Genomic DNA, 224219 nt, shown 5'->3' with positions numbered 1-224219 from the left:
GCATTTTGTGCCTGACGCAACATGACCCAATATCAACCCTCAAATAATTAACCAAAACATATTAGTAACTTATTATCAGCCAATATGTTGGTGATAGCATGGATTAAGTCAGCTCGTATGAGCAACTAAAACTCAGAATGAAACTTTTGGTATGATTGACTCCACTTTCAGATTTTTAAAAACGTGTAAAACATGACTAAGAACAAACCTGACCATAAACAGAATTATTGTGCTCATTGTTTAGTCAGTGAGCATTGCTCGCACATGTAGTTCAGATTTAGTTTGTTAAGCTCTGTGTTACATGTACACCTGTATGACCAGTATGTAAGTTCATTTATTGTTGATTAGTCCTGAGTTTCTTGAGTTATACATTAGATTGTGCTTCTAACCATACTCACCATGCTGTCCAGGAGACATAGGGGGAGTCACTTTTAAATTCTCGCTAACCAGTGATGTGATGGGTTAGACCAAGTATGGGGGAATTTATTTTACTTTGTTTGTTTTTTTGTTACTTTTACTATCTTTATGATTTGTACTTATTTTGGTTTGTAATAAAGATGATCTTGTGGATGATGTGTTATGTTGTAAACAGTGTTGACTGATAAGAGTAGCATTGTTATATGCCAGTTGGTATAAGAGAATGGACAACTCTACAAGAAATGTTGTTCTGCCTAGTAGATTGGAGGGCCTTTTTAAGGGGACAGATGTGGGTTTAGGCCACGGCAGAAACAGGAGGACAACAGTGTAGTTCTGAGCTGTTCATCATGCCTTAGTTTGAGTTATTTTGAGTCTAACCTGTTAATTTAAGCTTGATTGGCTTTTATTAATTCCTTTTTGAGACACTTTAGTTACATTGGACAGAATTCATCTCTTTTTTATCAATTAATTCATGTCCTTCCACCATCCAAACCACTCTTGTCTGACTGACTCACACGCATGTAAATGCACTGACATTGTGAAACTAAACTGTAGGTGCTCAACAGTTTAAAAGTTCACTGGTTTACTAGAAATAGGAATAAAATAAGACATCTATAGCACGACTAACTATTCTAATAGCCCTGTTTTTAAAAATAAACCTGCAGAATAAATAGTAAAGTTGTAATCAGTGGCTTTGAACCTCCAGTTAGAGGTTATCTGAGTCCACTGAGTCTCCATCACCACTCTTATCTACTTGACAGAGAAGGAGAGAGGTCAACCCTTCACTCTTCTTTCTTTCTGCTCATCATCGTCCCCTCCCTTCCTTCCTCTCTTTACTTAATCAATCAACCCTGATTTGAGTATCATTATCACTGGCACCTACTCTTACACAAGACTGATTGCATGAGATAAGGCACGTTGAAGCAGCACGTAACTTAAGGCCTTGAGGAAATGAGCAGATCCTCAAAACAGAGTGATTCATTTTAGGAAATGAGTTTCTCCAACAATGGATTTATGGGATTTTGAACTTAAGGTATATTTTACTTCATTTTGTCTCCATGTGTAAATGGAGAATTACATGTTTTCAGCAGTAGTCTATATTGTTGAATGATTACATACAGAGACCATCTTGCTGAAATTGTTGTGTTACTCCCCCGTGGCACCACATTGTGACTGTATATCATTCTACAGATATGCAGATAAGATACTTGAGACAGATTTCATTACACATCAGTGTTTCAGCTGAAAAGAAAACACATTGTTTGGATACCGAACAATGTGTCCAGACGATGTGATCAGACAGTTAGATGTCTTGCAGGAGATTTTCAAAGCTTCCTTACTTTCATATTTGACTTGAAGCCTGTCATAGCTGTCAGATTTCAGTCAAGATTATTTAGTTATGGTGTCCTCTCATGGATGAATGCACAGTGAAAGTGGTGAAAGAAAGGTCAAGTGCACGTGGAGGAAAAACAAGAAACTTTTCACCTGTGTTGTGCTTTACCCTGAAGAAAATGCAGTTGTGGGTAGGGATGTTTCAAAGTTTCATACTACGATTACTATGGCCAAACATATCACAGTAAATAGTATTGTGACAATAATCATAATTCTTTTCTGAAACATTAGTGAAATTCACACCATGATTGGCTTGGATTTAATTGAATTGAACAAACGCTGCAAATTAATGCAGAACAAAAACACCCTAAACAAAAGCAGGTTGGTCATTAGGTCAGTTAGGCTAGCTTTAGCATAGCAAGTCATGGCCACAGTAGCTAGACCTAGACAGGCAAGGACCCTGCTTCTCTGATCTAGCTCATAAACTCAGGTGTGTATTTGTTTGACTGGTAAAAAAGTGTTCCCTTGTGGTTTTTCAAAATAAAACTGCTAGCAAAGACCAGAGAGCTTTGTTGTGTTCATGGTGCCCTCTGACAACAGCGTAGTGATGGTGTCTAAAGAGAAGAAAAGTTTTGAAATAGAAGTTTGAATGTTAGTCAGTTGGAGCCAGGAATTTTTTTGGAGCTAGTATCTAGCAACTGTAAGTGGCATTGCACTTAAACGTATTTCCACATTACATTACATTCTTCCTCTGCTCCTGTGGTTGAGAGATTTGGTCTCTCCCGACTGGCCAGGATGGATGTTTGGTATCAGAAATGCTTGTAGGTGGATATTTTGGGTCAAAGGATAGTCCCTGACTTGCCCTCCCCCCAACTCCATTCTTCTTCCCTTCCTCAAGGATTCAGGAATACCCCTCTATGCAAAGTGGATCTCTTCCTGTTTGCCTATGTCAGTCTCAGATATGGGTCACAGAACTATTGTCTACTGACGCCTCTGTTTCCCTAACAAACCAGGGAGAGAACAACACTGACACTTTGAATGAGTGTGTTTGTGTTTACATTGAAATATGGACTTTTTATACTCATGGAGTGGGCGAGTTCATGCATTTGTGTGTTTGACATAGACTTGGGCTGGGTTGGAAGTGTCCATGCATGAATTAAACCTCCTTGTTTCCCTGTTTTCCCTCATTATCCGGAGTCAACAGTGATCTGTCCCCCAGCGAAGGAAGCACCTGTCTCTGTTGCAGTGGACAAAGAAGGATGACCACCTGTTGTGTTTCACTGTGCAGGGTTACTACAAGGTTAACTCATTAATAAATCACCATGGCTTCACTCACTGAGTGCTTTTTGTCAGGGGTGTTAATCTCTTATTGTTTTGTATCTGGTAAATAATAAAGCAGACAGGAAGCAATTGGTCATGGTTATCAACCGATGTGGTTTAACATAACATTAAATGCAAATTTCCTAAACCAGTTTTAACATTGTTTTAACATCACTTTGATCCTCTTTTGTAGTATTAATGATTTTTCTTGTGAGCCATTCAAATACCTGAAGGAGAAACTTTGATAAGTTGCCAACTTTTTCTGATATTAATCAGACTTTTACAGAAACATCTTAATACCTTGACTTCTGGTTGCTGTCTTCACTGCGAAAATTCAAGTTCTTGCTTGGGTCCATTCTGAGGTTAGCAACAAATCATGGCAGCAAGGAATACTTTGACTTTATTTTGTGCCTGCTATGCAATGTACAGGCACACTATTGTTATCATCCACTGTGTAATTGTTGCGTCCCTCTCCTCCTCTTTATTTGGTCTTTAAAACTTGAATTCTATTTTAAGGAAACAACTAAAGACAAAAAAAATAGTTCAACGTATTTGATTTACTGATAGTATTTACTTATTATTGTCACTCTGCCAATCTCTTGTTTGTTTCTCTTTTAGATGTCTCTTACCTTTTTTAGTGATGACACTGCCAGTGAGTTGGTCCACAAGACAAGACTAAAATATCTCAATGACTTTTGCATAGATTGCTATAAAAGTTTGTAAATGTATGTGATTTTGGGCAACGTAAGTACTGTAAATTTGACTTGATAGTTTAAATATGTGCTCTTGATCTGTCTATGACACTGTTAGGCAGACCAGCAGAGCATTCCCAGACATTTTGGTTGATGAACATTTTATCAACTGACAGGAAAATTCTGATTATTATTAAATGAAAAAAACAGGCTGTATGATTTAAAAGACGAACTGAAATCTAAGCAGCATTAAAACAATAAAATCTCAGCAATATTATTAGTTTGTTGCAATGTGAACAACTGTTAATTTTATATCGTACCTTACTTCAGCTAAAAACCTATTGTAACTCACAGTCCTTCAGCTTAATAACAGCACTCCAAGGGGCTCTTAGAGCTACAAAACAATACACAAGCAATAATAAGGATGCTTTTAAATACAGAGATCACAAGGGACAGCTTCCTGCCTGTTTCTCTCATTCGGCTGTCATTAGCCGGGGCCAGGATAACAGTCTCTGCTCTGTCCTGTCCTGTGTGTGATGTGGTGGAGGGTCAGTCCAACCTGTCCCCCTCAGATGTCCTTAGACAACAGGATGTTATTGAGGATCTAGCCAGGGAAATTACAGCATGCACAGAAGACGGATGTGATTGGTGCACAAATTATAGGAAATACTAAATGTGTTGTTATCGTGCGTGTACAGTATGTTTGCTCACTAAGGTCGGTTTATGTTGGAGGATGTGCAATGTTCAATAATGCCAGAGTAAAGGCAAAATACAGTGACTAATATCGTGATGACATTGAACACCCACTAATTTTGTTTTGAGTTGTGCTAACAAGTTGAATGTTGCTCACTGACGTCCTTTCTGATTTAACTTGACAGCGATGCCACATCTAATAAGGCTCTGTCAGTGATCCATTCAGACATACAGTCCTGAAGTCTTTCAACAGAACAAACATAATAAGAGTTGCAATAAGATGGAGTCAATCATTCTGAAGAGAAAAGAAGTTTGTCTTTGTTTGTACTGATCATGTTGAAAAGGGAAAGAGAGCACTCAGGTTACCCAGAGCCAACTTGGTGAAAGAGCAGAGGATAAAAGGACAGTTTTACAAAAACACAAATTTCATGTGTGGAGCGTCTTTAAAACAACCATTAAAGCACTGGCATAAGTAATTCCAGTAAAAGGAAAGCTGATGTCATTGTCTGAAAATAGATCTTTATCTTTCAGTCAAAGCGATTTGTATCTGGCGCTGTGTTTTCTTCCTCGTCAAACTTGTTAGTACACTCTTTCCACAACTCTCCGACCTGAAGTCTAGTTTGACACATTTCCAGACAGAGACACTCTCATCATCACAGACATCTGCGGAGAGTTTCTTGTCTTAATTAGTCATGCAACAGCAAGCTGCAGATAGGAGAACAAAGCTGCAATCTAATGACACTTAAACTTCAGTTGAAGAAGTGGTTTGTGATTACTGAGGTAAAGTACCTTAACCGGAGAAACAGGGCTGAAATAACACTTGTTTCCCCTTGTCATTACACAAACACACACCATCAATGTGCATCTATCATCTCCACACATCTCCTCTCTTCCATCCTTTTCTCTGTTTTGTCTTTGAACCTTACCTGCTTTGTTTTCTGGGTTTGTAAAAAATAAAAGGAGGTGGAGGGAGCAGGGGAGAAAATGAGTGTATCGCTTGCGTGCAGACCGATATTACCCTTTTAAAAGCAAAACAAATATGTGTGTGTGCGTGCCCTGTAATTTTGCTGTTGACATGTGCACTTACAGTGGGGTTCTGGGACCCTGGTAATGACTAGGGCAGGTAACACTGGAGACAGGTGGAGGACAGTGCTGTCTGACTGGTCCTGAGAGAGAGTGTATGTATGTGTGTGTCTGTGTGTGTGTGTGTAAAAGTGTCAAACACAGACTGAGATGTTGCAGACAGACACGGTGGCACCTGGTGATGTCATTGATGTTGTCACAGTGTAGCAGTAAAGTTCAGGACACCATTCCTGAGCAGACAACTCAAACGATTCAATCACACTGTACTGTACTCCTTTTGTTCTCTTGCTCAATGAGGAAACTGTAAAGTTGCACAGCACTCTCATCAACAAACACTATCCATGAATGAAACAAATATATCTTAAAGGAATAGTACAACATTTTGAGAAAAACACTTCTCTACAGCATTTTTAGCGTAGGATAAAGACTGGAAGTAGCCAGAAACAGCTAGCCTGTCCAACTACCAACATCTGTTATAACAGTTATATCTTGCTCATTTAAAATCACAAGAAAAAAATATATATATAATGTGAATTAGAGGTGCAAGGTGGACTTAACTACTTTCAGTCAGAGCCACGAGCTGTTTCCACCTGCTTCTAGTCGTATGTCTCATCTAGCTGCTATCTAGTCTTATCAACTCTAATGCACATTATTATACCTTGATGTCTAACTCATACGAAAACTAAAAACAGTAAAAGAGTAAAACATCTTTTTAGGCATGATATAACCGCTAATTTGTGAGCTTTAAATTTATTAGTAGACTAATTTGTGGAACTTTAGACAGAGCCAGGCTAGCTGTCCAGTCTGTTTGTTAAGCTAAGTTCTCCTGACTGTAACTTCATATGGCAAGAGTGGCATCAATCTTCACATTGAAAGAAACCAGATATGCATGTTTCCTTGAATTTCAAAATATTCCTTTAATCATTTTAAGCACTAATAGAGTGACCTTCCCGACTATGTGAGGCTGGTTGTTTGTGTTCTTTTACCATCATAATTGAGGCACTGATATGCTATAGTGCTGTGTTGAACAGGTTTCACTTGACTTCTTTGTCAGATGAAGATTTATTAAAAGAAAAAAGTATATATTTTTGTCCACTTGGCTGTTAATAATTCAACAATCAAGGTGAGATCCACTGTATAAGGGATTGGTGACACACGAGACGAAGAAGCACACAGTAAGGAATGTACATGCATGAATACACATACACACACACACATATTGCATCAGCTCCTGTATAGTGGTCACATTTGGCCTTCCTGTGTGTCTTTATTGGGAATATTAGAGAGGAAGTTGTGTGTGAATGTGTATGTCTGTGTGTGTGTGTGCGTGTGTATGTGTGTGTGTGTGCAAGTGAGAGACTTGGGGGAAACTCTACTCCATGCCAGAGTGTGACAGCATGGATCAAGTTCACCTCTGTTTGTTCAGCGGCCATCCAGAAATATGGCAGGAATCTGAGAACAGCAAACTACCCAAGGCTGACTGAGCTGAACGAGCTAGCTGAGACAGATATAAACAGAGACTGAAAAACACAGATACACAGACTCACAGAAAGATTGTTAAATTCAGTGTATTATGTCACTTTGCAATGTCATCACATTGGAAAGGACAATTTCTTCAGCTGCATGAAATGCAATTTGTTTTGTAGGACACAAGAGAAAGGCTGTTTGTGTGTAAGAGTTTTTTGTGCATCCTTCCCGGATGACGGGTCTCTCTGTTGGTCATTATTGCAGCCTGCCTTAGTAATCAGGAGGAAGACAAAACAATGTGAGGAGCCTTTTTATACAGTCAGGTATGGCTCCTGGGGGTCTGATACTTCCTCTGCTGCAGAGCCACATACCTCCTCCAGTCAGTCAACCCACGTCTTTGACAGGAAACCCTTATTTTTTCGACTCAAGGCATCAAGTTTAAGCTGATTGTTATGCAGGGTTAGGGTTAGAAAAGTGTAGCTGATTTAAAAAAAAAAGGCAAATACTGCATGTATTTTTAGGAGTAATGATATGTTTGGTGGACGGATTGCAGTATGTGTTTACTGAAGGTCAATTAAGAGGACAATCTAATTTCTATATCACACTGCTTAGTATTAACACTCTGATGATAAACAGGGCTGATAGGGAACTTAAGGCAAGTGTGGGAAAAGAAAACACTTTTCTTGCATCCAAATACCCAGAAAGGAGTCTTTTTTTACAGTATGATGAAATAACTGGTCAACCACAGTGTGCTGAATTCACTGGACAATATCATTAGCAACCATAAGTTTACAGTCAGTGAAAGATTTCTGTGTGTGCTTGTATTATATTTTATGCATGCGTGTTTATTGGTAGTGTGCTGCACATAACAAACACGGTCCATGTTGTGCAGTACGGACTACTTATTTTAGGATAATGTAGTCTTTGCTTTCTCTTATCCAAGATATATAATCGTGCCAAAGACTATTTGCATTTGTATTATATGTGTTTCATGGTAACTGGTCTCAGTTTTTGAACACTGATAAGAAGCAACTCTGAAAAGTGTATTACATGGCATTGCTCATGTAACAATAATGAAAATAAGCAAACATGACTAATTACGCATAGTGGTGAATGTAGTGTGAAATTAGTTTTTGATCGAAAGCACAGCTGATTGGTTTCTCTTTTCTAGATCCTTTAACTTGCAACAGTGGACCACAGAAGGGTTAACCTTGTGGCAGCTGCTGGTCCAGTTGATCTAGATCTACATTTGTGTGAAAGAGAGAGACAGAAATGACACATGACAAATGTTCCAGACTGCACATGTCTCAATCACAGTCCTTAGCCCGACACCAGTCAGCTCATGAGTTGACTGTTAAGTGGATTTCTTCTCTACTGCTTTCAGAGTCTGCATTCGTCAACTCAGAAGTCACATCACACTAGTGTTAAACTTGCCATCAGCTTTACCAATCATAATTAACAATCAAAGATGTCTGATTTTGATCTATCAAATGAAAAATCTGAAGTGATAATGTTGAACTCTAGAAATTTAAGTAAAACTTCAAAAAAATAACTTCTAAGCATTGATTTAGATTTGTTGGATTTTGAAATACTAATCAGGAAATACAGTCTGTGTAGGTGAACACTAAACTTGAACATAAAAAAAGGTGTTCAATTTGTAAGTCTGGAAGCTCACATACATCCTTGCTTTGCCATCAATATTGGACTTTTTTTTTTATCATTCACAGGTTGCTGACACCTCTGCTCTAGGTCCGGTGAGTTCAGTGATAGTGTTTTCTCCTCAGCTCTGTGGGTGGTTTTGTCAGGATTTGAAAAGACATCTGCTGTGAAGTAGTAGCATTCCTCTTAGCCCTGAAACCATTATAATAAACCATGGCCTGTCAACAGGAGATCATCCACCAGTGGAGGAGAGATGGTTGGTGGACTGGGTGGGTGGTGGCAGTGTTGTAGTGCTGACATTTATTCACATTCACACCTGAAATGGAAAAGAAGAGAAAAGAGAAAAGAAAAACAAGTATCTCATATTGCTCCTGTCACGTCTATAAAGAATATGTGACTTCTCAAACTGTCAAGATGGGGAGAAATGGATGTGCGTATGAGTAATTTCTCAACCACAAGCAGAGAGCAGAGTGCTGGGTAATGCATGGTTAAAGAAATCAGTTTAAGTAATATGAAATGGATGGAGAAGCTGACAAGGCTGACAGGACAATAACAGAATGGCAGGGAAAAAGTGAGTGTGGGGGTGGGGGAGGGGGGGGGGTCTGTGATAACAAGGTAGTTGTGATAGAAAGCATTTTTCCTTGAGTAAGCCATAAAACCTTAAGAAAGGCAGAGGTGGTGGCTGTGTCAAACATTTCAGCTGTAATGGGTTATAAAATGGGCTCAGTCTCAACAATCCCTAGCAAAGATCTTTGTCCTCATTCCTGGGGGGAGGTGGCAGGGAACAAGTGGTCGCCATCAGTCCCACTACGAGAAATGACCCCAGGCAGGTACAGACTCAAGCATGGAAATTACAGGGCTAAAGCTACCTAGACAATTTACAGCAGCCCCAAAGGCACCTTTAGCCTACGTACATGCAATTCTCTGTATTCTGGGTATAATCGACAAATTGCCTGTGAGGTAAAATGCAAATTTTTAGTTCCTTAAAAGCAAAAGGAAATAAAATATTTGATCAGTCACATAGTACGGTTAAGCCACGTCTAGCCATACAGTGAGCTCTGGTTTTATCCAGGTTTTGAAATTTCTGCCTTCACCCCAGCACAATGGAGGTGTATGGAATTTTGTTTATGGCATTTGCAGAATTTAAAAAATATGTTGAAAGAAAGTGCCCCCATAATTCACAGAACATACTGTAGATTTTCTGAAGGACTATTTCTTCAGTAAAAAGTAGTTCCACTGAAACCTGCTGATGGTGGGAGTCTGTTGATGACAAGAAACAATATTGTTTTGTACTTAGTTTGTAATGTGTTAAGAAATTCCCTTTAACTTAATGGGTATTGGATGAGGGCAGATGTCAAAACCAAAACTAGATGTCAGTGAGAAAATCTGTTTCTTGGTTGGCTGTAACTTTTGAAAGACAACATGTTCACTTACTAAAGATGAATTTATAAGCAATACTGTAATTTACACTTGTGTCTGGGCAGTCATTGTCACGTCTCTATAGGCTGGTTCATCGTCCTGTCATTCTAAGAATGTCATGTCAAATATCAAGTAGTCCAACCAAGTTACTGCACACGTGTATGCCCACGCACAAAAAAATCCACCCACACACAGCCCAAGTTCTGAGTGCAATCTCGGCTAAGAGGCTGCTATACAACTCATAGAAAATGTCCATGTTGTCATTAAGTGAATTAGTCACGCAGTACATATGAGTTATAGATGTAGTGAAGAGAAGGTTCAGATAGAGAGCCATTAGAGAGGAAGAGGAGGAGGAGGAGAGGAGAGCTGAATAGAAGGTGATGAATGAAATGACTGAAGGCAAAGAGAAAGAGCGAAACAGTGACAGAGAAGTGGATTTTAAATTACATGGTGGCTCATGTCAGCAGCCATAATTAGTAGCTTGGTCAGGTGTGGTGAGCGGGACAGGATGCATGAAAAGAGGGACAAAACACCACAGAAACGAAGTACAGTCTTCTGTGAGGAACAGAAACAACTTGACACACACTTGTACAATATGAACTTTCCCAAAAATGGAGAAAGTGAATGAGAACAGTTAGACACAGATGAATGAAAGTAAGCCTGCAAGGTTGTTGTTCACTGTATGTCGCGTGTCAAGCACGTGGATGAGTCAGAAAATTCAGACAATTCTTAAGCAGGCTGGCGGCCTGCCAAGTCAAGCGTTGCCTTTGGAGGAAAGAAGGAAAATCAGGCTGGAGTTAAAAGCCAGCCTACAGATAAACTTACAGCATGACATAAGTATTCACATTTTCTGACAGCTGGACACAAGTCTCCTGAAAGCACAGGATAAAAACCTCCTGCTTGCACCAGAACACACATTCTCAACACTATTACATTCATTCATTTGTATTTGAAGTGATTCATGTTGCAGCTGCTTGCACTTCCTTACTGAGTTTTTGAACATGGAATTCATGTTTTCAGTACAAGTCAATATAAACAGAAACACAATAGGGCTTATTCTCTTGTGAGAATGCTTTCAGATGAATTGATTTAGATTAGAGTTAAGCAAAACACCTCTGGAAGAAATAGAATAAGAGGCCAGAAGGGGAGAATCAAAAGAAAAAAACAGGAAATACTCATCATCTATATTTTGCAATATATCATATGTACTCTCTGAGTGCCCTAATGTTTCATTTGTGTTTAAGCAAAAATATAGACCACACTAAAACAGTGCTAGTGTCAATTTTACCCAAAAGTGTAATCTATTCTGTTTATAAGTGACTAAAAGAATTCTTGATTATTTCCTTTTTGTGGTTGATTTAATGTTCCATGACTGTGTCAGTAAAGTAGGCTATTACTCACACAAAGTCAATGTCAAGAATTTTGCTCAATTTCAGACAATCTTATCTTCCTACCCCCTGAGGCTGTAGTAGGAGACATCTGTATCAGTTAGTTAAACAGGCAACTAACACATGGAGTGGCAGCTGTTGCAATGATGAAGATATTAAATTTCTTCATATTCAAGAAGTGTCACTTTACCAGCCATGTTTCAGTTATTTTGACCATCTAATTAAGACGAGCAAGAAGCAAGAGCAAGAAGTGTCTGACATTTATTCATTTTTGCTTCAAATTTGCCAGATTAGATTTATTACTGAAGTTCACAGCTAATTGCTAAACTTAGTTATTATGTTGGTGACTTTCTTGATGTCTATGTGATAATGTAAACATATATTATGTGCTACATTTAACCTTAAAGACATGAACATTGAATTGAGTTAACTGGTATCTTGAAAGGGAAAATAACAAACTTGTGTTTGAATTTCTTAATTTTACTTTACACTCTTCAAGCACCAAAATGACCTCATCTCCTCCCTGTTGTTGTACTTGACTTCCGAACACAATACAGGTATGCCTTCTTCTCACCCAAAGATGGAAGGGGAGACTGTCAGCAAATGAAGATGTATTTGTCTGATCCGGACATAGCTGTGTGACAGCCAGAGCACCCCCCTGGAGAAAGCCTCACGCCTAGGGGCAAGAGAGTCACACACACACACACACACACACACACACAAACACACACACACACAAGGAGGAGTCATGGGGCAAAGGGGGAGGAGGGTGAGAGAGCATGAGAGGAAAAGGGAGTGTTATCTCTCTCTCTCTCTCTTTCTCTCGCTCTCTCAAAAACACACCTTCCCTCCTCTCATGTAAGAAGCAAGAGAAAGAGTCACACAAGTGAGCAGTCAGTCACACACAGGTACACAGGATACTGAGGTTGGCTGAGAGACCGTGAGAGAAAGAGAGAGAGAGCACAAGAGAGAGGACAAGAGACGGAGAACAGCCACTGGTTGCTCATAGACACTCAAGCATTCAAAGAGGGCACGGACAGCCTGCCTTATGTGTGGCTCCTCTCAAGGCTTCACAGTAAGTGACCAACATCCTTCTCAAATCATACTTATTGGTATTAAAACAGGATTAAATTTGTGTTAATTATTCTAGATTATTTACCAACTACAAAGGAGGAGGATTTCTTTTTCATTTATTGACTCAATCACTAATTTCTTTTGTGCATTGCAACACTGTCCCGTGAAATGTAATGTCAAGCAAAGGTACAGAGTGCTTTCTTGAGTCGGCATGTTACATGTTGTCCTGCTCATGACAGCTGTGCTTCTTTGACTAATGTCTCGATTTTCAGAATTTATTTTCTGCTGTGTCACTAGGTTCAATAGTTTCAGGGTGAGCTGTCACACTTGTGACAGTCATTCCGAGTCAGCTGTGGTGACACACTTCAGAGAAAAATAGCATGAAATCTCATCTCGTTGCACTTTTATTTGCATCTCTTTGTTTCTTCACGAGAACAAGCTGACATAGGTTTAGTGTCATATTTTTATTATTGCAGCATAAGTGTTGCTATTGCATATATAAACTGCATATCCAATTCTGTGTAACTTTTGAAGAATTTCTGATGATTTAAAACAGATTTCTAAAGGGCATCAAAAGACAAATTAAAGTTTTCCATTTAGGTTATCCAACTAAAGATTTTTTATACAAAATTGTGCACAATTTGGGGATTTTATGCCTTACTCTCCCCAGTTTACAATTATGTTTTGTCTTCCTTCAGTAGGCAACACAAGCTACTGAACTCTCCAACCACAGACTTATCTGCCATTATCTAACAGGCAAACTGATTAGCCTAAAAATGAAGTTCTCAGAGGGCATATCTAAGCATTGTCTTTTAATCACAACTTCTTGTATCTTCTCTCTTACTCTTTGCTATTTGACTGTTTTATCCCATCAGACAGGACATTCTGGGGGTGGTATTTTGGGCTGATTTGAACAACAATCCTCCTGAAAAAAGGAGGGGGGGGGGGGGGACAGTAAGAAACAGACAGACAGAAAGAAAGAGAAAGGGGGTTTAGACTTGGCTGTATCCCAAGTCTCAGTCCAGCTCAGAGGAAGTCTGGTCGATTCACTGGAAGTGCTGGTTTCCTTGTGAAAGTGGTCCTGCTCTGAGGCTGACGTGCACAGGAACCTCCCTTATAGCCCAGGGGTTGTGGTTTGGATAGTCACAGGATGTATGGGACAGTGGGGGCAATGGGGCAGCTAGCACGAGGGCTCCACTTTGAAGTTTGTTTGTCCGGTAGTAGCAGATGATGGGAAAGTTAGATTCTCTGCCGTTTACCAGCCTACCTTGTCGCTGCCTCTTTTGTGTCACACCTCACACGGTGGAATCTAATTTTAGCCCCATTCAAAACTTGACTTCCCTTGATACAGCTGTTGTTTGTGGTGTCTCTGTGTTTTTCCCTGTTGAATAGAGCAATGAGAGGAAAAGTTGAAAGGAAAATAGGGAAAAGGCATCTTTGGCTGACAATTAGATGTGAGTTTGAATCTTCCAACATATACAATGAGATTTCCCAACTTTGTATCTTTCCATCTCTCCTGTAGGCCTCCTCCTCTCAGTGCAGCACAGCCATGTTAACCTCAGAAGGGTCACCACAAAGCACAGGGGTCATAATAGCAGCGATGGCAGACACACAGGATGTAGACATGACATCATGGAGGGAGACGGACTATGAGGAGAAGTGCACTTACATCGTGAAGGACCAACCTCTGGAGGAAGAGTCCGAAAACCGCAGCAGGACACGGGCCGAGAGATCCTTACCCAGAAACCTGGCTCTGAAACGCCACCTGAACTCAGCAGAGGTACACATCAAAGCACACTTCCTTGTCATGTCTATATTTGTTCATCAAAGGAAGACTTGCTGCTAGCCTCTTTTAAAGAACAAGGAAAATGTTGCAGAAAGATAATAAAATCCCAACCTCTATCTATTTATCAATAAGCGGTATCTAAGTTGTTTATGTTTTGTATGTCACCTCCTTGCGTCACTCCAACATCCTTCCATCCACTCATCCATCTTCAGACGGGAAGTACTTGACATGTTGTTGTCTAATTCCAGCCTTTCCTCTGTGCTATGTATGTGTTGAAGCAAAGACAGAGACAATAGCCAAGCCCCCTCACATACAGCCTGAGGTCTCTATGATTAGTAGCTACCTCAGATTCCTAAACCATTTTAATTATAAACTCAATTATACCATAAAGTAGAGAAGCCACTGGAATCCACCTTATGGATCATCCAGATTAAGTGTGTGGCAGTTAAAATGTAATTTGCATGTGAATGTAGGGGTGGTTTATGTTTAACTAAATGGAGGAGAGTTTTTAGATCACAGATAAAATGGCAGAAAGTCTTCAAATGCATCATAAAAGAACAACCTGGTGGACTATTGATGAAAAGGAAACATTAGGTTTCCTTTTTAAACACTCCATACAAGATTAGGGTTGACTCTCAAAGAAGGTAGTCAGATGAGATCAGAGGAAGCAGCCGTGCCGTCTGCAGCAAAATACCTGTGCTACCACATTGACCTTCTAATAAAGTCTGTCTGGAGTCTGGTTGACACCAAAGAGCAGGATAAGTTACAGTAATCTGTGACGCAAGGGCATCTTTAATGGAGCCCTCAGACAAAGCCACGTAAAACTAGCTGGATAAACTGGAGATAAACTGTATGGCTAAGCATGTAGCTGTTAATCCTGCTACAGACACTATATGCCAGCATTGCACGAGATGAAAAAGAGAATACATTACCATTGCTTTAGGGGATTTGAACATTTAGCTCAAGGTGCAGTTGACTAGTTGGTGTGTAACAGTGACACCTTATCCTCTCTTCCTCACCCTGGAGGCTTGAGACAGGGGGGTGAGTTTCACACCTGGAGGTAACAGAACAAGAGTAGTGGTGAAATTTTAATATGGTAGAGAAACTAAAGATAAGCTGGGTGATTGGCTTATGAAATATTCAGCATGTGAATTGAGGAGAACATTCAGTCACAGCTTCACAAAATTCTCATTTTCTCTAGGGCACATTTCTTGTGCCAGCCGCTACATAATAAGTACTAATTGCTTGATTGCTTATTTCCTTTTTCTGGAAACAGTCATTCTCAGGGAGGGGACAATTTTTTCAACAAATTGACCTGATCCTTTTGGTTAGTCACCAAGAAACAAGCAGGGGGGTTGGTGAGTCAGATAAGGAGGACTGTATTCCCAAGAATCTCATCCCTCTAATTATGTTTTTCAGCTCAGTGCATCCGGCTGCTTGCCCAGGCCTCCAATTTGTAAGCCACCCCACTGTTTGATGATACCATGTCCTCCTTTTTGAACAGGTGCTTGGGGTGACCAGTAAGGAGTTGATTCCAAAGGGGACACGTTTTGGGCCTCTGGTGGGAGAAAGCTACACCAATGAAACACTGTTAAAAGATGCCAACAGAAAGTACTTTTGGAGGGTAAGTAAGATCCATGTGAATGTATGGATATGTGTGTTTGAGCGCCAAGTTTAAATGTATGTGTGTTTCAACACTCTTCACATCCTGTATCTCCATCTGTGGCTATTGCATGGCACGAGTTAGCAGTTGTGGTCAATGTCTGACATCCTGTGAAAGTATGACATTTTCTGTCAGTGCTTTGGTATGTTTAAATGACACTGCATTTGATGGGTTTAAATGTGCATGCACTGACTATATGGGTTTGCCAGTTGTGTATCGGGCTGTCTGAGGTCACACACACACAGCTGTTTGGTTTCAGTGACGCAGCGGTTCTCCTCTCTCGCCGCTTCTCTCGGCAGTGGTATCACTGCCAGTAAATACACCATACATATGGCTGCGCGTCTCCAGACTCACAAACTCTCACACTGACTAAGCAGGGAAGTGGGTTTGAGCCTGAGAACTGCTATGTTACAAATCAGCAGCATTCGACCATCTTTCATTACACACACACGCGGCTGTGTAATTCAGTCAGCAACCTTGAAATCATGTAACCCCAACCAGAACTTGCAACAGCCATAACACAGACAATCTGTTAACATTAGAGCCATGACTCACGCGACAGCACGATTCAAAGAGCAGACAGCATAAAGAAGAGTTTTATAGACCGAAAGGGAGGGAGAAATAACACTCTGACTTAACTGAATTTAAATTGTGTTTGAAAAGGTCAGCAGTCATTCAGAGGCATAGTTATGATTCCACCACAAAGGCATTAGGTGAGAGGAGAAGTGGGCGAGATAGTATAACCAGTACTACAATCCAGTCATAAAGTGAAATTCTTCTTTGGTGTAGCTTTCGAAACTCAAGATGAAACTCAAGATGACTTGCTCCCTATCTCAGCTGAAAGCACATACAGTATTTACCATAAAAGCATCAGGAAATCTGTGCTGTCATACTTTCAGGTTCAGAGTATGTCATGATGCCGATTTGTCATCATCTTTTGAATTCCTTCTCTTGTCTTGATATCTTTCTGATTCTCTCGCACTGCAGGTCTTCTTGGAGGGGCACTTACACCATATCCTGGATGGTTTGAATGAGGAGAGGAGCAATTGGATGCGTTATGTCAACCCAGCCCGTGGTGTGGAGGAGCAGAACCTGGTTGCATGCCAGAGCGGTTTGAACATCTATTTCTACACCATCAAGCCTCTTCAGCCTGGCCAGGAGCTTCTGGTGTGGTACTGCCCTGAATTTGCCAAGCGCTGTAACTACCCCCCACCGGGCCAACTGAATATTGACTGTATTGGTAAGTAGCAATATTCATTTAGAAAGGACTGAGTATCACTGAACGCTTAACAGGAACCGTTCCTCTGCCCACGCTTTGAGACATATCTGGTGTGTATTGTCATCGTGGAGTAAGGCTCCCAGTCAAAGCGCTTGACAACTGACACACTCTTTCTGTGGGTGTTTAAGAAGTTACTCAGTCACGCCCATGGCCCTTTGTTAAAGCAGGACACAAAGGACAAAAGTAGGGTCCTGAAAGCAGAGAGGACCCATCTCCAGGTGTAGCCATAGCCCTTGGGTAAGATGAGACCAATTTCAGGACTTTAGGCGATGTTTCAGTTTCCCTTTTTTAACTCCACATAGAAACACAGCTGGCAGTTCATTCACACACAAAGAATTTGGCTTTCATTCACAAACACAAAAGCAGAGGGTCTGCATACACACACCAAAATACTAATTTACAAGCACACTCATACACACAGAGGAGTGTTGGGCTGCCTGAGGTGCTGACAGCATTCTGGCATGAATCCCCTTATTTATTTGGCTCTTGAGGAGGAAGAGAGGTAGGAAGCGCTCCAGTGACTACTTGAACTTCCTGACAAGGTGACCCGCTGACAGATTGATATCTCACTGAGTGTCGGCTGTTTGTTTGCTGAGAGCTAGCCTCTCAAGAGAGGGGGGAGGGTAACACAGGAGAGGACACAGTAGATAAGGGTTACTGTGTGAATGTGTGTGTTAATTGTGCACAAAAGTAGGTGAAATGTGCAAAGACACACTTCTGTATTTTGTCTTCCGCTGTTTGTCAGCTTGTGTTCTTTTTTAATAAGTCAGCAAAGCAGAATGTCTCCTTATGACTTCCTGGGAATTAAATGGACAAATATGGGCAAATATGTTCAGCTATTATTGTTAAATTACAGTAAGTGTTCTGACGAGTATAATTTTCCATTCCATCGAGCATCTTCCAAGATTATCTGTGTCTGGTTGAGGCTGAAAGAACCAAGTTAAAAAATAGTCTTTGCTTCCTGTCCTGCTTTTGGTGTAAAATACTCAACAAATGACTTACTGTACCCACTAACTCCTGCCCTCCATCTCTATCTCTATCCTGATCAGATGTCTATTGTTTCACTTCTGGTGTCCACTTTCATGGAGTGCCCAGGCATGTCTGTGAGACAGTCTTGAAATACACGGGTGGACACACCTAGTACACATGCACATACCACATGCACATATCTTATCATCATCAAAGCATACAGGTTGGACTATTGTGGGTACTTGAAAGTAAATATGCGTCGAATCACGTCAAAGACATGGGTGTATGTGTCACTGAGTTGAATCATGCTGTATGTCTAAAAATTATTTCTGATGTCATTTCTCTGTTGTTTATTTGTTCCACAGAGCAGAGTCAAGCTCGGGAGAAGACAACAGGGAAACGAGGACACAGTGTCTCTGAAATTCTCCAAGATGAGCCCTCGAAATCCTTGACTACATGCCCCAGACGTCCAGGCAGCCCTTTGTCTCAGAACAACCTATCAGTTTTTCCTCTCTGTCCCCGCGTTGTCTACCCAGTCAAGCCCCACACAGAAGCTGCCCATGGCCACAGATATGCTCCTCTGCCATCTCTGCCATCCTGTGGCCCTCCAGCTACCAAAAGGCCAGCTTTAAGTAGTCCTGCCTCCTCTAGTTCGCGCTTCAGCTTTCAGCACAGTCAAAGCCCTGTTATAGCCAAACCTTATCAAGAGCCCTCTGTGCCTGATTGTGTTTATCCTGCTCTGAGGCACAATCCCTATCTCATGCCTCACTACTCACTTGGCCTTAACAGCATTCTACCTCATCCATTCCCATTCTATGCTGATCGACTGAAACCTCGCTTGACACTCTCATCCCATTTTCTGCCATTTGATGGCTATGCACACCTCGTCCACCCTCTGGCCAATGGACATAAAGACTTTTCACTTGCACTATCAGATACAAAACAAGACCTCATTGTTTCACCAACCAGTGAGCACAAAGACAACAAGAACCTCATGACCAAAAGGACAAACTACCTCAGGAGCCCCTCAGAAGACCTCAGAGATTTCAAACACTCTCCTCCCAGCAATGTCCACGCAGACTTCCCTATACCTTCTACATCCAGTGCCTCATCCATGGTGACCTCACTCTGCGGAGCACTGCCCTCTCTTGCACCTGGAGGATGCTCACCACCGCTGGGCACAGCTGCCTCTTCAGACCATCTCCCTTCAAAACCCACCCCTGCCACACAGAGCAATAATGTGGATGCAATAGACCTCAGGAAGACCAAACACGGAGGGCATATCATTGGCTACAAGACCTTGTCTTACCCCCTCACCAGGCAGAATGGAAAGATCCGGTATGAGTGCAACGTCTGCGGAAAAGTCTTTGGGCAGCTGTCCAACCTCAAGGTTAGTTCTTTTTAATATATTTGTTAAGCATAATGGGAAACACACCAGCTAAACACAATGGCTTGCATAACACTGAGCGTGGCTGAACAAAATTAGACTTGACCAGCCACCAGGGTTTCTTGAGTTTGACAGAGTAATGTAATGCTGTCCTCAGGTCCATCTGCGGGTGCACAGTGGAGAGCGTCCCTTCAGGTGTCAAACCTGCAACAAGAACTTCACTCAACTGGCCCACCTGCAGAAACACTACCTGGTTCACACAGGAGAAAAGCCTCATGAATGCAAGGTTTGGCTACATCCTTTCTAGCTTTCTTGAACGTTGAATGAGAAAATTGACACCATGTTTCCATGGTAAATATGTAGCTGGAGCTATCACCTTAGCATAAAGAATGGAAACAAGGGGAAACAGCTAGCCTGGCTCTCTCCAAAGGTCACGAAATCCACCAACCAGCATCTTTAAGATAACTAACTAACAGGTTTTTACTCATAGAACAAAATAGATATAACTAGTGCTTTGATGTCCATATACCACCCTCAAAATTGGTATTTGACACTGCAGTATCAAGACTGGAAGCAGTAATTGATCAAATTCATAAACACTATTTTACTTGGTTTTGTTTTGACCCAGGTGTGCCATAAGCGATTCAGCAGCACTAGTAACTTGAAGACCCACCAGCGGCTACACTCGGGTGAGAGGCCTTACCAGTGCAAGCTCTGCCCAGCCCGGTTTACTCAGTTCGTCCACCTGAAGCTCCACAAACGCCTCCACACTGGGGAGCAACCTCACCGGTGTCCTCGCTGCCCCTGTGCCTATCTCCACTACTGCAGCCTCCAGGTGCATCTCCAAGGCTTCTGCCCTCTCTCCCCCTCAGTGTCCCACAGACACTCACCAGAGGAGCTACACAGAGTCAACTCTGAGATCGAGAGGTTTGACATGAGCGAGGCGGCAGAGCAACTTGAGGCCATGGCTGTGGAGGCTGAGATGGACAAGGGGAATGTTATTGATCTAATAAAGAAGATGGAGACTCACACCAGAGGGGACACCGAGCTAAGCATCTACAAATCAGTAAAGGAGTGTTTTGCTGTTCAGCTACATCATAGCCCTCTACCTCTGCATCATACCAGCATCAAACTGGAGTCAGGTTGCATGTCAGAGTCCTAAGACAGCCTTGCTAATCCAGCCATATAATCCTTACAGGTCAACTCAGCAGCTGTCTGTTACTGTCCTATTTGAAGTAAAGCCTTATCTCAATCATGGATTGCCTAGTCTATACTCTACAGAGACTGTAGTGTGTGAAGAATCAAGACTCTACCAGCATGGCCTGGGACAAATGACTTGATTGATTTATTGTATACATTTTTGTTAATTTATTACATTTCTATTATTAATCTAAAATTAATACAACCAGAGATTTGTGAAATGTTCTGCTACTTGCTTTGTATATCTGAAATGTCTTTATGGAACAACAACTAAACATGATTACACATTGAAACTGTTTGCCTTTATTTGCGGTTGCACAGTGCAAGAATGAGTGTTTCACTTTGTTTGTATCTATGACTGTCTCCTAATTAAAGCAACAATTACTGTACAGGCATGACTATGTAGTGTAACTGAGCTACACACACTTAAATGATAACACAGAGGAAACCATAGTTGTTTGTGTGCAGCTTGTACTACACATATTGTGTGAAGGTGTAATGGGCTGATGTGGGGCGTTGGTGACGTAGAGAAACATCCTGTTATGAGTCTTGGGATACTCACCACCAGTAATTGTCAACTGTCAACCCTGCAAAATTACAAAACAAACCAAAAACACTGATGATAAAATGATCTTAACTATCAATAAGATCATGCTGTTAATTTCGAGTTTCAGTATTAATCAGGTGACAGACAATTTGCCTCCAACATGTCTGTACAGTTTTCTCAGAGACATTAAAACAAGGATATTACTATTTCCAAGTAGGATGTGTTTTAACTAAAAAAAACACACACTAATTCTAAAATATATTAAAAATATGCTGCACAGATTTAATAGATAAAACATCACAACAATAGTGTGAGTAAAGGATTTGCACACTGCGTGACTTCTATCCCTGAAGTTTCTGTGCATTGTGATCCTCATATTACCAACTTAAAAGGGTGTCAGGTGGCTTTAGTGTTCAAAGTGGCCATCTAGCCTAATGATGAGACAACTTACAAGCATCTTCAGAACACTGATCAGGTGCCATGGTGCTTACCAGCTGCTCTGGTGTTGTATGACACCTGCTTTTTCATCTCCCTGGAAGAAAATAATTGGCAGTGAATGTCCCAACAGGTATCAAAAGAGAAAATTATTTCTCTATTAACACAGAATAATTCTTGAAAAAAGACACAGAAACGTAACTTGCTGTGACGTCTCTTTGTAGGAGGACATTTAAAGAATGATGCTTACTCACTATATGATAACAGGGCATTCGTTATTTGGATGAATGATCAGAAAGTGGAGAATAGGTCAGGTTTCCTAAGTGGAGGGAAGGTGAGCTCCTGTAAGATAGTCGCTGATGCCCCTTTAAAAACAACGCGGTGACGTCAGATATTTTTGACAGGGGGCAGGCAGCGGGAGAAGAAAGGAGCGGATGTATCCAGGGTGAAGGATGCCCAGGATAATGTCAGCGGTTTGTTACTTCTCCCACCTATCCGTATCATGATAAACGCTTTTGGGGCGGTCGCCCGCAGGATGCCGTCGGCGGCCCGGCGGAGCGGATGCTGGATAGCGTGGTGCCAGGCGGCGCTGCTCGGCGTGTCGGCGCTGGTTATCGTGGCCGAACGGACCGCTCGTAAGTGGGTCCAGAATTCCCAGCTCTAGGGGGCTGCTATGGTCCAGTAGTGCCAGAGGTTAAACCATATCTCTTGATTTAAAAAAACAACAAAAACAAACAGAACAAAAAACAGGGCAGGCGGATGTTTGATTTCTGTTGGGTGTCTCGTTGCTTATAATGGATAAAAAACGCTGTCGCTCAGTCATGATGCTTTCGTGCTGGAGCTCTTCCAGTAGCAGCCGTGGTTCAAACGATGATGTCAAGCTGTTACTACCGAAATAACAAACCGTGTTAGCCTTTTAGCTAAATGTATAGCAATGTAACATTTGATATTGCTTGGCCCAGCTTGGTTGACCAAACCAGGGTCCCCAGAAACTCCAGGGGTCATTCAGCATGGTCACAAAACCGAAACATTATTAACTATATCAATTAACCTCCACAGAAAAAGGCTGTCCTTGATACCTAGCTAGCATTTACATTTATCTGGCACCCGACCCCAATAACAACATATATAATGCAAATGTTGAATATTATCGTGTTATTATTATGATTATTACTATTAATGCACATCTGGAGTCTGTAATGACAACAGCATGCAGCACTCTGAGGCTGGATGGTTCCCTGACTAAGCAGATCAATGGGGCAAGGACAGGACACAAGAGAGATAAGGTGAATGACAATGTGTGACTTTGTCTTCAGCAAGTGTATCTTTCCTGATAAAAATACCTACTGCTGCTGCTAGGAGCCAGTTGGCCACAGACAAATTAGCTGTTAAAATGATCAATAGAATGAGAGGCACTGTCTGGTCCTTGACAAGTCTTTGTCATCGGAAGAAAGATGTCTTATGTAACTGAAGACAAATAATTGCACGGTGTGTACAGTACAAGGCAGGAGTCGGATGCTGGTCTGTGCTTGGTGCAGATTGTATCATCACATTAGGACAGCTTTCCCATAAATTAAAGGAGGATTCACTTCAGCGAGGTGCATGTTGCTCTTTAATTTCTCAAGGACTCTGCAGCCTTCAGTAGGTCCTCGCACACAAAGCTATGTTATGAGAAATCGATAGCACTCTCTTCTATGAATCCTTTAAAACAAAGTCTTTTCACTGGACATAAAGATGCAATGTACTTATATAAGCTTTCACTTGCATGTTTGTCTGTGTTTGTGTGCATGTGTCAGTGTTCTACTGTATAGGATTTCACCTTTGGAATGAGGAGACGCAGTGGGCTGGCCTCACTCTCGGCCTCTTTCTCCCGGGCACAGCAGTTCAGCTGTTAAGTGTGAAATGGTACTATGATGATGGTGATGACAGGCGATGCTACCTCTCTGTCATACACATACTGCACTTGGGCATCTTCAAAAGGTGAGACCTTTTTCATTCTAGATTTTATCTACAAAACATACCATTACTAGACTATGTCATTACAATCAAAGATGCAAACCACTTACCAAAGTAGTTTTGTGCCCTGCACTACAAACATGTTTGGTGACATACTTCAAAGTTTGTAGTAGAAATTCTGTTCACATTCTTCCTCCATTAAAAAACCATATGAGTGTGCACTGTGTATCATTTCTATGGTGTCTGTCTATGTCTCCCTCTTCTGGCAGGTTGTGGGACTGCATGAGGTCTGTTCTGCGCATGCAGGGCTCAGTCGCTGAGCTTGGCGCTGCTGTCATGCAGCAGGCGGATGTAGCTGCCCTTTGGCTCCTAGAGGCTCTCGTACTCACGCTGCCCCAAAGCCTGCTGCAAGCATATGTCGTGGTGTCCACTGATGTGGGCATCATGTCCCCAGGTAAAATGAGCTTACCATGAATGACTGGCTCTGCAGAGGAGATAATGTTATTTTTTTAATGCTTTGATGCTTTGCATCTTTTCTACCTTTAGTGGCCTATTGCGGTGGTCTGTGTGTGCTGTCCATTTCCTGGGCCCTGGTGCTATACAGTCGAGCCTGCTGTCTGATCCGGCCAGGCCACCTGGCTATGCCTCCGGCTGCCCTGGTGTGCCAGCTGGTGTGGAGGGCAGGCATGCTGGCAGCCAGGGTGACCTGCCTCATGTACTTTGCCAGGGTCTTTAACTGGTGGGTCTGTGGAGTAGTAGGTGAGCAGCTTGTTCATGGATGCTTTTGTGTAGTTTACACGCACATCAAAATTTAATATGTTCACATTCAACCTGATAAGTGATGTAATTATCCTCAGAGTGATACAGTATGTTCTCCTAATCTAGTTTTCCAGCAGGCCGCATGCATCAGCTTGATACACTGTATACAGATCCTCTGTTGCGCTTGCACCTTCTAGTCTATTTTTACGTTGACCTCCAGGTTTTCATTGGCTCACGGCCTCCTTCTGGCTGGTATCACAGCAACCAGACATCTGCACTGGCCCCTGGTGTTGGCGCGCCTTTAATGCCATCATGGGGCTTGTCCACGTCTTCCTCTTCCTTAACATCAAAGACGGACCTTCGCGCTACCGCATGGCCAGTTTTTATGCAGTAAGAACTCAACTTGTTTCTGCTGTGTTTGATCCTGCTGCCTGTTTTCAATATGTTGTTTAGTATTCCATGTATAGCTTTGTCTCGTTGACCTACACACAGGGCAGCAGTCACACACACACACACACACACACACACACACACACACACACACACACACACACACACACACACACACACACACACACATACACACACATGCACACATACACGCGCACACATACACACACAGATAGTTTGCATTGTCATCCTCACCTCTGCGTCCTTAGCTTACAGTGACGTAAATCTGTCTGCAGATGACTGATGATGTGACCTTCTCTCCTCCTTCAGTTCATGTTTGTAGAGAACGCCACACTGCTGCTGGCCGCCTCCGACTTCCTCAGCGAAGCATCATGGGACAACATGACCCTCCCCACCACTGTGCTGTGCAGCTTCCTTCTCGGTGAGTCACTCTCTCTTTCTGCACTCTCTTTGTTTTGGAACAGAGTTGTGTCAGATGTTTTATGCTTATTTCTTATTATTAAACCAGTGTCAACTAGGCAAAAAGTTTCTGTTGTTAGTGAGTAATGCATTCCCAAAAGTGATTCAAGTGTGTTAAAACACACTCTAGGCAGGACAACACAGCTATTTGTATTACTGCAATACAAACAGATGTTACCCTTTTAATACTACTTGTCAAATAAGCAATAGGACACCGCCGGAACATAGATTGTAGCTCCTAACACGGATCTTCTTTTTTAGTAATTTTTAGTAAATAAACTGTAATCTTTAATGTCTTTAAAACTGCACTTGGCAAGTAAATACAGGTGAGCAGTAAGTATTTTATCAAATCATTTTTACAAATCAATCGTGTCCTAATTTCTCTATAACGTAGGACACTAATGGAGTAATGTTAAGATGTTAAGAAGGTTAATGCTGGTAAATTACTACATAGGTATTTTAATAGCTGATTCATCATTTTGAGGTTGTTTTTTTAAGAAATAACACCAAAATTCTCTATTTGCAGGTTCTAAAATGTGAATATTTTTAGTTTTCTTCAGTCATCTTTTAGGAAATTGAATATATTTGGGTTTTAGTCAGTTGGTCTGTTGGTCAGGACAAAACAAGATATTTGAGAATGTCACATTGGGCTTTGGGAAACATTTTCTGACATTATATATATATATATATATATATATATATATATATATATATATAGAACAAATGACTAATCAATTTATCAAGACAATAATCGTCACATTAAGTGATAAAGAAAATAATAAATAGTTGCAACCTGATATGGATTTACAACAAGGACAATTAGTTAGAACTAAAAGTTTACTGGACACTACATGACAAACATTCACAACGAGAAATCTAAAAATAACTCAAATAAGAATCAGTTGATCATTGTCAGTGAATTATTTTTTTTTAAATTGCTTGTGACAAGTGTATTAAAATGAATTATTTCCTCTCCATGTGTTTCCCAGGCGTTACCTCTATGATTCTCTACTACCGATTCCTCCACCCCAAGTCAACAGAGATCTGCCAGGGCTCAAACCACAACCACATGGGCAGCACGTGTATAGAACGGGGGGAGTCCACCTTCTCTTTTGGAGACAAAAGCCTGCCACCTCAATCCATACAAAACCATGGGAGCTTCTCCCTCTCAGGTGTGGCTGGTTCCCTGCTGGAGCACCCAGGCACCTGCAGGGGTAGGCCTAACAGCTCCTGCCCTTGCTACCATCACCACTGGCTTCTTATCCGTATGGCCCTGAAAACAGGTGACCTGGGGAAGATCAACAGAGCATATGGGGCCGGCGGAGCGGCATCCATACTTGATATGGAGGAGTACAACCAAGAGTTTAAGAGTAACGAGGGCATCACTATCACAGGAGGAGGCAGCTGTGAGGGCGTCTCCACCTCTGAGTCTCAGGGGAAAAGCCTGGCACCACTTTCAGACTGCAAAGAAGAGTTTCAGAGTGTGAGCGAACCCTCATCGAATGAACAACCTGAGGAAGAGGACGACAGTCTGGAGATGGAGAGCCCATTGGAGTCGCCCGAGTCGGATTTCAAGCGCAGCTCACCAGAGGGCAAGTCTGTATTTGGAGACAGTCCAGAGCCGTACTTCTGCCCCACAGAATCAAGTTCAACACTGTATTTCAGTGCTGATCCTCAGTCTCCCAGCAGTGCCAGTAACCCCCGTTTGGACCGGGACATTGGGGGTCTGGAACAGGGTGTGCGCCTTAGTTCTATCCCTAGTGATCCATCCCTTCACAGAGATGTCCGTGGGCTAATGGGTCGGGTCGGGCCACGTTTTACTTCCACACCTAAGCTGGACTCTGGAGGGCAGGACTCTCCCTCCAATGTCCCTCACCTCACAGGTCCCAGGAGGCAGCTCATAATGTCCCGAAGAGATGAAGACGATAATTTCTAGCTTTCTCTTGACAGAATTATAGGGAAGGAGTGACAGTAACTTATCCAAAATGAAAGGAGTACACCAGCTTTTAAAGTGTTTTAAGATGAAAAGGCTGGCAGGAATTTCACTTCTATATGTTTGTATAATTAGAACACTGTGCAGCATAGTATATATGCAAACAATTCTGGGATAACACTAAGCTAACCTGTATTTTTCTCTAACCATTAACTGTTTTCTAAGAGAAACAAGTCGCCCAAATGCTGAACACACAAGGGTGAAACCTTTGACAGTGACATCAAGAATTGAATTAACAACTTAATTGGTGGGGTATGGAGCTCAGACACACCTTCTACTCTCATGGTCAGCAAACATTTTGGCAGCAGTTACCTTAATCCTCAAGAATATTGCTGTGCAAAAATGCTGAATCTGCCAGATTGTAATTATATATTAAGTAAGCAGTCATGAGTTATATCAATAAATATCATTAGATATGTGCAGCTGCTTCATGAGCTCAGAAAACTTGTGGTCTTTATATTATGAAATGAAGCTGCTGTTATTCGTGTTAATAAATGCCAGCCGTCATGAAAATAGAGAAATTATTCCTATAAGTTAAGAGGGCAGGAGTGTCTAAATCTCTACCATTTCAATGTGAGCCAGAGCTTCTTCGGCTTCTTAAAAGCACAAATATCCTTTGTACCGTATGTATATTGCTGTGATTTTTTTTTTTTTTGTTATTCCCATTTAAAAAGACAGTCCCCTCAGAAAACAGCATACTGTATTTGTCATGTCAACTGGCATTGCTTTGAGCAGGGCTAGTGTGTCAACCTGGCAAAACTGTGTTCGATGTTTTAACTTTGTTTACATGTTGACCATGTAATTTCTGAAATGTTTTTTGACTTGACATTATGTTCATTTAAAAAAAAAAAAAAAACGTCTCAGGCACTGACTCTAAAAAGCTTTCAAATGTCAATAATGTGAAACGAACATGAAAAGATGCTTCTGAGCTACTTGTAGTGACTTTTTTATGTACTCCTGATGATGCTATTTGTAGGGGAAAGATGTGTTTTTGCTCATTGCTGTTGCTGTAAAAGGGGTGAAACCCACAACACAAAACAGTGACATGATGCTGGGTTTTCTCTCACAACTAAGTGACTGCCCTATATGGCATTTGAAACTGTGAAGTGCAAGGCCACTGGTGGCTTTAAATAAGCAATAAATAGCCTACATATTTGGGTGAATGAATTAAAGGTGTTGTAGTTATTTTAAATGGATCAATGTTTCTGTGTTATGATGCATGCCATTATTTGGTTAGATTTTTTAAAGTTGACTTTTCTGCATGTTATGGACATTTAAAATGTGCATGTGTTTATAATCGGTCAGGTTGGAATGGTCTTTGTCATGTCAGGCTGCTCTTTATTGTGTAAATGGCCTCGCGGAAAGGTATTTATGGCACTCGCCCTTTAAGACGACGCGCATGCGCACATCAGTGAGAGCGTTAACTCCTGAACTTCGTAGTCAGAAAAATTCAGATTTATAAAATAGCAGGGAAAACAGCACTGAGTTGACATGGCATTTCGCCGAAGAAACAAGAGTTACCCTTTCTTCAGCCAGGAGTTCTTAATACAAAACCACGCCGACATCGTCTTCAGTTTGGTGATTTTCATTTTGATTGGATTGATGTTTGAGGTGAGATGAACTCTGGATTCTTTTCCTCCCTCGTCTCACTCAGCTGTTTTTAAGATGGCAAGTTTAGAGATGGCAAGTTTTTTGAGATGGAAAGTTTAGAAAATTGAGATGTTACTCGGTCGAAAAAAAAGTTTGCTTCGCAGACATTTTGCAACTTAAACTGCACCTGAAGTTGTTATTCGCAGCGGATATGGTGGCTGCTTGCTGCAGTTTTGCAAGTTTTGTGAACAATGAATGATAACTGCAAGCAGTCAAAGTTAAGAGCCTGTGACAAGAAGTGAGCTAGCTGAAAACAGCAGAGTAAAAACTAGTTTTCCAAACTTTATCGCGTGTTCAGTGTGTGTTTAAGTGTTCAGCTTCTTGCTCTTAAATTTTTTATTTCAAAGGATGTTTGTGAAAACGGGATACAACAAAGACCATTGTGCTAGTATAGACAGTATGCAGTTACTCAAAAACAATAGTATGCAACTTATTTCTCCTGATGATCTCATGTTTTACCCTCTAAAAATGTCTTGTTCCAGTTTCCAGCAGAGACAGTCCGCTGCAACATTTTGATTTCAAGGTTTGGATCAGCTACTACAGAGAGCCAACATGATAGAGGAAGTAGCTCGTATTTGGGCTTCAAATTAAAAGCGTCGTCGTGGCATTAGCATTCGATATCAATGCACACCAGGCATTAGAGGTTTTATTTTGAAAACCAAAAACGGAAGCGGTATGAGTTTGTGTCGCCTTCTTGACGTTGGTTGTTAACTGCCACGTCTCAATCTTTGAGCCGCTGCCGCCGCTGGCCGCCGTGAGTTCAGCCGCTGTATAGACTGCCCTGGCTGACCTGAAGGGATTTTTTATCACTGACATACTGTGACTGAATTCATTAGGTGGCACGTTAGTTTATAATCTCTCCTAGGCGCTTACTAACACTCATTCCCAGGCCGTAACATGGGCATTTCGCTAAATTTGCCGGTGTTACATCGTATTTGGTAACCCATTAGATGTTGTGACCTAAAGTGTTAGAAGTATTTTGCTTTGGTTAACTAAACATATCAATACCACAATGTAAAATAATAATAATAATAAATATTTAAAATGTATTATTGTGATATTTATATTTGCACAGAAATAAAGGATCTGAGTACTTCCAGCACTGCAGGTCACAGAGTCTGATGGGTCACCAAATACGTTGTAACACCTGAATCCTGGCTGCGCTCACACAGCTGGACGTGTGAAACAATATGCAGGGGATTTCCTTCAGTTTTCTCATTTCGGAAAATGAGAGCAAGCAGCATATTTGCTACAGTTGGGTGAAGTCGAGATTTTCGCATTGTCAAGTCACCTGTGTCCTCGGCACTCAAGGAGTGACTGGTGACTTACATCTCTGGGATTCTCAAACTGGGGCCCCTTGAGGGGTTTCAATTAGTGATTGCTTAATCGGTTTTTTTTCCAAATCATATCAGCCTAAATGGGATTTCTTGAGATAGGCCTAATTTAGACCTTTCTATATTCTTTTTAGTCCTGATTATTTAGTCATTTAATTGATTAGTCAATCATTTTTATGATGCCAGCTTTTTTTAAATGTGAGGATTTTCTGCTTTTCTGTTATTGTAGCCTATATTTATTATCTTTTGAGTTCGGGATTTCTAATCAGACAGATGTCACCCTGGACTGTGTGATAGTTTTTTATTTTATTTTAGGTTTTCGGATATTAAAAGGAAATATTTTTTTTCTTTTTAATAGTCAACAAATTAGCCTATTCAATCATGAAAATAATTGTTAGTTGCAGTCTTTTCTTGTGAGATTAAGCCTGTAAAAATGCTCAAATTAAACAATATGAGAAGTGAACATCACCATTTAATTATAAAAAAATAAATCCAATTCATAGACATATGCAGGCTGTGACATTGGCAGCAGGTAGACGTTACTTTATTTCGAGAGGTAACAAGCAAATGGTTCTTTTTTAAATACAGTTCTTTATGGTGACGCTGGATCTAAAATTATTCATGAACCTCTGTCAAAGTCTAAGGTCAATACAAGCCGTGTCATGCCAGACAGACTTTTCAGCAGCACACCTTTAGGAATTCAGCTCCCAGTGGCAAATTGCAATGCCTGGGGCCCTAAGGGAAGGGCTGACAATGTTATAAACAATATATCCTGAAATGCTTGGATTCTTCCTTTCTTGCCATCTCCTCTGTGCATTCACAAGCACACACACACACACAAGCACACACACACACACACACACACACACACACACACACCTTTTTGTTACTCTGATGACTGGCCTCTTTAGGTAGCATCCAGACAGGTTCACTAAAATGTTTCTAATTACGATCTCATCTCATTTTTCAGGCAACCGCTAAGACCGCCATACTATTCATTCAGCCACAGTACAATGTCACCACACTATCACCAGGTATGCAGCACACATGAGAACTGATTCTGTGGTAATGAAAGTGCCCTCTGCATGCTGTAAACATTTTATTTAGCTGATTGTAATCCACAGTGTATGTTATTGCATCATTTTGTCACTATCATGAATGTGTTTCTCCACACACACACACACCTCTGATTGCAAACATGCTGTGTGTGTGTTTTTCACTCCTCCTTTGTGTGCTTAGAGGGAGAGGTGACGTTGTACCATTACGGATGGAAAGACTCCGCTACCATCCTCTTCTATTTCTTCATCGCCATCATCCTCCATGCAGTAGTGCAGGAGTATCTTCTGGATGTAAGCACCCATTCACTTTGACACAATTCCTAGGAAGAAGCATGTAATGTGGTACCAATTATGCAAGAACTTTCTAATTTGAACAAACATTCATTATTAATTAATTATCTGAAATGTTATTTTCTGTATCTCTTGGATTGTGTACTACACCCATGTGTCACCTGACCTGCTGTGCATTGACTAAAAGGTTCTCTATACTTTTAACAGTTTTATGCAGATTTTCCCTCACCCACATTTTCCTAACTTTGAAGCTTTATTTAGCCTCCTTCCCTACAAGCTAGCATGGCTTGGTTGGTAACATTGGATGCTTTAGGTCATCTAGTTTCATATGATACTGCTCAAGCTTTACATCTTGATATCATCTGAAAGACAGTAATGGTACCAAAGTGCATGCTACTTTTCCGGAAAGGTTTTTGGAAATGATGATGATGATTATTCTGACAAACTAAAGTGTTGCCTCATCTGAGCTCAAACTTAATCCTCAAGCTAATACCCAGCATTGGAGTGAAGAATCTGAAAGATACAGATAGTACTGAAGATATGAAGATGCATACTGGATACCGAAACCATGATATGAGTGGTTTCCGTTGATGACGTTGGCATCCAAATGTGTTAAATGAGGCTTTTAAACAAAGTAGTTTCAAAAACACATCTCATTAAAGACATTAGAGGTTTGCAAATCAGACTGTAGACTAGAAGTGAAAACAGCATTTGTTCGAAAGTATCAGCCTTCACGTCATTGTTTAGAAATAGGCCAGTGAGGAGAACTGAGGTTTTATTTTAACACCATCACCACGCTTTCCGAAGAGTCAAAAAGAATACTTCCTCAGATGAAGCTTTTCAGCAGCAGCCAGAAATAGTATCAACTGTCTTTTTTTTCTTTTTTCTTTTCTTGTCCTTGCTATTTATGTTAGTGTGACACTTCTTTGTGCATGACAATGACAAGAGTCAACATGTCACCATGACTGAGTCAACTGCATTCATCTGTATCATCTGTTGTGTTGTTCATGTTGCAGAAAGTGAACCGGCGTCTTCATCTCTCCAAGAGCAAGAACACCAAATTTAATGAGTCCGGCCAACTGTGTGTGTTTCACTTGGTGTCTAGTGTGTGGGGCCTTTACATCCTCATAACAGTGAGTGAAATTGTACTGTGATTCAGTGAAAGGAGAGGTAGTTTATTTCCTTCTGAGACACACACAAATAACAGTATTGAAGCCTTTCCAAGTACTCTTCTATTTTCTTCATACAGGAAGGATATCTCCTGCATCCCAGCAGCCTTTGGGAGAACTATCCCCATGTACACCTCAGGTATGACTGATGTGTATTTAACACTGTCAGTGATATATGTACATATAAAATCAATACGAGTTGTATTGGCTAAAAGTATATTGCATGACTTATAGATAGTGATGATTTTTTCTGAGTAGAAATGCATTTGATAAACAACATGTATATCTGCATGTATATTTTTATTATCTGCAGATAAAAATCTGCATTAAAAAAACAAATGACTGTATTAAAATGTACTGTGGTGGGCATATGCATAAGAAAAAAATCCCATCCAGTGGAAGGTATCCATGTGGCAGCTGTGTATCCTCATCATGCTTTCTGTCTCTGTACTTCTGCTCCAGGTTTCAGGTGAAGTTTTTCTACCTCACTCAGCTGGCCTACTGGCTCCATGCCTTGCCAGAGCTTTACTTCCAGAAAGTACGCAAGGTCAGTGAGGAGGCCGTACTGGATTGTTACTAGAGCTCTACACATGTTTTTGTGTGTGTGTGTGTGTGTGTGTGTGTGTGTGCGTGTGTGTGTATTCTTGAATATGTTTTGAGCATTGGACAGAGAATGACAACAAAATGTTCTAGGATTCTAATTTTAAAAAAGCACTACCTTTTGTGGATAACAGCTGTTTGTTTTTCAGGAGGAGATTTCTCGCCAGCTCCAGTACATCTGCCTGTATCTGCTGCACATCTCTGCAGCCTATTTGTTAAAGTAAGCATCCAGTAGGAGCATCTCTTTGAAAACCTGCAAATTCAAAGGAAGAAAGAAAGAAAACAAACAGAAATAGAACACTGAAGTTGAAGTTTGAACCTGAATTCTTACATGTAGTTAAGGACAATCTATAAATATTGAGTATAGTCTTCATGGTAATTTATATGGATGTCACAGGATTATTATTTGTTTTATCAACTAATCTGTCATCTTCTTGTTCCTGTTCAGTTTGAGTCGTGTGGGTCTGGTGCTCCTCTTCCTTCAGTATGTGTCAGAGCTGGGCTTCCACATCGCCAGACTCTTCTACTTTACTGATGAGAGCCACCAGAAAATGTAACTAACATCACTAGATTTAATGTTTCTTTTATTGAATTGATCAAGCTTGAATCAGAGACTTGTTCTCTCATGCTTCTTTTTCAGTTGATGTTTTCTTTCTTGTTAACCGTATCTTCATTGTGTGTCGTCCCTCAGGTTTGACCTGTGGGCGATCAGCTTTGTGTTTACACGGATGTCTACTCTGACCCTGATGTTCCTCGCCGTTGGGTTTGGTTTGGCTCGTTCTGAAAACCAGGGCCTGGACTTGGATATGGGCAACTTCAACACTGTACTGATAAGGTGAGGCCTTCCCTACTCATACAGTATTGAGGTGAGAAAATGAGCAACATGTGTGAGTAATGATTCATTTTGTGACACTGTTATTACTTTTTACAACTACTATAACAACTTTATAGCCAGATCACACGTAGTGCCTATAAAACAGTCACCTTTGTATTGTTTTACAATAATAAAAAGTCACCCTTTTATTGTCTGACCTTTCATGGTTTTATAACATCACAGTTAATGTAGCCAGGATTTCCTTGACACTAATTGAAATAAAATAACATTTCAATTTTAAAGTAATAGTAGTTGTGGCTAGTCTCCTACAAATCAATCAAATGCTTTTTATCTGCAGCTACAATGACCATGAGCTGAAGATATATCTGTATATATTGTGACAGGCCAATATTCTTTTATTTGAACTCTCCTCCCTCATTTTGACTTATTTACTCCATTCTTGATTTCCACCATTATTTGTGACAGTGTGTAACAGCAGCACTCTCACCCAAATAACTGTTTTTTAACACAGGTTGGACCCCAGTGAATACATTTGTAATAAAATGAGGAACTAGATTTCATAAAATATGCATATATATATTTATACAGTGATTTCATTTTGTGAGAGAATTTCAGTTCCACATAAAAAAAACCCAACAAAAACCAGAAGTGACTGTGGGAACGAAACCAGAAGCTGTCAAGTTGAACAATAAGAAATGAATGGATCTCAATGCTACTAGACACTGATGAGGTTTAAATATTTATTCTTAAGCATATGATGGATTACAAAGGCATAATTTTGATCCTGCTAAGTGTCCAAAGCATCAGAAATGAACAAGGATTAAAAGAAGAAATGACCATAGGGCGCAAATTCAGTTATAACTGAAAAAAGAAGCGGGCAGATGTGCTGCTGCAGTATGTAACACAGTGTTATGTCACCTCAAAATGCTGTAACGATTGCTATGACATATTGGGCATTACCAACATTTGTAGTGATGGTCTACTGGTTAAGATACTTACCCACAATAGAAACTAAAGCACACATATCAGCTTGCTAGGGTTTGTACAGCTGTGTTCATGACATGCAGTCGCCCCACCGCTGCAGAGTGGAGCAGCTGATCACTTGTTTATTCAGAGTTTAAGTTTATTCATATTAATTATGCTGCTTGTCCAAAATCTGGCACTGTTCTTCTTTTGTTCCAAAGCAATGTACCCGTCAAGTGTGGGGTTGATTAGACGGTTCAAGACATACATGAAGGACATACACACAGACAGACTTACTTTAGTAGATAGATAGTTGTCAAACTACAAACTGAAAACCACAGCATCCATGCTGGGTTTCAGACTAAGGTCCTCTGTTAAACCGTCAAGGCTTTGCAAGTTACAGGCTGCCTGCCCTGTGTTTTGTAATCTGCTAGCAGGATCTGGAAAGTGACTTCAGTGCAGTGGAGGACAGAGCAGCACTGCTGTCTTGTAGAGTCTTTGGTGACCTGAAGAAGTCCTCCCTCAGGGCTGATGCATATGCTGAGAGATAAAAATATTAAGATCACTTTCAGTGATATAAAATGTACTACATGGACTGACCCAAATAATACATTTCATTCAATGACTGGATTAAATTATGATGGCTGGCCTCTACAGCTTCAGGTCCTTCATTCCTACATCCAAAGCCTCCCTGGACTTTCACAACAGAAACAATATGTTGAAAAGAAAATATTAGACATTAAAAATCAGCTTAAACTAAACTAAAAACATGAGGAAACAGTTTTACCAACATGTCAGGCATTAAAGAAATGGTATGTTCCTTTTGGACACTGAACACAATTTAAAAAAAGATGTGGGATATCAGAGGAACTGAGAGTGTTTCTATAATGTTCAGACAATCATCAGACTGTGTTGAGCAATCAGCTGGCACAATTTGGAAGTTAAAAACATTAGAAACAAAGACTGCTGCTGAAGGCAGAGCTGATGAAGCTTACATGAAAGCTAGCTGTTGCTTTTCCTGTTAGGAAAGTGAGCTTAATTTCCTGACATGCTGGAATTTGTGCAGCTTGCAAAAAATGTATCCACAATGATGACAAATGATAAAATACAGAACAAAACAAAAAGTAAAAATACAAATTCTCTTAATGACAACTACTATGACCCATTAGTACTTAATACTGTACAGTGTATAGCAGCTGGAATGGGACTGGGTTGCTCATAATGCATCTTAATTTCTGCCTTAATGAACTAATAAAATCATACATTAACTTTTCACAGGATCATTTTCATGATACATAAACTTTAAATCCAATAAATAAATAATCAACCTGCAAGTTTTTCTTTAAATTAATTCAATCTGGCACATCATCAGGTCCATTTTCCAAAACACAGTCACTAATCCTCCTGTCTCTGGCCCTTTCAGGATGACTGTTCTACTGCTGGTATGTTTGACTCAATCTTGGCTACTGTGGAAGTTTATTCGCTTCCAGCTGAGGCGCTGGAGGGAGTTCAGACACGAACAGGCTGTTCGCAAGAAGGCCGCTGCAAAACAACCCCTACGGCCACTGAAGAGAGACTCACGTGAGTAAAAACAGCCACTTAAACATAATTATATCATAATCATAATACACTGATGTCATCTATTAGATAGTTACAGAAAAATGTGGCAACAACTGTGTGAGTAATTTTTTTCAAAGCCAGATTCATAGTAATCATTTTTTGGTGCCATTTCTTTCTCATCACTCTTAGCTTTCTTAATGTCTGATATGTCCTGTGTTAGTCGAGGGCCTGACCTCTCACCTCTGTTTCTCCTCACTAGTTGGGCACCATGAAAACGGAGTTCTTAAAGCTGAGAATGGAGCCTCTCCTCGGACCAAAAAGCTCAAATCCCCATAAGATATCATACTCACTGGCCTGAACAGCAGCCTTAGCCCAGACTAAGGTTTCTCATCAGCACAACGGTGAAGCTGGCGTCTACTGGCCACCAAGCTTCTGGTTGCGTATGTCCTGAGATGTTACAGAGACTCAGTCGCTACAGACTAAGGCTTGAATGCTGGAAAATGAAATCCAAGGAAATCCCTCGAGCCCAACAGACATTTACTCTTTTCATCATATCAGTATTTTTTTATACATTTACACAGCCTGCTATCACACCCCCAAGGAGCACCATTGTATACAGAGTGATTCAAATGTAAAGTGAACAGAGTATGCGGCACACATGTTGCTGTGTGTCAACATTGAATGTGTCGATGCATATCCTCATACATAAGTACTGTATTGGTTGTAGTGTTGTCTGATGTCGCAGCTGTTTTCAGCTCTTTGCCATTGAGCCGGCTTTGCTTGTTTTCTTGTCTGGTCCATTGGAGCAGAGAAATGTTACTGATGATATGGTATGATATGAGCTTACTGTATGCTGGCCGTTACACTATCCCTTCACCATGTCAGGGAAGAGATTTTTGGCCAACTAATAGAGAAGTCACCTGGGCTCCTCCCAATGATTTATGTACATGCATTTGTCACTGATCACTTAGCAGATATGCACAAGTATGTATGTTGGATATTACCGCATGCCATTCCATGTTTTTTTTCTTGTTTTTTTTTTTGTTAATTACTTTATTAAATAATGCAATTTTCTGAAAAATGGTGTGGCCTCATCTATTATGACAGAGGCTGTAGAAGTACTAAGTCTTTTTCTACTTGCTAACCAAAAAACAAAACAAAAATCAATTATTGGAAGAGTCTTTAAAATGTATATTTTTCAAAAACATGATAAAGGAATAGTTTGACATTTTGCAAAATTGTTGTGTTACTTTTATAGTATTTTTTAAAATTAAGATATTCTTGAAGTGTGACATTGCTGTGTTGTATTTGTTTATTAGACATTACTGCACACATTATAAGTAAGAGTGTGAATAATTAAAGCACACTGTCTACCCTTACTTTTTGCTTAAGTGCTACATATCATGCATTAACGGATGTCAAATTCTCTTCACAAATAACAAGCAAATGCATTAGTGAAGAGGTCCCTTGTATCAACTAGAGGAAACACAAAGTAATTAAATTGGATCAAGTAGGTGGTGTGAATGATGACTTTGAATGTGTATCCAATTCTCTCATATACATACATACACTAAGCCACATGACTTCTTGTTGCTTACAGCTGAATGGGCATCTCTATTTTAACAACCCCCCTCCCTTTTCAAGTATATACTGTAGGAGAACCTTAACCTCACATGCCTCATGATTTGTTACACAGAACTATCTGAGAAGTCACCCATGGAAACTGTTTGGAAAAGCACTTTCAATAAATACTTTGCAGGTGAACAAATAACATTACTGTAGATCAATATGAGCAATATGAATCACTGAATAAAACACACACCTGACATGACCTGCTGCAGCCACAGTTAGATAAGATGGTTTTTATCTAGTATAGAAAGTGGTCAATTTAGTGCTGAGTGTATACCCTATGTCTTTATTACATATTGCAGTAGTCCTAAAATAACAAAGTAATCAAGTTACATTGCTTTAATGTTTTTGTACTTGGATTACTAACTACATTTTTTGACAAGTAACTATAGGTAAATGTATCAGAATACCATTTTAAAGTAACCCTCCCAACCCTGCCTATGTGATTCCAGTCATTTGATGAATGTCAATCAGATATTCAGGTTCCTTATAGCTTTGTTTTGGTCTCCACCACCTCCAGGAGGATATCTGCCTCTACACTACAGTACAGTGTGTCTACCATTTGGTGTATATGTTACACCCTTGAAGGGGAAATATCAATAAAGACACTGGGACACAAGGCTTCCTCTCTGGCAGCTTCATTGAGAGTGTAATTGTTTAAAAGGCATACAAAGTTACACAATACTTTAAACATGAATATAGCCATGTACAGAAATATCTAGTGTTACATTTCATTTTTCCACTCTAATGTTCCTCCTTTAACAACATTTAGCAGGTAAGTAATGTAAAGCTTAGCATTTCTATTTTCAACAGGTAAACTCAAATATAACAGGTAAGTTCAATCGTTCATTAAATTAATACAAATGAAATGAAATTATTACAATTAAATGCATTTTGAATTTAAAATGTATGTAAATTATTTCCCATTGTATTTGTCACATTTCTTATTTTACTGTTTCTTGTGCTATTGCTTTGAAATGAACTCACAAATGCAGTAATAATTATACCTAGAAAAAATGTAGCAAACATATACATACTAACAACATCTTGCTTTAAGTGTCCCTCACTGTTATACAATATATCAATATATCAAAACCACCCTGTATGCTTTCTATGCATGCTTATTAAGGTGCTGCGCCATGCTGCCCACCGAGAGGACCGAGTTAAGCTAGCAGTCACCGAAGGGTTTTAAACATTAAAATAGTTTGCTCAAAAACATTCAAAATGCAGCTTACATGTAAATAAAACACACACGAAACCATTTATAAAGCATTTTCTGAAGTTCAAGAACAGAAATACTCATAACTTACCTGAAAAGTGGAAATATGAAATAAAGACGCTCGGACACAAGGCTTCCTGTCCGACAGCTTCAGCCTCCCCTTCCGACCTCTGCAGGCAAAACTAATCAATCACGATCATCTTTTGAAGGGCTCATCAGGTAGATCACACATCAACTCATCTTTTTAGCCATTTTAACCTCTTTCACATAGCTTAAACATTTTGAGTCTGCCATGTCTCAGTCTATGAGTTGTTGCTGGCCACCATGTGCTCAACCACTGTACTGACCTGAACTGAGATCCAAGTACCACCTAGGGTCCCTTGCAGGGTCTCAATACAATTTGATTCCTTCATCATTTTGTGGCAAATCATATCAGCCTTGATTCTTGAATAATTTAGACACAATTTTTTCTGGTTCTAGCTTTTTAAATGTGAGGATTTACTGCTTGTCTCTGTTACATTTAACTGTGAATTGATTGCCTTTTGAGTTTGGGACGTTCAATCAGACAAAACAAGCTATTTGAAAATGTCACTTTGGGCTCTGGGAAACAGTGAAACCTTTTGAAAATAAAGAATGCCACAACATTATCACTTATGAATTTGGTTTTCACAGCATAACAAAAAAAAAGGAGAGAAAAAAAAGAGAGAACATGTGTCATGAGCATGTGTAGAATGTCATTAACATCATATCATTTTAATCCAATTGTTGTTGCAACTTTCCAACAACATTCATTATTAATTCATTATCGGCAACTGTGTGCTACACCCGACCCATGTATGACCTGACATACTGTGCACTGACTAAGTTGGAAGCCCTGCAATGTAGAATGTCATTAATGTCATATCACTTTAATCAAATTGTTGTTTCAGGACATGTAACACACCTCTGACAGGTTTGGACAATATTCCAGCAAGACTTTTAAAGAATATAGCTGAAACTGTAACACCCTATGTCACACACATCATCAACCTATCTCTGGTACAAGATACAACTTCCACTATTCAAGGAAATACAATTAGCTCAGAGTAACTAGAGACCAGTTTAAATTTTGTGTATTTTATCGAATAAATATTTACACTTAGTTATATTTCCAATCATGCATGTCATTTGTTTAGCCAATATAAAATCTTAATCGGTAGCATCGCTTGTACATACTATAGAGAGTCTGTTTAGTATTGTGTTTTGTTATAGTTACAGAACATTACAATAGGTTTACTGCTTAAATCACATCATCAAGTATTGTTGCCATACTCACCATGCTTCCTCAAGTGTCATAGGGGGTGACAACCAAACACTTCCTGCTTTTTACGCAATTGATGACATCAAACTCATCTTACCTTAACTTCATCCTTACCCTGGTACCCAGCTTTGGAGAAGAACCAAAAAGATACTGATGACACTGAAGTTATGAAGATGCATACTGTGTACTGAAACCAGACATGCATAGTTTCTCCTGATGGTGTTTGCAACCAGATGCACTTCTGGGGCTTTTAAACAAAGTAGTTTCGAAACATATCACATTAGAGACATTAGAGGTTTGCAAATCAGACTGAAAACAGGCTGTGGAGACTAGATGAAAGAGCAGCATTTGATTCAAAAGTATCAGCCTTCATGTCATTGTTTAGAAATAGGCCAGTGAGGAGAACTGAGGTTTTATTTTAACACCATCACCACGCTTTCCAAAGAGTATTGAAAGGAATACTTCCTCAGATGAAGCTTTTCAGCAGCAGCCAGAAATAGTATCAACCTTCTTTTCTTGTCCTTGCTATTTATGTTAGTGTGACACTTCTTTGTGCATGACAATGACAAGAGTCAACATGCCACCATGACTGAGTCAACTGCATTCATCTGTATCATCTGTTGTGTTGTTCATGTTGCAGAAAGTGAACCGGCGTCTTGTCTTCCTGAGTCCTGTAACAGTACGTGTTTCACTTGCTGGAATTGGTGAATTTTTTGGCATTGTTGGTTGAAAATGATCAATCATTAATTAAACAAGTTGTTGCGTATGACTTTTTTTCTTGATTGTCAAAATACCAGAAATCATAGTAAACTGAAATGTTAGATAGCGGTCTAGCTATGACCATAGTTGCCCGTAGCAACCATTACTGTCAAACCCTAAATATGTAAGAAATATTTTACAAGCCCTCAGCAAATGCACACACCACAGTGGTGTGGTGAAATTAATTCAACCTGGCACAACATCAGATCCATTTTCCAAAACAAAGTCACTAATCCTCGTGCCTCAGGCTCCATGATGGTTTTTACTGCTGGTATGTTTGACTCAGTCTTGCCTACTTTGGAAGTTTATTCGGTTCCAGCTGAGGTGCTGGAGGGAGTTCAGACACGAACAGGCTGAAAGAAGGCCGCTGCAAAACAACCCCTACGGCCACTGTAGCGAGACTCGCGTGAGTAAAAACACCTAGTTAGACATGTTTCATAATACACTGATGTCATCTCTTACAGAAAAGTGTTGCAAGAACTGTTTGAGTATATTCTTTTTTCAAAACCAGATAATAATCATATTTTTTCTTGTGCCATTCCTCTCATCATCACTATCTGCTTTCTTGATTTGTCCATGTTTTTTTCTTCTTTTTTGTTAATTGCTTTATCAAGTAATGCAATTTTCTGAAATAAGATGTGTTCTATTTTGCACAAAAAACGTTAAAGGAATAGTTTGACATTTTGTGAGAAACTTTATGTTTATTTGCCATCTTGCCAATAGTTCAATGAGAAGGTTGATGCTGTTCACCCATCTGATAGTGGTGTCTATCTTCTCATCTAACTCTTGGAAAGAATGTGGAGAGTAATTCCTAAAATGTCAAACTATTTCTTCAACGTTGAAAGTCAGTAAAATACTTCACAGCAAACCCCAACAAACAGAACACCCAATTTGCAGCAGGTTCAGTATTTATTTATTATGGTAAATACACATTCTGCAGGCTTTGAATCACATTCATGGTCAGATTTGTTGTAGTGGGGTTGACGCCGAGGGGCAAAGAAAATCCAGCCTTTTCTTAACATCATGAAGATGGCTCTGCGATATTATACTCACCTGATAAATAAGGAAAGAAAATAACTATACTTTATTCCTAAATATTTCTAAAATTAAATGGCATGTGCAAAAAAAAAAAAAGAAAAAAAGTTACACGTGATGCAATAAATGTATGTATGAATAGATAAATGAATGAACTATTCTGCAATTCTACAGAAACATGTTATGCTTATTGGCTGATTGGATGTTACCGTTTTGCTCAGCAGGCTGGTCACTTGTGGTCTCAACACCGAACTTCTGGCGAAGAGAAACCAGTGTCTCAGAAGGAATCTGGCTTGAGATGGACTCCAGGTATGTCAGCACATAGTGGTCGGCATTGGTCAACACAAATCGGTGGCCGAAAACTAAACAAAGACAGAGAGGAGAAAGATAGCATCAGCTGAACTTTAAGGTTTTATTATCTATTGATCCCCTGCTGGAAAATGTAATTTAACTGAAGAGGTAAATACTTATAACTGCTAATACTTATAACTGTCAACTGCTTCATTTATCTAGAGAGACTAGATAAATGTACTGTACTGTAGCATCATGAGCTACATTATGGCTTTGGTGCCAGGAAGGGTATCAGTTTCTGAGTAAATATTCCACACACAATAACATCAGTATAGGCCTTTAAAACAAATGAAACCCTCACCCTCAATAGTAGCTCCAATAGCAAAGTCTCCAGGTGAGTAGAACTGAGGATGATCCACAGTAGAGCCTGGCTTATGGATGCTTGTCTTTTCCAGGAACTTGCCACCAAGGACACCAGAGTTGCGGGTGGGTTTTTCAAATATACTCATCATGTCATTGGAAAGGAAGTAGGACAGAATAAAACGTCGGCCCTCATCTGCAGGAATGATGGAGTCCTGTTATGTAGGTAACATGGGACAAGATGCAAATTAGTGACCTGCTGGAGCAGCATCCAACCAACAAAGGACCACTGGTACTGGTACGCATACAGAAGGTTAGGTCAAACCAGCACCACACACACATTTCTAAGCATCTCACCAGCCTGGCACTGTAGCGCAACACTTTGTGGTCATTCTCCAACATCTTTAGCACATCCTTTTTGGGAGGCTTGGGAACTAGAGACAAACAATTCTGGAGAGAGTCTTCAAGTGAACCAAAGCCATTGTAAGGAGGAACCTCCTGTAAATATGGTCAACATAGACAGGAGAAAGTAATGGATGAGAAAAAAGAATGATCTACAGCAACACAGAGCCACTAAGGCAATACAAGTGATAGTGTACACTGTACACTTCAGTTTCTGACCTTTTTCCTATCTTTAAGCGTGTCCACCTTCTTTGGTACCTCTATGGGTTTAATTGTCACGTCTGGGTGTTTTTTCTGGTAATATTCTTTAGTGAAGCCATCACAGTCACACAGCAAGAAGCGACGTCCCAACAGCTTCATTGTTTGACCGACCTGGAAGTCTTTGGGGGAATAGAATTCATCCACTTCCTCTTTTGAGACCTCCAGCACACAGGTGGGGAAGGTGTCTTGAAAGAAATAAGAAATGTAGTGATATGTCATCTTTTTATGTCCATGGTTTATTATATAATTGTGTTGTATGATCACTGTGAAGAGCATAAATAGTACAACCAATGCTCAATTACAGTAGCCTGGGTATACTCATGCTCTCATTCCAGCGAGATTCTACTTCGCTCAGAAAGTTAGCATGGCCACCAAGACAAAATTTTCGGCGGAGATAGGGAACCACAGAACAGGGAGGCGGGCTCAAGGCGATGACGACCGTAGAGCGACTCTGTTTACATCCAGCATGATGGCCACGGAGGTGCAGTAACCGTTCGACGCAGCAATAGATTGTGTGATAAATAAATTGGAAGGCAAGTTCACTTTGAAAATAGAACAAAAACTTGGGCTACACAAATTTTCCTTCATAAAAAGGATGTGTTCACGCTGCTGCCTACAGGTTCTGAATACATCATCACCTATCGTTGATATGATTGGCTGTAAGTTTGTCCAGTAGCCTACAGAAGTATTTGATCGACATTCATTGATCCCGCCTTAAATACGAGAAAATGAACGGCTCCTTGCCAGACCCTACCTCAAACTCACATGAGATTGAGAGCAGTCAGAGCAGTTAGGCGCAAAAAGTCACCTAACAAACAGTCATAATGAGAAACATTTAAAACGGACACAGTGTTGCATCTCACCAGACTTGATTTTCTTGGGAAGCCTCTGTCTGCGCATCAGGACGGGGAAGGGATCTCGGCCGCTATTTGATTCGTGGACCTCTCTGATCTCCACTGTGTCGTCCACCAGGTAATACTGGATGGTAACAGGTCTGGTCTCCCCATAAAGAGAGTCAGAGTCGTCCCACAGAGCAAAGAATCGCAGCACCTAATTGAGAAAATGTTTAATGCAATCTGAAACCAGATGCCAGCACTTGATCAACAATCAGACTTTTTATTGGCATTAAATAATGACTTATTCTAAAACAGTTCAGTAGTTCAGAACAAAACTTATTTTGTAAAGGGAATTTCCTTTACCTTGCGGTCCATGGTAAGAAACTGATGCATGCGGTCATATTCACAGGGTGTTGTGAAGGAAGGCTGAAAGTTTCTGCGATGTTTGCTGTAAGGATCCACTGGTATTTGCTCAGGTTCATTCAGAACTATGCCCTCACTTTGCATAAATTCCTGAATACAGTGAATAATGGACAGACAAAGAAAGACAGGGTATATTTACATCAACATGTAGTTGCATCTCCATATTTAGTGTCAGACACAAAGAGACAAACTAAAGATACACTAAAACACAGAAAGAGATTGCATACTAGTGAATTTTGTACCTTTGTATAAACATCACACTGTGTGATGTGGTACTTGACACCGTACACCTTCAGGTCCATACCAAGGTTGAGGTCTTTCCATTGGTAATAGTCGCCATGTTCATTCTTGGGCAGACGCTGGCGTTTGAGCCGCTTTCCCTGTGGTATCCCAGAATTCTCCACTGCGGGCTCAATGATGCACATGCTGTCATCTTCAAGGTAGTAGTAAATGATCACAGGGCGCACACGGTACTCCTCCTCTGGGGAGAACAGAATATCTTCCTCAAAGTATGCATTAAAGCGCAGCACCTATAAACCAAGGGGTGGAGAACAACAGACAAATAAGGAATGAACTGGATAGTGACAAAAACCTTCAAATACTACTCTCTTATAATTTAATATGTCATTGTACCTTCTTGTCAAGGGCCACATGAGCTGGGATGAAGTCTTCATATAGGCTGTGGTCAAAGGAGCCATAAGTAACGTCTGGTGTCTCAAAGGACAACTCACTGATCTCCTGCTGGATCAGCTCCTCAGATAAGAGAGGATCCTGTCCAATTCCCACAGTAGGACGACGTGGCAGAGCATAACCATTCCTGTAGTCCAGTGTCTGGGATCGATGGAAGGCAGATTTCTGCAGAGAGAAATCATAGAAGAGAAATAAATCAGCTTTAGTTAATAATAATATAAATATTGTGTAGGGTGAAATATGATGTAGTAGCTAGGTGTGAAGAGAATAATAGTAGCCCAACACTAAAAAAAATTGTGAACACCTCAATAGATAATTTTATTCCTCAAATAGGTTTAATTGAAAATGAATTTGTTCCTCTGCTGTAACAGCAGTCAGTTTCACCTAAACTTGTCAGTATCTTCGATTAGCCCTGTAGTAGAGACCTAGTTACTCGACATAAAAACTGTAGGAATGCAGGCATTACACATGATTTAAAAAAAACATGCAATGCCAGTCAAAGCCTGGTTACGTAACTTACGTACACTTCATTCTCCCGTTAACACTCTTACCGTTACATCCCGGAAAGTGTATCCTGGTAAAAACGGTAACCCGTGGCTGTTGCAGTTCCAAGACATTTTTGGATAATTATCTTTGGTCAACTTGTGGAGTGAAGTGTTGTTAGCGTGTAAGGCTACACAACACAGCTCCCCTGGGCTAAGTTTGTGGTATCCATGGAAACGGCACGACGGCAACTAGAGTTAAAAAAGTAAACATTTAATTTTGAAAAGTATTGCTAGACATTTTTATTAGAAAAACCAAAGAATTAAGAAAATGTATTTAAAAAAAATGTTGTTTTAAATAGTATGACAAAAATAGTCTACACATCCTACGTATTATTTTGTTTTTAACCAATAAATCTCCATAGAGAATAGTCTACACGTGCAGTTCAAGCACATACATCTAAATTGATTTGCTATTGTCACAAATATACCTTTATCAAAGTTAGTTGACTTTTATTCATCTCAATTTATAGAAACTGAGGGAGCCTAACATACCACAAGGGGGCGAGAGACGCTCATAAGACTCCGTTTGAGTTTATGATGACCTTACTGTCCTGCATGTTTACAGCATACGACGTAAAATTATCATATTAGAGCACTTCCTTTTCCTTGTGTCCATACCAAAGTGCAAGCTTTGTGCAAACCTGACTTTGACCTTCAACATTTAACAAACAAGGATCTGACTGGGGTCACTATCATTGAAATATTTACTTACTTCTTTTCAAATGCATTATTAGTTACCTGGGGGGAAAAGAAAAATGAATGTTTTTATCCAGAATCTGTGTCTTGTCATACCAATGGACCCTTATACACTGGTATTTATAAAAAATGTAAAACAGAAACAGAAAACAATTAGATGAAGCCATTAGGAATGAATTTGATTTACTAAGTATGAAAAATTGGAATGATAGAACAAACCACCTGTGAGATGTGACAAAAAGTATACCTCTGCAGTCTGCAGGTACCCCAGCCAGTAGGATTAAGGTTAATACAAGCAAGATTAACAAGATTTAAGAACTCAGAAGACAGGTTATTTTTGAACACAGTTTATTCCAAGCACAGGAGTCATATTTTGGTCTCACTTTACCAGCTATTGGCACATTTTTAATCCCATTCAAATTTGAACAAAAGAACTGTCCTTATAAAAACTATATAGAGAGGCAGTCTTAATGTGGATGACCCTAATATGTCCTGTGTACTCTCAATTAAACTCTCAGTCAGGAAAATACCAAGCTTTTTGTTTTAATGAAAACTATAATAATTTCTATGCTTGAATCCAGGGCAACGCAAACAGAACTGGATTTAAAATAGCTTATATTATTAAACTGGCAACATGATTTTAAGAGACGCAGTTTGCATGTCCACTGTGAACCTTTTCTTGCAGTGCTGGTTCCTTCTCCAGATGGCCATGATGAGCAGTGATTACCACAAACATCTGTTTAGCACTGTCATCTTTAAAAAAAAAAAAAAAAAAAGAAGAAGAAAGAAAAGAAAAGAAGGGCACGGGTGACACAAGACCTGAAACTCCCACAGTTTTCTGTGAGGGAAACTTTACTAGCAGATAGGATCACAAGAATCCTTTTTAGCTGATTAACTGGTACATAACTAGCAGGATCTGGTTAAATACATTTACAACTGATGAGAAAGGAAGTGCAATGTTTGATAGAGACATTCAGATTTTAGACTTTAGCATAGAAACAGTCATGAAAAAGGTGATTACACACATAATTAGATAAATTTCAAATTCCCAATCAATAGATCATTGGACCAGTTACTGACTTAATACACCAGCTGCACTTTTGACAACAGTGACTTAGTAGCTTGAAAAGGCACTGCACTGTGAATTAAACATACTGTATCAAAAATAAGGTTAAATCGCTAAACCTCTTTGAGGCTCTTTATATGATATTTCTAATTCTTTTCTTTAAATGCTGACATACGTAGCTGTTTAAATGGGCTGATCCCCTTCTTAGGAAGCAAATACATCAACCAAACACGGAAACACTAGGATTGCATCCCTGAGGCGCCAGACAACCTTCGCCAAGTATAAAAATATCTCATAATAAACCATACTTGAGAACAAAAAAATACACAACATCAATAAACTATTAAATATTATAAAATAGATTTCATAAGAGTTGAGATGAATTTCCAAAAAAATATCTTTTGGTTTTATAAAGTTCAAAAGGCAGCATGGTTATCCACTGTGGAAAGATTGTCTTAACATTGTCCCACTGTCCAGCACGCTTCTTTCTGCTTTCTGCTGCCCCTCTTTTAAAGTCTCCACTTGAATACTGGAGGGTACTGAGCATAAAGCTCCAAGTGTCACAGCTGCATCGCACTCTGTATAAAACAGACCCATGTGAGGCCTTGGTCCTTCAGTCACCATGTAGTCTCTACAGGCCTATATGTGTCTAAGGCAGCTAACCCATAAATCCCCACTTCAAAAAGGCCTGCTGAGGTCACTGGCAAGGCAGTGTAGCTTTTCACCCCTCGTTTCCGGCAGTAAGAGCCAGCTAAGAGGTGAGCTTACCATGCAGAGGAGAGCTTATTCTCTTACTGAATGGGGTATGAGACCCAGAGGAATATGCAAACTAGCAGAGAGGGAAGGCTTTCTTCTGCAATACCTTCCACTGTTCTCACCAGCGTCCAAATCAGAGTGGTCCACAGTTGCTGTTGCATAAAGCTTCACTAGGGAGTAGTCTCTTGCTTCTTCCACACCAAGTGCGTCCTAAATTTTGTTCAAGTTAAGTAAGCACTCAATCAATAGCCCTCAGTAATACCGATTGAGGCTCCGTGTCCCGGGGATGTCAGGTTGCCCGTTCATCCAGATCTCTCGGATGATTCTCTCCCTCTCCTCCAGCCTCTGCGCTCTTTCCAGCTCTTCTGCTGACGTGAACACGTTCATGTTAAGTGTGCGTTCAAAACGACGGTGCCGCCGTGCTGACAGGTCCGAGGTGGTGTCCCAGTCCGAGTCCGAGTCACTGGAATCGGAGGACGAGTCAGTGGGGCGCGCTCGTTTCTTGGCAGGAGGCCGCTGCCGGGGCTGGCAGTCAGTGCGACAGGAGATCTGGACCACCAGGGCGAATAGTGTGAGGAAGAGGCCCAAACACACTCCACAGACAAAGAAGAGCGCTGCCCTCTCTGGGTGGTCTGTTATGGGGGAGAAAGATGGAGAACAATTTAGTTGATTTCTTCCGGAAAACATGTCAAACATTTATTTGAAGCTTTATAACTAATGTTGGGTCTCCTAAAGCCTTCAGCCCAAAAATCATTTTCCTCTGACTTGTTCACCCTTCTCTGTTATAAAATAATTCACTTTAATGAACGTTAGCGGCAGACCTACAGCTCATATGACTCACTTCCCTGGCTCGGAACTTTGGCTTGGTCATAATGTCTCACAAAATCTGCCAACCCTGCTAACTGTACAGTACTTTTCCTTCCCCTCGTCTTCAGAAATGCATTTCTACAAGTATAGTGGATAGATTCTGGTAAACCTCCTCCTTGACTAATCTATTAGTTGATTGGTCTCTAAAATCTCAGAAAATGTCAATCACTGTTTCCCAAAACCCAAAATGCAACCTCAAATGTCTTGTTTTGTCATGACCAAGAGTTTCAAGCCCAAATATATTCAGTTTACTACCACCGAGGGCTTAAAATATCCACACTTTATGAAGCTGGAACCTGTGGCGTTCTTTCTGACAAAATTACTCACGATAATTAGTTGATTACCAATGTAGTTGCTGATTAACTTTCTGTCGATCAACTAATTGTTGTAATTATAAACATAATTAATTGACTAATTGTTGTAGGACTACCTTCAATCTTAAATTCTCCCCTGTCACAATCCTTCTATTCATGCCTCACAGTATCATAAAGCCATACAATCACACCATTGTTCACACCATTAGGTACTGAGAGCTCCACAAGAAACAGTTAAGAAACTATAATTGTTTTAAAAAATATGCTTTTTTTACAGACTCAGTTTAGGTTTTTCTTTAAAAGGCTTTTCATTGTTTTGAATTGTTGTAATATTTCTCAATTCAACACATGCAAAGTCATAATATTTTATGTCAGCTTAAGTCCAAAGCTGGCTAAGCTGAGCAGGCACCGTAGCTAATATACAGTGCATGGCATATATGTTTATTTGACTGTATGAGCTATGCATTTCGTTTTGTATAAACTGCTCATTTGAAACACCATGTGGGAGGTAAAAAACAAGAAATAGTCAAACTTCCAGCATATGTTTTAGCAGCTGGCTGGTGCAGGTGACTCACAGTGTGTGTATAGTCATTATCTCTGCTTAACATCTGCATTCCTGCAGCCCACATTTACCTATTTCCCTGTCCCACGAAAAAGGGAAATGGGATTGTACTCAAAGGATAGCGTACCACACACATACATACACACACAGAAACTATGCACTTCAATCTCATACTGGCCTCGATGTTATCTAGAGCTGATACTGCTTCCAATGAGGTCAGAGCTCAGGTTAACGTCTTACCTGCTACCTGAGTCATGTGATGTGATGCCATGCAAGATTATGAATGTTGCTCTACCTGATATGTAGGTGTAGGCTGCCAGCGCGTTGCTGATGAGGGCCATGTTGGAGCTAGAGGTGGTGTTGATGATTGGATTCGTGGCTGGGGGAGGGAGAGGACGTTCTCCTCCTCCTCTTTCGGTTTCTGCAGACTTCTCCTCGTTGGGGTTTGTCTCCCTGATCCGCTTCCTATCTGCAAAAGAAGATACAGCAGGAAAATAGGATTTAATCAGACTATACCCTTAGAGGAAAGTGGGTACTCCATTCAGCATTTGAATTCTTTATTTAGATGCAGATGTTTTTGAAATGTTTCACTGGTGGATGGGATTAGAAGGCACTCTGAGATCAAACGTTTTACGATCACATATACAGTCAGATTATGACGGCACTAGGTGGGTCATTTACTGTAAAAGTGAGTGTATTGTTTCTGCGGAATTGTGACTACAGCATTCAGCATGCAGAGTCATCCGCAGCCTGTCAAGTGGTTTTTGATTTTCAGAGATACGCTGCTGTAAAAAGATGCATCACGCATTAAGACACACATGCTCACAGAGACTTGTGTGATTCAGAAGGCCATACTACATCTGCTTCTGTCAAATTCATTCTGACTCAGGTCATTAAGAAGGGAGCCACATGGGGAAAGTTTGTACTTTGGCAGCATTTCAAAAAATCCCCCAACTCCCCCAAAATCTCAGAAAAGGATCTATTTATAGATAGGAGCAACTGTTTCTTCCTCTGGATTTTCATCACAGCAAGACTACTTTCAGTGTTTACATGCTGGCTTGGATTGTGTATGCAGGACTTCAGGAGTTGAGATGAAAGAAGAGTGGAGCACAGAATGATTTCATTACTCTGACTCACAAAGAATGCTCATTTTCTGAACAAAATCCCATTTAGTTAACCTGGAGCAGTTGTTTCGGTGGGATGGTGTAACTAAAAATAACAAACAACCTGTAAGCTAAGAGACAAAATAAACAAGAGCATTCTGTTTAGTGACCTGAGATTTAAGGCTCTACATGTGCACGTGTGTGTGTGATGGATTTTTTTTGTCATTGCATATAGGTATGCTTTGGTGAACTGTCACACACACCAATGACCTCTAATTTCAGAGTCTTTAAGGTGTGTCAGGCTCTCTTTATCTGATAAATGCAGTTTAGACTGGAATTACTCACTGAGGAGGTAAATGTTTCCACCTGGACCCACTGCTGTGGTGCAGCTAACATCCAACCAAAAAGACCACAATCCCACTTTCTAACGCACAAAAAAATAGCCTGTCAAGTCATCAATAGAAAAACTATTGGGAAACCATAATATAAAATATTTACTCACTTTTGTTAGTTTTAACTCATAAGTCAATGGCATTTTAACAATATCACCGAATCTGTGTTGGCACTCTTTCTTCTAGACAGAGGTGTGTTTGGAATAGACATAAGAGGAAGTTGGTGATTATATCAGAGTATGACCGCCATCGTGGCTGAAAACCCCCAAACAAAACTGGACTTTAGGAAAAGAAAATTCCAAGAAAAACACATCACAGCGGTGGCCAAATAATCTTGGGGAAGCAAAAACACCCAAAGATGGAGACAGTATAAAGTCAGAATCCTGTGGTTTACCTATTTAACCTCTGTGGATCCATTTCTACAAAATGATCTTGTGCTGGCAAGCAGGAGTCAGATCCACATTTTAAATTCTAGACAAGATCCCAAAAGATTTCTATGTACTTGATGCCCAGATATGAGAGTGGTATCAATCTTCTCATCTGGCAAAAAGTAGAAAGATCATATCTGTATCTTCATGACTTCTCTGTCCAGTCAAAAATGACCAATTATGTGATCATGGCATATATTTACAGTAAAACATGCTCCCCTCTCATATTCCTCCTTCTTCATACTTATCACCCCCTATCACTGCTTCAGAGATGGAAACAGGTTTTTCCAGATGAGCTGCAAGGGGAGTGTTTGAAGCCAGCACAAGTGAAGCCAATCATGCGTTAGGAACTGTCAGCACTACAGCACACATCCCCACGTCTTCTCCCTCTCTTCACTCCTCATTCACTCACTCTATCCTCCTAATCAGTACAGTGCCGGTAGCTGAGCAGAGTAATTAGTGTGCTGGACACAGGCCACCATCCCTCATGAATACAGCTTTGTTTAAGTTTCCTTCCTCGCTGGCATCACTTCTTTTTCATTCTTTCATTTCATTGTTCTCACTCTGTATTCTCCTTCATTCCCTGTCTCTCTCTGGGAGTTTGACATCATAACTGACTGATTTAGACTGTGTGGTTACATATAAGACCAACCATTGGTTTTTGGAAAGCAGTATATTTTGAGACCGATGATCATAAATGCTCCAAACCAATGGTTCAGCTTGAATACATATGGAAACAGTTGAACCCGTGTGACTTTAAATATACATACATTTATGCCCTGGCTTGAGACCTGAATTACTGTTTCTCTTGATGCCTGGGAGGCCTTGAGACTGCTTAGTGTTAACTGCTCTCCATGGGAGGTGTGTGTCTGTGTGTGTCTGTGTGTGTGTGTGTGTGTGCGTGCGTGTGTACATGCAGGTATATGTGTGCCATTTTGCTCACCTGGAACAGTGTCAGGGCTTTTGATGGAGGTCCCCTCAGGAGGGCTGTCTCCCACTATGTTGGGGTCATGGGCGCTGGATGGCGGGGCATACACCGGTGGTCTTGGGTTCTGGTCCTGGAGCAACTTCTTTGGGACTTCAAAGAGAAGGATATAGGTGGAGCACAGGAGGAGAAATCAAAGAGAAGACAGACAAAGGGAAATTAGATGATGTACCGATATATTCAGGGTTTCCCACAGCACTTTACAGCTAAGACGGCCGCCTAAGCAACACACACCTGCCGCCTTAACAAACGTCTTAAAAATAAATAAATAAATAAATAAAATAAATAAATCCAACCAACGTACATTCATGAAGTTTATAAATTTTTTGACAAGAAGGTGCAAATTTTGCTTTATGTTCATTATTGAGTGATTGTGGTGTATTAGGGTGAATTATATTGAAAGGTGTTCCTAATATTTTGTCCACTCCATTAACATACATGAGAAGGTACACCACCACCACTTAGTACAACCTCATTAATAAACAAAGTAGAATTATCACTTTTCTGACAATGTCAACAAAAACTGAAAATATATAAACTCCAAAAAAAGCAGAATTTATAGCAGAGCTGTTGTATTGGATTGAATTATATTGTATTGCAAGTGTTCCCAATGAAGTTGCAGGTGACTGTAGTTAAGAGAATAAAACTACTAAATAACTAATTACTATATAATATAGTTCAGAGAATACCTTAAATTGAAGGAAAGTGAAATGTTTTATTGTCAAGGATAGTTGCATTTACTACTTACACATGGCAACATTTTTGATAAACTGACTAATCACTGCAGCTGTATTCTGGAGAATGGACACATTAAGGTGATGACCAACATTTCCCAAAAATTTCAAGATTCTCCTTGATTATTTTTTTTTAAGTAACTGATTCTCAGTGGGAGTTCTTCTTCCTCAAGTGTATAAGGCTTTAAAAAGAGTCTAAAAACTATGCTGATGGAGTCGTATTTATCTCAAACATTTCATTTTGGCAAACACGTAGGTGGAAACACTTGAACTCAGAGCATGTTGTGATGGGAGAATAAGGAGCTATGAATAAGACAGGGATAGAAAACATGGCTGTGATTCACACACTCCTCATGACCCTGCAATCTTATTCCCGAAAGTTATCCCCCCCACATCCCCCTCCTCCCCCTCATCCTCACTCCTCCACATCCCACAACCTCACAGTGTCCTGTGAGTCAGGGAGTCTGCGCTCTTTCCCCCAGACGCAAACCCGCAATGCAGTGGGCTATACATTCTTGCCCGCTCTCATGTGGTTTTCGGAGGCCGGGCCATGCTCCGGTCACAGTGTTTGTCTGCTCTGTCGGTTCAGTGGTGATTTACAACTCAACAGATGACTCTCTGTCCAGGTGTTTGTCTGTCAGCCATTCTTGCATTTTCAACGCTCCGGACAAACAAATAAGTAAACAGACAATGACGAATAATCTGCTGCCTGGTTTTGCTGACATCAGTAGCACTAATAGTGTAATTGTGACATGGGTTTTAGGGGGTAAAAATGGATCGTTTGTTTAAAAGGCTGATGAATAGACATGCTGATCAAATTTCCAGAGATGTATTTTGGCAGTGTTCCAAGAGGAAATCAAAGTGCAGGAAAGAGCAGAACAGACCCCCCAGCCCCCCCTTCCACTGGATACTAAACTAAAGAGAATCTTACTGCTTTGTACCTCCACCTAAGCTCAATTACACCTTACAGGGAGTCTATTTTTGTATTTCTGTGATATTTGCATACAAAAGCAAACATAGAAACCATATATCATAGCTCACAGCATCTAGAGTTTGTTCTGTGATTTGCAGCAAAATAAACAAATTAAGAATCAGTGACAGTAGGATGATTTGCATTGAAGTGTGCATTTATACTCAACTGAAAGAGTTAAAATGATGGTCAATCTTTAAAAAGACTGAGCAAAATCCTGGTGCAGTAAAGTTCTACATCAGTAGTGACACGTTAGGTGTTGTCCTTTTGTACTTTCCTGTTTTTTTACGAACACAAGCGTATCTAAACAGGAACACTTGACTTTCCTGTTGGGATTATGATAGAACTGGTCCCAAAGTAAAATGTGCTTCATTTAATTGTGACATTTCCAACTTGGATTGTATAAAAGATATTTAGGCTAACACTTTACATAACTATTACAACTATCTATATAGTGCAACTATACAAGACAACTAATGTACTTGCTTGACTGGTTGTGTAGTTCCTTCAATAACTGACTTCATGACATTTTACATTTTTCTGTCATTGTTGTACGGTTGCCAGTGAGAACAGTGATTGATTAACTTCCGTGAGTAACCGCCTTGCAAAAGCAGACCCTACACTCACTCATTATGAGATTCATAGCATTGAAGGTTTTGATGCTATCTTGCTGCGAAAAGCTGAGAGCCAATCAACAAAGTTCATTTACTGAAACTCACAGACTTCAAAGGGCTTCACTGACTCACGTTCCAGCCTTTGCTTTTCTATTCGCCATGAGCAAAAGGGCAGGAGGTTGATGCTAGACTAACAGATGTAGTAAATGAACTGGTCTGTGTTTCGATCTGCTAAATATGGGTATGACTTATTGCATCAAGAGACTTCATATGGTGTCAGGTAAGTTGGAGAAATGTATACTCTCACATTTAAATACCTTTCTGTAATTGCCTCATCTCATGTGGCAAACCGCACCAATCTGTCATCTAAATAGGTTAAAAAAACAAGAATTTTAAACCCGTTTTTTGGGTTTTGAAGAAATGGTATCGGCATGGCAGCTCCGCCTGTCCTTCCTCATCAGCCTGACACACTAATCATGGGTCTTAAAACTCCCCCCACTGCCACGCTGCCACCATATCCACGCCACGCCCTGATTACAGCCTTCTGATTGGCCCTAATTGGCTGCACATGTGGCCCAGGGTCACAGTTGAGAGACGCCATGATGTGACGCACACACACTTTTCTTTCTCACACACACACATACATATAGTTATAAGACACAAAATTGAAACGCAGCCATGCATACATCAGATCAAATGCACACATCGAGCACATATGGATGCATTACTGTATTTGCACAGACACATGTTCCTAAACTTGATGCAGAGTGTTTCTACACATTTATTTCAACATCAGAACATCCGTCCATCCAATCAGGTACTTCCTATGTTTTTCTACAGGCTTATTTTTTTGGCAAACAGTGTACAGTGTAGTAAACTGACTGCCGCTTATCTAAAAATAATTGTCAAAAAGCTAAAATCTCTCGAAGCAAACGGCCGCAAACCACACTTACAGAGCCAAGCAGTAAAAAGTGAACCAGTGAAAGAGAGAAAGAGGAGTGCAAGGGAGAGAAACCGAGCGCATAAATCACACTCTACAGCCTGCATTATAATGACATGGTCACATAAATGCAGCGCAAATGAGTCCTCGCAATTCTTAATATAACTTCACTACACAGGACCCATGCCAGTGCTGTACCTCTCGCTCAGTGGCGGGAGCCCTGGATCGCCACAGGGAACGAAGGTACGAGGCGGGAAAGAGTGCCCATAACAATGGGCTGTGTTTACACTGGCAGAGCCCGGCTTTGTTTTCACCGCGCTCTGCACAGAGTGTGTGTGTGTATATATGTGTGTGTGTGTGTGCATGTCTGTATGTGTCTACGTTTGTGGCCCATGTGCTGACCAATGCAGAACACAGTTGGGACAAAGCCCTGTAAGCCAGAGGGGATATAATGAAATATTAAACCACGCTAAATCTCAGATGAGATCAGACCTGGGCCAATAATTTGAACATACTTCAGCCCTTTATGAGTATACATGGGGAGTGTGGGGGCCTGTTGGGGACTAAATATTTTTGGGTATTGTTTTAGGGCATTATTTAATGCTTGATCTACTTTAGCTCTCTGAAATTATGGCTCTAAAAAGACATCTTGATCTATACAATGACCTAGCTATGATGCATACTCTTAACTGTCTCAATGTGGTGACCCTCATCTAAATAATGCTGTATATTGGGTGAAGCAAAAGTCAAGAACCATTAGTTTGATGCAGGTCTGGGTAAAATAAATGCATGATCATGAAACACCAGAAAAAAGGCAGGGAATGGATCTGTCTTTGTATGACAAAGTGTAAAAAAAGAGTCAGTTTTGACAAAAGATGAATTTGCAGCTGCATAAATATGTGGAATATCAGATGTCTGCCATATGAAAAATAGCACAAATCTTAAGTAAGTTATGCAGTAGATAACTCAGGCTTTGGATGACAAATACATAACATTTTGGGTAATAATTCTTCCTAAAAGGGATTTTTAAAAAAGTGCATTAAAACAATGTGCCGTTGGTATAAGTGCATGTGCATGATGTGTGTGTAAAAGCGTCTGGTTTCAATCAGCACTCAGCTAGTGCCTACTTAATCTACAGCATTAAAGCATTGTTTAAGGCCCAACATTTACTTGACACACAGACATACTCATACACACATGTGCTCGCACACATATACACACACACATACACACACACAAAGGCCATACCCAGAAAACTCAGATCAGTGTTTATGGACACACCTGGACTCACAAAATAAGTTTTATTCTGCACTCCTGCTTCCCACATAGACACCACACGGACAGGCATGCAGACATCTGCACACTCACAGGCCCATCCACCCGCCCACTCACTTACACATGCTCACACGCACACACACACACACACACACACACACACACACACGCACACACAACCATTTCTCACTTAGTTAATGGCATTTTTGCAGAACAACATGCAAGGTGAATAGGGCAGGAGCTGAAGTTGTTGAGATTGCATTCCTCCTCTCCCTTATGTCTCCCTTTTCTTTCCAACCCCCCCATCGTAACACTCTTAACAGCATCCAGCTGACAGCAGCTGATCGGGCTGGAGTGTGTTGTGTGCATGTGTGTGTTTGTGTATGAAGGTTTGTGCACTTTTTTAGATTCTTAACACCTAGGTATTAACATATGTGTGCTTGAATGGCTTCGAGCATGTGTGTCAGAGGCATGATTAACACATTCATTCTTGTCTTGTGTACACAACGTAGATCAGGTTTAGGTCTGGTACTGTGAACTCTGTCAAGGGACTAGTGGTCTGAGCTGTGGGTCTTTCCTGGTTCTGCTCCATGTTTATGTTAATGTGGGCAAACTTTACTACTTTATTAAGTTGTGTATGTGTGTATGTCTACTAGAGAGAGTTGCAACATACTTCACTATACACTGGGACCATGGACATAAGGGAGCCTTAAAGGACCATACCAGTGGTTTTGAAAATTTTAGTCCATTAACTATAAATAGCATCTCATTTACATACCGATCAACCATTTCCCATAGCAGTTTCCCATCTTCAAAACCGCCATTGGTTTGTAGCCATTTGTGCATTTCAGTCAACAGAAACAACATTTGGTATATCTTCAATGAAATGTTGGAACTAGCAGTCACAGAAAGTATCAAGATGATGATGTCATAAAAAGTGAACATTCATAGACATTTTTGGGGACATTTAAGGGAATTTTTTAAAGGGGATTTTCAAAGCCAAATAGTTTTTAAAACTCTAGGCAAGGATTTGAACCAGGAGCATTAACACTATGTGACATGCATTAATAAGAAGCAGGACCTGCTCTAAAAAGCTTGAGATAAAGTTATGACAGCCAAGGGAAAGCTTTGTCTTTTGGCTCTGACACTTGGTTAATCAAATCAACAGTTTCAAGTTATAAATGGATTGTGCTGGCTGCAAAAGCCCTTAGTTGACAGTAGCTAATATCAACAAGGTCTGTGTGTAGGAGAAGCCTGTGCTCATGTGGTATCATTTAATATAATACAGGTATACTCCTGTGTGTACTTAAACCAAGAAATAGCTGGATGGTGACACAATCTAAAAACATCCAGAGTTGGGGTAGTGAGGGTTGGGACTGCATTCCGGGATGGAGAGAGTGGAACAGTTCAACCCCCCCATCCTGTCTCCCTGAGCCCCCTGCCCTACATTCAGCTGCAAAACATAGAATTTTCCCCCCATTTACTTTAATGGATAACACACATCCCCTCTGCTGTTAAGACAAATGTATGCACACACACACACACACACACACACACACACACACACACACACAGATGCCACAGCACGGGCTCCAAACGCAATCACTCTCACTTCACCACAACCATCACTTATACTCAGCTGCTCTGGCTATTTAAACACTCCTCATATACCACACATGTGCACACACACGGTTGGTGTCATTAACAACAACTAAGAAACAGAAATAGATGCTCTGTTGACAGTGTGGGGTCATAACAATCAGCAAGAAAATCCCTCAGTTGTAGAGCCCCCACGCCTCCCAGACCCCACACAAACACACATGCTAGAATTATCTTAATGTCTTCAGTACTGATAGTGCACAACATACTACATCACTCCCATACTGAAATATAAGTGTTGACTGAGCATGATAATCACACTACAAATACACACTACCTCCTCTCCCACATCCCACAGTTTTTGATCATCAGTGAGTCCAACTGAAACCTCTACTGGGACTTTTGTTGGCCGGCAAGAGTTTTGTAAGGCCATCTTATACAAACTGGTCTCATATGGTTTACTCACAACTTCCCTGATGTAAAATATAAAAATATATATTTTTTAACTTTAAATTGTAACACAAAAATATATAAAATTGGATTAAACACAAAAAACACAACGTCTATGAAAAAACTGATTCTAAAAATACAATGTTAACCACAAACTGTAGTTTAACCATTGTTTTTTAACTTTTTACTTGGTGCCAAAATCAGCTTTTCTTCACTCTCTTACTCTCTGACCTTTTGTACTATAAACTACAGTAAACAGCATCTTCTCACAGGCCTTGATTCAAATTTGAGTAAAACAGTTCTATCTGTTGAAAGAAATCTTTTAATATCAATTTTTAAAAGCCTGCCCATAGTTAAACGTGACCTCTGACCCTGCTAGGCTGAAGCTAATTTACTGAACGCTGACCGCAGATAGCTCCAGTGTTTTTATTTCCACGTCTTTATCGACTGTGGGAGAAGGGTCCACTGCCGAAGTCAGCAGAGTCACATCATTATCTGATGTTCCACTTGGTCAACAAGGATGTGACCAATGCTGAATCATCAAACCATGCTGCCCGCCCAAACTCACGCCTTCATATCCCAGTTACAAGGTAATGGGATGCTGAGTTTTGATTGAGTCAGAGAGCTGCTGAGGTCATCAGATGACAGTATCTTGTAAAAAACAGCAGAGACAAAGATGGTCATTTGTTGTTGCTGACATGAAACAGAAAGAAGAGATGGTGGCAGGACTTGTCCAGACACGACCATGACAGAAATAAAGACGACAACATTCAACAAGCATGTTCCAACACATGTCATGGCTGATCCAATAACAATGGCACTATCTTTAGCATGAGGCAACAACTGTTCATGCACGGCAATTAATAACATCAACACATGCTAACGTAAATGTTGAGTGGGACCTGAGGAATGAACAGAGGTTTGGTGAAAGATTAACTACGATTAGCTAAAAGTAGCCCAGTCATTGCTTCCTTGCTAAACAAATCCATCTCTACCAAGCTTCTTTTCTTTTTTTGTGCAGCCTACAGTCATCTTTTAAAAACATTTGAATGTAAAACAGTTGTAGAATCCTTAAGTGACCATAAGGGCAAGGATCATCCCTGTCCTGATTTCATCATAGGTTTCCTGGCAAAAACAGACAAACATTGTGTTTTAAGGTCAGTCAAACAAAGAGTATTTCAAAATGAGTGGCTTTAAAACAAGAAAGTTTTGGGCAAATCTAGAAACCACAATGAGAGAAAAAAGAGAAGAAGAAAAAAGAAGTCTGTGAGAATTGTCAACTTCTGATAAGCTACACAAAGCCTATGGTTGCATTCACACCAAATCTGGCAATATGGGAAAAAACATTCAGTCTTCCCATTTATTTAAATGGTGTGTTCAGGCTGCTGTAGTGTGGTGCACGGGGGAAAAAAAGCAGCACTCGTGCGGGAAGTAGTTGAACTGGAATCAACTTTTGCCAAATTGCAACCCAACATCATGCTGCGGTAGCCAATCACATAAACTGATCAGGCTGAAGATGCCCATGGGAAGAAGAGCCTTGTTCAGCATGTAGGAGAGCTGTACAACCATGGACATATAAAGACAACTGGATACATCATCAGAGGTGGGGCCCCATTCATTCCTATAAAAGTTGCTCAATAGCGCATGAAGTCAATGCCAAATGCAACTTCCTGAAAACAAACATTAGAGACTTCGGCCGCCCGAGACGGCTAACTTTAGTCTTCTGGCTAACTTGAGTCTTCTGGCTAACTTGAGTCTTCTGGCTAACTTGAGTCTTCTGGCTAACTTGAGTCTTCTGGCTAACTTGAATGGGGATAAAACGACTTTAAGAATGTGATTGGACTGAATGGACCAAATTCTGATAGTGAAAAAGAGTCATTTCACAGGGATTCTGCCAATTTACAGATGTCTTATTCACAATATAAGGCTACAGGAAAAAGTACTTTCGGGCCCAACAGCATCACGTGATGTTGTAATTACATGGTTCAGCCACTATGTTAAATTGACTTCAAAGTCAAGTGCTGTTCCTGTATCCAGTTCTCTTTATACATCCATGTGTACAATTCTGCCATGAGGGAGGATACAGATGTTACTAGAACGATAGTGGGACATTTTTCTGAGTCTGATAACGCTAAAAGTAAATTGGCTTACTGACTCATTTAAAAAAAAACATAATTGAATAAGAGGGAGAAAATGAGAGAGAACAGCATGGATAGAACAAACCAGTGTATAAAGGGAGGGAGAGGTAGTAGCAAGAACAAAGCAGTGACTCAGAGAAATAAAACCTTATTTTCTGATTGTTTCACAGCGGTTACACTCTAAAGCACAAACAAACACGCCCAAACCTCTGCACAACCCTGCGGGAAGATGCCGCATTGCTGACTTTGGTGTGAATGCAGTCTAAGCAAGGACACAGCTGACTTGAAAACATAACCCAAAAAAGAGCTATTCTATTTTTAACTGCTAGAATGACATTTAATTCAACAATTTTAAAATGGAGTTAAACCAAAAGCCTCAAAAATGTCCACAGTGAAAAAAAAGTAGACATAGCGATAGAGTGAGTTAACATTAAAGCTTCGCTCCATCCTCCATGAGGTTCATCGAGGGCAGCGCTAACTTGCTGAATGGGTCCCTTTGATAAAGCAAACTTCATTAAAGGAGCTAATTGAAAGGAGTAGGGACAAAGACAGTACAGCTGTGACATTATAACATCCTCCCACGATGTATTCGGCATGTCACTGTAGTTTTCTCTTTTGCACGTGAGAAAGTCCCGATTGCCCTTCATACAACTGTTGTTGCTTATAAGGAACCGTTCTTTCTCCCCTTTACAATCAGTGTAGCCCTGTGGCAGGAGTGGAGTGAATTCATTGAGTTCAACATACTTTACATTTGCAGTTTTAAAAGTGAACTACCTGAACAATAAACACTATTGTGATTTGAGGCAGGAAGCGTGACCTAAGGATAGTTAAAATGCTGCAAGAGTATGATCTCAGAGTCACATGCAGCATTTAAGACCCTCTCCATAACAGATCGGCCTTGTGGTAAACACCAGAAATGACTAGATTCAATGATACGCCATTGTCTTCAATGATAGAATATATACCCATGAAAGAATAACACAGCAGACTTTGTTTCAGCATCTGCTCTATGTTTTGACACAGGCTTACACACTCCCTCCATTGCTCCTTCTTTGTCATTTTGATAAAACACTACCACCTGCCTCATATAACACTTGTCTATCATACACGCTCCTGTGCCCTGTCATTGTCAGGTAATTATACGAGCCTTAAGTGAGAGTGAATCCGACTAAGTAATACCTTACCCATTCCAGACCTCATGAAAACTTAAGCATCCACGTATTCAGACACAGCACGGCCTTCAGTATGTGGGAGTTAGGGTGCTCACGTGTGTATAAAAGAGGAGGCATGTTTTTCTCCCATATGCTGACAGAGTGCTCAGTCATATTAGCGGTCAGGACTGGACAGAGATAATGATGGTGAGGTCTGGGTCAGTGTGAGTCTGTCATCACTCTTATCGCCACGAAAAAACACATCACACACACGCACACACACACACATACAGTGCATGTACCCTCCACCTTTTGTTTAGTCTGCTGCTACTATGCTGGAGTAGGTATAGTTTGAAGTGTGTTGATACTAGTGTGCCTAGTGCCTACACAATACCTGAATTTCAGCACAGAGTGTATGATATAATGAGAATTCTTTTGATATCTTCCTTTATAACATACAAATAAGTTTTTCTTTAAAATCTTCATTTCATTTCACAAAAGAAACCAAACTTCTGGACAGCTGCCTAAATGAAATCAGGTGTCACATTGGCACAATCATTATTTAAAGTCTCCCTACCCTCGAAAGATTTGTTTTGCTTATTATTTCCTCACTTGGATGTTTGACAGACACTATGCAGAATGATTTATGTGCCGAGTTAGACACTAGAAGGCTGTTTTCACATTCATCTGCTGAAGAGGGAATGTTTCTGTGTGTGTGTAAGCATCATTTATGACATTACAAGTTTGGTCCAATTCATGATCCAGTATGAAATTGGTATAAAACTAATGTGAAGTGGAAACTTGAAACCATCAATTTATCTTGTGTCCAGCAGATTGTTTTGAAAATACAAATTAAATTAACAGCACATTTATTTATAGCATATTCTGGATTTTCCAATAAGGGAGAAAGATGAAATGAAGGATGAGATGTCATTGAGAATCTCAAACAAATTAAACTTCTTAGTGGAAAATCAGGCATATTAGTATTCAGAGCTGAGTAATTTATTATGATTTCAAAAAGCATCTGGCAAGAGTCTTTGAATCAGAAACGGACTAAGTAAAGAATCACAGCGAGCATTTAAAGCAGACTTCCTGTATTTCACGGTCTTTGATACTCTCCTGATTATTTCAGTCGATATCAAAATAAGTATTGAAGTTTGATACCCAGTCCTACAGTGGAGTCTTGACTCTAGCGTGAGCTATTATTAGAACAACTCTGAGAATAGACTTTGCGAGGTGGGTGCTATCACAGGCTGCACTGCCCAACTGTTTATGATCATGAGAGAAGAGTAAGGGAGGGCAGATGAGAGAGGAAACCAACCTCCATAAAAACATTTTCTTTCCTTTCTGCCTTTACAGCTTGGATTTCTTGTCATACAGGAGCACATACATTGTTCTGACTGGGTTGCTTACAAAACACACACACACACACACATACAGTTACTGCAATTAAGGACACACTCCAGCAATATTCTCTTGGGGTCTATTTTGGAAACTCAAGTGTCCCACACTGCAGAGGAGTCTTGAGCCCAGCTGGTTATCTGCTTATTAGCAACAACCTGTGTCCTGTCTTCTTCTTATACCCCTGTCAACTTAGCCACGGTCTTAAAACAGCTTGAGCCACAACAGATGCAGATCCATGTCCTCAGGGTTGAGAGTAGAGAGAGTGAGAGAAAGAGTGAGGGAGACAGACAGACAGAGAGAGGAGTGACAGACACAGAGGCTGCCAAAGACCCTTTTATAACACTCTTTAAAATAAACACCTCCAAAACCTCAACCTCCTTCTCCATCTCCTCTATCCACTTGTGCTACATGGAAATTTAAACATGCAAAGTCAAGTCAGTGTTGTAGTCAAAAGGGTAAATAAATATGTGAAGAGAACAGGAATTAAGTATAACCTTAAACATGCTGCATCAACTTATAATTTGTCAAATGAAAGAGAACAGAGCAGCTTCCTATCAGTAAGTCCCAGAATAATGCATTCCTGCTTTAAGTGAGGCTTGCAAATGAATCAATTGGTCAAAATATCAATAGCTCTTGTACCTACTATAAAAATGATCTATCGTCTTGGTTTTACCACCTCTATAAATGGCTGTTTTTGGCAATCTGAGCAACATGTTACGCTTGTTTAAACTCTCTAAAGCAGCAGCAGGACTACTGTTATCCACCCTTCCTCACTGAAACGTGTTGAAAGGATTGCTATTATAAAGTTTGGCTCTGTCACCTTTCTCTGATGTTATTAAGTAATAAAAGGTTAGTGACATGACTTGACTGGAGTAAAACAGGAGTAAAATGTATTTGGTATAAATGGTTGTTGTTACATAATCTTCACCTATGTTATGTATGTAATAGTCATGAGGCCTGCAGCCTTCAGATTCACCCAAAACCATTGAGAATTCACTGATCAGGTGGATTACAGTTTCTGTCAGGAGCTGTCATGTTTGACACCTTCAGAATAATCTGTTAGGAAATGCATTTAGTAAATCTCAAGCACAATAACAAATGTTTCTTCATTTGGAAGTAGTACTGGTAATTCTGAAAAAGGGCAATCCATCCATAAGAAACTTTGAGAGGCATATAAATGGAAAAGACAAAGAAAAGCCAGGCTATAGGGAGTTAACCCCTCTTCTTTATCACTGCAACCCTGAAAACAGTAACAATTAATGCTCTATGGCAAATAGAAATCAACCCTTTGTTGCAGCTGAGAGGATTCGTCTCCACAATCCCCAGCCCAGCCTGCAGTACTTTCATTCCAGCTGTGCTGTAAATCTTTCCGGTATCAAACTGCTGTAGAACCACTCTGACAGCAGGCCAACTGCAGTTTACAGTTAGAAAACGCAATTTGATCTGCGATGGCTGTGTCTTTTTTCACATTGCATTGCTGTAGGGAGGAGGGTTTGTGCAGATTTGATGTAAGGCAGACCCTCGCAAGCATACACTGACATATAGGTCAACACTTGACACTTTAACTCAAACACATTACGCAGCACACCTTTCCTGCACATAGATTCAGGCCTGTGACAGATGAAGACAGGATGTATCGGTGGGAGGGAATGAGGGAAAGAAGGGAAAAATTAGGGGTTTCCCTGACGGTGATGCAGATAGATCAGCTTTACACCAGATAATCCAAAAATAATTGCATCTATTATGTCAGTAGAAAAAAGGTAAATATAGAAAGAGGAATGGTTGGTAAAAAAAAGAAAGATAAGCAATAGTAGCTTACTGACAGCCACTATAGTATCATTAAAAACTTCCTGTGTTTTCAATAAATACACTCTATTGTCACATGGTTAAAACAGGAGGTTCCAGAAGACTAAAGGGGCAAAAGACCACCCATGATTTAATCAGCGCCGACCTTTATAGGGCAACTGTCACATCAGTGCTGTACTAAGACAGACATTTTATTAAGTAAAGCAATCTCATGTTCAAAAACTATACGTGTGGTTGCCTGTAACATTTCCAAAGGCAGTCTGCCTGTCTTTGAAAACAAGTCTTTGTTCTTTTATCATGCAAGAAATCAGTTTTCTTATAGTGCTCTTTATTCTGACATACCTACTCTTTCTCTCTGTCTGAATTTTGATCCTTGCTGTGGAACTGTTTTTCAGTGTAGTCATCCACAAGACATCTTGGCGAATACAGTTCTGCAGCTTTTCTATGCTATCACAGCTGCATGGTTCTTTGGCATTGACTGAAAGGGATAAATTATATCCTCCTAAATGCAAACTTGAAATACACTTTGACTCCTCCCCCCTTCTGTCTTCGTTCTTCACTCTGTTTCACAGTATCCTCCTCTGCTCTACAGTAACTCTGGCACTGACAACAACAGAGCCCTGATGAGTGTTTGCTTGCATCAGCAAGATACCAAAACTTTTGGATTTTCCTGAATGTAGCATCCCAAAATCTGTCTGGTTTGGCTAAGGTTATAACCAGACCTACGGAGGGAGGCCTGGATCCAAACTGGCCTCGCTAAACAAACACAACTAGGAGGTCTGGCTTCGCTTTAGCTGACAGACGTCATTATGCACGTCGATTAAAAACAAACACACCGACAGAGAGAGACGTCCAGCTTTTCAGTGTGGGCCTAGGGGTGGAAAATCCCCAATCGGACAGGGTTAGACATGGGAAAAGAGAGTGGAAAAGTGAAAGTAAGTAAAAATGAAGGGAAGTGGAGAGCAATGACAGTATAGTTTCATCTGTTTGCATTTATTCTGTTTTGCAATGATGAGCGATGTCAAACAAGCTGTCTAAGATGCCAATCCGCCACTTCAACAGAATTTACAGTGAAGCTTATTATTCAATAGACATTCATCTCTTTTCTCCACTGTCATACTGGACAAGTGAAAGAGGAGAATGGGGATTATCCAGGCTCATCCAGCCAGCTCTATTACTGTTATTGGTGGAGAAAGGCCAAGATCAAAACAGAGACTGCCCCCCTCAAGGCTACACAAGGCCTAACACTCTTCAGACTGACATAACGGTCAGTATTATCATGCTTTACAGAGAAAACAGATAATTATTTCCATGAAAACAAGTGTGGAAAAAGAGTGAAAGAGTGTATTTGCATGACTCAGGATAGCTGAGACAGACAATAATGCATTACCACATCACATCAGCTACTGTGCACACTCAATATGAATCAATGATACACGAGTCAGAGGTTCCCACACACTTCGGGTGAAGCATGTCTACTACATCACACTCACATCACATGAGAGCACATGGGCTACTTTATACCAACATAAATGACCAGATGAATTAGTATAGCAGGGAATCATGCACACACTTGCACACATTGCACACACTTGCACACACTTGCACACACACACACACACACACACACAGACTTTCAGAGCAGCAGTACCCAATTGGGGACTGGTGTCAAGTTGCAGACAGGAAACAGATGGCCTGCTGGGAAAAAAAGAGGAAAGAAGCCAAATGCCAAAGAAGGCCAGAAAGAGTGCTTCCCTCCCTCCTTCCATCTCTCTCTTCATCCCTCTTTTTCTCTCTCCATCATCTCTTCATCCTCAGCTAGAAGGAAAAGGAAGAGCGAGGCCGTGGTGGTGTTTGGAGGCTAGATCGGCGGGCTCTGGTTGGAGATCAGAGTGATGCAGTTCTCTAGGAGATTTTTAAATAACACCCCAGCATGGTTCTACTGTACTGGGACAGGCTGGGATGGGACTAATAGCCTGCAGGTTATTTAAGATACAGTATACTGTAGGACACATCTCGATGGGTGAGAATATATTTCTAGCCTTCAGGGATTAATGTTACAATCAAGTGCTATATTTAACATCATCGCCAAAAATAGAAGTGCTAGATTTATCGCACACATAGGCCTACATATGAAGCACTGTATGCCTTTTATTAGTTAGTCTACAGCAAAGAGGTGAAATTATAACAGAAAGGGATGGAAAATTACATCCAACAAAGGACCAGACGTTAAATCAAGACAACTAACCCTATGGTCACCACATTGGTCATGGTTTCTGTTGGTTATAACATTGTACTACACTCAATAGGATAATTGCTATCTTTTAAGCTGTTGGCTTTGTGAAAAAATGTCAGACGGGGCAAGAATGACTATTGGACAGGTTTTATATGTTCCAACAGTTTAGTGAGATTAACAAAACACCCTTCTTTGGAAGTAAAACTGAGAGCAAGTTCAAGTGTAATGGTGGCAATAATACCCCTGTACAGGGTATGCCAAAGTTGAACCAGAAAGTCAGACTATAAACTTTTGCAGATGTTTACAGTGGCCAATTGGCTAAAAATATTACTCTTTGCTTGTGTTTTCTCTTCTATATCAGTTTTGCTAATCTGAGTATAAGTGTTTATACAGTGATGCTAGGATCTCTGAGAGGCTGTACTTTGGCACAGTCACAGTAGATACTACCTGCAGCATAGCATGCTGTGTCACAATGACAACTGTACAATGTTTACCATGTTCAATATCTTAGTTTAGTGGGTTAGCATGTTAACATTAGCTATTTAGCACTAAACATAAAGTACATGGGCAGCATGACTATCTGTACAGAATTTCATGATTTCATGACAATACATCTAATAGCAGAGATATTGTAGTCTGAACTAAAGCGGCTGACTGTTAGACCAACACACCAACGTTGCCATGCCTACAGAGCCATGCTAGCAAAACACCATTTTGCATTCCCAGATTTCAATGATTAACTCAGTCAGTACACTTCTTAACAAATAAAAACAATGACTAAAACTACAAACAAAGAATCCAAGTTTTATTAACTCTTTTAATGAAAAACATTTTTATACTCTTTTGTGCTCTGTATGACAGAACAGACAGAAATTTAGCACAGATTTCACTCAGAAGACAGCGATACCTTAAGACAGGGCACATTCATGTAGTGACCTGTGAAGTTTACTTCCTCCAAAACAACTCCATAACCCTTTCATGGTACACAGGACATCAGGTGCTGATGACAGATAACCTCTGACCCGGAAAACAGCAATCAGAGATCAATATTGTCTTGAGTAAGGTCGCCCTCCACAGAGAACCTATTGTTAAGTAGATTGACCCTGGTTGTTTGAGATCGCAATCCCTCATGTGTTTACTTGAACTACAGGTCCTCTGTTTTATAAATCTCCAACCTCAGATCTTAAAAGCGGTGAGGCTCTAAAGCCAGGACCAGGTCAGATTATCTGATGTCCAAACAGTATCTAAAAGTAACTGATTCATTTTGCTGATGTCAAGCTACTACTACTACACTTAGTGTTTGAACATAGAGTACAGGAGCTTAATCTAAGGCCTGACAATCAATTAAGCACAGAAATACTTATATTAATATATACCAATGGGATACAATGATCTCAATATTCCCATATAGACCAGATACTTTCTTATACTAAATCAACTGTTACAAGAAAAATGTGTGAATGACTGTTTATTTAAGATTTGAGAAAAGGGATCTTTCCATTTTTAGTACAAAAGTGCAGACTGACAAATCAAATATTATTATAATATGTTAAAGTACTCAGTTATATGTAAACATGGCTTACACACTTAAAATATCCTGCATCAGTAGAACAATACCTTGAAACTCATAAATCTTTTTTAATACCAGTGGCTATTTCTTTACTCCAGGCCAATATCTGTGACTCCATAAAGTAGATAAAATATTGGAGACAGCAATGGGTATAAATTCAATCCCATAAGCATAATGCTGTATAGATATTACTTGCAAAAATATACATCATAGTAGTACTCTAGCAGACAGCTGAAAATGTGCCTAACATCTGTAGCAAGTCATTTAATGCTTCATTCAAAAACTGTAGGCTGTAAAATCTTCAGACATCATTAAGCGTGTCTGCTAATTTCTAAAACCTGAAATACAGCGGCGATAAAACTCCTAAGGCAACGCAACCCAAAACACATGTTTACTGTATACTGAAACCTACTAGATGTGGCCCGGCTTCCAACACATGTTTAGATAAAATAAACCTCCTCGCAAAGTCTCTTCATTGGGACTTTGACTCTTCATTAAATTTGCACCCTGTAATCCTGCTGCATAACATTTCAACCTTTATTAGAAGTCTTGCTGGATTTTTGAGTGTTGAGGCTTTTTCAAAGTCTCTAGACTTCTAATAAGGAGTCAGGCAAGCCAAACCATAAATCTGATCTGAAAGGAGTGCTCTGTCTCTCCTCATCTCACTGTCTGTCTTTGTCGTTATTTTTGTGTGTCTCACTTATTGCAATTGGGTAACAAAATGTATTGTAAGTTGTTGGCATATTTGCCTATACAATAAAAATACAACCAATAACAGTTTATACATTCAAATTACATTTTAATGATCATCTACCTGAAAATGCATGTTACAGTATGAATATTTCTTCCTCTCTGAGTCTCTTTTCTCTGACTTGCTCTGCCTGAAAAGTCCAACAATAACATGTGCTGGCCTGACATAAATGGACTGCACTAGCTGTCAAAGAAACAACTGTCTGACGTTCAGAATAGTTTCCAAAGAGCATCCATCTTTTATTCTGAGCAGGTGAAAACACTCAGTTATTAGCAGATGACCCATGTCAGGTACACACAAACCTGGCCAGACAGGCAAGAGAGCAAACATACACTCCTTTAGCAAAACACTGACATGAATGCACATAGTTGGTATTCACCTCAACACTGACCTTTTTCTGCTCTCATTCTGGTGCAATGCTCTAGTTTAATGAACTGGACTACTGTGAAGATTCCTCCGAGGCAACACATGCAAACACATTGAAGAAAACACACAAACACAAACACACACACACACACACACACAGAGAGAGATGCAGCATCCTTCACCCTATGAACAGGGTGCCTTTGAGAGATAATTAATTTTCCTGGGTGAGCGCGGCTTGCTAAAGGGCAACTAAAAAGGCAGAAACCCAACTGAATAAAACCATTCATGAGGCTTCCTTATAGATGAGAGCATAATCAGGACACACACACATTTAATATCTAATATCAATTTACTTAATGTGCTTGGTATCATTGCTAAATTATTCTCACCAGTACAACATCTAACAAGACTAATTAAGAAACATATCCCCTCAAGACATGTATGAAACTCGTAAAATACCATGCTTTGAATAGTAATTTGTGTATTTAATATAATGAGTTCAAATACCTTGTTAAAAATTAAATCTAATCCTTGTCCCACGTTGGAAATTAAAAATACTATGAATATTCAAATACTTTCAGTGTACAGTAAGTGCACTAGAGGCTTCAAGTTTGAACATCACACTTCTGTAAATTCCAGTCTGGCCTATAATTGGTTTCCAACCTAGTTGTGATGTCACAAAATCCTGCTTGTACATTTTTTGGTTTTTGGATTTTTGGTGAGAACAGATCAACTTTTCGCCTTCAGCAGATGAATGTCAAAACAGCCTTCTAGTATCAAAATCTGCACATGCATCGCTCTGCACAGTGAAGCTCAAACATCCACGTGAAATAATAATGAGCAAAGCACAGGGGAGGGGAGCTTTAAAATTCAGACAAAACAAGAATAAACAACTCTCCAATAAATGATTTCCCTGCTTGTTTCTCTATTGTGTTGTATGTATCTTTACAGCAAGTGCATGTGCATATGTTTTTGGTTCCTCGGGTGTTAATATCTGTGCATCCTCCCGTGTGTGCGACCCACAGATGGTTTTTCCCCTCTGCAGTCTTGCTGACCTTCTAAATCTAGCAGGATCTAGAGGACTTACCCCCACAATCTCACTGGGAGATAAATGACTACCCACAGCTATGAGGCTCTTCAAATCCCCCAACCAGTACTGGTTCGGGCAATAACATAGACATTAGAGGAGTGAAAATCCACTGGTCCTCCAGGAGAGACAAATGTCTGCGGAGCATAAAAAAATTGGCCCAAGAGGAAAGAAAAAGTTCTTATAGATTCACTTCAAAGTGACTCTACCTTTTGGAAGCAGGACTATCAAGATCTGACCACAAATATTTATCTGCAACATCAGCTTGTGAACAGAAAAGTGTGGTGTGGGTGGAAGAACAAAGCCTAATGAGTGTAAAGGTAAGGTATAACTGAATCTGGGGGTCCCCAGAAGCTGAGATTGGGAAGTAGATCTGGTGTAACGATATAGGGGCATAGTCAAGGCTGATGCCTGGGACCAAGATTTGGGGGTGGGGGGCAGGGGCCAAGGCCATACAGATAATGGTATGAGGATGTATAGGTATTACTGAGATGGTGGCAGGGGGTAAGTATAGGGTGGGATATGGGGGACAGGAGAGCCGCAGCAACCCCCACAAGCAGCTGCATGTTGGTGCTGAAGAATGCCAGGAAGTTTTTTTTGGGGGAGGGGGGGTTACACATCTGCTTTGGCTATCAGAAGACCCCTCGCCTTCCCCCATACACTTTCGAAATGATATTTCTTTTAGAGTTTTTGTATTTTTTCAGAAAAAGACTGGAAGGAAGGACAGATAGAAGGAAGGGCAGTCGGACGGAAGGAAAAGAAAGAAAACACACCTCCAGGAGGGTTGAAGCCATTAGGAATGCATGCTGATTTTCAAAAATAGAGAACAGAGAAGAAAAGGATAAAAATCAAATCAAGGGCAGAGAAAAAAGGGGGGATAGAAGGTGGGGATGGGGGTCGGAAAGGAAGAAGGGTTTTGCTATTCTGTGAGAGAACCAGGCCAAAGCTTAGTACAGTGCCAGGTTCCATTCAGACTAGACACAGTAAAACCACTTGATGAGAAAAGGGCACAAGGAAGCGAATAGATGATGGAACAGAGCACTCCAACAGGACAGGAGGGGAGGCAAGCAAAAAAAACAAAACAAAAAAACAAAAGCTATGGAGCTACATTGGGAAAGACAAAGAAGGTCTGGCTTTCTGCAGGTTCTGTTTTCTGTTTTTTTAACTGAGCAGTCAGCCGTATCTGATGGCGGGACATAGATTTACACAGATTATCACAGTATTGTCAAACATGAATTGAATAACATCTCTGTGTGTGGTAAAAAGGGGTGCAGAAGAGACAAAAAAAAAGAAAAGTGAGAGAAAGACAGCCCATTAATCATTTCTACTGTCATCGCCATCTCTTTCTTCATCTCCAGAGAACATCCAGTGAGCTAATCTGGAATAATAAACAAAACAGAGCTAACATCCAGCTAATCAAAATGTGCGCTGAATTCCTGTTCCTGTTCCTGAGCCGTCGAGCCTCTGGCCTGCCCTCTCACTTCTCGTAACCCAAACCACACACTAATTCATAAATTACAAACAAAGAGTCCCTTGTGGTTAGGGAGGGACCAGGCCGGCACTGCAAACTGGTGCTACGAGGGGAACGGCTATGCGTCAATTAGAGGGAAACCTGGCTGACTGGGAGAGGTAGGTGTGGATGCATGCACACACAACACAGGCTCACGCTTAAGAGTCTCGCAAAGAGGCAAACTACTGTATACACATGTTCACAACAGCCAGGAAAACACACACGCAACCATTTGGAAGCCATCTGAACAATTTTTGTCGTTTTGGAACTCAGGATCTGACTGCATCATTGTCTGGTATAAGAGGCTCGCTGGGTTTCTCGCTCCCGTTTACGAGGGGATGACGTGTGTTTGGGTGGTGTGCATGCACTGCTGGGAGTTAAACTGGCAGTTGTGTTGAGCTCAAGGCAGCCTTCTCTGGAAAATACAAGCTGGACTGCAGGAGAGGTTGCTTCAGTTGCAAATGTGGATTAAACACTAACTATGTTTTGAGTTAAGGATCAGATGAAAATAATTTTTCAGAGTCCTTAGATCACTGTGTTGGTTAAACTGTACAACTTTACTGTTATGTAATCGGGAGTCTTGAAGCCGTTGTGGTTTGCACACTACATGAATTATTGGAGACAGGGGGTCACACATTACTAGATCTTTCACGATAGGAGGAATCCCAGACAAATCTGTCTAGTCTCCAAACTACATTTTGTCATGAGAATACACACAAGGAGTATGCTGATTAGCAGTGAAAAAGAGGGAAGGAAGAAAAAAAAAGAACACTGCTGAGAGAATGGATCGGGATACGCAGCCAACAAGGATTGTCTGTTCTGTAGAGAGAGTTGGACGTTAATATATGCAAAAATATTTTTGCAATGGAAACGTAGGTAGCTGATTCTAATGCATGATAAGACTAGGTTCAGGGAGCATCTGCAGGTGACAGTAAAGGAGTTTGCTCTCATTGGCTGTAGAACAGTGCAACACCACCCAAAGCATTGGCGAGCACTTGGCAAACTCTCGAATGGTGTCTTTGCACAGTAAACAAAAAGCAATCGAGCATCAAGATGGCGCTGATTTGCCTGAGATGTGGCACTTTTTTGTCGGCGACCTCCAAAAACTGTCACTGAGTGGAAAATCGCGGCTAAAATTGTCCAGTGTGAGTTCGGCATAATGGAGCTCCTTGATTTGACTAATGCAGGTGTTAGGAGCTTGCTAGCACATGTACTGATGTATTAAAAAACACTTATGAAGGATAAACCGACAACTTATTATGCTGTACATTTTAGATCAAATTATAAGCATTCTCAACCAAGAAAACTAGAGATACAGAAAGAAAAAAAACATTTTAAATTTTAAAGATCAAAGTATTGAGGAAATTTTGAGGTAAGTGACATCTTTTCAGTGAGCTCAAGCCTGCTGTCTGCTCTGAGTTGGCACCAGTATGGAGTGTGTAAAGGATTCACTGGCCCTGTTTCCTTTACTGTATTATGCACCCTGTGGTTAATTATAGTGGAGTCAAAGTGCTGCCAACCAAGCCTCATTAGAAAGTAACACAAAAAAAAAAGTGATTCAATCTAAATGAAAACACCTACACTGACTGGGGCGTTGTCAGGTATGGGTTTAGTAGTGTGCATGTGTGTCTGCGCACATGTGTGTGTGTGTGTGTGTGTGTGTGTGTGTGTCTGCATCTAAGTGATCTCATGCAGTTCTTCCAACGTTTACCTCATCTGTCCACACGTGAGACCTACAGTTCCTTGTCAGTGTCTAATCCTGCCAGTCAACATCTCGGCTCATGAACACTTGTTACCTCATGTTTCATAGGAATCCCAAGACACACACACACACACACACACACACACACACACACACACAAAACTTTTAAATAATTAGCACACATTCTTAAACCAATGTATCTACTTGATGTACTCCCATCCTCAACAGCGAGAGCTAAAACAGCACTAACATCCCAGAAGGCAACTCAAGTGGAGGTATTTAAACTTTAAACAACAAGCAAAGGGTAAAAACAGTCTCATAACAGATGTGACAAAATGACTCTTATACATCTTCAGCTCAAATTGTATGAGGTGGAAAACAAGGAGGAGGGTCCCGTTTCTCAAATAACACAGAAGCCTAATGACTTCATGACAGAAACAAGCAACAGTTTAAAGCAGAGAGATTTAAAAGCGTGTTCAAACAGAAGACGGGGGTGACACTTACACACACATCGCTGAATGGAAAATCCTCCGGGGTCCAAGCTGTAACTTTCTCTCTGAGCGTGTGTTTGTGTGCGGGTGTCTGTCTTGTCAAACACTCTCCCCTCCCTCCTCCTCCTCCTCTCTATCCCGCCAGGAGAGCTGGGGGACTAGCTTTGCCGTAAAAACAAGCGCTCACGTGAAAAGTCCACTATGGGTCCGACCAGAATGAGAGAGCAGGGCCCAAAAAAGGAAAAGAAAGAAGGAGGGAGGGAGGGAAAAAAAAAGAATAGCCCCTTTAAGAAGGTATGCTCTTTTATGGTGACTTCCCCTTTTAAAGCCAAATGTAGTATGAAGAGAGTTTCCACCTCTTTTCTTCTTCTCATCCGGAGAGAAGAACTAGTGAAGAAAAAGCTTTTCTAATGCTGCTCTTTTTAAATTTTCTCTTCCTTCCTACACTGAGACAGAGAGAAAGTTAAACCCGGCTTTAGACAACTGGAATGTGACAGCAGGAGCGAGCGAGAGAGAATGAGGTGGTGAGGGAGGGAGCGAGAGAGAGAGAGAGTGTGTGAGTGAGTGAGTGAGAGAGAGAGAGAGAGAGAGAGAGAGAGGCAGACAGAAGCGGGACATGAAGTGTCCACCTACACAGCCTACATTGCTGTGTGAGTGAGCAGTCAAAGAGAGGTGGAAAGGGGAGGAAAGGAGCAACCAAGAGTGGAGGAGGAGGGGGCTACGAGAGAATGAAAGAGAGAGAGAGAGAGAGAGAGAGAGACAGAGAGAGAGAGAGACAGAGAGAGAAGTCAGTGTGCAACTTCAGGAAATGACCTGAGAAATTCACTCAGCTCCAATTGGAAATCTGGGAATGCTGTGTGCAAGAGCTGGAACATGTAGCTCTAGGCTGCATGTCATGCATAAAAAAGTCAGGCAACATGAAGTTACAGACATACAGAGATCATTTTTGTGGTAACTGTCCCTTTAATGTCTTTGGATAATTTACAGCATTGTGGGCAACTCACTGAGCTGAACTGCTTTATAACCAATTTTATATGCTTTTACATCATTTTTGCATTAAATGTGATACAGTAACTTTATTATTAGTTGACCAATTATTTATTAAAAATGCTTATTTTAAATAGATTTTTCACACAATCTACTATATTGTGATTAAACCTGAAACTAACAATTATCATCATTATCATTTAATCCACTTATAATATTTTTATTTTTCTCAATTAATTGTTATGTCTGTAAAATTGTGGAAAAAAACACATTTGCATTCCAAGAAGAGCTGCCCTCCGCTGTCTCTGATTGGCTAGTGCTCGTTGCCTTCCGTGGTTAGGTTGGTTAGATGGTTAGGATTAGGCATGAGGAGTGAAATGGTTGGGTTAGGGTAAGAATATCAGGGTTGGAGCCAATCAGAGGCTGAGAAGGGTTGGGCCTTTGCAGAATGCAAGTGGGAAAAATAATAACTGAGACCGCACAATGATTTACAGATAGGAGGAGTGTTATGTTGGCATCATCCTCGATCAGAACTTCTTAGTAAAAATTGCCATAACTGGTAACACTGACTCTGAAGATGTGCTTTGTAGTTTCTACAATTATGACAAAAACTAAGAAAGCAAGAGGAAATGTATTTAATCTCATCTTCAAACAATGAAAAAGTGTTAAAATGGCAAAAATGTGACCCTTTTTTATGTGAAAATGTCCCCGTTTGGCCACCGTAGTTCATCATGTCATGTTAGATTTGGGACATGAGCACATCAGCTCCTCTGTGACATACTATTACCCCTAACAGCCCTCTCTGCAAAGATATCCAGGAGCATGTATCTTCTGCACAACTATGCAGCTTAAGATGCCCTGGGAATTTCTCCCCATGAATCCCACCCCCCACACTGCGGCTCGACACACTCACACACACACACACACACACACACACACACACACACACACACACACACTAATTCTCTCCTCTCTCTCTTTTTCTCTCAGTCCTCATCCACCGCAGGAGGAAAACTGAAACCAGCCACAGACTGGAAAGCATTAGTCTGCCCCCCCCAAACCCCACCCCCCCAACCCCCAACCTCCCCCCACGCACTTATTCAACACACTCAACATACAAACGAAAACAAGAATGATGGATCACAAAAGAGGAGAAGAGAGAGGAGAAGAGAGAGTAGTTTTCGCCGTGAGCGCAGGGTGACACGACAACAGTAGTGTACACAGTTTACGACTTTGTTAGGCTGACAAAGTTGGCAGCGAGTTCTCGTCCAGAGCTTTGCTTATTTTGCAGTTTCCACCCCAACAAAGAAGCAGTTGCTCATTTGGGAAAACAGGCCAAGCAAAAACCACAGGACGGGGGGGAGATGTTTGTGTGTTTGTGTGTACAGCATTTGTGCATTCTATTTGTGCATGCACTGTGCTGTACTATCTATTTGTGTGTGTTCTTATGCACATAAGTACTTTTGTACATGTGTGTGCATGTGTTTTTGTGCAAACATGACTGCATGAATGTTAACTTGACTGCATGCTCCCATTATCCTACATTTGTAAAGCAGACAAACAGCCTAAAGCCAAACGCAGAACATTCCTCCGCTCTGGAAAGTGCTTCCTATGTTGGGGGCTGGAACAGTTACAGGGACATAAGTGGCTTTGACTAGCGGCAGTAGAGCGACAGACCCCAAAATGATCATCAGAGAGGCCCTCCTTCTCCCATTCTATACAGACAGAAGCTAACAAGACCTGTGGCCTCATTAAAAGAGTCACAGCATACTTAGATGGAAAATCACATCAATAATCAATAATTACAGTACAAATCTATACCTAACGCCTCACTTATACTACACATGCATCCACCAGAGGATAAAAATGACAACTTAATCTACTAATTTATTACTTAACTTAACTACTAAATTAATCTATTATCTATCTCCAATACTAGTAATACTAATACTATAGGACATACCTTCCTCATTGGGTAAGGGGTACAGAAATAGATTCAGAAATACATCCATGAGCAAACTTAGTCCTCTCCCAAGTGGGGAGGAAGTATTTGAATGCTTTATGTAATAGTGTAAAAATTCTCCATCACAAGTAAAAGTCCTGCACAGAAAATGTAAAAAGTTATAAAAAAGGATATTAAGTATGATTTGTGAAATGTGTTTTAAGTACCAAAAGTTGAAGTACTCATAATGCAGAAAAATGGCCCTTCAATTGTAAACTCAGAGTAGAGCTATAATTTTAACTGTTTTATAATCTGTTGGGTAGTTTAACTTATACTGTAGCAATACATTCTATTTTATAAGCTATATATATATACTTGTACAATATTTCTCTCTAAATTGCAGTGGATTGGAAATATAAAGCAACATGTAATTGAAATACTTTGTTAAAGTGCATATATAGAGTTTTTACAGTAAAGTATATGAGTAAGTTGAGCCTCATTGATTAAACCACTGAAACTACTGAATGATCTTGTGTTTAGGTTAGCAGGTGAAGATGATGCACATGTTGACATTTGCAAACAGATCTGATGAGAATGTCGAAAATCTCAAAGGTTGGAATTGAGTTAATCATATTGTGCTTACCATATCCTGCTTATCCAGTCACCTGTGTTATCTGTCTGTATCTGTGCAGTCCTCTGCTGTTTCCCCGCCGTGTTTACTAAGCAGTCTGTAGATAGAGGTATCAAAGAGTCTGCCTGGCACACAGTCTGGTTTCCTTTTTTTTTTTTTTTTTTCTGTTTCTCTGTTTTCATTAAAAGGACTTTTTAAAGGCTTGCTACTATGACACAAACGACCAAAGAGAATAGTGATGACTACAAACACTGGATCACCGGCTTGGGGGATGAGGAAAATAAGAACACTCTTAAAATTAGTCATGGACATTGCGGTGAGAAACAAAGCTTTGTGTCACAATGGACATTTTTTACACCAACAGGCAAAGTGATTAAGAACCATGAGTGTGAGTAAGGAGTCACAACAAATCTCTTTTACTGTAACTGAGCAACTTTGTGGCATTAAGTGGAAATCAACCAGTCAGTTTTGCTCATGTTTGTCTCACCTGGAGGATTTGTGATGTTTTTAACCACATCGCTTATGAGCAGATTTTCCAGACACTTAAAAAGCTCCACGTCAGAAATGGAAATGAGTCATCTATCTTATTCACTTAATTCATCATGTTTTAATGAAAATCTGGTTCAAACTCAAATGAAAGTGAGTTATTAAACTTTCATTTGAATACTTTTATATTAAGTTGCTTTCTATTTCTAATAAACAGATGTTAAAGGAATTTATATATAACTTCAGTAACAGAGACTGTTATTTACAGTAGGATTAGTTGCAAATCATGTTGTCTATAGGAAGGCACTGACACCTGAGAATAACTTGGGTTGCAGTTAGCAGTTCGGTCCTTTGCTGAAAGGCACTGTGAAAACAGTGTTGGCATCACTCAGTTATTCCCTATAGGACCAAACTTACATTTCCTCAGATCATGTGAGACATAAACCAGTGAGCTCTAACCTCCGGTGTATTCCTGCCTGCACAGTCGGAAACGATGAACAGGATGGAGACAAGAAGAAAACAAGAAATAGAGATGAGATGAAAGGCAGAGGTTTACAGGCTGTGAGGGTGACAAGAGCCAAAACATGAGACATGATTGAAATGTGTGTGAGGGGAGGGACAAAGAGAGAAGAAGTCAAACAGGACAGAGGGCAAGAGAAAGTCAGACAGGCTGCAAAAACTTAAAAGGAAATGTAACACCTTGTTTTTTTTTCCAAATCCACTTTGTCAAGATTCATTTTAATCTCATTAAACTTCTTACGCTTTCCCTGAGGGCCAGTGATCACATTGAGTAGGTATTAAACTAGATTTGTAATGTATGACCACACTACATATAGCTGAGAGTCTGAAGGAGGGAAAACTACCAGAATAGAGGCTGAAGTCAACCTGTTTTTATGCCCTTGTGAGTGTGTGTGTGCATGTGTGTGTGTGTGTGTGTGTGTGTGTGTGTGTGTGTGTGCGTGCGTGGCGGGGGGGTGGTGGTGCTACATGTTGCTTATGTGCCCTAATGCCAGTGGCAGAGGATGTAAGTCAGTGAGATTTAACAGTGAGCTGATTTAACTTGCTGGCGAAACTCCACAACCTCTGGCTTCAGCAAGTCACCATGGCAATGCTGTTCCCGCCAAAAACTCCTTTGATGTTCCTGATCTTGTTCTGGAGACCAGACCTGTTCCTGAGTCGCTTCACTAACTTCTAGCTTGTTATAGAACTTTATTAGAGTTGAAGAAGACTATGTGTGTGTGTGTGTGAGAGAGAGAGTGTGTGTGTGTGTGTTTGTGTGTGTGTTTGTGTGTGTGTGTGTGTGTGTGTGTGTGTGTGTGTGTGTGTGGGTGGGTGCGTGAGCGGGTGGGTGGGTGGGTGGAAGGGACAAGAGGTCTTGGCGATGATGTTATACCAATCACATTCAGTGCCTTTTATGGGTATTGGTCGAAGCCACAACAACCACTATTAATCCACACTAATACAGCAACGCACACACACACACACACATACACGGGTCGGCTGAGGTCACGTGCTGTGTGTTTTCTCGCAGCAGTGTTCCTGAGAGTGCCAGCTGGGGCTGTTATTCCAGGGTTTCTGCAGAGTCAGGTTTGTATTACGAGGCTGGAGAGAATTCAGAGGGGCCACTTCATTCCTTTCTGCTTGCCTCTCCACTCACTAAAAATCAAACACACCACGGATCACGTTTGGGTCAAAGACTGTTTTTTAAGAAACACCTTCCTGGTTCTTGGTTTGTTTTGCCCAAATAAAATACTCCAGGTGGAGTTGACCATGAATAATGCTGAGCCAGAATCCTCCTACATTACCATTGAAGTATTTAAAGGTTAAGTCAGGATATCTTCTTATGATTGACAGCCAACTTGATACTCTTGGATTTGAACTAATGAAATAAACCACACCCAGTCTGTCAGTGCATTCAGGTGAAAACACACTCAACATATTTTCTTTTACACCAAAAAGGTAATATAGAACATCAAATGAAGCCTCACATCTGCAGTGAGAATGTGTAAAAGTGTATGTGACTGAGCTTCAGGCAGCACAGATATGATTAGATTTGGTTCAATGATTGACTAAAACTGTGTTGACCTGGAGTCACACCAGTGCACAGGATGTTTTCTGACAACTTTATTTTTTCACTTTTGTTTCCTGGAAGCTTCTTCACACAGGCTGATAATGAAATGCCAAGTTTATAATCAGTCATACTGACTCAAACCAAGCAGCACAACAAAAACAAAAAAAAATGAAATGAAGGTCATGAAAGTTTTCCAAGAAATATAGAAGTCAGTCCACGAGGAAATCTCTGTAAGTGCATTTGGGTAAAGTGAGCAACTCTGACCATCATTCACATGCTTATAAATATTGGTTTCTGCTCTGACTTTGACAGAATGTCTACTACATGTACTGTAGATTGTTTTGTCTTTGTAGAGATGTTATAGAGCATATGCCATGCCATACTTCTGTAGCAATTAACATCATAAGAGCATCATATATTAATTGACATATGACAAATGAAAAGACTGGATACAAGTGAAGAAACCTTGCAGAAAACAACTTGCTGCTGGCCTATAGAAGCTTTGATGGGTGTTTCTATGTATGTAGCAGCCTAACAGGGCTATTCTGTGCCATTTCCAACCTGTAGAGACCTTATCTAACTGACTGAGGTTTAGCTTTGAAACTACAGACTCAAACTCTTGCTTGTGTGGAACTACTGTACCTGAAACTATCATTCGCTGAGGCCATGTGTCCATGCTATAGGATGAGCTATAAGGGAGAATGATGGGGCCCAGAAGAAGCAGCAGCAGCAACTACTGCCTGGCTGGACTGCAACTCCACATAACTGGGCCAAAATAAACATCTTCCCCACAGTCTCAACTGCTGACATGACATGAATGTGTGCGTGGGAGCTATAAGGAGTGTGTGGCTTGCAGCAGTCACATGTGTACCTCAAGTATCTTTGTGCATGTACATTATATTGGTGTGTATGTGTATGTGTCTGTGCATGTGCGTCTGCTTAACCGATTGGGACAATTCAAACCCTCAAGCTTCTGAATTACATCTTCGTCTACTTTGCCGCTACATCTAAATCAGGCTCCCCCCCCCCCCCCGTGCCATGTGCAAGGAGCCAGGGCCTCATGCAATTCAGGATTGTGTCCATTAAAAATACCAGTTGCACAGTCCAGTCACCACACTTCTGTCAGTCCCTGTTTAGACTATGTTTCAGGGCCAAGTATTGTTTAATTTGACTTCAAACTGAATTCAGACTGAATTTTGGGGAAATATGCATAAAATCATGCACAATAACTCAATTGTCAACTCCTTTTTATGAGGTCAAGAACTTTGAAACCTTTTGAAAACCATATTGGATAGAGAGTGCTCATTTACTTTTTCACTGCAACAAGACAACTGATAAATGCTGATGAAGCTCAGATGATATGATTGACAACAGTTACTATGAAAAGAATCTGTCAATTTAAGAGAGGAAAAAATCAGTTCAACAGCTAATCTTTAGTTTATTTAACTCTGTTTCTGTGTCCAATCCAAAAAAACCAAAGCAATGGCAGTATTTAAAAAAACATAAAGGATATTAATAGACTCATTATACTTTCATTAGGATTTTTTAGGGACCCCATTCCCATTTTCATGTTTCAACACTGTGGTTGAAAATGCCCGAGTTGTGTGTTCCACCAAGTCCCCCACCCCGTTCCCCGCTTCAACCAGATCCCATGTTAACCAGCTAAGTGCGGCAATTAATCCATTTCCTCCTTGGCAATTAGACCTGTTCATTAGGCTTTCCATTACCTTTTATCCCCCCGCTCTGTGTGGTTGAAAATAAGCTGTGTGGCAGTGAGGCTTGTTCAGGGTGATCCATTGCAACATGGCGATTACTGAAGGGAAAGTCACAGAGGGAAGTTTAGGAAAAGAGGCCTACTCATCTTGATGTAAAGTCTGACGCTTTAAGACTACTCAAGGGAAGAGGAGAATTGTGCTCTGCGTAGGCGAGGCCTGATACAGGAAGGAGGAGGGGAGGAAAATAAAAATGATTCTTCTGGTTATGATTTGAGCAGAATGGATGTCCATAAATCACATTTTGTTAAATTTAGTTTAAAGTTAACACTGATTTATGACACAAAGAGACACATACAGAAGCAGGATGTCCTCAGGCTGTATCTTTTCACTCACCATGTAGAGGAAGGATGTTGGCAAATAAGAGGAATGAAGTTGTGTGGCTGCAGGACATACCTCAGAGGTCTGGTTGAGCAAGTTGTATAAATAGGATCTTGCCTATTATGACCCAAAAGACGTCTTTACACTGTGGATACAACAGCCAGTGCATTCTCAAGCCTTACCAACCATAACTTTGCTTTAATTTTAATCATAAGCACAGATGGAAACAAATGCAAAGAGGCAGAACGCTTGACTTCTACATCTTTAAAAGGTCAAAGAATACTTCAACAAAACTTCAAAAGCAGCCATACTGGAACCTTGCTTTTTGAAGAAAATGCCCCAAGCAGGCTCATTCATCAAACTCTAACAGTCGCACTGAGAGTGAATATTTCAAAGCACAGGCTATGAATAATTTTGGAAGACAGACCTCATTGCTGCTAAATGTATTATATCGTATATAAATATAAATGTCGTCTTGTTTAAGTACTGAGTTCTGCGATTGTACTCCTGGACTCTTTTTTTGGACAAACAAACAAACCGTGGGGACTTCCTCTAGAGGGAAAGGATGTAAATGAAGCCTGACAGTGGCGGCCGTGCGGAGTGTGTGTGATCTGCTGGGAGACTGATGGCAGGTTCCAGGCCATTTGCTGCAGTGTTATTGCTAAGGAGCGAGTCCACCCCCAGGGGCTGTGTGAGGAAGAGGCTGGAGCTCGTAGGGTTGATGGCTTTATAAATCACGGGCAAGCTGAGGCTTATACCGAAATCTGTACTAAACACCAACACATATTCATGCACATACGGTATATATGCTCATAAAATAGCACTTTCCTCAATTATTCTTGGCAGGCAGCAAAAGTTGTAAAATAGCACTTAAGTCATAATGAGACAGTAAAGATGTTAAGTGGGGTAACACCACTTCAAACAGGGTGACCCAGGCAACTCATTTTAGCACAGCAACAATTAGTTAATCATCAAAAATGCAATCATTAACTACTTTGATCATCCTTTTAAAGAAAGAAAGAAGAAGACAAAAATTTCTTATTCCAGCTTTTTATAAACTGAATAGCTTTGGTTTGTGGACTGTTGATCGGGACAAAACAACACATTTGAAGTTGCATTTTTGGGCTTTGACATTTTATAAACCAATGTCTTAATTAAGAAAATGACTGACATGAATTAAGCAATAGTCAAAATATTCATTCATTTATTTAATTATTAATTCTACTGAAAATGTATTTTTATTTTAGTGGTATCAATTATTATGTGTATGTGGATGCCACTTCTTTCCACTGAAACAAAAAAAATTGTACAGTCTACTACACACACTCTTTAAAATGCTACCCATCATGTGCAGGCGGACCTCCTCCGTCCCCTACACTGACACAAATGGGGTCAATCCTCCACACACTCAACCACCAATGAAAGAGGATCCCCTAAAATTACCACTTTGCTGGAGCCTGGAGCAAACCAGTGACTTCATGTCTGCAGCAGCTCCACTGATTTACTCACGTTCAACCCCCTCAATTCCCACCGCAACCCAGAAAAACCCATCTCCTCGCCCCTAGCAGCATGTCCCCTCTGTTCAACATTTACACAGTCCTGCATCCTTCCCTGCTCTGCCCTCTCTCTCATTCCCTGCTTCCTCCTTACAAACACTCACACACACCCACCCAACCCAGCACCAGAGCTGTCAGTGTGTTATGGAGTTGTGTGATGTATTATCAGTGACAGATAAGGGAGGTCAGACAGGGATTCGAGCCAAATGACTCCATAAACAGTTGTGCTCTTGTCTGCACTGGCCAGTTGAGATAATGGATGTAAGAATTCTTAAAGAACAATCTGACATTTGGTTCAGCATTTCAAGACAACAAACTCAGTGTGGCTGATTTTTAAAAGCAGATGTAAGCTTTAAAATGTGATCTGAACTGTCAGGATTTTAAAATCATATGCAGTGTGCATATAAGCATTGAAAAGAGCTGTAGAGGAAATACAGTCCAGACACAGAATAAATTAATTTATGGACTTCTGAGACACATAACACTGATTTCCGGGTCCAGTGGGGGATGCATAGATCTCATAAAACCCAATACTTAAAGTCAGATCTCAAAAATCACATTGAAATACCAAATATGTAACAGTAGGCCTGGTGTCAATTGATGCGCCAGGGCCAGTGATTTTGGTGGGTTTAAGAGTCTCCAGGCCACCGTGCTGGTTGATAAATTCTGCGTGCTGGAGGCGTATGTGCGCGCGCGTGTGTGTCTCCAAGTGTGTAGTTAATGAATTACAGCCTTGACAGGTCAGGATAAGCCCAAAGGGTGGGGAAGAGATAAAAAAGGAAGCCCATCAATTCTCCCTCATCCGCACAGACATAAAGTAAAAACAAAAGATAGAATGAAAAATGTATCTTAACTAAATTTGACAGTTGTTGGACTGGCATGTAGATAACACTACAGAATAGAATATTTTAACAACTAAACGGGGTTTTAGCAGCCCCCACATCCGAAATGCTGCATTCCTTTAGAGCATTTAAAGCATTGATAGTCTAAAAAGTGACTGTAAAGAAAGTTATTTCCCTTCATGGACTCCTTTAATTCCATTTCAATAGTATAAAAAGTCCTTCCACTTATTCATATTTGTGGCCAAGACACAATCTTTCCACATGGGGAGCCATAATACAGTTTAATGACCAGAAACTGAAATGGTAGAGAGATCCATGTTGTAAGACTCTTTGCATAAAGTGTGCAAACAGGTTCAACAGCAGTAATCAATCATGAGTCACCCCTTTAAAATATGTATGATTCCTCTCAGAGTAAAACAAAGTCCAGTTTAGAGCTTCTTCCTCTCCTTCAACAAAGAGTTAAATCATCATAGGCAAGACTGACGCCAAACTTATCAGTGAGTGAACACCACCCCCCGGTGGTAGGAGCCCATAATAAAAGTGCATTGGGACTCACCACAGGTGTAAATGACACTGAGGTACTTCCTGGTGCCAGCGTAGCAGGGATCTCCAAAATCTCTGGTGGAGGCTCGAACCGCACAAGTCTTCTTGCCCTGACAGTGGGAGGTGAGAACCTGCAGAGCCACAGGTGACTGGCAGTCTGACAGAGAGACAGATAGACAGATAGGGGGAAAATTACTGAATGATTATTAGACTCATGCAAAATAATACCTGATTAAATGAATCATTTAAAAAGAGAAGACATTTCTTTCTTACTTAATCCATAGAACAAGAAACTTCCCCTTAAAACAACTTTAACAGGGAATAAATGTAAGAAACCTTGATATTTCCTAGAAAGGAAATAATATGTAACTCTAGTTTTTCCGGAAGGTTTTGGAAAAAAACTAAGTAAATCCAAAATCTTTTACTCAGTGGACATTCGCTCAGCTGAATGTGGAACAATTTCTGTGTAGTTGTAAATTATAGACAATCAAAATACTTTTGTTTTAATCCATTTCTGATATTTATTAGAATAATGATTAATTATGCTGGAAAGGAGGCTCCGGCTGATTATCGAATCTCCGCATTGAAAGGAGTCAGCTAAGGTGGTTCGGGCATCTGGCCAGGATGCCTCTTGTACCCCTTTTCCACCGAGCTGGAGCCGGTGCTGGTTCAGAGCCAGAGCCTGACTAAGCACCGGTTCTTTGCTTTTCCACCGCCAAAGCTCCAGCCCCGAGCCTCAGAACGGGTGCCAGAGCAAGCACCAACTCTTTGCTGGTCTAAAGCAAGAACCCATTACGTCAGCGGGCTAGATATTGCTGCCTCTCACTGGTGAATCATGGAAGTACTTCAAAGGCGCGCACTGGCTACGTTATATCATTAACTGTATGCGTTATATACAGTGACGTAATCTCGTGGCTCCTTGCCGTTGGAAAAGCAACAGGTTCGTAAGAGGTGCTCGGGTTAGCAGCACCAACTGAGCACTGGCTCTAGCACCAGCTCCAAACCAGCACCGGCTACAGCAGGTCCAATTGGGAGGAGACGCCTTGGAATCCCCCAGGAGGAGCTGACGAACGGTGCTGGGGAGAAGGATGTCTGGGTCACATTGCTTAGCCTGATGCCACCGCGACCCGGCCCCGGATAAGCGGCAGAAAATGGATGGATGGATGGATGAATTAGGCCTATGTTAAGTTGTTTATTCACAGACATTTTTCAGGCATTCACTGTATATTGTATACTATGTAACTACTATATAATTCTCTGATTCTTAAACTGAAATTCAACTAGTAGAAAACTTCTCTCAGCACTTCACAAAACAGATGAGCATTTTCCATTAGTCATTCTTTAATACTCAAATACATGAGTTGGTAATTACTGCATGTAGGCTACTGTTTCTCTTTTTGATAGTCCCTGCTTTTTCCAATAATTACTACCCAATAAAAAATAGCAGTTTATTTTTATATATCATTAAGACATACCAGGGCCCAAATTATTAGGATAAGATTTGAGCTTGCAGTTCTATTCACAACTGCTTCATTTGAGTCATAGTTAAATTACCAATAAGACAGAGTTATAACCTGCTATTAACAAGTTGTATATAACTGCTGTTTTCCAATACAGTATGAATGTCTCTCATCAAATCAGAATGACTGGAGACATAAGTGTTAAAGCACAAATAGTCTACATCAACTGCACATACTTATTAAAGATATTATGTTCACACTGTTCATTGGTCCCTTGCTACCTGGCCGTGGAGCCTTTGACGGACAAGTAGCTCTTTAGACACAAAAGACTACATGAGTCTCTGTCAGCTACAACAGAAAGGGACACACACACACGCATACCTGTGCACACACATTCAGGGGAAAGTAAAGGGACTTCTTATACACACTCATTCCCGTCAAGGCTTTTCTAAGCTCTCTTGGTGGTGCCTCCGTCCAGACAGACCAACATAGAAACCTTACTGGGGCCTCACATTGTCTAATGGATACCTGATCCAACATGTGTGTATGTGTATGTGTGAGTGTTTGTGTATGGACACCCGACAGAGTAATGGATGTGGCCCTCATACATCATCGCTAAGCACCCGCCAGCCTGCCAGACCCCTCTCCTCTGCTCTCATCCTCTAGGGAGCATGGATGGACAGATGAGGCTCCTCTCTTTCCTCTTTCTGCTCAGACTTCCTTCCTCTCCCACATTCATAACAACTCTACAAAGATCATTCTGACCTGCTGTGCCCCAACACTTTAGAAAGGAATCCATAAAAAAGTTTTACATGCCTGTTGTTTAACAAATGTACAGGCCAGGCAGCTAGTGACTGGCTGATATCAATATTCAGATGAAAAGATAATAATAATACAAAATGTTGGATACTGATGGTATGTGCAGAGTGTGGGGTTACATGTTAACAGTTATAACAATTTATAACATTAGCTAGAAAATGGGATAATGATGCATTATGTTTTCAATTGATTTATGGAGTTAAAACATCCCATAGCAAAAAGGTTAAAGGTACAATCAGACTGCAAATTCATTATGTGAAGCAAATAGCGAAAAAAATATAAAACATCCCTTTCTTCCTTAACATTTTAATATAAAGAATTCTGGAAAGCAAAACTGGAAAAAGGAAATGCATTGAATTTTGCAGTCCCACTGGAATCAGTATTCATTGTCATAACTCATAAACTTCACTGACACAAGGGACAGAGGTGTAAGGAGCAGCAATAAAGTCAGAAGAACCTCCTGCTGAGTCTTGTGGGAATGTGGATGGGCCTGGGTTCCACATGGATGCCTCCCAGGCCCCCCTGGTCCATCTAACCCCTAAAAACAACACAAGGAGATGAGCCTTTGAAAGTGGACACTGGGCTCTCGCAGGGTCTGTCCTGATGGGCCCCAAAGAGAGAGAGAGAGATCAGAAAAAGGTAAAGAGAACAGGTTGGTTGAACCTTGGCTCACACGTCAAGAGCCCACAACAAATTATGGCACAGGTCAAAGGGTAAATGTCCCAGTCAGGAAGTGAAAGAAGGCAATCTAATGGTCATGCATAGTGTCAACATTGGGAACTCTTTGACTCCTTCTTTATTGGATTATCGAAAGAGTCACCCTTTATTCCCTGCTACTGGTTGTGTTTGTAGAATATTTTAGCTATAAAGTGGTTGTGAAAGCAGACCAGACGATGGGACAGATTATGTGGAGTAATCTTGTAGAGAATGCGCGTCTGAATCAGTGTCTGTCAATGTGGACGCAATTCGAAGGGGCAACCGGACACCCCCCAGCTGGAGCCCACACACCGGAATTCCCAACAAGGATGCAGTGAGGTAGACGCCTGTGTGAACCAGTGAGTGAAATTGGATAACCTCAAAGGTTAGACAGTTCCCACACAACATGTGCAGATTCACTGATTGCGACTGATCATTCACAAACCTGCAATTTTAAATTGGAAAACTCTCTTAAAATAAAAGTGTTGAAGAGTAATATTGTGAATTCACTGGTAACATGATGCCTTTTGGGAAAACCAATTACCACAGTGCTTTGTCACAGAGGAGCTCATTATAGCTGCTCTTTTATAGTAGTACCCCTCTCCCCAAGTAGTTACACCTCTCTTCTAGCTTGTTTAGCCCAACTGAAAAATGTCTAAAACAAGGCTGCATCAGTTCAAAGGAGCAAAAACATATTCTAACATATATATATATATATATATATATATATAAATGTCAAATATACAGTATATTATATTCAAATATATTTAATACATGTAGTTAATATCAATATAACGAGACTGAATGAATTCAAGTCTTTTTTTAAAAATGGTGTGCTTGTGATAAGATGACATTTATAGTATTTTTATCAGAAAGAAGTAAATATAGGGATGGGTAATAGATCAAGATCACATCGATATTGTGACATGAGGCTAGATGTCATCATAGATATTCAATATTGTAATATCATGATATGGTATAAGTGTTGTCTTTTTTTAAAGGCTGCATTACAGTAGCAGTATTACAGTGATAAGGGATCATTTTCTGAACTGACCCGACTGTTCCCACTTAGTCACTGGATCCACATTAATGATGATTATTTATTAGAAATCTCATTGTGTAAATATATCCTACAATCTTGCTGCAATATGGATATCAAGCTATTTGTTAAAAAATATTGTAATATTTGTGCTAAGTAAATAAATATAATGACTTAAATACCAAAGTGAATCTAGCAGGTGACAGCATAAGAAACAAGACTGAATAGCTGCATCCAGAAGACTGAAATATCATAGCAGCATTTTTGTGAACCAAAAAACCCATAATTTATTCAATCCGTGATGGTTGTTCACACAAACTCGTGATTTTTTTTATTGGCCCTAATATTCTAAAATATATTGAATTGAATTGAATACCTTTATCGTCATTGCACGACAGTACAACAAAATTCAAGTGCTAGTTCCCTTTGTAGCAGGGGAAAACCCCATTAAAACAACAACATTCGTCCATTAAAAAAACATTAAAGACAACAGCATAATGATATAACTGACTACTTTAAATAAATAGAAATTATATAAATAGTATCTACTTGCCAAAAGCTCTTGGATGTCCCATTCTAGAGCTGTCATTATTAGAAATGTCTGTATTTTATGATTTAGAAAAAAAATACTTGAAGAAATTTATTCTCCTATTTTTATCATTCATTTTGTCCCTGTGTCTACCGGTCAAACTGCTGTATTGCTGAATCTGTGTGTATGTACCTATGTACAGATGCTGCAGTCCTCATGTGCTTTAATTTGCTCTCTCTCTCTCTCTCTCTCTCTCTCTCTCTCTCTCTCTCTGTCTCTGTCTCTCTCTTTCCCTCTCTCTCTCTTCCCAGAGGGCTCATTTGAGGCGGTGTGCCACGCTGAAAACTTCCCTCTGTGACAAGGCAGTTCACTGACAGACAGGCCCCCATTAGCTGGAGCTTTGATTCCCTGGCTGGGTGATTAGTTGAGGAGGGAGCCCACAGAGGAACGAGTTAGGCTAGACTGGACTGGGGGGGCTTTATAGATTGATAGAGACTTACAGAGAAAAGAGGGTTGTTTACTGGATATACACAGAAGGGAACAGGCATGAATAACCCCTGTTACCTCCGACCTTTACCCTCAACCACCTCCAAGCCTGTGGACCCACCCTCTACTCTCCACACACCCAGCAAGGACAGGCCTATGATTCAGAGGAAAAGGTCCACAGTCAAAAGAGGCAGCGACTGAGGAAAAGGGAGGCGTTTCCTGGACAAACACTCACTTATTCTCCTCATTTCATGATGGATCACAGAGGAAAACAGAGACCGAGGTCAGATATAGAGAGCTGCAAAGGATAAGTCCAAGGGAAAAATGGGTAAAATGGTGTGAAACTGTCAGTATTGGTGTGTATTGCTTTGCATTCATAGTATGTGTTGATGAGTTGCCCAATACCAGCAGCACCTCCATATGGCTCATCTCTTTTTGTCACATCAGTCATCTACCGTACAACTAACGTTCTGCTTGTTTGAAACCAACATCAGCACATAGCTCCGGTGTGCTGTGATGGCTGACTTTGAGTTTCGCTTGTTACATATTAAGACTGATGTAGAGTGAGTGTGTTATGGGCGCAGTGAAGAAATCTGCTGGTGGACTGTCAGATAAGTGTATAGGTCAGCGTCCTAAATAAAAACACACCCTTGAGCACATGAAGACACACGCACACAACCCTTTCCCAGAAAATTCTTTCATCAGCGTTCCATAATGATCCTCTAGGTTTTCCACCCACGCACAGCTTTCCTGGAATAGACAATGGGCGGACAAACTTGTCAAAGGCACTTATCTCCTATTCTACTCTGACTCACCGTTGTGCATATCATTTGATAGGGAGACAGCTTAAGTCATATTTGTGGTATTAAAAAGTCTTTGTATTACAGAAAAATGACACATTCAAATGCTGTAGGGTGGGTGGAGGATATGCACATCCCAAGTGCTTTCTGGAAATGTCGTTACTGAATCGCGACTGCTCACACAAACACACACACACACACACAGACACACACACACACACACACTCACATTTACAGTAAATGATTTATTCACTTTAGCAGGATCATGTTTTATAAAATATTCAAAAAATCACACAGTGTATTTTCTGCCTTCAAATGTCCAGCAGAATGCACACACGCACACACACACACACACACACACACACACACAAACACACACATGCAAACACACACATGCAAACACAGATAAATGCACGCATGTACACCCTTCAGCTGTGTTTGTAAGTTGATAGCAGGTTTTCAGAGTCAGCACTGGATACGAAAATAGTCAACCCTGTGCATGTGTGTTATCACTAGCAACATATTACTTCATATATTCAAACACCTAAATTCCAATCAGTGGTGACACTTTGTCCTAAACCTTGCATGAACCTCATATCATGAAAAACACATGCAGGGACAAAGTTTTGGTGGGGATGTTGTTTTGGAGAAGGAATAACAGTAACGACTGTGTGTTCACTGCCCGAAATCTGTCATCTACTGCTGCACACAGAGGCCTTTAACTAATCTAAGCTCGCTCATCCAGTGTAGGTTTAAACACACAGAACTGTACTTTTTTATCTAATCTGCAAAAACACATCCTGCTACTTATCTGCTCTGTGAGCATCAAAGTGGACAAGACATGCAGATAGAGTTACAATGAAGCTCCCACCCTAACAACTGGAACAGACTTCCAAAAGCCAAGTGTTAAATTTGAACAGCAGCTGTGCATGCTCGGCTTTTAAAAGGCGACTATAATCATCTGAGAAACCAACCAGTCAGTGCTTACAGTTTGAAACATCTCGCTGTGGGCCTCGTCTGAAGCACATACTCAAAAGAGAAAGTGCAGTGGCCTTCAAAAAAAAAGGGGGGGGGGGGGGGGGGGGCTAGTCTGAGACTCTGCATGCCAAGCATGGGGGGCTATTTAGATGTCAAGAGGTGTGTGTGATGGTAATGGGGCAGATGAGAGAGGAGGGCTGAGACTGGCCCCTTTGCTTTGAGGATCCTCCATCACAGCTAAGACCTGTCCAACTCCACCACTCCCACCCCACCCCAAAACCAAGGAACAAACGAGATCAAAGAGGTCCTACATTTGTGAGCACATGCCTGTGTATGCACTTGTTCTTTGTCTGTTATACCTTTCCAGGGATTTTGGATTCAACATGGAGACAGTTAACTGCTCACTACAGATCTCCACGCAGTAAAAGACAAATTTCACAAACTCAATATGGTTTGTAGATTAGAAAGGCACCTTCAGAAGATGGAGGCAAACCAGAAAGATTTGGCAGGTGGCTGCGGTTGAATTACAACCCTGGCATGAGGATAAAATGGAAATAGAACATGTACAAGAGTTGTTTTTATAAAACAGTGTACAAGCTAATTTTCTGCTGCCGTACACATTCATGTCTTCCTATCTGACACAGTGCACAGCTCACCTGGGCAGGTGCAGCCAGCTGTGTGAGTTCAGACGTTGATCTCACACCTCAGGCAGTGGTGAGCTTGCCAGGGCGCTGCGGTTTAGGAGATTACTTCAACCTATCTTGTTGGCACATTCAAACACACATTTAAAGAGACATAAAATTAAACTAGGTACAAAACAAACTTGGGCATAATGCGACTGCCAAGCCCAAGATTATTCAGGCACGCAGAGCCACAAACACACACATGCACACACACTTACACATGCGTGAGGTACCGCACAACCTCTGATGTGAGGGCAAAGACAGGAGGTAAAAACGCTTAAAGATAATTAACGGTATGTGTCTGAGCTGTCAATCATGACACCCTCACTTCCTGCTCCTGGTGACACAGGAGCCACATCAAAGACAGGGCTGACATGGGAAATCCCACTAGGGCACAGCTAGACAGTCTGGGACAGCCTGAGGAGGTTTGTGTGTAGGTGGAGTTTGTGTGTGTATGTGAGAGAGAGAGCAAAATAATACTGTATAATGCAACAAGACATGTGTAAGTTAACATACACAGGGTCAACGTGATTTGACAGTAAACAGCAAGTCTCCTCTGCTGTAATATGGCCTTTGTGCTACTGTAACAGAAGAGTCCATTTTCTATCAATGCTGAGAGAACTCGGCTACTGTATTTAATCCTGACTCTGAAACCAGATATCAGGCCAACCCTGTCTCACCGCTACACCTACCTGCATCAGGAAGACTGATGCTGGCTGAGGTTGCTTCAAAGCAGCCCTCAGTGCTCATATAGAGCACAATAACACACACAATGCTATTCTTTATATCTGTCTCTGATTACCCAGTGACTGACGCCAGTGTCAGCCTTTCGACCCTGTCCTGACACCTTTGTCATAAAGAAGGTAACACACACAAACATGCGCACACACACTTCAGGGCATATCTTTATAATTGTTTGAATTGAGAATCATGAGGAATGATATTTAGTCTTCAATTGCAGTTTCATACAGGTTTTCTAGCACACATACACACAGACACACTCAGTCACACAGACACACACACACATACACACACACATCAGTTAACTGACACCTGCTCAAGCTACTTATTTACAGGCTCAAACCTCAAGTGTCCATTCCCTTCTATATATTAACGAAACAAAAGCATTGCATACTAAAGCAAAATAAATGAGCTGCCCAGCAAAGAGGCGGAGGTCACCACAGTAGCTATGGTTATCCTAATACTTGTCATGGATCCAAGCTTAGAGTCATTAACATTCCCCTAAACAAGGGCGAGTGTACATCTGGATATCCCATACGCTCACACGTGCACATACACACACATACATACATTCTTGGAGGGAACTGAATACTGTCCCTTTTCTACGGGCCAAACTCTGCGCCTTGGATGACAGGGACATCTGATCTACATTCCACCCCAGTTCCTCTGGCAATGTGTGTGTGCATGTTTGTGTGTGTCTACCTGAGCTTTAGTGGTGGTTTTATATATCTCAGCATGCTTTTTAGAGGAGGATGAAGAGATGGTAAATGGTGATTTTATTCATAAGAGTTCAATCATTAATCAGCGGGACAGTGTGAACAGTTTTGATATCAAGGATGGGTGTGGCAGGCAAAAAATATATGTAAACTATCAAATTACCCAAACCACAAGAATATCTGAGGGCAATATCACCCAAGTTTGAAAAAAAATGAAAAAGAGATTCAGCATCTCTTTGTGGTTCTGAGATGTCCTGACGTGTAAAACTCTAAAATAAAATGTTTCGTTTTCCTCATGCTTGATGCATAATGACACCTGGTATGTCTTGGCAAGAGAACAAACCAGAGAGATTCCACTCTCACTAATCATTAATATGTATAAGAACATTAGAAGGGCAGGGAGCCTCATTTAAATATCAGGCAAACCCAAACATTTGCTTTCTCAGCTTGTGTCTCTTTCCTTTCCTGAACTGAGCCTGACTGATGCTATGAATAAAGCAAATGATACAGTCAAATAGTATTCATTTTAATATGATTATCACCCCTTGCCCAACTCCTCCCAGTGGAGGATCAGTAAATAAGACCACTACAAAACGGCATCCTAGGATCTGATAGATACATTGCTTAGGTTTTATTAGCTATGCAACTACCACTACTACTACTAACACTAAAATCCTGGATTACTAATTTGCTGTAGTAACTCAAATTGAACCATTAAAAGGTAAGAAATATCTTCACTCAAGTAATCTTTAAATCTGTTGCCAGGTATCATTTGTAGTGTTGCGCAATCAAAAAAGTCCCTGTAGCATCATAAACTGTAACATAGCTGTCAAAAATTGTTAGTTTAATTGAGTTAGTCTGAAATTGCAAGGATTTCATTTTGTAACTAGGGGGATACTTGTTATTTTTGTGAAAAATAATCACAGATCATATGTTAGCAAGATGACATATGTTCATAGCTCTAAATATAAACTCATTTGAATTGTCCAACAACAGCCTCGGCCACTCGACAGTGTTACTACCCTGGTGTGAGTGTATGAAGGTTCCTCACCGACTGACGGGGCTCTCCTGTAGTGGAGGGGACACTCCAGGGTGCCTTGTTGAGTTCGGCCAAACATGGCGGAGTAAATGGCGATCTGCATTCCACGTTTACAGCTCAGCCTCATCCTCTCCTCCTCACAGACCACCTTACTTTTATACTCGTCTGGAGAGAGGGGGAGAAAGAGGTTACAAAAGGTTACAACTGACATTAATACATGCTTGAACTAAATTGTGATTAAATGAAAACAAAATTTGGATTAAATTAAGAAATTTTTAAATGTTTAGAAGCTATTTTTCTTCTTGCAACTGGATCCCTGAGAAGCAATAATACAAATTGGGTCTTATTTTTGTATTTTTTGGCCATTATTTGTGAACTGGGGACAAGAATACAGTCTGACAGGGCAAGAAAGCATTCAAAAGCAAGCTGGCAGTTTAGTCACATTGTCCAAACCACTTAATTTGATCGTAAAACCAAAAATAAGTCCACCTGAAAAGTTGATAATCACAGTTCACTGCACAGGAAAACTGTGTCTGTGAAGTTTGTCTGACCTAGAGCTTGTTTAAAACCTGCATGATCTCATGTGTTTCTTACACAATTGGACTCATATCAAATAAAGTCCATGCATTTTCAGATCTTAACAGTTATTATTACTGATACCAGTGATTGCTAAATATTTTAAATAAAGAAACAAGTATCCTGCTTGCTTCAAATGGTAGATTTTCATTGACATGTCATGTTGTCATCTTTTAGCCTCATAAAACATCTGTTGAGCAGCTCTTAATGAAAACAGAGGCCTGACAAAAGGCTCCGTTGAGTGTAAACACACAGAGGTAGAGTTGCTCAGTGGACATGTAGAGCCATGCAAAGGCATTCCTCACACACACCCAGCCACAGTGACCTGTGACAGCCAGAGCAGCTCCACTGGCCAGCAAATAATAACACAACAGCAGCCATTTCTACATCCATGTGGGGAGTGGAACAGGAATGTAGAAAAGAGGAGAGACCAGAGAAAGAGGGGCAGGGACAGCTTGTTATATCTTTTGGTGACGGATTCACTCTAGTTCTCTCTCACTCCCTCCCTTTCTCCTTCACTTCCTCTATCCTCCATCCACCTCTCCTTTCAGAGGCAGTGACACCTGCCCGTTGCACCTCACTAACACCCCATGCGGCCTTTCTCTCTTCCCTTGAGAAGTCATTGGTTAAGTGACAGTGAACAAAGAGCTGTTGATTGGCCCCGGGGTCCGGTGGAGAAAGAAATAGTGGGGAGGGCAGGGGGATCAGTGGATTAATGCCCACTTCTGGTCACTCTAGTGTGAACTGTTGCACAGCTCAGTGCGGCTCGGCTCAGCACAGCACTGAGCCATGAATGAAGAGTAGAATCTGGGTGGGATTACTGCACTGTTTTGGCTCCCCTCCGCAGTGATACTCTTAGCTTCCTGGCTCACAGGGAGAGGGATAAAGGGCGAGGCACGCAAAGAGTTTTTTTTTCTTTTAAACAGCTCCAGGAAGACAGCAGAGTATGACTCAAACAGATACTCTTAATTCACTGTAGAATTTATGGTGGTTGGGTCATACAATTGGAGAATTTGGTTAAACCGGAAATAAAGTGAAATACTTGGGTGGGTTTTATAGGATAAGGGTGGCAATCATCTAGATTTTACCTATTGTCAACAAATCCTGTGAAAAGACCAAAACCAATAAGTAAAGCATTTTACAGCCAGTGCCTGATACTGCTTATTCCATTGTGTCATAGATCTGTTGTTGACTAAAAACTATTAAAGAGGATGCATCATGCACATTTCTGGGTCTATATTGATATTCTGGCACTCTACTGCTATATCTCTGCATGATTTACAATTCAAAAAACTGTATACTGGCCCTTCATGCAGCCCCTCAGTTCAGAATCTGACTGAAACAGGCCATTTTAGGTCCTGTCTCTTTAAGACCCCTTCTCAATGAGTCCACTCAGGTAAACAAACAATCCAAAGGGGTCATTTTTACATTTTGTACCTCAGGTTTTAGATCTTTGACTATGTTTATTGCAGACACCACAAATCATAACAGTATAAAAATATGAGAAAATTACAAATAGTATAATATTCCCCCACACATCAATGAAATAGATCATTGCATTTGGTGACATGTTTTTGAGGCCAATCCCACATACACCTTAAATAGTCAATAGTGCCCCAAATGTTTAGCTGAAAAAAGTCCCCAGCAAATGCATGCTTTCCTCGTTCAGTAATATTTGTTGAAAATACACAGACTAAAGCAAAATAAATACATCATAAAATGAGTGAGTTATAAAATAAACCTACATATTAGTGACCCATTTATACAGATTGCAAATGAAGCGACCCCACCTTGGCGTACATTTGACTGAGTGTGGAGAAGTGTGAGAAAAAGAGAGAGAATGGTCCTAGCACAGAGAGGGACAGAAATGTGTGTCACTGTCAGAATACAAGGCGATGAGGGACTTACTAGGTCTGCATTTGTACCAGACAATGAGGTATTTACTGCTGCCAGGACACTGGTCTGTCCCAAACACGCGGCTGTTGACAAGAACTTGACAGCTCCTTCTGTCTTGGCACTCGTCCAGCATTTTCTACAGAGGGAAGAGTGACAGAGAGTGGGTGAAGACCAAAAAGAGGTTTAGAGGGAGAACAATAAGCCAACGATGGTGAGACCAGTAGCAGGCAAACCTAAAACCACTTCAAACAGGCTGCTTATTACCATGGGAATATTCAGGAGAGGAGCAGGTAAAAGGATAAAACAGAATGATAGAAAGAAAGCTCTACTCTACTCATTTCCTGGCATCCTTTGACTTCTCTAGTTTCATCATCTTTGAGCCTGCTGTAACCCAGGTGAGCACATTCCAACATACTGCATTCTCTCTTACTGAATTCCCAGTCGCTAGGAGGAATTCCTGAATGGGTGCCGTTCAAAGCCTTGCCCAAATTTAACATTAAAGGAGAAGCATTAGTTGGATTGGTTGTGGTATGCAGCAGAAGGAGTTGTGGTTTGGTGCAGTACTGTATGAGGGAAATTATCTGCTTCCCCTAAAACACAACAAAAATACAGTACATGCAGTATAAATATAAACTACAGTATATTGATGCATTGGCCTTCACTGCGAGTGATTAATGTAATGTGATGGAAAGATGAAATCCAACAATTAAATTATCCTGTTAACAAGATGTCAGTGTATCTGTGGTCCAAAAATGATTGACAATGCATACATTAGCAGCATAGTTACACTGGGTGGCATCTTCATTCATCACCATAACTGTGGGTGCTTTCCTTTTGTGCTTTGGTCCAATAAATATTGTCCTACTGCTGTAAATACTCACCATCACAACAAAACCACAGCTGAAAATAGTCCCCATCAAATGCACTCTTTACTACACTTTAGGTTATATTTGCTGAAGACTACAGTGCCCAGTTTCAGCCAATCATTTAGCCTTTTTTAAATAAAAGTATATACAAATGACATGTGAAATTGTACCAATTAGCTTGGGGCTGTGTTGAGAAACGGATTTCCACATTGTGTTGGGTTTTGTTATTTTTTAATGGGATTTGTTAACAATGACAAAAATATAGAAACATATCAGACTAATTCTTTATGTCAAACATAACCAAGTTGGTTTCCTATGTCATTAAAGAAATACAATGATTGCAGCTTGATGGAAAAGGAGCAACCTTCACTTCCCACCAGGCTACACACTGAGAATCCACGGGAAGTACCGCAATGCTGGACACTGCTTAGTAATTGACATTTAGATGATTAATCCAATTAGACTACTGAAATGGAAAAAAATATTGACCACAACTTTTATAATTGATTGATGGTTTAAATTGAGCTACAATGGCACTGGTTACAACTTCTCAGGTATGAGAATGTGCTGTTTTTCTACATTTTTACAGATGTAAGAATAAAATATCTAAAAAAAACAACAACACACGAACAAACAAGCAGTCTATTAGTGGTCGCCTGATGGGATACCCTTAAATAAGTTTTATATGGAGATATTTATTCCAGTACACCATCAAAACCAAGGGGCATGAACAGGTGGTAAAAGCACATTTGTCAGGGTTGTACTGATGTGGATGGCACAGCAGTCAGTCATTCTCTCACTTCAACACAATGCACTCTCTGTGTCTGTGCATTCATGGCTGTCCTGTATATTATGGACACGGCGGGTGTCGGACTCTAGAAGGCAGGGGCACTAAGAATAAACCAAACAACTGAATGAATACTGAACAGGATGTGTTTGTGTGTGTTTGTGTTGGTGTTGCAAAGTGGGCCTTCTAGTCCAGCCGTATCCCAATTTAGGAGAGGATGCTAAGGCAAAGACCCCATGAAATCGCTTTGTGTCATGGGAACATACAAGACTGCTTCCTCTTTAGAGAGTGTAATTTGCCGGAAAACATCCTCACAAAGCATTACATAATCAGTGGTCCTCCGAATTTTAACCCTTGGCCAATTTTACCATTTTACGGGACACTTTCTCTCAAGAGGATTTTCAGCTCCAAAGAGAGGCTGTGTATGTGGATGAGGAGTAGAGAGACGAGAGGACCGAATGCCAGGATGAGATCCAGGTCTGGGGCACATGGCATACACTGGAGAGGACTGTGAATTGTAGAAAAGTAACTGAAATTGAATTAGGGATCAGAGATGTATTTACCTGTAGTGCAGTGGACACAGAACAATATCGGTCATCCTCCTGAGCGTTATAAGAACTTAAGAGGGCCTGGTAGGTCTGAGGGCACTGTTGGGGGTCAGAAGCACCTTTCCTTCCATAGAAAGCGGATTGGACGGTGATGGTGGTGCGGGGTGGGCAGCGGACAGACAGGAAGTCTCCGTCACAGGCCTGCTCGGTATAGTTCTTTAAGACTTTGGACAGATAACCTATAAGACAGAAAAAAACAAAGAGGCTGTTACTTTGTTTAACCAATTCTGAATGCATAAAACACTGATGACTGCTCGAGTGTAAGCTATGATTGAGTTAGCTGTTAGTGTGAGCATATGGAGCCTATGCCTGTAGAACAGACTCTTATATTTGATATTAAAATATACATGCCTTTTAATGTTTTACCACAATGCATACCTACAGTGGTTACATGATATTGTCCATATAACTGCCACAAAATGTGCCACTTTTCAGGCTCAAACTTGTATTAGTTAGTTTACTAGTTATTACGCTTGCTTGTAACCACGTTTACTTGCACCAGACACCCAGCTGGTATTAGGACTGTCAACAGACCCGTTACGTAAACCATCTAATAGAACAAGCACAGAGTGAACTTTCATTTAACCTTGGAGGCTGCTTCAAATGAAATAAAAGCTCTTTTTCTTTTAAAAGACTGAAGTCTCTCAGTGAGCTCTACTATCCCATTAAGAGTCTTTGAGAGCTGCCAGTCAGCCTGTCAGTCACACAGGAGAACTGAACCCATCACAAAGCCACCATTAACATTCCAGCCTGTGAGGAGGAAAACACAGATAAAGGAGAGAGCTGATCCCCTGGCCACCGTCATATAATGTCTTTCTGGACTTATCTAGACCATTTAGTGTCTGGCTCTGGGTGATACAAAGGATGGTTCATCAAGTATTTTGTTGGAGCTTAAATTTTCCAATTGCGTCATTGTTCATTCAAAAATATGTCTAATATAATATTTATTATTGGTGATATAAGTGTTAAACTTGTGACAGTATTTGTACAGTCAGGTAGAAAAAAATACTACAGGTCTTTACTTTTTAAACCACTGAAAACAACTTCCAAAATGAGTTTAAGCTTCCTGCTTAAGTGCTCTGCAAACACATTTACAAAGAGTCAACACACACGCACGCTCACACACACTCACAAAGTGAACACACTGTGATTCAATTACCTTTATTTGGTTAGTGTTTGGTTGGGAAGAGGAAATAACATTGAAACGGTGTTCTCTAACACACATGCTTTGGCACAAAACACACACACATTGTCCCCTTATCACCATGGCCACAGTTAAAACGAGGAAGGGAAACAAGAGACATTCTCAGGCTTGGAAAGGTCAGCCTCTCTCTAAATAGAGATGGTTATTAAACCACCATTGCTCAAAGCACCCATAATACCAGCTTTCCACCTGTGGCTGGCTAGTGAAAATGGAAAACAGGTGCAAATGCGATACTTTATTAAGTGTATTTTGAGTTTATTATGCTGAAGAATGGGAGCTAGAAAGCAACCAAAGCAATTCTGTCTTAATATTACCGCTCAGATTTATACACAAATTCTTAGTAACATCACTACCTACAACACATTTATTTCTTTTATCAGAATGAATCTTGGAACACTTATGTAACTGGCTAGATTGTGGGCTGCACTAAAAATGATAAAAGCTTAAATAAGTTGTAATATTATGAACATCTTTAGATTTTAATGACAGTTTCTCTTAATGTTTGTGGTCCAAATGAACCTGAATATGTTGATTAAGAAGCTATTTGAGCTATTTAACCTTTTCTAAAGCTTTGTGCAACATTGTTCTTATGGCGTCACAATTGCTATTTTCTTTTTTTAAATTTGTGCAGGTTAATAGTTTCTCTCTCTCCCCACAGTAATCTCCCGTTCACACACACACACAGGTCCGCTTTGCCTGCCACATTCCACAGAGTTTGAGAGGGAACTTGGCATTCCCCCTGGCAGCGAGACCACACACACACACATACACACACGCACGCATACAAAAACGTCAACACAAACAACGTGGTAGGAACAAGCCCTCGCTGCTTGCTCTTGAAGCCAGGGTGTGTGGTGGTGGTGTAACAGTATCACATTATTAGGGCTGGTTCTTGGCAAGGCGCCAGTGCCATGAGAGACCACGAGTTTGCACAGCCCTCCGGTTAGCCCAGTCTTGGGTACAGTGGGGGAAACCATAGAAACGGGCGAGGTTGTGAAGGGGGTGGAAACAGAGAGGACTGAAGATAGATGATTGAAACTGCGCAGGCCACTTGGAAGAGGAGGTTCTTGAGAGGTGGAGGGCGGGTCACGCAGCAGAGAGTAGAGAGGTATCCTTGAGTCACAGTTTGAGCGCCACACACACACTAATACGCCTTCCTCCTCCACCCTACAAACTATTGGTAAAAGGCAAACAGATTATCTCACACAAACCCTCAGGTGCTTTCTAAAGAATCCATTTCTCCATTTCGCTATCCCACCCTCCTCCCACTCTCTCTCTCTCCTCCTCAGGATCGTCACTATTGTTTGCTTCACGCTACCTGTTGACTGAAGTCTCCTTTCAAGGCCAATAAATGAGGCGGGGTTAAGGCACCTGTGTAAACCGCCCAGCCAATGACAGGTGTCCCTCAGAGGCAGAAGGCTGAACAATGCTGGAGGAACACCCTGGCGTCTCTCCTCTTGGTTTCTTTTCATGTGGGCCCAGACTCCTTCCTTAACTAGCTCTCTGCCCTTTCCCTTAACAAAAGCGGCACACTATTATGTCTGCTGTTTGTTTATTCAGCTATGAAAAGACAGGAGGTTGCGGTCGAGATGCAGTCCGTGTAGAAACAGGCTGGATTGAAAGGTGTGTAAGGTCCATTTAATCTCAGCGCAAGCAGCAAAGGGATTTGTTATAAACATAGACACAGACAACTGCACCTGCCTTTTGTATGTCTCACCTTGTCATATGATGTGACTTAAGCTGTCAGTGTCCACCTTATGGTCATAAGTAGGTTTTCAGCCAATCATGAAAGCAAGAAATAAGAGGCCCATGTAATTATTAGCTCCTCATTTGCAGTCATGTGATGACCTTAAAGTCTGACCCAGCAATGTAGGGGGGTCAGGTATGGTGGAGATTAGTGACGGGCCACTGTGTTGTGTCAACATGACACAGAAAGGGCCCTGCTGGAGAAGGATTTCCTCCCTGGGAATCACTGATTAGATAAGACCTTGTTGCAGGTCACATACCGACGCTAATTTACAGCACAGTGTGACTTATTATGCTAAGAAATGTTTATCCATAACTACTAAATACAGCCTCCTCCAGCTTGAGCCCCTGCTACAATATTACCTGTCTTTTCTTTCAGATCATGCTAAGGAGAAAGCTCTAACTAAATCTTCTCATCAAGCTCAGGTGTTCTATGTCTGCTTTGCATGAGTACAACAGGTATTTCTGACATGAACTGAGGGCAGGTTGGAGGACAAGAAAGGAGAGGGGAGTGAGTGTGGTTTGACTCCAGAGTCAGTTCAGGGCTTTCCCCTGATTTTGAAAGATGCCGCCTCCTCCTATTGGCCTGGCCATGAGAAAGAACAATGCACTGCCACTGCTACATGAAGTATTAGTGACGTGTGATAATAGTGCAGGCTGTGTTGCTGATTATGCAGTTGCTTTCTAATTTAACTCACTTTTTATGTTGCTTGAGGAGTGATGTTTGCAAAGCCTCTTGCATTGAGCAAGAATGTATAATATTGCAGAATATTAGAAGATTATAGCTAAGCTTAATGCCACAAAAGTGCTTGTTTATACTGCAGTTTAAAGATATTCAAAAGTCTGTATGAATGAGAGTCAAAAGCGTAATCTCTTTAAATAAATCATGCCAATATAATAAAGATATATATCAGTAACAACACCTCAAAATGCATTCCATATAAACTAAGTAGCCAAGACGCTCTTGGAAGCTACAAAATCAAAGGCTGCATATTGCGTTTCATCTTGGTACATTAGGTATTTAGGCATTTACAGCTTCATGACTTTATTGGTGTTATTTTAAGCAAATTATAGCCATCAAACCATCAAATGTTCAAAGATGCAGAGCTGCAGGCCTGCTGTCGGAGAAGGAATTCCCTTTAAGTGGTTATTACTGGGAAGAGCGGAGGTTTCCCCTCAAAGACGCAGGCCACACTCTGGAAGCACTCTCGAGAAGGCTGGGCCCTTGATGAAATGTGGTGGAGATGAAGAAGGGAAGAAGCCAATGATGAAAAACAGAGATGGATGACAGAGAAAATAGAGAGGTAGATTAAGACATACTAAACGCAAAGAGCAATAAATTCTTTAAGAAAATGTTGTGAGGGTGGTGGTTTTATATGAAGGAGAAGAGAAAAAGAATGGGGTTGGAAATAGGCAGCGTACTGGCCATGAGAAGAGAGCAGATCTTTTACAAGCAAAGCCGCTGCATACAGGATGTGGCGGCAAAGGTCCACCGGCCAGAGCTGGTGGCTTTAGGTCCTGTAGTAATTACTTTTCTCCACAGACCACAGAGGCAGCACAAGGGCCTGGAGCACAACGTGACATACAGATAAAACAACCAAGCCCCCTGGTTCTAAATCACATGTGGTCAAAACTCTGCGCTCACCTCTCGAACATATGATACATGAGCTGAATGCGACAGGTTGATGAAGTGTGCCTGCACCAAATGAGACCTCAAACATGAGGTGAAATAGGAGCCAAAGTTCACATGGACACCACAAAGCGCACGCTGCTGCACAACGGACATCAAACGGAGAGCTACGAATAACTGATGCTATAAACATGCCACAGTGCAGTCCTTACTTCTAAGCCATTCCGATTTCAATCTAAAAGAAATGCATTCCTAAAGTACATTGCATTCCTCTGCTTACATTAATCTTCCCACTATCGTCACGTTTTGGATTAGCCTACTTTTTTGTTAATCACACTTTGAGGCAGAGAAAGAGAGCATATATTTTTTCTTGAGCATGAACAGTTAAATTTGAAATACTGTAAATGGGTAGCTCGGTGTGAGATCTTTCAAGTGCTGCATGTGTGCTTTGAGAGACCATCTAAGATTGTGTGCATGAATCTTAAGAAACATGCACAAGCTTGCTATTCTGCAGTAGACCTTGTAACAATATGATGGACTGTGTGATCTGAAGTTGTGACGATCCATCATTCCTTAGGCTTACCTCAACAAATACAGTACGTACTGTACCAAAAATGTCTTCCATCTTCAGCTGTAAATGTCAGCATGCACAGTAAAAATGGAGTAAGAACAAACAGTTGAAGATATCTAATAGCTTAGCAACTGTGATGAGTTATTTTATGTTTTTGAGTTGGTGATCCGGCTGGCTAGAGGCTGCGTTGTATTGACAGTACAGTAATGGGTGGCATATGACGGCTGAGTGAGGTGCAAACTTCCAAGAATACTTACTGAACACGTTAACATACTGTATACACATTTACTGAATGGGTGAGGGGTTGTCAGCTGAGGGGGCTTACTCACATGAGGTTGGTCCCCTGGATTTAACCCCAAGCATTGGTTTTGCTCTCTGATATAACACTAAAAAGAACCCCATTGAGGACCCTGACCTTAATAACACAACTTTAAATCCTATTCCTGAGTATCCTCCCCTGCTCCACAGAATAAGACTTCACTTAAGACTGCTCAAACAACAGCTAATGAAATTGGGGATAGCATGACAGAAATAGAAGAAGAAACCTGTAGGGGAGAGGATGGAGAGGATGGAAAAAATATGAGGGCTCTACTTTTATACTTATAATATGATGTATTTTATTATGACATTCAACTCTGGGTGTTTGTGTGTGTTTCTTTCAGGCAATAGTGGTGAAACTGACTTGTCACTTTGTTGTAAAAACCTGTGCAAATTCATAGTGCCAAAACCATGCCCAGGTAGATACACATGGGCCATGCATGCTGCATATTCATCCTCACCTTTTATAGACTGTCGTCAGCAGAGGCAGCCAGCTATGACAACTGATAACTTGATTCAAGTGTTTGGATTTGGTTCATTCAATTCTGTGGTTAGGAATGCAGAAGAGAGAGAGGATGAGGGCATGTTAACATGTTTATCCCATTCTTTAAATCAAATTACTTCTTGGGCTTGCCTAAAGATGTGTATCAATATCCTCAGGTGATGGTCTCCTTAATTTGAATGGCAGAGGGCTAAAACACCCCCAACCCTCCCCACCCCTCTTCACAAACATGCACACAGACACACACAGCAGACAGAGACCAGAGCCCAAAGCAGCTGAAGTCATTAAAACCGGAGACACAAACACAAACACTCTGCTTGACAGTCCTTTCCTTCTCCCTGAGATGGCTTATCTTTCTAACACCTACACTCACACACACACACACACACACACACACACACACACACACACACACACACACACACGGGTCATGCAGGAGCAAACAAGCTTCAATCTGCTGGACATGAACAACCCCCAGCTTTTCCTGAACACAGCTTATTTATTCCTATCTATGAATCCAGTAGCAACAGGCTTATAACGGGCCGTGTGTGTCAACGGGGAAACTATAAAAACATTTTCAGTATAACAACAAAAGACCACTGAATGTCTTAGCCTCCAGAAAAACTGGAAAAGCTTTCCAAGTCTCTGGACCTCTGCTTGAGGGATGAACACAGTTCCTCCAAAGGATGATTCCACATTCGGTATTATGATGATGCTGGTAGAGTATGTCATCTAGCATGTCCCTACAGAATCTCACATTGGGGTGAGACACACATTGACATCATTTTCATCAAACTATTCACTGACCTCTTGTGTCCTGTTCCTTTCATCTGTCACCCATATGTTTTGGAGTTGTACCAAAAAAAAAAAAAAACGGTTCAACTCTATCTTTTTCAGTCTGATGACACAGAATAAACCCAAGCTTAGTTTAATGTGTTGATAGGCATTATATGACTTAACTGTGCATGCCTCCTCCCAAACAGAATAAAAGAATGACCAATTATACACTTCATTCATAATACATTTTGGATAAATATATAATTAATTTTACATTATACTATTATAGAACAAAAATGAACTCATTACGGTGGCAAACTCTAGCCTCAGGATAATGAACATGGAACGTGTCTATTTATCTTGTAGCAAACACAAGGTCTGTATGTGGATGGAACATGATGTATATTTTTGTTGGTGGGCTTTTACCTCGTGGGCAAAAAAGACAAAGAAGGGCCTTAAATGTAGCGAAGTGGAGGGATGTCACATGCTTAGTCAGACACATATCAGGTGGGACAAGGAATTCATGCTCTGGAGGAAAATTTGAGTGCAACATGTTCCCCTTGCTTGTTCAGATCCACACTGAACAGTCAAGCTTACATAAGAAGCTGCAGACAGTCAAATGCCAACTCAGTGATGTTAGCTACATGGCAGGGGGTTGATATTTCAGGTTACTGGCTTTAGCAAACTCCCATGAACACCACAACCTCAGTCTTCTATCTAAGCTCATCCTGAGGGGTCATTGGGTATAGAACATCTGCTGGGTTTGGCAATGGCTGCACGAGTGGACAGTGGCCAGTAAGTTTCCCCTAGGGAGTCCCCAAAAACTAAACACTGGTTCCACCCATGCCCTCCCACGACCTCTGTTAGCACGTGCCTCTCCTTGTGACCCCTTGAGGTCAAAGGGCACTAGGTGAGAGGAGGCTTTTACTCAGAGTCTCTGACCATGTGTGTTGTGTGTTTCTTATCATTTGTGAAAGGGAATACAAGGGGGTAAGGGGTGACAGAGTTAGGGGCATAGAGGTTCCGGGAACACCCTGCCTGGTGTTTGAATGCATGTCCTGACACCCACAGAGAAAAAAGGGTGTGTGTGGGGCAGTAAGAAAATACACTGAGGGATTGAGAGAATAAGGCTAGATTTGTCATTTTAATGGTCACTTTTATGGCCTGGGAGAGTTGGGTGGCAGCCAGAGTGCCCCCTTACTGACCACAGCCCAGCAGACAGCAGACAGATACAACAGTGTGTGAGCTTTATGATCACAAAGGGAACGACAGATGTATCCTTCCACAGTCATCCTCACCACAGTGGATTGGATTTAAGTGATTGTTGGGAGGAGCGATAGTAGCCCAAGGCTTAGAAAAGTGAGCTTGTGAGAGACAGAGGTCATCAAGGAATGATCTCCTGTCACTCACTTTCTCTGCTGACTGATAGATGCATCAGAAACTGACAATTTGTAGTTAATAGTTGAGATGTGGAGGAAACAGCTCTGCAACAAGGATTCTGCAGAACTAATCGCCCTATTAAACACAAAAATGAACACTAGCAGCAACAATATTTAAATTGTCATGAGGTAATCTCCAATAAAGAGAGAAATGTTAGATTAAAATAGCCATATAGTAAACCTGCATTAATTGGTTGTGAATTAAGTAGCAACTGGTGCCAATTAGCTAATGACATCAGGATGTAAAGCGATTTGCCTGAACTAATGCTATACTTTAGTTGCACTAGGGTATTCAGGTGTGGAAGTGTGCAAGTGTATGACTGCTTGAGCACTATAGAACTGGTCCTGGAAACAATTATGGTTACTGAGCATCAAAAAAGCTGATATATGTAAAGTTGCAAAGTGGAAGTATTTTCCTTTAAGTTTTCTTTTAATGATATCTCCTCAATATAGAAACACATGAGTTTCTTGGATAATTCAACTATAGATTTATGTTGTTGTCATCAGTCTCTTCGGTAGACCGGATGACTGTAACTTGTCAAAGAACCAGATATTTTCTAATACAGGTGCTCACCTCAGTGCTCCACAAGCAAATATCACATTATTAACTGAACAAGACTTCCACAAATGGCCATAACAACTAAATTATTTTCATTATTCTGTGTCTGCATGCCAAGCATCACTGTGATCCAGTAGTCTCCCACCTGCTCCATCAGTTTCTGTCCTTCTCCATTTTTCTCAAAAGCTACACCCCCTCCAAAAAACATTAATCAGTTTTAATGCATTAACAGCAAGACAGCATACCTCTTCAAGGTTCAAGCATGCGCTGTAAAAAAAAAAGAAAAAAAAAAAGAGAGGTATTTCCTTTCAAAAAATGGTGGGAGTGGGTGGGCACTAAAAGGCTGAGCTTTTTGGGAATTAACAAGCTTAACACGGGGGCTGTTCTGTGAAAACAAGCAATAGAACAACTCCTGAGTAGCTGAGGGAGTGAAAAGCCGTTTGCAGCATGTCCAATAGGACTTAGCAGGGAGATCTTCTTCCATTTACAACAAACCCAGACAGATCTTCAGGAATGAGCAGACTAAATGTGAAAGCCTACCTTGCCTTGGTCTTTCAGAGTTTCCGGAGAGTTTGTTTTTGTAGCTACTGGGGTCGTAGTGACTGGGGTCATCTTGGGTAGATGATTTTTCCTGTTCAAGGTATAGTCTTGACCTGTACAAATTTGTATTCTAAAATGAAGCCAAATGTGTGATATCTTAAAATTGCTTATCAAGGAACAATAACCCAGACTATACTATTTAAGTTTTCTATGAACTAGTGGCCCTTCTATTTTAATATTATGTAGAATTAGACAATAGGACAGACTTATTGAAATACCTACAATATACTCACGCCACAAGCGTTTGGTTTCAGTTGGATGTCCTGTTGCTAGTTTCAACCGCTACTGGCACAGTTTTATAACAGTAGCAGTATAACTGATGTTACATCAACATTTTGTCAGATACATTTTCATGCTCACCAGAGGATCAATTCTACTCACTATGGTGATCATCTGGCATTTCCTCTAGCAACACCAGCAGGTCAAACCTTTCACTCAAAACAATCAGAACATCGACAAAACGGAGTGGCACATTTGATCCATAAACAATGTTTGCTAATGATTTTAATGAACCACACTTTTCCGCTTATACCACCATAACATTTGTGGTTTCAATTATATCAGCAACATTTGTATGGATTTTTGTTGAATTTGGTTGCCATTCATGTCCCCCTCAGGATGAATTGCAACAACTTGGTAAAATTCTGTTGGGCTCTTATGAAGTCTCTGTGTTGTATTTCCTATGGAGGCATTAGTGTTAATCTTTGTTTCCTGCATGAGGGGAAACTACTTTCACTGTTGGTCTATAGTTGTGTGTGTCCAGGTTCATGGTCATTTTTTACAATATTTTTGGTCAAACCCATGTTTATGATATCTCTTATGCCATTTTACAATTTTTAATCATCATTATTAATGACTGTCTCACTGTCTTCACAGTTTCACAGTCACTTTCAGTAAAACAGTCCAATCCCTGCATTCAACCTTTAATGGCTGATAATAATTGCATAGCTGTGGACGTAAAGGTAAAATTTCTATTTAATAATATAGTGGCAATGGTTCCAATAACTGATGACATCTGACTACTGTAGGAGTTGAATGAATCAGCCAACAACCTGTTATCTTTAACTAGCGGTACTGTAACTAACAGGACAAGCATATTTAAAGTGAGCCAACATGGCAAATGAGTGAGATAAATTGAGACAAATCACATCCATCTATTCTGATATACACTCATCCAGCCCTGACCATAGTGCTATTATACTGTGATGACGCCATGCTGTGAATGAAACCACTACAACCCAAGTTTGCGTGCTACAAATGGTTTAAACAGGGTAAAAACAAGGGAAAATCTCTCCTGCTCCCTCCCCCCTTACCTGAGCTGGCCAGAGGGGCCAGTAAGCAACAGATTAGCAGTGCTTTGGGGAGCAGGCTGCTGTAGCGTGCTGTAATGCAGACTGTCAGTCCGACACAGTTGGGGGGCTACACAATGCCTCCTTGTTCAGACTGGCCCTTTTGCGCCCCACCTCTCTACCTCTCCTTCTCTCTTTTTCTCTCTCTTTCCCTTGAGGGGTTTTCATCAAACCATAAAAACTAACAAAAATGTTCTTTCACTCTAGTTACTATAGCGAGGCGAAGTGGGAAGCGTGGAACAAGGGATGGAGAAGGAATAAAAAAGGAAGCCAGATCAAGGCAGACATGTTGACTCTTAGACCAAACATAAATCAGCTCCCAGGAAACAGAGAAAAAAAGAGAGACAGAGGGGAGGAGGAGGGGCATCAAAGCATGGTTCACATTCTCCGAGATGCAGGAGCAGAAAAGGTGTGCATGCCGGGTTTTTGCATGTGCGTGTGTGTGTGTGTGTGTGTTGTGCGGCTGGGTTGAGAGCATAATTCAACAGCCAACACATAAGTGGGGTGGACATGAGGAGATAATTGCTGGTGCACACACCCACCAGGCTCTTTCTCAACACTTGTTTCTTGTTTTCTTACAGCTCAGATTCATCCTCAGACTGAATGGTGCAACCCTCTGTACTTGCAGCAGCAGGCATCTCCTACTTATCCGACTCTCTGTGCGTCTGTTGCTCACAAAAATGAAGACGCTCCCGGCCTCAACTATTGTTCAAAGTACACAAAAACGAGATTGTGTTCTTAATTAATTACACAATTGTTGCCTAAACAGAGACGGCAGAGATGTGAGGATAGGTCGTAAACTGCGGCTACATGCAGCAATAACGGAGTGTCACTCAAGAATCTACTTCACACATTTCTCTGTGTTTTCTTTGGGGCCACTTCTATACCTCCCAATGCAAGAGAGGGCAAGTGCAAACACACACACATACACACAGACACACACACACACACACACACACGCCCCTCCAAAGTCTACACATCTTTGCACTTAAATGGTTTTGGAATTAAGACACCACTCTCCTCTCCCCAATACCAGTTATTACTACAAAACCAGCAAGCTCATCATCTGATTAGGCGATTTGGGTGGTTGAGGGATTGACAGAAATCTATACAAAATAGTGATTATCATATTAAGGGCTGACTGGTTGAGCAGTTTTCATGTGATTATAAGCCCATCTCAGCTGGTAGTTAGACCTCCTTCACAGTCTACGTTGGTAATTTCAAAAGCAGTCTGGGTTTAATTTAGGAGTTTCACCCCAAAATCAGGTATGAGACAGACATCGTTTGAAAAAAAAAAAAAAAAAAGACACCTACTCTCACTCAAATTATAGTGATTTTTTTTAAACATCAGCCAATGGTAAGCTCTCAGTCAACACACTGATAATACTCCTTTACAGTATATTGCTGAGACAGTAAATGATGCACTTGAGACGCTTCGCTCCTTAAAATTGAATCGTCACTGACACACAAAATCATTTCTACCATCTTGCCTGTTCTTTATCAAGTAACAATGAATTAATGAACACATGCTAAAGTTTGCCTGTTGAAATGTAAGCAGTCTTAAAAGTTTTGTACACTTTATGCCAATAAATTCCAATTTTCTAACACTAAACCTTCACTAATTGCAAAATAGTGTCTGTTCTTTGTACTTCACAGGGACATTATTGACATATCATAACTTAATTTAGTGTAGTATTGCCCCAACAGCAGCCAAATCATTAAGCATTACCTCAGTCAGGATGTGCTCTCTTCCCACACATATTTTGGCAACATGACAAAAAACATTTTTGATTGGTTCATGTTAATATTCCTCATATGCCAGGACTTGAAACAGTTGACACAAAGCTCACTTTTAAGTTTATGTCTGCTTTGAAGACATTATCACATTAATCATGTCAACACTTTTCTTTTCATTGCTTTGTTATTTCATTCAGGAATTTCCTTTAGATCACTGTGGTTCCAGTATTTAGAGAGCAGATTACAAATTTGATATATATATATATCAATAATTCATTGTTTAATCTACACAAAATGAAGTGTCCTCTATTTGTTGCGGTGACATGTAGGATAATTTAATTTCCTCGCATGGGCCTTAAAATGAGCTGAGTGGGAAGAGCTGTTTCCTGTCGTAAACACACATCTCTCATCGCCATAACCACTCTGTTGTTCCCCAACATGATGTCAAACTCTTCTGTATGTGTTTGTTTATGTACTTATTGTATCCAGGGGGAGGGTAATTCATGTCTTTCAGCACTATCATGTTGTGCCAGGCCAGACTTCCACCTTAAATTAAACATACACACACGCACACACACACACATAGACAAACACCCCACACACAGTGCCATAAATGCATACGTTGGTACGCACATCCAAAGGTTATCTCCAGTACATCTCCAAGCTGTCTGCACCAACAGGTTCTTTAGTATCACATTTCCTTTAACTTGTTAAACTGTCTTGTTGGTACCAAACTTTTAAGATGGGTTTTACACTGCTATATATAACTAGCATCGCTCAGCTACAAATGTTACATGTCACACATGACACACAGCTCAATGACTGGATATAATGTTTCCAAGCTCAGCAGTAAATTCCTAGTATAGTTAGTAAGTACACTTTGCTTCTTCCTCTGCATGAACTCTTCTTGTCTCAATTGCCACCAGGTTTACATGACCTTCTGTAGAGCTGAGATTTAAGCAGCTGATTTGAGCTGCTTCTATTTGGGAACAAGGATGGTTAAAATATACATAGTCATTTGACTTCTTTAAAACTTAACAAGAGTTAACTATGAAGTTATCTGTAACTTTTTTAACTTGTAATGGCTTGGGTACAATTGGGAGTTTTGAAACTAGATTCAGATTCAAATTTGATTGAAGTGCTATATTAAAATCCAACCATAATCCACTGAAACCTGTCTCCTCTCAGTATTTAAACAGATTTAACAGATGATATCAATGAGGGATTATAGTTTAAATCTGAACTGTAATGCTCTAAATGTCCTCCTTGACACCCACCAGCTCTATGTGTTGCACTGATAAATCAAAATCCTTGCCAATTTACTACTTTGGGAAGCTCATTGACGGGAGCTTCCCTTTGAAGAGAAGCACCCCCCCTCTGTTTTTTCTACTAAAGAGAAAAGCAGCCTTATGCCAGGCCCTCACTGTCCGCCTAGCCGCCTGCCTCCACCGAAAGTAGACAAAACAAGTGGGAGGCAGGATTTGTTTAGACAGAGCTCACCTGGCGCACACAGACACAGAAACAGTGATCAGGCAAGCCCTTGGGAGGAGTAGAGGCGAGGAGGCGGGGAAGCGAAGCAGGGGTGGTAGGGAAAGAGGCAGGGGAGCTGATGAGTGTGGGAGTGGGGGAAGGGAGGTGAATGGGATCTGTGCATAGAGAGCGTGGGGTTCAGTGTACCACTCTTATCCAGGGCCACTCAAAAATCAGAGCGGATTAAGATTTGAGGGGCCTCAATTAGCCCTCAGTAATAGGTGGAAGGGTGTGTTTGTGTGTGTAGACGTAGGCAGAGTAAAGGTTAGAGGCAGCCTAATCCAGGACTTGCCCATATGGGTAATAGCAGTGGTGGATTTGGGTGTCTATCTAAGTATTAGCTACAGAGTCATGGAGCTTAGAGCGCTTGCCCATTGGGAAGCGATCAGCTGATCTGTCACCTAGGAAGGATTGCCCCCTGTCACTACCCTAGGTTTACTCTTTCTACTGTACATGAAATTGTTGACAGTTAAAGGATAAGTCTGGTGACATTCTGTATTTGTCTTACTGTCAACAAATCCCACCAAAAGATCAAAAGTATACAATGAACTGACCTAACCCAAACTAACACTCACTGTTTTTTCCTCTGTGCCATTGTTCAAAATTCATTGTTCATTTTCCAAAACAGATTAAAAACTTGGAACATGACACACTCGGTGACATTGAACATGAGCACAGCAGTTTATTTTTAGTCAAAATATAGTTCAAAATATATTCAATACTGTTTTAAGATATCCGTCTTGAGTAGGAATGAATGGGCTTATGATTGAAGCGATAAGGTGATTGTGTAGTAAGAAAGAGAGAAATGGATAACATATAGTTGAAATGTGTTGGCAGAAAGAAAATAGAGAATATCACCAGTGTTATCCTCTAATGGCAGAAACTACACAACAAGATAAACTTTTACTTCTGATTGTAAAGCTGTATTGTAGGAATGACTAAAAGCTGCTAATAACCCGTTGAAGTAGGGCATCATTATTATGGTGTAAATGATAAGCATAATTATGTATTTCTCGATAAGGAAATGATCCTTTATCACATTTATCCATCTTTGGGAATGTAGCTTTACCATATGTAAAAACATTAAAATGACAAAGTGTCATCTACTGTTAAAGTATAGTATAGTATAGTATATTATAGTATAGTATAGTATAGTATAGTATAGTATAGTATGGCATAGTATAGTATAGTATAGTATAGTTAAAGTATAGAACTAAAGTAACTAAAGTATAACTATTTTTTATTAGTGATTAATCTGCTGTTTTTTTTCTTGATGAATTGTTTTTATCTTCAATCATCTTGATTGTCCAACCAAACCAAAATAATTCACTTCTGTCATGTAAAACTAAGAAAAGCATCACATCTTCACATATGAGAAGCTGAAACCAGGAAATTCTGGCATTTTGGATCAAAAAAGTGACTAATACTATTCAATTACTCAATTAATCAACTAATCGTTGCTGCTCCAATTTATCACTTTTATCACTACAGTTACTATGACATCAGGCTCTCCAATTGCAAAACACCACTATTGTGCCTGATTTCATCATGTGAGCACAATTATAATGATGATTTCAGGCCCAGCTTTGATGTTATCCAAACATCTTTATCCTCTTTTGAAGTGAATTAAATTCATGACCTGAAAAAAAACTCTGTTGACTTACTTTCTACATTTCTCCACTGTGGTCAACATGTGTGATGAGGTTTGACAGCGTGGAACAAAGAGCAAGATGGATGATAACTCCTCCTAACCACACACTCACGCAGTTACTATGGGTTGACCTCAGTTGACCCCTTGGCCCCTCAACAGCCTCACATCCCATTGACTGGGATTAAATAGGTTATTGCCTGCAGGGTTTTATGACAGAGAGTGAGAAGAAAAGTGTCCTCACTGTAACCCTTCAGCAGTGTCAGAGAGGTTTCAGCCATCAACAGGTCCATTAAATTGCTGATGGTTCTGAATCTGTTTGCATGTATTGAAAGACACCATGCATCTGCAATTTGTTTGAGATGTCAACAGATCAAGTGAAGCTCAGCTGAAAGGCCCAGTTGTAGCAAATGCGTAATTCATGTTTTTTTTTTTTTTTAGCTTTTTTTCAAACAGCCCAGCATTCATAGTTTCCTTTTCTTCCATAACGATGTGTTGACAAAAATGGTAACCTGTTCTCTGTCCATGTCAGCTGACAACAGCATCCAGCAGGAGACAGTAAAGCAGTTATAACAGCTGGTACTCACATGACGCTTGAGTAACACAACCTCAAGAAGACAGACCTTCTTTTTATTGCATGAAGCAAAGGACAAAATTAGTTTACAGTCATAAAAATGTGTTTATTGGTCAAATACATTTTTGAGTGTTAGTGGTGCAACATGGTCCAAATTTTTTTTCAAAAAAAAGATGACTTGCTGCTAGCTGTCTATTAAACGAGACAAGCATTAAACAGACATGAGTAAACCTGAGAAAATATGTAAAAGGAGACAAAATGATTGTAGATTAAGTTATGAGATGAGAAAGTATTGAACAATATGAGAGTATTGATAACTTGTAAGACAAAGAGTGTTAATTGGCTAACGTGCTACCCCTGTTAGCCTAGGGGCTCCTGTGTTGCTTGGGCTCACTCCACACCTCTAATTAGCTGCTCAGGCAGCTGTATAATAGAAGATGATAACAGGGGGAGAGATAGAATTAAATTACCCACCAACATGGTTTGTTTCCATTTCAGCAGCCGGCTCAAAGCCGCCAGTGAAATATGAAACTGCCATTACTCCAGTTTGTCGACAAACGATGCAAATGTGAGATGTAACACAAGGAAGGGCACGCTAAAAACAGCATGGGATAAAATTAAATAAACTTTTACTACATCAGCATTCTTTTGGAAATCAACAGTTGGCTGCTGCAGGTTAATTCGCCCTCAGCGAATGACTGTGGTCCACCTATGAGACTGGATTGTTCACCATCACTGATAGAAGTTTGACTGACAGATGTTAGATATACGTCTGCCACCCTGCAGCCTGGAAACACCTGTCAATCAAAGCCTCAGTCTCCGAGGAGACTCCAGCTGGCCAAGAATGCGAGGCCTGAAGGATTTCTTTGTCCCTGAGGTATTCTGAGGCAGTCCCCTTTCTCTTTTCATTCATAGCAATACTTGGTCAGCATTTCTGTAAAAGCATGTGGCACAAAGCCCCAGCGAGCAAACAAAGTTGCATCTTGGGAGTCAACACCAGTGTCCCTGCAGGGCCTACTGGGAAAAAATTGGAAGGACCCAACAGTACAGCAGCAGTGTTTCTTCCCCACCCCCTTCAGCAGCACAATAATGAATGAGTGACTTAAAAGTAAAAGTTCCAGAGTGAGGACATACTGCATCAAAGCTGAGATTTCAACAAATTAACTCCTGTCTGTAACATAGCGTTTGAATAATCGTGTCTAAGCCAGGGTATTGGTAAATCTACTCCAAGCAGCGGAAATCTGGAATCAGCTGGTCTTAAAGTTTTTTTCCCCTTCTTGCTTAATTAACCACAATTTGATCTACTCAATCGTATTATTTATTGTGGGGTGGGGGGGTCAACAACCGCAGACACGCGTGGGACAATTACAAAAAAATAAACCCCTGTTAACAGCTTTCACAACACCCTGATCTTTAGCAGCTCATTAGTCAGTCACATGTGCACGCAGTCATACACAGAGGGCATGTTACATACATCTGCTCCTTAGCACCTTTCCCCCCCCCAACACTGTGTTAGTCTGCTTGTTTCCAACCATTAGACCCATTAGAGGCCAATTAACACCAACACAAAGCTCCCTTCCTGTTTTATGGCACTGTAAACAAAACCTGCAGGCTTTCCTTGGGGCTCAACACAGCTCCACAGTCTATAGTGCTACACAGAATAACTCATTAGTTTCTACTAATACTTCATATACTGCCCTCTTCTAGCAGACATAAAAGCCTACAGGTTCCCTCACACTGTTTGGCACATAAACCTCAGGTAATTGGCTGCTTCAGATATGAGCACTTGTTATTGACTTTCCCGCTAATTCTATATGAAGCAAAGAAAATCATAAAAAGTGCTCAGTGGTCGGCACTTGCTTTCTTCTCTGAGCTATAAATCAAAGCAAAGGAGAGCCCTGGGTCTAAACAATAGTTCTCATCGGGTGACACATTAACCACATTATCCCGTTTATCTCGCTTGCAATCAATGGGATATTATGTGCTGCAAATCTATGAGGTACTGACAAACTATAACCCTTCTTATCCCTGCAGCCAGGCGGCTTGGGTAAAGGGGAACCTGTTGTTTGAAGTGCCAAATGTGGGTCACTCTTCTCAAACGATGTCAGGAGTGGCCAACAAAATAAAAAGATAAGCGCAATACGGGTCTTTTCCGCATGTTTAAGTTGTGTTTTACTCGGTTTGTGAAGCAAAGCCTTGAGTGTGCATGCTGGAGCACGCCAGAGGGGAAGAGACCAGAAGCTGATGCGACGCACTCAAATCAAAGCTCCCATTTCTTCTAGAGGTTACTCAACAGTTGAAAACATGCGCAATGACTTAATCCTGAGTGTTTTTCACCTGCTAGGTTATTAAATTAGTTTATGCTTTACAATTTATATGAGATATGGCAATTACAACACCCCTATGACCGGGAAATGGGATGATAAAGTGTACTTACAGGAAACACACGCATAATAAAATGTGTGATTATTTGTCCAATCGTTTGTTTTTTTTAAAGGGTTCAAGTTTGACTCTATTCTGTAAACAACAGACGAACACATTCAATTGATGATTCCCAAACCTGAAAAGTCTGAAGAGCCCTTGGTGAGGTCGCAGAGGACGGTCAGACACGTTATTCCCAACAGGAGCGCATAACTGACGGCTGAGAGAGTCCTATCTGAGAAGAACATCCTTGAAGCCTCACAGTTTTTGAGTTTCTCCGTAGCATTAGAAAATCCAGCAACAGCAGTAACAGCAGCAACATTGAGTTTCAGGCTCTGCGTCGCATGCAGGAGATGTGCGCTCCCATGTCTTCCCTCATCCTCCCACCACACTACTGTGAGACCGAGGCTCCTGCGGGTTGAGGCAGTGCACGGCTCTGTGTGCATTTCCAACTGCGTGGTGTGTTGTGGAGGAAGCCCACCTGGAGGACCGACACTCCCCTGCATGGTCTCAAAGAGCCAGAGTTCCCTACCACACACACACACACACACACATACACAAACACACACACACACACACAGACACCGAGTTTATAAAAGTGTGTTAGAGCTATAGAGACTGTGACCTCTGGGAAATTATTTGCTTTTCTTCAGTGATGTGTTTGTTTGACTCTAGTAGTGGAATGTAACCAAGTGCATTTACACGTGTAGAGCAGCCTACTTAAGTGCTGCTTTGTAGTTTCACTTTAACAGTAGCCTACTTACATGTTGTGCTATATTTGTTCTTTAAAAAAAACATTTATTTGATATATATTGTGACTAGTTAAGTTAAAGATTGAGAATTCACATGAAAAACATAATATAAGCTTAAAATATGATGCCTCCTTACATTAAAATATCCAACAGCTTATATCATGTTAACATGATCCACCACAACCAGCTAAAGCCTTAAAATGTTGCTTATAGCTTAATGTATCTGTAATATTAATCCAGTAATACTACAATCTTACAGGGGTCATTCTGGACCCAAACAGATATTTTTATTTTTATGTTTCAGTACTTTAAGTAGGGTACATTTTGGTGCTAATACTTTTGTTGTAGTCCTATGGAAAATTGTGGATGCAAGATTTTGATTTTAATGGATTATTTTTATAGTGTTGCTATAGTATTGGTTCACCATTATTAAGTCCATAGAGGAATAAAAATAAAAAGTTGACTGGAATCAACCAAAACGTATGGTTATTATACTATGGTTATTATAAATTCAATTTTCCCTGTGGTTGATAACATATAAAGGCTATTAATGATCTATATAAATGCAAACATGACACATATGTAGGTACTTATATATCATTAAGGTGGGCATAAAGTATAGGCTATTTGATAAATACGGGAGGCACATAGTAGATAAACAGAAACAAGAATGGAATATTATGACTTTTTTTGTTTGCAATCATTGTCAGCAGGAGTAGCCCTTGAAGTGTCATCATAATTATCATCAGACATAGCTACTGCCAACAATACCAACATAAACTCTAAGGGAAATAACTCAGCTCTGATCTTTGCTCACTAATGGGCAACATGTGTCATGGTGAAAACAGTCATGTGTAAATCACAAGCAGGTTGACTACGGCTCTCATACAGGCTCATAATGATTTAACAATTATTATCAATAATCTGTAATGTTTTAATTGGGGTGGGTGTGGAGGGCTGAGTTGGTACTGCAATTATATTCATGTACAGTATGCATGTGTTTCTTCAACTAGGTGCACTTTTAGCCTTGTGAACCTGAATAAAAAAAAGTTATTCAAAAATCACCTAACAGTCTCATAAGTTTAAATAGTTTGTCTAGTTTTAAGATCTGTAAGAGGACAAACTTAGATTACAAAACAAATTATTAATTGATAGGAAGAGTATTTGTTGCCTTAGTAACAACTAATGGGGATCCAAATAAACAATATCAATCAATATCAGTCAATGATGATTTAGAAAAATATCTCTTTGAATTAAATGAACTTTTTTTGTGCTTGTTTCCATCCACCCTGTACATTTCAATCAGATTGAGCCTTTGAACGAGCATCAAAGTCGAGCATGTATTAAAAACGGAACAGTTGCGCCATCCTGTGGACAATCTATTCAACTGCATATTAAGGTAAATCGCGTTTCGAATACGTTTGTCTTTGACGGCTTCCGTACCAGCTCCCATGTGACAACAGAAGGTCAATCATGGCAGCCTGCGCTAAAGGGGTTGGCAAATGTATCTTGTCTTTAAGGTTACTACGAAATCTTCAACTCCAACATGAACGTAAGAACAAACTTTTTGTTGACTGTTACATGTTATGTTTACTGTCAGTTTAATGAAAGATGCACGTAATGTTCTCCTCGCGGGATAACTATAAGCTAGCATGTTAGCTAACTAAGTCATTTTTCAGCCTAAGAGCGACCACCGTTTTTATTTTCGATATGGAAACGTTTATGAATCAAAATGATGTATTGTTTGTTATTTGCAGGATTTCTGTCCACGTCTATGTGTCGGCTTGCTGCGGGAAATGACGGAAAGTTCATTCCTCCCTCTAAACCTGTCATCATTGATAAAACACAGACTGCAGCATCTCTGCGAAAGTAAGTTATGTTTTTCAGTAAACACGCACAAACAAACCTAATATACAGTAGGTCACTAGGAGGCAAATGGCTGCCCAAATGTGTCAATATTTGTCCCCCTTATGAACGTTTTGACTTTAGTAGTGTACATCAAATATTTTGTTTTTTTCCTCACAACTCTGCTGTAGATGACATACTAAACACAATGCTCCTGTCAATCCATATCATTGTAATATAATCTTGTAACATTAATTTAACATTTATCCCCCATGTTGTTTGAGCATTGCATGTTGCTGAAATGAAACCTGACAGATTTTTAACTCCACAACTTTAGCCCATATCACCATAACAGATTTGTTCAAATGAATGGTTGGCAGTCAGACAGATGTGTTGATGGCATTTATTCCCTCTCAGACACAGTTCCTACGGTTATATATCTATTTCATTCTTAAATTAATGAAGAGAGATTTAAAAAAATATATATAGGCATGCATTTACACTTGGGTTGCCATGCATTGGCAACCCAATGAAAAAACAGCCCTGTGGTTGAACCTAACTGCTCACCCCCACTTAAGGTTTTAACGTGTCATCTGTCTCTCCCTTCCCAGGTTCCTGAGCCCAGAATTCATCCCTCCCCGCCAGAGAATCAACCCTTTTAAGTTTACCATGGAGAGGAAAGATATGATACGCAGGAGGAACGTGCTTAACATCCCTGAATTCTATGTCGGTAAGATACCAGTTGAAATACTCAACACAACAGGTACATTATCACTTCAAGGTTGTTATTTGGTATGAAGGATTTGCCCGAAGCAACTTCTTCTTTCATCTGCAGACATGGTGCTTTTTTATAATGCTTCCTCCAGTGTGAATTAATGCAGTTTGCTGTATTTTCATTTAGCATTTTATCAGGAACACCTGTGCAATCTAATGCAATCCAATATAACAGATCTACCATAAATTCTACTTTTATGAAGCTTATACATTCTCAGTTTTTATTGACATTGTCAGAAAGGTGATAGTTGTTCTTTAAGTTTATCGAGGTCATAGTTGGTGGAAGTGGTGTACTGTACGTTATATTGACAACTGTTTTTAATATTTTATCTACTCTATTAACAAACACAAAATATTAGGAACTTTCAATACCACTCACTACAACAACAACTGAAAATGTATAAGGCTTCGTAAAATTAGAATTTGCTATTCTATCCAGTTTAGGCATGGGCCGGTATGAAATTCTGGCGGTATGATAACCATAAGAAAAAATATCATGGTTTCACGGTATGGTGGTATTGTGATTACAGCTCTAAAATGTTCCTAAAAGGAAGAAAAATAAAGACAGACATGTTAATTTAACCTGAATATACACTGTAATGACGGTGTGAGGGGTCGTGATACTCTACGCTGCAGCTGCACCACCTGAGGGATTTCTGACCAGCACTTTCTGTCTTTGACCAGACAAAAAACAGCTCATACCTTAGGAACAGTATGACATTTGGCGCTTTCGTTTATCGTGGCTTTTACAAATCGCGGTATACCTTGAGCACGGTTATCATCCCATGCCTAACAGTTGCATAAGATTGTCAAATTCTTGGCCTGAATTATTGTCCCAGTCTGCCACTGCTGTCATCTAAGAATTGATTTTAAGATTTTACTTCATCCAACTATTGCATGGTCTGTGATTTGTTTCCCCAGGGTCCTTTTAGCAGTATCAGTATCAGACATGTGAAGTTGATGTCCTGTTTTAATCGCTTTTTTAAAAGTTGCACCCCTCTCTTATCCTCTTTCTTCTTTTAAGGGAGTGTCCTAGCTGTGACCATGGCTGACCCCAATGCCAGTGGGAAAACCAACCGCTTTGTCGGCATCTGTATCCAGAGGGGCGGAAAGGGACTGGGAGCCACATTTATTCTGAGGAACATCATTGAAAACCAAGGTGAAATTTTAGTTTTCTCTCTTCCACAAAGGTCCACCAAATATCAGCAACCAGCATTGCCTTGTGGATCCAATATGGGCATGAGTACATTTTGAGTTAAATCCTACTGATACTTTCCCATAGCTTAATTTAAATAGCATAACTATGTTGTTTACATAAATCCCTTTCCTGTTATATTTGTAGCTGATTTTTGACTATGCTACTCCATTTGAAGCCCTTCCTCCATTTGTGTTGGTCTTATTGTTTTGTGTCCTGTTTACAAAATACATAATACAACTTTTTAATGTATAAAAGCTTGGTCTGTTCTTATGTTTGTTTTCTCTTTTCTTTTTCTTTTTTCTCCTTGGTGCTACACTATACTTTATGTAAACTGCTATATAAATTAAGCTGATTTGAGAGTTGAGTTTTAAAAAGACCGGCAGATGATATAATCTGCCCCTGCACTGAAAAAGTATGAGTAATTAATATATTACATATCATTGGCAGGGGTTGAAGTGAGAGCATGTTCTTCTTAAGATATGACAGAGAGGAAGAGGAGAGGATTACTGTCAGGGTTTATCTTGAAGTAGGTTGCCATCACTTTAAACACATTGCTTTAAATATAAATTTGTGTGTGTCTGTGTGTGTGTGTGTGACAGGTATTGAGATCTGCTACGAGCTGTACAACCCTCGTATTCAGAATATTGAGGTGTTGAAGCTAGAGAAGAGATTGGATGAAAACCTGATGTACCTGAGAGATGCCCTGTCAGAGTACAGCACTGTGGACCCAGAAATGAAGCCTGTGCCAATCTCCCCTACTGGAGAGGTGCCAGTCAACAAGGTACTATTTAATATTACTGTAAATACTGTATGCTATAATATTACTCTTTAGTTTTTGTATTAATGGTTCTATTATAATTGCTTGTAGCAGTGATGTAAAATATGCATTTTGTAGATACTTGAGTCTAAAAAGCCTTGCAGTATCATTAGTGCTTGATCTGATTGTGTGTGTCCTACTATCAAAAACCCAAACCATGGCAGTGTGTGCAGCTTGATACAATTACACAAAAAATGAGCAGATTTTTTAAAATGAAGACAAGTAGAGGAAATGTAATAAAAATAAAAATATATTCAAATTGAAAATGAAAGAGCATCTCTGTCCGTTCAACAGATGAGAGTAAGGATGCGCCCAAGGCCTTGGTCCAAACGTTGGGAGCGACCCAAGTTCAACATCAAGGGAATCCGCTTCGAATTGTGCCTGACCCCAGAGAAGATGGAGTACACCGCCCAGAAGTGGGGAGAGCCTTGGCGGGAGTACGACATGCTGAAGGAGTATGACACTTCCAAACTGGAGGAGGAGATCTTCCGTGAGGTCCAGCAGGGGATGAGCAAGTCAGGGACGGCTTCTTAAAATGCAAATGTTCTTCACTTTTACCATAAAGACATAACATTTCCAGGAATGGGGAATGATTGGATGATTGCATGGATGTGCAACACCTGACTAGATTGTGGTCCATTTTCAGTCAGAGTTCATCATGATGGTTTACCACAGCTACACCAGTGCAAGTGGAAACTGGTGTAATGTTCAGAGGAGTCAGGCCCTCCTATTTGTCTCGTCCATCAGTCTGCTGTACATTATGAGTTCTTTCAATGTCGTTGCTCTAAGGTATTTACATTAATCATGATGCACATCCATTAAGAGGTTTCTATAATAAATATGATTAAACCCTTCAAGCTGCTTTTTAAGTACATTTTGTTCTTCCAAGAATCATATGAGAACTATGTTTTGACTATAGTTACTGAATATTTGTTTAAATAAATTGGATATCTTCCACAATCAGTTGTTTTAGTACAAAAAAAAACCTTTTGGAGGCTTGACGGACTGTTTTTTCTTCTCAGCTGCACTGGAAGGGTCTTTTAACAAAATGGTCTTTTACTATAAGAGTAATTTTGAGAAATATTGACTTTATTTGACTCATTTAGACAGTTGACACACCGTATTAGCTTCAAATAAACTATGGCTGTGGATTTTACTCCCCATCACTTCCATTAAAAGTGCTTCATAAAGGGATCTTTTGAAGTTCAGTATGAAGAGAAAGAATGATTTCAGCAAGAAAAACGTTAGTGTTTGTTTGGGCACGCGATTGTTTAGAACAGACCTGAGTAATTGTGACAGCATCTTAAAAGCTGGTAGCAGACTTGGAGTAATGCAATCTCGACACTAGGTGGCACTACTTCTCCATATATCCCGCATCCTGCAGCAGTTGCATAACAGAGCCTTTGTTGTGTTCTGTCTTGCAATGTTTTCAGGGAAACTGCTTCCATGTTAAATAAACTGATTTTTGTGGTTAAATAAATGTTGAGGAGCCTGTTTCCTAAAAGCAGGTTTATTGAATTATCTGGCTTAAAACCTGACACGAAAAGGCTTTTTTTATCAGTACATGTTCCAAATCTGAAGGGCTTCTGAGTTTTAGTAGAGATTTCCAAATAAATCAGTAAACCTGCTTCTTGGAACAGGCCCCACTACCCTCCACTTAAAAAAAAAAAACACCCTGAGATTCAGAGACCGAGGACACCCGGTAGTGTTTTACTGCTGTGGATGGAAAATTGTGGTGTCGAGATGGTATGTTAGAGCGTCAGTTGGGTAGTATAAAAACACTTGGACTCCGTATGTTATGTCTGCTCTCTGTGAATGTGTGTGTATAAACACGTTGAATGAGTCCCTGCACTCTAATTTCTCCATATTACAGGATGAGACGCGGAGAAAATGGCCTCTAATACAGGAGTAGCAGATGTTTACTGAGCTCATTACGGACCACACAGATTTACTGTATGGAGAGACAGTGGAATAAAGAGAGTGATTATTCCTTTTCCATTTAAGGTCGTGGAACTGAAGACCGTGCCATTAAGAGCTTTTAAACATTGGCGTATAGAAATTCACAAGTTACTAGGTGGATTTAATTGTTCTGCAATTATTTTGCACCTGTTGAATCCCCTACAGCACAAACTCAACCTTCACTTCACTGTCAGAGTGTTTAGTCCCAGCTAATTTACTCTCTGCCCAATCAGACCTGACCTGCAGCAAAGACAACCAACTCCATCTGCTTTTATGTACAGTAGACTGAGTGCTGGTCCTGTACATTGTCATTATGCTACCCACTGAACCAGCTGGCCCTTTCACCTTTTCATTTCTCTACTCAGTATTTCTTTTCCCGTGCTGATTGATGTTCACATGAGGAGGTGGCAACAGAAATGTTTATTCTACAGCACGTTGCCAATTCTTCAGAGGCATTTCATGACAACACCACTCGACTGGTAAACCAGCTTAAACCACAAAGTTACTCAGTCTGAGTTACTGCTTCAGGGAAACTTCCTGTGTGTGTGTGTGTGTGTGTGTGTGTGTGTATGTGTGTGTGTGTACTAGGGGGTTGTGATCTCAACTGTATATGCCTCCCATGCCCTCAGGTTGACTTCTCTGCACCTGGAGTGAAGTTAAAGCCCCTTGGCTGGGAAAGGAGATCAAACACCAGTTCTCTCTCTCTCACTCCCTCTCTCCTTCTCTCTCCCACCTTCTCTCTCGCTCTCTCTTACTTCCACACACACACACTGCACCATACACAGGCTATCGTATCAGCCTTCACAGACAGACACCTCAAACAGTGCCAACTGTAAATGTCTGGAACAGCCTGTCTGTCAATCCTCATGTGAAACAAGATATCCTCAGTTCACGGTTGCCGTGGAATCAGGGTGGGGCATGCAGGTTGGAGGAGCCCATAATCCCACCCCCAAATAACAACCAACTGTAAAGCATGGTGGGCCGATGATAGCTACAGTGCCACAATACTATGAAGGTCAGTGCAGGAATGTAGGGAGGGACACACTCCTCTAATCTGTCTTCCTCCCATTCGCTGGTGCTCCCATGACCTTCATCTCTTTCTCTCTCTAAGGGGCGATAGCGCCAGCTTTGAAAAGGAGCCAGGTTGATGAATTGGAGACAGCAACTCCCACAGGTTAAGATTTTCGGGTAATGTCTTCCACTGGGCCAATACAGTGAATGCAGTTTCACTCTTTCTTGTCTAATGTGATGATCTCTAACATCTCTGTCACTGTGTGATTTCTTACTCTCCTGTGTGCAGGCCCGGGGAAATTAGTTTCACTCTCTCTGTGTCTCTGTCAGGGAGTGTGAACTGTGTTTGAGCTGTCCATGTGTATGACAAGTGCAACAGGATACTGGGCCACCCATAGGCCCCAGGTAAATTACACCCTGTCAGTGCGTGTGTGTATGTGTGCATGTGTACATGTGTATGTGCTACTTGGGGCCACCCGTAGTCGTAGGTAAATTACACACTTGAGTTTCACCATATGTTTCCAGTGAAACGACACGACCGTCTGCTCCTCTCCGACTGTCCCATGGGCCTGACAGGGGCTCCTGCTGCCATCACTCTCTCTTTGTTGCACACTCACACAGACAACCTGACAGTGCGACAGCTGTTAGGAAACATTACATTGCAAGCAGCTGATGCCTGAAGTTGAACAGGCACATATCACAGTCATTTTAATAATGTGATCCTGTGTAGTGTGGGTCTGGCAGCATTGCCAGGGTCAGGGGTTCATTTCCAGTTGGGGCCAAGCATCCTAAAAATGCACGGATAAAAGTGTCCATCAAATGGCACATGTTCAGCAGTAGTTTCAGTACATTTCCGTTGATGTTCACGTTGCAAGGATGAATGTGCAAGACGAGACCAGAGCCACTTAAAGTACTACATCAACTTAATATTGTACTGTCATAAAGTTGGAGAGATTTTTAAAAACTGGTCAAAACCCAACCAGGAAAGGTTCTCCCTGTGCCGTAATATCTTCATGAGATACACAAGTGATGTAATTTGAGTGATTTTCTAAGACTTGAAAAAGCTTTTTCTGGAGCAACAGAAGACATACAACTGTTCCTACATGCTGTGTACTCTCTGTGATTAGACTATAGTCACTAGATCCCATGACTATATTTCCTGTGTTTGTTTTCTATAGGAACCATTTAAAAAGAAAAAGAAGAAGAAAAATAACTTCCTAATTTGAGAGAACAGCCTTAAAACCCCACATTTAAAATACAAATCTGTTGATATTCTGTATTTTTCTTATCAGCAAATCTCATGAAAAGACCAAAACTTATGATGAATTGAACCTCTGTGCCACAATTCTCCTTTGTTTCACTGACAAGTTCTTTTATAATGATGAAAATAAGCACTATTCTGTTGCTGTAAATACCCACTACAGCTCCAAATGTGTATTAATCTCATGCTGAAAATAGTTGCCAACAAATACACTATTTAGTTCTGTTTGAGTTTGCCAAAAACTACACTGCCCAGCTGTTTTAGGTCATTACTGAGCTTTTAAAAAATGTAAGTACATGTCAGAGAGTGAGATACATTTTTAAGGATTTACGTCTTCAATAAGAAAGAACGGAGTTGGGGCTGAGGGACACTGTTTTGAAAGTATTGACAGAAGGACTAACAAACTGCTGGTTTTGGTCTTTTCATGGGACTTTGTTGACAAAATGCCAATAGCCCTTATCCTTTAATATTGGTGATGTCTTTGGCATTGCAGCAGGATGAATGGTGATATGTTTAAGGTCATGATAATATCCCCAATATTGCTGCATATAACCAAGTCTGAGCAAGAGGAGTAAAAACTGAAGAGGGTTTTACAGCTCGGGTCTTGTTAAATAGCAAGTTGGAGTGGCCCTCAGTCATATGATCAGAGGAACACTGTGACCAGACCTGAGGTGAAAATAATTCTTAAAGCCTTTGTTTCAAGGTAATCCAGTTAGATGTCAGATAATCAAGGAGACTATTTAGATATTAAATAGTCACACTCATGTTGACATAGCCCACACTCTATAGCAGGTATGTAGAAATATACAAAAGTATAATAAGTTAGCTATGAAATAGAGCCAGCAAAAAATGACCTATGTCCAGGGGCTTACATTGAAAGGAGAAAATGTGTCAAACACCATCAGCTACAGCGTGTGTTTCACAAATATTTACTCACAGACTTGTAATGTATTGACATGGTACCACATAATATTTCTGCCTAGCCCTAATTAACTTCCTGCACATATACGATTCACAGCTGTCTGAATTTGTCTTTTATGTTTATGTGTTCTCTTCAATCACATTGTGCATATTTTCTTCTTTTAGGATGTCCCTGTCTGAATGCTGTCCAAGATAAGAACACCCAAGGTTGTTTGATGCATTCTTCACATTTCCTTGGTATCACTGCTTGTTCCTGCCACCGTTTGTGTATGTGTGTGTGTGTTCAGTTGTGTTTTAACACTCGGGATATGTGAGCCAAGTCATAACACAGCACATTATTCATTACAATGGTTGCTATTCCTGTTTTCTAATGATGACCCTGCCTGGTACTTCAAAAAAAAAAAAGTCATGAGGTCTGAAAATATGCTCCTCCTTTGATCCGAGTATGAAATATTGTAGTAGAAATATGAGCAGTTTCACTTCCTTGCCTCTGAGAGGCGCCTTCATCTTTGTCTCCTCACCATTCTTGTATACAACTCTCAATTCCCCTGCACAGCTGGTCTTCTTCTCTCCTGAGCTGTAATTGCAGCTCTGTCCTGGGAAATAGAAGGAGGAAATCCCAGAGCTTTCGCCCTGCAACAATGACAATAAAAAAGAGGTGAGGAAAAGAGGAAGAAAGCGTTTCAGCTGAGATGAAAGAGGGGAGGGAGGCTTAGGAGTAGGAGGAGGAGGTGGAGGAGTGCTGGCTCAGGAGTGCACAGAGAGGTGGAGGTAGACGGGGAGGAGTGATGGTGTTGGTGATGGTAGTAAACGCTTGAGTTTATTAACCTCATTTAGTTGAGAGGCTGAGAGTGAGGGGAAGGGGAGGAGTGGCGTGTTCATACTGTGAATGCAGGGCTGGAGTTTGCTAATGAGGGCTGCAAATGCACACACACACACACACATACATATACACACACATACACACGAACACACATGCACACATTTTCCTTAGCTCATTCCCTTGCTCATACCAGATTCACCTTGATCTGATGCCAAGTATGCAGGCAGAACACACATTCACAAGACTGGGTACTGCTAGTTTCATCTGACTGCCTCCTTCCATACAACACAGCAGCTGAGAGGCAGTTTTACCCAAAATGCTGTTAATATACATAGAGCAAGAGGGCAAAGAAGTGCAGAGGCATGCAATCTTTTGATTCCAAGCCAAGATTGTCTGACAATCTGAAGCTAATATTTTGTCATGTGTAGCCAACATAGATTAAATCTACCATACACTGAGAGACATTCACATTAATGTGAAATTCGGTCCAGCTGAATCGCTCATCTTTTTCACTGTGGGAGGGAACCAGAGCAATCAGAGGAAACCCATTTGAACTCTACACTGCAAGGCCTGAGGTCAAGAAGGTCAACAAACAACTAAGTGAATCATATAAGGTCTTGTGAGGTAACATGGTTTACCCTGCTTGCTAAGGTTGAGGTCGACCTAAAGATTCTTTTAAGAAATGTGTGAAGATCATCATTAAAAATCTTAATGAATTTTGATTTTGTGGTGTTCGAACTATAATACATTTAGCCTGGAATTCTATTTCTTAGGAAGATAACTACATTACAATGACTATCACATGATTCAGAGTCTTCTAATGTACTAAGAATACATAAGAAACAATAAACCTTTACATTTATGCCTCATGTTTAACTGTCTTTGTGTGATGTTGTCAAATCACAGATGAAAAAAGCTGTTTCACCACCACTGTGTTAAGTTGTCCAATCAGTTTCAGACAAGAGGAGCGAACTCTTCACATTATCCTGATAGCCACCCTCCCCTTTCATCCATTATGCACGCTGACCACTAATGACCTGAAATGGACACAAAGAATGCACACTTAGGACACTTGCAGAAGATGAATGAGTGAAGATGCACTCTGAACTATTGACAAATGGCGTCAAACACACACACACACTGTGGACACACACTTAGAATGTGCAGTGAAGATGGATGACACTGCAGGTCCACAGTGAAGATGCTCCCTGAACTGAACTGTAGGTGACAAATGATCAGCCACCTCAGTGGGTGTACTGACCCCCTGCTATGCCTCACCAAGGGTGGGTTAGTTTGTGATTTGAAAGGTTAAGTGACCATTTCTTCACCTTCTTTCTCCAGCTGATTGGTAGCCCCATAGATAAACTATGCACTGCTTTTGATATACATATATACATTTTTTGGGGTAAAAAAGTCAAAGTTAAGTAAGTTTTGTATACAATTTATAGCCAAAAATATTTGAGGATTTGACACTACAAATTTGCCAAACTAATTCTTAGATCTTTTATCTGAATATGTTATCTAATAAAGTTACACAATGTGTTGGGAAAAGTTAAAAAAAGTGCTGTTGACACTCTCATTAATTACTTTAATGAACATGATTAAGCAGATACCACCACTTTGAATCAAATGTATTTTAAACAAGATTTTAATAGACATCTATTTACTATAAATATAATCATGGTTTAAATCAAATTAAAAATGTGGCTAATCTCTGCAAGCACATGGATAAACAGATGGGTTCCCTACAAATATCAAAACACACAGAAATAGCACTTGATAGTAAATTCTTAATTAGTTTATTTGGAGAAACAGATGGGTGGGATTTTCTTTGTGGCGCAACACAATGAATGCAGGAAAAAGTCATGTCAACTTACTTCTCTGTGACTGACAGATCACCAAACACTCTTTGAACTGTTCTGATTTAGTAAACCTTTACCATCTGGAAATTCAAGCAAGTTAAAGCCACAAACAAAGTAAAAGTAATTTGCAAATATTTGACCCAAGCCTGATATATAAACAAATCAACTAGTAGATTGCTCAGCAGTCTTTGAATCAGACCGATGGATGGTTCAGAACCTAATCTGACCCATCCGTCCAGCACCCAGAGTCTGATCTTAAAGAACTGTGACTGACCATTCAAGGCAGCTCTGAACCATTTGTCTACGTGTCAATACACTGCCCATTTGCCGTGTTTCACACACACACAATCATTAAACTTTTGACCCTGCTGCGTCCGTCACTCTTTGACAAAACTCAGCTCTTTGAGTTCTGTGACTACTGTCAATGCAGCGGTCAGCTGTCACACTGAGTTTACTTGTCTTCATTGTTTGGTTGTCATTATCACTCTGGAGCCTACACACCTGATGATGTCGGTCTGCTGTTGTGCATTGTGCCCGGTTTTACAATAAATCCTTGAGTGTACGGTAAAACCTCATACGCCCTCTGTCTCTATCTAAACTACCATCTCAAAATAACACCCCATTACCCTTCAATAGCAGCTAAGATCTGTTTCACAGCTCATTACCATCTAATAATGTAAGACTGTTTAATTCTTTTATTGGTGACATTACTTGACCTTCAATGAAACCAAGCAACATGAAATATTAAATGTCCTGAAAGAATCTCATCTGGCGGGTCGATATCATATGTTGTTATAGCATGTGGGTGTGGAGTAGCTGGTTTCCCCTGGTTTCAGACATCCAGCTGATAGCCCCTGATAACAACGCAGTATCCATTACTCGATTTTCCTTCCAGCCACCATTACAAATTACCAACAGGTCACAACCTCTGAGCCATTCAGCTTCCTTGCCAGTCTCCCCAGCCAACTGCTGGCCAGTACCACTCAATACCCCAGGTCCAGTTTCCCAATCGGTATCAGCACCCGCCCTCCTGTTCCCCACCACAGTCCCCATAGTAGTGTCTGGATGGGGGGGTGTTGGCGCCTAACCAGCAGCAGATGTGGCTCCGCAGAGAACACCGGCCCTCATTAACTTCAATGGATTTCCTAATGCGACAGCTACCATATTTCATTTACCACGCACCCAGACCCCAGTGGACCTGACGGGGGCCAACTGATACTTCCACTCTCTTGCAGTGCGGAGAGTGGCGGTGGCAGTGGCGGTGGTGGTGGTGGTGGAGGGATTCGGGTAAGGGAGTGAGTGGTGCGAGGAGGGAGGGAGGAGGAGTAGGGATGTCGGAAACCAGAGCAGAAGACATGACCCCTCTTACTGAGAGGAAATCAATTAATTCAAGCTTTTTACTGCGGTGTGTCTGCGACAAAGGGTTGTAGCCAAGTCAGCAATCTGAGGCAGACGTCAGTGGTAATAGCAAAGGCTCGTATCATTACATTATATCAAAAAGGGAGATGGGGGAGAAAGGAGGGGGCAGAAGGACGGTTGTTTGGGTGTGAGGGACAGAGAAAAAGAGATAAAAAGAGAGAAACATGGACGCTAAGGGAGATGGATGCAGAGGGAGTGAAGGAGTGAGGGAATTTATGGTCTCGGGTCTTATTGTTCCTGTACACGTGAGAGTGCACAGCTGGGGGAAAAGAGGGAAATGGGGTACAGATGTACTGTATCAAACACAGAGGCCTGAACTTCAATAGATACATTACGATGCGCTCCCCTGCTGCACTGCCTTTCCAAACATCAAAACGTCCTTCTACCTTTCTCACCCTTCCAGCTGCCACCCCCTACCCCCTTCCATGTCCTCCTCCTTCCAACACACACACACATTTACCTGATAGCTCCTTTCTTGCATTAATATCCGCAGCCTGCTCTGTGTTTTTTCCTCTTTCTCTGTGGCAGTAGACTGCATTCATTTCACTTTACTCACTTTATTCTCCTCCTTTTTACGGGCACAGCAGGCATCAGGCTTTGCCAGCAAGCTGTGGCCTCCTTTGAACTGTGACTAGCTTGTTTTAAAACCCAACCTAACACACGTACACATACACATGTTAGCAATGTCCAGCCCTAATGACATAGGTATATTATCATGCCCCAGACGACAATACATCACAGCTGTTCACACTTGCCCCCCTCCTCTGTCCTTCCACATCCCTAACACACACACACACACACACACACACACACACACACACACACACACACACACACACACACACACACACACACACACACACACACACACACACACACACACACACACACACACACACACACAAATCATTATGAGAGGATGTATGGAAGAAGGGGAAGCAGGGGAGGGTGAGAGAGGTTTGTGCCCCCTGAATCTCCGGGATTTGCCCCGCTTCAGGACTGCAAGGGAGGGAGCAGAGAGGGAGGGAGGGAGGGGAGGACAGGAGTATCAGTGGAGGCAGTGGAAGTGGAACTGGCCGTGACCCTCTCCTCCTCCTCTTCCCTGCTAACTAAAGAGAGTGAGAGAGAGAGAGAGAGAGAGAGAGAGAGAGAGAGAGAGAGAGAGAGAGAGAGAGGGAGGTTCCCCAAGGAGCAGAGAGCTGAGACGCTGGATAATTCCCGGTGCTTTCCCGGTGCCTATAGAGGAAGGGGCCCCACTGGATTTGTCAGTTGTGGCTGCAGCTGTCTCCGGGAAAAATGGACCACAGTGGACCTGACACTTGATCTCTCTTCTCTTTCTCTGCCTCTCTTTCTTGTCCTTTTATCTCTCACTCTCTATGTGTGTGTGCACTAAATCTGTGTCTGTCTTGCTCCATCATTCCTTTCACTGTCTCACACTTTGTGTGTGCCCCTCACTCTCTCCCTCAGTTTCTATTAATACGTCTATACTAATTCAGTTGAATTTGAAAAAAAACATCTTTTTTTTCTCTCCGTTTTGGCCTTCAGTGTGTACCAAGACAGCATTTTTCACACCCAACAAGCTTCTCAAAAAATGATCTCCCTGGTGATTTTGCAGTCATAAAATAGTGATTTGATTTGCGGCATGTCTTAGTGAACCAGTGGAGGGAGTTGGAGGTAGAATGTATGAACTGCAACCAAATTACTGTTCTTTTAGTTGTCTGCCAAAAGAAACAGAAGATAAATGAGAATGGCTGAATCATTAGTCTAGCTGTATTAAAACACAGTTGATGACAGAGAGCAGCAGATTAACTGAGCTGTCTTACTCCTTACTGGCTAGTTTTTGACCATTGACTGAAAAGATGGACATAATGGCAGCCAAAATATCTTGATTGCTCCTTGGAGGCTGGCTGCAGTATAGGTCATATATCACGCTCCCGCCATGTTAGAGAATGGGACATGAGTCAAACTAAAATATCAAAGTTCACATCAAATTCATTTTTCCTTAAGATGGTTTCCATCATTTCAGGTAGTTCTTATCACACTAATGTATGTCCAAGTGCTATTTTTTCTGATAAGTTTCTTTTTAATTACATATTTGACAATATAAAACGGGGTGTGATATCATCATTGACAGTTGGGACAGCCCCGACTCCACTGCACAGACACTGGCTCCAAATGACATCATGAGATGGCAGTTTCTGCAATGGAGACATTTGGGTTTGCTTTTGCATATCGGTAGGAAGTGGAGACACATCATCCATATTTATATGCAGTCAGTGGTTGCGATACACAATGTTCTGTTATCCTTTGAATTCTATTACCCTATCTTTCTCTTTCTCTCCGTCTATCTCTGTTTCTCTTGACCTAGAGAGCCTGTCGACTCATACCGCTCCTCACTTAACAGGTATACACTTCATGTAGAAACTGTCTTTACCTGATGTATGGAAAAGTGATGATGCTATGAGACTAAATGTAAACTTCTTCTGTAAAGTTTAAAAAAAGAAAAAAAAAAGCCTTTAACGCTTACAAACCATCAATTCAAAATGCAATAAGAGAAAGAAAGACTTCCAAGAACAGATTATTTAAAAGCAACATTAAAGTATTATTGTTAGATGCTTTTAAAAAGACAGAAGACATATATTTTCCAATCTTGACATTTTTCCACAGTCTTTGAAAGACTGCCTCTCTTCTTCTTTCTTTACTATTAATGCTTTAGTGACGTCAGGCAGCAGTTGGTAATAAAGAGCGGTACACTCAACTACTGTATGAATGAAGAGCCATTCAGAGCCATGAGAACAAGAATCATTTGAGCCTTTGATCTTTATGTTCTTAATTCTGCTCAAATATTCTTTAAGCATGAATTTAATTGTATTAAGTAAGCTTTGATTTCCCATAATTTACAAAAGTCTGGCAATTTTCACCCATGTCTCCTAAAAATGCTCATATACAACTAATTTGCATTGGCAAACCGTTTTTGTAGAAACTGTAATACCATGTTCAGTATTTTATTAACATAAAGAGGAAAGATTTAGATTGAATACATTTGCAAATGTAAAACATTCGCTGCCAATATATTTCATTTGTTCTCCTAAAGAATCATTAATTATATTACATTTCGGCAACTCAAAAGAAAACCTTGGCTGAAAATGGAAAGTCTGACTTCCTCAATATTTAACCAAAAACCACACTCTTTCCATAACCTTTACCAAAGTGTTTTAGCAGCCATAACCTGACAGAATGTGGGATGTAGGGCGTGAACCCTGTCTCCGGTCTCAAGGATGCAGATTAATGTAATCCAGGCAGCAACTTAATTGGCAAAGCAAATGAGTAGTATATAAATGTATTTAGTAGGAGACAGGTTGCAAGCCTGGCACACATTAGTGCCCCCCTTCGCCTTGGGTGAAGTTTAATTGACATATCAGTGCCTGTACCTGAGGAAAGCATCTCAGTGCTCTTTCCATCTTGAGTAATTGGCCTACTTTGTACCATACAACACATCTGGCTCCCAGAGCCGCCCAGTCAGGCCCACAGTCTCTATAAAGTGAAACACCATCCATAAAATCTCCATTAGAGCGGGGCTGCCTGGAGGTCGATGTGAGGAGAATCAGGGGGTCACTGTTCCACTGTAATGCCTTCACACATGGGGTTAGAGGTGAGTGCTGTTGACATTCCTCCCATGACTGTCCGATATCAGCGTGATTGATCTGCTGGAGTGAGGCTCTGGGAGGTACACTCCCCGCTCGGCTCCTGAACTTAAACATTTATGTTTTGTCCTGTGTCTTTAAATCTATCTGTCTTTCTCTCGTCTTCTTTGTCCGAGCATCTCTTTCTTCTCCCTCTTTCACCTAAATGTCTGGTGGATCTCTAGCGAGGCTTTAGTGTCACACAGGGATTGACCTTGGAGAAACAGTACCAGAGAGTGTTTATCTGGCTTTCCTCTTAGCTAAACCAGATAAAAGAAGAGAGTTGTGATGGATCGCCCACTCTTCACCCAAGCCTTCATAGGTTTTCTGTTAGCAGTTCCATGTGAGCTACAGTAGAGGGCTGTGAGTTATCGTCTTGTCAAATTCCACACCTTCTGAGTGCCGTTGGCCTTGAAGGGGAGGTAAAGATTTCTACCTGTGCTGAGCAGTACATTTCTTTTCCCTTTAAAATACATTCTAAGGTTTTATAGCTCTTTTGGATGCTTTGTGGAAAGTGATAAGAAAAGACAGAAGGAATGGGAAGATACAAGCATCAGGAGTACTGTACATATTTGAGTCTCCCACCCTATCAGATGTGTAAATCAGCTTTTGGTGACAAACTGTAAGTGTTGATGAGAAACTTTTATGATTTCCAAACAGAGTTATTGGCAAATACCTGCTATATAGTGAGACCTTGTGTGCTTGAAGCGTCTTCACTGGGCGCCACACCTCACAGCATGAAGGTAGACTTTCTTCTGGATTTGTTTGAAAACAGACATTAGCGCTAAATACTTTTGCATCCTTCATGCCAACAAGGGTACAATTAGGAGCGCTACAGACACTTGTGATTTACAGTCAGGAGCCAATTGAACAAGGTACACCCAGCCTTCCCGTAGGTCTGTCGGTCATTAGAGCCCACTCACAGTCCAGCTTATCTCTCTCAATCAAATACACCAGCTCCATAATACCCCAGGATGGACTAAATCACATGTAATTGGAGGTTCTTTATTTTTTCCAACTCCTTTCAGCCCGAGCTCTGTGAAGATAACACTGCCGCAGTCTCTGGTGTCTTTGAGTAAACAAACAAACAAACAAACAAAGTTGGAAACAGACGGTCAGCGGCTGGGCAAGCTGGTCAGGGTTCAGTCACCGGGGCAACGGGATCCCAGCCCGTTTGTTTTCCCCCTGGGAGGTGAGTCGGATGAGATCAGGGGGGTGACTTGTTGTTTATTACTATAATTTGTCTGAGTGGCTCTGGAGAGATTTCAGGGCTCTTTGAAGCGAGGCTGGATGAAGCCTGGAGTGTGGCATGCTGTGCCGGGCTTTGGGCCCAATTTTCAATCCCCCACATCCCCCTCACTCCCACCCTCATCCCCGCAGCCCCTTTCTGTAATCTGCCCTCCTAATTCTTTATCCTGAGACGCATCATCCCAGCTCTTTCCAGGATCTCTGAGGCCACACAAATGGAGAAATCTTCTTGGAGCTTAATCTCTTGTGTCTTAACAAGTTCCTACACATGCTACATGAAAACAAACCAGCATTAGATAAGCTTCAGATTTAAGTATAAGGATGCTGTTCTAATAAATCACTGATCACCAGCAGTATAAACTGAAATCCCTGATTCTCTAAATCACTCTGAAATTACTTATTTGGTCAAAACTATGATTAGTAAAAAAGAAGAAATTGATGTTCCATTATTTTTCCTTCCATGATAGCACCTAAATAAGTGTTCTTCAAAGCTACTGCAATAATTGTGAGGACAGGCACTACCAGTTTGTAATATCACTTCAGTGGTTAGCTGCCATTTAATGCCATCTGTGATTTGAGCCCTCAAGCTGCTCGGCAACTTTGTATGTTAGCCACTCAGTGTTGTGATTCAAAACATGACAGCTGAGGTCACAGGACTATTCATTACGGTGAGTTTTGACAGTCTGACTTCATCTGGACTCATGAAAGCAAGACAGGTAACACCAGCTAGACCTTTCCTTTCTGTAATGTGAAATGAACATAACACTGAGGATGCAGGGGCTGCTGATGTCAGAATCAAAGCTCTCTGAGACAAATTTGTAATTTTGAGCTATTTGAATAAATTCAGCAATGTTAAATATTGTAAAGGGATAGACATCTTAAAGGGGACATATGCTTTTTGTAATTTTTCTGTTGTTCTGCTGTTCTGATGTTAGATATCTATGATAAATGTCGTCAAAGTTAGAAAAGTTGAGGTGAATGTATGTAAAAATGCTCCCTCCAAGTCAAACCCTGCCTGCTCTGAACGCTTCGTTTGCAACATTACAGCTACTTCCTGCTTATGATTGCATAAGATTGTTTGCACTTACCCTCAAACAGCCGTCCGTTCCAAAGCCTTTGTTGCCAAGATTGTGTTTGCTGTGTTTAAGTTGTCTACTCACACATCACCAGATTCAGGCTCGAATATGTACAGATGTATTTGAGAAGAAGGAAAATAAGTGAAACTCTACTACTACTGCATGATATGTCCTGTTTAAATTGATTAAAGGGTACAATCAAAACTGTATGAGTTGACACGTGCCAAGTATGTCCAAAAACAATTCTCCTCTTTTGAAAAATATTCGCAAGAGCTGCAAAATCATTACAATTTATATTTCTTTACAACAAAAAGTGAGGAGAATTACATTTTGTGTTTGACTCTCATAGTGTGACGTATTCTATGAATTAATACCTTAAAAATGTGTGTTTATTGAAAAGAGTGACATACTATTAATTGAAAGCTGCCATAACTGTATGAGCAGTGAGATTTTGTGTGTGTGTATGTGTGTGTGTTTGCGTGTGTGTGTTTGCGTGTGGTTGTCTGCATGTGTCAGTGTGTCCATCTGTACACTGTATCCCTACATAGGAAGTCCTCTTACCCAGGACTTAGCATGGCTGTCTCTGCTGTGTCCTGGAGGGATGGGGGGGGGGGGGGGGTAGTCAGTCCCAGAGCAGGTTTAATTGGTGTCAAGCAGGCCTCGGTGAAAAGCCATCAGAGACTAGAGACGCTCAGTGAGACAGGAAATCTTTTATTAGGGGACTTCCTCCAACTGCATGACATTCTGTGTCCCTGTATGTCCTATTGTCTCTCCTCATATTCCTCCCTCTTAAAATCTCTCATCACCACTCAGTTTCCATCTGTTCGTTTCCTCTCCCACTCACTCTTTGTTGGCTTCAAACATTTAGTATTTATCACTTGTCCTCCCTCCCTCTATGTTCGCGCTCTCTCTCTCTCTCTGGTATTGTTTTAATGTCTGATGTCTGTCCTTGAATAAGCGAGGGAGTTTGTCTCAGGGGGAATCCAGTGACCACAGAGGCACACCAAGTCAGCCAGCCTTAATGGTGAGAGCACTTCCTGACAGCAGCAGACACACACACACACACACACACATGCATCATCCACACAACCAAACATACACTGAGTCAGATCAACACAGAGAACTTGCATGTGTCTAATTACAACTTTGATAATTAAAGTAACTAATTAGATGTACTCTCGTGTACATCTCACTACATTGTTTATTTAATTTATTTATTTTTCATCTTGTTCTGTGCACATATTTTAATATGCAAATATAAAGGTGGAAACGTTTGGCTTATCAATAATCATTAGCATATCATTTGTTTTAAAAAATAACCCCTGCTACCTGTATCTGCTTCTTCTACTCCTCCATCTTTTATCATTTATTTTTGTATAGAAATAAAGTGTAGATGAGGCAAAGTCCTTCATTGAAAAACATCAATGCTGTTAGGTATGAAACGGTAGTGAAATATCACAATGTTACAAAGTTACTCTTACTTATTAATCACATTATCTTTTAGTGTCCTGTTTAATACGTTTGCATAAAGAGAGTTGAGGGAAATATGTACACTCATATTTACCTACACACATAAAGATAATGGAGCAGCTGCATTTCTCAAGTACTGCCTCCTCTGTTTTGTCAGCAAGTTTAACTGTAACCGTAACTGCAACTGTAATTACTGTTGCACAAGAGACAAAGAAAACACATATCTGCAGTGTAGACAGCTTCCCTTCCTCCACATGCACTTATCCTCACTTGGAGTCACACGCCCACATGCACACAGACACACCTGCCCTTCAGGTAACTGAAGTTATCATAAAACCATCACCCACACATATCCGGGAAGTTTTGAGAAGTGCTTTTGCGCTTTAGTTTTACTTGTCAATATAGAGCAGCTGTGTTATGTTCTTGGTATACAGCAAATACTTGTTTCTCGATACGCCTTTGAAAGTGGACCAGTGCCAAATGTGTTATGGGGAAGCCTCACCAGCACGTTTTCAGGCACAACTGAACTAGATCCAACAGTGCACAAACCACAATGAGAGAACATACCATTCTGTGTTGGTGTGGGTACGTCACAGTACACTTGTAGGGTGAAAAAAAACATCTTCGCAACGGGAACCAGGAAGCAAGGACAAGCAGAGACTCATCCTGACAGCTAAGTTGCAACGGACGCCTAACTGCCATTGTTACTAAAGCCTTGCACAAAGTTTGCTTACTTTTTTTTCTTTCTTTTTTTTTTTTTTTCCTTGTTTCATGACACGACAAGCTTTCACACTTCAGCAAAACTATCTGGATGATCTCTGTATACCTGCAGGATAGGAGATGTCTTAAAAACAATCCAGCTTGGTCTTTTTTTCTCCATAACAACTGTTTTAAATGCAGGTTAAAAAAGAAAAGCATCCCACCACTTATCTTACAACCAGACACTCTGCAATCAGCCCTCCTGCCAATCTGTCTCTCTTCCCCTCTTTCTCTGCCTTTGTTCCCTTTCTCTGCTTTTTTTTTTGCCAAACTCTTCTTTTCTTTCCTTTCAACCTCTCCTCCTCCTCTCCACCTCTCTTTTACTCAAACTGAATCCCCCCCTCTCTCCTCCCCCTTTTCTCTTTCTCTCTCTTTCATTTCATTTATTCCTGAATGCCAACCTTTTCTCTAAGTCCCCCCTTTTTTTTCTCTCTCCGCACCCCCCTCTCCACCCCTCTCTTGTTCGATCCCTGACTCAACTTTCACATTCCTGGAGCATTCCTGTAGGATTAGCCTTTAGCATTCTCAGGCTATGCAGAGGCCACGGCCCCCCCACTGTGACGGTGGCAGGCACTAACGGACGACAGTGAAAAGTGTGTGTGTGTCTGTGTGTGTTTTATCCTCTCACTCTCTTTCATCACCATCCTCCTCCTCCTCCTCCTCCTCCTCCTCCTCCTCCTCCTCCTCCTCCTCCTCGCCTGCTGCCCCAGTCCCATCGTGCTCAGCTTCCATCACAGTCAGCAACCTTCAATCCTCACCCCCCGGTGTCCTGGCACTGAAAGTAACTGTGTGTGTCCCAGAAGCATGCATACATACATACACAACAACTTATCTAACAAATTATAATTAGGAGGCACTAATTCTATAACTTTCTTTTTTACAAATATCTTAAATGAAATACTCAACTTGTGCTACCTGGAAACCAAAGAATGCAGATGTAATAAATTAGAAGGCTCAATGTTTGAATGATCCAGCAGTGGAAGAAATATTGAGATGAAAAGTAAAAATTAGCTTTACAAGAGTGTAAAAATACTAAATTACAAGAAAAGGTCCTGTAAATGTTACCATAAATGGCACAGAGCTATGACCACCATGCTTCAAATATAAAAAAATGAGTGTAATTTATCATATTAGATTATTATTATATATAGGTATTATCATTATGTAGCCATCATTAAATGTCCAGATTGTTAATTCTGTAGGTGCGTATAGATTTTTATATGTAAAATATTAATCAGCAGTAGTAAGTAGTAACTATAGAGGTAAGATAAATGTAATACAGTAAATATTACATATATTTTCCTTTGAAATGTAGTAAGGTAGAAGTACAAAAATAGCAAGTGAAGTGCCTTAACATTGTACTAAAAACATTACTGTACTTTGTTACCTTCCATCAATGGCAATGGCTGCATGTATGCCTCTAAATCACAATTACAAAAAAAGTGAATTGTTGGTTTTAAACCTCATTTTCTATTAGAATGATAATAAGACTGCAACCACTAATGAAGACATGCTAAGATAATGTCACTGGAAAAGTTTGGAAAGTTATTTGTAGTGGAAACAGTTTACACAGACAAAAAAAATGACCTCACATCATGAGCAGGGTTGTGGCAAATTTTGATTCAATGATGATGGATTTTTTTTTTTTTGCTGCTTATACCAATCTACCCAACAGAAAAAGAAAAAAGTGAGATGCGCATTCATCTTTTCTCCCTCTGTTGCTCTGATGGAGTGTACGGCCAACTGCAGCTGCTGGCACACCGAGTAGATTAATGTTTATTTCACTCACACTAATGATCCTCGGCACCACGGGTGGGATCTTGTATTGACCCATCCCAATTACTGTCAAACTGACCTACCCACTAGTTTCACAAAGAGAGATGGGACTAAAGTAAATGAATAACTAAATGAATGGAACTAAAATGTGTTTCATAAAATGATATAAATTAAGCTCATTATGCACAGGCTTCAATACACATTTAATAAATTGATGTCCATGATACAGTCACACATACAAGAATATCTACCTCTGCTCCCCTTCCCCCTACCTTCCTTTTTTTTATCCAGGCTGTCAACTTAAAAGTAAAGCAGTATGAGGTAATCGTGGCCTTTTTCCTGTTTGCTCTTCTGTTTCTATAAGGGGGCTTTGTGTCGAGTCAGTGTTACAAGCCAAACTAGTAGCACTGGCCTACCACATGTGGAAACACTCACATCACCTCCCAGGACAAAAAACTTGGCAGCGACAGATGGGAGGAGGGGTGAGGGTGAGAGAAATAGAGAATGAGTGTGTGTGGGTGAGGGAGAAAGAGAGACAGAGAGAGAGGGGGGGAGAGAGACAGAGAGAGACAGAGAGAGAGAGAGAGAGAGAGAGAGAGAGAGAGAGAGAGAGAGAGAGAGAGAGAGAGAGAGAGAGAGAGAACACACACACAGAGAGAGAGAGAGAGCCTTTTTGCTCATAAGTATCACCTTACTTCAGCCAAAATAAAAGTGTGATCAGAGCCAAAGACGCACCTCAAAAACCTCTCAGCTGTTTCCCCCTTCTCTCCTGCCAACATGACTCATTTTTATCCGCACCTTCCCTCCCCCTCTTCCTCTCCTCTCCCTCTTTTTGTTGTATCCTCAGTTTCACTCAGTTGCCTGTCCAAGAATTTCTGCACATAACTTCACACTGTATGCTCTTATGAATCCTTCCTGCTTTTCCCACTGGTTCATTTCTCAGCTTTTTTTGCTCATTGTGCACTTCAGTCCTTTTCACTGTTTCCACTGTTAATTTCCCCCCTTATCCATCCCCATATCTAAATCCCTCTCTCCTGACTCATATTGCAGCTCTTTCTGTGTATGTACAGTACAGTATTCTGTTCCTCCACATCAAGCTGATTGCTTTCTGTCAGGCTGTACTGCTGTAGGGGCCCCAGGGGGCCCCCGGTCCCTCACATCTAAACATCTGTCCATCCCATTACTGTAGCTGCTGCAGAACCTGAGCCCCTTTTACTCATGCTGACAGCAACACTGGCGAGAATGGGAATGATATCCAAGGGAATGCTGGCGTTCCCGGGTGTCTCCTCAAAGCTCCTGATTATGTGAGCCAGCTGGTTGAGAGACATGAGGAGTCGCCAGGCAGCGTTCCACAGGGCACCTGATAGGGCCCCGGATGTTTTCAAAGTATGGGTATAGTTAGGAACATATATGGGGATCAGTGTGAGGATGGGAATGTATGCCCTGCGCCGGGCATCAGTCGGCTGAGTCGTTTGGTTGGAATGTGAGTCAGGAAACCCATAATGGGGCTTACTGTATGTGCTGTCTGGATGACTGTTGTCTTTTAGGACTGTGAGGTACAGAGGAAATGGATATGGTCAGGGGTGGTGGTAGTAGTGATGATGATGATTATGATGATGATTATGATGATGATGAGGATAAAAACACAACACGGAAACAAAAAGATACAAGCTTAGCTGCACAACTGTTTCTCATCGAAATTACATTTATTACTACTAATGAGCAACAGCAAATACATTTTGAGGAAAATGTTACGCTGTCTGGATTACCATTTCTATCAAGATGCTGAAGAAAAGTTTACTATCATACCTGCCAATTTGGACAATATAGATACTGAATGTATAAATGTTCACTGACAATATATTTAAATAGTTGAAGTACAAGTACTGCCTGCTGTGGCTGAAAGCAACACAATGAGAGTGGTGAGACTAAAGCAGAACAGTGAAGCCGCAGCTAGACATCTAAATAACTATAAAGCTCTATCAAGAAGAGGGGAGCTATAGAGTCAGATCCTTGCCTCAACTGAATTACTATCGCCTTGACCTCACCACACGCAGGACTGTGTTATAAATAAATGTAGCACTTCCTACACACACACACACACACACATACTCATAAAAATGTTGCCAGGGATCTTAATCCAGAATTCAAGCTTGCCAAATATGGTTGGCAATACAAATTAATGGTATATAAGGTCAGGACAGGGTTGTAGCTGAAAAATGGGAAGAGTCAGGGGTAAAGGGAAAGTCCATCTTCACAATCCATGCAGCCTGTGAGGCGTGAAAGTACAGCAGCAAACTGCAGCACAGCTTACCTGCAAGTGGCATTGATGGAAGACAAGCTGCATCTGCTCTGTAGGGACAGTCAATAGCAATTCCAGGGTGAACTGGAATTTGTGTACGAACAAGCAAGATGGACAGTTAGGGAATGGATGGAGCCACATCCATCACAACCAGCCATAGTTACCAAACCAGAACCCTTTCCTGAATAATCAGTCATCTACAAACAGGACTTGTTTCGTCTGTGTCTGTATACTTAATTCTGACGTGTTTGACAAATTTTCCTTTTCCAGCTTTATCAGTGTCATAGTGAGCAGCGAATGGCAGCTGGGAGCTCATTCTCCAGGGATTTGTCCTTTCAGATGGACTAAACAGAATCTTGTTGTGACTTTGACCTCCTGTGTGGCCAGATCTGATAAGAGCTGCAGGTAAACACAAACATGCGGAGAGGAGGGAAAACAAAGCTCTGATGATAAATGACGCGCAGGCGCCTCCATGCACACACACGCTCAGTCTGCATGCAAAGACAAAAACCTGTTCTAATGCAGAGATGTGAGCGCACACACACACACACACACACACACACACACACACACACACACACACACACACACACACAGGGGCAGCAGTGACCTATCACCTTTGATTGTGGCATATTGAGTAATGAGGGGTCATTTGCTTCAGCTAAATATGTTTAGGTTCTAGGGTGGTTACAGCCAGAGGCATAACCACAAGCAGACACACACACATACACACAGATCCTCCCATAAATAGACATATATACACACAAATACATTTACACACTCCTGCATAAACATGAACAGAGAGACATACACACACACACACACACACATGTAGACACATACACGCGTGCGTTCAAATCCGCAGATGCTCCCTCATGTACGCGCACACACACACACACACAGGCCGCACTTGTCTTGTGTAAGTGAGATGTCTTCTGTTTCAACAATGTGTGCAGTGTGTGCTGCCTGCCTTTTCTTCCCTTGGCAGAGTTACCCAATCCCCTGACACGCATTCTGCATGGATGACGGCGAGCTCTTCTCATGACGCCGCCGGAGCCACCCGTTTAGTTCCGCATCAGCTTTGTACACGCACAGTTCACAGGGTCAGAGGGCCAAGGGTGCCGCCGGGGTGGGACCCACTATGTGCGAGTACTCATGAAAAACCCAGAGTGCAGGGTTTCTCATGAACAGCTTTGATCTACTCGGCTCGTCCTAGTCCAGAGATGTAACATCTGAACCGGGCCTCCAGTATATTGAGTCCCAGGACACAGTTGTACAGTGTGGACTCACAGAAATATAAAAGACCGTGGATGGGATGTCTGAAGTCTAGGAATTTAAACCACTAAAAGCCCCACTAAAAACTTTGCGTTGACCTTGCTGGAAATCAGCAGATAGAATGGGATTTGTGTGCGTTTGTGTATATGTGTTTGCATTGCCCGTGGCTATGCCCTCACCTCCACTGACCCCCAAGAAAGAGCTCAAAGGCACAGAGGTGACACCCTTTGACCTCTGACAGAATCCCGGCCAAATTAGAAAACTCCACTCATTTATTATTGTAGGTCCTGACGTTCCACGGATAACACAGGAATGCGCTCCTTAAAAAAACCCAACAGCCAGGTCGAGACCTGCCTGTTTACATGTTGCTGATTATCATTTCTCATTTATTTACACACTCTTTATACTATTAGCATGTTGGTTTTGTCAGATCACATAAATAGAAAATTTCCTGCATCAGTTTGACGATTTTATAACAGAATGAGTCAGCGAATCAGGTCGGACAAGCGTGGCACAAACCTCCACTTCACATGTGGTGACATCAGGAATACACTTTGAAGGGCTTTACAGCTTGACATCGTGGGAGAGTGAAGTGAGACTTTTCAATCAAAACCATATGAAATCTCAGCCCTTTGTCTATAATTGGTGGCTTTTGCGCAAGCTTCTGCATGCAGCACCAGAGCCAGCAACACCCCAGAGCCTCTCCCCAGCTGATTCCCAGAGAAAACAAGTTGTGGGCCTGTGAGACTTTCAATTAAGACACACTGAGCTGGTTATACTGCGCCTGAGGTCTGGCAAGCAGCTTCGATACTCTCTCACTTTTATGATGCTCTCAAATCTATAAATTCACTTATTATATAATCATATTGCTAAGGCTATAAAACAGAGGCTTGGCTTATTAAGGTACGCTCGGGTATGCATGTATGCATGCAGAGGTGTATTTGGGAGCACAATACACAATAAGATAATCAGAAAGTGTGGAAATAAATAAGTGCTGTTGTTTGTCTTTTTATCCAAGTGTGAGCCTGTATTTGTGTGCGTGGGTATATTCCATGCACTGTGAATGCATGCTTGTGCTGTGAGGAACAGGATGTGTGTACGTAAACTGGGGTTTGGCACGGCTGGCTGGCAAGCAAGCGAATTATGGATGAAACTGGCACACGGTCAGGTTGTGACGCTGCGTGTTGCGGAAAGAAACAGAGACACGCACGACAGGAGTCACAGCACATTGAGTGAGAAGAAGAAGGTGCAGCAGTGTGAGAGAGGGCGAAAGACAAAAGATGCTTTCACACATTCAGACCTTTTAGTAGGAACATAGAGGATGCAGCAAAGGCGGTACATTGGTATAGTGCCATACAGTACTGTAAATCAAAAAGCTTTACATCACTGCTATAGGCCTGCTGTCAAGTTTTCTTCAGGACTACTTCTTTACAGGAATGTCATTTAAATGAAAAGTGATTTACTGGGGATTTTACTGAGTAATCACAACTCTGCTTCTGGAAAGACATATTGTTCTTGAGTTTTAAAAATGTCATCTTTCACAATGTTCACAATTGTATTGGCTTGGCAGTAGACATATTTCCAGTGGATTAAAGCATATCTGTAAAACCCCCCTGCAGAAACAACCACAAATATCTGCATGGCTCGATACCACAGGAGTAAGTGAGAAAATATGTTTGAAATAGAACGGAATAAAATAAAACAGAACAAATGGGAACCGGAATAGGAATAGAGTAGAATAGAAGGTGGCAGGTGATAGACAAATGGTTGGCCCCGTATATCTAAGTATAAACAGTAATGGATAGTGGGAGAATTTGTCCAGCCCCCTCCTACACATCCTGCCCCCTACAGCTCTCTCAAATGCTCCTCAGGCCCTCCACTTCCTTCCAGGGTTAGAGCCCAGGCCTTGGCCTTTCACCAGGTGGCTCCTGTCTGGCCACCATCTCTGCATATTTACCCTGTCTGGGGCACGAGACTCACTAACCTCAGTGTGTGCAATTACATCTGTGGTGAGACCCTCAGATGACTAAATTTGGCCATCATGTAATTTTTTGAACTTCTTTTAAATCTGCTTATCAAATAGTAAAATATGTGAGATGGAAAATGCCTGCATGTAAATTCAGCACACTTTAACAGTCAATTGAATGTGACACACAGTCCACCTGATGCTGAAGCATCTTCTTGCACCACACCCTTTCAGCACTCAGTGTAGGAAATAACAAAACATGAATGGTTTTCTCGGGATGTTTCCATTACATTTCCAGCAGCTCTGTCTTCCTGCCTCTGTGTTATCACCTCTGCTCACTACCACTCTCCTAACAAGCCTGCTGAGACTACGTGTGCGTTTGTATGTTTTAGTTTGTGTTGTTTTTTATCCCCTTGATTTCTGCATAATCACAGGTTCAAGCTATTTTTTCTACTTGCTTTGTTTGGACTTTGTTTTGCCTGTGTGTGCAGGGATGTGTTCCTAAGTCTGTGCATGTACCGCTGTGCTCATATTGTGTGTGTGTGTGTGTGTGTGTGTGTGTGTGTGTGTGTGTGTGTGTGTGTGTGTGTGTGTGTATGTGTGTGTGTGTGTGTGTGTGTGTGTGTGTGTGTGTGTGTGTGTGCATGTTTTATTAAAAGGGAAAGAGTACAGCGGATGTACAATGGGGACTCCTGCTCGAGATACCTCAGTAACAATCAGAGGGTCTCCGCTCAGTTTCCTGTTTGACTTTTTATTGGCTATGCAGTCATCACCACAGCGACACAGACAGGAAGTGCTGCACCATTACATGATGGACAAATGGACAGGAAGATTAAAAACACGGCGAGAGAATGTGCGGATACACTCCCTAATCTATTTCAGGCTTTGAAAATACGCACACACACATACAATAAGGATGCTTTGCTTCCTGCCCTTTGCCACCGGTGAGTAAGACATTTTTACTATTGCTGTGTATTTGTTTTGAATACCTTTCCCTTCCTTTCAGAAGTCAAACGGTGACAAGCCTGTGTTGTGGTTACATGACACTGAAGAATCCACCAGTGTATATACAGTAGAGTCTGGCTGGTAGTTCATGGTGGGTGATGGAATGAAGACAGATAAGAGCTGAGAGCAAACATTTTCACTTTCCCCAGATATGACAGAAAACATCCATCAAAACCAACCAGAGCCCAGGGTGGTATCTTTAAATTACATGTCTTGTCAGCCCAAAAGTCCAAAAACCAAAAACATATTTAATTTACACACGTCTCATACAAATGAAAGTTTGCTTTCAAAGCTATAGGAGCCCCCCATCTCTTTTAATACACTCAGGGATTTTGCCACAACAGCAGAAATCAAATCTGCAAATTTGAAACTTTGCTCTGACATCATTTTATACGTTTCTGACTCTGGTTCTACTTATGCCAGTGTTATGCTACAATGCAACAGAGATGACACCATTAAAGTGTGTGACTCAAGTGGGTCTTGGCAATTGCGGGGACATTCAAAGTGGCATTATCCTGTAATTATGACTTGTGGCCAAAGTGGCCACTGTTAAGCAAAATTACACAGCCTCACTTCAAGAGAGGGAGAGAGAGAGAAAACACAAGACTTATTAAAAATGGCAAAATGCTGGACTTAGAACTCATGTGGTAGTAGAGGAACTCATAGACTACTAACCATGTTACAAAGCAATACATCACTGGTTAAAGTCCTGGGTTTTAGAGGGCTAGTCTGCTCCTCCTCTTCCATGCCCACTTCCCATCTACCAGTCATGTTCCCAGCAGAGTTCCCAGTAATCAGCGCTCCTTTGATGGGGAAGTAGTGCCGGGAGAGGCACAAGGGATTATGACTGAAACAGCCGGAGCTTTGGTTACAGCCTCTATGTTTTCGAAGCCGGCACAACAGCAATCTGGGAATTTTCCACTGAATCATAGAAAAGAGATGGTGGGCAACGCAGCTTGCACATGTAATCACTGAACAATGTACATTATACATATGTGCGCTTTGCAAATCCAACACATATTATAACAAGAAATGCAACACATTATCCTAATATGGCTTATTGAGGTTCACTTCCTATAGTCAGTTCATGCATTTGTTCGAGTAAACAAGGAGAAGTTATGGAGGTCATAGGCAGTGGTTTTGACATTTTGACCCTCAGACAAAGGCTGCATATATAACGTTTGCACAAAAAGTTTGCTCCTGGCTTTGTAAAGAAGCAATTTAGACATAAATGGAAACCCTGATGTTAACTGTTAAATGGGTTCTAAAACCAAAATATGATATAATTCCACTTTGCTAAATAAATGCACGCTCATCTAAAATTTGTATTCCTCATTATTCTGCCCATCCAATTAGCCCCTCTTGTTTCTTCTGCATGGAGCTAATTGATCTCATTATATTCAACAAACTGTAAACACAAATATCTCCCCCTTTCTCATCTCATTTTATTTCACTTTCATTATATTATTACACGTTTCTCCTGACTATTATCATCAAAGCTCCTATTAAGAAACATACCCACCAGGGATGAGTTATAATAGACTACTTTATTGCATATTCATTTTAAGATCTTTAATTCCCCAGAAGAGTACATTTCTCACATTGCCCTATCAATGTAAGCTGGTTATTCCATTACATCATGACCTTCTTTCAGGGCCTCATTAGCCTGCTCGTTATCTCATTAGCAAATTGAGTGGACCTCATTCGCACCTGCAAGCTCCAACACGATGCTGCTGGTTAACGTTGTGCTGTTTGTTAATGAGATGGATTGATCAGATTCATGAGTGCTCCAGTTTTGTTTTTGTTTTTGTTTTTTTGTTGTTTTTTTATTCCCACTATATTGTGGGATTTCTGCTCCCAAGGAAACCCGTCTGAGAGGGGCTGGGCTGGAAAATGATTTTATCACTGTAGCCAATGTCGGCCAAGGCCAATGGTGTGTGTGTGCATCATCCTACCAACTTAAAGCTGGAGCTTGCCATAAATTTTGACCACAGGCTGAGTCACCCGCCTCACGTTGCTGTTTAGATGAGGTTCCAGGGTTGAGAGGAATGTTTAACTTAATAGATAGCAGTCTCCTCTTCTGTGTTGGCAACAACAAACACACAAATAAATTTAGAATAGCAGGAAAAGAGGTTTTCCCCTTCAAAAAGATGAAAAACAACAAACACTAACACACAACAGCTCTGTGTTTCCTCTTTAAGAGCTTGTTTGAATTACTTCTTTTTTGTTTTAAGTGCCTGTGCATTTCTGGAAGTGGACAGCCTGAGGAAAGGGTGGCAGGGGTGGAAAGTGGAGGGTGTCCTTTGGGTTAATTTGGCCCTATTTTGTTGGTGGTCATGCCAAAGCCTTGTATGGCCCAGAGGGACATGCTGCCTGTTTTGGGGGAGGGTGTGGGGCAATTTTTTTTCTTTTTCTGAGGGGACACAAACGCACAGAGGAAACACTGGTAGCACTTAAGCAAAGCCAAATAAACAATTTGAGTCCAAATGATTCGCAGGTGTGGGCAGGCAGGACCGCCATCTGCGGCAGGGCCAATGGTGGCACCCCTCCGCAACAGTGGTGGCACGGTCTGCAGCAAGAGCACGATTATGTAATCATTTCAGCTGTCGGTAGAGCTCAAACCAAACCACAGAGGGAGGGAAGATGTTGACTTTCTGGTGTTGCTGTTCAGAATTTGTCTTCTGAAAGCTACTCATGAACACCTCTGTGTATGTGCATGTGTGGCATTCATGGAGTCCCTTCTGTTCAGAGTTCTCACATTCCCTGTGTCTTTTAGGGATCTGCTGTGGGTAAGTGATTCTCGACAACTGGTTAGGAGCTATTGCACAAAACCTCTTTTTTTCTGTAAGAGTGGCACAGAGTCCATTTTGAGTCCAAACTCGAGAGAGAAAAAAAAATCTGAATGGGAATAAAGAGGAAGTGCTCATTATAACAATATGCATTATATCAGATTATTCTTTCTCGACTGAAGACTCAAATTGCATCAACACAAGTAATCCCAATGCACTTATGAGAGTTAAAACTCAATGAGTACAAGACAACTCAATAATATTTGAAACAGCCGCTGAACACAAACACACAATGCTGCTTTTTTCAACAACCCTCCTTTCAATGATGGCCACAACGGTCAAAGCCTTAACTTGATTAGCGGGATAAACATCAGCTCAAAAGCATTAGTGGGGTATGGCAAAACGGTGACCTCACTGATAATGCACACACACACTTAGCAAGCACTAAAACTAAGCTCGGCATGGGCAGCTGCCAAGGCCAATCAAAGCCCTCTGTACATCCTGGGAGCAGCTGTCTTGTCCAATCATGGCTGCACGTGTGTCATCTGCCTTTCAGTTGGAAATGAACTTCAGAATAGTGCTGTGTGAACCCAACGGCATGGCTCTCTTTGGTTGCAAGTGTCTTCTCGTCAGGGGACAGGAAGGATTGCATTTATTAAACCCGAAAGTCTCATTCATATTATAAATAGAATTTAAGAGAAATGTGGCCAATAAATTCATGAATGAAAATAAACTACAAAGCTTCAAAAGCTACAATTAAAATATAGCTTTACGACGGAGGCCTGGGCTACATCTTAATGTATTTAAGCTAAAAAAACACAGTTACATACTTTTGAATATCATGAAAAGTCTGGATTTACCTTTTCATTCCTCTGTGATCCCTCTAATAACAGGTTGGTCTAGTCACTTCCCAGCAGGCAGTGGAGCCTGGGACTCTCACCATTTTACCCACCATTACCTTCCCTAATAAGCCATCAAAGTCCTATCAGTACACACAAGGACCCAGGCAGACTCAGGTGACCTCATGTGACCTCTGTGCGGGCCAGTTCCTGTGCCCAGGGGCGCCTTGGGCGCGGGATGAGCCAAAGGTCATGATAGGGGGGTGGGAAAAGAGATTTCGGAAAACTGGAAGTTGCCCCCTCCAACATGCACATACAACTCTGTCCAGATTATCTAAGGATAACCAACTGAGGTGTAAGTGTTCTCCAGAGGGGAGCAGGATAGAGAGAAGCCCTGTTTCCTTTGCTGCTGAGCACAAAGTGTGTCTGTGGTGAGGTCAGCTGGTGACAGCTGAACGTTCCCAATCTGTACACCTCAGCCAGCTACTGCTTCACATATTTACTGAAAAGGCTGATTCATGCATTCATCCTGGTAGCAAAATGATTCACAGCTCACACACACAGACACACACATGCTACACAAACACATTTGGACCCCAAGCAGGGGCTGAGAGGTCTTAACACAATCACCTTTTCTTCTTTTTTGGAAGGCAGGAAAAACAGTGGTGCGACACAGTGGCTTCTCTGCCCATGTGGAAAGACTCATGGGAGATTATCGCAGTGCAGCCTGGGCCGGAGCTGAACAAGGGCCCAGCTGTTTAACAGGAAGTCACCTCCAGCACGGCCCAGCACCGCCAGCAGTCCTCCACACAGCCTGGCCGGCAGTCGGTTTGAGGGGGAAAGTCAGAACTGACACTGATACAACAAAGTCTCCAAGCTGAAGAAAGCACCCAGTGTGTTCAGACTGTGTGTAAATCTGAAAGACATGGGTAGAGAGAGTTGGAGTTGGACACAGAGATGGAGAGAAATAAAAACAGAGAGCGATTTGGAAAGTGGAAGGGGAGGATGTATTTAAGATTGATTGAGAACATTCTGCCAAGTGGAAGAAATACTGTGCAGTTCCTATGAAGTTACAGTGGGAGTAGACTTTTGACTTTACAATGAGGTGTTTAATATTAAACTGAAATCTAAATCAAGTTGCACAACTGAGAAAGTGATAGAAACTCTCCCACAGCTGCAGTTCAATCAATCCGAACTGTACTGCTTTAACCTGCACAATGGACATCTGATGGAGCAATCACAAAGTAATATTGTAAACAATCTTTCTGATGACATCTACTACAAGGATTATGCCACATTCTGCGCACAGCTGAGCTATACTGCTTCTTTTGACGTCTGGAGCTTTGATGCAGCTTCAGATGTGCCGCCTACGCAACTGCAGAGCGATGGAAAGAGGGAGAGAGAAAGACATTTGTAGAAAGGGGGAAAAAATGGAAGGACAGAGATACACAGAGAAAACTCAATCTCTCCCTGCCAGTGAGAGAAACACACTCAGTCATTAGCATTGCAGATGCTTGTGATAGGAAGTGTGAATAGGCCTCATGTATACAGCCTGAATCCGCGCATTGTCCAAGCATTGCGCAGTAGCCTTACTGTACGCTGTAGTGTGGGAGTGGAGTTAGGCTCTGCAGCGGTCGGAATTCACTGTGGACATGTGTGGGATTCAAGGCTTTCCTCTTATCACAGCCAAATGTCAAAGTGAGGATGTAGCGGCGCGGAAACAGAATAAAGCATAGCAGGAATACTTCTCAGGCTGTGTCAGCGGCATACTTTGCATTCAGCAGCAGACCCAAGTGAGGCACTCTTATTTCAGCTTCCAGACCTTCAGCTGATATGCTGATATAACAGGAATATGGAGATATACTGTGGATGAAAATGTGCCCTCCCTTTTTCTATTTCTGAACACAAACCTGCACACATTACGCCCACATAGTTGCATAAATGATCAGCTCACATCAGACATTGACTGCACTGTGTTACCAGATGCTGGTGATGTCCACAGTCTAATTAGTTCTAAGTTTAAACTGAATCATGTAGTTTGATAAGTGGGTAAAAGGTGAGGAAATCCCCTTTAACCTGTTGACAGGACAGGTCACCTTTGTAGCTGCCAGTTATCTCGTGTAACCTCAGTGATCTTTCATCCGACATGATCAAATGCAGCCTAACAATGTTAGCTCTGCCCTAACCACAACCTACACTCCCACATGACCCTTATTAACCAACTACGTCTGGCCACCTCACAGTCTGTCAGTTCTGTTTGAAGTGTGTGTGTGTCACTGTCGCCTTCAGCTCAGTGACAGATGACCCGATGACCTTGTCCTTCAGAGGCAGGGCGATCAATACATACAAGGGCTCCTCCTGCTGTCATCAAACAAGCTGAATCTGTGTGTGTTTGAATGCACACGTGTGTGTGTGTGTGTGTGTGTGTGTGTGTGTACCCATCTACTTCTACCTACAGCTGGTATAATTTGGATTCTGGAGACTGAGAATCAATATAATGGGGGTGTAGCAGATGATTAGCATTAAACATGTCTATTGATCAGAAGCATTTGTGATGCATATTCCCTGATGCAAACTACATGGCGCACTAATCTATAGGCTCAAGGTAAACACCGTTTAACAAATGAGAGCCATTTGCAAAGTGGCCATTTAGATTTTTCACAAAGTGACTTAATATGAGTAAGCAGTTATAGAAAGGTTCAATATCTTGCTCAAATTTGGAACACTTTGCATAAGTAAAGCTAAAAGAAGCAAATTGGTTTAAACTAATTTCCACCTTGATTCTACAAAAACACCAAAATGTTATTAAAGGATAAGTTCAGTGAACCCCATCACTTACCTAATATGTAAATGATAGGGGACAATTCCACAGCCCTCCTTCAATGCAAAATGTATTTAAAAGGGTATTTAAAGCAAATATGAAGCTTCAGTCAACCAAATTAGTCAAATAGAATTTTTCAGTACCAAATGTCCTCTGTGAAAATCCTTCCACTGAAGCTGAACAGGAAATCAATGTCTGTAGTTTCTTTTTACTACAAAGTCGATAACTGTGGAATATATCTACTTTATTTGACTAACTCAGTTGGCTGAAGCCTTATATTATCATCGGACACTTTTTGGGACAAGATCCTTCATACATTGTTGACATCTCTGTAAATGCTTCTGGGAATGGAAAGTGAAGGGAAAATGGGGAGAAAATGCAAATGAGATGCTGATAAGTCACTCTGGGTAAGCACTGCACACTGTGATTGTTTTTAACCAGCTAAAATGCATTATCTTTTTATCTGACTTTTTCATCAGATGAATGAAGAAGAAGACATATAAGGCTTATTCACAACTATATTTAGCACTAGACAATCCTCCCACTGTAGACAGCCATGCTAAAGTAATATGTGGAGGAAACTTCTGGCTTTTTTCCTGTAATATATCAAAGGATAGGAGGATATGAGATGTGATCACTCACATCTTGTATTTTTCTAAGTTTGAAAAACGGAACTCAATATTAATGTGTTTGGGAAGCGCTGAGCACTGCAATGACAGTAAAAATGTCATCTCCACCTTTAAGAATGGCTCGCACAGCAACTTTTTTTTAAACTTCCACTTACCTCAAATATGCACCCTAAATTAGACAGTTGCAGCAGCTCCCTGAGAGTATGGTCGGGCTGCATAACTTGAGGCGAAGGCGTGTGTATTTTCCATACTCGCAAAGCACGGAGGGAGATTCGCCTTCACGTTTCACAGCAATCTGTCAGAGAGCAGGGAGAGCCACAAGCAGCACGCTGACACACCAAAACAGGGGCTCCATTCTCCTCAAATGTTTCTCAACCTAGATGAGTCACAGAGTATCTGGCACTGCTTGAAACAAGCATGTCGGCCCTTCGGTTCCTTGCGGCCGGGGCTGAGGGGATAATAAGAGAGCTTGTAGGAATCAGGGGCCTTTCTAATCCTAACCTCCACATAGACAGCACTATTATCAGCCTTGTGTTTAAGTCAGATTACATGCTACAATTAAAGGAGGCATCGGCAGGCTCCTTTATGGGAAACGCTACAGCGAGCCAAATGCAAGGGTTTGGAGATTTTCGGAGAAAAGGCCTTGTTTGTGCAGCACAGAAGCTGACAAACTGTCCTGGTGGTAATGGTGGAATAGTTGAGTCATGAGCTTATGCTAAACATGGGTGGAGATGCATAAACATGCGCTGTACACAGAGGAATATATTCATATACAGAACAGGAGGAAAAAAGGAGGGAAAGTGTTCATATATTTTATACACTGTAAATAAGCAGTCAGAGTCATTCCAAAAGTTTGTTGCTCAGCTGTTTGTTGAACCTTTTTTAGATGTTATAACCTTGTGAACACGTAGAGGTCTTGCAGGTCTGCTGCATACTTTCTGCAGGTTGTGCATTTCAGGAGAATGACCTGGTTATCAATCATGTTATTATGTGCTATTGGACAATCGACGGCTGAGTAAATTAGAGAGTGGAAACAGATTATGGGTGGGAGACCTGTTAACACTCAGACGTCCTCAGTGCATTCTAGCTACTTTAATAAATAATGTGCACACGGCGTGCACACAGAGTTACACATTGAAAAGTTGTCACAGTTCATCTGTTATAAGGCAGATGACAGCTGGATCAAAACAAAGTCGATAGCAAATGAATAAATGAATAAACAAATGTGTAAATGAAGAAGCAAACAGACAAGTGAATACATAATTGTGAAAGGCCTTCTGTGCGCTTCTCCCCTGCTGCACACAGCAGCGGGTGTGTGTGGTACTGACGAGAGGCCAATAGGGAAATCAGTGGAGACGCTTTAAATGCCTTAATGCAGTCAAATTGTTTTCAGATTTACCATTGATGGACAGTTTCCTTTCAACCATTTAACTACCTCCACAGACACACACACACACACACACACATGCGCGCACACTCCTCCACAGCAGCGGTCAGTTGCTCTAAGTCTGGACATCGTTACAACGCTCTTTGCTCGACCCTTTGCCCTCTGACCTGTGATCCTGAAGTGATGTTGCATCGTGAGCTGCAGAGGTGGCCAGGATGGAGGACTAATCTGGAACAGGAAGTCATGGCCGGAAGAGAGGGAGAAGGGTTCGTGGAGGCTGATTGATATATTCCCAAATAAACCAATATAGATCAAAGGCGCAGATAAGCCTTGAAGAAGCACTGAAAGACTTCATATCTGTGTCTGCTTCTCTCTTTTTCTCTCACGGCCCAGCAGAAACAGAAGTCATGAGGTGTGAGGGATATCTGAAACACCAGTGGCATCCGGTTTCTGCCCGGACTTGTGCTTTACACCTGATTAGTTACAGGAGGTGAACAGATGAGTACAGATGAAATGAAACGGAAGACAAATGGGATAGGAGAAAGGAAGACAAGGTGGGGTGAGAGGAGAGGAGAGGAGAGGAGAGGAGAGGAGAGGAGGAGAGGGCCTGCCAATCTAAAACAAAGCTAATGCCTCTTATCCTCACATCTTATCTAGTTTGAGCTTATCTCCAATCACCCAAATTCTGGGGGATTACTTGATCCACTCAAAAGGCCCCACCTCATCCCACATCTGTGAATGCAATGCTGTGAAAAAGGCATTCAAAATGACTCGTCTATGGTTTCCATCTAGACATCTTAGTCAAATCAAAATGACTACAGTGTAAATGGACTCTATTTTTACTCAGAGAAGCTGTATGTTGTTGGATGTATTTGTAGGACATACCGTTGACATGACCGTTTTTACTCGGTGTTGATTTTAAACATTCGTCATCACACATCACATTTATGGCAGAGAAAATTCAACTTTTATGTATTCACTCCATTGTCTGTAGGAAACTCCAACCCAACAGAGCTGAGGGGCTGAAGCATGTCCAGACAAGTGCCAGAGTGATGGGTGACGGGGGTTTTAGAAAACTGAGGGATAGATGGAGAGTATAGGGTAGTGGGGGAGGTGGGATGAGAACAGAGGAAGAGGTCAGATGTAAACACTCTCATGGGATAAACATATATTAGCTTACAAGATATGTTTGCGTACACAATATATTATCTACATTTTTGAGGTCAGTATAAGGCATGCACTTGATAGATGCAAATCAAACTATCAGTGTTTTGTTGGGCTTCTGTTCTGAGGTGGAGCTGCATTCATTTATATAATTACAATCTTCCTCAGCAGATGGGCTTTTTTTCTAGATGTCAAGGCATTGCAGATTTCAATGTTTCTGAGCACATTAAGGATGTTTTTTTAAATTCAAATTAACTCTCGACTTTGTTAAGAAAACAGTCACTTCGCAGCTTTCAAAACCTCTAAAATATTTATTTTCAGTTGTTCATTGCCTTTAAATAGTCACCACATTAAAAACTAATATCATCATGTTTTTATTATTTCACTAACTCAAGTCTGTATGAATATTCTGTATTCTGCAACTGAAACACTACCCCTTTATCTCTGTAGTTTTATACCAATAATCAAAGTTTTCAACTGATATTAACTATTTAACATTACTGTTCTGAATGTTCCCTGCTGTTAATGTGCTGCTGAAGCTAGTAATTGGTATGTTTAGAAATGATTTACTGTAAAACATTATTAGTGTTCCCAGTTTAAAATTCATTGACCTTTTTTTAATTTATTACCTACTCCATTTCCTGTTTTGCCTATTACCTGTTTTTAAATCTTAAATCTTGCATCCTTAATAGGGTCAGTATGTCCTTAGGATGTTATGGACGTTTAGTTAGAGTCATATGCGTTGTAATATAACCCTTCCTTTAGTTTGTATTCTTCCTGTTATTTACCTTTACTTCCACCTTTTCCTTTTGTTCTCGCAGTAAATTTGAGACTTTGGGCAATACACTTCTCCATCAAGAGGGTTTTCCAAGAACAATAACCCTGGAAGCACACAAACACTTACCAACCCCTCAAGCACACCTCTCTCTCTCACACACACACAGACACACACACACACACACACACACACCAACATCTGCGTATGATGAAGTGGTCAGCACTCCAGTAAAAATTGGATGAGGCTTTAAAGACATTCCTCCATTTTACGGCTAGGTGAGAGAGAGACGACTGAGGCTAATGAGGAGGCGACCGGCTCGAGTGTCGTCGACACTACACTACCTCCCTGATCCCTATCGCAGCTTTAACCAGGCCAAACAAACAAACAACAGCACAAACAATGCAGAAGTAATTGACATTCCTGATGAGGTGGAACACAACCCCCAGCTGGATCATGTATGTGTTTGTTTGTTTGTGTGTGTGTGTGTGTGTGTGCATTTTTGTGAAATCATTGGGACCTAAACACTGGCCTTGTCAGGACCAGTGGTCCTCATGGGGACTAAAGCCCATTCCTAATGAGGCAATCTCTGAGGTCCTGGTTAAGGTTTGGGATGGGATAAGGTGTAAATTGAGGTTAGGTGAAGGTTAGGGTAAGGCATTAATTGATTCTGGTTAAGGATAGGGTTCGGATTGAATATGCAATGAATGTGCAACATCTTTCACACTGATGCAGTCCTTTATGATCAGTGGACTGTATGTATTCATGATAAAATAGAATAAGTATGTGTTTGGGGGGAGATGGGGATGTGGAAGGACTAAAACTAAAAGGAACTGAAGCCTACATGATCAGTGGTATGAACTGCTGGATACATGGAACACTGCAGAGGCAAAGTATAGAGTAGTTTTTCGTCACTAACATGAGCCAGGTAGCTGTAAAGCATTAGGAAATTTGAAAGACATAATGATGAGACTAAGAGCGTTTGTGAATTATACTGTATGTTTCTATGTCCTCCATTGGAGACAAATACAGTTTGGAAACAAGTGACGAAATTGGGTGCATGAAACCTTTTTGTCATTTTTTCCACCATAGACAACAGTCACTGAAAGTTGAAGCCAGGGCTATGTCATAGAATCTGAGCATCATCTGTCTCTCTACAGGAAAACAGTTATCTCACACCAGCACAAAGCAAAGCATGCTGAACATGTGTAGACGGGTTTTTTTGTAGACGAAATTAAGTGCATTCAAATTGTTTTTGAGATTGTTTCCTAAAATATTCAGACCACTTTGTGGAAGGTACGTCAGAGATGTCAGTAATTTCAAAGACCTAGTTGTATCTATGTCATAAGATCTAACAAAAGAGGTATAAGACTCAGTAAAAACAGTCAATTACGGTTGGAGCATCCTGAATGAGGGTCCTCAACCCATGAATGGTTTAACATAAATATTGATCATGCTTCATCAATAGAAAAACAGAAGTCAATATAGGTTTGATTTGCATGTGCACTGCCCTAACAAGATCAATACCTGAATAAAGCATTCGTGTCCAGATGGAGTACTTTGGAACAAATGTGTTGTAGGTCACACAGAAATTGTCAAAGCAATGGAAATGAAAGAATTGACAGACATAGAGACTGACTGGCTGACTGACAGACTGACAGCTCTTTGCCGTGCCTCATTCCTCCTGTGTTGAGTCATGGTATGCTGCAAGTCAGACACCACTTTCTCAGCAGACTCTCAGTGAGTGTCACACACCCTCTCCAATCCCGGGCCAAGCTATCCAAACAGCGCCGGCGAGCAGGGGGAGGAAATTGAATTTCCCCCCTCAAAGACAGGCCACCAAATCCCCATCAACAGGAGCTTAGAGAGTCTGCAGTCCATCAAGTTTCATCTGCCAAGGTGGTCCGGCCAATCAGGTTCCTCCGTTTACACACACCGGGCAGGCATACATGAGTACGCACTCGAACATGTCAGGATGCAGGCAGAAGAGCTGACTACTGCTCACATGCAAACACTCCAACACTCACACACACAAACAGATGAATACATGCACAATCAAACAAATGTAATCAAATGCACACAGTCCTACCCCTCCTCTCAGCGCCCGCCTTAGCATCAACAATCAACAATCTGAGGCATTGTGGAGCCTGTGATCCTGTGACCTTTGACTTTTGGAGTTAACCCCAGAGCGGCCAGTGCTGAGAGGTGAACCAGGCGGCTCATTGAAAGGCGATGAAGTTCCCATGAGAACACGACCGGGGGAAGCTTAAAGATCCAAGACCCTGATGAGGATGGCGACGAAGGGTTTGAAGCAGGCTTCACTGTTCTGACATGATGCTGGGATGTTTGGCATGTAAGATGTTCAGAATGTAAAAGATAACCACGATAAAGTTGGCCCTGCAACATCACTGGAGGAGTCATCGACAATAGAAGTAACTTTGATTGATTTGATGAAGAAACACCCAGGTACATTCTCACCACCTCACTAATGCCTCCAAGATATGCATCTCCAAAGTAAGTGAAACCAAGTAGATAATGTAACCTGAGAACAAAATTCAACCAAAACTCCTTGTGCCAGATTTAACCCCTCCTTCATTACTGTGTTGACAGTCTAACACACAACAGCTGCTCCCAGCAACAGCACCAGCACCATCTCTCCAGAGCACTATCCCAGCTGCAACACCTCTCTCTGGGCATCCAGGGCCATGACCTCAGTCCCTCCCGAAGAGCCATGGGTCTTGTATTTAAGGGAACCAAAATACCCTTTCAATAAATGGAAACAGGTCATGAGGTATCGCTGACCACATTTCTTACAAGATGACTGTGCATTTTGGTCACACCAATAGGTCTTTGTAGTTTTTGCAAGGCATTTCTTTCTATCTGTACTAACTGACCTACTCAAGAGTCAGACATTTGAATTTAATGAATGAATGTTAACTGACGGTTTGTATATGAAGATGTCCACTGGAACATGATCAGGTCTGGTAGCTGCACTCATACTGACACTGACTTACTGGGGCCAGTTCAGTCTCCACATCAACACCTTACACAGGCATGAGTGCACACGTGTACAAGCATAACTTTAGCAGAAGCACGCATACATGTTGTACACCTCTTAAAAACCAGAAGTGGGACACCAGGTTTCACCTTTTTGATTGTGTGTTACACAGTCATATATAGCACGCACACTGACGCAGACACACTTACTAACAGTGGTCTATATCCTGTGAGGCGGTGCTCCAGCAACCTCTAAACAATGTATCCTTTAGATAAGGATCTGATCACTGTGTGTGTGTGTGTGTGTGTGTGTGTGTGTGCGCGCTATAATCGCCAGTATTCATACTGCACTGGGCTCCCAGCGTTTCTACAGCTGTCGCCTCTTGCACTCACTGACCTCCACCAACAGGTCCTGAGGCCATCAGTCCTTATGGCAGCCACTCAAACCCTCCACTGTATGTGCAGAGCAGCAGAGCCAGGGGCTGTCTAACACTGGGAGGACCCTTGTGCTTCATACAAACATTTCTCAATCCTGATTGGGAAAAACACATACACCCACATACAGAAGATTAGACATAGTAAGATAGTTTGGGTTTTCAGTTAAATTTAGTGCTTATATGATTAGATGATTGATCTATTAGAAGACCATCTACAGAATATTAACCGACAACAGTTAGCTTCTTCATAATCAATGTTTGCTGCTTTTCCCGGTTTAATATTATTTTACCTAACGATACTATAACAGATGAGAAAAAAAAAATTCAACATTTCATTAGAACTAAGATTTCTCCCAAAAGTATTGTTTTCATCTCATTTATTTGTAATTATTTGTTTAGTTAGAAAATCAGAAATATTTGGTCTTTGTACTTCATGACAAGTTTTCTCTTCATACCCCGCACACACACACACACACACACACACACACACACTGAAATTCACAGACACATATTCATCCAGCCCTGCCTCCAGTGGACTAAATACCCACTTCCCTTGCACACAAGTCTTCATTCGTTCCATAATGGCCATCGGGGAATCTTCAGTGAGCCTCAGATAGATAGACCCTCTCTCTGTGGACCCTCACCCAGTCACATGAGCCTCGTGAGTGTGCACATCTCCCCCCCAGGAACAAGGCACACACAGACTCAGTGTGATATCCATCACCGGTGGCATTCATATCTCCAAGCTTAAACTCCACAATGAGTGCAAATGCTCACTATTAGAATCATGTGAAGGCAGATAAGTGCCCAAGCCAAATGGCAGAATGGGAAATGATGGGGGCTCTTAAACAAGAGCAAGTCCAGTCCCTCTTCCATTCCAGCAAGGGTCAACTTAAGTAGAGGGAAAACCATCTCAGGAAAGGGCCATCAACATCAGCACAGATGCTCTTCTGTTCTCTCCCTCTAGGTCTCTCTGCCATGTACACATGCAGACACACTACTCTGTCAATCCATGACGGATGTCCACTTCACAAATGTGAGGATATGAAGTCTGGGGATTCCCGTTTCCCAGAGGCCTTTGGGTGACTTTGGCGGGAGAGAGGACCTCTGTTATGTAAACAAAGCAGGCTGCGCTTCCTGCTCGGTCAAATAGAAAAGAGAGGGAGAGCAAGCGAGCAATGTTTTATCTCAATTCAGACAAAACACGGATCATGGAGGAGGACACGGGAAGAGCAGGGGCAGGAGAAGGGAGGGTGACAAAGGAAGAGCCCTTTCCCTCTCAGCTGCGCCTCCACTTCCTGTGTGGGGAGGAAGTCCCTTGTTGGGCGCGTAGTGATCTCATTCTAGCTTGCAAGGAACTTCCGTCCTAGCGATTTGCGGCACTTTGAGGCGCGCACACACATACACACACACGCCTGTCCTGATTATCACAGTGGAAAACATACACACACCCACACAGCCGGTCCGACAGGAAACAGAGCCGTTTGGAACAAACAAGCACTTCCTGTGTGTACTGGGGCCCGTCCGCAGAGAGGGCCCAATCAAAATCCAATGTCCTGTCCAGTGCATCATTATCACCATCATTCAGGGGACATTACTGCTCATTTGCTAATAGCCACAAGGCCTTTTTTATGCTTGGAGCCTCCCACCCCCCACCCCACCCCACCGAAACACCCTCTGGAAACCCCTCTCTGATCACCCAAGTTTAGACATGCTTCTCTATGCGGAAGTCCGCTTTCCTTTAAAAGTTAGCCACTAATTGAAATACATTAGGCTTAAATTGCCTCTTTTTTCCTTTCACCCATCATGTTGACAGACGACCCAATATTTAAGTTTGCCTCTCTAATTTGTTGTAGAAATACCAGGGCATGTGGCTCAGGGGGCTGTTGGGCTGTTGGTTTACAGTACTATTACATTGAGAGATGGCAGGAACAGAACAGCCATTATGTTCCCAGTTCACAGTGCGGTCAACACTGGACTCCATAGGATCTGACGATGGTCACGTACTGGCGGCCAGACATCCAGGAGTTTTCTGTGTTCACTGTAATAGCTTAAGATTCCAATGAAAGTGTGAACTAACAAGAAGGATATACAAACAGCTTCAAACTGAGGTGAAATCAAATATATGTGATTTCATTTTAAGTAATCCAAAAAATTACATTGAGATGTATTTTTTCACCTCGTTTGGGATTCTTTGACACTGTTTTTCGGCCATTTTCATTCTCATGATGTGATTTTTATTGTTTAATTTAGGAAATGACTTTACAAGACAGCGCCTTTTGGTCTGGCCCACAGTTTTATTTGAATGTTTGCATGCTGCACTACACATTTAGTGCCAAATCCAGTACCATAACTGGTATTTAGTGTTGGCCACTAAAAGGGTGCAAATATGTAACACTGACACCTATCTTCTTCTCCTTTACCACCCATTCAGACCATGTATTGGAGTGTTGCTACTATGTATTACTGTTGTGTATTGTACTTATAAAATGTAATACAGCAACAACAGTTAGTCGCTTAATTGAATAAATGTCAGAGATACTTTTTAAAGCAAAAATACCAAACATTTACTGTTTCTAGCTTCTCAAATGTCAGTTTTGTGTTATTGTAAAGTGACTATTTTTAGGTTTTAGGCTGGTCAGACAAAACAAGGCATCTGAAGACGTCACGTTGGCCTGTGGAAATTTACAACAGGCATTTATCACTGGTGAAGATCAAGATTATCCACCACAGGCTGAAGTATTTTCATTTATTTTACTACTTTCAGTGTGCGACGGTTAATCTTGATCTTCACCTTAGTTACTCCAGCGACATCACTTTAGGTCTTATTTTCTAAAGTTCATGCACGTTTTTCTGCCGATCCTTGTTTCACTGATACTGTGGGTTTCGTTTTTAGCCTTTATTCAATTCTCTTCTTTTCTCTTCTAACAGTAGCACTGACAGCTAAGCGTCCATTAAGCAAATCCCAATACAAACCCACACACAACCGCACTCTTTCCAAATCACTGAGTCACTTTTTAAACAAATGATACCTGTGATAACACTTCACTGTTTGTTTCCCACCCCCTCCTTTTTTTCTTTCTGTCTGTCTTTCTGCCTTTCTTTTCTCTTTGTGTGTGTATGTTTGGACCAGGAAGCAGCCTTCTTATCTGAGCACACAACTGCAATGGACAGGGCAAGCCTGTGGAAGCTCAACTCTGGGTAAACTTTGCCTTAACTTTGAAGCTGGCCGTGTGAGTGCTTGTCCTCGGGGCTGCCCAGAGCACTCAGCACCAGTGGCTCTCCAAAGAGGAGGTCAATGGGACAGGTAAACAGGAAGTGCCAGCGCTTTGATTGACAGCCTGTTTAGACAGCAAGAGATGGATACTTGGAGAACGCTGACTCACTGACAAATCACCACTCACCGGTCGAATTTAGATTATAGTTGCTGCAGGGCACAGGGTGGCTTCCTTCTTCTGTTGTTCACCTATTTTCAATCTCTCATTTTATCTGTGTGTGTTTTCTGTTGAATGATCTCTTTTTGTTGATTTACATACATTTATCTTATCTGCCTATTTTACATTTTAGCTGCCTGAGTGAACAGGTTGTCTAACTTCTTTACTGGCATCTACAGGAATAAGATGTGATATTTTTGGGGCACAAGAAAGTCTCCACCACTGGCCACTCCACCCTTACTTAAATCCAAATTGCATTTTATATTAGCCTCAAAAAAATATGATGTGTAAATCAATATTTAATCTGGCTATGCCATTACTGATGCTCTAATGAACTGCGACATGCAGTAAAAGTACACTGTCTGTCTCCACTGTCTGGAGTTTGCTTCCCAGGGGGAGCTATTTGTTTGTGACACAGCACTGGCTCATTTTCCGACCCAGCTAAGGAGAAATTGCTGCTCTCTTTTTCCCACAATTCTGAGTCAAATATCCAAAATAAGGCCACAATCATGAACTTGTGGCTTATATCTGCTCTCACTGACACCCACCAGAATCCTCTCTTTAATCATCAAACTCACTAGTTATTAAACATTCAGGCAGTGAGTTACAGTACTAGTCTCCTGCTCTCCAACCTCCATCGTTCCCATGGAGTGAGGCTGAGGGTGCTTGCAGGCCAGCAGCAGCCTGGGTGGCAGACTGAGGTCTGAGGCTGCAGCTTGCTCAAGCTAATCACGTTGATTATTGCGATTACAGACCATTTCCCCCTCCCCTAGTGTCACGCTGCAACTTACTGACCTGGATCTGACAGGAAGTCTCGGTTGCCATAGGCGATCTGTCTTCCTGTTCTGCTCACCACCCACCCCTCTACCAAAAACGTCCCCCCCCTCCCCTTCTTTGCTCCACTCAAACACAATCGGTCCCTGAGGTAACTTAGGGACTGTTTCCTCAATGCATTGCCAAGCAAGTCATGACCAAGGGGTTTACTAGAAACTCTCTCTCTCTCTCTCTCTCTCTCTCTCTCTCTCTCTCTCACATGCACACAAACACACACACACACAGTCCCACACACTCACGCACACACACACAACTTTTCTATCTACATTTCCCTTTTTGGCCGGCTTCCTCTTTTTCATTAAAGGCTGGCAGTGGGATAAAGTTTTCCTGCTACTGTGTGGCCAGCAGGCATGCAGATGTTTTCGCCCTGCTCCTTGCCCATATGTTTATCAGATCACCGTGCTGTTTCATAATCTACATTATGAGGGCTGAGCAGATAACAAAGCCTTTGATTTGGGCCTGATTTCCTTCTTATCCCCCATGTTAAATTTAGCACAGTGATTACTGGGTGTGATTATGCGTCTCTGTGGCCTTATGTAAATCATATGGGACTCACACAGAGGTCCTGCTCAGAGGATGTAAGCTTTCATGGTCAGGGCAAACAGCAATGTAATGTTGAAGGAACAATATGCTACCTTACCTTAAAGGTACTCAGGGTTTTTTTCTGGGATAGTTCTTATCAGTGACTTTTTTTTAATTCCTTCATTTCATACCTGATATGTTTGCAACTGAGCCACAGACTATTGGTGTTAGCGAGGCACAGCCCTATCAGTATTCAGCACTCTCTGGCAACCCAGATAACAACTTACCCCTAACACCCTGATGAGGTAAACTTTCTGACAGTCAAAACAGCAAACAAAGGGAGCCAAATGGGTCTTCTTAAGCTGTATTTACTGAAGGAGCGTTTGCTGAACATGCATATTCTTTTTCTGTAACACCCTGCTTCACATTCAGTCAGTTGCAAACATTCCCATCTAAAGATTGCACTGTATAATCACAGTCTTCTACCTATATGTTGATCTTGTGACATTTCTACAGCAGTAGCAACAGAAAAGGACATATGATTTTGTCCAGATGATGCTAAATGATGATAGTTTTTGACTTCTTGATTTCTATATGGCAACAACAGTATGGTTAAAGTTGGAGAAAGATTGTAACTATGGCAAATAAACTGTTGTTAAGGTGTGGTTGACTAAAACACTCAAATACCATGGTTATGATTAATTAAAAGGCAAACATTAACCACAAATCTATGACAGAATGAACTATGGTCAATGTATGTCAGATTTATACACACCCATGCACCACACAATTTCTACACCTTTATTTCTAGCTTTGGTACATGTAACACAAAGCACTTCCTGCATTGCTACTGAACGTTGGTGCTGGATGTATAGTGAGAGGTGTGGTATTGTCTGATGGGTGTTATTTCTATTGAGGTGTATATTTCAGTGTAAAAAGTTATATGTTGAAAGTTTTGGATTGTTTCTAAAAGTTTGCATCTAATACTGAAATGTTTAAACAATAGAGAGAAAAAAAAATACTTGACCAGACTACATAGCATTTGGCTATACACTGTTTTAAAGTGTTGTTTATAAAATGAAGAATTGGGCTTTTTGAAAAATGTATCATATAACCATTACACCCCTGAGATCAAATGTAATCATAAGTCAGCATCAGGCAGCATTTCTTGAAATCATATGTAAAATAGCAGCTTAGAGAGTCAATGGAAGGTCAAAACTTAGAAAAAGCAGATGATGGCCTTTGCTGCTTTGCTCAGCCCATTCATCCTGAGACCAGGTACAGTCTGCTGCAGATGGCCGCATTTTGCCGCTACTTGGGTCTGGCGCAATTGGAGACAAATTCCAAATGCTTTCAGTCATAGCAGAGCAGAAGAATAAATCAAAGCTTGTTAATCAAATACCACATGCTTGCACTGAAAAGAGGGGGTGCAGACATTTGGGTGTGCGGAGGAAGAGGGAGGAGGGCAGCAGTCATTCAAGAGAGAAACCCCCGGAGGAAACGTTGGCGTGACCTCACACAAGAGGAATGTAAGATGCGGCTTAATTGATTAGAGGACCACATGATGGAGGTCTTGAGAGGAGAGGGTGGGAGGGGAGAGGCCTGCAAAGGAATTGTGTTTTTTTTTTTTTGGGAGAGGGGGTGTTGACCTTGTGAAGGGCACAAAGGTCACAGGCCTGAAGGCTACTGGTGCCTGTCAGGAATCCATCCACATTCTAATAGATTCACATCAATTGACAGCTAAGCATGATCAATGATGACAAGACAGGGCGATCTGCTGGGCCAAGGGTGGCTATCGGAACACTGTGTCCCTGTGGTCAGAGTATGCCCCCCCTCCCCTTACTCTTCCCCAACTCTAAGTCTATTCTTGCTCTCTTTTTTTTACTAATTCTGTGCACGTTATCCACGTGTCTTGCAGCAAGGTGGGTGATGTGCGCTTCAGACTCTGGTAGGTGACATGGCTGTGATTGCTTCACACACTTACACACACACACACACACACACACACACTCCCAGCCTGAACAGATGGAGCGGCGTGGTACGTCTGGCAGATTACCTTGTTGGTGGTCAGACTGAACCCAATGCCCACTGTCCTTTGCGGTGACGATCAAAGTCACTAACTGCACACGTACATACCAGCACACACAGACCCAGACTAATGTGCAACTGTGAGCTACATACTAATAACTCTGTTCTTGTACCTTGCATGAGTTATTTATATCCCAGGCTTTCAGCTTGACCTCCATAAACATCAAAATACACCTTCAAAAACAAAGTGTCTAAATATAAAGTACTTTGCATAAGTTGTCACACCACAGATCTGCTTTAATCTGGATGTTTGATGCCACTGGGACTTGACATTTCTTGCTTAGAACAATACTTTTCTAGTGTTGTACTTGATGTGGCAGGCTGTCTGATTTCTTAGAGCTTTCTTGTGAAAACTCTCATGGGAGAACGAGAGAGAGAGAGGGAGAGAGGGAGGGAGAAGAGGAGAGAGGGAAGGAGGCTGCCACATGCCTGTCAATACTCCAATCAAAGCCAATTCTCCAGAGACGGTCAGGGGGACGAGACAGCATCACTATGACAACCCCTGGACCCCCAAAATCAAGACTTCAAAGGTGGAGAGGCATCCCATTGAGTGAATGAGAGACCACCTCCCGCAGTCATTTACATATCATTAGGACATAACTGCCTTTTAACAGCGAGTCGTTTAAAAACTTACACACATAATTGGTGCATGCATAAGTATGCGCTGCTGCTCCTGAACGGACAGACCAAACCAGACATCCCCATACAATTTTATTACAAACATTAGACACAACTCATTAATTCAGGTAATCATGCAACCAGCCGCTGTGGCTGGCAACTCTCTTTTTTTGTCCAATTATGCACATGTATTAAATGTGTGTATGTTATGTTTGATGACTTCACTGTTTCAGTTTTTTGTTTACCTGCCTCAACCTGCAAAAAGAGCAGGTGACACATTTGAGGTGCCATGTCATCAATATACTTATTGTTCTTTCCATACAAGGTTGCCAGAAATTACTTCAAGGTGAGTCGACGCAGGTATGTATGCACACATGCACGTACACATGCACACACAAACGCACACACAGAGGACTATTTGTTGTGTCTTTTCCTGCTCATGAAATCACTTTCTTTTGGATCCCTGAAAATCTACCCCAGTCATTACTATAAATGGGGTACTAGCTGCTAGTACAAAACAAAACCATGGCACCATATAAAAACTATGTACATAGAGGCTAATAGTTAACTAGACAGCACAAGCAGTGCAAAACTTGTATATAACTCCACATTTACATATATATTTTTATAATCATGTAAAAATCCACAGTCATATCTGCATTTATTTATAGTGTACATTCTGTGTATTAGTTTATGTTTATTTTATGCATATCACACTTTATCTTTCAATCTCTATTCTATAGGTTTATTATTCATTCATTTGTTTAGCTTTATACACACACACACACACACACACACACACATATACATATATAATATATATATACATATACATACATACCTTCACCTAATACTCAGAAATACTTATACCTCTTGTAATAAAACTAACTCTAGTGCTACCACTACTACTATGACTAATAGTAGCATTACTACTACAACAATACAGCTGTACCACATCATATATTTAGACACCTTAGACATACAGGCATGCACAACAACACACCATACAAAAGACATTTGGGTCATGTATGTGGTGTCAACAGACATGGCACATCATAAGGGCTAAAATTATGAGAGGAACCTAGAGCTCTAAATACCACAAGGGGGTCCAGCACAGGAGGAAAGAGTCACTCATCACAGAGACAAATGGATTCTTTGCCCACTGATAGCTAAACGCAGTTGGGGCGGCTATTTTTCTGGACGACTGACTTCCTGTTTTGGCCAGGATTCAGCAAATCACCAGTGATATCATTAAAACAGTGCCAACAACACCACTTCCTGTCAACACAAACATTCACCTCAAATTTATAGCCTTGGTTTCCTCCTTCTCACCTCTCAAGCAAATAATAACTGTTGTTGCATTGAATGAACTTCTCTTCTCTGACCCCTTTCCTAATTCTCGTAAGTCACTCTAATCTGATTAGCGTGAACTGACAAGACGTAGCATGTTAGGAGGAAGTGAAACGTTCCATTTTAGTTCTCCTCCAAACTGCACATTGATGATGTCAGGAGTGATATATCGACCAAGAAGCTGGGAACCCAACCCACTGAAGGCCTCTCCTGCCGAAGGTGTTGAAATGCTTGTAAGTCTTGAAATGCCAGTTTAGACACTGAGCTCCCCTTTCACACACTGTGCGGCCAGAGACAAGAGAGCTGACAAATGGATGCGTTGAAACATATTAACCATCTCCCTTTGTGAGCAGACAAACATTTAGTCTGGCTAATGACCCCTGAGGATCAAAACAAATGCAGAGAGATAAAGACGGGTAGAGGAAGGAGGAGGGGAATGCTAAAAAGAGCTCATTGACCTCCAGGAGGGCTTCACAGGGTTCACTGGTGCCAACGGCTTGTTTGGTTTCTGTGGGTTATGTGTATATGAAAAATCAGAGGAAGTGAAAGAATGAAATACCTGTTCTTACACATGCAGTTGATGTTTAGGAACATACAGTACTTGCATGTGTTCTCATGAGCTTGTGTGTGGGGTGAGGACAAATCCAAACAAAGACTTTGGGTATCTCAGTCTCTATCAGTGTTCATCACAATAAACAAGTCACTTAGCGTTGCGCTATCTCACTTCTTTTCTTCCCCTCAAACCCACATTGACTCACCCTATCTCAAGTCAGTGATCGCACCAGTAATGTTATGATTATATAAAACGCATTATGTGTTGTCTGTTATCTGTCCTTTTATCAAAACTAACCAGCAGCTGCACTAACCCGTCGGAGGAGGTCGTGAAACGGATGTGTCACTTTTAGCATTTGTACTTTTTTTTTTTTGGTCACCTTTCAACACAACATCCGTTAATGTATTTACAGAGTCTTTGTGGAAATAATCAGATGTAGTGAGAGTGAGTCTGTTGTTGTTGTTGTTGCAAAAACGTTGCATTCATTTGTTTGCAAGTGGAAGTCCACTATTTGTAGGATTTGCACAAATACTAAAGCAATGTTTTAACTTTTTTTTGGTGGGGGGGGGCATTTTTAGCCTTTATTTCATAGTACTTGGCATAGAGTCTGACAGGAAACAGGGAGAGAGTGAGAGAGGGGAATGACCTACAGCATAGGTCCCTGGCCGGAACCTAACCAAGGACGCTGCCATTATGTGGCATGTGTAGTAACCACTCATCTACCAAGGTGCTCTGGGATGGTGGTGATTTTTAAATGTATGAAACCATGACTTAAGCTTTCATCATACCTTTAATTAAAGTAGACATTTCATGCTATATTCTGGGGCTGCACTGGAATATATTTACATGATTTACAGTTTCTATATGTCTAAATTTGGTTTCTTCTATGCCTGCACTCGGCGATGCAAAGTAATTCGAAATAAGCTTAAATGTAAACAATGCAAGATTTAAAAATATTTTTAAATTACTTTACAAAAGCTGTGTTATAAAGAGGGAAACATCCTAAACATGTTGGATTTCAAGGATACACAAAATGTATTTTACTAAAGCGGACAAAGGTGACCATAACTTTTCTTTGTTTACAAGAAAACTCCACATAGTAACTTTAATGTCATGAATAGGGCCAATTCATAGGATGTCATATACAATGATATGAGAATATGTTGACTGACTTAAATGGTATGATAGGCATGGACAGATAAATAAAGTATATTAAGAAATGGATGGATAGATGAATAGACAGATACACTGTTGATCATTTAAGCATGTTTTTGCTTATTGGACCTGTGCTCATTTAACAAGCTGTGGCTGTGCTGTCTGTTTGACTGACCCCCACATCAACATCAGTCAAATAAGGCTTCCTTCCCCTGATTCACAACCCCACAAACTCACCAAAGCCTCCATTTTTTTTACAAAGAGCAACAATAGGCCTGTAAAGCTGTCAAGGCAAAACTGAATTTACGTGCGACACTTTAAACGGTCGAGGTAAATGTTTCTCCCAGGGTGAGTCAGGAGAGGTTTTTTGAAAATGGGTGGTGCAGTGTGGACTGGGGGGGTATTTCATGGTAAAACAGTGTGCAATGGACTCTGTAACAACAACAGTGGTGGAGGAGCTTTCTCTTTCACTGCCACCAGAACTACTGGATCATGTTGCTGGTGCTCATTCCGTGAATCCATCACTGATATTGATTTTCAGTTGATCGTCAGGCCTCCTAATGATGTTCACCTTCAGGGCCAAGCTCATTGATTCATGGTCACGACTTGATCCATAACTGGTAATGTGATCCATGAAATAACAGTGATGCACAATTACCTCCCATTTTACACTCGAATGGGAACTGGTGAGGGTTGATCAATTCAATGAATAAATAAACAGAAATCACTAACATGGGGCACACCAAATAAATCTATTAAAAAAGCATGCACAGAAAAAAAAACTAAAGCTTATGTTATGTCAGAATACGTCATACCATATAACTGTTTTCTTATCTACACTTTCACTTTAGCAAAACAATGAAAGATGTGCATATCACTTTCCATCTCTATGAAAGCTCCCACACTGTGTGGATGCCTGCTTACCGTCTGCATGAAATATGTTAACGCACTCTTCACTTTACCTTGTCCACTGTTAGGTAACTGCATTTCTTCCAGTTAATGAGTCTGGTACTTCCTCAATGGCCAACTAAAAACTGTCTCACACTGAGATATCATATATATGAGGTTATGATGATACAAAGATCTAGGTGATGTCCATGGTGAAATATGTTCATGTAAATTAGCTTTTGCAAAGTAAATTAGACCTACATTACTGTAATATATTCTATTATGGAGACATATTTCCCAAGAGTAATATGCATTTATATCCATTTTCAACTGTCTCCAAACACATTTGTTATTGCGACAAAGGAAGGATTAACCTGGGTGGAATAGATTTCAACAGAGATCCTGGCAGTAATATTCAGAAGCATTACTCAAGAGGAAAAAGTGATGTTTATATGCCCCATGAATCATCTGATGTGCCGGTTTAATTGTATAGGTAGATTTTTAAGCATACTTAGACAGAGTTTGAGGGCAAGATCTAACAAGACTGAATCCATTTCCTTCACACAGGCACACTTCTGGCACTCTAAAATTCAATATCAATCAAATGTGCAAGCTCTAAAAGGCCAAAAAGCTTCCTCGACAAGTTTATTCTACCCAAAATAGACTTGATGGGAAAATTTCCCCCAAAAATAGACATGGGAAAATAAACTTTTTTTTTTGCTCCAAGCATATTTGTCATGGTTTATATTCAAAATAGCACAATTAATGTTGCAAAATGTTTTGCTGGTGATTTTCACTGAAGAACCGACATTAAGAGCTCAAACAAATTCCTAAGGTCTTTGTTGTGACTCGCTCCTGCTTTTCCCTACAGGCCAAGTCTGTTGCAAAATCTCAATAAAGTCATCTCTGGGACCAACATAGAAAAATAAGTAACTTCTTTTTTTACTGATTCATCATCTGAGGCTCATGTGCAGTCAAACTCTACACACCAAGTATAGAAGCAAGACACTAAACCACTACAATCAACTACACTACTATATCCACAAATTCTAACTGATATTAGAAAAGTTATATATGAAATTTGTGGCAGTGTACTATATATGAAAAGTGTGTATACCACTCTTATGTAAGTATAAAGGACACAAGCAAATGCCAAGACCTCAAGAAAAGTTGACAGGAGGTGTTAAAGTAGGACCGAGGTAGCAGACTGAAACTGATGTGTGACTGGACTGCTGTTAAGTGGCTTTAGGGATAAAGTTAACACTTGGTTTAGTTTGGGGTTAGGTGAAGGTGAAGGGGGTGGGGTATAGGGGAATGGTGCAGGGGAGGGCACGGGTTAGGGGTGTAGGCTCCATTGCATTGAGGTTGAAGATTTCACTGAAAGCTGAAATGTAATGATCTGGATCATGGACAAACATGGCCTCTTGTTGGAGTGGGTTTGTTTGAGGAGAAGATGCCACTCTGGAATTTGACTTGACATGATTAAAGAAGAAGAGACTTAATGCTTTACACAGACTGAGTGAGTCCTGTGTCCTGCTCTGAGCTGCTGGACAAAACCACTGGCTGCTTATCAAGCTGCTCCTGTTGTTCCTGTGTCCTTTTTTAGCCCCCTCATGTAGTAAAACATTTGACCCTACTTACATTGGAGTAGTTTTTTCACTAACTTGAGATGATGCGGACACTTTAAAACACATTAAACATCAGGATGACAAACAAGCTATTACGTTAAGAGAAAAAATGAATGAATGAGTGTCAAGAACATTTCTGATTACACACAAACACCAACTCAATCTTACACATTATAATCTTTGTCTTACCTAAATTCTTCTTAAATGTAATGTTTTCTTGAATTTAAATACTTATTTACTATTACACTACTTTCTCACCAAAGCCCCAGGAGATGCAATTTCATGTCATGATATAGCATTGCACTGAAAAGTATGAATGTAATTGTTGTGATGACAATAAAGGTCCTTGTGTCCTTGTAAAAACTGTCAACAAAACTTCTGTAGAATGTCTTGAAGTTCAGTAGGAATTAAGTTCTGCATTGATATGTTATATGACCTGATGATACAAAACATAAAGGGTACTGACCTATATATATATATATAAATAAGTTATGTTTTAAAATGTCTTCATACATATGTATTTGTTATCTTAGTGTCCTGTAATACATAGTCATATGAGACCGAAATCCATTTCCAGAGAGGAGAGAGTCAGTATCAAGCATGATGTACTCATGCTGAATATTTGCCACATCATGGTTGAAGTGACATGAAGAGATGACTGTGTATGCTTCTGTATTTATTCAGGTCAACTGCATCACTGACTAGGTTTACACCGAAAACAAAACTGTGGCATCAATAAAAAAAAAACGCACACACCCACATATACACACATACACACGCACATACACAAACAATTCAAATATTGATATGAAGCACGTGCTGTCTGACCTAACACTGTCTGTCGCGATGTCACTGCAGCACATTTTACTCATAAAAACATGCTCATCCTTGCACCGTCCACCAGGGTGACTTATGAATCTTTTATCATAACTGGCCTAATTGCTTAACCATCCATGTCCCAATCCAGTGGTGAATGGTTGGGAGGGAGACTGGGCATGCCATGATTGTCATAAAAACAACAAGCAAAGACACCAGCATTGTTCCACTTCTGACAAACCTGTCTTTCTTTTTTGCATCTATTTTTCACATGCGCCTCAGTGCTATTAAGGTTAGGGGTCTCTTTTAACAAGAAGAAGGATATTACATTAGTATATAGAGCAATAATAATATGACTCTAATTAATTATAGACAACAGGGGAGCATGTTGTTTTCTTTTCTTGCATGTGAAGCTCGATGGGGTCATAAGAACTGGAGTTATATTAATATAAATCAACTATAATTAGACATAATGATCGTATCCATTTATGTATTCCATGTGTCCTGAGTGCACCCACTTTCAGCAAGTTTGAGTTTTTTTTCCATCAATCTGTTTGTTTCCTTAAGTGTTTACTCTGCCTCTCCATACAAAACAAGCAGCAGCAGCAGTGTACAGCTTCCGGTCCTCACCCTGATATGCACTGGACGAAAAAAAAAAAAAAAAAAAAAATCCCCCCCCAAAACAACAACTTTCCCTTCTGTTCTCACTCCCACTCTCTGTGCTATTTCACAGAGGAAGCTGCTGTTACAGTTCCTGCTGCTGCTGGTGCTGCTGGAGGGTAAGAGCTGAGCAGCAGTTTAAGCAAAGTAAAAGAACGGATGAGAGCCTGTGGGGAGTTTTTGATTCCCAAACCATCTCTATAGTTCCTGGGAGCTGAGGAGCCAGTCCCAGGAAACTCCCTGCTATTCCTACTCTGAGGACAAAACAGCTGCAGATTCTCACTTTTCACTGACTGTGGTCGTTTGAACTCTACCCCACCAAGAAAAAAAAAGCTCATTATTTCTACATGCAGGAACTGAAAATTGTGTGTCTGGCATTATATTGCATTGTTACCAAATTCATATCATTAGATCTTTTGTGATATTAGTTTGGTATTAATTAATTTACAACTTTTTGAATAAAATGTAATAATATGTACTTTTGAAATAAACCTACAAACAATGTTTTTATTATTTGTATTACAAATGCACCTACATATGAAATTCTGGTTTTATTGTCTTCCATTGTGTGACTGATAAAGTGGCATAAGTCATTCTTCCTCCTCACAGCTGAGTAGAATCCGTTTCGTAAACGTTTTCCTCCGTATCGGGGACTGTGTGTGCGCCTGTGCCTGTGTGCATAATTACAGATGCGCCATTCCTCCTAAGCTGTCATTAGAAAAGGGAATGGGAATGACTCCAGGCTACAACCACCACCGCTTGCGGTTACGTAACATGCTTCTCTCGGATTCTATCTTATCCTAGAGACAGCTGAAAACTCCTCGGTCACATACAACCTATTGTCTGTGGATATTTTGCTCCTCACAGCGCAGGAGAAGTTTCTTGTTTTTTTTTCTTCTCCAAGTGGCATTTATTCCCTCTTCATTCTTCCAGAGTAGAAAAAAAACCCCGACTGTGTTTTTCTGTCTTTGTCTGGCTGGCTCTGTCAGTTCAGCTGATTTTGCGCGTATGTGCTGCTGTTTTATGAGCGTCCATGTGAGGGCGCACAGAGCCTTTTACTGCGCATTTCATCCAGGGATGCTGGTGGCCCTCAAACAAAAGAGAAATGATATTTAGAGCTCTACAGGGGAGCAAGAGAAGGGCAGAAGGGATGTGTGTAGGGATACATCACTACGGGACATTTTATATTAATGACATCCACATGTATATGAATAATAAGCAAGTGTAATTATGAATTTCATATCTATGTTATTACTTAACCCCATCCCACACACACACACACACACACACACACACACACACACACACACACACACACACACACACACACACTCAGTCAGGAATCAGGAACAGCATCCAGCCTGCTGTAGTGCCCTTGAGCAATCTATGCAAAACATCACTAACAGCCTCTGGCGTGAGTTGGACTGCTTCATAGCTTCATTCCGGGGTTTGTCATTCCAGTGGAGAGATGGAGAGAAAGAAAAGACATTTTGCCTTAGGCTATCCATAAAATACAATCTTTCTTTCTTACTTTCTCTCTTTATCCATTCAGTCTTTCTTCATTTCTTTCTTTGTCTTATCTTCCTTTCTTTTATGATCTTTCTTGCCACTATGCTTTCGTTATTGCTTTCAATGTTTGGGCTATTTCTCGATTCACCTTGAAAAAGAGCTCTCAGCCAGCCTGTCTCCCGCGCCGCATCAAACCCAAAAGCCCGACTGTACCACCCCCAGCCTGGGAGGGAGGAGTCTACTTTCCTCCCGAAGAACTGAGTGTATAACACTCTGCAGCCAGCCACAATGTGTGTTAGAGGGCTGTCTGTGCTCCCAAAGTAGATGACTGCTTCAAAATCTGGTGTCTGTATTACTGACTACGAGATACGAGACAAATTGGTTCGCACATTAACATCCCAAGTCAGGACAAGGTGAGCATCTTTTCTTTTCAATGGTCAAACATACGTGTTTATCATTATGTTCTCATGTTCTTCATACAAAACACAGCCTCTTAATGACGTGTTTGTTGTCATTATATTTATCATTGGGATTTCATTGTAAACAAGTTTTTTTTGTCTTAGTCACATTTTTGTGTGCTTGGTGAGTAGTGAGCCGATGCGTCGCTTTGCACAGTTTGTGCTTCACGGTTCCATTTACGCACCTTCTCCTGTGTGATTTGTGTGGTTTTTAAACCCCACAGAGGAGTGAGTGTGGAATTTAGTAGAGCAGACTGTGTGTCTGTGTGTGGGCTTTGACTCATGCTTTTTTTCTACGGCGTAGTTTTCAGGTGTGATGAGAGGGGGACGGGAAGAGACGCGATTTCTCTTTTTGGAGACTAAAGTATCTTTTGTTCCCTCACAGGTTTTTCGATTGTGGGATAGAATGCCGGCGATCATAAGTAAAAACTCGGATTTGGAGTTTGACTCCTTACAACCGTGTTTCTACCCGGATGAGGACGACTTCTACTTCTGTGGTCCCGACTCTGCGCCACCGGGGGAGGACATCTGGAAGAAATTCGAGTTGTTGCCCACTCCGCCCCTCTCCCCGAGCCGAGCCGCGCTACCGGGGGAGCCGGCGACTGCTTCAGCGGAAGCAGACCCTCTGGGCTTCGGCTTGGGGGACCCTCTGGACTGGGCTTCCGAGCTTCTGCTCCTGCCAGAGGACGATATCTGGGGGGCATCTGACGATGGGGACCTGTTCGGCTCTGCTTTGGATACTAACCCCAACAGCATCATTATACAGGACTGTATGTGGAGTGGGTTCTCCGCCAGGGAAAAGCTGGAGCGGGTGGTCACGGAGAAACTCGGCAAGGCTATTTCCACTGCCACAGCAGGCGGCAGGAACATGAACGTCAAGGCACAGGAGGTGGTGAGCCGCAGCTCAGTGTCAGAGTGCGTGGACCCCGCAGTAGTGTTTCCCTTCCCTGTCAACAAAAAGAACGGCAGCAGGGACTCATCTATGACCGTTAACACATCCACAACCCACGGAAGCGCTCCCAGTGACTCTGGTAAGAAAATATGTCAACAAATGTCTTTGTTTTCTTTTTTTTTTCTTTTCTTTTTTTTTTGTAAACCGTGATGCCGAGAAAACATCCAACACTTAAATATAACATGATGATGATTATTATTATTTTAAGCCCGGTACCCCTCCCAACTGGAGTGACTGGAGCTTGTTCATATGACTGGCCCAGAATCGGATTACCTCGTTACATTCCACGCACATACACCAACACACATACACACACAGTGGAGTAGTGACATAGTGAACGGGGGTTTATGTAATCAGCAGGCTCTCATCCGGCAGATGGCAGTAAAATGGGGAATTGTGTGCCTTGAACTCAGTTGGCATCTGAGCAAAACAAAAAGACACCACCACCTGACTGCACCAGGACCAGGTTGTAGGAGGAGAAAGATGAAACGGTGTCCAATAATGTGATGAGCTGATAAAGTGTCTGGTTCACGATGCTGTGAAAGCTTTCATTACGCATAGATTAAGGGACAATTTGCGCACAGTGGGTGAGAAATTGGCACTTATTTTTGACAGTCTGTACAAACTGCCTCCTTGAGATCAGATGTTTAACAAATTTAGCCCCAAGAATGAGAACATGAGTTACAGTGTATAATGTGCATATGAAAGGGCAGCCTACAACAAAACCACACACTCATGAATACAGAGTGACACACTCCAGTGTTGCTCATTCTTTTTAGGAGTGATGTAGGAAGTAGTAGATTGGAAAATGAGTTGTGTGTGTGTTTAATCGCCCTAAGATTTCATCTCCCACCTATCATTGCCTACGAGTTCCCTAAACAAACACTCACGAGTCATTATCAGCGTGTTTTCGCTGTGAAACAGTAGTACAAAGGCCCCCAGCTTGGCACAGAGGCTATTGCTCAGCCTGCCTTGCCAAACACCTCCTCCACTGCAAAAGAAAGAGGACGGAGGAGGGCCCTGGCTGCTTCTTTTAGGGGGGTGACAGCTTTGAACAAGCGCTCCATCTCGACAGCTGTCTCCCTGGCGCCGCTCCAGCTCCGAGGCTTAAAGTGTGGTGATCCGATCGCCTGCCGCCCCACCACCCTGCGCACAGTACCCCGCCAATGCTCTTCCGCCGCTCGCAGCGTTAATACGCGTCTTTCTTTGTATTTCACGCGTTTTTCTCACTTTCAATAAGACAGTTTTCAAAAGGCAACAATGTGGGTTTATCCTTTTCCTGTTGAAAAGGCAATGCATGGGAGCAAGTGACCCCCTGCATTACATTACTTCAAAATAAGCTGTATAGATGGAAGGTTCTGGTATTGGAAACACTTGGATTTTGTGCTCTTATAAACTACCCAAAAAATAATTATTTATTTCCAACTTTAGGCTAATATTTTATCTACCCAGATGGGGATTTTGTGTGCTATTCTATTTATACTCCTCCCAGCTCCAGTAAATGAGCTGTTCCATTCTGAGCAAAACACCAAACAGCTAAATCCCAGCCTCACATGTGGCATAGCCAGCCACGCCCCCTCATCCACCCAGCTGTGCCTGGCTTTGTTTTGATGGCAGTGCCAGACTGTGTGTGTATGTGCTCCGTTTGTGTGTGGGATCTGTGTGTGTGTGTGTGTGTGTGTGTGTTGAGACAGCATCCTGGTGCAGCGGTGTCTGAAGTGGGTTACTGTAAGCTGTAAAATGCCACACTCTTCAGATGCTCCTGAGCTGATAATGAGAGCTATTATCACAAAGGCATTTTAACTGGGCCTTACACTCTCTGCCTCATGATTGGCCACTTCCTCTCATCTTCAAAGGCGCCAGTCGATGATAAGTCTCAGCAGCTCTGTTCGATTTGCGTAGGTATTAAGATGAGGAGCTCAGCTGAACGAGAATAGGGAGATTTTTAACTTCGTCAGAGGTCAGAAAAGTTCAAAGTTAAAGTGAAGTTCTTAATGCCTCTGTAGCTATCTCACAGTGTCAGTCTGACTGGAGCTGCACTGATAGGCTGAAGGCATGGGACTAAAACTGACTCGTCTCACCGGAGAAGATTAGGACAAGTTTTGAAGGAGGGAAATTGAATGAAAGGCAAAAATCCAGCCTGTCTGCTCAGCAGTGAGACTAAACGTGTCATCGCCTGCAGAGTAGATTAGTTGAGGAGTGACTGACACTAAGCATTAAGAGGTTTCTGCTTGTGCAAACAGCGTTGAGCAACGCTCTCGCTCCCACACACACACTCTTGATCTTACTCACATGTATACACACACATGTACATACCTGTCACCTGCTGCCACAGATTTACATAGTGGGAATACTTGTTGTGTCAGAGCAATTAAGTCACTCTCATTCTCTTTTTCTTTCCCAGAAGAGGAAGACGACGACGATGATGATGATGATGAAGAAGAAGAAGAAGAAGAGGAAGACGAGGAAGAAGAGGAGGAGGATGAGGACGAAGATGAGGAAGAGGAGGAGGAAATTGATGTGGTTACAGTAGAGAAAAGACGCTCCACAAACAAAGCATCGCCCATGGCGACGGGCACCGTCACTATCTCTGTGCATCCCAAGAGCCAAGAGCAGAGGGGCCAGGCCTCAGGTTTGGGTGTGGTGAGCCGATTCGTCAGTCGAGCCCCTCAGGAGTTGATCCTGAAGAGGAGCTCAGTCCACCAGCAGCAACACAACTACGCAGCCCCCTCACCATATGCTTCAGACGATGACCCTACCCCGCCTCCAAAGAAGCAAAAGACATCAGATGCTCCACGACCTCCCACCAGAACCATCTCTTCATCCTCCTCATCTTCCTCCACATCCTGCAGCTCAGTCTCCAGTACATCAGGGGCACGCAGCAAGCGCAGCGCCAGCGGAGACTGCAGCCCACGCGGCAGCTCCGACTCAGAGGACAGTGAGCGCCGGCGCAACCACAACATCCTGGAGCGCCAGCGCCGCAACGACCTGCGCTCCAGCTTCCTGATGCTGCGCGACCATGTGCCAGAACTGGCACACAACGAGAAGGCGGCAAAGGTGCTGATCCTGAAGAAGGCCACCGAGTATGTGAGCTCGCTGGAGACAGAGGAGATGAGGCTCCAGCAGGAGAAGGACAGGCTCCAGGCCCGCAGGCAGCAGCTGATGCGCAGGCTGGAGCAAGCTAGGACTCGCTAACAGACAACTGCTACAACACAGAAACACTCACATATACCCTGGATGACCCCTCCCCTGCCGCCTCACCCCAGTCTGTTTGAAACACAAATTAGATTCACACACACTTAGGCCTATACACTTAAGCACAGATACATAGGCCTGAAAATCTGTCATACTCGTGCACACACAAGCAAAACATCTCAGAGGACGTTCATCTTCAGATGCCGGCACACAACACTTAGGAGGAGGGGGGGGGGGGTTTCCTAGAGGGATGCTCGGACTTTCACTGCCGCCACTTTTTTTGCACATTTGTTGACGTTAAGAATGTTTAGGGTTTACTTTTTCAATCCAGTCACATTGAGGAAAGATAAAAAGAGAAAAGAATGAGGAAGGAGAGAGGACACACCTTTTTTTTGGTCTTCCCTTCCTCTGACTTTTATATCATTTCTATTTGTATCGTGTGTTTTTTTTTGTACTCACTGTGACACCAGCCTGGAATCAAGTGATTCCAACAGGGACGGGTGTTAAAGGGCACTTTGCTTGGAGAGTTCAAAGTTCACATACAGAAGCAGTGCACACTTACTTTGCCTTCACCACTGCAAAACTGAAGAGACTATGATGACTTGAGGCGTTATGGGTCACATAAACAATGCCACTACAGGTTCTTTCACTCACTCCTCTCTATCACACTGGTGCTCAAACCAAGTCAGTGGATGTATAACTGTGCACCTTGCTAGCCGACACTTTTGTACATAACAATAGTGTACAGACAAAATACACTCAGATCTGCCTTGTTTTTTATTGCATTTTGTCCTGGGTTTTTTTTATACATGTCAGGAAGCTGCCAATAACTAGACTGGAAGTTTATATACCTTTAAAAGTACTGTAAGGCCTCAATTTTTGAGAGTCATTAAACTTTGTAATATAACAATATATTGTTTTTTTCTTTCTCTTTTTCTTTGTATTGTATCATATTACTAATTCTACACACCTTTACGCTTTTAGTGTGAACCTGATACATACTAAATTTGATACTTATATTTTCGTATGAAAATGAGTTCTTGGTAGATATCACTTTATCTTGTCTTTTTTTTCTTTAATCTTTAATAATTCTTTTGTACAGCAAAATGTGTTCTATCCTCACGTACCTGGCCTTTTTCTTTCTTCCTCTTTTGTTTATATTTGTAACTATCGGGTGCATAGAACTGGGTAAACTGATATATGATGTTTGTTTTTTTCATTTTTAAAATGTACATTTAGTGCTGCAACTCATAGCACTTTGAAATACCTCATTTTGAAAAATAAATAGACATCGTAAAAATCTTCGTCTTTGTGCATTGTGGATCTTTTTAGTGAGTGAATGTGTGAACATCACCCTTAACCCCTTCACCCTTTCATATCTGCCTCTTTCTCTGTTCATTTTGTCTGTTTGCCTCCACATTTCCGTATTTGTTTTTGCTGCTCTCAAAGACTCATCCTCACAAAGAAATAAAGAGAGTGTCTTCTGAATCCTCTCTGTCTCAGCACCCTGCGGCTACCTCCCCCTCTGTAGCCTCTCACACCCACCCACACACACACCTACACACACACACTTCAAGTGCACCGAGCACACACACCCTCTCTCCTCTCTCTACTTCCCTCTTTCACCAACACGGCTCTTCCTACATTGTTCAGGCTGTTGCCATGGAAACTGGAGCAGCTGCTGAGTGGCAGACACAGAGAGTGAGTCTTTTATTTGTCTGTTAGTCTGTGTATTTCTGCCCGCATGTGTGTGTGTGTGTGTGTGTGTGTGTGTGTGTGTATGAATACAAATGTCTATATGTGTGTCTACCTTTTGTCCCGGTCTGTGTGTGGCCCGGGCGCCTGATATCTCCGGCGTTGTGCGCTGCCTACCATGATGCCAGGACAAGGCTGGATACTGTTTACCAACATCAGCCACATGGCTCTGGCCTCCTCCTCCCCTCACCTCCTCCTCTCTCTCCTCTTTCCCTCTGTGGCTCCAGCGCCGGGCCTTAACCCAAATATGTGCCACTCAGGAGTCTGGCCAGGCACTCTCTGGAGATGGCTGAAAGAGAAATCTGTTGCCACAGTCTGAGTAGCCATTCAGCACGACAGTGTGTTCACAGAGGGAAAGAGAAAGAGACTTGCAGAGAAGGGAATTAACAGGACATAAAAACACACATTGTTGATGACTTTGATTAATCCTTTTTACCTAAGAAAGCAATGACTGCATAGCACACTATGAGAGACATTTTCTTCCTCTGCATAAACGATATATTACAGAACTATAGACTGAATCACACTCCCATCCTTACACATCCAGTGCCATATTCTTCACATTGAACTATTTAAGACCTCATGCATCTATAGGAGCAGCACTAAAATGATGCAGAAGTATGTGCACTATGGAAGAGACAGGGCTATATGAAGACTGATTACTTTGTTTTGGATTTGAGACAGCCCAAGCCTGAGCCTCTTGGTGGGGGGAGTGGAACTGGTGGATTACATAACAGGGGTCTGGTGGGTCTGGTGTCTTTGTGGGCACTTACAGTGCATGTATGTGTGCGTGTATGACAGGAGTCTGGTGTCTTTGGGATGTGTGTGCATGTGCATGTGCGTGCACGTCCTCTCATGGGATTTCCCCTTACCATCTGCTTAATGGCTTATCCTACTTGTTTATAGGATGAAAACAAGTTCATGGATAACAACATCCCCCAGAAAAAACGAGGGAGAAAATAATAATAAAAACAACCTAACGCAACCAACATAGTTTGCTTTCGAGATTTATTGTGACATTTAATAAAAAATTTAACACACACCCAACAGTGCCCACTGACACATTTTCCAGCCACTCTGTGTTAGACTAACATAAAATCACACACAGACACTGCCCTTCTCTTAACCCCAATCCCCCACAACACACACTCATAAGCTCACACACACTTCAACTTAACCTCAACACCATAGTTAAGCTATCTACTCTCTGAGATGAAGCTAATTGTTTATGGGGAGCTGACATTTAGGGAGTAGCGATCGCCTTCGTTAAACAGACATATGGCTGTGGCTTTTCCCTGATTAATACCCATTATCCTCCTGCCCACTGACTGCCTGGCTGGAGCTGCCCAGACACATACACAACACAACTCTAATGGGCTTACACCCCACTGGCGGATGTACATTAAAGCTACACAGGAGATAATATGGCATGTTTGTGGGTTTTCTCGCCTGTTTGTGTCTGTCATCTGTTTTGAGATCTTCATTACCGCCGCCATTAATTGACAACACTTGCCGCAACATTTCTATTGTCCTGTTGGACACCGGATCTGTATTCAACATGTTAACCTTCCCATATGGAGGAAACAATGGCTGCTGTGTGTGTGGATGCACAAGTGTGTGTGTGCCTGCAATGTGCCCAACCTCTGCACAAAGGCATGCTCGTCACCCATGCGCCACACTGAGCTCTGTTTGCCAAGTGCCCTGCTATCTGTGAGGGGAGTGTGTGTGTGTGTGTGTGTGTGTGTGTGTGTGTGTGTGTGTGTGTGTGTGTGTGTGTGTGTGTGTGTGTGTGTGTATGCGTATGAGGGCGGGGGTGGTTGTCACCATCTGTTGTGGAGTCCAGTACGGTCGCAGGTGCTAAGTAACAGAGTGTGTGCGTGTGTGTGTGTGTATGTGTGTGTGTGCGTGTGAGGGTTGTGGTAGGTAGAGGAGCTGTCCGCGGGAGGGTATCAGGGGGTATTATCACATGGATGTGTGTGGTTGGTGGGGGGTGAGGGGCAGTTCCTCGAGGGAACCCGTTGCCCTAGCTGAGTAATATGCAGCCCTGACAAAGAGCTGTGGAGCTACAGTAATTGCAGAGCACATAGTGGACAGGGAGGCAGGAGAGGGCGAGAGGGGGGGGGGGGGGGGGGGCTAGAGAGGGAGGGAAGGGAGAGAAAAGGAGGCCTGAGTGTTTGATCAAAGTTTACCAAAGTCTGAGGAGATTTGCATACAGATGGTACTGTAGCATGGCCCCCAGAATACCTTTCCCTCTCTTTATTTCTCTCTCTCTCTCTCTCTCTCTCTCTCTCTCTCTCTCTCTCTCTCTCTCTCTCTCTCTCTCTCTCTCTCTCTCTCTCTCTCTCTCTCTCTCTCTCTCTCTCTCTCTCTCTCTCTCTCTCTCTCTCTCTCTCTCTCTCTCTCTCTCTCTCTCTCTCTCTCTCTCTCTCTCTCTCTCTCTCTCTCTCTCTCATTCTTTCTCTCTCTCTCTCTCTCTCTCTCTCTCTCTCTCTCTCTCTCTCTCATTCTTTCTCTCTCTCTCTCTTGCTCTCTCTCTCTCTCTCTCTCTCACACACACAAATGTAATAGGGTTTCATTGAAGAATCCATGAATAGCCTTTCAAGAGCGTGTTCTGAGGAAAAAAACGGCCTTGGCTACACAACACAGCACCTAGAAAAAGAAAGCAAAAGTGAGGGAGAGAGGGGAAAAAGAGAAAAAGAGAGAAGACAGAGATAAAAAGCAAGAGAAAGGCAATGAATAAGATAGGGGGACAGGAGGAGAGAGAAGAGCAATGAGGGAAATAAAGAATAGGAAAAGCCTCTGTGAAGCACTAATTATTAAAACAAATCCAGCCAGTATACCCTTTAGTCATCATGAAATGCACATGCTTCCATTAATATATCTATTCCTCCTTTCCCCCTGGCACATCCCCACTTTATATTGATCTTGGCTACAGTTGTCGAGCAGGCGTCGATCACTCTTATGCAACTTGAGTGTTTCTTTGAAGTCATTGTTTACGAGGCAAGTTTCTAGCAATGAGCCTGCTGTGCCAAGTGTCCTCGCAATGTGTCTGTCAGCGCCTGAGCTCCTATACAAAATGACATCTAACAGTTGACGGCACAAGCATGTCCTCAACCAGCCCCAACTCGCTGCCGGGCTGCGGCACTGTTGTGTGAAAGTGTGAAAGTATGTCTATTAGTTTCTAGGATTTAATGTTTGAATATCAACAGCCATTTCAATCAGCATGTTACAACGCCCTGAGTTTAGAGACACTCAGCTGTCAGTGAGCAATTTATATAGCAGGTTTCAAAGCAGTAGTTACAAAGAGCTTCAGAAAAAACAGGTTAGTGGCTGTGAAACAAATTGCGCAAACCACAACATATACAGTTATTATTTTAAGAACATGTCCATGGATTGATGGATGGAAGAATATCTCATAATCAAGCTTTAATGGTCTAGCTACAAAGTTTTGGTTTCATGTAAAACAATGGAGGTGAATGTTTGCCCATCAGAACACCTTGACACCTTGATGTAGAAATATTGTCCTGGTTACTATGGATAATCCACAGACCTCATCGTGAAAGGTTTTCTTTGACAGTACCTTCTACCAAACAAACAGTCCCAGTGAAAACTGTTGACAGCATGTTCTTGGATTGATCTAGTGTTTCTGGAAAAGCAGACACAAAACTTCACTTCCACTTTAATTCCATCCATTTTCCTCCACCCAACAACAATGGAGGTGAATACATTTTAGTTTGTAGTGCTTGCAGAATTCAACAGCAATGTATTTTCCCAAAAGCAATGTTAAATAAACACTCTGGATATTTCTCAGAGCATACTGTCAACAGTTGTCCTAGGGACTATTTCTTTGGCAGAGGAACTGTTCACAGCCATCGCACACCACAACATGGTTTCTGGAAACATTGCTATGAATTTTTTATTGTATTTTTTTTTAAAGTGGCGTGAGCACATCAAGCAAGTTCATTCTTGTTAATTTTACTGGTGTGGAGGCAGGAATCTCAGAGACTGATATTTGAAAGCCAGCGCAAAGAAAACAACAGCTTTTTTGTGACTTTATTGAATAAACCATTTAAGGTGTTTGCGTCACTACAACTAGGTACACCATCTCTGGACTTGGTCACAGAAATTTACTCAGGCTTGATTCGTCACATTTAGTTTGACAAGGATGGAAAAATGACTTGTCATTAGTGTGGAGCCTGTGACCTTTCAGCCACATGTTAGTTACTGTCTACTGTTACTAACTGTTCTGTTACTGCACAGTTTATATAAGTACCTGTATTAGCATTGCATCACTGCTACACATAATCCTTGTTGCATATGAGTGAACTACAAGAGAAAGCATGAATTGTGGTCAGTATAAACAAGCTGGCTCACTGTAAATATTGAGATTCACACTTTCAGCAGGAGCATATTAATGAAGTGGCCTCATGTACGACTCAAACTATCCTCTGTGTTAAAGTGATTACTGTTCTTTTTAGGCAAGTGTATGTTTGTGTACAAAGGTGTGTGTGTGTGTGTGTGTGTGCCAGTTTGTGTGTATACGAGTCTCCTCTTTCTTCCCCTCTGTGTATGTGTGTGTGTTTATGCGTATGAGCGTGTGTATATGTGTACTTATCCCATTGTGTGTGTGTTTATTTGGAGTAATCACCGGGGCGCTTCTGTGTTTGTACATATGCATCAAGACTGATTCATGAGCGCTCCTCCAGAGGAAACAGATAACAAATGGTTTTCTGGTCCAATAAACACCGTCTGCCTGTAAACCAAATTAGACTAAACTAAACCATCCCTGCCTGCACCTTCAGCACTGCTGGTAAACTGTCCTGCACTGATGTCTCAATGAGAGACATATTGATTGAGGGCTAATTGTGGAGTACCATGTCACCTCAGGCCTAAGCAGACTCCCTGGAGGTTTACGCTACCAATCAATGAGTTTGTGTTTGGATGGGGCCACGTTCAGCTACTACATTTTTCAAAACTATACTACAAAGGTCCATTCTACTTTTATGAGCCAGCATGTCGCCTTGAAGATTAGAAAGGAAGAAAAAAGCAGAGAATGTGTATTTGTGTGAGTATCTGAAGGTCATTACATCACCATGCTCCCTGGTGATGTAATGGCGGGTTTAATGGTCGTGTGGTGTCGACTAGGGGCTGAATCAGTGCTGTGTATGATAACTGGTGAGGGTAGACAGGTCTGACCCTTAACCTTTATGCTTGCTAGAAGGGTTGAGAGTGACTGATGGGAAAAATTGGATGAAAGGCTGATCAGGGTAAATCCATTAAACAGATTGTTGTTTGGGATACTTCACAGCATGGATAATATTAGTCTTATGTGATAGGGCCACTTCAAGTAAATAAAAAAATTAACAGTCATTCAGTAACCACAGGTTTCTTTTGTTTTGGGGAGTTGTTCACTTTATGATGCTAACAGACAAGAGTTAGTAGCTCATTTACCTTTATTACTGACTACTGTGTCACAGTGTTCAGACTAGAGGAAGACATTTCCAACAGAAAACAACAGATATCACAAGTGAATAATATCTTGGTCAACCCTAACAGCCCGGTCAGTGCATTCATTCATTCATCCACTGACCCTCTCAGGCACCACTGAAGCCTCAGTGATGACTGTGTACACTGCAAATCCCTCTATGCATGCCCTGGGGGGTTTGTACAAGGCCTGAATTGGAGGGGAGGGGGGGTTGAAAGCAGGATGTACTGAGGTAGTGGTTGGACAACACATTTTGCATGTTCAGCAAGCTGCTTCCCCATCCCAACTAAGAAACATGCTGCTGTTTCACTCTCAAGTTCTCCTTGAAATGTAGGAAATTTGATGCATGAATTGGGTGAATCACATTCAAAGCTGCTGTGAAATACACACCTGAGACAGCATGACAGCAACTTATATAAATATAAATGACCTAAGTTAAAACTACAACTTATACCACAACTTATGAGTTTCCCTCCATTCTAGCTCTTCCATGAGCCTTTAAGTCTGAGGAATATTGTTTTGTTTTTTTCATCTCTACTGGAGGTGATTATATTGATCTTGCAAATTGTAACTGTGAATGAAACATGCTTAAAATACAAAAAAAAGGTCTAAATCAGACACTAATCCAAATTGTTCTAATTATTCCAAATCTAATACAGCTTTGTATTATCCTGCAGGCAAATAACATTTACTAATCATTATGAATAAGTTACAATTTAAAAAAAGAATATTTAAACTTCTTTTAATTTCAGTTGCATGTTCCTCCTGTTGATCAACAAGACACAACTCAGAACAGCTCATTATAATGATATCAGCTTAGGCTTGACTCCACCTTATTATCTTACCTACTAATGCCTCATAGCTGATATTAGATAAGATCTAAATCAGACTCCAGGCTTTCTACTCAGTAAATCTGAAGGAACTATCTACTCAAGATGATTACAAAACACTACAAATTTAAATCCTTGAACCTTGGAGAGCAAAGGATCGATCAGACTGGGCAATCTTAAGCCTTAAGAGCATATATAGAAAGGTTATTGACACTTCGGGGGTGACCTCGCTCCTCGACAGTTATCTGTCAGTTTGATAGCATGCTGGAGTGCGACGGGGCAGAGGATGGGGCCGGGCGGGGCAGTAGAATCCTCAGCAGGCACCTCGCTGACACATGTGGGACAGAGCTCAGTGGAAATTGGGTTAATGAATCGTAGTGAGAGGGAAACGGCAGGGTTACTCGTCTTTCAATATCCCCCCGTCATTATCAGTTGGACCAGCACTCATCTGCACACCACTGGGAGAGGGAGAGACAGGGAGGTCAGTAGGTGGCATATCTAAACCTGTGAAAAGGATTTTAAACAATAGATCATAGATGTGTATAAGACAAAGCGACTGCTACTAATGGTTCTGTTTCTTTTAGAGAGTGTTCATGTATATGATTTACTGTGAATATAACCGTTATGTAGCAAGTGGAATATCTGATTGTTCCTTGTTGGATTTTTTTTTTATCCCTCTGTACGTCATCTTCTCTACTAGCTGCAGTATTTTCATGCCTTTGTGTGAGTGTATTCTCTGGTGTCTTTGGTCCATGACCACTCCATTACAGGCTTGTCTGCCTAGCTGTCACTTGTCTCTGATGGATCAGTGAGCTCCAGACAGAACCACCAGTCTCAATTTTAATAGCACTAGTCTGTTTCTGTGCTCAGACCCAACACAGATGCAAATCATTGCTTCTTATTAGATTGGCTAAAACCAGCTCACTCCACATCTACTTCCCTTCTCCTTTCAGTTGTTACTGTTCCTGAAGAGTGAGTGCTGACAAGCTGAGGTTGACCCCAACGAAGTGAAGCTTTTAATTACTGAAGAAAATGTGGCAAATTAGGATGATTGACTAGCCCCAATCCAGCCCCTTCACCATTCTTTGCCTATCTAAGAGGATAAAATATATTAGCATATTTAATTGGTGGCTTATACCCATCTCTTGTGTTTGACAGCTGTTGAGTCAGACAACGGCATTGTGCAAATATGAGTCAGTGCACACTAATCTAATCAGGCAAACCTTGGCTGGGGATTGAGTTAGCATTTTGGACATCCGTCAGCAAGCTCTCAGGATTACACACAAGGTTAATTATGGAAGAATTAGATTTTGAGGGACAATGGCTTTATGGCTTGTAAGGGTAAGGTAATAGTATTCACAAGCCACAGGATGATACGAATGAAGGCCTGAGGAGCAGCTCACAGACCATGATGCTGTGGTAACTCAGGCGTGGCATTGATTACTTTAATTGGTGGACTGGGAGTGGAGAACATCATTGGATTTGATTTAACACCCCCCCCCACCCCCCCACTTCAGATACAATCCACCAGTGCATTGGTCATCATCAGATGTCTGAATTATCTGGAGCATTCAACTTCCATCTGGGATTTCACATCAAACAAATTCCTTATTTTACAACTCCTTCTCACAGGCCTTGACAGCATTTTCGATTGTCCTCCAATACATCCTTGAAGGACATTGATTCAAAAGCAGAAAAAGACTTACGTCAGGATTTTTCAAGTTTCTTGGCAAGGTAAACCACACAAGCAAGTGTAAAGCCCAATTACACACATAGGCAGAGCAAGAGGCTTGGTGACATAGTTCCTGATCATAGGCCTTACTGAAGAACTAACCCTAACCCTAACTCCATCAACAGCTCTCATCTAACATGTTAGCAAGCCAAAGACATGCTAGAGCTACCTCCTGGCATCTTGTTGTCAGGATTGTCATGTCATTCAATAGTTATTGGAGAAGGGGCAAAAAAAAAGCTGTGGGAGTAAGCAAGCATGCGGTCACTATTGGGACAAAAAGTTCACAACGTCTATTTTGTGGAGCAGTTTATACTTGACCAGTGTAGCCAGTTAAATAGAAATGCAACATCATTAATAAGAAGGGGTGGAAAGGTTCTTTTAAAAAATGTCACAGTTCGCGGCACGTGTGTATCGTTTGGTTGGTTGGTTTTCATGACACGTGCAACATCATTTGGCACGAGGCGGAGGCATTGTATGCTGAGTGCAACAGGTCAGTTGTAGAAATGGCGAGTAGGAAATACACAGGAGGCCTGGAGTTAGATGATCACCAGCAGAATTGTTTCGTTCTCCTATGTGGGAGCATTTTGGATTTAGTGTTACCTATGATGACAGCAGTTAAAAAAAGGTGGTGGATAAAACTGCTACTTTGTGCAACACGAGTTGCTTATGCTAGTGGTAACACTTAGAATATGTTAGCTCATCTACGGAGACATGCCCCTAGTGTGACAATTGACAGCACAAGGAGGAAAGAACAACTTCTACTCTCCTGCATTTAAACCACAGCCACTGAGTGAGAAGTCAGACAGGGCAAAAGCCATAACTAAAGCAATGGGGGTGTTTATATGTATCCTATATATTTCACTCAGGGCCTGCTTGTGTGTATTTTAGTGACAAGAATACCTATTCTGTTAATTAAGATTTGACAATGAATAAGTATTTAGATTCTTACCTCGAAGGCAAACACGTGTTAACCTTTTTGCCAAATAAATGAAAAGCATGTTTAAATGCAGCAATGTCTCTCCTCTTGCTTTTCCAAAATCTCACTTAAGCTTTAAGATTGTTATAATGATGTGCCTAATGTCAAAGTGCCTCATTCTTTCAGTTTTTACATGATTACATGCACTTACTACATGAACTAGTTCACAAATTTTAAAATGAACCAGTTCAGTTCATAGGTCATAATTCAAAATTTTGAACTAAGTTCACAGTTCCAAAAATGAACTAGTTCATAGTTTTTTTTTTTCAATATGCTGCTGTGAGCTATTATTTTTCAAAATTATTGCCACAGCCCATATATAACCACAGACAGCAATTATTTTATCAGTTTCAAAATAGTTTTAATTAATCATACGAAGATGGCGTATTAATGGAGGAGGCAGAGTCTGAGGTAGTGCTGATACCTTCATTTTCTCCATGCTTCGCATTTTGTGCGGCTGTGTGACTCTGTGGTGGCTGGTGTTGCCAGATTGGGTGTTTTTTCCACTACATATTAAGGCCTGTTTAAGGTGTGTTTTAGCCAGGTTTTCGCTGGAAAGCTCTATAGAAATCTGGCACTCTCTTGAATGAAATTAAACTGTGAGATAGCCCCGTTCACAAACACCAGAATGAACACGTTCACAATAACGTTCATCAGGCAGAAATACAGTACGTTCAGTTCACGTTTGCCCAAAATATGAACGAGTTCATGAACGATCGTTCATTGAATACGTTCAGGCACAGCACTGATTACATGACATGTCCTTAAGAATATCTGATTTTAAAAAACACTGTAAATGGTGGATGATTAGGCTATAGACTTCATGCTAATGTATGGTATTTCTAGAGTGAAAAGAAAAAAGAAAAAGTAAACCGAACCGAAAACTGTGATATGAACCACACCATTGATTTTGCGGACCATTCCACTCCTACTAATAAGCTATGATAGCATCCTCCATTTGTTTTCTTTGGCTATCTGTTTCCTGAGCACTGTTAAACAGTTTCTGTCTGTGAGGCAAATTTGCATGTCAAAGTTATGAAAAGTTGGATGGAACATTTGAGCTGGTTTACTTTTTATCCTACTAGCAAATCCACTATTTGCAGCAATTCTCTACCCTCCACAGAAGGACATATGCTGTGCTGTCACACCATGTTACAGGTAGAGCTGTCAAAAGAAGCTAAAACGGTCTGGCAGTTGGAACAGCTGCACCGATAAGACACCACCCACTCAAAATCCAATCACACAACAGGAAGATTTACTACAGGAAACGTATTGAGCACGCATTTCCTCTTTTGTTCCTCTCATTCTGTTGAGTAAAACATTGAAAGCGATTAATTTGCGTCATCAGGATATTCCTGGCACACAATCACATTCTCGCGCTCTGTCCTTGCTCTTCTGTCTCCCTCGCACACACACAGTTAGCTAAATAAGACACACACACACACACACACACACACACACACACACACACACACACCAATACACTGACACATTCGAGTGAGTGAGCGCTGGGCATGCCATTGATGCTCTGCTGTGGCTTCATCCATCACTGATAATGGCTGAGGACAGCTGTGTGTTCAGTCCCCCCTCTCTCCATCATACCACAAGCTTGAGGCGGACGGATAGAGGGGAGGAAGGGTGTATTTATTCTACCCTGCCTCATAATCACACACCCCCATCTCCAAATACTGTCCTGCAACCTCTATACCCCCCCTCCCTTGGCCAAGCCCAGATGGCCATGGCCCAGAGCGGCCTGCACATTGCTGCTATCTGGCTGTAGATCGACACCAGGGTTGTAATAGGAATCAGTGATGCAAAACTGAGATACACACACATACACACTCACACACACACACAACAAACAAAAATGCCTTCATTGACTGTTACACATTATATATACATGCATGTCCATGCATACTCTCATTTTTTGCAGTGTCTCTTTCACATACACACCAAACAGGGATACAATGTTTAGACTGGAGTTAATGAAGAGATAACAGCTGATGTGATTAGTTTCCACATGAATGGAGTCTGTCAGGGCTGTGGCTGATCATCCTGATTTTCCACACGCTGTGCGGTGTACATGAGTGGAAGTGGGCTTTCACTGACACACTGTCCTTGAACTACCTTATTTAACTAGGTCAATTCACTATGAGCAAATTGTAATGTAGTTGTGGTGGGAAAACAGGACCGTCAATACTCTGAAAGAGCCATTTGTCTCTTTAAATGCCTCTGGTGGAGATTGGGATACAGTACCCTGCTCAAGGGCACAAGAGATATTTAAAAGGTCCATTCACAGAAATTACACACTATCACAGGTTTCATAGGACTACTTTCTTCAGTAAAAAGTAGCTAAAGTCATTTTAAATCATTTGTTTGACAATGAGGTCTGTGGTTTATTCTGACAGTCTTTGTAGATTTTGAACACCACAAATGAAACACCACAACACATTCACTTCCTCTGTATTGGGGTGGAGTAAGAAACCTCAAACTGAGACACCAAAACTAGGGATGTAGACCTAATCATTGTGTTTTTGTCAGTTTTGTGAAACTGAATTCCAGTGAATCAGCTATCAGTTACATCCAGTAAGTCACGACGGGCTGATGACTCAATTTTTAGCCAATCTCAGCTTGTTCCACAATACAATTTAAACATCTGATTTGAAGATACCAGATCAGAAATTAGCAGATGTGGGAATCATATTTTGAGAGAGAAAGTGGATCTCAAAACCTGTGTGTGTGTGTGTGTGTGTGTGTGTGTGTGTGTGAAAAAGTGTAAGTTACCAGAAGAAGATGAAATGATAGAATGATAATTCATTATCACCAAGCCATAACCAATTCTGTCGTTGTCATGTTGAGAACAATGGGCTTCAGTTACATCACTCATGTACACATATTCTTATCTAATCTGTAATCTAAACAATTCATTGAGGTCAGTTCCAGTAAATATCCACAGATGGTTAGCTAATGTTATTCAATTAGCAGGTGATGGGGAAGGGTGGAACTCGATCCCCAACAAAACACCAGTGCAGCACACTCCCTTCTATAAAAGACACCTGTCAGAAACAAGAGCCTCCTTTACCCTGGCTGTTAAAGAAAAGCACTCTCCTTGTCTCATCATCATTTAAGACTTAGGCACTTCAAAGCTGACCAGGTACAATAGCAGCGAGCAGGCTGCCTTCAAAAGAACAGCACAAGTTATGGTGGGGTGGCAGGAAAGAAGAATAGCCCTGTAAATCATAATAGAGAAGAAAATATAAAAGACGAGGCGGAGAGACGCAGTTCACCTGTTCTCTGTAACACAATCACTTAACGATCCTCAGGGCGCATTGTAAGGGAGAGCGCTCCTGGAGCTCGCGCCCTCGCTTTGTGCCCTGCTGGAGCACAGAGATCGTCTTCCCCCTCTCCACAGACCCCCTGACCTTCTCTCTGTTCCACTTACACACACACACACACACCCATCAAAATTACCCTTACTCCTCACAGATTAAGATCAATGTCATTCATCGCGTTTAGAGTATCAGCCTTTGATTTGGGCCAGAGAAAGGGAAGGGAGGGCACACGGGGCACCTGGGAGCTGTGAGTGGATGGGAAAAAAAAGTCCACCACTAGATGTGAATGAAAGTGGCTTTTTTACTTTCCCCTTGCATTTATGTGTGCTTTAAGTGAAGGGCAACTGATCTTTGATCATTTACATTTACACTAATTTTAATCTCATGCAAATGTTTCATTAAATAATGTCACCTTTTTACAATATGTGTGTTCAGACTGAAAAAAGCAGTGTCATGAACACACAGGGTTGCATGGTGAGGCTTTTTTATGGGTACAGGTGAGAAAGGGAAACACGAATCAGTCCAGATTGAGGGCTTCACATTCGCCAAGACCAAAAATATATGGAAAGAGTTGGATACAGTGTGGTGAGTCAACCTCAAACTTTATGTTTTGGAATTTTTTCCTTTAATTGAAAGTACACAATGGAGATCCAGACAGACAATGTGGGGAGAGAGAGGGGGGGTGATGTGCAACAAAGGCCCCTGGCTGGATTTGAACCTGAGAAGTTGCAGTTTACATGGTGCACATCTTAGCCCCTAGGTCACTCTGATGACCCTAGTCTATACAACCTGCTGACATTTTCAACAGCAAATGATTGAAAGCCAGTTATCTTTTGTATCATATCTTACTAGACCCTGAATATTTAATATTTGTATAGCTTAGAACCTAGTTTATATTACTGACATCCTCTTAATGTGAAGTCTACAGCATGAGGCAAGTAAAAGAGACACAGACAGAAAGAGGGAAAACATTTTTGGTGTTTGTGCTGAACAACTTTGACCGGTGCGGATGGACGCCTTCCTTAAGTCTAGATGCCTTTAAAACTCCTCAGTCTTGAAGCTTGTGAGGAGTAAGCACGATGCTACCCCACACAAGATATTCATGTTTTTGGCTTTCACCAGCCAACACAGTGCTTTGTTGGATGACACTGGACTGCATTGCAGTAAAAGTTGAGATTAACTTTTTGCCAAATGATCCTGTACTTGTTGCCCCCACTGTGCCAACGTAATAGTTTCATTGTGTTCTTTGATGCATCACTACTGTTGACTTGATATCAGCCTAAAGGCGCCAGTATACTTCATCAGAAGTGCTTGTCAGATGGTTGACTAGCTTTGTAAACCCCCCCCCTACCACACCTTTCTGACTTCGGAAGTGAGACAGCTGTGTCCAACAATTTCCAAAAGCAACATTCACACATTCCTCACGCAGTGATTGGCCAGGTGTGCAGTGGTGAGACAGTAAGCATGGTTTGAACTCCATTTTTTATTCATGGTGTGTCAGTTTCTGGTATTTTCATGTGTACAATACTATGTATACCTTCCAGGAAAGAAAATGTGAACAGTTAGCTCTGTACCTAAACGATTATCTCACCTCTCTCTAACAGTCGGCTTCTCACCCTGTCCTTTGAGAGTGGTCATTTAAAAAGAGCTATAAACACTTTTTCCTTCCAAAGTGGTCATACAACACTTGTATAAACTACTTTTGTAGCATAACCTGGTCCTAAGACCCATGCTCACCATTCCCTCAGTCATTAAGCCCAACCCCCGTTACCTCTGCATCTCTGCTTTACCACAGGGATTCCTCTGTGTGTCTAGTCCCTGACCTTTGACCTGGCCCATAGGTAAGCTTAGCTTGGTAGTCAGCACTGACCCGGTTTCTATGAGGGGAGAGCTCGCTCTCTCTCTCTCTCTCTCTCCTCACTCGTCTCTCTCTCACCCTCTCTCTCTCCTCTCTCTCTCTCTCTCTCTCTATCGCTCTCTCCTCTCTCCTCCTCTCCTCTCACTCCTCTCCTTCTCTCTCTCTCTCTCTCCTCTCCTCTCTCTCTCCTCTCCTCTATCTCTCTCTCCTCTCTCTCTCTCTCTCTCATCTCTCTCTCTCTCTCTCTCCATTCCTCTACCACCCCCAACATCCCCACCCTTGGAGTCACCAGGGTATGTGACGATCTAAATGCCCCCTATTGTTGGCAGAATGGACCCTTTTGTCCGCACCCCCTGCATGTGCTGACTAAGGGACATCCAGTGAGCCCACTTTTGAGTCCACCCAGTGGTATGAGAGGGGTGGATACAGAGGGTCAGCTAAGCCTTGCAGTGGACCCCCCTCCCAGAGTGTTTGAGGAATTTCCTGATTCAATAACTTTTTAAATAGCTGGCCCCCTTGCCTTTATATACGTCCTATGGAAGTCAGTCTCGTCCTCACACCTAGCACACAAACTAAACACTAAAACATGTGAAAATGCATGTGTGTGTTAAAATTGGTTTGTGGTTCTTAGGTCCGGACGGAAACCCAAATTGGAGGGGATAAGGATGCATTGTTAAATTTATTTACATTAAGCAAAGACATGGCTTAGATCAACAGACGTAAAGTGGACTTTTGGCTTTTTTTTTTACCTACATGAATTGCGTAAAATTAGAGGAATAAATTTCCCAAAGTCTGCCCATAAAACCAACAGCTCCTGTTACGGCACAAACACGATAAAAAAAATCCATTCACACACCATAAACAACTTTGCTAACATCTTTTGCTGTCAGAAACTATAAGTGTTTGTACAGAAGAGCAATCTGGCTTCGACACTTTTTAAGAAGTATAAGCAGTAAGTTTATTTTGTCATACATACATACTGTATGTGTGAGAAAGGGAAGGTGGGATTAAAAGAGAAACAAAGAGACATAGAAAAAAGATGAATGAGAAAGGGATCATCTGGGATTACTTAACTTCATTTCTTGCACAGACAGCAGTTTGTGGACGAACAATTAATCTCCCTAACATCCCTTTTTAATAGACTTCCATTAACATGCTTTTAAAAATAGTGCTTTCAAACGATACCTAATTCACTGCATACATGTGAGCGCACATTAGTGCTGAATAGTATTTACTGGCCATCCTTTAAACAACTCCCTTTAAAATCTAATCTGCTAATGTATCCAAATCACACGGCTGTCCCGGGCCATATATCTTTAATTGTACGTCGGCCAACTTTAACAAGAGTCAGACGCCTGCTAAAGACTCCTCGACATCAAAAAGCTGCCGCCCAGCACCTCATATCCTCTGCCATCACAATGCTGCCGTTTCACCACCCATGTTCATAAAACGACCCCCCCCTCAGTGACCCCCTCCTTTCACTTTGATTGGACTAATTGTGTTTCCTGCTGAATGCAGTAAACTTAAGAGAAGCGAGGAAGTGCATATGCACGTACCCTGAAGCGTGCATACAAAGTCAAATTCACACTGTAGGCGGTTTTTCTAACAAGAGGCCATTAGAGACAATAGGCAGGCTCGTTCACTTTCTGAGGGTCCAATTTACATAGTAGTGGCAGGTACTAAAGCCTCTTTTGGAGTAAGGACTCATCTTCTGACACCTCTCCTCTGGTCATGTGTTGAAAATAGCTCATTATCTCTCAGCGATATAGCATATGAAAATCTATCTGACCATGTACCTATCCATGTATCTACTCAGGTGTCCTTGTGAAAAAAAAGGAAACCATGTTCTTTAACTGACCCTGACCACTGACCTGCCAGTTTTTTTTGTTGATTTTTTTTTTTTTTTTTTTTCAACGCAGAGAATTAGATGGGGGTGCCTCATCACAATTCAGTGATGGCAGCTACACAAGTGTAAAGAGGCTTTTTAATGTAGGGATGCAACATCTGGCTCAGCAAGATCTGACAAGTCATCGGTTTTCACCCGGTGAGCCACCACGAAACCACACTGTGGTCGCCTTTGTTATCGCAGCCAGTCACTCTTTCGCTCTTCATCCCTCTCTTTTTCTTTGTCAATCTGGGTGAGCTCCTGTTGACCCCCGAGGGCCTCTTCGGTGGAAGTGAGCCACGCTGGACCACTTCAGAGCCCAACCCAAAACCACACCAAGCTTCCCGTGCCATCAAGGGGTATACTTCTTTTTCTCTACTCTCTGTCTCTCTTTATCTGAAACCTCATCCCTCTTGGTACTGGTGACCTGGTCTGTGTGTTGCGGCCTTGGCAGAGGGAGACAGTGTGTGTTAGTGAATGGGAGGGAAGTCATATGTTAGCAGTTTGAACCTACAGCCCCAATTAGAGGCAGCTGTTTGCTGCGCTATCGCACCACAGTGGAGGGGGAGGGCGGGCTGAATTTATGGTCTGCGTCTCTGTGGCGACCCCTGTTTGATGTGCAGATAATTAGGAAGTGAATGACTTCCTGTGGGTTGCTGCTGGAAGGGGCAGCACCATACAATAATAAAAAACAGAGAGAAAGGGAGAATAAGGAGAGGAACAGCTGAGAGGGTAGGATGGATATGAAGTGGTAGCAGGGTCAGGTGGTGTGCCAACAGAAGCTCGAGGTCAGTCGCTTTACAGGCTGTGCCACTGTGCACGCGCTCCACTCACACCATCACATAGATGAGTGTGCGTGAGGTGCTCCACATGACTTTGCATGCTGACACACTTGACCCCTGGTTTTGTGCACATCTGAATCTGGCTGATTCAAAGACTAAATCAGTCAACGCATTGCAGGAGTCAGCTCTGAGCTCTTCTTCCCTTCACATACCATCCTTTGACTCCCAGAAGAACACGCCTGTGCAAGTTAGCAGCCCAGAACATATTTACAAACTTGGAAAGATGAGTTAAGAGTCCAAGTGGGAGAAGAAACAAAGAATAGATCAAAGAACAAGATGTATGTCCCTATAGCTTAAGAAAAAATCCACTCACATTTGCCTGGACATGTCATTTTAAACATCTTGAATAATCGTCTGTCAAATTTGCACCACAGCAGTTTCTGTTGAGTCGACCCTTTAGAGCGTTTCTTAAAAGCTCGCTCTTTACTCAAATGCCTTTTGCCTTTTGCGTAGCAACGCTTTGTTTTTCCTCTTGCTTCATCACCACCTTGCATGTCATTTCAATTTTGACCTCTGCAGCCAGGAGTCATGACCCTCACTCATTGTCCTCCCGATTTCCCTGACGAGGATCATCCAGAAATCCAATCTCAAAAAAGCCTCTTAAAAATATAGTAATTGATTCCCAGGATTCCTCACAGTCAAGTGTTAAGCTAGTCAATAAAACTTTCAAACTCTGATGGTCACTGTATGAGCAACAATAGGGCCAGATTGCGATGCTCAGCCTCTTTTGTTTCTCTTCAGCTTTTCTAGTGAATGAAGCACAATAGGAAGGAATGCATTGGCTTCTGGTTGAGTGCTGAACCCAATCAGGATGATAACAATGTTAAAAGGACTAAGAGAGTCTTTAAGTATCCTCCATAGCATTAGATTAGCCCTGTTACCATCTACCCCCCCTGTGGCTGGCTATTCATGTGCAATGTAAGGCCAACACTAAACAACAACAGATAAACACAAAACCTCCTTCACATGGGCACTCTGCTCATACATGTATTCATCTGCTTGAAATTAGCTGGTTACAAATTAATGAATAAATCAGGTTTACATTGGTTTTGCTGTGTGCTATTGTGTGTATCAAGACACACATCAACACGTTCCCTTTCATGAGATTTCGCATATGAAAGTGTTGGCGTGTAAAAGAACAAGAGAACACACACATTATCTTAAGCTTTAGCAGACAAGCCCAAAATATTTGGATTTAACTTTGAGTTACTTTTAAGTAGGGCTGGGTGTCATATCATAATTCTTTTTGAGTAGTGCTGGAAATATGCCTGGATTATCAAGTATTAAAGTATCAAAGAAATCTAAAAGTTGGCATCAAATACAGTACTTCAGATTAGGCTTGTTTATTCATTATTTGATCAGAAAGTTCAAACACTACCTCGTCCTTTTTATGTAGTAAGTAACAAATGGACTGTACTTATATTAGTAGTAACACAACCAAGAGAGTAAAATAGGGGTGAACATCATCACTAAATTTGATCCCCAATGACAATATTGATATATTATTACCAAACGCAGCTGTAGTAATATTATGTGGGGGGAGATAAATGTGTCTTTATGAATGAGTGAATGGTGAATGCACCAATAAGGCTACACCTGAACAAATTTTCAGTACCTTACCTCATTTGCCATGTATTTGCAATTCCTTCACTATTCTCTGTTAATGATATGAAATCACATGCATGTTAAAACCCAAAGCTGCTTTTCATAGTAAGTAACAAAAATGTTTATTGTGTGAATGATGTGATGCAAATGAAAACGAGAGCTGCTATTGTCCTTTTTTCATATTGATCCCTACTGATGTAATTACTGAGTCTGAGTAAACAAAACTTAACATCAGTAGTATCAATACTTATTGTATTGATTCACCACCTCACAAAGGCAATTGAACATGTTCAATGTTCTGACGAGGAAGAGGTAAAATGGATTGTAATGCCAGATTAAATTAGACATCCGTGATGTCATTAAGGATGCAGGAGGATCTGGATTATGCAACAGAACACACAACGTGAACACACATCACATTTATCACAGTCAAAACAAGCTCTCCAACCAAGGGCCCTAGCAGCTCTGCCCGTTCACAGGAATGCAGAGAAAAGGGAAAATATTCCTCTTTGATAAGAAGCTGTTTTCTTACAGGCAGCTGGGAGGGGTCCATTATATCTTGTTATGCTTAGCATTTGTTTTGCTCTATGAGAACATGTGATGTGTCTGAGCTGGTATCTCTATTCCCATTACGACATGTGCCTTGGTGCCATGAGAAAAGTATGCTTGCCCGTTGGCCTAGGAAATAATTCAAGGCTTTCATAAAGACGTAGCCAGACACAGGACTTAAATGAAGGGGCAGGGAAGCATATGTATTGTGCCAAGGGCGCCATGTAATTAAAAAAGAACATCAACAACAAACCTGGTTTTTCATCACCTCTTTCATCCCTCTTCCCCTTTTTTCCCTCATATAGTTTTCAATCTTTTTTTTCCCCTTTTGCATTGAATAACCACTGCCTCCCCACCCTCCACTGCTCTCCTGCTTTTCTGTGCTGAGGGTCGCTGACAAAAGGAATTGTGCAAATGAGCCTTTAAAATCCCTAAATGGTTGTGGTCTGCTCACAATGGGCCAAAGAATGCAATGCTGGACAAAGGCTGGCCCTTGCCCCACCACTCCGCCCTGCAGTGATGGATCCGAACGGACGCATGAACGTGGGCTGGATTTGAGGCTGCAGAGGCGCCACCTCGCCCCCCACTGGGCCAACCAAAAGGGACAGGCCTCGGGGATACACTGGAACCCCAGCCAAGGGCCTCAAAACAATCACGAGCTGCTAACTAGCCTCGCCATCCATAGGCCTTGATTGATATGGGAAACGCATGCTTGCTTCTCCATACAGCTCCCTCCATCACTCTTTATCATCCTCAAAGCCTGAAATTATTCCCCTTTTCAAAGCCAACATTAGAGATTAGATGTGGGCAGCCATTAAATGCTGATTTTATGTACATAACAGGTTTATATTAGGCCTAAAATCATGTTTTATGAGCGTCCAATATGCCTCACAGGGATGTAGGCTGTAACGAATGGTAGAGAAATATGAAAGAGCGATGGTGAAATCAGAGAATGAAGGTATGGAGAAATTATAATAAGTGTTTTATTAATGGGGCCTGCCCCCCTCAAGGCTAATAGCACTAAGGAAAACGTTAATTTGCATGGTTCATGGGTATGGAAAATGTGCTCTGACAACCCTGCTTATAGGCAGAGAACAGAATGGTGCTTTGAGGAGTTGAAAAAATTGAAAACAGGTTATTCAGGTTGTAGCAGACACTCCGCAGTTGTGTGAATGTACAGTTTCTAACTAATTTGCTGGAGGAAAAGATGCTCAATCAGAATTCAGTTATTTCCCCACCTCATCCCCCATTAATCCATCATGTATACTAGTTTATTCATGTTCAGGATCAAAACCTATCCCAGCATGCATAAGCAATGGAAACACCTTGGGCAGGATGTCACTCATGCACACTAACAGGTCATTTTCACTAAACCTGTTTTTCATATCTGGGAATTGAGGAAATAGGAGGAAACAACAAAGTTGGTGGACAGGGTGCTGAAAAGCTGCCCTGTTGTTGCTCCAACAAAAAAAAAAGGCAAAAAGAAAAAATAACACACATAGACAATAATACATGAACATTACTATTACGTAATCCATATCCAGGATGCAGCTGCAGAGTGTGAACATGCTTCAGGAGTCCGATTGGCAGCTGATTTCCTCCATCTCTTTGTTGTTAAAGACATAATAAATAGGCAGGAAACTTGTTTGCTTTTCAATAACAACATGAAAAAAATATTTCATCACTGAATCACATAAACACAAGTGTAACATGTGAACGCTCTGGCTTAAATAAAAGCCAAACTGTTAAACTTAATAGCCTTAAGGTCACATTTCATTTGGCATTTGCTGTCTCTGCTAATAAACACCCAATCAATTGACTACTGAAGGTCTCCATAAGCCTGTAGCTAATTTCTAAAAGTTAAAAGGGCAATAAACAACAACTAAGAGGTCTGTGTAATTACAGCACAGCAAGGCTTTGAGGGCAGAGGAGTACCCCTCACTCAGCTTGGGCTAAAAATTTTAAACACTGCTATTATAGTTCCACACAATTGCAAATGATTTCTATTTGGGAACACAGGACCATGTGACAGTTGTACTAGCTTGGCTTCAGTCAGCTGTCTGTGTATTAGTTGGAGGGCTGTGGTTCATTGTGTCACCAAAGCAAGTTGTAACATATCACAAAAAAGCTAAAAGGTTTCTGATGACTTTGTCCTATCAAGTTGTATCTTTCAAAAAGTTCTGATTTCAAATAACATGTTGTTCTGATAAAGCCGTGATGAGACAAAACAAGCAACTTCACCCTTTAAATAAATCCAATCAACCAGTCAGTGACTACTTATAATAAATCAGCCCACTTCCTGATGAAACACCATACACACACACACAGCACAGAGAGAGAGAGAGAGAGAGAGAGAGAGAGAGAGAGAGAGAGAGAGAGAGAGAGAGAGAGAGAGAGAGAGAAAGGGGCATCAAGTGTTCTTGAATTGCGCTGCTCTTTTCCTTTCGTCTCTCTCTTATCCATCTTTAATTACTGTCAGACATTATCTCTTTCACACCTCTGTACACACACACACACACACACACATACACACACACACACACACACACACACACACACGTGTTTTTGCTTTCACTTTCTTAACATTGCCCCAACAATAAGCTGTAAAGTTACGTTAAACTTGACCTGTACCGCTCAATTGGAGACTACTGCGATAAGCTACAGAACAAAAAGAACAAAAGAAAAGCCGACGGAGTAAAACACTTTGAAGTACCGACAGTTTTATTGCTTTATGTATGTTGCACACATTTACTGTAAATGAAACTTGCTGCTGCATAATTTGCTAACAATATTGGATGTGCCATATATTGCCTTGAGATAATCATACATTTCAGGCAATCTTCTCTGAAGGGTTCGCACACCTCCTGTGTGTATCCAATGAAAGCCTGAGGCTTGTATTACTCACGATGGTGGTATTTTCAAGTCCTGACTTCATATCCTGCCCTCGTTTTTGTCTTATTTGACTGGGGGCCCCAACAGTCTTGGAGCGGGCACCCCAATCTATGTAAATCCCTTATACATACCTCAGCTGCACTTAGAGGCATGTCGATTACATAACTGACAAAATTGCTGTGAGGTTGAGTGGACCCAGTTCAATCAGACGTGCCACGTAACCTGAGGAATAATCAACTCCTGTTTAATTTTTAATTCAGGACAATGCACACATTCATTCATAAAACCAGGAAAACGGTGGTTAAGTTAATGTTCTACAAATTTGCCCGTTGGTTAATGTCTTCCTTCCCACTGTCCTTTCACTTCTTGTAAGACACACACACAGAACCCCTCCCTTGCACTTGTTTTATTGCTTTTGAGTGGGTGGTGTTAGTGATACCTCTCTGATTCATACCGCTGTTTGAAGTAGGATCATTTTTCCAGCTGTGCACATGCCATTCACCCAGGTATCCACCCACAGACACAGTAATGCTGCTTCCCCCCACCACCTTCTACTTTGACTGGTAATGGGTTTTGGAATGTGGTAGAAGACTGGACTTGAAAAGATTTCCACTAGCATCAATAAAAGCAGGATACCAAAATGAAAGACCTACAGGCTGACAGAGAGAGGGTGGTTTTGAGAAGCGAGGGTATCGTAAATGTTAGACCAAGCAGTGTTCGTAGAAGTGAAAGATGGAGACAGAGAGGACCAGAGGTGATAGTTTGCTCATGGTTCAAGCTCAGATTTATTGCTGTCAGTTTACTATAAATACAGTGTGGTGAATTAATATAGTGAGACCAGATATCAGATGGCCAGCATTCATCTTGACACATCAGCCAAACTTGAATTCTCATGGGCCGTTCTATAGGATACCTGTTAATCTAACATCACCAGTTTCACAAAATCTGTTGCTTTAGTGAAAACACTCCAGACCATATCCACCTACATTAAAAAATTATTTTGATTCACAGATATATCAGTCAGATGAATGATGAATCAGATGTCTGAGTTTCATAATAACTGCAAATGATAACTAATAATTTGTCAGTTTTAGTGCTGACAACAGTTACATAGGTCAACAACCTTTTAGCAGCTTCAGAAAACATAATGTTAATAAAGTTGTCATCTAGTGTTAGTGCCTGTATTAAACCATCTGTAAATCCCCTTATAGTAAGTTTGAATTGTGTGCTTTGACTTTAGTATGCTGGGATGTCTTTTAGTTTACATTTGGATAACATATTGTGGCTTTATTAAAATATTTACAAGAACAGTAATTCTACAAATCTAGATGCAGGTGTATTCCTTTCAGTACTTCCTGCTTTGAATTTGTTCATGTTTCTCCATCACCTGATGTCTGAACTGCCTTTATGTGTTTCTCCTTAAACTCTTGAACCTTCAACTTTCTTTAATCAGTTCTTTACTATCTCCTTGTTTTTCTTTCAACACATTAAAGTTACATCCTCACTTCTGTCCCCTCTCTCTTAAGTCCTTCACTCACTCTGAAAATGTCAGAGCATGAAGCAGCGGAAATGCATCAGCAGCAAAGCTATGCAAACAAGCTACATTTACTACATTAACTTTAATTAAACTAAACTAAACCTTTAGTTCCACTGAAAAGTTTTTGCTACCTCCTCACTTTGTTGTATTTTGTGTAATGCATGTCAGTTAATACATACATGATATTCATTCGTCTGTCTCATGAAAACAGTTCCAGTCTGCCTGCTAGGTTCAGCATGGAGGGTTTGTTTGTTTAAAACCAGCGTAGCAGGAGTGGGTTGAGTGTTTGTTGGTCACTCCCTCTTAACACTAACTGCCGTCTCCAAGTCTCATACAAGGATCCAGTGTTATAACGGAAATCAAAAGGAGCACTACTAGAAGCTATAACAGAAACTGTGGTAAGAGGCTGCTCTGAACTAACAGGTTGGACTGCGTGTTTCAAGAATACCCTGGCCTTAAACTGGCCATTTTCACCTAACCAAAAAAGCGTTTGAAAACACACCCCATAGTGGATCATCTGAAAATCCAAAAACTCAGGCATTAAGCTTTGAGTCTTTCTGTGAATGAGGAAGACAGATTTTGGAAAATCATTCCATAAATCTGCTCAGAAAGGTTAAGGGCTGTGTAACTGCCAAGTTCCCTGTGATAAAACTTATTATCTAAAGAAGGTGTTGTAATTAACCTGTGTTTATTTCATCAAATGGCAGAGTCTGGTTAACAGGTAACATTTCTGAGTAGTAATCAGATCTCTCATTTATGTTCTCTGACACCTAAACAGTGCTTCAACTCTAGATGAAATACAGTGCAGGTGATGATGGAGAACAGACGTTTAACCAGCTGAGACTCAACAGATTCTTTAACATACTTTGTGGGTTTTAATTATGAACATGATTGTTGCCCAACTTTAATCGTGACAGCAAAGGTACCCTAATGTAAATTAATGACCATAATGTAGCCAAGAACCACAATGTTTCCCCAAGCAGATCTTTTACAAATCTTTTCCTAACCAATTTGTTTTAGTGCTTAAGCCTAACCAAACCTTAACCACAGCGTTGTAAACAAATTCATTTTCAACAGTGATTTGAGATGTTTTTTTGGAAAACAGAGACAAATGATGTCATCAAATCATTTGTAACTCAAAAGCATTTTTCTGTTATGCAAGAGCTTGAGTACATATTGTACATCTATTACAGTTGAAAGATTTAAGTGACTGTGATCCTGATGCGGTTGCCCTCTAATGTGTTTAGGTCTTTTACAAAATGCAGGGACTCTGCTCCAGGCAAGGCTCAGTGCCACTGGAGGCCTCTGTAAAGAGGGACTATAGCTACACGCTATTAATGTTAGCCACACTCCCCAACAAAACAAGGAACAAAAAGCTACACAACACCCTACTCATTCCTTTAACCAAAGTCACGCCAGCAAGGGTGCAGCGCAATAAATTAACGTCCGATTAAAAATGGTCGTCTCGCCCGCCAAATTGTCATCAAGTGGCACCATTGATACGGGCAACAAAACCGGGCACATCACCAATCACCCGCTCAATGAGAAAAGGAAGGAACTAAAAACAACATTCTTGAGCAGGTCGATCTTTCATGAGCTGGATGTGGAGGAACGAGGGGAGGTGGGGGGGGGGGGGGGGGCAGGGGGGGCTAGATGCTTAGGTTCTGGGGTATGTAAAGCGGGGTACACAGGATCCCACAAAAGGGGGGGGGGGGCCACCCTGACAGCCTTGGCGGTGCAGGTTCTTTTTTTTTTTTTTTTTTGAGGGGTGTGGGGGTACTAGAGGGATGGAAGGCAGGAGCTGGGGGGTTGTTCCCCCTCTTCAAAGCCTTTCCGCTGGTTCTGGGGCCCTGTGGATGGAGAATGTAGGTGGGGGGTGCGGTGGTAGGGGTGAGGGTGGGTGAGAGTAAAGGAGAGAAAGGGAGAATTAGGGAGCCCTCTCTTTGTCTGCTGGCATCAGGGGGGTCGGTTAGACACTGAACGCCTCGGGAAGATTAACCGGCCAGGCCTGGTCGGAAGCTGAAGGGTAGGTGGGTGGGTGAGTTGGGGGGTGGGTGGGGGGATAATGGGAGCCTGCTTTGTCTCTGGCCCACGATAGGATGCTGGAGAGGAGAGATGGAATGTAAGAGCGGAGATTGATTGATCGGTACAGTGGATAGCGATGCAGGGAAGAAGGGAGAAAGGAGGGGAGGGAGGGGAGGATGTCAGCGTTAAGCCGCGAGTCGCTCCCTGATTCTCATGTGGTGAGAGAAAGGGGATCTCCAGTCGGCAGTTTGAATTTTTGAAATATGGAGGAAATAAGGCACACAGGAGTTGAATGGGGGGAGTGAACGAGAGTGAAAACTGACAGAAGTAAAAAAGAGAAATGGGGAGGCTGTTAAGGTGGAGAGGAAGGAACGGGAGGGAGGAAACCTTTGGGGTGGGGGGGCTTCCTCAATACGGATTAGTGCAGCTCCACAGTGGGGAGAGGGAGGATGGGGTGAGAAGGAACGGAGGGAGGAGAGGATGAAAGTTGGGGAGGGAGGGGAGGGTGAGAATGAAGAATTGCCATTCGCTTCACTCACTTCACTACACAGGAACAAAGCATGATGGGAGGTACTTGACATAACACTCTTCCAGGCCATGTTGGTGTGTGTATGTGTGTATGTGTGTGTGGTGTCCAGTATCTCAAGGGGAGGCATGGGCATGTAAAATTTAGTATTTGTATATTGTTAGCATTTCTGTTTTAATTGAAGCGTCACAAATTGGGGTTTACCTGTCAAGGCAGAACGTTTTGAGGACTTTTTTATAATTTTTTGAGGTGAAAGGTATAATATGCATACAAAAACAAATGATACAGTGACATGTTGTTTACCTTGTTGTTAATCTGTATACACAAATAAACAGCGTCACATAGTTTAAGTGTATAATACATAATACAGATTGCTTATTAGGTATTTTAGGGCACACAGCAAACCTGAATCTGCTTTTATAAGTTTGTTCAACAGTGTTACATTTTTATATTTTTGCCAGGCAAACTGTAACTAAATAAATGAATGAAAAGTGTGTTGATTTATTCATATTCTTTAACAATTTCCCATCACACTGGCTTTAAAACTAGAATCAGACTCATCCAATTAGAAATGCGGAGGGCTAATTAACCCGTGAACAGTGTTTTGGAAATGACCTCTTCATTTCTCTCTGTTCTCTCACAGAATGTCTTGGAAATTCATGCAAAAAGGTATGCAACAGCTGAGAGCAAAGTAGCACTTAGCAGCAGCGGTAGCAGGGTCTCTGCCCACGGCTAATGACCTGAGGCAGAGACTAAGAGATATCATTAAGGCCTCATTCATTACCGGAATGATTAAGATTGCCTCCACAGGTGATAGCCCACCAGGGATAGAGTTCTCAGCTGCAGGTAAAAAGTAGTCATACTCTTTGAAAACCTCCTCACAAGCTGATACTGAGCAACCTTCACTGATAAATACAGGGGTATCCATGTGTGCATGGTGGTATTAGTCAGTGTGTGCTGTGAATGCGTAGGTGTCTTTATTGATGGTGTGCAATCAGGTGTGTGACATCTTCTTTCTATCTGTGTTTGGCTCCAAACAAACAAAGGGATAGACATATTATTTATGGGCAGCATCCTGTCACAAAACGTCATCTTCTGCTATAGCTTGCCCAAAAAAACGGTCCCATTGAGGCGCAACGCTGCTGGACGCCTCTGAGCCACTGTCAACAAAAGCAATTTAAGCTGAAGAAAACCCATTTTCCAGCCTCACATAGGTTAAAAGGCCTGCTTTCATTTGAAATTCTCACTTTCCATTTCTCTCGCTTTCTCTGTTTCACTCCTCCCTCGTTCTTCCCTGCCTATATTTACTACATGATTGTGTTTGAGTGTGTGTGAAGACGCTGAGAGCTTTGTTTGGGACCTGTCACACTGAAGGCTGAAGGTGGAGCGGGAGGGGAGGGAGAGGAGAAGGAGAGGCATTGTGGATGGATTATACCAGAACCAAAAGTGGACCCCTCTCTCTCTCTCTCACACACACACACACACACACACACACACACACACACACACACACACCAGCTCCCTGCAGGTACAGTACCCTGCCCCCACTCCTCCCTCTCACCCCTCCCCTCTGATCAATGGAGCTGAAACAAGGAGGCCAGGAGGGGCCTCTGGTTCCCACATTAGACCCCACTGTAGCTATTATCTTCTCACCCCCCGCCTCCCTCTAAAAAGACCTTTACTGTACCTCAAACCTGTTATCTAACCATAACATGATCACATGCTATCTGATAACGGCTCCTTATCAAAGGAACTTCACAATAAAATAGATGTACATAGCATGTCTGACCAGCTGCTGTTATCTGCACTATTATCTGATTATATAGGTTTGCTTTTAAGGGAACATCATGCACTTTTCACAATTTAACTTCCTCAGGTAAAGAGGAAGCTAGACCACTTAACCTGTTCTAACTTCATCACACCCAGTCAAGTCATCCATTTTTCAGAACCTTAATTATTATAATCACTTAATATTTGATATTTGTGATTTATCAAGTAAAATGGCAAATATTCAAAACAAGGGTCTGCAGCTTTCCTCTGATTGTTATTATTTTTAATAGAATATTTAAGGGTGTTGAACCTTTTATTGGGTAAAACAATCACTTGAGGGAACTTCATTCATTTGTGTTCACATGTTATCATATTAATAACGCATAATGTATCCAGAGTGTTGCATTTGTGCAGCTGCTCATTCAACGAATGACAAACAGTATATTGTTAGGCTACATTACTGTAAAGACGTGATTTGAAAACACAAATGCTTCTTTATTAGTAAAGCATCATCATTACAATTTAAACAACCAAGTAACTGTTGTAATTTTTGTCTAGTGTCCCTTTAAAACATCTAATTAAACAATATATTGGATGTGAACCCACAAGACATGTGCATTCCTATACATGCTCACAATGGCAGATACTGTAGTAACACTGACAACACACACTAGCAACAAGTAATTAAGCTTCTGAAAAGCACACAATAATCCCTCCACCTTCAGCCATTAACAGACAGAAAGAGTGAGAGAAGAAAAGAAGGGAAAGGAGACCTTTGCACTAAAAGAGAAGTCCTTTGAACTTTTGCAACAAGTTCCTTCCCCTAAACAAAAACACAAAATCATCCCCTTATCTCCTTTCCCCCTCTCCTTGTCTTTTTTCCTCCCTCTTGCGCTCGTTTCTTTCCTCTGTAAAGTCAGTGGTCCGACTCTCTCAAAGGCACCCAGAGCCCCCAGCCTGCTCCTATTGGTTCCTCCTTGCTCTCCCACACTGAGTGCCCATGGCTCCTGAAGTGATGCTCTTTGTGTGGGGTTCAGGGGTCGTGCCTATTAGCGTGAAGAAAGCCCTGCTGGGTCTTATCCCGACCCGGAGGAGGACGCAGGGCTCTTCACCCCAACCTAGGCCCGGCCAGCCCCCTCCCCCGGACGGGACACTTTCATCCTTTGTCAGGAGGTCAATGAGCGGACCCCCAGAGGGGAAGGAGGGCCCCCACCAATAATGATATGCATGACAGTCATTGTATGACCCCCATGGGGGGGTCATGGTTGGTTGAGGTGGGTGGGATGAGGGAGGGGAGAGCTGGCTGCGTAACTAAGGATGGTTATCTTATCCAGAAGTAACAGAGTTACAGAATGATGGTGATGAGGGTGAGGGTGCACGACTGGATGAAGAATTTGATCCACCATCTTATTTGACTTGAAAAATGTGAGAAATTATAGCAGCATCATTTTCACATGGAAGACACTGACAAATGTCAGATAAGAACTTAACTATAAAGAAGTTTATCTATTTCTAATAGGCATTCCTTTATCCCTCCACCCCTCCACATACACTCACACTCATCTTAACCCTTAACCTCAGCCCTACCCTTCATTGGGGAGATGGATTTGATTTGGTTCGTTTCACTCCCTGCAAAAAAATCAGCTATTTGCCTTGATATGCAAATAAGATGTTACATAACAATGTCATCAATAGCAGAACACGCCCAAAACTACAAGAATGAATATAAATCTAACATTGCCTTTGAAGTACTCCATATGAGCAAAAGGCTGAAACCATCAGTTGCAGTTTACTCACTGAAGTCTTAAAGACTGTTTAAACATGCATCTACACTCCCTGAACAACATGAGCCTAAAAATCTGTTTTGTCAATCAGTTTCCAACAACCTATGGGGTTTACACAAACACACTGTTCTCTACAATAGTTGGAGAAATTCTTGATGAGATATTTATGTGTTTATGTTTTCTCACTGGTTGAAGTTTATACATTCATATATTTCTTTGTACCAATCAGAATTTGGCTGGATGTGATGACAGTTGAGATTTTGTGGCCTAGGTAAGAGATACTGCTAATTAAGCAGCTTAACTGTCTTTTTGAGTGTTAAACTCTTCGTAATAATTTTAAAAACTAAGGATTTTAAACTTTAACCTTGATGTTACAGAGACATATAAAAGATTATGAAGTATTCAGGAGCTTTGAAACATGAAGTTGGAACAATTTTGGTGATTTCACATGAGTTATAGTATTTGTACCTCAAACGTCTTGCTGGTTTGGATTGTGTGATGTCACATATTCCTTTACACCAATCAGAAGTTAGAAATATAATAAACAAACCTGAGTCTGGTGACGTTAAGACTGATGAGGTTGTTTACTGATGTCGCCAAGGAGACCACTGCTAATCAAATCTGAACCCACAAACTGTATTTAAGTGTTATAACTTAAAATGTTCTTTTCAGCTTTAATACATATTGTTGCTTATTTAGTCAAGAATATATCATGTTTGAGCTGTACCTAACAGTATGTGTTTATTCTTTAGTCAGACTGTTGTAACAAAAACTACATTTTAACAGCAAAAAACAAAGACATACAAAGGAAGAGGAAACTCACATCCACATGCAGTGAGTGCGTGGGAGTGGTGTGAACAGTGCAATGGATACTATGGGGAGTACAATACACACACAAAACCAACATCAATATGTGTGTGTGTGGTTTGTCAGAGAAAGGCGAGTGGTCAAGTTTTCCAAGATGCGGAAGATGAATACAATGAGATGCAGGAAATAAATTCTGAGCACAGAAGAATCTACATTCCTGAGGATGAAATATGTGTGAGGGCTGAAGTGCAGAGTTCTTTATTGATTCAGGAATATGTCATCACATCATGTGCAGAAGCTATTTAGCAGCTATCAAGACCCAGACAGTGCTAATCTATTATTAACATCCTGAGTCGTCCTTTATAGCTGGTTCATTAAACCGGTGCACCTCTGCACATTCCTGAGGGAATTTTATCCCTCCACTCTGAGTCAATCTTTATTCAGTCAGAAAAAAACAAAAATGACATGATTAACATATATAGAGTGGTATGTTTGAGAACAAATGCTGCAGATTTAATTAAAAAGGTGGACTTTCCGATTGAAATATCATAATTGTGTCATGAGAACACAATGCTGTCGGTCGAGGCTGGATGAAAGGGCGTAGAATATGAGGTAACTGAAAAAAAGCAATTCAATTGTAATGTCTTTTTTCTCTCCTTGTGACATAATTAGCTGTGTCCAGGTTTGATCCAATAAACGACCAATTTAAATGTAATTAGAAAATTAGATTACAAATGCATTCTCCACTCAAGTTAGGGTAAATCAGATCCCTCACTCTTACCATGGCACATGAACTATTGTACAAGGATATATTCTGAAGTAAAACTGCAGATCATGAAAGGAAAGCATGTTTCAGAATTAGTAAAATCACTGTGAAGACACTGGCATTGAGATACATTTTACAATATGTCACACTTTTCCTCTCAACGTGGTTTCCCCCTCACAGTTTTTCATCATATAAGGAATAAATGGAACCAAAATTGTCAGTCTGAGTGCATCTGTGGAAAGCATATTTGTCTATTTTGAGTAAACCTTCATAAGCCTCACACAGCCAGACGACGTCTCACCAGCTCATGTTTCACTGCCAGATTTCTGTCTGGAAAACATCTACTGGTAATCAATTCAGCCCACTCACATACGTATGAGACTAATCAGCAAAGTAAGGAAGTTACTGTAGATGAAAATATGACTCATAAACTCCCTTATAAATAAATAAATAAATAAATTCCCTTATGAAATCTAGATATTTAAGACAAGAAATATCACCCTGCCTTCAAATGTTCTTACAATTGGAAAATCAGAAGTAAAGAGGAATGATAGCTAGCGGGTGTTGAGTTCTCCCAGTCGTACTGATGCCTGAGTAAAGAAGAAAATCAATTATCTACTTGAAAGGAAAACTGTTTTATCAAAGCAAATTAATTGGCAACTACTTTGGCTGTGCTAAAGAAGCCCATTTTATATATCATGTAACATATTGTATGTTTCAATATGTGTACCTACCTGCATTCACTTAACATACATAGAATTCATATTTCAGATCTGTATATATCGAATGTTAGATCACATCCTGTCACATCCTATCTGTAGCCGTTATCTTTTTCCCGCCATACACACTCTTGGCTGTCCAACTGTGTTAATTAGGTGAGCTGCACGCAGAGGTGGCGAGAGTCCGGCAGACAGGAGGAGACTGTAAAAAATTAACGCGGTCGACCCCGACAGCCACTTGACTGCACCTTCTGCCAGCCGGATGATTTTCTCGCTGATTTTGGACGAGCGTCACAGCGACTGTACTGTCCCAGCTGTCTGTCCTCTTGCTGCGTGTCACTGTCTCAAGACAGATCCAACAACAGAGTCTGTGCATCTGTCTGTGTATGTGTGTATGTGTGTGTGAGATGAGGATGAAGAGTATTAGCCAGTTCCCTGCTGCTAGAGCTGTGAGTGTGAGCTGCCAGAGGAGAGGGGGTAATTATGAGACCTGTTATGTTGAAGGGAAGCCAGGCCACCAAGGAGGGATTAGGACCGTCAGTCTCTCCTCTCCTCAGCTCTTCGCTTCTTTCCTCTCCTCCATTTACCCCCCCCCCCCCTCCTCCTCCCCCCTTCAATCTTCACTAAACCTGTGAACCTTTACTTTGATTGGGTCTGATATGTAATTAGAAACAACCTAAAGTGTATCTGACTGCTGGTGCTGAAAATGTACACAAATGTTAGTTGTATTGCGCTGAGACCATGAATTGATTCACACATTTTCCAACCAAAGGAAGGATAATTAACAATTTTGATAAGTGTTTAATTATTTAAACTTAATATCAGGTAAAAGTGTAAATTGAATAACTTTAGTTTCTGGATCTTTCAGTGGACACAACTGTGGAGACACTGTGGGAATGTGGCTATGTTCATTATTTTATAGACCGAACAATTAATCAGTTTATTGAAAAATATCAGAGGAATTGATCATGAAAGTAACTGTTAGTTGCAGCCATGGTTACATCATGATAATATAAAAGGCAAAAGTCAAATGATCTTAATAGTTGCCAACTCTCCTCTTCTATGCATCATTCCTCTCTTCCCTTCTTAACAGACATCTAAATGTCCCCCAGAGGCATGTAGAGACCATAACCCCGACCTTTAGTCCCCATGTTAAAAGCCTCTTTCTTCATACATGTAACATGTGCGTGCACACACACACACACACACACACACACACACACACACACACACACACAGACGCAAGTGCACACACAAATACCATTGTGATGTGAAAAGGGAGCCCTTTGACAGCTCCATTATAAAACCCCACACAGGCCAATTATCTGTTTTAGCGTGATTGTCTGGCCTCCTCTACCCCCAGACCGCCTTTGATCCCCCTCATCCCTCCTTGTGTCACTCTAGATCTGTGCGCAGGTATAACATTTCCACCTGGGAGCCTGAACGCCTCTTTTAAAAATTCCACTTGAATCATTTTTGCCGCATTAAAAGAAAGAGAAGGGGGGAAAAAAAGTGCTTCCTCTTTCTCTTTAGCTCCTGATGAATCACGGATCATTTCTCCTCTCATCATCTCCTCTCTTTTTCTTTCTCTTTATCTCCCCAACCCGCCGCCTATGACACTGGAAATTGTGGGTATCTGAATAACGCTGATTGCAAGTGGCAGATGGCAATTAAATAGGAGTGAGGGAGAGGAATAAAGTAAATGCAGGGGGGGAAAGAGGCAGAAAGGAGGAGGGAAAAGATCCAAAAATCGATCTGAAGAGATGAGAAGAGATAAAGAAAGAAAAGACTAGAGAGAAGAAAATAAAGATAATAGAGTGAGAGAGAGAGCATGACAGAGGTCTCCGCTGGTGGTTTGTTTGATCAGGGAAGAGCAGTAGTTATCTGGGTGAGCCTCGTTTCTCTGTACAGTTCAGTCATCAGTGCTGATTCATCCAAATGGATACCAGAACACCTCAGTAGCTCATAGTACAGTAACCGCCTTATATCCCTCGACAGAGCCCTAATACAAACCAGACCAGCATAATCACTCACATACTGCACCTCACTGCACATAGAATCAATCTGTCGGCTTGGCGGTAATTTCTCAAACTATTGTCATTAGGCCATCATAAAAGCACCAATTGCCGGGCATTACAGAGTAACTTCAATTTATGGGGTAATCTGAGTGTGTGTGTCTGTCCTATAGCTTCAAAGGAACACAGGATAGACACCAAAGCAGTGTGGGAGACTTTCTCACTCTTGTGTGTGCGTGTGTGTGCAAGTATGTGTATACAGTGTGTGTGTGTGTGTGTGTGTTGACCATCAAAGGGCAGCGGTGAAGACACCAGAGCGGCAGGGATCGGAGCATCCCCACAGCGGCGTAGCGAAACACAACCAGACAGCATCGCACACAAAACAACACTCACAAAAAAACCCCCCTTCCAACACAGAAAGAGAATATCATGCCTCTTCCTTCTGCCCGTAACCCGGGCAACCCTGGCACCGAGCAGAACTCCATCCCCACCCCACGCCCGCCTCACCCTTCTCCCTCACCCGCAGGATCCTTTAGACTGCGTCCAGCGGCACGTCAAGTTCATCCCCCCACACGCTGCTTCCCAGCAGGCTCTTGACTCGGGCTGGCGCGCCCCGGAGGCTAAAGGGGGTGTTTGCGCCGCGGATCCACCCCAAAGTGGGGTTTGCCTGTGTGGGGTACATCTCAATCAGCAGGGGCACGGTCCAAAGAGGCCCCTCTTTCTATTCCTGCACCACCTCACCACCACCTCTCCCTGGCATGGAAGCCTTCATACCCTCCCACTGACTGGCGTGTATATGAATGCAGAGAATCACACCCTGCTCTCTGAGTTTCTCTCTGAAAATGAGGAGAGAGGAAACAATGCCAGGCTGAATAAACACTTTGATAACTAGACAGAGGGTGAGGAGGACAGACGGCGGAGGGAACGGCACGGCTCAACAGGGACACTGATGGCTTTATACAACCAACTGGAAGAAAGTGTTCCTTCTCTCACACTTCCTCTCGATGTCTCTCACCCCCCCCCCCCCCACACCCCCGGCTGCTTCTCCCCTGCTGTTGAGGACAGAAACAGTAGAAGTTATACCAGCAAGAACAACTCACACAGCACAGGAGGAACCAGGACGGGATATGAGAGAGATGGGAGTATGGAGGGAGGATGAGACGAGCCAAGGCGGGACATTATCACAGCGGGATGTGAGGAAGAGAGTGGAGAGGGTGATGCTCAGGAGTGGCTTGCCCCTGCACATCTCCTCTCATTACTATTTCATTCCTCCCCTTGTCTGCACCTTTCACCCTCATTTCCCTTTTTGTTTTCTTTGCTTTGCCAGGTTTTGTCACAACTGCTCAAGGGAAGGTCAAATAAGGGCTGATACACAAAAGACACAAAAATAAAGAGTAGCAGAATCTTCAAACTTCAACACTCTTCTGGTATGTGCTAGAATTAGTCTATATCATTATTATATTGAATATCAAATATTCAGATTAAATATCAAAATTTACTAATTTCTCATTTTGGACTTTTTTATGGATACAACTCTGTATACTTCAGAGCTTCTGTTAAATAAAAGACTGTGTGTGTGAGGTGTCAGTATGGAAAAGTAGGTATTATATTGGCTCTAGTATCAAAAACGTGTTGATTAATCCATTGGCTAATATTTTCTAGCTGTTGGTGTGAGGAATTGCTGCTTTTCTAATTATTATAATTCAAAATAATAATTGAAAACCAAAAAGTTTCAGTGTTGTGATTATTGGTCAAGCAACGCAAGACATTTGAAAACATCACCATTATTTTCA

The 224219-nt window shown here is 41.4% G+C and overlaps 7 protein-coding genes across 12 annotated transcripts; 5 read left to right on the top strand and 2 right to left on the bottom strand.

Moving 5' to 3' along the window:
* Nucleotides 1–12420: 12420 nt before the first annotated feature.
* Nucleotides 12421–20790, top strand: prdm1c (PR domain containing 1c, with ZNF domain). Its single transcript, XM_053336956.1, has 7 exons — nt 12421–12545; nt 14067–14324; nt 15835–15954; nt 16981–17233; nt 18607–19631; nt 19786–19914; nt 20257–20790. Exons 1-7 carry the CDS (start codon nt 12519–12521, stop codon nt 20788–20790), a joined length of 2346 nt encoding a protein of 781 aa, XP_053192931.1. The 5' UTR covers nt 12421–12518.
* Nucleotides 20791–22266: 1476 nt separating this feature from the next.
* Nucleotides 22267–27573, top strand: xkr5a (XK related 5a). The gene is made up of 7 exons (XM_053337161.1): nt 22267–22445; nt 23607–23790; nt 24036–24220; nt 24313–24525; nt 24746–24915; nt 25246–25357; nt 26385–27573. Exons 1-7 carry the CDS (start codon nt 22313–22315, stop codon nt 27329–27331), a joined length of 1944 nt encoding a protein of 647 aa, XP_053193136.1. The 5' UTR covers nt 22267–22312; the 3' UTR covers nt 27332–27573.
* Nucleotides 27574–28821: 1248 nt separating this feature from the next.
* On the top strand, nt 28822–38013 carry tram2 (translocation associated membrane protein 2). Its single transcript, XM_053337209.1, has 11 exons — nt 28822–28999; nt 31343–31406; nt 31612–31721; nt 32738–32854; nt 32971–33029; nt 33353–33437; nt 33640–33710; nt 33939–34043; nt 34182–34325; nt 36712–36869; nt 37108–38013. The coding sequence occupies exons 1-11, from the start codon at nt 28880–28882 to the stop codon at nt 37182–37184; spliced, it is 1110 nt and encodes a 369-aa protein (XP_053193184.1). The 5' UTR covers nt 28822–28879; the 3' UTR covers nt 37185–38013.
* Nucleotides 38014–42958: 4945 nt separating this feature from the next.
* efhc1 (EF-hand domain (C-terminal) containing 1) lies at nt 42959–46670 on the bottom strand. The gene is made up of 9 exons (XM_053336701.1): nt 46605–46670; nt 45997–46218; nt 45606–45893; nt 45304–45453; nt 44968–45154; nt 44063–44289; nt 43799–43939; nt 43443–43656; nt 42959–43152 (listed from the first exon to the last, which is right to left on the bottom strand). Exons 1-9 carry the CDS (start codon nt 46668–46670, stop codon nt 42959–42961), a joined length of 1689 nt encoding a protein of 562 aa, XP_053192676.1.
* A 2235-nt stretch (nt 46671–48905) lies between these two features.
* On the bottom strand, nt 48906–121284 carry LOC128376785 (protein eva-1 homolog C). Its single transcript, XM_053336635.1, has 8 exons — nt 121176–121284; nt 102387–102610; nt 100183–100306; nt 97711–97863; nt 87726–87869; nt 53726–53860; nt 51155–51328; nt 48906–49748 (listed from the first exon to the last, which is right to left on the bottom strand). The coding sequence occupies exons 1-8, from the start codon at nt 121282–121284 to the stop codon at nt 49369–49371; spliced, it is 1443 nt and encodes a 480-aa protein (XP_053192610.1). The 3' UTR covers nt 48906–49368.
* A 1954-nt stretch (nt 121285–123238) lies between these two features.
* Nucleotides 123239–127347, top strand: mrpl19 (mitochondrial ribosomal protein L19). Its single transcript, XM_053336636.1, has 6 exons — nt 123239–123340; nt 123546–123657; nt 124245–124363; nt 125432–125566; nt 126205–126386; nt 126717–127347. The coding sequence occupies exons 1-6, from the start codon at nt 123262–123264 to the stop codon at nt 126954–126956; spliced, it is 867 nt and encodes a 288-aa protein (XP_053192611.1). The 5' UTR covers nt 123239–123261; the 3' UTR covers nt 126957–127347.
* Nucleotides 127348–182983: 55636 nt separating this feature from the next.
* Nucleotides 182984–186947, top strand: mycn (MYCN proto-oncogene, bHLH transcription factor). Of its 6 annotated transcripts, none has more exons than XM_053337000.1 (2): nt 182984–183620; nt 185946–186947. In XM_053337000.1, the coding sequence occupies exons 1-2, from the start codon at nt 182996–182998 to the stop codon at nt 186734–186736; spliced, it is 1416 nt and encodes a 471-aa protein (XP_053192975.1). In that variant the 5' UTR covers nt 182984–182995; the 3' UTR covers nt 186737–186947. The 6 variants fall into 6 exon arrangements, with proteins under 6 accessions (XP_053192975.1, XP_053192971.1, XP_053192974.1 ...); XM_053336996.1 differs by having other exon boundaries at nt 182996–183611; nt 185955–186947; XM_053336999.1 differs by having other exon boundaries at nt 182996–183620; nt 186003–186947.
* Nucleotides 186948–224219: the final 37272 nt, after the last annotated feature.

The sequence above is a fragment of the Scomber japonicus genome, chromosome 17 (genome assembly GCF_027409825.1).
Source record: "Scomber japonicus isolate fScoJap1 chromosome 17, fScoJap1.pri, whole genome shotgun sequence".
Taxonomy (NCBI): domain Eukaryota; kingdom Metazoa; phylum Chordata; class Actinopteri; order Scombriformes; family Scombridae; genus Scomber; species Scomber japonicus.
This window is presented reverse-complemented; position numbering and strand designations above follow the sequence as displayed.

Excerpts from the sequence above, each read along its gene's own strand:
- mycn (XM_053337000.1), top strand. The coding sequence starts at position 182,996 with ATGCCGGCGATCATAAGTAAAAACTCGGATTTGGAGTTTGACTCCTTA. Across the intron at positions 183,621-185,945 it reads AAGCGCTCCCAGTGACTCTG|AAGAGGAAGACGACGACGAT; the intron begins GTAAGAAAATAT and ends TTTCTTTCCCAG.
- prdm1c (XM_053336956.1), top strand. The coding sequence starts at position 12,519 with ATGTGTGGCTCCTCTCAAGGCTTCACA. Across the intron at positions 14,325-15,834 it reads GCCACCTGAACTCAGCAGAG|GTGCTTGGGGTGACCAGTAA; the intron begins GTACACATCAAA and ends CTTTTTGAACAG. Across the intron at positions 17,234-18,606 it reads ACTGAATATTGACTGTATTG|AGCAGAGTCAAGCTCGGGAG; the intron begins GTAAGTAGCAAT and ends TTTGTTCCACAG.
- LOC128376785 (XM_053336635.1), bottom strand. The coding sequence starts at position 121,284 with ATGTTCTTCTCAGATAGGACTCTCTCAGCCGTCAGTTATGCGCTCCTG. Across the intron at positions 100,307-102,386 it reads CTGTGTCCACTGCACTACAG|AAAATGCTGGACGAGTGCCA; the intron begins GTAAATACATCT and ends TTCCCTCTGTAG. Across the intron at positions 87,870-97,710 it reads CAGGAGAGCCCCGTCAGTCG|ACTGCCAGTCACCTGTGGCT; the intron begins GTGAGGAACCTT and ends TCTCTCTGTCAG.
- tram2 (XM_053337209.1), top strand. The coding sequence starts at position 28,880 with ATGGCATTTCGCCGAAGAAACAAGAGTTACCCTTTCTTCAGCCAGGAG. Across the intron at positions 32,855-32,970 it reads GCCTTTACATCCTCATAACA|GAAGGATATCTCCTGCATCC; the intron begins GTGAGTGAAATT and ends TTCTTCATACAG. Across the intron at positions 33,438-33,639 it reads ACTTCCAGAAAGTACGCAAG|GAGGAGATTTCTCGCCAGCT; the intron begins GTCAGTGAGGAG and ends TTTGTTTTTCAG.
- efhc1 (XM_053336701.1), bottom strand. The coding sequence starts at position 46,670 with ATGTCTTGGAACTGCAACAGCCACGGGTTACCGTTTTTACCAGGATAC. Across the intron at positions 45,454-45,605 it reads AGTGTGATGTTTATACAAAG|GAATTTATGCAAAGTGAGGG; the intron begins GTACAAAATTCA and ends CACTGTATTCAG. Across the intron at positions 44,290-44,967 it reads TCCCAAGAAAATCAAGTCTG|ACACCTTCCCCACCTGTGTG; the intron begins GTGAGATGCAAC and ends ATTTCTTTCAAG.
- xkr5a (XM_053337161.1), top strand. The coding sequence starts at position 22,313 with ATGATAAACGCTTTTGGGGCGGTCGCCCGCAGGATGCCGTCGGCGGCC. Across the intron at positions 24,916-25,245 it reads GCATGGCCAGTTTTTATGCA|TTCATGTTTGTAGAGAACGC; the intron begins GTAAGAACTCAA and ends CTCCTCCTTCAG. Across the intron at positions 25,358-26,384 it reads GCTGTGCAGCTTCCTTCTCG|GCGTTACCTCTATGATTCTC; the intron begins GTGAGTCACTCT and ends TGTGTTTCCCAG.
- mrpl19 (XM_053336636.1), top strand. The coding sequence starts at position 123,262 with ATGGCAGCCTGCGCTAAAGGGGTTGGCAAATGTATCTTGTCTTTAAGG. Across the intron at positions 123,341-123,545 it reads TCTTCAACTCCAACATGAAC|GATTTCTGTCCACGTCTATG; the intron begins GTAAGAACAAAC and ends TGTTATTTGCAG. Across the intron at positions 124,364-125,431 it reads CATCCCTGAATTCTATGTCG|GGAGTGTCCTAGCTGTGACC; the intron begins GTAAGATACCAG and ends TCTTCTTTTAAG.